The 267525-nt window shown below is 41.3% G+C and overlaps 2 protein-coding genes, 1 long non-coding RNA gene, 1 other non-coding gene and 1 pseudogene across 5 annotated transcripts; 2 read left to right on the forward strand and 3 right to left on the reverse strand.

The window, feature by feature from the left end:
- Positions 1–10468: 10468 nt before the first annotated feature.
- On the reverse strand, positions 10469–10862 carry LOC125133463 (60S ribosomal protein L22-like 1). The gene has a single exon (XM_047791603.1). It carries the CDS (start codon positions 10835–10837, stop codon positions 10469–10471), a length of 369 nt encoding a protein of 122 aa, XP_047647559.1. The 5' UTR covers positions 10838–10862.
- A 13648-nt stretch (positions 10863–24510) lies between these two features.
- Positions 24511–148439, reverse strand: LOC125133464 (uncharacterized). Its single transcript, XR_007136445.1, has 5 exons — positions 148383–148439; positions 81093–81164; positions 63187–63298; positions 25116–25172; positions 24511–24558 (listed from the first exon to the last, which is right to left on the reverse strand). It is a non-coding gene; the product is annotated as an uncharacterized LOC125133464 (long non-coding RNA).
- Positions 117378–117483, forward strand: LOC125134759 (U6 spliceosomal RNA). The gene has a single exon (XR_007136765.1). It is a non-coding gene; the product is annotated as a U6 spliceosomal RNA (small nuclear RNA).
- A 32956-nt stretch (positions 148440–181395) lies between the features above and the next one.
- On the forward strand, positions 181396–239120 carry LSM14A (LSM14A mRNA processing body assembly factor). 2 transcript variants are annotated; one of them, XM_047789667.1, is made up of 10 exons: positions 181396–181704; positions 202191–202354; positions 205231–205360; positions 214924–215046; positions 222746–222922; positions 223196–223261; positions 227182–227364; positions 227470–227641; positions 229316–229547; positions 237184–239120. In XM_047789667.1, exons 1-10 carry the CDS (start codon positions 181584–181586, stop codon positions 237205–237207), a joined length of 1392 nt encoding a protein of 463 aa, XP_047645623.1. In that variant the 5' UTR covers positions 181396–181583; the 3' UTR covers positions 237208–239120. The 2 variants fall into 2 exon arrangements, with proteins under 2 accessions (XP_047645623.1, XP_047645624.1); XM_047789668.1 differs by lacking the exon at positions 222746–222922 and having other exon boundaries at positions 181409–181704.
- Positions 239121–246395: 7275 nt separating this feature from the next.
- On the reverse strand, positions 246396–246535 carry LOC125134826 (uncharacterized; annotated as a pseudogene).
- Between the last annotated feature and the right edge of the window lie 20990 nt (positions 246536–267525).

Genomic DNA, 267525 nt, shown 5'->3' on the forward strand with positions numbered 1-267525 from the left:
TTTATTTATTTTTGTTTCATTTATAAAATTTAGTTCATTTATTCAGTTATTTTAGTACACCTGATCCACTGATAGCCTTGACCATGGTGTTTAATCTCTGAGTCATAGTTTCCTCATCTGTAAAATCAGAATCAGCTCACTGGCTTCACAGAGTTGTTGTGAGGAAAGTCCACGACACCACAGTTCGGGACTGTGACATCACAGGGTATGATGTGATGCCGTCCACATCACAGTTCTCCTATCTGTTATCTCCATAACAGATCCTGGAAACAGGGACTCCCATAGTGCTTGCCATGTTATAAAAACAGATAGATATATGAAATAAATGTTAGGTAAATACTCTAGTTATCTTTTGCTACCTAACAAATCATCCATGAACTTAAGAGCTTAAAAACAACAAACATTTATTATCTCCTACAGGTTTTGAGGATCAGGAATCAAGGAACAGCTTAGCTGGGTGGTTCTAGCTCAGGTCTCATGAAGTTGTCGTCAACCTGGTACCCAGGGTTTCTGACCTTCCCGGGGCTGGGGTGTCCACTTCCAAGATCACTCAGATGGCTGTTGCCAGGTCTTAGTTTCTCACTGGCTATTGGCTGGAGGCTGCACTTCCTTTCTGTGTAGTGCTGTCCTTAGTCCTGCCCACAACATGGCAACTGGCTCTCCCCAGAGAAAGCAAGGGACAAAGCAAGAGAGAGCTCTCAGGGTGGAAACCAGAATGTCTTCTATGACCTGATCTTAGAAGTAACACTCCTTCACTTCTGCCATATGTTATTGGACACACCGAATGATCCCGGTACAATATGGGAAGAGTCTACACCAGGGTGTGAACACGAGGAGGTGGGGATCATTGGAGACATCTTTGGAGACTGGCTGCCACATCAAAAGCATGAATAAAGAGATCCTTTAGGAAACACATGTGCCCTGTTTATCACAAGGAGGATTCCCCTTAAATACTCCTTGCCTCTTATCCCAACTTTTACCACTTGCCTTCTCTGGAAACGGACTATAACCGTGGGTGAGAGCCCATGGTCTATACTTCTTGACTAAATGGAGTTCCTCTAAGTGTGTAAGAGAGATGCCCTCTTCCCTCTGAACTAGTAGTTCCTGGCAGAAATCCCAGTTAAGTGAGTTCACTCTGCAGACCCAAATCGAAGTTCCAAGGTCTAAACTGTCTGCAGGGAGTCAGAGAATCTACCTGCCCAGAATTTCCAGTCATTCTTTTCAATACACCATCTCAGTAACAGAGGCGATATTCGATCTCCATCCATCTGATTCTCACATCTCTTCTCTGGTTTTGAACCCAGGCAGGGAACAAGGACACCCTTTGTCTGCAACTCAGACCTCAGCAAGAAGGATCACCACACCAGAATGAGAAAGTATCATCTAAATGGCACTGGGATGTTTTATATAATTACAACTAAATAGGATTGATTATCAGTTTAGGAATTTTATTCATTGGTTTTCTTCACTGAGATAGAGGGAAATTTTGATATATTAGTTAGGTTACTTTCCCATCCTGGAAGTTCAACTCCTTAGTGTTCTTTGTCTTTGTAAGGCTGTTTATTCTCTACAGAAGCCTAAATCAGAAATTTAGCTATGGTCTTGTAATGCAATCAGGGTTTTAATTATCTGCACTCAAATTGCAGTGGAATAACCCCAAAATACTAAAAAGATTACAATGTTACAAAAGTTCAGTCACTTCTGTTTTTATGTACTGCTAGGCTCCAGCTGAGCTTCCTTTTGTGATATGATTCTTGAGTTCCTGTGAGATTGTTTTTTGTTTTGTTTTTGTCTTTTTAGGGATGTCCCAATGGCATATGGAGGTTCCCAGGCTGGGGGTCAAATCGGAGCTACAGCTGCTGGCCACAGCCACAGCCACGCTGGATCCAAGCCACGTCTGTGACCTGCATCACAGCTCATGTCAACACTGGATCCTTAACCCACTGAGTGAGGTCAGGGATCGAACCTGTGTCCTCATGGATACTGGTTAGATTTATTTCTGCTGAGCCATGATGGAAACTCCTTTTTTTTTTTTTTTTTTCTGTGAGATTTTAGTATAATTCTTTAATTTTAAGATACATTTGCCCCATAATGTTTTTCGGATTAAGACGTCAAAAGAAACTTGCCAGGGCTTTCTCTTGTTTTTATAGGTGTGATGCCTTCTAAAATTAATGGTGTTTTGGAATCAAAGAAACATAAATTTATGGACCTGGACTTACAGAAATCTTCTAACTTGAACTGTGTAAGTCAAAGTTGTTCAATAATAACTTTTGGTATCCTTTTTCTGATTGCTTTTGATATGGATTTTGTCTGTGTCTCTTGGCAATCTTGACTGGCTTTGATTTCTTGGGTGGTCCGGGGAATACTAAACTAATGACATGGGTAGATGGATAGGTCATTCTCACTGACATGAGTGGTGACTTCACCTGAAGACACATGATATCTTTTGTCCCTAGCTGTCCTAAATTCCTGCTGGGGCTAAATAAAGAGTAAAGCCTTCTTTTGGTGCCTGTGAGCCCTGGAAATTGATGTTGATGTAATTCTTCCCAGGTGAGGCAGGGCCAGGCCCTCCGGGAGGCAGCAGAGGAAGGAAGTTGCCTAGAACATCTAAATGCTAGAAGCACAGCCTGGAGAAGGGGTCCTTGACTAGAATGGTGAAATATGCTTAATACTGAACCAAGAAAAAGGGAAAGCGGCTGTGAGAAAAAAAGGGGAGTAGAATATGACAAGTTGCAGCCCTTGGGAATTAAGTGTATGTTTGTATATGAAAATTGGAGATGACGTGAAAGCATGCAGCTAATGTTCTCAATTACACCAAACATTTCTACACTGATATAAGAAAAACATTACAGAAAAAGATTTGGGGGAAAGATTAGATTCACCCTGTAAGAAGAGAATTCATGGCTTAATGTTGCTGGCTAGGACATTAATTTGAAAATATCTGTACTCAAAAGAATTTTTGTATTGGCTTTATCTATAAGCCCAAGCAGAGGTGAAAATGAATATAAGTTAGAGACAAAGGGACTTCCCACTGCAGCACAGCAGGTTAAAGATCCAGCACTGTCTTAGAGACAGAGTCTGCTATAAGCCATAATATGAGGATCCATGAGTGATAAAAACTACACTACTCAGAGGAAGAAAGGGCACAATCCCAGGACAAATATTCTCACAGCAATTTACAAAACTCTAGTAAGGATAGTTATTCTGTGCAATTACATTGTTGCATGTATAAAAGGATTCCTTAGGCAGCCCCTGTAGTGCCCTGCTATTATTACATAAAACATAAAGAGAATACTCACTCCATCTTTTGGGGTGGGTGAACTCCTAGCACCAATGATTGTACCACATGATGAGGCTCTATGGCCATAGCTGTCTGGACCAGGGGTGTACAAGTTTTCAAGTGGACCAATCTTATGCTGAGAAGGAGAAGCTAGTTTAGCCCTGACTATTTTCTTGAATGATAGGACATGGACCTGGAAGCTAGACTGTACCTATCTTAGCCTCTGAGGCAGAGAAAGAAGAATGAAACCAACTTCCCCAAAGGAGTGGAGGCAAAGGACCTGGAGAGATGGAGACAACAAGGGTACAAAAGTCCTGGTAGTTTTGGTTTTTGTTTTTTTGTTTTGTTTTGTTTTGCTTTTTAGAGCTTCACCATGGCATATGGAGGTTCCCAGGCTAGGAGTTGAATTGGAGCTGTAGCTGTCAGCCTACACCACAGCCACAGGAACACCAGATCCAAGCCGCATCTGCAACCTACACCACAGCTCACAGCAATGCCAGATCCTTAACCCACTGAGCGAGGCCAAGGATTGAACCCGCAACCTCATGGTTCCTGGTTGGATTCGTTTCCACTGCACCATGACAGGTAAATCTTGGCTCCAGTTCTTCCTACATGGCCTACCTCTGGACCCTGTTAAATGGCCTTCTGCTACAATGAATGTAGTTCCCTCCATTTACTTCTGCTAGCTTAAACTTTATAACTTGACATTTAGAGTCTTAACCAAGATAGGCCCATAGATTTAATATAACTTAATATACTTCATATTCCTCTTATCTAACTGTGAATCTCATGGTTCCCTGTATCCCCTCCAGTACAAAGCAGGCCAGAGCAATGAAGGAACAGGAGACATAATGTTGATATAAAGGTGGATCTGGTTGTAGACAAAAAAAAACAACTTTTAACATAAGAGAAAACAAATACAACCTCTTTAATCCCTGCTAGCTATATTAGCCCAGGCTTAGAGCACATGGCAAGTACTTCTAAATACTGCACATGGCAAGTAAACTGAATTTAAGTATATGGACTAGGGTGTTCCTGTGTGGCCCAGCAGGTTAAGAAGCCAACATAGTATCCATCCATGAGGATGCAGGTTCAATTCCTGGCCTCACTCAGTGGATTAAGGATCCAATGTGGCTGTGGCTGTGGCATAGGCTGGCAGCTTCAGCTCCAATTCAGCCTTTAACCTGGGAACTTCCATATACTGCAGGTGTGGACTGAAAGAAAGAAAGAAAGAAGAAAGAGAAAAGAAAGTATATTGACTAGAGTTAATGTCTCAAACTAATGTTTAGCACTAAGCATCATACTTCATGGGGTAACAGTAGAGGCACTCCTACAGTGAATGAGGAATGAGTAAAGAATAGATGTTATTCCTGTTTTTATTTAATGTTCTTCCAGAAATTCTAGCCAGTACACTAAGCAAGAAAAAGATATTAAATAAAATGCTATATAAAGTTCTGGGAAGACAGAATAGATGTACTTTTCCTTATTCCTCCAGCAAAGTACAACTAAAAACCCCTGACATTTTATGTATATAATGAACATAAGACTCTGAAAAATGGAGGAAAAAAAGGCAAACTAGCTAGAGAGGTTGGGGACGACTATCAAGGGAACAATACAGTAGTGAGTTCCCCAGATTTTCTTTTTGCCTGAAATAGTCCATACTTGTAGCTAATGAGGCTATAACCTAGAAACATGAAATAGCACAGAACCAAAAAAAAAAAACACCAAAAAAAAACCCACAAGCAACAAACAAAACAAAAACTCTTCTCTTTCTAGCCAAAGGACCAGGAAAGAGACTAGTAAGACAGAAAACTTTTAGACAATAACTACTCTACTCCAGCCAAGTACTACAGAAAAACTGTAGCCCCAGTTTGCAAAGGGCAAGTAGGAAGCCTGGATTTCCACCCTTACCAGGCTATAATGAGGTACACCAAACCCCCTGAGAAGGTGGTGTCATAGAAGGCTGGGTATGGAGCTGAGAGTTCCGTCTCCAACCTGTAGTAACAAGGTGCCTCCTCACAACATAATACCTAAAATGTCCAAGTTCCAATCAAAAATTATTCATCATACCAAGAACCTGGAAAATTGAATTTAAAAAGACCATCAATAAATGCCTACACCAAAATAGCAGAGATGGAGAGCTCCCATTGTGGCACAGCATAAACGAATCTGACTGGTATCCATGAGGATGAAGGTTAGATCCCTGGCTTCACTCAGTGGGTTGGGGATCCAGCATTGCCGTGAGCTGTGGTGTAGGTCGCAGACATGGCTCAGATCCAGCGTTGCTATGGCTGTGGCCAGCAGTGATTTGACCCCTAGCCTGGGAACTTCCATATGCCACAGGTACAACCCTAAAAATAAAAAAAAAAAGCACAGATGTTAGAATTATCTGATAAATATTTCCAAGCAGCCATTATAAAATGTTTAAACAAGCAATTATGAACAAGTCTGAAACAAATGAAAAATTTTAAATCTCAGCAAATAATAAAAGATATAAAGAACAGGCAAATGTAAATTTCAGAACTAAAAAATACAACAACTGAGAAAAAATTTTAACTCATTGAATAAGATCAAGATGGAGAGGGCAGAGAAAGAATGACAGAGGAAAGAATCAGTAAACTTGACATTTGAACAATAGAAATTACCCGATCTGAACAACAGAAAGAAAACAGACTTTTAAAAAAATTAACAGAGCCTCAGGAGCCTGTGTAACCAAAGCAAAAGATTCAACACTCATGTCATCAGAATCCCAGGAAAGGAGAAAGAGGGTGAGTCCAAAAGCAGTCAAGGATATATGTTTAAAACCCCCAAATTTGGCAAAGGAGCCTATCTACTGAAGAAGCTGAAAAATTCCTAAATAAGATAAATCCAAATAAATCTACACCAAGACATTCATTGTCAAAAATTTTTTTCATAGTCAAATTTCTTAAAGCTAAAGGCAAGGAATATGTCTTCAAAGCAGTGAGAGAAAAACAATGCCTTACTTAACAGGGAAAGAACAATTTGAATTCCTGCAGATTTCTCATCAGAAACTACAGAGGCCAGAAGGAACTGGCACAATTTTCAAACAGTAAAAGAAAAGGACTGTTGACCCAGAATCCTATATCCAGTGAAAATATCCATTAGGAATAAAGTAGAAATCAGGAGATCTTCAGATGAAAGAGACCAAAAGAATTTGTTGCCGTAAGACTACCTGAAAAGAAGGGCTAAAGGAAGTTCTTGAAACAGAAATGAAACCATAAAAGAAAAATTCTGGAACACCAGAAAAGAAGAAAGAACAACAAAAAGAATACAAATATAGTTAAATATATTTTCCTTTATCTCTTAGGTTTTCTAAATTCTGTTCAACGGTTAAAGGAATTATAATACTGTCTAATGTGGTTCTAAATGTATATACAAGAAATGCTTAAGACAATTATAAATGGTAGGAGGTAAAGGGACCTAAAGGGAAGGAGGTTTCTTTACTTCATTTGAGCTGGCGAAATGTCAACACCAATAGACTGTGATAAGTTCTGTCTATACAATGTAATACCTAGAGCAACCACTCAGAAAGCTATACAAAGAGATACAGTAGAGGGATTTCCCTGGTGGCCTAGCAGTTAAGGATTCATCACTGTCACTTCTGTGGCTCAGGTTCTATCCCTTGCCTGAGCACTTCCATATGCCACAGGCATGACCAAAAAAAAAATTTTTTTAATACAGTGAAAAACACTATAGACAAATTAAAATGGAATTCTTAAAAAACTTATAGAAAAGCAGGAAAATAAAACAGAGAAATAAAAAACAGAAAGTAAACAGAAAACAAAAAATAAAATAGCAGAATATGCACACTGAGGTATATGGAATGATTGGTCAACAGGGACCTGATGTATAGCACAGAGAACTCTGCCCAATATTCTTGGATAATCTCTGTGGGAAAAGAATCTGAAAGAGAATGGATGTGTGTACATGAATAACTGAATCACTTTGCTGTACAGCAGAAATTATCACAATATTTGTAAGTCAACTATACCTCAATAAAACTTTAAAAAATGAAAATAAAATAAAGAAATAAAATAAAATAGCAGACTTAAGCCCTAATACAGTTAACTCTTGAACTACATGGGTTTGAACTGTGCAGGGCTACTTATACATGGATTTTTTTTTTCAGTAGTAAATACTATAGTACTATACCATTCATGTTGGTTGAATGTGCAGATGCAGAACCCTATAAACAGAAAACTGCAAATACAGAGGGCCAACTTTAAGTTATATGTGGATTTTCAACTGTGTGGAGGGTCGACACCCCAACCCTCATGTTGTCCGAGGGTCAACTGTATATCAATAAGTACATTATTATTATTATTATTATTATTATTGTCTTTTTGACATTTCTTGGACCGCTCCCGCGGCATATGGAGGTTCCCAGGCTAGGGGTCAGATCAGAGCTGTAGCTGCTGACCTCCACCAGAGTCACAGCAAGATCTGAGCCACTTCTGTGACCTACACCACAGCTCATGACAATGCCAGATCCTTAACCCACTGAGCAGGCCAGGGATTGAACCCTCAGCCTCATGGTTCCTAGTCGGATTCGTTAACCCGTGAGCCACAACAGGAACTCCTATCAATAAGTATATTTAATGTAAATAGTCTAAATATACCAATTAAAAGACAGACATTGTTACAGTGGGTTTAAAAAGATGACCCATCTAATCACTATATTGTACACCTGTTACTCACATAATGTACATTAACTATACTCAAATAAATTTATAAGAAAGATGACCCAACTATGTATGCTATTGGAAACTCACCTCAAACATAACAATTGTCTTAGTTCATTTGGGCTAATATAACAAAATACCAAAGATGAGGTGGCCTATAAACAACAAATATTTTTTTCTTGCAGTTCTGGAGGCTGGAAAGTCCAAGATCAAGGCATCAGAGATTTGGTGTCTGGTGAGAGTCCACTTCCACGTTCATAGACAGACATTCACTGAGTCTTCACATGACAGAATGGGCAAGGGATCTCTCTGGGGTCTTTTTATTAAGGGAACTAATCCTATTCATGAGGCAGAGCCCTGATGACCTAATCACCTCTCAAGAGCCCAACCAACACTTTGTGGATTGGGTTATCATATATGAATTTGGGTGGGGACACAAACATTCAGTCTATACCAATGAGGTAGGTAGACTAAAAGCTAAAAGATGGAAATAGCTATACTTTGCAAACATTCCACAAGAGAAAACAGGAGTGGATATGTTAATATCAGATAAAGTAGAGTTCAGAGCAAAGGAAATTACCAGAGACAGAAAGATTCATTACATTATGATAAAAAAGTTAATCCACCTAGAAGACATAGCAAACCTGATTGTGTATGCACCAAACAAGAGAGCTACAAAATACATAAGACAAAAACTGATAGAAACAGAAGAAATAGACGAATTCACAATTAGAGTTGGAGAAATTAGACAAAGAATGAGCAAGGATATAGGCAACAAGACCATCAACCAATAGAATCGAATCAACAACAGCAAAACACATATTATTTTCAAGTGTCTATGAAACATATACCAAGAGATGCCATATCCTGGGTCATGAAACAAACTTTAACAAGTTTAAAGGAATTGAAACCATACAAAGAAAAGAATTGTTAGAACTGATTAAAATTTTTGCAATGTGGCCCATTACAAAATAAATAAATGCATAAAAAGCAATAACAATATTCAATTAAAATATAGTGTCAAAATAATCATATTCACAGCAACAATAAACAAAATAAAATATCTACTCAACAGCAAATGTGCTGGAGTTATGTGTGAAAAACCATAAAGCTCCACTGAGGACTAAATTTTGTAGATATAAACAAGCTTACTCTAAAATTTATATGGAAGGCTAAAGAAACTAGAAAAACTAAAATAATTCAGAAAAGGAGAAATAGTAAAATGAAACAGTCTACCCAATCTCAAGACTTATAGCTACAGTACTCAAGGCTGTGTAGTAGTTTCTGTATTCTCAGATGAATAGATTTAAGATTGGAAGAAATCCATTAATCCTCAGACACATCTACAAATATAAAACAATTTCGATAAGATCCTTACAGGATCACTTAGGGAAAGACATAGCTGATTCAGCCAAGAACATTTTGCAAAAGAAGGGTAATGGGGTGAGACTTGCCATACCAGATATTGACCTGTACGATACAGTTTCAATGATTAAATAAGTATTTTAGGGGTGGAGGATTACACAGACAGACCTGTGGAAGAGAACAGAAAAGACCTTGATCTGATTGAGGCATACGTACAAATTTAGTACAACTTTATGTACATAAAACAGTTGTTTCATATACTTTGACAGGTTTTCTTTTCTTTTTTTTTTTTTTTGTCTTTTGTCCTTTTTTTTTAAGGGCCGCACCCGCAGCATATGGAGGTTCCCAGGCTAGGGGTCAAATCAGAGCTGTAGCTGCCAGCCTAAGCCACAGCCACAGCAACGCCAGATGCGAGCCACATCTGCAACCTACACCACAGCTCATGGCAATGCCGGATCCTTAACCCACTAAGCAAGGCCAGGGATCGAACCTGCAACCTCATGGTGCCTAGTCAGATTTGCTTCCACTGTGCCACGACGGGAACTCCGACAGGTTTTCTTATTGTGGCAGGAGGGTAATATCAAGCTCTGTGCCTCCCTTATGCCAAAAGCAGACATCCTGGCTGCTTTCAGAGAGTAGACTCTAGGGGGTCCAGGCTATAAGGGGGAGACAGCTCTGAGGCTCTGGGATGATCCAGACAAGTGCTGTGGTTTGGAACAGGAGAGTGGGGGTTTCTGTGAAAAGTACTTGGATTCAAGTGGACTTTGAAGGGGAAAAAAAAAAAAAAAAAAACAGCAGAATTTGCTAATCAATTAGACGTGTGGGTGAGAAAGAGTGGATTCCAGGATGACTGAACAACTGGGCTGGCCAAGCCTGCAGAAGGCACAGGTTATAGGGTGGTTCAGACCTCTGTGCTTATCAGCCATCCAGGGGAAGATGCTGAGTATGCAGAAAATACAGTGTGTGCATATGAACATACACATCTCTATTTTTCTTTCTTTCTTTCATAAAGTACAATGTTTTTTATTCATTGATAAACTAAAAGTCAATTTCTATATGTCTCTTTCTCTGGTCTCATTTGTTGTATTATCAAGCAAAACCCTATAAGGGACAGCTTCATTTAGTCCTCAGACTCGGATCCAACTTTATCTTGACTAATCTGGAAGTGACGAAGTTCACAAGTTTCCTTGTCAGATGAAACCACACGAAGACAATCACAAAGATTGTTCTTCTTAAGGTATTTCTTGGTAAGATATTTCAAATACCTTTTAGAGAACTCTTTCTCAGAAACAACTGTGATTTTATTCCTGAAGCATTCAATGTGAACAACATTCCCAAGATTTCCAGTTTTTCCATTCACTTTAACCTTCTCCCATAAAAACTGTTCAAAATTTCCAGAATCAAAAATTCCGTCTTCTGCTGGATGAGTAAGGTCCAAATTAAACTTGCAGTTTGACTTCTTAGACTTCTTTTCCTTCTCCAGCGCCATCTTGAAGGCTGGCTGCACAATCAAAAAGCCACATCTGTATTTTTCAAGTTTTCCATAATGAATTATATATTTTTAGATTATCTTATCTGAAAAAGTTATTTTAAAAGTCATTGGCTAGAGTTCCCATTATGGCTTCAGTGGTAATGAACCTAACTAGTATCCATGAGGATGCAGGTACAATTCCTGGCTTCGCTCAGTGGGTAAAGGATCCAGCGTTGCTGTGAGCGGTGGTGTAGGTCACAGACGTGGCTCAGATCTGGCATTGCTGTGGCTGTGGTATAGGCTGGCAGCTGTAGCTCTGATTCAACCCCTAGCCTGGGAACTTCCATATGCCACAGATGCGGCCAAAAAATAAATAAATAAAGGTGTTGGCTAAGTTTTACCTGAATTCAGTATTCTGCATCATCTTTATTTCTAAGTTAGCAGACTTGCACCTTCAGCAGTTCAGAAGAGGTTGAGAAATGCATGTGAGCTTCCTTGAGGAAGCAGTCAGTCAAGGAGAAGACTCCCTGGGGCCCTGGAGAAATCTGTGGAAGGAACAGCAGGCCCAGCCTTCACACCACCTGGCACAGGGACAGCCCAAACATCATGGAGGCAGGATCCAGCCCCCTAAATTTTCTTTTTCCTTCTTTCAGCAGATAACCCAAAGGCGGCAGGTTATTTTTCCTCACTCTGCCCAGGAAGACAAAATGGCAGCTTAAAAGTGATGGAGACTTAGTTAGACCAAGCGTTCAGGTCGGGAAGAAGGGTGAATTCCACAAACACTGATTATTTATTTGCCAGATATAGGAGCTATGAAGAGGGTCATAACAAGGAATTTGCAGTGCGGCAGGGAGAAACAGTTAAATCATAATCAAGAAAAGAAAAGGGAAGGAATGGACACTTATTAGCAACCACTCAGTTGCCACTTATTTCATCACAACTAGACTGTGAGTCAGGAGTTGGAGCTGGCAGAGCAGGGAGAGGCAAGCTCTCCAACACATATGCCTAGAGGCAGAGGTGAATCCAAAACATTTGTCAACAGACTGGCGAGACTATCTTGGCCAGTCTGCAGTCCTGACCAGGCAGGGGGTGGGGAAGTCCACTGAGAGATAAACTTACACTTTGTTCTAAAGGATAACCACCCAATTGAAAAATGGGCAAAAGACCTGAATAGACATTTCTCCAAAGAAGATGGCCAACAAGAACATGAAAAAATGCTCAACATCACCAATTATTACAGAAATGCAAATTAAAACTACCATGAGGTACCACCTCACAACAGTCAGAATGGCCATCATTGATAACTCCACAAATAACGAATGTTGGAGAGGATGTGGAGAAAAGAGAACCCTCCTGCACTGTTGGTGGGAATATAAATTGGTACAACCACTATGGAAAACAGTATGGAGGTACCTTAGAAAACTATACATAGAACTACCATATGACCCAGCAATCCCACTCTTGGGTATATATCCAGGTAACAATTTCCTTGAAAAAGACACATGCATCCGCAAGTTCATTGCAGCACTATTCACAAAAGCCAAAACATGGAAACAACCCAAATGTCCATCAACAGATGCTTAGATTAAGAAGATGTGGTATATATACACAATGGAATACTACTCAGCCATAAACAAACTAATGCCATTTGCAGCAACATGGATGGAACTAGAGACTCTCATGCAAAGTGAAGTCGAAGAGAAAGACAAATACCATATGATATCACTTATACTGGAATCTAATATAAGGCACAAATGAACCTTTCCACAGAAAAGAAACTCATGGACATGGAGAACAGACTTGTGGTTGCCAAGGGGGAGGGGGAGGGAGTGGGATGGATTGGGAATTTGGGGTTAATAGATACTAACTATTGCCTTTGGAATGGATTAGCAATGAGATCCTGCTGAGTAGCACTGGAAACTATGTCTAGTCACTTATGATGGAGAATGATAATGTGAGAAAAAAGAATATATACATGTACGTGTAACTGGGTCACCTTATTGTACAGTAGAAAATTGACAGAACACTGTAAACCGGCTATAATGGAAAAAATAAAAATCATTATCAATGAAAAAAAAAAAGGATAACCAGAAGTTTCTTACAGGCAAGTAACCTCTTTGGCTTTGGTTTTCCAGGAGCCTGAGCTCCTGGAGGAGATGAGTAGGGGAAAGAAGCAAAAGGGGCAAACGCTAAACCTGTGGGGATGGAGCAGGGCACAAAGAGAGCACAAGTTGCCCACCTGGGGAGGGACTGAGTCAGCAGGTTCCATAAGCAGGAGGGAGAGCTAAGCCTCCATGGAGGTACCAGCTCAGTGCACCCTAGAGGCTGGAAGTTGAAACCCAGGCTCCCAGCATTGGCCATGATCCCAGGACCAAGCTCATGACAGAAGCAGCAGTGCCACCTGCCTTCACAGGAGCTTGGAAATGAGGCCACTGGGGTAACAAAGAGACTAAAGATGGGTCTCTTCCCCCATTGTCCAGAGGCCAAGGAAGCTTCCAGATCCTGGGAAGGAGGACACTTTATTCCCACTTCCCAGGATGAATGGGATCAAATTTCCCTCATCTCAGCCTTGTGGGAATTCAGAATTCAATTTATTTTGATTTAAAGGAAATAAAGGGAAGCTTCATTTCTCTTACATGGAGGTCTATGGACTAAGATGAATACCCTTCATAGAGGTTTCACAGCCCCCTGGTCATTTATTTATGGAGCAAAACTGGACAGGGTGAGTAGAAAAGGTGTTTAACTAGGGCTCTGGTTTTATAGCTCTCTGAGGACAGCTTCCTTCATTATACAGTATTTTCACTCCTGCTATGGGATGCCTCTGGACTGGCTGTTGGCAACACAAACTTAACGAGGACACGGGCCCTGCCATTAGGGACATCAGTCTGGAGGAAGAGGCAGATGTGCCCAAACGATTCCTGAGCTCCTTGTGGCTGAAAGAGACACAATTCAAAAGTTTGGTTTGACCCTTCTTGCTTGGTCGGTCATCAGCAACAAGGCACCACCACTCAGAGGCAGGTGTCTAAATTGTAAGCCATAAACAGACTCAAAGGTATGCCTGGATAAGTCAGTCCAATTCTGTGCTAGTTCCAGCATCTCTTATTGGGAACCATGCTCTATAAAGGCTTCTATAACCAATAAATATTGTGAAATGTATAAGGAAGTTCTAGGATCCTTCATCAACAATGAAGCAGAGTGATAACGAGATTAGGGCCAATAAGTCTTAGTTAGGTTGCAAGACACAAATAAAATCAGTGTTCATGCAAAAGTTATGTGCTTTTAAAACTTATCTAAGATTCCTGACTCAGGAACAGCCAGATATGATTTTTATTTTCTTTGTATCAACCAGAGAGACCCAGCTGGAAATAAAACAACACTCAGATGGGATCCATCACAAAGAGTTTAATAAAGAGATTATTTACAAAGATGTGGGCAGGGCAGAGGAAAACCATAAAGGATGGAAGGTCCTCCAGGGCCAGAAAGGCCAGGGTCCTTTGACACACCTGCCTGAGTGAGTGAGGCAACTACAGTCTAGAGCCAGAAGCCTATGTGAAGAGGGCCATCTGACAAACGCTGTGGCTTTTAGTAGGGCACCCAGCCAGTCCAAGGCAACCTCACAGGGAGAGAGCTGAAGGAATAAATACCATGAGCCAACACTTTCCTCCCTCTGATCCTCTGCTGGGCTCCTCACTGCCCCGATCCAATCAGATACAGAGGGCAAAGAACATGGTTAATGTATCACTACAGGTTCACCACCTGGAACAAAGGCCAGGGTAGAAGAGGGTGAGGAGTAGATGGGAAGGGGTGGCAAATGGGAGATGTCTGACATACTCCTCCTCCAGAGCCCCCAGAGAAATGCTGGTAGGAGAATAGAAAAGGTTCAGTCCGATACTACGCAGAGCATAGGAGAAGGATCACTGGTGAACCAGAGATTTCCATAAGTGTTTGGTTGAAAGGAATGGACAATGTGAGTGAGCTGGGTATGTAGGGCAGAGAAAGCTGTGATTTGAACATAGGTGGGAGGCCAGAAGCTGAGTATAAAATGAGCTGTAAGAGGTTCTAGACTCAGAATTGTGAAGTTTGACAACCATGGAGTGAGCAGCAGGGATGGCAATTGGGGGAATTAATTAAAGGGTCTATATTCTGCCATCTGCCTTCTCAACTCCAAATGTAAAAAAGCCAGCAGTCCGGGTATCCACTCTGCCCTTGAGCACATGAACATAATATCAACCTTTAAGGCAAGAGGATCTATCAGAGGTTCAGCAAGCTAAATATAAAACACTATATCTATATCTATATCTATCTATCTATCTATCTACATCAATCATTGTGAAATTTCAGAATACCAAGAAGAAAGATTTGAAAAGACTCCTGAAAGAAAAAAAAAAAGAGTTAGTTATTTTAAAAAGAAAAAAAGAAGATTTCCCTTGTGGTACAGCAGGTTAAGGATCCTGTGTTGTCACTGCAGCAGCTTAGGTCAATGCTATGGTGCGGGTTCAATTCTTAGCCTAGGAACTTCTGCATGCCATGCCACGAGTGCAGCAAAAAACAACAAAACCAAACAAAAAACGAAATCAGACTAATATTAGGTATCTCATCAGCAATACTAGATGCTTTCAGACAACAGAGCACGACCTTCAAATTGCTGAGGGATATTTGGATCTAGAATTCTATACCCAGCCAAATTATCAATCAAGTCTGTGGAGAAAACAAAAGCACTTTTTAGACATGCAACCACTCAAAGAGTTTCACTCCTATGTGCCTCTTCTGAAGAAGTTACTTAAAGAATTAACCTTATATTCAGGGGTCTAGCTAATACAGAAGAAGACATAGAACTGGGAGGGAAGGAGGAACCAGAATTTCAGCTACACAGCATCCAGAGATGCAACCAGCCCTTCCTGGAGCAGAAAGACAGCAGGCTTTCGAAGGGAGGTGTCTAGGGATTCCACAGGAGAGTATGACTGGGCTTTATAATAACTGAGAATATGAAAAATTCCCAGAATGCAAGGCAAAAAAAAAAGAAAGATAACTAGAAAATTTGAGGAAAAACTAACAGCTGCACCATAGAGTTACAACAACATAAAAAATCAGGGCAAATTTGAGCATAAGGGAGTGGATGTGAAAAAAGAACTGAATACATTTTAAGTAATGGAGAAAATAATCTGGAAGTTATATAATGTATAAATTAATATAACAAATAAAGTATGTTTCTTCTGTCATCAAAAATTAAGGTAACCAGCAAACAGGGTGGGGAAAAGACACAAGAAAATTATGATCTAAATATAATGTAGAGGGAAACGACGTGACTGGGAGCAATCTGTTCAGTACAAGAACAAATTCTTCTGAACATTCTTCTGTGAGCAGCACAAAAGTGGGGTCCCTAGAATCACTGGGAAGGAATGTTGTCATAGTCTCTTTTTAGCTCTAAGGCAAACAACATTCACTCTTTATAACGTACATGTACTTACTGTCTAGAACTCTTGCCCAGATATCTATACGGATTATTCCCTTACCTCCTTCAGAACTTTTTACTCAAGTATCAACATTTAGAGAGAACTTTACTGACCATTCTGTCTAAATTGAAACACACACAAGTGTTTCAAACTTGTGGAATTATTTGGGCTACTGCCCACAGGGCTCCAATTAGTGCATATTTTGTTTTTTGTTTTTCGTTTGTTTGTTTTGCTTTGTTTTAGGGCTGCACCCACAGCATATGGACATTCCAAGGCTAGGGGTTGAATGGGAGCTACAGCTGCCAGCATACACCACAGCCATAGCCATAGCCACAGCAACTCGGGATTCTGAGCCACGTCTGAGACCTACACCATAGCTCATGACAACAATGGATCCCCAATCCACTCAGCAAGGCCAGAGATCGAACCCTCATCCTCCTGGATACTAGATTCTTTTCTGCTGCTCCACGACGGGGACTCCTAGTGCATATTTTGAATTGGATGCTCAGCCTGGTTTTAGAATAAAGTAGATGGCTAAACTCAATATGGCTAATATGAATAATACTCCTAGATTCGTGTCAATAATGGAGTATGATATAGGCAGGGATTCATACAGTATTAATGCCAGGACTGGTATGGTAATGAACACAGAGATAGACAATGTGGCAAGTCATAGTGGTTGTTTAATAAGTAATTTTAGTGCATCAGCAATTGGTTGTAGTAGGCCATGTGGACCAACAACATTTGGTTCTTTGCAGAGGTGCATATAATTTAGCACTTTTCGTTCAACTAACGTGAGGAAAGCTATAGCTAGGAGAATGGGGACAATGAGTTTTAAAATGTTAATTATGAACATTTTTTTAGGGAGAGGATTTGAAGTGTTTCAAATACACACACACACACACACACACACACACACACACAAACACACACAGTCCCTGTACCGCTTCCTAGTTTAATTTTTCTCCTAAGCACAACTATCATGGTAAATATTTTACTTCTTTATCTTGTTATTTTCTCTCTCCATCCCACCCCCACTAGAAAGTACATTCCACAAGAGCAGGGATCTTTCTTTACTATCATATTCACTATGGCTTCCCAGAACCAAGGACAGGGGCTAGCTCATGGTAGATCCCCAGTAAATATTTGCTGCGTTAATAAATGTTGAATCAAGCCACAGGCAAGTCACAGAAGCCATAACTATGTTTATATGATAGAAATTAAATGTCATTATGCTTGGCAATGCAAAAATAAAGGCCTGGCCTACAGAAGTTGGGAGAGGAAAGGCAAAAAAATAAAAATGGGAGAAGGAAGGTTAAAAGTGCTAATGTTCATCTATACATTCTTTTTCTCATACTATCTTCCAGTATGTTCTATCCCAAGAGATTGGCTATAGTGCCTATATATAGTAACCTATATGTTACCATAGCAACCTATATGACTAGGTTACTATGCTGTACAGCAGAAATTGGCACAACACTGTAAAGCAACTATAATTTTTTATAAGTGCTAATATTCTCCGTTTACTACGTGGATAATTAAGATGCTGTTCAGAGTTGAAGAATAAGAAATAGAGGCCTAAGAAGATTATTTAAAATTACATAGGCAACAATTAAAATAAGTAAAAGCAGTAAAATATAACTATATTGGTTATGAGTGAACCAGAGGAGGTAAAAGACATATAAATTAAATTTCATCTAACATAGCAAAACCCACTAGATAATTCTTAAGTTGCATAATATTTTGAGTATGAAATGACCTCAGTCGTACTACTAGAAATGGTTGAACATGATTGCTATGAAATTGTGGTTTCGATACATTACATCAGACTACCACTTCTATAGATAATAATTAAAAACTCCAGAAAAAACGTTTTAAAAACATTTGAAGGCACTGGAAAGTGACCTGAAGCAAGCATAAAGAGGAGGGGGTTCAAGCCTTGAAAGAAGGGAATTGCGCTGAGTAAGACCTATCTTCTTATTAATTTTCCCCAAAGGCACTACCTAATCTATATGGGGTGCAGCAGCTAGAACTGAAACAGAAAGCCTGAGTTGGCTTGAAATGTTAGAGTTTGAATTAGCCAAAGACGCTGAAAATTGAGAGGGAGGAGGGAAAGCCAGATGGAAGGAAAAGAAACCACAGAATGGGGAGTCATGAAATTTGCCTTATAAACTCCCCTCAAATCCTTAGCTCACCCTGAACTGTAAATGTGCAGGGAAACTCTAAGAATTCTGCTGAAAAGCTGCAGCTGAAAGAGTGGAAAAATTGAGTGAGATTTTAGCTTTCCCCCCCTGCAGAGGACACAGTTGAATTTAGAACTCTCGCAAGGTAGAGGGATTGGGTTGACATGGAGGCTTTCCAAAGAACGAAGTCTCAGTCAACACTGAGATAATATCAGGTGGTCTAACAATATATGCAACTGATGTTCCAGAAGACGGGATGAGGAGCAGAAAATATTTGAAAAAATATATATAAGGCTGTTCACTGATGCCTCATAAGAAAAAATGGAGGCCATGGACAATGGAAGGACATCTCTAAAAGGCTGAAGAAAAAGGATGCCAATACTGAATTCTATATGTTGGGAAAATATCCTCCAAAAATAGGATAAAATAAATATATTTTTAGATACATGAAAGCTAAAAGAATTTGTTATTAGACTTGTCATTAGAAATGCTAAAGGAAGTTCTTCAGGCTAAAGGAAAGTGATACCAGATGGAAACTTGAATCTAGGAAAGAATAGACAACAGTAGAAATGGTAAATAACTTTGTAAACATACAAGACTTGCGTCTTCCCATATTTGCTTTAAAACCTGACTGTTTAAAGCAAAATAATAGCACTGTAAGGTAGGGCTTATGAGGTGTGTAGAATTAAAAGACATAATAACAAGAGCATAAAGGATGGGGTGGAAAAGCAGGTAAATGGAATGATTCTATGTTAAGGTATTGCTTTTGTGAAGTGTGAAGTATGAACTGTGACGGGGGATGCATAGGATGTGAAAGGAGAAGTAACAGATGTGAACAATGGTACGAAGTAATTCTAAACAGGCTTTGATACATTAAGGCTATATGTATCCTTGTTAGCTTTAGAACAGCCATTAACATGTAATAAAAACAGGCATAAATAAGTCGATAGTAGAATAAAATAAAATCCAAAAATGTTCAATTAATCCAAAAGAAGGCAGGATAAAAGGATCAAAAGAATGAAGGCCAGGGAAGAAAACAAAAAACAAATAATAAGACAGTAGATTTAAACTCAACCACACCAATAACTGCATTATATGTAAATGCAGTATTTATTTCAATTAAACAGCTAAGAATATCAGACTACACATAAAAGCCACATTCAATTACATGTTACCAGTAAGAGATGTACTTTAAATATAAAAAAAAGTGTGATTGAAAGTAAAAGTGTAGGAGTTCCCGTCGTGGCGCAGTGGTTAACGAATCCGACTAGGAACTATGAGGTTGTGGGTTCGGTCCCTGCCCTTGCTCAGTGGGTTAACGATCCGGCGTTGCCGTGAGCTGTGGTGTAGGTCGCAGACGCGGCTCGGATCCCATGTTGCTGTGGCTCTGGCGTAGGCCGGTGGCTACAGCTCTGATTCAACCCCTAGACTGGGAACCTCCATATGCCGCGGGAGCGGCCCAAGAAATAGCAACAACAACAAAAGACAAAAAAAAAAAAGTAAAAGTGTAGCAAAATACATAGGCAAACAATAAGCATAGGAATGCTTCAGTGGCAGAGTTCCCGTCATGGCGCAGTGGTTAATGAATCCAACTAGGAACCATGGGGTTGTAGGTTTGATCCCTGCCCTTGCTCAGTGGGTTAACGATTGGGCATTGCTGTGAGCTGTGGTGTAGGATGCAGATGCGGCTCAGCTCAGATTCCGCGTTGCTGTGGCTGTGGTGTAGGCCGGTGGCTATAGCTCTAATCTGACCCCTAGCCTGGGAACCTCCAAACGCCATGGCAGCGGCCCAAGAAATGGCAAAAAAGACCAAAAAAAAAAAAAAAAGGTAAAGAACCAAACCTCTAATGAAAACATAGGAGAAAATCTTCATAACCTTGAAGTAGACTATGATATTCTGACTAACAATAAGAAATATATATTTAGTCTTTACCCCATTTCTGACACAGAGCTCCTATAACTCTTGGAATATCCTGTGATGAGAGATAAAGGTGCCTCTTTATGTTAATGAGGTGACTTTTGGAAAGCTGCGAGCGGGTTGCCAGTGGAACCAACCATGTGATTAGAGGGTTGGAACTTTCAGTCCCAACCCCTGACCTCTGGGAAGGAGAGAGGGGCTGGAGGTTGCATCAGTGGCCCATAGCCAATGGTTTAATCAATTGCACCTATGTAATGAAGCCTCCATAAAAACCTTTGGGACAGGGTTTGGAGAGCTGCCAACACGTCCACATGCCACCTTGCCATGCCCGAACCCCAGGAGGACAGAGCTCCTTTGTTCAGGACCTTGCCCTGTTATTTCTCTTCATTTGACTGTTGATTCATATGCTTTAATGCCCTTTGTAAAACAAACAAACAAAAAAAAAAAACCAGTAATATAGTGAGTAAATGGTTTCCTGAGTTCCATGAGCCACTCTAACAAATTAATCATACCCAAGGAAAGGGTTGTGGGAACTTCCAATCTGTAACTGGTCTGGTCAGAAGCACAGGCAACAACCTGGGCTTGCAATTGGCACCTTAGGCGGAGGGCGGGCTTGTGGGACTAGGCTCTTAACCTGTGCAATTTGACCCTATCTCTCCATAGACAGTGTCAAAATTGAGTTGATTATAGGACACCAGTTGGTGTAGGCACATTGTTTGTTGGTGTGGCAAACACTGCCTCCCCCAATGTTGGAACTGGGCCTGCAAACCTAAAATAGGCAAAGATTTCTAGGACAGAGTACAAAAAGCATCAACTATAAAAGAAAAAAATCCATAACATGCATTTCATCAAAATGAAAAATCTCTGCCAACCAAGACTGAATGTTTTCCTCTTGAGATTGAGAACAAGATAAGGATGTCTACTCTTAACATTTCTAGTCACCATTGTACTAGAGCTTCTGGCCAGGGAAATAAGGCAGGAAACGGAAATAAAAGGAAAAATTTTTTTTAATTCTTTAAAAAGAGGACTACAACTAATAAGTGAGTATAGCAAATTGGCAGGATAGAAGATCAATGCACAAAAATGAATTGTACTTCTCTGTGCTAGCAATGAATATCTGAAATGAAATTAAGAGAGCAGCTCCATTCACAATAATATCAAAAAGAACAAAATACTTAGAAATAAGTTTAACAAAAGCAGTGTAAAACTTATACTCTGAAACTATAAAACGCTGTTGAAAAAATTAAAGATCTAAACAAATGGAGAGACATTACACTTTCATGGATTGAGAGACTCAATATTGTTTAAGACGGCAATTTTCTGCCAACTGATCTGCTATCAAAATCCCAGCTGGGCGCTTTTTTTTTTTTTTTTTTTTTTGTGGTGGTGGGGAGAGGGCAGAAACTGACAAGCTGATCTAAAACTCATACAGAAATGCAGAATGACAAAAAATAGCTGAAACAATCTGGAAAAAGAATGAAGCTGGAAGACTTATACAGCCCAACTTCAAAACTTATAACAAAGCTCCCATAATCAAGACAGTGCAATACTGGCTTAAGGACAGACATTTAGGTCAATGGAAGAGAACTGATACTCCAAAAATAAGCCCTGACATTCACAGACAACTGATTTTTGAGAAGCACACCAAGATGATTCAATGCGGGAAAGAACAATATTTTCAACAAATGGCACTAGGACAACTGGATAGCCACATGCAAAGGGATATATTTGGACGCTTACCTCACACTATACACAAAATATAACTCAGAATGCATCAAGACTTAAATGTAAAGATTAAAACTATAAAACTCTTGGAAGACAGCAGAGGAGTAAATATTAGTGACCTTGGTTAGGCAATGATTTCTTAGATAAGATATTAAAAGCATAAGAGATAAGAAGAAAAAAAAAACTAAGTTGGACTTCACTACTCCCTTTAGTGGATCTAAAATATAACCATATTTATAACTATTTCATCTTTTTTGAAACAACAGTAAACAAAATCTCTACATTGATCACTGAAGACTCTGTCCCTGGACCTGGTGGTCTCTCTGACCAGTGCTTGGGCTTGGCAGGTAAATGATACCTTTCCAAACAGTAGATTTTGTCTCATCTTCTGTCTTCCATGAAGTCATGACAGTAAGGAGCTTGGGCTTGATTATTATAACCATAATCAGTGGTTATTTTAACAGTCACTATGCATAAAAGAAAAGAATACATATATATGCATAACTGAATATATGTATTGCTGTACACGTGAAACACACAACATCGAAAATCAACTAGGCATTCCCGTGGTGGCTTAGCAGAAAGGAATCTGACTAGCATCCATGAGGACACAGGTTCGATCCCTGGCCTCACTCAGTGTGTTAAGGATCCGGTGCTGCCATGAGCTGTCGTGTAGGTCACAGACACAGCTCAGATCTGGCGTTGTGTGGCTGCGGTGTAGGCCAGCGCCTACAGCTCCAATTGACCCCTAGCCTGGGAACCTCCATTTGCTGTGGGTGTGGCCCTAAAAAGACAAAAAAGAAAAAAAAAGAAAATCAACTACACTTCAATGAAAAAATAAATTTAAAAAAACCAGCAGCAGTGACAATGGTGACAAGAAGGTGCATGAGGGCATTTTCTGGGTGATGAAAATGACCTGTATCTTGAGCATGGTGGTAGTCACAAACCATACCAATTAATCAATCTATCTGAAGACTTTTCAACTGTGCATTTCAATGTATGTAAATTTTACCTCGATAAAAATTTTGTTTTATAAAGTGATCGCTCTGAGGAGTGACATGAGAGGAAGAGAAGATAAGCCCAGTGCTGTGCTTTTCATTGCAAGCCCTTCAGGACTTCTTGAAATTTGTAAAAGCGTGTATGAATTACTTGAAATTCTTTAAGTTCTGAAAAATGAAATACATGAAATGTGAAGCTCCTTACTGTCATGACTTCATGGAAGACAGAAGATGAGACAAAATCTCCTGTTTGGAAGGGTATCATTTACCTGCCAAACCCAAGCACTGGTCAGAGAGACCACCAGGTCCAGGGACAGAGTCTTTCGTCAAAAGCCACATTCTTGAAAGCCCCAGTAGAAACGCAATAGCAGTCATGTATTCCCTGTTGTGCGGCTACCATACCAAACACGCAAACTCTAAAAAAATGAAAGTCGGAATTTCAAAAGCTTCCATTTTCTTAAGTGCTAACGCTTATTTGCATATCAAAATTGCCTCAGGACAGTAAGCAGACTTAGAAAATTAAGGAATTACATTTGAAGGGAGAGAAAGAAGTAGGACAAATGTGTGAAAGTATAGAGCACCCCTACCCCCACCCCATCACCAAAAAGCTGGTTTCAAGTTTAAATCAACCACCCAGCAACATTCGTAAATAAAAAGAAAGACTTAAAGTGTCATGGCTGTTGCATTTTGATAATACTGTTACCACCAATTTATTTACTAACTCAAATGACAAATCTTTCATTTAAAAAGACATATCTATACAGTATTACTCCCCCTAGTGGATCTAAAAAATAATTATAGTTACAATGATTTCATCTTTGTTGGAACAATGGTAAAAGAAATTTTCCTAACAATCACTCTAATCGGTGGTTATATGCATGATCACCACAGTGAATTAATTTTGCTTTCCTGTACAGTATGCCTTCTTCCCTAGCCTACCCTCCCCTCTAAGAAAAAGGTACTTAACATTTACCTGAATAATTAACCGCTCAGAAATCAGAATATGATAGGCATTTCAGACATTACGGACAAGGATAAAAATCTGAAAACTATTGAAGGTTGTATGATACTCAGCATAAATCATAAATATTCAAAGAATTTCACAGTCACTTTTTGAGTAAAGCACAACTTAAAGAGCCATTTCAACAGCCTATGCACCCACATGTCCCTGCAAAGTGTTCAAAACTGGGTTAGCAATCATTTTTTAATGGGTAATAATTCAAGTTTCACATCTACTTATTTTTCCAAAGTAAAATTTCACATGGAACCTAATTATTCATTAGACCCTCAAATCTCAAATACTGTTCAGAAGTTTTTGGTAAACATTTTGTCATGCCATGATTACGTTTTGCATTTGGGGACATATACATAACATATAAGTAATAAAATGACATGTTTTTGTTGGTATGACTTACAAAACAGAGTTCGATGCAACTCAATTAGTCAGTCACAGCTGCCACTACTAGGGAAGGGAGCAAAGATAATGACATTCAGTTGAGCTGATCTTGTAGCCGAACCTAAGTGAAATTTTAATAACTAGACAGCAAGCCCTGTGATTATATGACTTGGGATGAGTTTTACTATTACAAATAACGGAATGGAGTTTCACATATCTTAAAACACATCTTAAAAGTGCGGGAACTTACAGAAGTGAATGTAGGTAAAATATGGATGACAAGGCTTCCCGTGCTTAGGAAGTGACATTGAATGGCAGGCAAAGAGATACATTTTCCCACCAAAATCGAATGCCACTACCATCTACAACCCTACGGAGGCTCAGCTACCTAAAATGGAAATGAAAATATAATGTATGGAAATATTCTCTTAGAAAAACTCCTTAAGGCTTCACATGTATTAATGTATTAGTTTGCAAACATTAAGATCAAAGCCAAAGCAACAAATACATCCTAAAAAGTTTTTCTTCAGATTTTTATTAACGGTATACAAGTAGCAGGGCATAAAAAATTAATAGGCTCAAGCCTTGAAATGTCAAACCCAATGATCTCTAGCCAGGCTTACCTCCTTTGCTTTTTGTTTCAGTCTTGCTGGCTCTGGGTCTTCTTGCCTTGAGCGACTCTACATGGTTAAAAAGAGGAGAAAGAAAGGTTAACAGATGGTTTAAGAGCCCCTCATCTGTTGCAGTCAGTTAAAAAATAGCAAAGGAAGGAGAACAAGATCCAAGGTGTCACAAACGCAAGGCCTAAATTCATAGATGTGTAATTTCAAGCCTTTAGGCTTACCCAATTAGCTGTTAAATATTCAGTTTTAAATAAAATCTACTGTAGGTTTAAAAAAAACCAACCCACTTTACTTATGATATTGTGAACACATCAGTTTAAAAATAAGTTTCTGCTCTTTTGTTAAGTATTGAAAATGCCGTACACTGAGTCCTTTCCCATTCATTAGGGCCCCTGTAGAATTCGATGCTCTCAAACTTTTCTTTCCAGGAAGCCCAACTCATCTGATAGAGAAGCAGCTACTACACAGCAAAGAAAAAAGCATGCATAATGCACAAGTTCCTTCTTCCTAGATCCCAAAATATCATGTGGTGCCAAACTTTCTGTCCCCAAATCTCTTGGACAATGAAATCAGTCCTTAACTGCTAACCCATCTCTGCACGTCTATCAGAGAAAAAGGCCAGCAGCATAAGGCAAGACTCCCTCCTTCCATGCTGGTTAGCCTGTGGTGACATACTTAGGGCTTAAAGTAAAGAAGAAAACAAAAATTGTAAACCTTTGATGTGAAATTCCAAAAGGGAAAATTTGCCTGGTCCAAAACTATATTTATTAGCAACACATTTGAAACAAATGGAAGAATGACATGCTACAGGCAAAACGCACCCACTGAAACAGAGAACAGCGGCAGAGGGCATCATCAGAGGGACTCGAACTTGGACACTTTTTTTTTTATTATTCAAATGAATTTATCACATCTGTAGTTGTATAATGATCATCACAATCCAATTTCACAGGATTTCCATCCCACAGCCCAGGCACACCCCCCACCCCCCAAACTGTCTCCTCCAGAGACCATAAGTTTTTCAATGTCTGTGAGTCAGCATCTGTTGAATTTGGACACTGATACCAGTGAGGAGTTGTGACAGGAAGAGAGATAGCTTAGCTTTTTTTTCTTTTTACAGCAGCACCTGTGGCATATGGAAGATCCTAGGCCAGGGGTAGAATCAGAGCTGCAGCTGCTGACCTACACCACATCACAGCCAAGACCAGATCCAAGCATCTTGACCTACACCACAGCTCAGGACAATGCCGGATCCTTAACCCATTGAGCGAGGCCAGGGATACTAGCTGGGTTTGTAACCTGCTGAGCTACAAGAGGAACTCCCTATTTTCTATTTTCTTGATGCTTTGGCATTTGGAGCCTTGATCCTGGGGAGACTGCCCCTCCCAGGGCTAGCTAATACCTGGAGTGAGCAAAGAACTCCTCTGCAAGGACCTTTGGTATATAAACCAACCAATGCAGAGCCCACACCCCAACCATCTCCTTATCAAATTCTTACACAACAAACCAGTATTCCTTCTGCCCTAAATCACCCCAATTTCAAGTACTAGACAACTAGGAACTATCCCTATAACCGAGAGCCAGCTGAAATTATGCAAACTATCCAATTCTAAACTTACTCAACCTACCTATCCCACCTCGAGCATTCCTCCCCTTGAAAGCCCCAGTAAAAGTTCTGCTCTGGGCCATGGTCCCCTCTGCCCTTCTGCCTCCTGACCGACCTTGGTGCTTCCCTGTGTGGCCCTGTGTGGTAAGCCATGCCTCCCAGGTCTAGGCATCTGTGAGTATAAACTTCTTCCTTCATGGCAGTCATTTCAGTGTTTGTGTACTTAACCAGGTTTTATTAAAACAAATCCTGGAGTTCCCATCATGGCGCAGTGGAATTGGATCCAGCTAGGAACCATGAGATTGCGGGTTCAAACCCTGGCCTCACTCAGTGGGTTGAGGCATTGCTGTGAGCTGTGGTGTGGGTCACAGATGCTTGGATCTGGTGTTGCCGTGTGGCTGTGGTGTAGGCTGGCAGCTACAGCTCCGATTCAACCCCTAGCCTTGGAACCTCCATGTACCTTGGGTGCAGCCCTAAAAAGACCAAAAAAAATTTTAAGTAACATAAGATTAACCGTTAATCATTGCAAAGTGTACAATTCCATGACATTTAGTATATTCACAGCACTGTATAGCCATCTCTTCTCCCTAGCTCCCAAACACTTTCACCACCCCAAAAGGAAGTCCCATACCCATTAAGCATCTAACCTATTCCCTCCTCCCCAAAGCCCCTGACAATCACTAGGCTGCTCTCTCTCTCTCCCTAGATTTACCTATTCTGGAAGTGTCATATAAATAATGATTCCCAGTTATCTTATTCCCAGCCAGGACCCCTCCCCTTGGTTCCTGATGCCTACAAACAACGGCCTGCTTGACACCTTCTCCTGGCTCTCTGATAGAGCAAACTTTGTGTGTCCCCAGACATACTCTGAGTCGCTCCCTCTAATCGCAATTTTCCCATCTCCAGATGTGACGCCACCATTCACCTAGTCACTCCCCAAACTAGGAAGTACGCGATTCTTATTTTTCTGCCTTCACTTGCTTCTCCTTGCTCCTTACTTTTCCTTTTATTCCTCTTCCCACCGATTTCATACAACAAAGCAAGGAGGCTTCAGTGATGGCGAGAAGGAGGGAGCCACGAGACAAGCCGTTGATCCCGTTTGGCAGAGCTTCCTGTGTCTGGGAGAATCTGGTGAAGTTTATTGAAAGAAGGAAAAGCTGGAGTTCCCGTCGTGGTGCAGTGGTTAACGAATCTGACTGGGAACCATGAGGTTGCGTGTTCGATCCCTGGCCTTGCTCAGTGGGTTAAGGATCCAGCGTTGCCGTGAGCTGTGGTGTAGGTCGCAGACTTGGCTGGGATCTGGTGTTGCTGCGGCTCTGGTGTAGGCCGGCAGCAACAACTCCAGTTAGACCCCCTAGCCTGGGAATCTCCATATACTGCAGGAGCGGTCCTAGAAAAGGCAAAAAAAAAAATAAAGACAAAAAAATAAATAAATGAAGGAAAAGCAGGCAGCTTCTACATCAGAAGCTGCATGGGACAGTTGTGTGCTTGACGGGGAGGGTCCAGCCACTGCAGTGTGGACTGGGGACAGACACTGGTAGTAGTTATAGGGCAGCTCAGGGCTCCTCTCTGGGGAGAGAGGGTGCCCCCATTTGTCCAGCACCAGAAGGCTCTTTCTGCAAACGGTAAAGCTGTCTCCCCAGGAGTTCCCGTTGTGGCTCAGCATGTTAAGAACCCAACACAGTGTCTGTGAGGATGCAGATTCGATTCCTGGCCTTGCTCAGTGGGTTAAGGATCCAGTGTTGCTGCAAGCTGTGGCATAGGTCACAGATGAAAAAAAGAATATGGAAAATAACATATATATATTTTTTTTCAATACAAAGTGTAAATAGTGAGTCTACCCATCTCTTGAGAAATCCGCCTATAAAGGGGAGCAGAGAAATGCGATTGTAAGTGGGGCAGGCATGAGGACAAAAGGTATTTGTAGGATGGTTGAGAGGACAGCATGCTTCTATGCTGCTGGGAATGAAGAAGTTGAGAGAAACACTGATGAGTGGAAGAATGAAGGGATGGACACACCCTTGTCAGGAGCAAAACCACCGAATAGAAGGGATGGGATACAGCAGGAGAAGCGCCAAAGTAGCAACAGGGGCCACAAGGCTGGTGGGTTTGATCTTATGGCTGGGCCATGAGACAGCCCTCATTTTATTACTGGCATTTGCTCAACAAGGTCATCATCTAAATGTGAGGAATGAAAAGGGTGTCAAGGATTGGGGGAGAGACACAAAGGCAAAAAATAGTGGCCCTGGAAATGACAGTGAACCAACTGGGGAAATGGATTCACTCACACTGCTCAGCCGGGCTAAGGGCCCACTGGGAGTCTATGGTCATGAAATTAAAGTAGGGCCAAGTTTGGCTGGTGCTGGACAAATAGGACAGATAAAGGAGTTGGAAGCGTTCTAAGGAGAGTATAGTTATGCACCACACACATACAGACAGCTGGATATCCAGTTTCCTCAAAAGGACCAGAAGGGGAGTTCCCACTGTGGCTCAGCAGTAATGAACCCAACTAGTATCCATAAGGACTCAATACCTGGGCTCGCTCAGGGGTTAAGGATCTGGCATTGCCGAGAGCTGTGGTGTAAGTCACAGATGCAGCTCAGATCTGGTGTGGCTGTGGCTGTAGTGTAGGTCGGCAGCTGCAGTTCCAATTCAACCCCTAGTCTGGGAACTTCAATATGCTGCAGATGCGACCCTAAAGAAATTCCCCTCCCCAACACCCACCCCCCCCAAAAAAAAGGACCAGAAGGATATAAATCAAGTGGGAAGAGAGAATGTCTTCAGGAAGTGGAATTATGGGCAGTCTTCGCTAACCTCTGTATTTTTTAGAAATTTTCCTACGATTGTGCAAAGAGAATGTATTTCATTTTATAAACATTTAAAAACAATATACTTGTTTCAAAGATAAATTTAAAAATTAAAAATCTAAAAAAAAAAAAAAAAGGAGTTCCCGTCGTGGCGCAGTGGTTAACGAATCCGACTAGGAACCATGAGGTTGTGGGTTCGGTCCCTGCCCTTGCTCAGTGGGTTAACGATCCGGCGTTGCCGTGAGCTGTGGTGTAGGTTGCAGATGCGGCTCGGATCCCACGTTGCTGTGGCTCTGGTGTAGGCCGGGGGCTACAGCTCCGATTCGACCCCTATCCTGGGAACCTCCATATGCCGGGAGCGGCCCAAGAAATAGCAAAAAGACAAAAAAAAAAATCTAGCTGAATGAAGTTTTGCTAGGAAAGAAAGCAACTAACCCAATTTCCTGTAGAAAAACCACTGCCCTAAATTGGATGCTTCCTTGATTATTAATCTGGATATTAATGATAACCCTCTACAACAGGGAAAATACTAATGAATCACTTGGGGAGAGTGAAGAAAAGCACAGGACTGGAAAACACACCACAGACAAATCTGCAAAGCTACTGAAAACACAACAGGATGTGAATAGGATCTGTATGGCCTCCTTGGAGATTTCCAGGTGAAATACTTGGAGATAATTTTCCAGTCATCCCTAGGAAGTGCTGTAGAGAGGAAGAAATTCTTCCCAGATCCAGCTATGAAATAATATAGCACAGAATAAAGGAAGCTCTGGGAAGGCTGGGGATGCTTAATCAGAAAACCATGCAATGGCTGCTATCTGTCTCTTGATATATGTGGTCCCCTCTGCTCTATGAAGGCAAGGACCGAGGGGCCCCACGGCCCCTCCCTTGTCACACAGCAAGCTGGGCACAGAGGTCTGATGTGGGAGGGAATGGGCTATGCCCAGCTTTCTGGGTCCAGCTCGCCCCAGACAGTCCTTTTATTTGCTGCCTGGTGCTCTCAAAAGGTCCTCTCTGGTAGCCCCAGTTACTTCACCTAAAACCCGAATCTTTTGAAGGCATTGGTGATGTTGGGACTCAGGGTCTATGGGCTTGGTCAAGTTTGGCAAGAAGGACCAACCTATGGGCTTGTGGGGAACAAATTCTTGTAAATTTACTCAGATATACCACCCTTCGATTTGTTTTCACTCACTCTCAGCTTTCAGTTCTTGGTGGAAGACACGGGGAAGGTCCTTCACTGAAAGACCTCCTCTCACTTTAAATTTTAGGGACAATAAGTTACCGTGAAATTAATTTAGTTCTACTATTACACTTTTACTGTGAGTCCTGAGCCAAGGACATTTTACGTTAAAGTCTTTGTAGATGTAACATTTTGTATGCTTGAAATACCTCTATGCATAACACTGATATTACTGATATTGCGGAAAGTCCATTAATACTTTGTAAAACAACATGACTGGTGCGACATTTGGCTTTTTCTAGGGGACAAAGAACACAATTCTACCAAATATTAGAAATTCTACTGAGTGGACTGCACAGACATGACAGATGCCCTGATCTCCATAGGTTGAGGTCTTTGTGAATGGGAGATTATTGTTTGAAAAGATGCTTTCTGATATAAATGGAAATTGGGGCGGGGTGAATCTTAGGACTCTCCACTTAAAAAAAAAAAAAGAAAACTTTTCTGAGTGCTTTACATTTCCAGTCGAGAAAATTAACTCCTAAAGCTACTCCCACTGGCACAAAGACTGTAGACCAAGATTTCTAGCTGGGATTTTGTGACCATCTGTTCCAGCACATTCCAGAATGATTGTTTGTTTGCCTCTAACACTTGCCAGCTTTTATAAGCTGGTAAAGGTGAGGAGGAATTCTGCTTTGCCTGACCTCATTTTAGTGCAGGATACACATTCTTTCAGAGTTGGAAACCTCAAATAGTCACGCTTTAATCTTTCAAACTCCCACCTTCCCAGGGCACCCTTGGCTTTCATCAGTGCTTTTCTCATAGTCATGCCTCTTATAGTTTTATAATTTTTTCAGAGGTAATACTAAAGAGTTTAAGGCATTGGTATCCATTTTCCATTAAATAAAGTGTCAAAACTCCTGATGCTGTACAATAGTCACCACCACGCCAAGCATTTCAATTTTAAACCCATTTTCCCCATTCCGATGACATGAGAACAGTCACCCATGGCACTATTACCTTATAACTTTCATTTTTTAATTAAAGAAGTTAAATTGGCAACAGAAAACACTTTACTCTCACATGAGTTTTGTTAATAAAAAGTGTGTTAAAAGCAGTGTACCTGTGGATAAAAATCTAGTTCCAAACCCCAGTTTCTCCTTTATCACACGAAGGCATTAAGTTAAAGGTCCTTGCTTAAGACAATCTTAAAATACAACAAACAAGGAAGACTGAAAATATTTAAAAGCCAACTATTTTGGCTGATTACTAGTCTAGAACAGATATTTCTGCTCAGCAAAGGTTTCTCCACTCTGAATACACTTTACAAAATGGTACTTGATTAGTAAAGATAGGCAGCAAAAATCCTAAAGAAAGTGAAATAAAAATAATCCTTCCCAATAAAATAGGGAGTTCCCGCTGTGGCACAATGGGTTAAGAATCTGACTGGAGCGACTCTGCTACAGAGGTGTGGGTTCAATCCCTGGCCCAGCACAGTGGGTTAAGGATTAGCATTGCCATAGCTGTGGCATAGGTTGCAGCCGAGGCTCAGATTCGCTCCCTGGCCCAGGAACTTCCATATGTCACTGGTGCAGTCATAAAAGAAAGAAAAAATAAAATAAAAACACACAAACATGGTAGATGTTGATGCGCAAGAAGGAAATCTATGATTATCAAATCTAACTAAAGAACTAATGTTAAGGTATAAGAGCAACATACAAAGAGTTTTTATTATCATAGCATAAACAAGCTAAAATACTTGTAATTGGTTAACATGAAGAGAGGGAAAAATATGAATGCCTTCATTATTGAATACATATATATTCATGTTCTAAAATTGGAGAAAAGCTCTATTTCAAACTAAGCAGCTGGGAAAAAAAAAAAAACCATCAGATTTCCAATCAATTCTTCCAATTCTCTAATAGATGCCCCTGTTATAAAAGAAAGCAAAATAGGAGTTCCCGTCGTGGTGCAGTGGTTAACGAATCTGACTAGGAACCATGAGGTTGCGGGTTGGATCCCTGGCCTTGCTCAGTGGGTTAAGGATCTGGTGTTGCTGTGAGCTGTGGTGTGGGTCGCAGATGCGGCTCAGATCCCGAGTTGCTGTGTCTCTGGCGTAGGCCAGCGGCTACAGTTCTGATTAAATCCCTAGCCTGGGAACCTCCATATGCCGCAGGAGCAGCCCCAGAAAAGGCAAAAAGACCAAAAAAAAAAAAAAGCAAAACAAACAACAAAAAAACTCTAAGAGCTTGAAATGAAACTAAAAAGACAACTATCATGCTAACCAAGAAAAAATACTCAAAAGTTTGCATAGAGCACAATTTTTTTTTTTAGGATCCATGAAACAGAGGATTGACCAGCTCTTCTTTTTCTTTTCTTTTTTTTTGTCTTCTTTTTCTTAATTTAAAATCATACCAAAAATGTTTTTGTCTTTTTTTTTTAAGGCCACACCAGCGACACATATGGAAGTTCCCAGACTAGGGGTCCAATCAGAGCTACAGCTGCCATCCTACACCACAGCCACAGCAATGCCAGATCCGAGCTGTGTCTTCAACCTATACCACAGCTCACTGCAACGCCAGATCCTTAACCCATTGAGAGAAGCCAGTGATCAAACCCCCGTCCTCATGGATACAAGTCAGATTCGTTAACCCCTGAGCCATGATGGGACCTCCAAAATCATACTGAAAGTATAAAGAAATGTAAACAAAAGTAGAAGTTCATGAAGACAAAGAAAACTAAAAGGAAATACCTGTTAGATGTGTCAAGTGTCAATAAATATTTGAAAGGCAAAAATGGATGAAATAAGATGGAAAAAGTACACTCCACTTCCACTGAATGCAGCTATAAACCATAGACAGAATGCATGGGTCAGCTATTCGAAGACTCTGAAAAGAAAATGATAGATGGGAAGATGGACATAATTCAAAGTACCATCAAATCATATTTTCCCTTCCAATGGCCCCACCCTAAATTCAATGCAGTGGCAACCAGAATGAGTATTGGTGCAGAGCGAGAGCTATAGGCCACACTCCCTTGTTCTGATTTGAGGAGCAGGAAAGGCGTTTGCTAATGCTCAGCATAAGTGGGATAAATAGTGTCAATCCTTTTTGTTCCCCACTGTCTCACACTTCAGCCCAGTGCGTGGCAGAGCAGGATAAATAACACTCAGCAGGAGTGAAAAGAGGACACCTAGGGAACATAAAGAATCTGAGAGATTATGAATAGGCAGAAGCTGGGGAAAATGACCCCGTAAAGTTACTCATAACTCCAGTACAGTAGGTTCTTGTTAATTATCCATTTGATCTATTTTATACTGTGTACATGTTATTCCCTTCCTTTTTTTTTTTTTTTGTCTTTTTGCCTTTTTCTTGAGCTGCTCCTGCGACAAATGGAGGTTCCCAGGCTAGGGATCTAATCAGAACTGACCTACGCAGAGCCACAGCAACGTGGGATCCGAGCCTCGTCTGCGACCCACACCACAGCCCATGGCAATGCTGGATCCTTAACCCACCAAGCAAGGGCAGGGATTGAACCCACAACCCCATGGTTCCCAGTTGGATTCATTAACCACTGCGCCACGACAGGAACTCCTATTCCCTTCCTCTTAATTCATCCCTCCCCACCAAGGTGTCCCCTATGGTAACCTTAAGTTTGATTTTTAAATCTGAGTTGGTTTTTGTTTTGTAAGTTCCTTTGTATCATTTTTTATTAGATTCCACATATTAATGATATCATCATGTCAATATCTTGATTTGATATTATACTATAGTTTTGAAAAAGGTTATAATCGGGGGAATTTGAGCAAACCTTATCAAGGATCACTATTATTTCTCGCAACAGTCAATTTTAAAATTTTTTAATGTTTAACCCAAAAGAAGGCAAGAAAGGGTGAACAGAGGAAATAAAAACAGAAAGAATGAATAGAATACAACAAAATTACAGGCCTATCAAAATATACCAATAATTACATTAAAGGTAAAGTCTAAACATACCAATTAAAAGTTAGGTATTTAGAATGGATAAAAATGATCAAACTAAATGCTGTTTATAAAAAACTCACTTGAGGGAGTTCCTGTTGTGCCTCAGTGGAAATGAACCCGACTAGTATCCATGAGGATGCAGGTTCCATCCCTGGCCTCACTCAGAGGGTTAAGAGTCTGGTGTTGCTGTGAGCTGTGGCTCTGATCCTGCAGTGCTGTGGCTGTGGTGCAGGCTGGCAGCTGTAGCTTGGATTTGCCCCCTAGCCTGGGAACTTCCATATGCCATAACTGCAGCCCTAAAAAGCAAAAAAAAAAAAAAAAAAAGAAACTCATTTCAAATGTAATCGTATTGGTAGGTTAGATGGAAAAGTATGGAAAAAGATACACCATGATAACAATAATCAAATGAAGGCTGGAATGGCTATGTTAATATTAGACAAAGTATATTTTAGACCAAAAAGTTACCTGAGATGAAAAGAGACATTGCGCAATGATTAAAGGATCAATTTACCAAGAAAGCATAGTAACCCCAAATGTGTGTGCACCTAACAACAGAACCTCTCTAAATACATGAAGCAAAAATTGAGAAAACTGAAAGGAAAAATAGACAAATCTACAATTACAGTTGGAGACGTCAACATCTCTCTCTCAGTAACTGATAGAACTTGCAAACAGAAAATTAGCAAGGTTATAGTAGGATAATCAACACCATCAAATGATCTAAACATACATTTATAGGAGTCCCATCGTGGCTCAGTGGTTAATGAATCCGACCAGGAACCATGAGGTTGTGAGTTCGATCCCTGGCCTTGCTCATTGGGCTAGGGATCTGGCGTTGCTGTGAGCTGTGGTGTAGGTCGCAGACGCGGCTCGGATCCTGCATTGGTGTGGTTCTGGCGTAGGCTGGTGGCTACAGCTCCAATTCAACCCCTAGCCTGGGAACCTCCATGTGCCATGGGAGCGGCCCAAGAAATGGTAAATAAACATTTATAGAATGCTTCATCTAAGAATACATATTCTTTTCAAGTGTGCAGGGAACATTCACCAAGTTAGCCCATATCCTGTGTTAAAAGATATATGTTAACAAATTTAAAAGAATAAAATTATACATATCATAGTCTCTGACTATAACTGAATTAAACTAGAAATCAACAATGAAAAAATTAACAGGGAAATCTCCTCCCCAAAACTTAGAAATTGATCAATGTGTTTCTAAATAATCCATGAATCAAAGGGAAAATCACAAGAGAAATTAGAGACTATTTTGAACTGGAAGAAAATGAAAATAAACCTTTTTATGGAGTGCAGCTAAAGCAGTGCTTAGAGGAAATTTTATAGTGTTAAATGCTTATATTAGAAAAGAAGCTCTTGGAGTTCCCCTCGTCACTCAGTAGTTAACAAATCTGACTAGCATCCATGAGGACGCAGGTTCCATCCCTGGCCTTGCTCAGTGGGTTAAGGATCTGGCATTGCTGTGAGCTGTGGTGTAGGTCGCAGACACAGCTCAGATCCTGAGTTGCTATGGCTGTGGCATAGTCCAGCAGCTGTAGCTCCGATTTGACCCCTATCCTGGGAACCTCCATATACTGTGGGTGTGACCCTGAAAAGCAAAGAAAAGAAAAGAAGCTCTTAAACCACTAACCTAATCTTATCTTCAAGAAACTATAAAAATAAGAGCAAATAAATTCAAATCAAGCAGCAGAAAGGAAATAAAATTAGAGCAGATATCAATGAAACTGAAAAGAGAAGAACAGTAGAGAAAATCAATGAAATCAAAGCCAATCTTTGAAACAATCAATAAAACTGATAAAACTCTAGCAAGATATACCAAGAAATAAGAGAAAAAAATACAAGTTACCAATATCAGGAATGAAACAGGGAATATCACTACAGACACTACAGAAATTAAAATGATAATATGGGAATACTATGAACAGCTGAAACTAATATGACTTTGTAAGTCAACTGTAACTCCAATAAAATTTACCAAGAAAAACTATACAGGATATTCTAGCCAGGGACATTAGACAAGAAAAGGAAATGAAAGGCATTCAGACTGAAAAGGAAGAAGTAAAACTATCTCTCTTTGTAAATGACATGATTTTGTATATAGAAAATCCTAAGCAATCCACCAGAAAACTAAGTGAGTTCAGTGAGGTTACAAGATACAAAATCAATATACAAATTCAGTTGTACTTTTATACTCTAGCAATAAACAATCAAAAATGGAAAAAAAAATCTGTTTTTAGGGCTGTACATATGGAAATTTCCAGAGTTAGGGGTCAAATCAGAGCTGCAGCTGCCAGCCTATGCCACAGCCACAGTAATGCCGGATCCTTAACCCACTGAGCAAGGCCAGGGATCGAACCCATATCCTCATGGATACTAGCTGGGTTCTTAACCACCTGAGACAAAACAGGAACTCCCCAAAATGAAATTTTTTAAAAAACAATTCTATTCCCAATGACATCAAAAAAGAAAATACTTAAGAAATTTAACAAAAGAAGTCCAAAACATAAAGTCTGAAAATTATAAAACATTGTTGAAAGAAACATAAAAAGACCTAAATAAATGGAAAGCCATCCCATGTTCTTGGGTTGTAAGACTTAATATTTAGGTTTTACATATTATGTTAATAAGTTTAATACTTAACATGTTAAGATGGCAACACTTCCCAAATTGGTCTACAGATTCAGTGTTACCCTCATCAAAATTGCTGCTGGATTCTTTGCAACAATTGATAAGCTAATCCTAAAATTCAAATATACAAAACACTCATTTTTTATTTTTTTATTTTTTTAATTTTTTTGCTTTTTAGGGCTGCATTTGCAGCATATGGAGGTTGCCAGGGTAGGGGTCGAATCGGAGCTGTAGCCACCAGCCTACGCCACAGCCACAGCAACGCAGGATCCAAGCTGTGTCTGCGACCTACACCACAGCTCACAGCAAGGCCGGATCCTTAACCCACTGGGCAAGGCCAGGGACTAAATCTTCAACTTCATGGTTCCTAGTCAGGTTCATTTGCACTGCGCCATGATGGGAACTCCTTTATTTTATTTATTTATTTTTATTTTTTATTTTTTATTTTTTTGTCTTTTTGCTATTTCTTGGGCTGCTCCCGCAGCATATGGAGATTCCCAGGCTAGGGGTCTAATCGGAGCCGTAGCCCCCAGCCTACACCAGAGCCAGCCTACACCAGAGCCATAGCAACTCGGGATCCGAGCCACATCTGCAAGCTACACCACAGCTCACAGCCACTGAGCAAGGGCAGGGACCAAACCCACAACCTCATGGTTCCTAGTCGGATTCGCTAACCACTGCGCCACGACAGGAACTCCATATTTTTTTATTTTTTTAGGATTTACACTTTCTGACCTCAAAACTTAACTACAAAAGACGCCAGATGGATATTAATATCACCCACTGTGACTCGGTCTACACGGCAAAGAAACCATGAGACTTATGGGGCGGTTCCACCCGTAAGACCCCTATTGGACAAGGACTGATATAGGTAACTGGGCAAGGCCAATGGAAGAAAACCACATCTTTCTGGACCCCACATTGCTAACCCCCATCTTTAAGAGATAAAAACCCCTATTAGACAATAGAGAGGGGGAACTCTTCTTCCCCCTCCCAGCTTCCTGGAAGCTGTTTGCTTTTCCGTGATAAAGACTTTGCTTGCTTGAGAAAAAAAACAAAACAAACAAAACTCCAAAACTTAACTACCAAGGAATGGTAAACAGACAATGTGTTACTGCAAGAATAGACATACAGATCAATAGAATGGAATCCAGAGTCCAGAGGTAAACCCTCACACGTGTGTGTGTGTGTGTGTGTGTGTGTGTGTGTGTGTGTGGCCATGCCTGAGGCATGTGGAAGTTCCCAGGCCAGGGATCAAACTCATGCCACAGCAGTGATACAAGCTGCTGCAGTGACAACACTGGATCCTTAACATGTTGCACCACAAGGGAACTCTAACCCACATGTTTAAAGTCAATTTATTCAACAAAGGTGCCAAGACAATCCAGTAGGGAAAGAATAGACTTTTCAGTAAATTGTTCTGGGGACCACTGGATAGCCACATGCAAAATAATGAAGTTAGACCCCTACCTCACATCACACACACACACACACACACATACTCAAAATGGATCAAAGACCTAAATCTAAGAGCTAAAACTATAAAACTCTCAGAAGAAAACTTGTGTAAATTTTTATGACCTTAGGCAATGATTTCTTGGAGACACTAAAAGCACAGGCAACAAAAGAAAAAATAAATAAACCAGGCTTCATCAAAATTAATAACTTGTATGCCACAAAGGACACAATTAGGGAAGTAAAATGATAACCCAAGAATGGGAAAAAATATTTTCAAATCATGTATCTGGTAAGGGACTCATCCAGAATATATAAAGAATTTTTATAAATCAACAATATCAATAAACACCCTTCCACTTCTGTGTTTGTACATAGCATAGAATGTGAAATGAAATGATCTTTAATGAATATTATCAAAAATAATTTCTGGGGAGTTCTCCACTGGCCTAGCAGTTAAGGATCCCATGTTTTCACTTCTATGGTTCAGGTCCCTGCTGTGTCACAGGTTCAGTCCCTGGCCTGGAAACTTCCACATGCTATGAATGTAGCCAAAAATAATAATTATAATTTCTGGATGGTAGAATATGAATTGACTTTTACTTATTTCTTTGTACTTTTTTGTATTGCTTGATTTGTTAAAATAATGAGTTTCTATCTTTGTTAAAAATAAATGAAGTTATTTCTTTTTTAAAACTCTGTTAAAATGATACTTTGAACATCTGATCCACTTTTACTCTGCAACCTCACTGAAATTACAGTAAGGTTATTTTCTCAAAAAAAAAAGATACATAAACCCACAAAAAGAGGAATAATAACAGAACAAACGATAAACTTCTGCGAGGTGTAAAGCAAGTGGGAGAATGACTTAACAGACACAAGAATGTCAAATACTAAACTGTGAACTGACCTAATTTATACCACCCTGCCTTCAAACACCTTCCATCTGTACAAATCCCACCCATTTTCCAAAGGCCTCCCGCTTTTGGACATTATCAATAATTCAGCCTATCCTCTATTCGCTCTAAAATCCCATCTCTGTGCTCATAATAATTATAATAATAATAATTAACAACCTATTTACCAAGTGCCCCAGTGTAATGCCAAGTCTTTATAAGATGAAAAGACTTTGGCATTCAGTGGTTCTCAAATTGTTTCTTATTGTTCAGTATTATTTCCTCAATTTGGATATAAATTTCTTAAGAGGATCATTTCCATTTTATCCAGGTCTAAAATTTTTCACAGCACCAGACTCCAAATAGGTAACCAATAAGTATCTAAGAATTGGCTCGGTTTATAGATTACACACCTACTGATCTTTAGTGCCAATTAGCCAATGTCCAATTGGCAATCAAAAATCAAGGGAGCATGCCTCTCTTGCTATTTTAGGTCTTACCACCAAAAATTTGCCTGTTGTCAGAGTTCCCGCTGTGGTGCAACCGGGATAGGCTGTGTCTTGGGAGCACTAGGATGCAGGTTTGATCCCCAGCCTGGCACAGTGGGTCAAGGATCCAGCATTGCCACAGCTGCGGCTTGGGTTGCAACTGTGGCTCAGATCTGATCCCTGGCCTGGAAATTATATGCTTTGGGGTGGCCAAAAATTTGCCTACTGTCCCAAAGGACAGCAGGTGGCATATCTGAGACCCATCTATCCATTTACTGCAGGGTGACCTGCCTAGCTTAGCATTTAGCAATCAGACTTCTAAATAGCAATAAACCCCATGCTGAGTAGGCAACAGATGAAAAAAAAAAAAAAAGATGCCTTTTATGGCACTTCATGATAATGGCTTTATTGCCAAAAGCCATATTAGCAGAAGATGGAAGATTCAATTTATAGAACCTTTTGAATGTCTGTCTGTTCAACAACAGCCTGTTTATGCCCAAGAAGAGATTGGTGCCTGTGGAAAATGTACTGGAAGGACAACCCACAATGCCACTTGCTCTGCCAAGTGAAAGAATTCACATCCTTTTCTTTTTCAAGCTAAAAGGGGGAAAAACGAACCAAATGAATTAGTGCAGCCTGTTCTAAGCTTCAGAGTCAAATTGGAGCATAGAGAAGCAGGACCACCCCACTCACTGTGATGATCTAAAAGTCACTTAAGACGATTCAGAGAGAAATGCCAGAAAAACTTCCCTCTTTTTGAGACAACAAAAGCAGATGGAAAACTGCTAAAATGGCTCAAGTATGTGGCACTTTTATAACATTTATGTGACTCCTGAAAAAAAGCAGCTTTAATTGACTTTTTGCTTCCCATGTCCCAGTTCTGTCAAAACTTCTTCTGGTTTTTTAGGGATTTAAATCAGAGAACAAATCATTCTGAGTATACCTTTAATTACTACAATTCAAAAAAGACATGCTTGCTCTCAGGTCCTTGCCAAAAAGGCAAGAGAGGAAGGCGGTGGAAGGAACTATAAATAAAATCTATTTCTAGGATGATATTAAAAGAAACAGAGGAATTACACTGGCAATAAATTTTGTTAGGTGGCCTAGCAGAGGCTCTAGCTCTCTGTGTGACCTGGAAAATTCCATTAAACCTCTCCATTTTATATCATCTCCATATGAAGAATAAGGAAGTTAATATACTTCTACCTCAAATACCAAATATCAGAGCTGAAAGAAGCCTTGATATTTCCCTTATTTATACCTGCCTTCATCTGTACATGAGGCACCTTGAAAGGCATGTTGTGAAAATAAACATGACGATGATCATTCTCGGATTCTCAGAAGTAATGGGTTTAAAAAATAAACAAAAAGTCTTTATCTTTTTGGGTTAACATTCTAGCTCTGTCCCCAGGCTATCACTGGGTAGGGGACGGGAGGCAAAGAATCTGGCTCTCTGTAGTTAGTAATGTTGAATGTGGTTGATTTGGGTCTTATGGGTTTAAATGCCCCGTTAGACCAAAGAAAACCCATAAGATGGGGGCTTTTTTTTTTAATGGCTGCACCTGTAGCATATGGAAGTTCCCAGACCGGGGATCAAATTCAAGCCATAGCTGCAACCTATGCCACAGCTGCGTCAATGCCAGATCCTTAACCCACTGTGCCACAGCGGGAAATTCAACGGGGACTTATAGAACCAAATTACTATATAAATTTTCTAAAGTATGAGTATATTTTAGACATTTTATATTTTTTCTCTTTTTAAACTTTCTAAAATAAAATAAACAGTACTATTTTTTTAAAAAGACCTTGCAACCATAACCAGGGTCAAGAAATACAAATTTACCAGCAACCCTAAAAATCCCACCATGTCACCATATGCTTGTCTCAATGTCACTTCCTCCTGCTCCCCAAAGAAACCAGTATCCTGGCTTTGCAAATGTAGTGTGTGATTTTATCACCAAGTGTGCACCCCTAGTGAACACCTTGTCTTGTCCTTTTAAAAAATGTCTTTTAGACACACACACCTGCATGTTCATTGCAGCACTATACACAATAGCCAAGACATGGAAACAACCCAAATGTCCTTTGACAGATGAATGGATTAAGAAGATGTGGTGTATATATACACAATGGAATACTATTCAGCCATAAAAAAGAACAAAATAATGCCATGTGCAGCAACATGGATGGAACTAGGGACTCTCATACTGAATGAAGTCAGAAAGAGAAAGACAAAAACCATATGATATCACTTATATCTAGAATCTAATATACAGTGCAAATGAACCTTTCCACAGAAAAGAAAATCATGGACTTGGAGAATAGATTTGTGGTTACCAAGGGGGAGGGGGAAGGAGTAGGATGGATTGGGAGCTTGGGGTTAATAGATACACTATTGCCTTTGGAATGGATAAGCAATGAGATCCTACTGTATAGCACTGGGAACTATGTCTAGTCACTTATGATGGAGCATGATAATGTGAGAAAAAAGAACGTATACATGTATGTGTATCTGGGTCACCATGCTGTACAGCAGAAAAAAAATAATGTATTGGAGAAATAAAAAAAACAAATAAATAAATTTCACAAGATCTATTGGAAAAAAAATTAAATAAATAAAAAATGTCTTTTAGGTCTCTCAGTTTTATAGATCCCTGTCCAACACTTTAATTGCATTATAACTTATCTGTTGAAAAATCTGGGGCATTTGACCTGTACAGTTCTCATACTCTGGTTTTGCTGATTGATAATCTCGGTATAATTCAACATGTTCTTCTGTATTTCTTTTTTTTCTTTTGATCTTTTTGCCTTTTCTAGGGCTGCTTCCCACGGCATATGGAGGTTCCCAGGCTAGGGGTCTAATCAGAGCTGTAGCCACCAGCCTATGCCAGAGCCACAGCAATGCAGGATCCGAGCCGCATCTGCGACCTATACCACAACTCACGGCAATGCCGGATCCTTAACCCACTGAGCAAGGCCAAGGATTGAACCCGCAACCTCATGGTTCCTGGTCGGATTCGTTAACCACTGCGCCACGATGGGAACTCCCAACATGTTCTTCTGTATTTTTTGCAAGTTGGCAGCTGGCTCTAGATGCTGGATCAGACTCAGGTTCAATCTCTTTGCTAATATCAGGGATGTTGTTCAGTTATTTCATTAGAATGCACATAGTCTGAGATTCTCTTTTTTTTTTGTGATGTGATCAGCTGTCAGTGCACAATGCCTAAGTCCATTAAAGTGGTGATGTTCTTTTTTCTTTCTTTCTTTCTTTCTTTCTTTCTTTCTTTCTATTTTTTAGGGCTGTACCTGTGGCATATGGAAGTTCCCAGGCTAGTGGTTGAATCAGAGCTGCAGCTGCCAGCCTACACCACAGCCACAGCAACACTTGATCCAAGCCACATCTATGGCTTACACCACAGCTTGTGGCAACACCCGATCCTTAACCCACTGATTGAGGCCAGGATTCGAACCCGCATCCTCATGGACACTATGTTGGGTTCTTAACCTGATGAGCCAGGAATTCCAAAGTGGTGATATTCTGATTCTATCATTTATATTTTGTATATTAGTTGGAATATTTTTATAAATAGATGCATCCCCTCTTCTATACTTCAGTTACCATTGGCCCAGATCCCCTAGAAAAGGCAGAATAAATGCTTGAATCTTTCCCTTTATTTACCAATTTCAAGATAATAATTTGGATCCCCGTCATCTGAAGGGGTGATCAATCGGGTTTTTATTATAAAAATCATTATACGGTCACAGATTTAAACATATTAGGATAAGTGTTGATCTATTCCAAATATCTCCCTTATTGTAGATCAAATGGTCCCAAATTTGGGCAACAGAAATCTTTTCAAACTAGCTCCTGAGTCCTTTTGACATGACTTTACAGCCTCTGCCAGTTTCTCACTATTTGTTATAAGATGTCCCAATTCATCTTGTACATTTTCTGTTCCAGACCTGGAATCAGCCATTTCTTCAAGAGCTCCGGTTTCTTTTAGTGGGAAGTGATATTGTAAGGCTACAATCTGGGCACTGGTGGTGTTCATCGGTAGGCTTTTTCATTAGTCAGAACTAGAAATATATACACAAACGCACATAATATTTTTTAAAAATAAAATAGCTCATGAGTTCACACTGATAACTCCTCACTTAAACTCAAGACCACTATAGTTTAACATAATCTCTCTGCATTACATCTATGTCTCCTTTCTTCCATACTGGGAGCCCTAGTTCTCTAAAACACAAGACATGATATAATTAGAATACCTCAAGATTATCCACTTACGCCCTCCCACACTCTGCCCTCAATGGTCTTAGATTAACAATACTCATGTTACCACTACTGGAATTCTCGTTGTGGCTCAGTGGGTTAAGAACCAACGTAGTCTCCATGAGGATGTGGGTTTGATCCCTGGCCTCATTTGGTGCGTTAAGGATGCAGCATTGCCCAAAAGCTCTGGCATAGTTTGAAGATGTGGCTCAGATCCACTGTTGCCAGGGCTGTGGTGTAGGCTGGAAGCTACAGTTCTGATTTGACCTCTGGCTCTGGAACTTCCATACGCCATGGGTACAGCCATAAAAAGAAAAAAAAAAAAGCTAATACTACCACCACGAACCTAATTACTGAGAAGAGTTTAAAAAGATTGTATAGGCTCTTTCCTTGCTCCCCTATGTTTTTTCTTTCTTTTGGCTGTGCCCATGGCATGTGGAAGTTTCCGGGCCAGGGATTGAACCTATGCCACAGCAGTGACCTGAGCCACAGCAGTGACAATGCTGGATCCTCAACCCGCTAAGCCAGCAGGGGAACTCCCAAGGAGCCACTTTTATCAGTATTCTTGAATCAACAATGTCATTACTGAATTTCTGTAGCTTAGTAAGTTTTTAATATCCTTTCACCCTTTCGTATCTGCTTCAAGCAGGATAATGTTCTTCTTTTTTTTCTTTCTTTCTTTTTTTTTTTGTCTTTTTGCCATTTCTTGGGCTTCTCCTGTGGCATATGGAGGTTCCCAGGCTAGGGGTCGAATCGGAGCTGTAGCCACCGGCCTACACTACAGCCATAGCAACACGGGATCCTTAACCCACTGAGCAAGGCTGGGGATCGAACCCGCAACCTCATGGTTCCTGGTCGGATTTGTTAACCACTTGGCCACGACGAGAACTCCAGGATAACGTTCTTCTTAACAATACTAGTTATCTATCTTGCCACTTACCCAAACATAATGAAAGTATGTATCTTCCTGACCCTGGGTCCTTCGGGTCAGCAGCCGAAGCATTTCTGCACCCCCAAGACGCAGCACACAGAACCACTCGATCCAGTTTAGTTAAAATGAAATGTAGGTAAGTTTAATCCCTCTAGTCTTAGAAATATCTGAAGAATGGTTATCTTTTGGTAACTGCAGATTTAAGGTGTTAATTTCAGCCCAGATGGCAGGCTTCCTTTTACAGTCTGGGCTCCTCAGGTTGCTTTATTATGGCACCAAATCATGACCCCTGGGCTCAGGATAAGGCGGGCTCATGCCAGGTTCTACACGTCGAATGACAAGTGCCAACATCTACTGGGTGCTAGATAGCTCTCTACATCCTTTACATGTTTTAAGTCATTTACTGAGTCATTTGCTGTACAGCAGAAATTATCACAACCTTGTAAATTAAGTATACTTCAATAAAACTTAAAAAAGAAATTAACTTAAAAAAAAAAAAGAATCTGGGAGTTCCCATCATGGCACAGCGAAATGAATCCGACTAGAACCACGAGGTCACGGGTTCGATCCCTGGCCTCGCTCAGTGGGTTAAGGATCTGGCGTTGCTGTGAGCTGTGGTGTAAGTCAAAGACGTGCCTCGGATCCTGCATTGCTGTGGCTGTGGCGCAGGCCAGTAGCTACAGCTCCATTTAGACCCCTAGCCTGGGAACCTCCACATGCTGTGGGTGCAGCCCTTAAAAGACAAAAAAAGACCAAAAAAAAAAAAAGAATCTGACTACATTAGCCTGGGTTCAAGCCCAGCCTGGTGCAGTGGCTCAAAAGGACCTGGCTCAGATTCAATCCCTGGACTAGGAACTTCCATGTGCCATGGGTGCGGCCATAAAAAAATTAATAAAATAAAAAAGGTAACCAACAAGGTCCTACTGTATAGCACAGGGAACTATATTCAGTGTCTTGTAATATCGTATATGAAAAACAATCTGAAAACAAATATATGTATATAACTAAATTACTTTGCTATATACCAGAAATGAACAGAACATTGTAAATCAACTATACTTCAATAAATTTTGTTTATAAAAGTCATTGACTGCCCCTGTCAAACCTCTAAGGTCGGCACTATTATCTCCACTATACAGGTGAGAAACTGAGTAAGTTAAACAACTCACTATGGTCCCTTAGCTCGGAAGTGGTGGTTTATTTCCAGCATGTAAAGTGTCTTTTGGCCACTTCTGCTCTGAGGACTGAATAACATAGCTGCCAAAGCACTCCGTGCTTCTCTTCGATGCTATCTTGGTTCCTCCCTAAACTTTTTATGGTTTCTAACACTCCCATCTCTACAATGAGCCCTGTATCCTTTCTGAGAAATTAGAGCCATAAACTAATTACTGCAGTTCTTGCTAACTTGAGTATATGCCTATCCTACTGCACCCTCAAAGAACGGTTCCTCCCGGGGGGACAGAGCAGCTGAGCTCCTACTGGGTGCTGACAGCCGTTCCTGGGCACTCACTGTGCCCAGAGCATCATGCCAGACACCCTGTGCTCTGAGGGCTTGGAAAGGAGCCCTAAACCCATGAATGCAGCCATACCACGAGGCACACCAATGAGACACGCAGACAGCAGGCCAGCAGAGTTTGGAGCAGGGAGAGAGCACTAGGAGATGACTGGGAAGGCTTCCTAGACAACATTTAGACAGATGGAAAAGACAGCACTCAGGCAGGGAGACCAGCTTTGGAAAAGGCGCAGAAGTGAGAATACGACTGCTGTTGCTGTTATTCCAATTCCAGACTTTGGTAACTCCTTGTGCGGGGGTGGAGAAATCGCTGGCAGAGACTGCCACTAGCCCTTGGAAAGATGCTCAACGTTAGGTTAGATGGGGGTTGGCAAACTCGGGCTGTTTTTGTGAGTGTAGTTTTTGTGAACAGCCATGGCCAATCCTTTACAATGGTCCACGGCTGCTCACCTGACCACTACAGCAGAGCTGAGTAGGTGAGAGAACTGAAATATTTACTCTCTGGCCCTTTAAAGAAGACATTTGCTGACCATCTAAAATACCAACCGTCCAAAAGAGAAACTAACTGATTGGCACTACAGGTATATTATACTAAAAATCATTTATCTAAAGCTTAAAAGAAATTCAAGATCCCCAAGTTAATTGCATTCTCAAAAAGGTATCAAAGAAGGTAATCCGAGAAAACTGATACGACATCTTCAAAGGGAATCCCTTCCCACGTGGTTCAAAAGATCCTAGAGCACATTTTGATTTGCGCAAATTCTAAGGCTCCCAGAGAATTTAGGATTTCAATAACCAAATTCTCTCATGCGTTCTCAGCAACAAGTAGAGTAAAACTATTCAGAGGTTGTCTGAATGCTATTTGTTAAGCATATGTTAAATAAGACATACAGGATCCACAAATGTAAAATAACTTCAAATAAAAATTCAGTTAAAATATGTTTTATAAGGAGAAAAATAACAAAATCAAAATGTACTAAAGCCAAGGTCACCTTACCAAAAATGTCACTAAAAAAAACAATTCCTCATGCCCCAAAATGATGATTAAAGGAGAATGGAGGTGTCTATGTTAGCTTAGGTATTTATAAGAACGGGAGAAAAGCATGATGGACATGGAGGTAAGAGGCATGGCAGAAAAAACCCTGCCCTATGTAAATTTTTGCAGCCACTATGGAGAACAGTATGGAGGCTCCTCAAAAAACTAAAAATAGAGTTGCTATGTGGTCCAGCCACTCTTGGGCATACATTCGAACAAAACTCTAATTCAAAAAGATGCATGCACCCGATGCTCACGGCAGCACTATTCACAATAGCCAAGATGTAGAAACAACCTGTCTATCAACAGATGAATCGATAAAGATGTGGTATGTATATACAATAAATACCACTCAGTCATAAAAAAGAATGAAATGATGCCATTTGCAGCAACATGAATGAAACTATAATACTAAATGCAGTATGTCAGAAAGAAAAAGGCAATACCATATGATATCACTTATATGTGGACTCTAAAATATGACACTAACAAACTTATCTACGAAACAAAGATAGACATAGAGAAGAGACTGGTGGTCGCCAAGGGGGAAGGGGTGTGTGAGAGGGAAGGATTGGGAGTTTGGGATTAGCAGATGCAAACTAGTCTACATAGACTCGCTAAACAACAAGGCTCCACTGTATAGCAGGATATTCAATATCCTGTGATAAAGCCTAATGGAAAAGAAGGTGAGAAAGAATGTATACATGTGTATAGCTGAATCACTTTTTTGTAGAGTAAAAATTAACCCAGTATTACAAATCAACTATGCTTCAATAAAATAAATTTTAAAAAGGAAAGAAAAATCCTTGCCCTAGAAGACACAGGCTTTGGTCAGAATGCCGCCGGGAGTGAGACGTGTGTCCGATCACAGGGCACTTGACCACCTAGGGCTCAGCGTCTCCCAGGAGGGAATCCTGCCAATGATCCCCAGGGGTTTTCCATTTTGCAATTCACGAAAATTAACAGAGTACGAGCATAGATTTTAGAACAAGGGAAAACTGATTGATTTCCTGAACATAAAGGAAGCCCTTCTACAGCCTTCTTATATTTTTTGGTTACTGTATTTAAATGGACTCTCTATACTTGAAATAATAAAATTACCTCGCGTACAACCTAATATTATCTGCACTCCCAGGAACCTTAATGTGTTGGACCCTCCCAGATCAGAAAGAAAACTGTAGAGAAAGAGCAAGGAATAAACACAGAAGTCCCCTGAGAAGAGTAATGCGGTTAAGAAACAGCCCGTGGCCTTAAGCAGCTGTATGATCACCCACTAACGGTGCTCACTTTAAGAGGATGGCACACAAACAGGGAAGCTACACGCCTACATTCCCTCCTCTGTCTCATCAACAGCAGTAATGAAGGCTGCCCTCCAGGGAAAATTAGAATGAGATTTGGGAAATGGCACCAAAGTACATAATAAAAGCATAGGAAACATGCAAGAGAAAAGCTCAATGTTACCAAAGGAGCAAAGATAATAAAAGAGGGGTGGGGAGAAGACTGTTTCTTCCGCGGCTTTCTGTCTCCTAACAGAGGAAAACATTCAGGATGCACAGATTCCAAAGAGCGATACAAACTGAAAAGCCAGGAACCAGTGGTGTGGTGTGAGGACGGTAACGGACCCTCGGGGTGTTCGGAAATAGAAAGCTGGGAGCAAGTGTTGCATGTGGTTACGAAGCAGGGTCAGGAATGGGATCCAGGGATCGTCCATTAGATGGTCTGGAGCTGAGAGGTTTAGATAGGATGTTACTCCGTGGGTGGTTTCCGAGTGGGTACTTGGATGCACTTGTGATGTAGCCATTTGTGATCACCTGGGGCAGGTGGAACCCCAGGGCAGGGGAGACGGATCACATGGTGAGCTGGATGCTGCTAGAGAACCAGTAGGGAGAGGCCCAGATATCAACCACTGGAATTAATGACCAGGGAGCCACTTGTGACCAGAGCAAGGGCTGTTTCAGTGCAAGGCTCATGCTGAAAGGCAGTCGGGATTGGGTAGACAGAGAGGAGAGAGAGCAAAGTGGACAACCCCTTCTGGAATGTGGCTGCACAGGGAAGGTGAAGGAGGGTCCATTAAAAAATCCAGACAGACCTGAGCTAGTTGAGTGATAAAGAAATGGCCAGGAGTTCCCTGGTGGCTTATCAGGTTAAGGGCCTGGCATTGTCACTGCTGATGGCTCTGGTTACTGCTGTGGCACAGGTTCGATCCCTGGCCCAGGAATTTCTGCATGTTGCAACCAAAAAAATAAAAAATAAAAAAAAGGATCCAGCGTAAAGAAAAAAATGGAATGTATAAGGGAAAAAAGGGATGATCTGTGGCAGTGTCTTTCCAATTGTGAGTCAATATTTTTCAAATCGTGAATCCACCCAGTGGTTGACACATCCATTTGCCGGCCAGTATTTTAAACATTAAACTGAATGGACAGAATAAAACCAAACAAAATTTAAAATATGAGAGGACATTCAAATAAGAAGGATTGCTTCCTGAAACCTCTAAAGTAAGTTTGAATGTGTGTGGGTACACGAGCATCTGTGGGGGTGCATACCAGAACATAATATAACCGCAGGATCCAGTCAGAAAGTATGGAAGCCACTGATGTAACGGGCAAGGCTGGAGAAGGTGGAAGAGGCCAGGGTTTACGGCACCCAGGTGACCAGTGTCTTAGAGCAGTAGCCCCTCTGTTGCACTAGACATGAAGGAATTTCTGCATGCCGCCACCAAAAAAGACAAAGGAGCAGAGGACAAGGTGTTCTTGGAAGGAACAAATCAGAGACTTGAGATATCTCCTGATTCAGTTCCCCCTCCCCCTCACCTTTTCTCACTGTCTCATTCCCTCCCACTTCGATCCCCTCCATCACTAAGGCTTGGCCATGAGGCCAGGAGTGAGGAGGAGGATATAATAGGGAAACAGAAAGCCAAAGGCCAGCTCCTTCTATTTCCAAGAAATTTTAGGGTGGGGATGGGAAGAAAAGGAGGAGCCTGAAAGACGAAAGAAAAGTAGAGCAATAGATGGCTTGGAGGACCCGGTCAAGGAACAGCCGTGGGAGATGGCTTATCCAGCAGGTCACATGGATGCATTCAGCATGCAATGTCTGAATAGGTCAGCAGGTCCCAGTGAAGACAAGGCCAAGGTACAGTGGCCAAAGTAAGGGAGGTCAATGGAACCACCAGGTCACGGTGCTGGACAGGTTGTACACGTGCACTCTGAAGACCCTCAGGCTGGTTACAAGGCTCAGAAGGGAGACAGTGGCCATGAACCAGAAGTCCTTGGTGCTTTGACCTCCCTGGATAATAACACTGCTGCCTTCTGCTGGCATAGAAGGGGAGCTGACCCCACCCCCCAGGAGTACAGAGGGCCCAGGAGGATCTGGGGTTCCTAAACAGTTTATCATATAATTCCCCTGTTTTCAGGCCTGCCTTCAACCTTGGTCTGCCTATTCCTAAGGCTTTGCAGGATTCTGTCATATAAATTGGATGCTTCATGAATTGTCCCCTGCCAGCTTAGGACACAGCTTTCTTCTCTTTAAGTTATATACTTTTTAGCTCATACATGTACTTTTCTTTCTTTTTTTTATTTTTTCTTTTTACTTTTTAGGGCTACACCTGTGGCATGTGGAGGTTCCCAGGCTAGGAGTTGAATCAGAGGTACAGTAGGGACTGAATTGGAGCTATAGCTGCCGGCCTATACCACAGCCACAGCAAACCAGCATCCAAGCCACATCTTTGACCCACAACACAGCTCACAGAAACGCCGTATCCTTAACCCACTGAGCAAGGCCAGGGATCAAACCCGAAATCTCATGGTTTCTAGTCAGATTTGTTCCCGCTGTGCCACTATGAGAACTCCTCATTCATGTATTTTTTAGTTTCCAAAATGTTGCCGTATTCTTTCTTGTCTTTGTTTTTTGTTTGTTATTGTTGTTGTTGGATATTGGGGAGGGGGCTGTGTTTTTTGTTTGCTTAGGTTTTTTTGTTTTTTGTTTTTTTCAGTCCTAGAGGTTTTTTCTTTAAAACAACAACAACAACAACAAAAAAAAAACAAAGCTATTTTACTCTTGTTTTGGTAGGACTTCAGGAAGGACCAAAAGTAAAAGCATGTGTTGAATCCATTAATTAAGACTTGCCTTTTAAAATTATAAAAACTACTAGCATTTTGTTGTACAGCAGAAATTACCACAATCTTACAAATCAACTATACTTCAAAAAATTTTAAAAAAAAAGTAAGCCTAGTAGTTCTCTTGTGATGCAGCTGGTTAAGGATATGGCATTGTCAGTACAGTGGCTTGGGTCACTATCGTGGCAGAGGTTCAATCCCTGGCCCAGGGATTTCAACATGCCACAGATGTGGCCACCCCCGCCCCAAAAAAATGAAAACTAATAATACTGTATTCATTTCCACACATAAAAATATGTGCTCTCCTTGGTGTGTGAACAAGATGCCCCAGCCTCCCACCCCAGGGCTGGCTGATGGAGTTGGCTGATGGGTGTTCAGTCATGCAGGCAATTTGCCTAGAGTCAAACACATCCTCCTGGCCAGAACCCCCAGGGCTGTGTCTATCAAACAAAGTTATCACCTCGCTGGGAATAAAATCACTAAATTGTTCTCTGAACCTCATGGCAGGGTGGAATCCTCATCCATTTAAATAAAACATTTTAAAACATCCTTTCACTGTAATGTACAGATATGGAACCCAGATAAATGATGTAAGAAAATGGATTCATAAGAAAATGTAATTCTTTCATGATTAAATAAAACATTTTCTAGTTAATCCTTCTTAAGGCTTTGATTGCCATGAGACACATATGCAAAGAGTCATTTCAGATGTTTCACCACCACATTCAGAAACAAGAAGTGTAATAAGATAATCACAGAATTCAGGGACTTCAGAGGTAGAAGGAACATGAGCTCCTACTACAGACAGAAAATTCCTGGGTTAAAATCCTGAACCCAACGTGATGCTATTCGGAGGTGGGGACATTAGGGAGTGATTAGGTCATGAGGGTGAAGCCCAACGAATGGGGTTAGAGCCCTTATGAAAGACACACACACACACACACACACACACACACACACACACACACACACACACACACACAGAGCCTTTTTGATGCATTGCAAGGCCACAGTGAGAAGATGACTATCTATGATATGGGAATTAGGCCCTCTCAAGGCACTGCTGGTATCTTGATCTTGGACTTCTCAGGCTCCAGAACTATGAGAAATAAACGTTCATTGTTTAAGCTACCCCCTTCTCTGTTCTCTGGTATTTTTGTTATATCCGCCCCAATGGACCTGTTCTATGGTTCAGGAAAATATATCACCTGAGGAGCTTTACAAAAATGTTCACGTTGGGAGGTCTGTGCCCTGATCATAGGGACAGATGCCAAGGTCAGGTAACAATTATTCTCTATCTTCACAGAGAAAATAAGATTTACAACATAAATGTCCATTGACAAAGAAATGGATCAAGAAGATGTGGTACCTATATACAATGGAATACTACTCAGTCATAAAAAAGAATGAAATGATGCCATTTACAGCAACATGGATGCAACTGGAGATTCTCATACTAAGTGAAGTAAGTCAGAAAGAGAAAGATAAATACCATAAGATATCACTTCTATGAAGACTCTATGGCACAAATGAACTTATCTACGGAACCGAAACAGACACACAGATAGAGAGAGGGGAAGGAGTGGGATGGACTGGGAGTGTGGGATTGGTAGATGCAAACCATTACATTTAGAATGGATAAGCAACGAGATCCTGCTGTATAGCACAGGGAACTACATCTAATCCCTTGGGACAGACCACAATGGAAGATAATATAAGAAAGGGAATATATGACCGCATCACTTTGCTGTACAGCAGAAATTGGCTCAACAGTGTAAATTAACTATATTTTAATTTTGAAAAAAGAAATAAAAGAAGCTTTCAATATAGCAACTCCAGCCTATCTTAGGTACAAAGTTTCTCCAAAAATAGGGCTGAAATTTGGGAAAATACGGGGTCCATGAAAAGGTGTGTGGCATTGTTTTCAGACAATCACTGAAGTATAAACTGCCACTTTCCCCAGATGACTAATCCAGACTTCTATGGTTGTGCTACACCCTCATCCTAGGACATCCTCTCTAGTCCATCTTTCTCCACCCCCTACTATCCTATTTCTTAGCTTCTCTTTATTAAAAACTTCTAGAAAGAGTTATCCATCCTCATCTCCCAGTTTTCTTCTCTTAATTTCTCCTACCCTCTGTTTTATTTATACACAAACTCAATTGTAAATAGAAAGAACTTATTTTTAAACCATTGTTAAGAAGCCATCAATATGGTGCTTCATCACTCTTGAATACTTGAGTGCACAGTTCCTACAAATAAGGAACATTCTCATATTAATCCATGGAAGAAGATCAAAATAAGAAAATTAACACTGACACGTTGCTCCCACTTAATTCTCAGCTCATATTCAAGTACTGTCCAGTAATATTGCTGTGTAACAAAATATTTCAGTTCAGAATTGTCATGTCTCTTTAGTCTCCTGAATTTGGACCTGTTCCTTAGTCTTTCCTTGACATCCATGATCTGGACATTTTTTGAAGATTACAGTCCAGTTAAGTTGTAGACTGGTTTTTTTTTTTTTGGCTTTTTGTCTTTTTTTGAGGGCTGCACCGGTGGCATATAGAGGTTCCCAGGCTAGGGGTCTAACTGGAGCTGTTGCTGCCGGCCTACACCACAGCCACAGCAATGCCAGATCCTTAACCCACTGAGCAAGGCCAGGGATCGAACCCACAACCTCCTGGTTCCTAGTCGGATTCGTTTTCACTGCGCCACGACGGGAACTCCTAGACTGTCCTCTTTAGATTTGGGTTATGCATCTTTGGGATAGTGATGCTCTGATTGCCTCACTGCATCTCAGCAAGTAGTCTCCAAGAGATGATTTCCATTCATCCCTTACTTGATGATGTTGTTTGATCAGTCGATTAAGGGAGTCTGCCAGACTTCTGACTACACACTTATGTTTCCTCTTTACAATTAATAAGTACTCTGTAGGGAGATACTTTGAAACCCTTTGAATATCCTGTTCCTCATCGAACATTCAATTCATTCACTCATTCATACCGGTGTAAATTCATGGGTTTCTAGTTTCTCCAATCCATTACTCTCATTATTCTGATGCTTCAATGGTCCCAGATTTGGCCAATGGAAGCCCTTTGAGATAGTTTCTGCATCTGTTTGATATGCCTCCATTATTTTTGAAATACACGCATACTTTCTGGCATACGATGTTCCAGGTTTATCTTATACTTTCCTACCCCAGCCCTCCTTCTCCCACGCAAGTTCTAGCTCTCCAGCCAAGTGGCCTTTCCACCCCCACCACATGCGTGCCTTCTTTGTCCTGTTTGGACTCTGACACCAGACACCAAGCTGCCCACCTGGCGTGGATGCCCTCTTCACCCCATCAGGGCTCTAACACCCCAGGCCAGGCTACTCTGTGTGGAAATCTTCCTTATCTTGCTCAAATGTGGATACCCTGTGAGGACACCCCTCTCCCCTGGTCAGGCTCCATGAGCACACACCACTCTGCCCTCCTATGCAGACAATCTCCTCACCCCACTCAGACACAGACACCCTACTCTGGTTATCCTCCTACATGACTGCCCTTCTCACCCCCCAGTGCCCTGCACCCCAAGCTGGGCCATCCATCTACTTTATCCCACTCAGGATCCGATGCCCTATATCAGACTACCACACCTCACCCTGAATGGCTCCAGCGCCCCCTGCTGGGCAATCTCCCCACCATGTGGATACCCTCCTTTGTAGGACATCAGTGGACACCCACTCACTTTAGGGCAGGGGGGCTTCCTACCTCCCTGTATGGATACCTATCTTGCTTCAACTTAACTCTAACAGCTTTTTTTTTTTTTTGGTCTTTTTAGGGCTGCACTCAAGGCATATGGAGATTCCCAGGCTAGAGGTCTAATCAGAGCTACAGCTGCCAGCCTCCACCACAGCCACAGCAACACAGGATCCGAGCCACGTCTGCAACCTACACCACAGCTCACACAACGCCAGATCCTTAGCCCACTGAGCGAGGCTGGGGATCGAACCCTCAACCTCATGGTTCTTAGTCAGATTTGTTTCCACTGCATCATGACAGGAAGTTCTCCAACAGCTTTTAAACTGATTTGTTCCGGAAGGGAAAGAAAAGAAAGAGGTGAGGGAAAAGGAAAGGATGAGGGAGAGGAAAAGTCCATTCTCTTATAAACCCACCCTAATCAGACTTCTTTCCCACTATTCCACCAAGACTTCTTTGCCAAAGTTACAGTGACCTCCACAGTGACCAGTTCTTTGTATTTATTCAACAGAGCGATCCCTCCCACTCTCGATACATTTTTTTCACTTGGGTTTGAGGACACACATTCTCCTGGTTTTCCTCCTACTGTACTGGAAATACCTAAGTAGACAAGCTATGTATTCATTAACTTCAGACATTGAAATCCTGAGGTGTTACCACATTCCTGGATTAAAGGCTACCAAAAATGTCACTGCCACGACATACCCACCACAGATGCATACAAAAAAATTAGACCCACCTGCTAGGGGAACAAAATTAATAATCTGCTCAGTTAATCATCATAAAAACAATCACCTTCACCAGAGTCCAAGGTTAAAATAATAATCTAAACACCAATCTGGTCCTTAGTTTTAATTAATTTTCTTTACCATGATCATCACCAATTAGAAACCAGCACATATGAGTGCTAATTAATATCATTGAAATAGAAAAGAAAGGGGCTTTTTGCATAAAGTGCTAACACAATGAGCTTCCTAAACTATTTCACATTGAAAATCTCTCTGCCAAGGCTCAGGTTAGGTTTCCCTACCAAACAAGAACACAGCTCCTGAAAATCAGGGCAAAATGGCTTGTTAAGTGAACTAAGACAGAGGCGGAAACACAAACATTTTTGTGAAGTGTTCATATTTTATCAGCCAAACTAAACTATAGCAAATCATCACATGTCTAAAAAATGTAAAGAAAACTGTGAGCTGCTCATTTTATATTGATTCGACCTTCTGTTCCTCTAATGACCTGATCTAAAATGACCTGGCAGGCTCAGTATCACCCCCCGGCTCAGTGTCAGCAAAGGGACCCACTCTGTCCATCACTGACATGAGGCAAACTCACAGCTGCCATTCACCAGCAGGGGGCACTGCACCCGGGTTTTTCTGTAGGCAAAACCACTCAAAAGCTGAAGCTTGAGAAATGTGTATTTCAGGAGACTGAAAAATGTGTGTCGCCATTCTAGACGAATAGTTTACCACACAATCAATAGGGCATCTCCATGTGTGCTTTCAGTGGCAATATCCACAGTAGGGTGTTCTGAAGCCTGGAGTACATCTTAGAAAAACAACAACAACAAAAAAAATGGCACTGTGCTTGGGTCATAAATAGCAAGACTTTCTGGAAACCTTTCAGTGAGCAGGAACATTATAAAAGACAGGGTACCATATTCCTCATTAAATAGCTTCAGGTCATACTTATTGGGCCAAAATAATTATCTAAGTAGGCTCAGCTGTAAATCAGTGCAGTGCCCTAATATGCAAGAAAATGGCCCAACCAACAGTATTCAATGTAAGTTCATCCAAATTAAGTTGAATCGAATATCACATTTATGATTATTAAAATAGGATTATTATGGAGTTCCCACTGTGACACAATGGGATTGGTGGCATCTCTGGAGCACCGGGATTCAGGTTCAATCCCCCATCCAGCACAGTAGGTTGAGGATTTGACTTTGCTGCAGCAGCAGCATAGGTCTGCAGCTGTGGCTCGGCTCTATAGAGTCTGGCCTGGGGACTCTATATGCCGTGGGGCAGCCAAAAAGGAAAATAAATAAATAAATAGGATTATTAGGTGTAGGGGAATGGGTAATTACTGAAATATCAACATTACTATTTTTGTATTAGCAAAATTGTTTTGCAAAAATAATTTTTATACCTTAAATGTTATAAAAAGGAAAATTTTTAATTGTATAGAATCCTGAAGTCACAGGTTATCTGTCATGATCCAGTGATAACTTTTCATAAATGCAAGGCCCTGAGCAGAAAACTGGTTTTTAAATGATCACTTCTGGGGTTCCCTTCGTAGCTCAGGGGAAATGAATCTAACTAGCATCCATGAGGACACAGGTTGGATCCCCAGTCTTGTCCAGTGGGTTAAGGATCTGGCATTGTCCAGAGCTGTGGTGTAAGTCATAGACACGGCTCAGATCTGGCATTGCTGTGGTTGTGGTATAGGCTGGTAGCTACAGCTCTGATTAGATCCCTAGTCTAAAAAACGAACAAACAAAAAAATCACTTCTGTGAATTACTCTGCCAAAAAACTAAATAGAATGAAACACAGACTTTTAAGATTGGAAAGGCACTCGGCAAAATTTTTTTCTTTTCAGGGCTGCACCTGCGGCATATGGAAGTTCCCAGGCTAGGGGTGGAATCAGAGCTATAGCTGCAGGCCTATGCCACACCCACAGCAGAGCGGGATCCAAGCCACGACTGCAACCTACACAGCTCACGGCAACGGCAGATCCTTAACCCACTGAGTGGGGCCACGGAGCCAACCATGTCCTCATGGATACTAGTTGGGTTCATTACTGCAGAGCCACTACAGAAATTCCCGCAAATTTTTTCTTTTTTTGTACTTTATCAGTAAAAAGCATGTTAACGTGCTCCCCAAATGTATGTATATTTTGTTTATAAATTATTCATAATATTGTACTGATACATCATGTACATTATAAAACATATAAAAATTTTAAATGTTGACAGGTACCATAAAAAATAAAGCTCTCAGATTTTTCTTCCATATCCCAAATCATCTTTTCTTGAGTTTTCCTAAAATATACATTCCTTACTCTTACTTGGGAAAAGCAGAACCCGTAAATATGCATTTTGTGATATACAAGAGAAAAATATAAGCATTTTTGTTGCATTTATATTAAAAAAGAATATAATGGCTTGCCTGCAAAGCAGCATTTCATCAACTATCTCCTCTCTCTTGGATCATTCCCATCAGTGTACATTTTTCCATCTCAAAAAAAAAGTTTTTTTTAATCTTACTTCACCCTTTGGTTAATGCCCTATTTTTCCTTCCCTTTGCAATAACAGTCCTCATAAGGACATAGTCTAAGGCAAACCCCCAATGATCCCACCATCTGATATCACACTCCCTTCCCCATGAATGTGGGCAGTGTGATTTACTTCTTTTTTTTTTTTTTGTCTTGTTGCTATTTCTTGGGCCGCTCCCGCAGTATATGGAGGTTCCCAGGCTAGGGGTCGAATCGGAGCTGTAGCCACCGGCCTACACCAGAGCCACAGCAACGAGGCATCCAAGCCGCGTCTGCGACCTACACCACAGCTCACGGCAACGCCGGACCCTTAACCCACTGAGCAAGGGCAGGGACTGAACCCGCAACCTCATGGTTCCTAGTCGGATTCGTTAACCACTGCACCACGACGGGAACTCCGTGATTTACTTCTAATCAACAGTATACGGCAATGATAATGAGAGGTCATTCCTATGATTATATTATATATATGTAATATAAATCCCATCTTGCTATCAAACTCACTCTAGGACTCTCTCTCTAACTAGCTATGAAGAAATAAGCAGCTACAGAGCCTGTTGTGGCTCAGGGGATTAAGAACTTGACATAGTATCCATCTGTCTGTGAGGATGCACTTTCAATCCCTGGCCTCGCTCAGAGGGTTAAGAATCCGGCGTTGCCGTGAGCTGTGCTATAGGTCACAGACACAGCTCCGATCCTGCAGTGCTGTGGCTTCGATGTAGGCCGGCAGCTGCAGCTCCAATTTGACCCCTAGCCTGGGAACTCCCATACACTGCTGGTGCGACCATAAAAAGAAAACAAAAAAAACCCCCAAACAAACAATAACAACAACAACAAATAAGCCACCATGATGGGAGACCCATATTACTTTCTTGCCAAGAAGCTGAAGGACGCCTCTAGGACCTGAAGGCAGCCAACAGCCAGCAAGAAGCGGGGCCCTCAATCCAACAACTACCAGAAAACAAGTTCTGCCAACAACGTGGGAGAACCTGGAAGCAGATTCCTCTCCACTTGAGGCTTCAGATAAGAACATAGTCTAGCCAATCCCTTGATTGTAATCCCACGAGACCCAGCTAATCTATGTCTAGACTCTTGTGAGCAGCAAGTGTTTTCTTTCTTCTTTTCTTTTTTTTTTTTTTTTTTGGTCTTTTTAGGGCCCCACCCATGACATATGTAAGTTCCCAGGCCAGGGGTCGAATTGGAGCTATAGCCGGCGGCCCAGGCCACAGCCACAGCAATGCCAAATCTGAGCCACATTCTGCGACCCACACAAGAGCTGACGGCAAAGCCAGATCCTCATCCCACTGCGCGAGGCCAGGGACCAAACCCAAGTCCTCATGGATAGCAGCCAGGTTCATTACAGCTGAGCCACAACGGGAATTCCAACAAGTGTTTTCTTTTAAGTCACTAAATTTGTGATAATTTGTTATAGAGCTGTGTACAGGGGTCCCCAAGACCACACTCAGGTTCAGTAACTTGCTATGGGGATTCACATAACTAAGCAAAGCCACTATAATCATGTTAATGTGTACTGCAGTTAAATGATACAGAGTAAAATCAGCAGCATAAAAAGATGCATAGAGCGGAATGCAGAAAGAGACCAGATGTAGGTTTCCAATAGTCCTTTCCTCATGGAGTCACGTGGACAGCACTTAATTTCGCCAGCAATGGTGGGTGACAACTCACCCGGAGTACTCCCCTGGAAGCTCACTCGGGCCTTGGTATCCAGGGTTTTTATTGGGGCTTCGTGGCTGACCTTTGGTCTCCAGCCTTCCAGAGATCAAGCATATACTGTGTAGCCCACACACATCACAATGTTAGCATAAACTATCTGGCACGGCCCAAGGCCTCAGCTACACAAAGACACTCTTAACAGGCAGGATATACCCAGGAGCCAGGCAAGGGCCAAACCTTTCCTTGGAACGTGCAAAGTTTTGACAACCCAGACCTATGGCACAGCAGCAACAGATAAGTAATAAAGATCGTTACCTGGCAGTGTGGTGCTACTGTAATGCCCAAAAATATGAGGCGTGGCATTGGAAATGAGCAGTGGACAAAGGCTGGAAGAATTTTGACAAGCATCATAGAGAAAGCCTAAATGTCCTTAAACACATTGTTAGAATAAATCTGAACTTAGAGGATACTGCTAATAACAGTTCAGAAGGCAATGAGGAACACGTTATTGAAAAGTGAAGGAAAGAGATGCTTGTTACGTAGCGGCAGAAAGCTTCGTTACACTGTCTCCTGCAGTTACACAGAAAACTGAACTTGTAAGTAATTAATGTGGTTAGCTAGCTAAGGAAATTTCTGAGCAAAGTATTTACGGTGCTCCCTGGTTTCTTCTTGCAGCTTATAGTAAAATGTGAGAGAGGAGAGATAGCTTAGAGAAGAATTGTTAAACAAAAGGAACCAGAACGTAATGATTTTTAAAATCCTCAGCCGAATATACTACTAAATATATTACTAAATGACTTCTAAGGGCTGTCAGGAAAGCAGGCTCTATAGAAAAAGCTGAGGATGTGACTGTGCAAACTTCTATTTAAATCTCAGAAAGACCAAAAGATCAGGGTATTCAGTCATACAAAGTGCCCTTTAAAGAGATGAAGAGTGGGTCTCACAGAGCCTCTCAACCAAATCATACAGCCTGTAGGCACTTGGGGAAATGTTCGCCAACCCTCTTGGCAGGAGCTTATCTCAAAAAGAGAAGGGCTTATCTCAAAAAGATTTGTGTGTACCACTTTGTTATAATGGAGCAAATCTAAGTGACACCCATGGAAAGCCCAGAAAGTCCTTGAGAGAACTATTTTGGCAGAAACTAAGAGAAGAGATAGTTCAGACCTGCTATGACCCAGTGGCTCTTTCGGAGCTCTCCTTCCCCTCTCTTTTTGAGCAGGACTGTCTCTAGGTGTTATCCTTTGCCTGTTCTGCCATCACTTGTTGGGAGGATGGTGAGGCGGGTAGAAGGGAGATAGGTAAACCCAATAATTTGTCTCATTAGTTTCACGGATTGACAGACTGAGAAAAAAACCCAGGAGCCCCATCTGACCTAGGCCTGATTTAGACAATGAAATTGTTGACTTTGAGTAGATGCTACTCTCATCAGCCTCTTAAAGACCTTGGAAAAAAGTGAATGTGGGAGAGATATGAATCGTTAGGGGATTAGATGGTGGTAGACAGACTCAAAAAAAATATTTGACTATACTTGAAAAATACTGCTCACGGTCAGGAACCCTATACAGAGTACACACACACACACACACACACACACACACACACAAAGGGGGAGGGTAGGATATTTAGGGTATTATATAAAGGTATTACTATAAACATACCATTAGGATAAAAATCCAAGTCTTTCTAAATATCAAAGGAAATATTAAGAAAGACAGAGAGACAGCAAAAGGGAAACTACAAAGAAACAGTGCATATGAACACAAAGAGAAGGGTCACTGTACTCAGATCAACACCTCCTCAAGGAGGATCAACACCTTCAAAAGTTATTAGTGTGATCTAATAATGATCTGTTCACACTCTTCCTGAACAGGATTCCAAATGTGCCCAACACATGGCAAGCCAGGGACCTTGGGAAATAATCCATGAGACCACATGGTAAGGTGGCAAAATGGTAAAGGGAGAAAGGCAAAAGTGCCCCCTTTTTTTTTTTTTTTTTTTGCTTTTTAGGGCCCCACCCACAGTATACGGAGGTTCCCAGGCTAGGAGTCGAATCAGAGCTACAGCTGCTGGCCTACACCAGGGCCACAGACACGCAGGATCTGAGCCTTGTCTGCAGCCTACACTACAGCTCACAGCAATGCCAGATCCTTAGCCCACTGAGCGAGGACAGGATCAAACCCATATCCTCATGGTTCCTAGTTGGGTTCATCAACCACTGAGCCACAAAGGGAACTCCAAAAGTGCACATCTCTTTTCAGGAAATACAACAGACAAATCTTTAGAATCACAACTTCAAAAAACTTTGGTAAAGACTAACTACATAGCTGTGATCTATTTTGGGAATAAACATCTTTTTAAGAGACTGCCTTTCAGTGAAAGAGGCTGATAGAAAGAGAAGGAATAGTCCTGTGATAAGGATCACAAAGGGACCCTAGAAAAGATGTTTAAATAGAAAGAGTGTTACCTTTTTCCTCAGCAGCAGGCAACACACTCCCAAGAGGCTTGTGATGATGCTTGAGGCCCAGGGCTCCCATGTACAGCAGCCTCGGCAGAACGGGAAGTTGAAAATCATATACCTATGAAGCAAAAAATAATAAACTGAAAAATAACCAGTTAGACTGCTAATTACTTAGGTTTATTTAGCAAATCTGCTGCTTTTATATTTTCTGTTTAGGCTCTAATAGAAATCATTGCGTGAAGTTGAAATTCTCTTTGAAGTACTTAACTAATTACCTCAGGGGCAAAAAAAAGGAAAATAATTGCCTTCCACATTTGAGCAACTAGTATGTTCTCTTTCCCTGTGGTGACCTCAAGGGACAGAGGCTTCCGACAATCTCTCCAAGTGACCGTCCTAGGTGCTGACTCATGTGCAGTGATCTGGTGTGACCTCATAGCAAGGAAAGGTTCGGACCTTCCCATTCATATCTGTCCTTGGTCCCAGGTGAGTGTGGCATTTTTTGTGACAGCATCTGAACCTCATCTCTTCAGGCAAGTAATCCAGTGACATTTTGGGCCTGTTCCCAATAGCCAGTGGCCTCTTTTACTGTTTCTGTTAAACTATTATCTTATCCCTGGAATTCCTGTTGTGGCTCAGGGGGTTACAAACCCAACTAGTAACCATGAGAATGCAGGTTCAATCCCCAGCCTCTCTCAGTGGGTTAAGGATCCGGCATTGCTGTGAGCTGTGGTGTAAGTTGCAGATGTGGCTCAGATCTGGCGTTGCTGTGGCTGTGGTGCAGGCCAGCAACTGCTGCTCTAATTCAACCCTTAGCCTGGGAACCTCCATGTGCTGCGGGTGCAGCCCTAAAAAAGCAAACAAAACAACACGAACCAAAAAAACCCCAAAACTATTATCATATCCCTGAGTTTCCTGGCGGCCTACCACTTAAGGATCTGGCACTGTCACTGCTGTGGTGCAGATTCGATCACTGGCCCAGGAACTTCCACCTGCCATGGGTGTGGCCAAAAAAAACCCACCAAAAACTATCATCATATCCCTACTTAGCCCAGTCCTGAAATTAAGTCACCGCAATTAGCACTGATGGTTATGGCAAGCCAGGGGATAGAGGACAAAACACCAAAAAACACATTATTCCTGCCCATGAGGAGGTCAGTTTGGTCAGAGAGACAGGCATGAAAAATAAATGACTACCACGTACTGCCATAAGCACCTAAACAGACAAGATTTAAAGATACTAAAAGGAGTTCTCTTATGGTACAGCAGGTTAAGGATCTGGCATCATCACTGCAGCAGCTTGGATCACTGCTGTGGCATAGGTTTGAACTCTGGCTAGGAATTTCCAGATGCCAAGGGTACAGCCAAAACAAAAAAAGATACCAAGGACACAGAAGTGACAGGTGCCAACTCTCCTAGATGGATTCAAAGGAACCTCAGAGAGAAAGAAATACTTACACTGGATGTTCAAGAATGAATATGAATTTCCTGGGCACTTGGATGGGGATGGATATCTGAGGAAGAGACTAGCATATGAAAAGCCAAGAAGGTATGAAAAAAACATGGCATGTTCCAGATCTCCAAGGAGGACAGGATGACCAAAGCATAGAGGGTACATGTGAGGAAGGGATGAGACTGGCCAGGGGACTGGCAGAGGCCAGATGCCATGTGATCTTGGGTTCTGTGCCAAGGAGTTAAGACTTGATGCAGAGGCAGGGACACAGAAGAAGTTTCCACAAAGGAACCATGTGGTCAGATTTCAGTTTCAGAAAGATCCCTCTGCTGGTTGAACGGAGTAGGGCAAGACCAGAGAGACTGAAGGAGAGATCACTACAGGGCAGCAGAGCAGTTAGACGAGTCAGCCTGGGGAGGCTGCAGACCTGGATTTCCTGACAGTTCATCACGTCCTAAGGGGAGACTTTCACTTGACCACCCTCAGATGCCTTGCCTCAGGGCTAGCTTCACTGGCCTGCGACCTGTGTAGTTGCAAAAAATCCCACATGTAGACGTCTGGGCTCTGCACCTGGTTTAATGCCCTGCTGTCCCTCTCTTGAAATTCTTAACAATTTTTTTTTTTAGGGCTGCACCCACGGCATATGGAAGTTCCCAGGCTGGGGGTTGCATCGGAGCTACAGCTGCCGGCCTGCACCACAGCCACAGCAACGCCATATCTGAGTCGTGTCTATGAGCTACACCACAGCTCACAGCAATGCCAGATCCTTAACCCACTGAGCCAGGCCAAGGATCAAACCCGCATCCTCATGGATACTCCCCAGTTTCGTTTCCACGGTGCCACAATAGGATCTCCTAAAATTATTAATAATTTTAAAACAAGGAGCCCTCATTGTCATTTTGCAGTAGGCCCCCATAAATTATGTAGCTGGTTCTGCCTCACCTCCGAGTAGATGTAACAAGAGCACCATAGGGTTATTGGGGAAATACAATGAGCAAATACATTTCTATTTGTATTTCTACAAATACATGTAGAAAGCAGAGTCTGGCACAAAAGTTTCCATAAATGGAAGCCATTTTTATTACCATCATCGTTATTATTATAGCCCCAAGAAGAAGAGGACGGGTCTGAAATAATGAACTAGCCGGAGAGACAGAGGAGAAGGAAAGCAGGGGATGGAATGGACAGGATGTCTCTCCAGAGGGCGAAGAAAGTACCCAAGAAGTAGGAAGGCCACTGCAGCAGCTTTAACAAAATGGAAAGCAACCTGCACATACCCACAAGGCTACATACAAACTAACGCCCCATTCGGCATTCACAGTCAAATACAACTTTTCTTCTAGACCTAAAGTCTCATTGCTACTTCTGTGCGGGTTTTAGCGATTTCAGAGTAGAGCGCCAAGAAAGCTGAAGTATAATATGTGGCCTGTGGTTCTGAGCAGTTAAAGGAGGAGGCAGATAAGCCAAGGAAGCAATACTTTGAGAAAAGAGAGCACGTGTAGGAGCAAATTTCCACAAACTACCCAAGTTCTAGTCAAATTAATCTGTGACAACTTAAAGCCAGACATTTCAAAGAAAGGCTGAGTATTAAGAAATACTACTAAAGCAAACAGCAGTGTTAGGCTGAACCATCTGAAACTGCCATTTCTGTAGTTGAATCTGGTCAAATATTGGCCATGTCATATTGCTCAATCCAATGTTTTCTGAAAAATAGGAAAGGCAACACTAACCTTTGAATATGACAATAGCAAAAAGAATATTATGCTTAAAAGAAGGGTAATTTAGGAATCTTGAAAAGGCCATTTATCACTTTTATGATCAGAGAAAAATAAATATTAATTTTTAAATGCAATAATTCAGGAAGGAAGCAAACATTTTAGAAAAGCTATCCCAAGAATGGGATCAGAGAGGAGTTCCCGACATGGCGCAGTGGTTAATGAATCTGACTAGGAACCATGAGGTTGCAGGTTCGATCCCTGGCCTTGCTCAGTGGGTTAAGGATCTGGCATTGCCGTGAGCTGTGGTGTAGGTCGCAGACGCGGCTCGGATCCCATGTTGCTGTGGCTCTGGTGTAGGCCGGCGGCTACAGCTCCGATTCGACCCCTAGCCTGGGAACCTCCATATGCCGCAGGAGCGGCCCTAGAAAAGGCAAAAAGACAAAAAAAAAAAAAAAGAATGGGATCAGAGAAGCAATAAATGATCAAACATCCTGGCAAAAACTATAGCTGAAGAAAATATGTATGGTTAAGGAAACAAATACTATAATAAAAAGTTTTATCTTTGAATTACAGGTATATTAGAGCACGTGTTCAATAACAAAAACAGCAGTTTATTAAAACATGACCTCTGCTTGATAAAAAAAAAAAAAAGCAAATTAGTGACTGGGTAATTCCTCTATTTATTATTTATTGAGCTAATAACAAATGCAGAAAGAAATGAGACAGAAGGCTTTAAAACCTATTGGAACCCTCTTTGTGGAACCGGGCCAATCAGATCTTCCAGGCGGTTCTAACTCATGATATAAAAAGCCCTCGAGAGGATTCGGATGGGCTTTTAAAAAATATACACAGCTGTGTGACACCAGGATGTCTCTATGGGGTAGGTTAAATGGCTACCAACAGACACACGGCCTCCAGCACGTTTTAATTTCTTTAATCTTTTTCATTCTAGGTCTAATGATACACTTAGAATGGGATGGGGGTTGTGGGGTGGGTTTTGATTCCCCCTAAGAATATTGACAAATACTGAGGATGACAATTAAGGTGTCAAATATAAGAAAATCAAAGATGAAACGTAACCAGAGGGCTCGGATGAATTTGGTCCATTCTCAGAGCTTATCTTAATCTATCAGCCACATTTGACACCGCAATTTTCCCTTCTTAAAGTACCGTCTTCGTGTGGCTCCTGGCTCACTCTCTCCTGGTTTTACTTCCACTGTCACTGGCCTCCATCTGTTTCCCTTGCGAGGTCTTCTTCCCTTTGCAGTTTCTAACTGGTAAAGGTTCCAAAGGACTGAGTCTGAAAACCTTTTCTCCTCTCTCTCTATACACCTAGGTAATTTCTTCCATGCCTGTGGCTTTAAATAGGACCCTAAATGTTCCATCCCCTGCCTCTCCCTGAGCTCCCAGCATGCATAACTAGCTGCCCATTCACATTTCTACTTGCATGTCTAATAGGTATTTCAAACTTAATACAGCCCAAACAATGCTTGATTCCCCCCTGCCCACCCCCTGGTTCCCCAGTCTTCTCCATTTCATCAGTGTGACAAAAAACTAGGAATCATTCTGTCACAGACCATATCCAACCCACCCAAGGTTCTGTGAACTCTATCTTCAGGGTATATCCTGAATTCTACTATTAATCACCATCTCCACCGGTACCGCCCCCATCTAAGGTCACAACTGCCTCTTGCCCAGATTATGACAACAGCCTTGTCACCGCCCCTCTGCTTCCACTCCCACAAAGCAGCCAGAGTTACTTTTCTATTAATCGGATCCTATCATTCTTCCACTTAAGCCCACCAAAGGCCTCTCACCATCCTTGGAATGAAGTGCAAACACCACCACTTCAAGACGTGTAAAAGGTGGAGAACAATCTTGCAACATCTGGTCCACCTCCTTGAGAAAACTCTTGTACAGAGATGTTCACTGCAGAAATAGTTTTAAAAAGCATAAAACACCTAATTGTTCCTCAGTAGAGAAACTGAAACATGTGATAGAATGTTATATACTAGTTAAAATAAATAAATTAGATATATGGCCTGACTACTTTCATGTTTGACCAACCGACAGCATTCAAGTCCCACCTCTCTCCCTTTCCCGTCTGTCCCAAGTCCCCTCTGCTGGTGCTGGGCAGGGAAGTTTAGCCTTCTTGGTGGAACCCTCCCTCTGCCTCAGTTCCTAACCCCAATAAAAACCAGAGTGACGACCCTCACCTTCACTCTTTTTCACGCCAGACCAAACCCAAACTCTTCTTCTGGGAACTTCATTTTTTATCATGTCAATGTTTCACTTATTTTCTTTTCAGCTTTACTGAGATGTAATTGACATCATCACTTTGTAAGTTGAAGGTGTACAATGTGTATATTGGATACATTTATATATTGCAATATAATTACCACCATGGCCTTAGCACCTCCATCCTGTCACATTAATTACCATTTCTTTTTAGTGGGGAAAATCTTTACCCCCTCTCTTAGCAACTTTCAAGTATACAATACAGAATTACTGGCTATAATCTCCATGCTGTATATTAGATCCCCAGAATCCGTTAATCTTACAACTAAATGTTTGTGCCCTTTGACCCAATATTTCTCCTTTTCACTCTACTTTCCCAGCCCCTGGTAACTGGCTACTCTCTGTTCTCTGAGTTCTTTTAATGTGCAGAAGCTTTTAAGTGTAATATAGCCCCACTTGTTGATTTTTGCTCTTGTTCCTTGTGCTTTGGGTGTCATATCCAGGAAACTGCTGCCAAGACCAATGTCAAGGAACTTTTTCCTTTCAAGAAGTATTTTTGATGTTGACAATGTGAGTAAATATTTTATATCCATTGGAATCTACGAGTCAATGTAGGCATCCTAATATCCATAAATTCCTGAGTGGGGGAGAAGAGAGGCGCTTCTGAGCATCCAGCAAGGAATGCAGGTATCCATATAAAACACATACCAATGAGATAAACCTTGAAAGCATAATGTCAGCTAGGCTTGGGGTGGGGGTGGAGGGTGAGGATATGTGACAGAAATGATACTGTATAATATAATTTATGTAATTAGCTGTTCTATTTCTAGTAGTTTTTGTTGTTTTAAAGTCTATGCTATTAATTTTTCCTTTGGTATTTGCATTATTATATCTTTTGCCATCCTTTTGTTTTCAATCTTTCTATATACTTAGATTTTTATGCACCTCTTATAAATGGCTAATTTTAAAAATAATTTAGGAGCTCTCGCTGTGGCACCATGGGTTAAGAATCCAACTGCAGCAGTTCAGGTCTCAGCAGAGGTGCATGTTCAGTCCTCAGCCTGGTACAGTGAGTTAAAGGATCCCATGTTGGAGTTCCCATTGTGGCATAGCAGAAACAAATTTGACTGGGATCCATGAGGATGCGGGTTCAATCCCTGGCCTAGCTCAGTGGGTTAAGGATCCAGTATTGCTGTGAGCTGTGGTATAGGTCACAGACACAGCTGGGATCTGGTGTTGCTGTGGCTGTGGTGTAGGCCAGCAGCTGCAGCTCTGATTCGACCCCTAGCCTGTGACCTTTCATGTGCCATGGGTGCCGCCCTAAAAGACAAAAAAAAAAAAGAGAGAGAGAAAGGATCCTGTGATCCTGTGTTGCCACAGCTGTGGCACTGGTCACAGCTGCAGCTAGGATTCAATCTCTGGCCTGGGAACTTCCACATGCTGTGGATGCAGCCATTAAAAAATAATAATAATAGTAATAATTTTTAAAATCTAGTCAGATAATCTTTGTCTTTCAATTGGAACATTTACTCTATTTACACTTACAGGTAAATTTAATTCTAAAAGCTTAGTTTATGCTATCTGTCCTATTCCTTTTTTTTTTTTTTGCTATTTTAGGGCCGCACTCACAGCATATAGAGGTTCCCAGGCTAGGAGTCAAATAGAAGCTATAGCCACTGGCCTACACCACAGCCTTAGCAACACCAGATCTGAGCTATGTCTGCAACCTACACCACAGCTCATGGCAACATCAGATCCTTAACCCACTGAGGGAGGCCAGGGATCCAACCCCCATCCTCATGGATCCCAGTCAGGCTCATTAACTGCTGAACCACGAAGGGAACTCCTATCTGTCCTATTCTTTTTCTCTCCCTTCTTGCCTTTTTTAAGGGACTGCTCTCTAATTTCTATTCCATTCTCTTCCTCTACTACTTAGGCAATTAAATACTCTATATTCTTTTAGACATAATACCCGATATTTTAACATGCATAATTAACTTATCCAAGGTTAACTTGGTCCTCCTCCAGAACAACACAAAACTTCAGATCACTCTCATCTTAACAGCTGCCCCAGAATTAAAAGCTATTATTGCCATTTTTTTTAATTCTGTCTTTTTTTTTACCCACAAACTCGTACTACTGTGTTTAGAAAATCTTTGTCCAATTTAACCACATGTTTATTATTTTCTTTGCTCTTCTTTCTTGTTGTATCTCAGACTTTCATGTGGATCACTTCACTTTTGTCTAAAAAGCATCCTTTAGGAGTTCCCATTGTGGCACAGTGGAAATGAATATGACTAGGAACCGTGAAGTTGCAGGTTCGATCCCTGGCCTCGCTCAGTGGGTTAAGAATCCGGTGTTGCCATGAGCTGTGGTGTAGGTCACAGATGCAGCTCGGATCCCGCGTTGCTGTGGCTCTGGAGTAGGCTGGTGGCTACAGCTCCAATTGGACCCCTAGCCTGGGAACCGCCATAGGCTGTGGGTGCGGCCCTAAAATGACAAAAGACAAAATAAATAAAATAAAATATATCCTTTAGACCAGTGCTGTCCAACAGAGATATAATGTGAGCCCATGTATAATTTCCAATGTGCTCCTCATCAATTTGTGTTAATTTTAAAGAAATAGGTGAGGTTGACTTTAATAAAACAAAAATATCCCATGACAAATGTTTGATTTGATGCATTTTTTCTTAGTAAAAACCCAAGTGTGTAAGAATTATCTTTTCTCAAAGATTATCTTGTCCTTGCTATCTTGGAAATTAGTACGCTTCAATTTCCAAGATAAAACAAGAAAGGATTCTCTTAGAAAGTTGCCATATTAATAGACAGCTGTGTGAATATTGAAATCTTAAGGATTCAGGATAACCTGACAACTGAGTTTTAGTTAGGCTGATCTATTTCACACCTACTCTCTTTCAAGGTTTATAAGCTGTATTATACAAGTATTATTATATAGCCTATGCACATTCCTGAGGTTTTCAGAGAAAACTCTCTGACATCAGAGCCGGAGCCAGGGATCAAACCCGCTAGAGCCAGCAGGTACCAACTAACAACAGCAAATTGTTAAATATCAGGAATTTTGTAAGTTAAACCACTGGTAGCCAAAAATTGGCCTTAGTGGGAGTATTTGACCCATAGAAATCAACAAACACTACAATTCAGGGCTTTCTTCTTCTGAAGCATACCACTAACACAGCCATTTAAGATTCATCTTTATTTATACTGCTGGTTTCTCTTCTCAACTTCACTATGTAATGCACTGTTTTTGTAACTAGCAGGAAGTGACCAATGAATAGAATATAAAAGGAATGCAAAGGATCTCAAATAGCATTTTTTAGCAAAACAAAACAAATTAAGATTGAAAATATCAGATATTATTATATGCAGTAAAGATAAATATTATTTTGTTTCCATTCTTTCTTTATTTATATTTGCACGACATATATGTTCAGGGTTGTCTTTGGTTTGAATTAAAAGGTTGAAAGCCACCATTATGAGGCTAAGTTTGGCAAGATATAAAATTGTACCTATTTTTAGAATTCCTGTCACAGCTCAGTGGTTAACGAATCAGACTAGGAACGATGAGGTTGCAGGTTCAATCCCTGGCCTTGCTCAGTGGGTTAGGGATCCGGCATTGCCATGAGCTGTGGTGTAGGTCACAGACACAGATTGGATCTGGTGTTGCTGTGGCTCTGGCGTAGGCCGGTGGCCACAGCTCCGACTGGACCCCTAGCCAAGGGTGCGGCCCCAGAAAAGACAAAAAAAAAAAAATTGTACCTACTTTCAAGTAAGCACTCAAAGTGTACACCTAAAAACCCATGAAGTTGGGGAGTTAGTGTTACTGGATACACAGTTCAATTTAGAAAGATAAAAAAGTTCTGGAAAGGGTGATGGCGGTGATTGCAGAACAATGTGAATGTACTTAAGGCCACAGAACCGTGTACTTAAAACGATTAAAATCATCAATTTCAAATTATTTATAGATTACCAAAATTTTTTAAAAAATCATGAAGAAGAACAACAAAAATATTGATATTTTCTATCGCTGTGTTCATATAACATTCATAATACTAACAAACATTCTTATTTAGGATACATCGTTTAAGTGGCAAAAGTATACAAAAATACTGTTATCTGATTTATATAACTAATTAATACCTGAAATCAAAACAAAAATTTTTTTGGCCATGCTTGTGGCATGTGGAATTTCCCCTGGCCAGGGACCAAACCCATGCCACTGCAGCCACCCAACTGCTACGGCGACAACACAGGGTCCTTAACCTGCTATGCCATAAGAAAGCGCCCTCTAACTATTTTTAAGAGAAAAAAAAAGGCATATAAATACCCCTAAAGGAACTTCTGGTTCATAATAATGAGTTAGACTCCATATGAATATATCAGAAGAAACAGACATTCTTCTACCTGGAAATGTTACATTCTTTCTGACTCTGTCAGAAGAAGAATAGAATAAAACATTAAAACAAAAAGGATGACACTGGAAATTTCTGAAAATCTGAAAGTTTTTATAACGCATAAGTGAGTGGGTAAATTTTAAATAATCAATTGATTGATTAACGAATTAACTAAAAAAGCAAACCACTGCAGAAAAATGGATGGCCTGGCATTCCAGTAAGAGGGTGAAGTGGTATATTTGAGAGCTTCCATATGGTTCCCAGTTCAGACATGACATGAACTGAAGCCCCAGTTATGATGGCTGATTGGGAGACTATCTCCAGAAGGAAGGGCCAGTGATCCTGTTCCACTTTCCCACAAAAGTGGGACCTCTGCTACATCATTTGCTCTAGCTAATGGTTTTCTGAAAAGATCATAGGATTTTTCTATTTCAATTAGAGGGCCAGGAAAAAAATGTTAATCCAAAATTATGATCCGTGTTACAACACGGATGAACCTTGAAGACATTATGATAAGAGAAATAAACCAGACTAAATATAAAAGGAAAATAATATGTGATTGGAGTTCCCTTCATGGCTCAGCAGTTAACAAACCTGACGAGGATCCATGAGGATGTGTGTTCAATCCCTGGCCTTGCTCAGTGGGTTAAGGATCCAGTGTTGCCATGAGCTGTGGTGTAGGCTGCAGACGCAACTTGGATCCCGCTTTGCTGTGGCTGTGGTGTAGGCCAGCAGCTGCAGCTCCGATACTACCCTTAGCCTGGGAGCTTTCATATGCCATAGGTGCAGTCCAAAAAAAGAAAAAAAGAAAAGAAATAGTGTGTGATTTCACTTACATAGGAACCTAGGGTACTCAATTCACAGAGACAGAAAGTAGAATAACGATTGTCAGATGCTGGGAGGAGGAAAGCATGGGGAGTTATTGTTTGATGAATACAGAGTTTCAATTTGGAAAGATAAAAAAATTCTGAAGATGGTGGTGATGGTTGAACAACAATGTGAACATATTTAATGTCACTAAAATGTATGCTTAAAATGGTTAAAATGTTAAATTTTACGCTATGCATATTTTATCACAATAATAAAAATTAAAATCTAGCTTTCTGTTGTTTTCCAGAGATATATCTATAACAAAAGAGCTTTTAAAGATAGAAAATAAAAAGCAGGAAAAAAGAAAAATCAAAAGAAACCCAGAACAACTGTATTATAAATAGACAAAACAGACACTAAAAGAAAAAAAATAATAAAGTGGCATCAAATAATAATAAAAGGAAGAAATTGCCAAGAAAGCAAAACAAATCTTAACTTGCTTATATCTATTATATCTAACTATATATATGTGTGTGTATATATGTGTATATATATATATATAAAAATGTAGAAAGCAAATATTATAATAAAGATTTAAACCACCACTTTCAGAAATTGACAGATCGAAAAGATTTTTTTTAATTTGTAATGACAGAAGATTTAAACATTATAAATAATAAGATTGAAATAATAGAAAATATAGAACACTACACTTGACAATTATGGAATACACATTATTTCTACCAACATGAAAGAGATAACAAAAAGAAGAATGGATACCTTTTCACAAAAAAGGCTGGGGGAAAAAGAATTGGTATATAAAGAACATTCCAAAACCACAATCCAATAAAATTGGATGCTCACAAAAAAAGATATTCCCCAAAAGTGACCCATGAAGTACTAGTAGTTTAGGTAATTCAAAACAATCCTCCAAGGACAACTAATAAAGCTGAATTAAACATGATTTTTAAAAATCTTCTTAAAAGCAGAGGCCCACTAAAAAGAGAATGAAGAATTACCAAACCAAAATCTAGGAGGTTAGAAACCCAAAGAAATAACCTAGCATTCAATACCCCTTTTATCTGCATGGCATCTAACATAAGGCAAAAATATAAAAACAGTTATAGTTATGAAATAAGGGAGATAAAAATGAAATCACAAGATCAACACAAAGGAGGAAGGCTAACAAACACTCATCCATTTAAGCTAGGACAAGACCCCAAGACTTTGCTTTTTCTGGGTTAATTCTGAGAACCTCAGCCTTGAACTTGCTGTAAGGTAGTCCTAAACTAGCAGGGCCTGCATGCTACCTGTAAAGCAAACAAAAATTCTTTCTGGAAGCAGATTCAATTGTCCTATGTCTCAAAATTTTGCCACAAATATGTATTTAAATACAACGGACAGAATACAGTCAAAGAGAACTAAGCATTCAAGGGGTAAAAAGACCCTATCATCAAGAATCAGCAGGGGAAAAAAGAGACAACAGAAAGACTTCAATACAAGAGCCTTAGATATTAGGATTTTCAGATCCAGATTATAAAATCACTATTTTTACTATGATCAAAAAAAAGAAAAAAGAAAGAAAGAAAAAGCTGCAAATGTCATCAGGGAACTGCATACTTTAAAAAGTGTCATCACAGAAGTGAAAAGGAATCAAATGGAAGTTGTACAACTGAAAACTAATAAACACAAGTACAAGTTCAATGGACAGATTTAATAGCAAATTAGACACAGCTGAAGAGGTCACTGACAAACCAAAAGAAAAGTCAGAAGCAACTATCCAGAATGAAGCATGAAGAGAATACATATAAAATATAGATGAAAAGGAACAAGCACAGAGAACACAGTGAGAAGGTTTAATATACATTTAATCAGAATTCCAGATAAGAGGAGAGAGAATAAACAGAGGCAATATGTGGAGATGTAATGAATGAGAATTTTCCAGAACTTACAAAATTCACCAACCCATAACTTCACAAAGCTTAACAAATTCCAAAGCAGATAAACAATTTTTTTTAATCCACACATAGACACATCATAGTCAAACTACAGAAAATCAAAGAGAAAAATATCTTAAAAGGAACCAGAGAAAGAGACATGATCTTCAAAGAAGCCACAGCTAGCCTGACTGCTAATATTTCAAGAGAAAATATGGATCCTAGGATATGGTCATATCATCAGTGTGCTGAAAGAAAATAACTAGCAACTCACCACAATGGTATAAAGCCATGATACCTTCAAAAATAGCCTTCAAGAATAAAGGTGAGTAGTAAAGAAAACTCCATTTACAGCAACGACAAAGATAAAAGACCTAGGAATAGATTTAACAAGAAATATGTAAAGCCCATGTAATAGGTTTAGAAAATATTCCTGAAAGACGTTAAAGGAGACTTGAACAGATGGAAAGACATCCTTTCTAGCAATATCCCCTGTTCTTGGAAAGGATGGAAAAATATCATAAAGATGTCAGTTCTCCGTGAAGTTAATTTAAAATTTAAATGCAGTCTCGATAAAAAAGACCAACACGATTTTTTTTTTTTTATGGAGCTGGGCAAGACGACACTAAACTTGATATAAAAAAATAAAAAGGTAGGAGTTCCCATAGTGGCTCAGGGGTTAATGAACCTGACTAGGAACCATGAGGTTACTGGTCCATCCCTGGCCTCGCTCAGTGGGTTAAGGATCCGGCATTGCGTGAGCTGTGGTGTAGGCCAGCAGCTCTAGCTCTGATTAGACCCCTAGCCTGGGAACCTCCATATGCCACAGGTGCATCCCTAAAAAAGACAAAAAAAAAAAATTAGGAAAATACTAAAAAAAAAAAATACTATCAGTAAAGCATAGGGGATTTTCAGGACAGTGAATATATTCTGTATGATACAATAATAAAGGGTACAGTGTGTCCAAACTCACAGACTATATAGCACCAGGAGTGAACCCTAATGTAAACTATAGACTTTGGTTGATTACAGTGTGTCAATGTAGATTCATCGGTAATAACAAATGTACCGCTCTGATGAGAGATGACGGGGAGAGGGGAGGTTGTACATGTGTGAGGCCAGTGTATATATGGGAAATCTCTGCACCTTCCTCTCAGTTTTGCTGTGAGAACCTAAAACTGCTCTAAAGAAATGAAGTCTTTATAAATATATAGCAAGAAAGACAGGGAACTATGTCCAATTTCTTGGGGTGGAACATGATGGAAGACGGTATGAAAAGAGAATGTATGTATGTATGACTGGGTCACTGTGCTGTACATAAGAAATGAACGCAATGCTATAAATCAACTATAAGAAAAATATATAGAAAGAAAGAGAGAAAGAGGAAGAAAGAAAGAGGAAGGGAGGAGGGAGAGAGGAAGAGATAAAATGCTACAGGAAGGACTAGTCTTATCAGATATCAAAATATACTATAAAGGAGTTCCCGTCGTGGCTCAGCAGAAACGATTCTGACTAGTATCCATGGGGTTCGATCCCTGGCCCTGTTCAGTGGGTTAAGGATCTGGTGTTGCCATGAACTGTGGTGTACGTTGCAGACACAGCTCAGATCCTGTATTGCTGTGGCTATGATGTAGGCCGGCAGTTGTAGCTCCGATTCAACCCCTCTCCTGGGAACCTCCATATGCCATGGGTGCAGCCCTAAAAAGACAATACATACATATGTATATATACACACATATACATATATATACATTTGTATGTATATATATATGTATATGTGTGTATATACACACACACACACACAAACACTATAAAGATTCTATACTTTGGAGTTCCCATTGTGGCTCAGCTGTAATGAACCTGACTAGTATCCATGAGGACACGGGTTGATATCTGGCCCTGCTTGGTGGGTTAAGGATCCAGTGTTGCCATGAGCTGTGGTGTAGGTAGAAGGTGAGGCTCAGATCTGATGTTGCTGTGTCTGTGGTGTAGGCCAGCATCTGCAGCTCCAATTCGACCCCTAGCCTGGGAACTTCCATATGCCACAGCCCTAAAAAAAAAAAAAAAAGCAAGAAAACAGATTCTATGCTTAAAACTATATGGTACCTATGAGTAGACACACCAATATAATAGAATAGAAAGTCTAGAAAGAAATCCAAATATAATAAAACTTTCTTATATAATAGGAGTTTCTGTTGTGGCTCAGCAGGTTAAAAACCTGATGAATCTGGTATTAAGAATCCAGCATTGCTGCATGCTTCAGTGTAGGTCTCAGATGTAGCTCAGATCTGGCGTTGCTATGGCTGTGGTGTAGGCCTGCAGCTGCAGCTCCAATTTGACCCCTAGCCCGGGAATGTCTATATGCTGTAGATAGGACCCTAAAAACAAAATTAAAATTAAAAAATAAAACTTTATTATATAATAAGGGTGGCATTTCAAATCACAGGAGAGTAAATGGAGTTTTTAATAAATGTTACTGAGACAATGAAGTAACCATTTAGAAAAAGTTAAATTAGATCTGTGCCCCACAGAATACACAAGAATAAACTCTGAAAGGATTTATTCAGAAAGGATTTCAGCTGAGCCACAATGGGAACTCCAAAGTATAGAATCTTTATAGTATATATATATACACACACACACACATATACACACACATACACTTTTTTTTTTCTTTTTCTTTTTAGGGCTGCACCCATGGCATATGGAGGTTCCCAGGGGAGGGGTTGAATCGGAGCTACAACTGCCGGCCTACATCATAGCCACAGCAATATAGGATCTGAGCTGTGTCTGCAACATACCCCACAGTTCACGGCAACACCAGATCCTTAACCCACTGAACAGGGCCAGGGATCGAACCTCATGGATACTAGTCAGAATTGTAATTTCCCTGGCTTCTCTGAAGTTAACACAGCAGAATGTCTACAAAGCATATGTTCAAAATAATATTAGTTTCTCACCCCAAAACACACAAAAAATAAAAAGTATGCAATGTGGTTTATTGTGTTTTCTAAGAATATAACACAACAACAACAACAACAAAATCCCAATTAGTGGAATAGTTTTAGTAGAAAGGCAATTTAATTTTATCCATTTCTTACTCCGTAAGTGAAATGCTTTAGCTCAAACAGTACAGTGAAAGTTGCCTCAAAAAAATTACGATATAGTTAAAACTACTTGCTGCTAACCCTGACATTTGGCCTGGACTAGGGATCAATTCCCAGTTTAAACGTACAGGCAGATAATGAATAGATTTAGAAAGCACAGGCTGTATGATGGAATTTATACCATGACCCTGACCTAGAGGGCAGCATTATGGTAACTATTTTTAAGAATTACAACATAGAGCTCATTATGTGTCAGTCACATTACAATTTACAAAATAGCTAAGAATGGATTTGGCATTAACTTTATAATAAATGGAATCATCATCCCTACAGACAGGGATGTAATTTTACTGCATATGAAAGGGAAATATACATCGCTCTTCTCCTAAAGACCGAATGAATCATGAAACTTAAATTCTTTTTAGAAAATCATCTTCTGTTGCTCCCCTACCCTTATGCCAGCTGAAGTGAATAGCTAATTATTCCCCAAAGGGACAGCAAACAGACAAGAGAAGACAGACAGACAGACAGACAGACACACACACACACACACACACTCTCTCTCTCTCTCTCTCTCTCTCTCTCTCTCCTCTCTCTCTCTCTCTCTCTCTCTCTCTCTCTCTCTCCCCCCCAACCTCACCTCCTCTCTCCCCTGTGCTTTTTACAGGCAGGATAAATGTGGCTACATTGTTGAAATACCATCAGTCCTTCAAAGTGCATCTCCAGTGCTCCATTGTCCACAACCTCTCAAACAAGATTCTTTCCCTGATGGGTAAATTCTCTGGCATTCTCTTTACTCCGTCCTGTAGTCTGAGCTCTCAAGAGCAGAGGCTGGATTTTACTTCACTCAGGATCATGCCTCACCTGCCCCACCTCGCATGCCTTGCAGAAAGCTTCTCAATTCATTATTATGGGTGACCCTTTAAGTGAATGTGCCAATCCCCCAATTTAGTTTGGTGTTTCTACCCAGATATAAATTCACCCTTTGTCGATGTATGTTAAAAGAATAAACAGCCAGTTGAGAGAATACATTTGGGTTTTTCACCTGAAAGTAGGAGCAATAATAACTTAAACTTAGAGAAATAAATCCACAGCCCAAAGCTGTGCTGTTCCTATTATATGCACTACAAACCAAAGCTGTTGCCTTCCAGTACCTGCCAACACTTCCAACTGGGCCCTTATTTGTATAGAGGGAAGGCCACACAGACTTCATGCTGGAAATCACCAGGCCTTCTCTATCAGGAGTGAAAATATCTGAGCCACCCATCAATGGCTTGGTTATTTAAATGATAAAGAAACAAAGAACATTAAAAAAAAAAAAAATCAAGACCACAGCATTCAACAAGAAGTGACTAAAACTTCGTTCATGAGAATATCAAACAAAACTAAGCTATTTTAAAAGAAAGTAGAAATAAGGAATAATGAAACAGGCAAGAATAAAACACTAAGAGCAAAATAAATTTATACATAAGACAACTATTTTTCAAAATTCTTGCTCGGCTTTGGATGTTCTGTTTGCCTCCCAGCTACAAACACATTCTTCACACATGCTGGGAATGCTGCGGAAAACTAGTCAGCATTCAGAGGCTTAATCCACAGTCCCAGTGCTGTGCCTGTGGGCTTAATAGTCAGACAGCCATTTGTCCTCAGGAGAGGTTAGGGGTTGAAATGCAAATATGCAAACAACTGAGTTCTTTCCCTAAGATAGCTGGAAAAAGCACAATCCCTACTGCTATTTTTTGAAAAGGGGGAAAAAGGCTTGCAATCTTAGGGATTTGTTTAAATACGATTTTGAGAGAGAAAACAATAGAAAGGAAAAAAACACACTTGTCCTGGATAAAATCTATACTCTGGAGAAAAGGTTGACATATGTGTGACAGTCGATTTACCAGACTCACTAAAGATTTATTGATTTATCAATCAGCGCCTTGGGCACCTGATTCTCCCCGAGGGAAAATTAACTATTCCAACTAAACTAATATATTCTATTATGAACTAAAATGAATGCAAGAATCAATCCTGTCACTTTGTACAACATCCAATTATGAAAAAAGTATGTCTATCCTTTTGGGGATACCTAAAATTAAAAGTTATTTAATGAAAGAAATAATGTATTAAATAATCATAATTGAAGCCAACGGACATTTTTAAAGGATGGCTTTAAAGGAGATAAGTGAATCTCAAAATGTAATTGCATAACTGGGTTAAGAACATGATTTTTTTTTTTTAAGTCAGACTACCTGAATTGACTGCTCCCGCTCCCATTTAGTAGAAGCATTCTCTTGGACTTCTCAAAGCCTCAGTTTTGTCACCTGTAAAGTGGAGAGATACAATTGTCCTTAGGAGAATGAATAATGATAATGACTATAAATCAGCTTTCCATTATGGTAGTTCCACTTTCATTACTGTCATTCTAAAAGCATATGAAGTAGACTATGACAATGGTGTGAACAGAACAAGAACAAAGAGGGAGTACCCATTGTGGCTCAGAGGGTTAAGAACCCAACTGGTAGCCATGAGGATGCAGGTTTGATCCCTGGCCTCGCTCAGTGGGTTAAGGATCCAGCCACAGGTTGCGCATAGGCCACAGATGGTGGCTCGGATCTGGCATGGCTGTGGCTATGGTATAGGCCTCAGCTGCAGCTCCAATTCAACCCCTAGTCTGGGAACTTCCAAATGCCACAAGTGTGGCCCTAAAAAGAGAAGAAAAAAAAAAAAAAAAAAAGAAAGAAAAAAGAGTATCATTTATCATCCAGTTACATAAGGGTTATGTCTCAACCCACTGCAGTCTCTCAGCGACAGAGCACCCTGAAAAGAATTCAGGATGATAAAACAGGATGAGACACTCTGTGCTTTGGATAAACAGACCCTTAGATAGATGCATATCTCAGGAAGAATTTCAGTGACCCCAGATTCTTGCATCTTCCCATGTGTAAAAAAGCATTAAAATCATTAACCTGAGATATCTATTCTTTGTGATTATCAGTAAACTTTTACCAAGATGTATGCCCAAATCTAAGTATTTCCCAACCCAAATGATAATATATATACTGGCTCCTCCCCTACCTCTATAAAGCAGTTCCTTGGAGTTATCTCTCAGGCTATAGTCCTCAGTAAGATCTTAAGTTTCCTTTAAGTCCTCAGTAAGATCTTAAGTTTCCTTTCCTATAACACAGACAGACAGAACTAAAACAGTTCACAGGGTACAAAATGCCTTTCAAGCTTTTGCAAGGGTCTTTCTCGGTGTCATCTAACTCAGATTGAAAAGTTTTACGAATTAACTTAGATATATGAAACTTTCTTTAATGTTACTCATTGACCAGAAAAATCAACAGCCTTAAGGCTGCTTTAAAGAAGAGATCAGCAGGAGTTCCTGTCGTGGCGCCACAGAAACGAATCTGACTAGGAACCAGGAGGTTGTGGGTTCGATCCCTGGCGTTGCTCTGTAGGTTAAGGATATGGTATTGCCGTAGGTCCCAGAAAGGGCTTGGATCCCATGTTGCTGTGGCTGTGGTGTAGGCCAGTGGCTACAGCTCTGATTCAACCCCTAGCCTGGGAATCTCCATATGCCTCGGGTGTAGCCCTAAAAAAATACAAAAAAACAAAAAAACTCAGCAAACCATAGCCTTTGGGCCAAATCTGACCCATGACCTACTTTATAAATAAAGTTTTATTGGAACACAATCACACTCATCATTCATATACTGTCCTGGTTGTTTGGGCACCACATTGATGAAATTGAGTAGCTATGACCAAAACCTCATGTGCTAGTATTTTAACCATATTCCTTGGTGAGGTATGGTGAGACCAGAGGCCAACCAAGAGAGAAACTGAAAAGAGTTTTTATAATTTTGTTACTCATAGTTCCCGGAGGGGGACACAGCACACCATGCAGAGCCACAAGGGGGAAGCACCAGGGCCAATCACAAGACAGAGGGACAAGCATCTTTATTATGGTTGCCACAGAAAGAAAAGGATGATACAGAGTCGGCAAGCTTAAGATTGGCTACTCTGAATCATTTCAGGGGCATGGGGGCTGCCCTTGATTGTCACGTAAGTGGCCCTGGGTAGGTATATAGTCACCCAGAGTATAAGAGCCCCTTCAGGGAGGTAGTTTAGGAAGTCTGGACAGCCAGCTTAAGTGGAGAGTATAACCCATACCTTAAACGTGCTCTGCATAGGTACTTATAGAAATTATTCAGGAAATTTTTTTAATGACCACACTCATGGCAGTTGGAAGTTCCCAGGCCAGGGATCAAATCCAAGCCACAGCTGTGACCCATGCTGCAGATATGGCAATGCTGGATCCTTTAACACACTGTGTTGGACCACAGATTGACCCCACACCTCCACAGCAACCTGAGCCGCTGCAGTTGGATTCTTAACCCACTGCACCACAGGGGAAACTGGGACTTTTAAATAGGTAAAAAGCTTAATTCAAACTAAGAATGAGGGAAAGAAGCCCTTAGAAGTCATGGGGTCAGTTCTCAGTCCCACATGCCACAGTGAACCCAAACACTCAACTGTCGCCCAGGGTGAGAGGGCTAGACACTGTAGCTATCCCCATGGTAATGGGTCCCAGGGGTTAAGAACTCAGGCTCTGGAGCCTGAGAAACCCAAGTTCGAGTTTTCATTCTACTACGTAATAAAAGTGTGTTCCTGAACACGTTACCTACATTGGTTATCTACTGCTGCATAACACGTTATGCCAAAACTTAGCACCTTAAAATAATTATCATTCATGGAGTTTCCGTTGTAGCTCAATGGAACCCGACTAGTCTCCATGAGGATGCAGGTTCAATGCCTGGTCTGGCTCAGTGGGTTAAGGATCTGGCGTTGCTATAAGTTGCAGCATAGGTCACAGATGTGGCTGGGATCTGGCATTGCTGTGGCTGTGGTGTAGGCTGGCAGCTGCAGCTCTGATCAGACCTCTAGCCTGGGAACTTCCATGTGCCTCAGGTGCGGCTGTAAAAAGAAAAAAAAAAATTATCATTCCTTATCTCAGTTTCTAAAGATCAGGAGTCCAGAAGCAGCTTAGCTGGATGGTTTTGGGCCCAGGAACTCTCACAAGATTGCAGGCAAGCTACCAGCCAGGACTATAGCCATCTGAAAACTCAAAGGGTGGAGTATCTACCTTCAAACTCATTCCTGAGGTTATTGGCAGGTCTCAATTCCTTGCTGGCTGTTTGGGCAGTGTTCCTTACCCCATGGGCCTCTGCATAGGCTCCCTACGTATCCTTGTAACACCCTCCATAAAACAAGCAATCAGAGAGAGAGAGCGAGAGAGAGAAAAAAAGCGAGATACTGCTCAAAAAGGAAACCACACTCAGAAGATCCCGTCATGGCTCAGTGGTGAACGAACCCAACTAGTATCCATGAGGATGCAGGTTCGATCCCTGATGTTGCTCAGTGTGTTAAGGATCCAGGGTTGCCATGAGCTATGGTGTAGGTTGCAGACATGGCTCAGATCCCATGTTGCAGCAGCTGTGGAGTAGGCCAGCAGCTACAGCTCCAATTTGACCCCTAGCCTGGGAACCTCCATATGCCTCAGGTGCGGGCCCCGAAAGACAAAAAAAAAAAAGGAAACCACACTCTTTTTTTTTCTTTTTTTTTTCCTTTTTGGCTGACCCTCAGCATATGGAGCTCCAGGGCCAGGGATCAGATCTGAGCCACAGTCGAGAGCTAAGTCACAACAGCAGTAACGCCAGATCCTTAACCCACTGTGCCCAGATAGGCATCAAATCTGCGTTCCAGTGCTCCCTAGATGCCACCAATCCCATTGAGCCACAGCAGGAACTCCAAGAAAGCCATATTCTTTTATATCCGAATCTCAGAAGAAACACGCCCTCACTTCTGCTATATGTTATTAATCCCATAAAGAACCCAGCCCTGGTATAACGCGGGAGGGGATACGCAAGTATGTAAATACTAGGAGGTGGGGAGCATTAGGAACCATCTTGTATGCTGGCTAATGCATTACCTAATTTATCCAAGTTTCAGAGCTATCATCTATAAAGTTGGAATAATAATAGTGTGCGGCTCATAAGGTAATTGTAGGTTTAAGTGAGAGAGTTCATGGTAAGCCCTATCATGGTGCTTGGCACTTAGCAAAGCGTGGAGTAAATGCTTGCAATTGTTATCAGCCTCCTTGTTTCATTGTTATCCTACTGCTGCTACTTCCACAACAGTAGCAAAAGGAAAAAACAAAAAAACAAAAAAAACTCTTCAGCACCACAGGGAAGTTCCCTGCCTGTGGCTGCTTCCAGATGAGTTCTCTTTTTACTCTACACAGGCAATTGTAACTCTGTCTGAAAAAATAAACCCCCAGCAAATCCAAACTATTCTCTTCTCCTCTCACCTTGACCTGAAATACCTAAAACAGGTATCCATAATATAATAAATAACTGATCAAACCTATTATTATTTCAGTAGTGGCCAAATATAGTTCCCTTTTTAAGGATAAATCAAAACTTAGCAGAGAATAAAAAATTCAATAGCTTTAAATAAGGAGGATTACTCTCTTTGAAATAAAGACATTGTAAGAAATTGGAGAAACATCAAAAATATCAATCTGAATTCTTAGGACATTCACCCATTCATCCAACAAATACTTAAGGTATAATTGCTATGCACTAGATACTGTTCTAGGATCTGTTTAAAACAACCCTGAATACAATTTTTAAAAAATTTCTGCTTTTATGGAATCTGCAGGCTAGTGGGAAAAAAAACAATTACACAAATAGGTAAATAATAAGAATAATAATGGCGTATATTAGCTGGAAATGAGTTAGATCTCAGAAAGCAGGTGGAAATACAGGTTTGGAGATGAGAGGAGAAGCCTAAACAGGTGATATAAATTTAGAGTTTTCATTATAAGGATAATATTTCAATCTTGAGACTGTGATCACCAAAGGAGTAAGAGCAGATAAAGAACAGACCCATGGTTTAAGACCTGGGAGACTTCAGCATTTAGAGATGAGAAAATAAAGAGAAAGAAGCAAAGGACTCTGAGAAGTGGCCAATAAGGCACAAGGAACAGTGAATGGTGTTCTAGAGGCTACAGCTCCAATTTGACCCCTGGCCTGGGAACTTCCATATGCTACAGATGCGGCCCTCAAAAATCAAAAGAAAAAAAAGAGAAAAAACTCTAAAGCTAGAAATTTTAATAGAATGTGGTAACACAACACAAAAATAGATCAATGGAGGAGAATTTTTAAAAATCTAAAAAACAAGCCCTAGTGTATGTATTGTAATGACAGACGCTCACAAAGACATAGGACCCAGATTGAAGGGGCTTCCACAGTCCAAATATGGGTTAATTTGAGCCACAAAATAATAAATACAAATGAGTCATTAACCATTGAAAAACAGAAATCCATGAGTATATACGAATGATGGAAGATAGATACATAGATAGATAGATAGATAGATAATAGAAAGATGAATAGATGAATGCTGAATGGATGGATGGATGGATGGATGGATGGATGGATGGATGGATGATGGATGAAGAACAGGGGAGAAGGGAAGATGCCAAAGACCAACCAGAAAACATGAAAGGAACACTACAGTTAGAAAATTATCATTTTGTAATGATGAAGTTCAAGTCATACTAACCCAAAATATGGCACTTTAGCAGGTCGATTATCATAAGCTGAGGGAGTTTAAGAATATGGCAGAAGTAAGAGGGTCACTGACCTTTGCTCTTCTTCCCTGAAACGAGTCATAGATCTCTCACATGAAACGGGTTTTCCTACCAAGGAGAGTCTTTCTTATCAGCAGGGGCTGCGAATTTAGGGCCAAGAAGGCTGTACGAGGAACTTTGTTAAACTAACCCTTATCTTCCTAGTTACTTCTTGACCATTTAACACCCCTAGCCCAAATTACCCTTTGTCCTGGTAATTTGTCACAATTTTATTATTTGTCTAAAAAGGTGTAAAAGTCTCCTGCCTCCCTCCGTTTTTTGAGTCTTCATTCTATTGTGAAGGCTTCCGTGAACCTGTAAAAATTGAATACAATGTGTGTGCTTTTCTCTTATTAATCTGTCTTTTTAAATTTTCAGATCCAGCCAAGGACCCTACGAGAATTGAGGAAAACCTTTTCCTTCCTCACAGAAACTGTAGTGAAGATTGGTTAGACAAGGATCACCAACGGGTGCTAAATCTAGGGGGAAATTTTGATAAGGAGCAGGATATGTGCATAGACTTAAAGTGTCTCTTCATAGATGGGTTATAGTTTCAAGGGGGAAAAATAGGACGACAAGGTGATGAGATGATCAAAATGAACATCACCACCAAGGGGGCAGATGGACACGGAGTGCCTTGAGATGGACCTGCTCACAACACATAACTATACAAATAGTATTCCAGCCAGGAATGCTTTTCCCAAATGCAGTCATGAAAAAACATCAGAGATACCCAAAATAAAACATCCTAAATTTTAAAACAAGGCATCAGGAGTTCCTGTCGTGGCTTCGCAGTAGCAAACCCAACAAGGATCCACGAGGAGGCGGGTTCAATCCCCGACGTCACTCAGTGGGTTAAAGATCTGGCATTGCCATGAGCTGTGGTATAGGTCGCAGACGCAGCTCAGATCTGAGCCTTGCTGTGGCTGTGGCGTGGGCCAGCAATGATAGATAGCTCCAATCGACCCCCAGCCTGGGAACTTCTATATGCCATGGGTGCAGCCCTAAAAAGACAAAAAGTAAAATAAAAATAAATAAAATGAGGAATGGTATTTGCTACAGTCTGGATCTTTGTCACCCCCTCATCAAATTCCTCTGTTAGAAACTTAACCCCCAAGGTCATGGTATGAAGAGGTTTGGGAGGTAATTTAGTCATGAGGGCAGAGCTCTCCAGAATGGGATCAGTGTCCTTAGAAAAGAGAGTTGATACATTAGAAAGAAAGAAATAACAGCATTTGCAAGCAACATGGATGGACCTAGAAATTATCATGCTAAGTGAAGTCAGATGGTGAGACACCAACATCAAATGCTATCACTTACATGTGGAATCTAAAAAAAGGACACGGTGAACTTCTTTGCAGAGCAGATACCGATTCACAGACTTTGAAAAATTTATGGTTTCTAAAGGAGACAGGTTGGGGGTGGGGGGCTGCAATGAGGGTTTGGGATGGAGATGCTATAAAATTTGGTTGTGGTGATCGTTGCACAACTATAAATGTAATAAAATTCATCTAGTAACAAAAAAAAAAGAAAAGAGAGCTGACGGTTTCCTAATTCCTTCCACCACATGGGGACCCAGTAAAGAAGTCTGCAGTCTGCACCTCCAAAGAGGTCCTTCGCCAGAACCCAACCATGCTGGCACCCTGGTCTTGAATTTGCACCCTCCAGAACTGTGTGTAACAAATTTCTGTTGTTTATAAGCCACTTAGTCTGGGGTATTTTGTTATAGCAGCCCAAATGGACTAAGATAATAACATTCTTTCTAAAATATCACTATCATAAGACAAAGGTTGTAGAAATTTTCAGGTTAGAGGAGCCTAAGGAGACATGACTACTAAATGTAATATCTGATCCAGACCAGATCTTGTTTGGAGGAAAAGAATGTTACAAAGGATGTTATTGGGTCAAGTAACAAAAGTGGATGCTGACGGTAAATTAAAGAATTATGCAAATGTACTGAGGTTGATCATTGCACTATGGTAATGTAAAAGCACATTCTTATTCTGAGGTAATATACATAAAAGTATTTAGAGGTAAAAAGCCATGATGTATGCAACTTTACTCTTAAATGGTTTAGAAAAAAAAATCCAATATGTTGAGAATTGATAATAAAGAAAAATGGGCAGAATGTTAATTTGTGAATCTGGGTAACGTGTACACAGGTGTTCTTTGTTCTAAATCTAGATTTGCAACTTTTCTGTAAGTGTGAAATTATTTCCAAAGGAAAAGTTCTCTTTGAAAAAGCACAACAGGCATTCCTATCGTGGCTCAGTGGAAATGAATCTGACTAGTATCTGTGACGTTGCAGGTTCCATTCCTGACCTTGATCAGTGGATTAAGGATCCTGTGTTGCCGTGACCTGCAGTGTAGGTCGCAGACGCAGCTAAGATCGGGCATTGCTGTGGCGATAACATAGGCGGGCAGCTACAGCTCCAATTAGACCCTTAGCCTGGGGGCCTCCATATGCTGCAGATGTGACCCTAAAAAAGAAAAAAAAAGGGGGGGCTTCCCAATCAGAAAAATGGGCACAGGACATGAACAGCAGACAATGCACATAAGAAAAAACAGGAGTTTCCCGAAGTTCCCGTCGTGGCGCAGTGGTTAAGAAATCCGACTAGGAACCATGAGGTTGCGGGTTCGGTCCCTGCCCTTGCTCAGTGGGTTGAGGATCTGGCGTTGCCATGAGCTGTGGTGTAGGTTACAGACGCGGCTCGGATCCCGCGTTGCTGTGGCTCTGGCGTAGGCCGGTGGCTACGGCTCCAATTCAACCCCTAGCCTGGGAACCTCCATGTGCCGCGGGAGCGGCCCAAGAAATAGCAACAACAATAACAACAACAAAAGACAAAAAAACAACAACAAAAAAAAACAGGAGTTTCCCTGTGGCTCATCGGTAACGAACCCAGCTAGTATCCATGAGGACTTGGGTTCGTTTGCTGGCCTCTCTCAGTGGGTTAAGGATCCAGCGTTGCCATAAGCTATAGCATAGGTCGCAGATCTGGCTCAGATCCGTGTTGCTGTGGCGTAGGCCAGCAGGTACAGTTCCAATTCGACCTGTAGCCTGGGAATTTTCAAATCCTGCAGGTGCAGCCCTAAAAAGATTTTAAAAAGAAGAAGAAGAAAAGAAAAAACGTGGAGTTCCCAGGTGACCCAGGGGGTTAAGGAGCCGGCATTGTCACTGCTGCAGTTTGGGTTGCTCCTGTGGTGCAAGTTCAATCCCTGGCCCTGGAACTTTCAACTTCATGCCACACGTATGGATGGAAAAAAAAAAAGAAAGAAAGAAAAAGAAGAAACATAGGAAAGAATGTCTAGTCTTAGTAATAATAAAATGCAAATTAAAATATCTGTCACTTCAATCAAGAATTGCAACATCACCCTCTCAGTTAGGCTCAGCCCAACTTCTCTCACTGAAACCACACCCTCTTCACTCCTCTTTTCACCTGCTCTGGTTCTTTTTCCTATTGTATGTATTGCTTTCTAATATACTAAATGTTTTACTCACTTGCTACATTTATCATCTATATTTGTCTCCTCCACTAGAATATAAGTTTCACAAGGTCAGGGATCATCCTTTGTTACCACTCTATTCCAAGCACTGAGAATAATTCCTGGTCAGCAATCAATATATACCTGTTGAATGAATGAAGCAGAATAACAAAGTTTGGGGGTTTTAAATAATAATAATAATAATAATAATAATAATAATATTCACAGTAGGTGAGAGTGTGAATAACCCAGACTCTCTCAGGTACCTATGATAGGAGGGTAAACTAACTTAATGAGTCATGTATACTCAACTATAAAATACTAAATAATCTTGAGGAGTTATGATGTGCAATTTGGCAAGATGTTTATCACCTTCAGTGAAAAATACAAATTCTAAAATGGCATGTACAGGAGTTTCCACTGTACTTTTCTAATTTAAAAAAAATAGAAAAAAACAGAGTATATATAACAAAATCTTATTTATGAGGTGAGATGACAAGTGATTTTTTACTTTCTTCTTTGGCCATATTTATTTTCTTTAATGAATTTATATTACATGTGCAGCAAGCAGGAAAAATCTTTTCTAAAGAGAGAAAATAGGAATGACCTGGTCAATACAACTATGCTTCCCTGTTTTAACAAGGATGCCAGAAGACTAGGAAAGTATTTTAAAGGATTCAGTATATGGTTATATTGAATGGCAACCAGCAAACAAAAAGAGATGGGGAACCGAATGTGGTGTACTAAAGTGTCCTCACTATTCTCTGTTGTTTTAAAACTGTATTAATGTGCATGAAATAAATTTTATCAGAGCTTCTGGAAGAAAAGCCCATTCTCTACTCAGTAAGCTCAGGATACTCTTCCAGAACAAAATTCATAAATTCTGATCATCTCTGAAGCCAAACCAAGTCTGCTGGCTGCAAATGAATCTGACTTTTTACTCCCTAACAGGGGAGGACCTCCTCTAGGCCTGGGCTGGGGACAGTCACCCCTGCCAACCAGACTAATCACTGGAAACAGCATCGCTTAGTATGAAAATTAATTCAGGGAGGTTTAACTCCACAAAACAGACTTTTTAAAGCCTGCAGTTTGTGAAATTCTCGATTCATTATGCCTCTCAAGACCAGGTACATTTTATAGCAACACAGGGAAAAACACGAAACACACATAAGACTTCTTTTTGAACCCATCAGATAGATCACTATACAGACTGTGAGGACATTTTGGCAACTACTATAAAATACTGCCCTCTGGTGTTGAGGTCATTCCATATTTATCAACATAACACAAAAAGGAAAAAGAAAAGCATTTCTTAAGTATAAAAACCACTACCTTCAGGGACTTGTGTTTCTGGCTTGCAAAAATCTGAACACAAAATCCCACAGGGTTTTACTGGAATATGTCATGGACACCTTCCCTACTGTGCCTGGAAAATACTAAGTAATGTTATTACAAGCTGCCTTAGCCAATTCACGTCACAGAATCCCTCCAGGAACTACATTCTCTTTGAACAAAAAAAGTATTTTAAAGAATTTTTCAGAGAAGGGGTTTCTGGAGAATAAACCAAAGATTTTTCTCACAAGAAAATTTCTATTACTTTTGGTAAGAATAAAAATAGGAGTGATATTACATATGCTATATATCACAGAAGTCTTTTAAAATATGAAAACTCTTACAAATAACAAATGGCAACATTAACAAAGAAGCTGACAATAACTATATATTGATTACCTTGTCCCTGAATAAAGATACTTCAAGAAAATAATTTGTGAAGAAGGTTCTGATGGCTACACAGAAAGGAATTACATGTGCAAGTTCAGCAGAAAAATTCAAAAGAGTAATTAAATATAAGTAACCTTGTGTTACACTGAGCTAAAAACAAACTAAAAGACTGAAAGAGGTTATTTTCTTCTTTTCTCTCTTTTTTTTTATGGCCACACTGTGGCATATGGAAGTTCCAGGAATTGAATCTGAGCTGCAGCTGTGACCTACACTGCAGCTGAGGCAACACCAAATCCTTTACCAAACTGTGCCAGGCTAGGGATCAAACCCACACCTCCACAGCTACCCAATCCACTGCAGTCGGATTCTTAACCCATGGAGCCAAAGTGGGAATTCCTAAAAGGGTTTTTTTTTTTGTGTGTGTGGGGGGGGGGGTTGTCTTTTCTAAGGCTGCACTGGTGGCACATGGAGGTTCCAAGGCTAGGGGTCTAATCAGAGCTGTAGCCGCCCGCCTAGGCCACAGCCACAGCAACACGGGATCCCAGCCAAGTCTGTGACCTACACCACAGCTCACAGCAATGCCGGATCCTTAACCCACTGAGCGAGGCCAGGGATCGAACCCACAACCTCATGCTTCCTAGTCAGATTCGTTAACCACTGAGCCACGATGGGAACTCCCTAAAACAGGTTATTTTTAAAGACAGGGAAATAATGTTTAAGTTTTCTCACAGAGATTTTACACAGTACACTTAGTCTGTATATATATTTTTTATATACATATATATAAAACAAGCGCAAGGAGCTATGATTTTTAATTTGTCAGATGTGAGATTTAGAATTTGTAGGTTATTAGAAAAAAATATTTACCTAAATTTCATCATTTCTGAAGGAGCTATTTTGCAAACAAATTGTTCCTCATATTATTTTACTCATTATTTATTTAGAACTTATTTAATAAATGCTTATACCAAATGCTTATTGAAATTAATAAAGATAATATGGACCAAAGGAACTTTTGACATAAATTTGTGACAAATTATATGATATTAATTATAGCTTATATTTTTCAAATACTTAATATGTATCAGAACTAACAAGTACTTTTCCAGAATTGCCCCATGTAATCATCCCAAATTCCATAAGGTAGGTATATCCCTAATTTTTTTAAGTAGTATTTTATTTGCCCACCTCTCTCCATTTTTTTTTTTTTTTCATCTTTCAGCTGCACCAGTGGTATATGGAAGTTCCCTGCCCAGGAATCAGATCCAAGCACAGCTGCAGCAGCACTGGATCCTTAACCCACTGCACAGGGCCATGGATCGAACCAGCACCGGCACAGAGACAAGCCAGATCATAAATCCACTGCACCATAGCAGAAACTCCCCTGTTTTATTTTTACTTTGACCATGTCCACAGTATGCAGAAGTTCCTGGGTCAGGGATTAAATCCACACCACAGCTGTAACCAGGGCCACAGCAGTAACAATGCCAAATCCTTAACCCACTAAGCCACCAGGGAACCCCTCTCTATTTTACAGAAGAGGAAAATGACATTTACAGAGGTTAATAATTTTTCCAAGATCATACAGCTAAAAGTGGCATTAAAACACAAGGATGCTGGAGTTCCCATAGTGGCTCAGCGGTTAGTGAACCAGACTAGTATCCACAAGGATGCGGGTTTGATCTCTGGCCTTGCTCAGTGGGCTAAGGATCTGGTATTGCCATGAGCTGTGATGTAGGTCGCAGACATGGCTTGGATCCCACGTTGCTGTGGCTGTGGTGTAGGCTGGCAGCTGTAGCTCCAGTTGGACCCCTAACCTGGGAACCTCCATATGCCGTGGGTGCAGCCCTAAAAGACAAAAAGACCAAAAACAAAACAAAACCTCACAGGGATGCTGAATCTAGAAGCCATGTTTTTAATTCTCTGCTAAACTGATCCCTAGGGAGTGTACTTCTACAAACTGATTGCCCAAGTTTGAACACTATACAAAATGAGGTAATTGTCTACATGTATATGTAACAAAAGATTAATATCCAGAATTTATAAGGTTCCTACAAATAAAGAAGAAACACAATCCAAGAGAAAAATTATGCTGTTATCAAATATCTATCATCGGTCTTTACCTGTCCCCTAAATTCCAAGGTTCTATACACCCTTGCCCACTGGCTTTCTCCACTTGAATGCCTTTGGCACAGCTGCCAACAACTTACATAAGGTGTCTATGTTAATCTCCCAGGGCTGCTATATCAGAGTATCACAAACTGGGTAGCTTAAAACAACGGAATAGGAGTTCCCGTCGTGGCGCAGTGGTTAACGAATCCGACTAGGAACCATGAAGTTGCGAGTTCAGTCCCTGCCCTTGCTCAGTGGGTTAACAATCCGGCGTTGCCGTGAGCTGTGGTGTAGGTTGCAGACGCGGCTCGGATCCCGCGTTGCTGTGGCTCTGGCGTAGGCCGGTGGCTACAGCTCCGATTCAACCCCTAGCCTGGGAACCTCCATATGCCGCGGGAGCGGCCCAAGAAATAGCAACAACAACAACAACAACAACAAAAACAAAAAAAAAAACAAAAAACAAAAAAACACAACGGAATAGTTCTGGGGGCTCTAAGTTCAAATTTAAGATGTCAGCATATGAGGTCCTTTAGTTGTCTATCTCTCTCCACACTCCTGCCAAAGACTCAGGAAGAGCCCTTCTTTGTCTCTTAGCTTCTGGTGGTTGCTGGCAGCCTAACTCCAGTCTCTGCTTCCACCCACACATTCATTCTTCCTTTCTGTCTGTCTCTCTGAGACCAAATTTCCCTCTTATAAGGACACTACCCATCGATCAGAGCCCACCTTAATCCAGCATGATTTCACCTTAATTTAATTACATCTGCAATGACCCTATTTTCAAATAAGGTCACATTCCAGGTATCAGGGGTTAGGACTTAAATATATCTTTTAAGAGGACAATTCAACCCAATACAGTGGCATTTCAAGTTTTGAGTTTCTAACTCCCACCAATGGGCTCCGTGTGTGTGCATCTCGAATGTATAAATTTAAATATATTTGCATACATATAACAATAGGCATAGATCTACAAATACATATACATATAAGTACACAGATATAAACAAAAAGGGGATAATTTCTATAAAGGATAGGTTCTAGAATAGTAAAATATTATATTAATTTTACTATTACTTCTAACCATGCATAAAAAAATCTTTCTAAAAAAAGCTGTCTTAACAATAAACATTTCCTACAAGATTATTTAAATCACCAAATTACTTGGTCAAATGATTTTTTTCTTTACAATAGAAAAAAAGCAATATGGGAGTTCCACATACAGAGATAATAAAGTAATTAGAATTAGACATGCCCTCCCATTGTAAATAACAAAAAAATTGGACCAAATGTATAAACCGACTGTTTTCAGACATTGAACAATAGGCAACACAAGACTGGGACCCCAGAGAGAAGGGCAACAAACAACATGAGCCTCGCAATTACCTTTCTGCCTAGAGACATTTACCAAGACCCTAGCACAGGTAGGGAGACCTTTAAAAGCTTATAGCAACCTCACTGAGCTGAAAAGAGACATCAGGGAGGGTTTGGGGGGGGCAGGGGTTGTTCGTTTTACGGATGCACCCACGGCATATGGAAGTTCCCAGGCCAGGGACTGAATCTGAGCTGCAGCTACAACCTACGCTACACCTGTGGTAGTGCCAGATCCTCTTAACCCACTTCAGCAGGCCAGGGATGGAACCCATGCCTCCACAGTGAACCCAGCTGCTTGCGGTCAGATTCTTAACTCACTGTGCCACAGCAGGAACTCTGAAAGAGCTAAGCTTTGTTGTTGTTGTTTTTTTTTTAATTATTCAATGAAATTACATGTGTAGTTTTATATTGAAGAGATCAGTTCTGAAAGTGTAAGGTAGCTGGAATTTATGGGGCAGAGTACCAGACAGAAGGAAGTTATACAGTGAAAGTGCTCCAGACATTTGCATAGTGGTCCCCTTGAATTTTGGGCTGAATTGCAAGCCATGCAGGCACAGAGTGAGACACCACAGGCAGGGACAAGAAAAAGGTTTTGGGGGAAAAAATAGCTACAAGAGAGATATAAACTGAAAAACTACTGAAACTCACAGTGTTTTGAATGTTTGCTGTTTGAACACCAATCAACAAAAGGGAAGTAACCGTGTTGAAAACTCTGGGCACAGAGTGGAAATGCTAGAAAGGCCACAGATACGTAGTAAGTGGGCTTCTTACTACTTAGTGAAAAGGCTCGTCTAGGTTTACCCTAACACAGTTTAAAAACCAGATTCAATAAGATCATGTTATTCCGTAGATAAATCATTCACCTTCCAAAACAAAACATAATTCAACACAGAACTAAAGGAAAGCAAACAAAATCCAAACACTAAATGAGGCCATATTTACATCATCTAGCATCAGATTAAAAATTACTAGGGAGTTCCCACTGTGGCACAGCAGAAAGGAATCCGACTAGTATCCATGAGGACGTGGGTTTGATCCCTGGCCTCGCTCAGTGGGTTGGGGATCCCTCATTGCTGTGGCTCTGATTCGACCCTCAGCCTGGGAACTTCCGTATGCTGTGGGTGTGGCCCTAAAAAGAAAAAAAAAAATACTAGACATGCAAAGAAGCAGGAAATTGTTACCTACAAGCAGAAGAAAAATCAGTCAATAGAAACAGATCCACAAATTATAAAGAGGATGAAATAAACAAAGACTTTAAAAGCGATATTTTAAATATGTTCAAAGACTTAAGGAAACCCTGGACACAATAAAGGTAAAAATGTAAAAGAACCAAATAGAACATCTATAGATGAAAAACACAATACCTGAAAGGGGAAGTTCGCTGATTGGGCTCAAGAGCAGAATAGATACTGCAGGAGAAAGGCTCAGTAAATTTAAAGCAGTAGAAGCTATCCGAACTGAAGCCTAGAGAAATAAAGTAAGCCCTCAAAAAAAAAAAAAAAGTTAACACAGCTTCTGTCACCTTGTTAGAAGTTATGATATATTCTGAGATAGACATAATTGAAAGGAGGAATGTAGGCAGAAAAACATAGAAATAACAGTGAAAATTTTTCCAGATTTTCTGAAAGTATAAACCAGCAGATACAAGAAACTCAGTAAACTTTTAGTATGAAAAACACAAAACAATGCCAAGATAATTATCATGATAAAATTGCTGAAAGCCAATAAGATATTAAAAGCCCCACAGGGACTTCCCCTAGTGGCTCAGCAGGTTAAGAACCCAACGTAGTATCCATGAGGATGTGGGTCTGGTTCTGGCCTCGCTCAGTGGGTTAAGAATCCAGCATTGCCGGAGTTCCCATCGTGGCTCAGTGGTTAACGAGTCCAACTAGGAACCATGAGGTTGTGGGTTCCATCCCTGGCCTTGATCAGTGGGTTAAGGATCCAGCTTTGCTGTGAGCTGTGGTGTAGGTTGCAGATGAAGCTCGGATCCCACGTTGCTGGGGCTCAGGCATAGGCCAGCGGCTACAGCTCCGATTCGACTCCTAGCCTGGGAACCTCCATATGCCACGGGAGCGGCCCAAGAAATGGCAAAAAGACAAAAAAAAAAAAAAAAGAATCCAGCATTGCCGTAAGCAGCAGCACAGGTTGCAAATGTGGCTCAGATCTGGTGTTGTCATGGCTGTGGCAAAGGCTGCAGCTGCAGTTATGATTCAAGCCCTAGCCTAGAAACTTTCAGATGCTGCAGGTGTGGCTGTAAAAAGAAAAAAAGAAAAAAAAAAGTCCCCCAAAGAAAAAGAATCATCATGGACAGAGAAACAAAGATAAGAATTTTCACCTATTTGTCTTCAAAAACAATGCTACTCCAAGAGACAAAGGAATAACATCTTTTAGATGCTAAAAAAAAAAAAGAAAAAAATTCCCCAATTTAGAAAATATTAGAAATTCTGTCTCTAAAAAAATCATTCAAAAAAGAAGACTAAACAAATATTTCACAGACAAACCAAAGCGAAGATAATTGGTCCTGAGAGACCAACAAGATGGAAAATAGTCAAGGAGGTTCTCCAGGATGAAGGAAAATTATTCTAGATGGAAGCAAATTTACAAGACAGAGTGGATCATCAGAATTTATAAATATTTGAGTAAACATAAAAGACCTTTTCTTGTTTTGCAATTTTTTAAAAAGCTAACCAACCTTTAAAGACAAAAGTAATGATAACGTATCGAGGAGTTATAAAATACATAGAAGTAAAGTATATAATAATAAAAAGCCTAAAAATGGGAGGGGGTAAATAGAGCTATTGTTTTAAGACTGTTATATTACATGTGAAGTGATATAAAATTTTAAAGTAAACACTAGAGAAAACACCTAAAGCAAAACAAAGAGGTAGAGCTTATAAATCAATAAAGAAGTTAAAAAGGAATATTTTTAAATAATCCAAAAGAAAACAGGTAAAGATGAAAAAAGAAAAAGAAAACAGATGGGATAAACTGAAAACAACTAGCAAGGTGGTAGATTTAAACCAATTATATCAATTGGTTGGAACTCCTATAGTTCCCATCGTGGTGCAGTAGAAACAAATCCGACTAGGAACCATGAGGTTGTGGGTTCGATCCCTGGTCTTGCTCAGTGGGTTAAGGATCTGGCATTGCTGTGAGCTGTGCTGTAGGTCACAGACGTGGCTCGGATCCTGCTTTGCTGTGGCTGTGGTGTAGGCCGGCAGCTACAGCTCCAATTAGACCCCTAGCCTGGGAATCTCCATATACTCATATGCTGCTTGAGTGCAGCCCTAAAATGCAAAAAAAAAAAAAGAAAGAAAGAAAGAAAGGAAAAAACTGACATAGGTGAAATGACATAAACATGGCAACAAAAAGTGCAAAGATAAAAAGTAACTATTTATGTACTATCTTTTTGAATATAAAGTCACAGATAGATTGAAAAGTACAATGAAGGAAAAAGATACACCATGCTGGAGTTCCCTGGTGGCTTAGCAGGTTAAAGATCTGGTGTTGTCACCCCTGTGGCTCAGGTTACAGCTGTGGTGAAGTTTGGTTCCTGACCCATGAACTTCCACTTATCATGGGCAGGGACAGAAAATAAAGATACACTATGCAAAAATTAAGTATAAGAAAACCGGAATAGTAATATTAAAGACAGAAAAAATAGAGATCTGAATAAGGAACATTATCAGAAATAATTAACATTTCATAATAAAAAAAGTTAAAAATCATCAAAAAGACAAAATAATTTTCAACAAGTACGCATCTCATGACAGAGCTTCAACATAAATGGAACAAAAACTGACCGACTAAAAGGAAAATATGCAAACATATCCCCAATTATAGTTAGAAATTTAAATTCCCTCAGTAATTGATAGATGAGATTAATAAAGATATGAATAATCTGAATACTACCAAACCAACTTGAACTAATTGACATTTATAAAACACTACTCCAAACAACTATAGAATATGCCTTCTTTTTAAGGGCACATAGAAAATCAACAAGATAGGGAGTTCCTGTTGTGGCTCAGCAGAAACGAATCTGACTAGCATCCATGAGGACACAGGTTGGATCCCTAGCCTTGCTCACTGGGTTAAGGATCCAGCGTTGCCATGAGCTGTGGTACAGGTCGAATATGCAGCTCAGATCCCATGTTGCTGTGGCTGTGGCTTAGGCCGGCAGCTACAGGTCTGATTCGAACCCCTAGCTTGGCAACCTCCATATGCTGCGGGTTCAGCCCTAAAAAGACCAAAAAAAAGATAGATCATATATTAGCCATAAAACAAGTCTCAATAAATATAAAAAGACTGAAAACATACAAAATAGATTCTCTGACCACAACTTAATTAAATTATAAATAAAAACAGAAGATACCTAAAAATTCCAAAATATCTAAAAATTAAACATATTTCTAAGTGACTTATGAGTGAAGCAAAAAAAATCACAAGAGAAATCAGAAAATACTGAATTGTAATGAAAATGTATCAAAATTTGTGGAGTGGAGCTAAAGTAGTGCTTACAGGAAATTTTATAACTTTAAATGCTTACATTAGAAAAGAAGAAAAGTGTAAAATTAATTATCTACTCTAAGAAGCTAAAAACAGAAAGAGAGGAGCAAGTTAAATTCAAAGTAACAGAAAGAAAATAACAAAAATATGAGCTGAAATCAATGAAATAGCAAACGGACAACAGAAAAAAAAGTGAAAAAAGCTTGGGGTTAATAGATACAAACTATTGCCTTTGGAATGAATGGATTAGCATTGAGATCCTGCTGTGTAGCACTGGGAACTATGTCTAGTCACTTATGATGGAGCAAGATAATGTGAGAAAAAAGAATGTGTCCATGTGTGTGTAACTGGGTTACCATGCTGTACAGTAGAAAAAAAAAATTGTATTGGGGAAATAAAAATTTTTTTAAATAATAAAAAAAATAAATAAAAATAAAGTGAAATAAAACTAGCTCTCCGAAAAGATTAAAAAAACTGATAAGCTTCTAGCTAGGCTGGTCCAGAAATAAAGAGGGAAAATATAAATTTCTGATATCAGGAGTATAAGGTCAGACTTACTAGAGATCCTAAAATCATTAAAAGTATAATAAAGGAATATAATGAACAAGTTCATACCAATAAATATGATAACTTCAAAGAAAAAAAGAAAAAAAAACAATCCTTTGAAAGCCACAAAGTACCAAAAGTATCAAAGGAAGAAACAGAAAATCTGAATAGACCTCCATCTACTAAACAATTTGAATTTATATTCCTCAAAGAAAACTGAAAACTCAGGTGTTTTTAAAGGAAGAAATCTAATAAAAATCTTTCAGAAAACAAAGAGGAAACAACTTCCAAATTTATTGTATGAAGCCAGCACTATCCTTATACCAAAATCATACAAAGACATTACAAGAAAATAAAATTGCAAACCAGTATGTTTCATAAACATAGATGCAAGATCCTTAACAAGATACTAGGAAATCAAATTTAGATATATATATATATATATATATAAATAGTGTTTTCAAGGAGGCAGCCTGGCTCATCAATGTAATTCACAACATTTACTTTCCTTCATAGAATAAAAGAAAAAAATCATATGATTACTTCAATAGGTGCAAAAAAAAAGTATGAAATCCAAAGTCTCCAAGGGCTGCCCATTCTACAGTTAAGTAGATTTAAAAAGATCCCACCCCATCCTCAGCCAAGATCCCCCAAAGAAACATGCAATTCACACTGAATGGGGAGTAGCTAAAGCTGGGACAACTTGTGAATAAAATTAAGTAAATTGGATTATTACCCAAAGTATGAAATAAATATCCAGGAGCCCATACTGACATAAATAAATGATTAAATAAATAAACAGAGAGAAGAGATAAATATCATGCAGAAGTTAATTTATGTAAATATTCTGCCCTCAGAGATGGAGCATAACTCTCTACTCCTTAGGTGCGGGCTGCACATAGGGACTTATTTCCAAACAGTGGAACACAGAAAGCATGCGGGGTGGGGGGCAGTGAGGAATCCTGACAAACACAACCACAGCCGGGTGATCAACATCAACCCAGCAATGCTAAGTCATGCATCATACACCCTTGATATGAGGTGATGAAAATGGCGCTTTACCTCTGGCTCTTCCTCCCTAAAACCTACCATCCCAGTCTAACAATACGAAAAAAAAAAAAAAAAAAACCTCAATTGATGATATTCTACAAAATACCTAAGACTCTTCAAAATCATCAAAGTCGTCAAAAGCAAAGAACGTCTGAGAAACTATCACAATCAAGAAGAGCAAGGAGATAACTAAATCTAAGGTTGTATCCTGGACTGGATTCCAAGACAGAAAAAAGGATATTAGGTAAAAGCTAAGGGCAGCTGAAAAAAGTATGGACTTTAGTGAATACTAATGTATCAGTATTGGTTCACTAATTATAACAAATGTAGCATACTACTGCAAGATGCTAATACTGGGTGCAGAATATTTAGGAACTCTCTTTGTAATTTTTCTGTAAATCTAAAGCTGCAAAATAATAAAGCTTATTTTAAAAAGAGAGATAGATAAAGAGAAAATTAAAGTAGAGACAGAAAGAAGTTCCCATTGTGGCTCCGCAGAAACCAACCCAACTAGGACCCATGAGGACGTAGATTGGATCCCTGGCCCTATTCAGTGGGTTAAGGATCCAGAGTTGCCTTGAGCTGCAGTGTAGACTGCAGATGCAGCTTGGATCTGATGTTGCTGTGGCTGGGGTGTAGGCTGACAGCTGCAGCTCTAATTCGACCCCTAGCCTGGGAACTTCCATATGCCGCAGGTACAGCCCTAAAAATAAACAAACGCATATATACATACATAAATAAACAAACAATAAAGATAGTCATTACTTAACAATTCACCAGAAAAATATCATGATCTTATAAACATGTCAATATAGCTACAAAATATATGATTTGTATACTTTTCCCCAAAAAAGCTTTGTCTGAAATAGAATAAAGAAAGCCCACAATGTTCTCATCTTTCCATTATTTACCTACTTCCTGTCCTAAACTGTGACATAATGAAAAATATTGCCAGTTTTACTTTATTTAACTTTAAGTGAAATTATGAAATTGTAGTTCTTCTGGGCAAAGGAAAAACATCTCAAAGGCAATTCACATAGAGAATTATGAAGGATATTCCATGTTTAGACCTGAACTGTTGAGTTTCTAATTTAGCATTAGCCTGAAGGAAAAACTCCCAACTCAGTGGCTCTCTTGCTGACAATTTCCTCCCTCTCCAGACTCAAAGACACTGCCTGAATTAGACTTCCACTTTATCAGGAGTTGCACAGCACACAGTGCTTTGAAAACTTCCCGGAGACTTCCAGAACAGCAGGAATGAACCCCTCAGAGAATGTCCAGACCTCAGCCTCTGGAGAGGTCATCCACTGAACGAAGGTAAGAGATAAATATGAAAAGAGAGAGGAATTTTTTTAAAGACTACAGAAAGAAAAGAAGGGCTTAGGTGGGTCAATTAACAAGTAAGCATAACACAAAAGAAGTTATATATGAAACAGATTTCAAAACCAATTTTGAAACTCACAGATTTCAAAACCAATCTTATGGTTATCATAGGTGAAAATGTTGGGGGAAACTGGGGGGTGGGAATAACATAGACACACTATGTACAAAACAGATGATTAATAAGAACCCATTGTCTAGCACAGGAAAATCTAATAACCCATATGGGAAAAAAGAATGGATATATTTATCTGTATGGCTGACTCACTGTGCTGTACATCTGAAACTAATACAAACTAATATAACATTGTAAGTCAACTTACACGCCAAAAAAATTAAATTAAAAAAACAAATAAGCAAATATATTTATAGAGCTTATCAGGAATATGTCACACTACATTTACATAGATTTTCAAAAAGAGGGCAAGTTTGGTAAATTAGAAAGTATGAAATGGTTGGGAGTTCCTGTCATGGCGCAGCAGAAACAAACCCGACTAGGAACCATGAGGTTGCAGGTTTGATCCCTGTCCTCGCTCAGTGGGTTAAGGATCCTGCATTGTGGTGAGCTGTGATGTAGGTCGCAGACACGGTTGAGATCTGTCGTTGCTGTGGCTGTGGTGTAGGCTGGTGGCTACAGCTCTGATTCGACCCCTAGTCTGGGAACCTCCATATGCCGCGGGTGTAGCCCTAAAAAGACAAAAAAATTAATTAATTAATTAAAAGAAAGTATGAAATGGTAATGAAGGTAGGAAAAACCCTACCTTCCGAGGCAACAAGAGAGTAAAAACCAAGAAACCTACCAATGTCATTACTTTACTTATTTCCTTGTGAGGTTTGCATTGAGTTTACTAGAATTTCAACCTAGCAGGTATATCTTTCTCTTAGTTATTTCTAAAGTCAAAGGAGCACAGTTTTTTTTTTTCTTTCACATGCTAAATAAGCACATATTGGCTAGAGTAGTTACAAACAACATATGTTTGGAAAGATGAATATTGGCAATCATATTTTTCATATCAAAGGAGTTTTCTTTTTTTAATTATTATTTTTATTTTTCCCATTATAGTTGATTTACAGTGTCAGAGGAGTTTTCTAACTCAGAATCAATTAGAAGAACTCAGTGATGTAATGTACCACACATGTGTGGCTATGCATGTGTGTATGTGTGTGTGCACATGTGTAGGGATGTCTCTAAAAGCTTCTAAATTACCGAGAGCAAATTCTTTTTACATAACTAATTTTTAAAATGCTGGTAAGTGGTCTGATTTTTACATGCATAAAAAAGAGTAATTTTTAAAGTTTGAAACCCTGCAGGGGAAGGAAAAACTAACATTTATTAAACACCTAAAATCCAGCACTGTGTTATATGCAGCGTCTTACTCAACCCTTACGACACCACACAAGCTATGCATTATGAAGCCTATTTTATACACCATGACCCAGAATGGTTAAGTGATTTGTCCAAAGGCACAAAAGCTGGTAAATAAAGAATCAAGACTTGAATTCACATCTCCCTGACTCAAAAGCCTGTACATACTGCCCAGCATGTAGCATGCACCCAGTCAATGTTTGAAGAACAAATGTTTAAAAACCTTAATTTTGAAATTTTGTGAGCCAAGACTACCAAATAATTCCTAAGAACACAGTTAAGTCTAAAGAGAAATGTATTTACCAGTGACATACTCACATACAATTTTAGCTTCAGCTATTTAAAAAATTAAGTTCTTCTGGAGTTCCTATCTTGGCGCAGCAGAAACGAATCCAACTAGGAACCATGAGGTTGAGGGTTCGATCCCTAGCCTCACTCAGTGGGTTAAGGATCCGGCGTTGCTGTGGTGTAGGTTGCAGACTCAGCTCGGAATAGGCCAGTAGCAACAGCTCCAATTAGACTCCTAGCCTGGGAACCTCCATATGCTGCGGGTGCAGCCCTCAAAAGACAAAAGACAAAAAAAAAAATTAAGTTCTCCTATCAAGTGATCCTGATTCATGCTTTCAGAATAAACTTGAAAATCATGTATCAGTGATTGAGAGTCAATCTGCATTAAGACAGCTCTGGGAAAGAAAAAATGGCCATTGAATGAACAAGGGGTGTTTTGAAACAAAGAGATCAATGACAAGTTCAGGTGAAACAAAGAGATCAATGACAAGTTCAGGGCAGACAATTATCAACTCACAGCATGATGTGAAAGTCAGGAGGGCTTCAGGGCAGCATGTGATACAGCCATTTTTAGCTTTCTTGGGATTGGTGTTGCATAGAATATCTTTCTTCACCATTTTACTTTTAACATATTTATATCCTTGAATCTAAAAGTGTTCCTTGTAGGCAGTATATAGTTGAGTCTTACTTTTTATCTAATCTGACAATCTGTGCCTTTTAATTAGAGTGGATATAGCTTATACATTAAATCTGATTATTGCAAGAGAGACTGAATTAGTCATTTTAAACTTCTCACATAGGAAAGTAGAGGATCAGATGGTTTCACTAAGGAATCCTATCCAACATCGAAAGAAGAATTATAATCAATTCTTCATACATCTTCAAAAAAATAGCAGAAAAGAAAACCCCTTCCAACTCATTTTATGATGCCAGTATTATACTGATACCAAAACCAGGGAAAGACATCACAAGAAAAGGAAAAAATCCTCAAAAAATACTACAAACAAAATCTAACAAAGTATACAATTGATAATACACCATAACCAAATGGGATGTATTCCAGGAATGCAAGCTTGGCTTAACATCCAAAAATCAATGTACTATACCATATCAGTTGAATAAAGGATCGTCTTGATAAATGCATTAAAAATTTAGGAGTTTCCATCGTGGCGCAGTGGTTAACGAATCCAACTAGGAAACACGAGGTTGTGGGTTCAATCCCTGGCCTTGCTCAGTGGGTTAAGGATCCGGCGTTGCCGTGAGCTGTGGCATAGGTCACAGATGCAGCTCAGATCCTGCGTTGCTGTGGCTCTGGCTTGGGCCAGCGGCTACAGCTCCGATTAGACCCTTAGCCTGGGAATCTCCATATACCGCAGGAAGCAGCCCTAGAAAAAGGCAAAAAGACACCCCCCCCCAAAAAAAAATTTAGCCCTTTTTTTTTTTTTTTTTGGCCATGCCTATAGCATGTGGAAATTCCCAGGGGTGGAACCCATGCCACAGCAGCAACCTGAGTTAAATGCATAAAGTTTATTTGACAAAATACAATAACTTTCTGTGATTAAAAACATCAAAACTAGGAATGGGAGTTCTCCTGTAGCACAGCAGGTTAAGGATCCAGCATTGTCACTACAGTGGCTTGGGTTGCTGCTGTGGTGTGGATTTGATTCCTGGCCTGGGAACTTCCACATGCCATGGGCCAAACCCCAACCCCACCCTACCCAAAAAAGTAATTTCCTCAAACTGATAAAGAGTATCTATGAAAAACCCATAGCTAACATTATAATTAGGGTGAAAAACTGAATGTTTTCTCCCCAAAATTGAGACCAAGACAAAGATGTCTATTCTCACCACTACTACATAACTTTGTGCTAGAGGGTCTAGTAGCCAGAACAATTCAAAAAGAAAAAGAAATAAAAGGTAATCCGACTGGAAAAGAAGTCTCTACTTGCAGATGACATGATACTGCATATAGAAAGTCCTTTAAAATCCACTAAAAAAATTACTAGAACCAGTAAACAAATTTAGCAAATTTGCAGGATATGAGATCAATATAGAAAATCAACTGTATTTATCTACACTATCAACCAATAATCCAAAATTAAATTTTATTATTATTATTTTTTTTTGTCTTTTTGCCTTTTCTGAGGCTGCTCCCGCGGCATATGGAGATTCCCAGGCTAGGGGTTGAATTGGAGCTGTAGCCACCAGCCTATGCCAGAGCCACAGCAACGTGGGATCCGAGCCACGTCTGCAACCTACACCACAGCTCACGGCAACGCCAGATCCTTAACCCACTGAGCAAGGGCAGGGTCCGAACCCGCAACCTCATGGTTCCTAGTCGGATTCGTTAACCACTGCACCATGACAGGAACTCCCAAAATTAAATTTTAAAAATGATTACATTTATAATACCATCGAAAATAATAAAATACTTAGGAATAAATTTAACAGAAGATGTGTAATATTCTTACTCTGAAAATACAAATGCAATAAATATAAATATAAAACATACTGAAACAAATTAAAGAAGACCTAAATAAATGGAAAAGTATCCCATGTTCACAGATCAGATGACTTAATACTGTTAAGATGGTAACACTCCCCAAATTGGTCTACAAATTCAATGCAATCCCTATCAAAACTCCAGCTGCTTTCTTTTTGCAGAAATTGACCAATTATTCTAAAATACATATGGACGTGGAAAGACCCAGAATACCCAAAATAATCTTGAAAAAGAACAAAGTTGGAGGACACACTTCCCATTTCAAAATTTACTATAAAGTCATAGTAATCAGGACAGTGTGATATTGACCTAGGGATAGACATATAGGTCAATTGAGAGTCCAGAAATAAACCCTCATCTTTGTAGACAATTGATATCTGACAAAGGTGCCACGTCGGTTAAAAAGGGAAAAACAGTTTTTTCAACATATGGTGCTGAGACGACTGAATATACACAATATGGATAAAGATGGGCCCCTTCATTACAGCATATACAAAAACTATCTCAAAAATGCATTGTGGCTCATCGATAACGAACCCGACTAGAACCCATAAGGATGTGGGTTTGATCCCTGGCCTTGCTCAGTGGGTTAAGGATCCGGAGTTGTCTCTGTGGTGGCACAGGTTTGATCCCAGCCCAGGACAGTGGGTTAAGGATCCAGCATTTCCACAGCTGTGGCATAGGTCACAGCTGTGGCCTGGGAACTTCCATATGCCTCAAGTGCAGCCAAAAAAAAAGAACAAAGACTTAAATTGTCATTTGTTCAAAGAAGATATATAAAGGACCAATAAGCATATGAAAAGACGCTCAACGTTATTAGCAATCAGGAAAATGCAAATCAAAATCCAATGAGATACCACTTGACACCCACTAGGATGGGTATAATCAAAAAGATATATAATAATAACAAATTTTTGTGAAGATGTGGGGAAATCAGAACCTTTGTACTCCTGATGGGAATATAAAATGGTGCAGCCACCTTGGAAAATAGGGGTAGTTTCTCAAAACATTTAAGGTAGACCACCCACCCACCACATGACCTAGAAATATCCAGACATACATGCAAGGGAAATGAAAATATATATCACCAAAACTTGTAAATGAATGCTTATAATAACATTATTCATAATAGCCAAAAGGCAGAAACAACCCAAATTTCCATCAGCTGATAAAAAAGCAAAATGTAGTATATCCATACAATGGAATATTATTTGACCATAAAAGGGAATGAAATGCTAACATATGCTATCATATGGATAAACCTCAAAAACATTATGCTAAATGAAAGAAGTCAATCACAAAGGACTACATATTATATTATTTCATTCATATGAAATGTCCAGAGCAGAAGAATCTATAAAGACAAAGTAGATTAGGGGTTGCCTATGGCTGGGAGAGAAGGCTGGTGGGATAGGGGTGATAGGTAAAGGATACAGGATTTTTTTTTTGAGATGCTAAAAATGTTTTAAAATGGACTGTGGTGATGGTTGCACATATCTGCAAATAAGAACCACTGAATCAGGAGTTCCTGTTGTGGCTGAGCATGTTAAGAACCTGACTAGTATCCATGAGGATGCAGGTAGTTCAATCCCTGACCTCGCTCAGTGGGTTAAGGATCCCGCATTGCTGCAGGCTGTGACCCAGGTCTCAGATGCAGCTTGGATCCCATGTTGCTGTGGCTGTGGTGCAGCCAGGCTGGCAGCTGTAGCTCCAATTCAACGCCTAGCCTGGGAACTTCCATATGTGGTGGGTGCAGCCCTAAAAAGAGAAAACAAAAAAAAAACAAAAAAAAACATTGAATCACATACTTTATTTTTTGGTCACACTCAAGGCATGCAGAAGTTCCAGGGCCATGAATCAAACCCACACCACAGCAGTGACAACACTGGACCGTTAACCCACTGAGCCATCAGGGAACTCCCTGAATTACATAATTTAAATGAGTGAATCATATGGTATGTAAAATGCACATCAAGAAAGCTTTAAAAAAAAAAAAAACTAACAAACCTGATATTAGAAGGTTAAATAGGATTAAGTGCAGAGGTAACTTCTAGAATAAAAATATCAACCTTCCAGAACAGAACAGGACAGCTTTCACCCCTGTGGCCTGGGTTCCACCCCCAGTCTGGGAACTGAGATCCTACATCAACCTGCTGCACATCACAGCCAAAAAAAAAAACAAACAAACAAAAAAATTAACTGAAACAATACCTACCTTCACTGTGCTACATATCACAGCATGCAGAAGTTCCCAGAGCCCAGGATCAAACCCAAGCCACAGCAGTGACAATGCTGAATCCTTAACCACTAGGTGAACAGGGAACTCTTATTTAAAAAAAAAAAAAAAATGCGGGTCATGAGCCTTTAAATCGATTTCATGCCCCACCAACAGGAAACAGCCTGCAGTTGGAAAAACGCTGCATTTAGAGATAATCAGTTATTTTTCTCCTTGACTTTCTTTGGATTTAGGATGAAGATAGAGGGGTGGAAAAGTGCTTTTTCAGAAGTTTCCCCTCTTTTGTCCAGATTGTTGGTCAGCTTGTTTTTCCAGGAAGCCACACTTTGATTTGCTGGGACCTCTGAATGCTGAATTGAAAGGCATGGCTAGGAGTTCCCGTCATGCCACAGCGGAGACGAATCCGACTAGGAACTATGAGGTTGTGAGTCCCATCCCTGGCCTCCCTTTGTGGGGTGAAGATCCGGCGTTTCGCCGTGAGCTGTGGTGTGGGTTGCAGACGCGGCTTGGATCTGGCAAGGCTGTGGCTGTGGTGTAGGCCGGTGGCTACAGCTCCAATTCGACCCCTAGCCTGGGGACCTCCATATGCCGAGGGTGCAGCCCTCAAAAAGACAAAAGATGAAAGAAAGAAAGAAAGAAAGAAAGAAAGAAAGAAAGAAGAAAGAAAGAAAGAAGAAAGAAAGAAAGAAAGAAAGAAAGAAAGGAAGGAAGGAAGGAAGGAAGGAAGGAAGGAAGGAAGGAAGGAAGGAAGAAGGAAGGAAGGAAGGAAGGAAGGAAGGAAGGAAGAAAAAAAGCATGGCTAGAACTTGCTGGTATAGAAGAGCCCTGAGCCAGAGGGAAGAGGTCTGGGTGGGTGTTTCCTCCTGGCAACCAAGAGCCCTCAAAAAGACACAAAGATTAAAAGAAAGAAGAAAGAAAGAAAAGAAGAAGAAAGAAGAAAGAAGAAAGAAGAAGAAAGAAAGAAAGAAAGAAAGAAAGAAGAAGAAAGAAAGAAAGAAAGAAAGAAAGAAAGAAGAAAGGAAGGAAGGAAGGAAGGAAGGAAGGAAGGAAGGAAGGAAGGAAGGAAGGAAGGAAGGAAGGAAGGAAGGAAGGAAGGAAGAAAAAAAGGCATGGCTAGAACTTGCTGGTTAGAAGAGCCCTGAGCCAGAGGGAAAGAGGTCTGGGTGGGTGTTTCCTCCTGGCAACCAAGAGCCTTCCCAGCACCCTGGACACCTGCACATAAAGGAAGCTGCCCATATAACACTGAGTAACTGACTCCTCACCCTCATGATTCCTCTCAGAATATGCCCATACTTTCTGGGGAGTCTACAATAAGCAGAATTTAGGAAAAAGGAAAATTGCTTTAAAAAAGAGAGAGAAAGTGGTTTTGTATGTGTGCCATAGCACATAAAAGGAAATATACGTAAGAACTCTGTAAAAGTTCTTTAGTCAATAAAGATGAGAATCTCAATGTTAAATTAATTAATGTCACTGAGAACAGAATAAACAAGGATCCAGATGCTCAAAATTTTTCCTTTGCCTTTTATTTAGAAGGAAAACACGACATAGGAAAAAAATATTCTGTAAATAAATACAACAGAACAAGTGACCTGCCATCTGACTCCTCTCCAGCCTACAGTATCCAGAGTCATTTTTTAAACACAATGTATTATATGAATAAAATTCTACACTTTTAAAATTGAGTTTTCTCTTTTTGAAGTACAGCTTCAAGCAACTACAAGTTTCCATCCTGCTAACCCCAGGCAGCCGTTGCTTTTAACTTCTATCTTTTATTTAAAAAACTTAATTGGAAGTTTTTGTAGCCAGAAGGAGCACTTCAAAGAAAGGGAAAAAAAATGCCAAAAATTAATACTTTATGTCAGAGGTTAGTAGGGAAAGAAACAAAGATTGCAGAAACGAGGGGTTAATGGTATATAAGAAATCGGTGGAAGAAGAGGGGAGGGCAGGAATGGACTGACAAAAAGAAGGGGAAAGGGAAACACATAACATTGCAAACAAGATGGGGGTTAACACTGTCCCTACTCTGAGCAGGGTGACATGGCACAAGGCTGACAGCCAGATTTATCACTTCCGGCAGAGCTCCAAGGCCCTCTGTGCAGGTCCACCATCCACACCCCTGCCGAGTCATTTACCCCTGCCTACAATTACACATCAAGGGACCGAAGCTCTTCCTGTGCTTTAATTTCTAGACATTCCTGTCGCTGCAGATTCTATAAATCAACTCTGTCAAAACAATATTAAAACTTCAAGCAGGATTCTGTGCTCTGCCTTGGAGGAGAGTGAGATGAGAGAAAGAAGGCCCTGGATTGGGAGGGTCAAGGTACCAGGGTCCTTGCCCCATCCCTGCCACTAGTTGTTCTGAGACTTGGAGTGGACCCCTTCCCCTTCCCGGGGCTCAGTTCTCTCCTGGGGAGGTGAGAGGGTTGCAGGAGATTCCTGAGATTCCTTCTGGCTCTGATAACCTATGACTCTGTGATTTGAGGTTAGTGACTCTCCCACATCCCTCACCCAAGGAGAGGAATACCCAAGATGTGCTCCTAGAGGTTCCTAGAGTTAAAGTAAATACTAGATCTTCCTACTTCAATGGGGAAAATTTCCCACACTTGGAAATTTCCCTCAAGATCAGACTAGCTGTGAAACAAGACTGAAGACCTCACTGGTCCCAGATAGGCAAGACTTCTCCTCCATAAACAAAATCCTAAGAGCCTGTTTTCTGAGCTCTGCTTTATAAGACTTTGCCCAGCAGCCAATTTCAGAACGATTTTTCCCAACATGACCTTTTATCTCTGATAAAAGGGACTCTGGGGCAGATGACTGGAGGGATGGGGCCTGAAAATGAATGCTGAGCGGGCTTGAGAGGCAAGCGTACTGATCAAGCGCCACCTAGATGTGAATATCCAACCTTCCTCGGAACCTCAAAAAAGGCCCACCCAGACTTCCAGATGGGGTTGTGCAATTCCATGAGCCATCATGCTGCACCAGAGGGTGGCAGCTGATTCTGGACAGGCCGCTCCTTGCTACAGAAGCTGAGGCTGACAACCAAATGGGGACCAGTTCACTTAACAGCCCACAGACAGAAGGGCCAAACTGGCCGGTGTGCCTTTCCACAGCCCTCTGTACAGGAAAAAGTCCAGCACACAGACCCAGATGGACTGGGGATGGGCATGTGTTCCAAGGAGCAATTATCTGGAACAAAAGTAACTTAGAAGTAATTATCTGGAGCAAAAGTTTAAGCTAGGCCAATCAGGGTCCATTGCCAGGGAATGGGAATTGGGACACAAAAACAAAACAGTTTATGATGGGAGAAGTTTAAAGGTCATGATGAAGAGAGAGGTTGGAGGGGCCCTGATGGACGGGGGCAGGGTGGCTACAGAGTAAACAACTCCACACAACAATTGCAACCACCACCCCCCCACACACACACACACACTAACATGCTAGACAAAACTGGAAGGGAATGTTTAGTGTATAATCAAGTTCCATAGAAAAAAAAAAAAAAAAGGAAATTCCTACATACCAGAGACAAAGAGGGAAACCAGAATGAGATGAGAAGTATAAACTGAAGTTGAATAACCTTGAAGGCAAAAAACACTTTATGAGATTAAAGTGGGTCACCACACAATATTAAAAGGTGCAATTTTAAACTTGTACACACCTAATTATGTGGCATACAATAACTAAGGCGAAAATTAAAGAATTACAAGGGGTAACTGGCAAATCCACAATCACAGTAGATTTTAAGAGATCTCACTCAGCAATTTATAATCCAGGGGACAAAAATTAATAGTTTAGAAAGAACATTTGAACAATGGCTTGATCTAATGAGCCAGCCAATAATTAAAGAATACATACTCTTTTCATCACACACAACATTTACAGAAACTGACCATTCAAAGATATAAGGTAAATCATAGAGTTCCCTTGTGGTGCAATGAGTTAAGGATCTGGTGTTTTCATTGCAGCAGCTCAGGTGACCACTGTGGCGAGGGTTCAGTCGCTGGCCTGGGAACTTGCACATGCCACAGGCACAGCCCCCCAAAAAAAGATATAAAGCAAACTGTAATAAATATTAAACATTCCAAAGCATACCTGGCTTAATCTCATCAAATGTAATTAAGTTAGGAATCAATAATAAAAATAATAAAAAAATTTTTCAGGATTGCTGTTTTTTAATGTTTAAGTTTTATGGAAGTATAGTTAATTTACATTGGTGCGTTAGTTTCAGGTGTACAGCAGTGATTCAGTTATACATATACATAGAAGCATCCTTTTTCAGATTCTTTTCCCATATAGGTTATTACAGAATACTGAGTAGAGTTCCCTATGCTATACAGTTGGCCCTTACTGATAATCTATTTTATATATAGAGGTGTGTATATGTTAATCCCAAACTCCTAATTTATCCCTGTGTATTTGCAAATTTAAGGATACCAGAAATACACTGAAATCAGAGAAAAAAATCATCACAGAAATTAGAAGTGTTCCAAGTGGGAAAAAAATTAATTTAAACACAGTATATCCAAACCAGTAGGATACTTCTATTTCTACTTAAGATGAAAAAGTTACAAGAGGAGTTCCCGTCGTGGCTCAGTGGTTAACAAATCTGACTAGGGTTGTCCTTTTAGGGCTGCACCTGTGGCATGTGCAAGTTTCCAGCTCACAGGAAACTTCGGTTGAGGGTTCAATCCCTGGCCTCACTCAGTGGGTTAAGGATCTGGCATTGCTGTGAGCTGTGGTGTAGATTGCAGACGTGGCTTGGATCCCTCGTTGCTGTGGCTCTGGCGTAGGCCAGTGGCTACAACTCTGATTAGACCCCTAGCCTGGGAATCTCCATATGCCGCAGGAGTGGCCCTAGAAAAGACAAAAAAAAAAGTTACAAGAGAACACTGCTCCCACCCTAATAAGAAAAAGGTGGTTAACCACAAAATCATGGTCTTCTCAGGTACACCAGGCTGAGGATGCAATGAAACCTAATGAAATAAAATCCAGAGCAGAAAAGCATGGCTGCCTTCATCCTTGGTACAGCAGAGGGAGGTAGAGGAAGGTGCCACAGATGGGTAAGAAGAGCACTAAACTTTTAATGAATTTCTAAAGATTAAGCAAATGTTAGCATAATGGTGTAGAAGCCCTAACAGCAACCATACACAGAATCTGTACCTATGGCCACTCTGTTCCTTGGGCCTTTACTAAGTGTGATGAAAACTGGAGACCAGACAGAAGAATTGCCAGACACACTCTATGAGGCATATGTGTGTGGGACCTTAGGGCCTGTGGAACATTTTAAATCTTTAGCATATGTGTGATTGGAATACTGGAGGCAAAGAGAAAAGGTCCAAATAAACATTTGAAGAAATAGTAGATGAAACTTTCCCAAATTTGGTGTAAGAGGTAAGTTCACATATTCAAGAAGCTCAGCACAAGTGGGATAAACACGAAACAAAGCAAAATAAAAGATGCCCCTACACTTATCATAGTCAAACTAGTGAAACCAATAATAAAGAGAGAATCTTGAAATCAGACAGAGGAATAGTAGAACAGTAATTCGAATCACCACTTACTTCTCATCAGAAACTACAAAAATCAGAAGATAGAGAGAGAATATCTTTAAAGTGGTACAAGAAAGGAAAAAAGAAAAAAAGAAAAAAAAACCCTACCAACCCAGAATTTAACATACAGAGAAAATATCATTAAAGAATGACGTTGAGGAGTTCCCATTGTGGCTCAGCGGGTAGCAAACCCAACTAGTATCCATGAGGACTCGGGTTCAATTCCTGGCCTTGCTCAGTGGGTTAAGAATCTGGCATCGCCGTGAGCTGCGGTGTACACTGCAAATGCGGCTTGGATCCCACGTTGCTGTGCTGTGGCATAGGCTGTCAGTTGTAGCTCCAATTCAACCCCTAGCCTGGAAACTTGCACATGCCACAGGTGCAGCCCTAAAAGGACAAAAAAAAAAAAAAAAGAATGATGTTGAAACAAAGACTTGTTTTTTTTGGGGGGGGGAGCTCCCCATGGCATATGGAGTTCCTGAACCAGGGATCAGAGCCAAGCCACAGCTACAACCTTCTCCACAGTTTTAGCAACACCGGATCCTTAACCCACTGTGCCAGGCCAGGTATCGAACCTGGGTCCCAGCACTCCAGAGATGCCACTGATCCTGTTGCATCACAGCGGGAATTCCAAAATAAAAACATTTTTGAATATCTTTATAAACTGAGACAAATTTTAAGTTACAACTATATACTTCTAGGAGAATATCTTGGCAAGCTCAGGTAGGCAAAGATTTCTTTAAAGGACACAGAAAACACTAAACATTGATAAACCGGATAACATTGAAATTAATAACTTCTGCGATTCCTAAGTCATCACTAAAAGAAAGAAAATGCAAACCACAGACTGGAAGAAAAAATTCATAGTACATAACACCTGACAAAGGACTCATACCCAGAAGATAAATGAAAAAACTGTAAATTAATAATAAAAAGGCAGAAGTTCCCACTATTGTAAAGTCAGTTAAGGATCCGCCATTGCCGCTGCTGTGTAGGTCACAGCTGTGGCTCAGATTCAATCCCTGGCCCAGGAACTTCCATATGCGGCAGGCATAGCTGAAAAAGAAAAAAAGACTCAAAAAGTGTTCTTTTGCAAACTGGCCTTTGTACGTGGAGGGCAAGGAGAGATGGGGGTAAAGGGGGGGCAGGTCACTCCCGATTGGTAAATGGCACGTTGAATAAGCAAAGGGAACTTACAAATGAGGCATGTCTTAGGCAGCCATAAGATGAATAGATATCTGTACCCATCCATCGGAATCTTAAACGTTTATATAGAGGCTTTAACTGAGGTCAGTCATGTACTAATAAATGGATAAAACTCTGACAACTAACCAAAAACACAAACAGGCACAAGTAATAATAGGAAAAAAGTAGAGCTTCAAAAAGATCAGAGAGTCTGTTATCTACAATTGAACACCAATGTATCTGCAAATTGCATAAAATAGGTAATTTCACAGGAAAATATACTTTAAGAAAATTTATATAGTCCTGCAACTATTACATAAATTTAATCAGTCATTAAAATCAAACCCACAAAGGAAAAAGAAAAAAAAAGTCCAAAACAGTTTCAAAGGTATATTCTATCAGTTAAAGAATTAATTATCCTAACTTTATAAGCCTCTTCTGTTTAAAAAAGAGATAAAGGAGTTCCTGTGTGGCTCAGTGGTTAACGAATTTGACTAGGAACCATGAGGTTTTGGGTTCCATCCCTGGCCTTGCTCAGTGGGTTAAGGATTCGGCATTGCTGTGAGCTGTGGTGTAGGTCGCAGATGCAGCTCAGATCCAGTGTTGCTGTGGCTGTGGTGTAGGCCAGCAGCTACAGCTCTGATTAGACCCCTAGCCTGGGAACCTCCATATGCCACAGATGAGGTCCTAAAAAGACAAAAGACAAAAAAAAAAAAAATTAGTGGAGAAAAGCCACACTATTTAATAAGTAGCATTGGGACAACTGATAACCCAATGGAAAATAATAAAAAATGGTATCTCTTCTTCACATCAAATGGAAAATTAATTTTTCAGGTGAATTGAGGTTCTAAATGTGAAAAACATGGTTTTGAACTTTAAGGAGGAAATATAGGAAAACAGATTCATGACCTCAAGGTAAATTTCTTTAACAAGAGGAGGAAGCACAAATGATAAAGGAAAAGACTGCTGAGTGTGATTACATTGAATTTAAGGTTCTATATAATAAAGAGAGGCTCAGAATGGGAGCTTTCTGTAACACATACAACTAACAAAAGACCAATAAGCCAGCTACATAAATAACTGGTACAAATCAATAAGAAAAGACAAAGAACCCAATTTGCAATGGCAAATAGTAACAGCATACCCACTCCGTAACAACCCTATACCACCGGAAGTATGGAGGGAGGACGGACGAGAGGATGTTTATGGCAGCAGAGACTGGAAGGAGGGTTGAGTTCTCAGTCTCCAATCAAAAAAAGATAGTGCCTAAAACTGAAAAATCACGTAGTGATGCAAGGATGGCTTTTGTTTGTTTGTCTTTTCTAGGGCCGCTTCCCCTCTATGCAGATTCCCAGGCTAGGGGTCTAATTGGAGCTGTAGCCACCGGCCTACACCACAGCCACAGCAACGTGGGATCGTTAACCCACTGAGCAAGGCCAGGGATCAAACCTGCAACCTCATGGTTCCTAGTCGGATTCGTTAGCCACTGCACCACAATGGGAACTCCAAGAGTGGTATTTAGAAATATCAACTAAAAGTGTTGAGTGCTCGCTTTGACAGGGCACATATACTAAAACTGGAACCATACAGAGATTACCTTGACCTGTATACAAGGATGACATGCACATTTGTGAAGCATTCCATTTTTTGAAGCTTTCCTTGCTTTAGGTATCATCTGCGCTCTTGTAACATATCTCAATAAAACATCCCACTGTATTTTTTTTTTTAAGAATTGGAAGTTCCACTGTGGCACAGCGGGTTAAGAATCTGGCATTGCCGCAACTGTGGTGCAGGTCAGAACTGCAGTGCAAGTTCAGTCCTTGGCCTGGGAACTTCCACATGTTGCAGGTGCAGCCAAAAAAACAAAACTGAAAGTGTATGCTTGGGATAGGGGAAGAGAAATGAGACAGAAGGGAAAACTTGCAGAGGATGCTGTTTTCTATAACAAACTTTGAGGAATTATTAACTTTGAATGAAAATTGTAAAAAATGAAACCCAGGAAAGGAAGCAACCCAGGGAAAAAAAAAAAAGAGAGAGAGAGATAATTCATGAAGTAGAAAAAAACTTTGTATTATAACTAATGTCCTCAGAGAGGACATATTTAATCTGTGAAACAAGATTAGAAATTAAAGAGAAAGACAAAAAATAAGGAAAACTTCTGAAAATCAACAATTAGATATTTAATCTGTGAAACAAGATAGAAATTAAAGAGAAAGGCAAAAAATAAGAAAGGCTTCTGGAAATCGACAATTCAAAGACTCAGTAGAAGAATTTTGTTTTGTTTAGTTTTTGCTCTTTGGGGCCACATGCGTGGCACATGGAAGTTCTCAGGCTAGGAGTTGATTCAGAGCTCCCAGGCTACACCACAGCCACAGCAACACAGGATCCAAGCCGTGTCTGTGACCTACACCACAGTTCATGGCAACGTCGGATCCTTAATCCACTGATTGAAGCCAGGGATGGAACCCGCATCCTCATGGATCCTAGTTGGGTTTGTTAATCACTGAGCCACAACAGGAACTCCTAGAAGAGATTTTTTTTATTTGTTTTTTTTGTTTGTTTGTTTGTTTTGTCTTTTTGCCTTTTCTAGGGCTGCTCCGGCATATGGAGGTTCCAAGGCTAAGGGTCTAATTGGAGCTGCAGCTGCCGGCCTATGCCAGAGCCACAGCAACGTGGGATCCCAGCCGTGTCTGCAACCTACACCACAGCTCACGGCAACGCCGGATCCTTAACCCACTGAGCAAGGCCAGGGATCGAACCCACAACCTCATGGTTCCTAGTCAGATTCGTTAACCACTGCGCCACGACAGGAACTCCAAGATTTTTTTTAAAGATAAATCAAGAAAACTTTCCAGAAGGGAAGAGAGACAGACAGACAGGAAGACAGACGGATGACAGACATTGAGAATCAGAGAAAAGTTGAAAATCAGTTCATGAGGTTTAACATTCATATGAGAAGAGTTCCAGAAAGTGAAATCAGAGAAAGCTGAGAAAGGAAATTATTAATTCAGGGAACACAAATCTCTCAATTGAAATGACCCATGACCCATCTGAGTACTTATGTCAATAAAAAAATTTTTTAAAAAAACTCACACTATCATGAAATTTTAGAACTCCAGAGATAAAGAGAAGATCACTGTAAATCAACTATACTTTAATTTTTAAAATAAATTTAAAAAGGAACAGGAAAAAAGAGAAAATCATAATAGGTTACAGAGAGGCAAAAATATCACATTAAAAGATTAAGGATCAAAATGACTTCTTAGCAAAATACTATAAAAGAAAAAGCAATGCCTTTCAAGTTTTTTAAATAAAAGTTTTGAAATGAAAGTGAAAAACTATCATTATTTGCAGATACTATGACTGTCTTACCTAAAAAACACCCATGTTGATTACTGAAAAACTGACCATGAGAACTAGTTAAGAAGGCTGGATACGATATAAACATTAAAAAAAATCAGTAGCTCCCAATCTCACAAACTCATTAGGTTTTAACCAAACTCATCTCTTTCACAAAAGAAGTCAGTATTCTAGATACTCATATTTCTGTGAATCTTATCATTACCCTCTTAGTTACTCGGTCCACACACCTTAGAGTTATCCTATAATTTTCCTTCCATAGCAAAACAGCCACCATATATTATGGATTATTTCCAGACAATGTCTCTTGACTACATTCCTTCTGTTGCCACCCAGTACAAGACCCACATATTGTCATTTACTTCAGCAACAATTTGTCCAACTCCCTTCTCCCTTACCTAGCTCTACAGTAAAGGTGGGATGTATGGACATACTAGGATTCCCAGCCTTGAAGTCAGGGGTGACCATCTGACACAGGTCAGGCTAATGAGCCATATACAGAAGTCCTTGGGATGGCGCTTTGTTTTCAACAGAAACTGAGGAAGTCAGAGACAATAGATAACATCTTTAAAGTGGTGGGGTGGGGGGCATATTGTTCATCCAGTAAAGAGAAACAGAACCAAGGATTTCCTGTTGTGGCTCAGCGGAAATGAATCTGACGAGCATCCAAGAGGTCACAGGTTTGATCCCTGGCTTCTCCCGGTAGGTTAAGTATCCAGCATTGCTGTAGCTGTGGTATAGGTTGCAGACTCAGCTCAGATCTGGTGGTGCTGTGGCTGTGGTGTAGGCTGGCAGCTACAGCTCTGATTCTACCTCTAGCCTGGGAACCTCCATATGCCTCAGGTGCGGCCCTAAAAAGACAAAAACAAACAAACAAACAAAAAAACCAGAACTGAAAGAAGCAGGGTCCCTCAGGCTTAAATAAAATGACCTCAGATGGAAGCAAAACTGCAGGAAAGAATGAAGGATACGAGACAGAATAAAAATGGGATGAATACAAAGGAACATTTATTTTTAAAACAATAAAGATAATGTTTTATAAAACGTGTAATAAATACATAAGTGAAAATATAACAATAGCAAAAAAAGCAAGAGGGTATTAAATATTGAGGTAAGTTTCTTGTATTTCTTATTTAGAAGGTGATAAGAGCATTATTTTAAAGAAACCTATAACTATAATAAGTAAGGATGCATACAGTACTTTCTAGAGTAACCATAAAAAGATTACTACAAGAATGTTTATAAATAGAGGAGAAAAATAATTAAGAAATCGATTATTCCAAAGAGGGCAAGTAGGAAAGAGTAAATCAAGCTTCTTAACTGGGTATTTTCTTAATTTTTTAAAACTTTATTGAACTATAGTTGATTTACAAGGTTGCGAACAAAGTGATTCAGTCATACATATACACATATCCATTCTCTTTCAGATTCTTTCCCCACATTGATTATCACAAAATATTGGGTAGGTTCTGTGTGCTATGTAGCAGGTCCCCACTGGCCAATCATTCCACATACGTTAGTGTGAATGTGCCAAACCCAAACCCCCCGTCCATCCCTCCCTCCACCATCACCTGTTCCCTCTGGTAACCATAAGTTTTTCAAAGTCTGTGAGTCTGTTTCTGTTCTGCAATTAAGTTCATTTGTATCCTTTTTTTAGATTCCACATATAGGTGCTATCATATGATGTTTGTCTTCACTGACTAACTGCACTTACTGTGATAGTCTCTAGGTTCATCCATGTTGCTGCAAATGACATTATTTCATTCTTTTTATGGCTGAGTAATATTCCATTGTGTGTATATATACACATATACACACACACACATATATATACCACATCTTTTTAATCTAATCTTTTGCTTATGGCATTTAAGTTGCTTCCATGTTGTCTTGGCTATTGCAAATAGTGCCACAGTGAACACTGGGTGCATGTATCTTTTTTTTTTTTTTTGTCTTCTTAGGGTCATACCCACAGCATATGGAGGTTCCCACGATAGGGGTCAAATCAGAGCTGCAGCTGCCAGCCACAGACACAGCCACAGCAATTCGGGGATTCAAACCGCATCTGCAACCTACACCACAGCTCACGGCAATGCCAGATACTTAACCCACTGAGCAAGGCCAGGAATTGAATCCACATCCTCATGAATACTAGTTGGGTTTGTTACTGCTAAGCTGCAGTGGGAACTCCAGCATGTATCTTTTAGAATTATGATTTTCTCCGGATAGATGTCTTAACTGGGGAGTTGCGGGACCCTAGGGTTTCCCAAGTTCTTGCCATGCAATGCTGGCACTCACAGAGATGAGCAGTGATTAAGCAAGCCACTACCAATCTGGCTAGAGATCTTCAGCCCTCTATGGCAAGGGGTAGTAGGACCATGTTCATTTTATTAAGCCCATTACTAGTTCTGAGGTAAGAAAAAGGGAGACGGGATGAGAGTCGAGAGACAGGAGGGAGCCAGATCATGCAGGTTCCTGCAGACCATTGTGAAGACTTCGGCTTTACTCGAAGATAGGAAATCATCGGTGGGTTTTGAACACAGGAGTGACCTGATTTGGCCTCTGTTCAAAAAGGAATATGACAGCGTTTTCAAGGAGTTTTACTATAAAGGGAGGAGAGGAATAAATCATCAGGGAACGAAAGAGAATAAAGAAGCTTTTTTCAACCTTAGAATGGATGATTTTGTAGCAAATTGTATATGCTGATGGGAATGATCCAGTAGATAGGGAAAACTGGATGATACAGAAAAGGGGAAGAGTCCTGGAGCAAAGTGCTCGAAAAGGCATAGGAAGGGGGTACCCAAAGTAACAGGAGGGAAGGCAAAGAAACACAGAGGGATTCAGTCATTCTATAGATGTGATGACAGGTAGTTTTGTAGGTTCTCCTTGATTGTTCAAAGTGAGAATGAGAGAGAAGGTATATGAAGTTTCAGGGAAAGGAAGAAGTTGTTAAAAGGTCATCTAGGAGGAGTTCCCGTCGTGGCTCAGTAGTTAACGAATCTGACTAGGAACCATGAGGTTGTGGGTTCGATCCCTGGCCTTGCTCAGTGGGTTAAGGATCTGGCATTGCCATGAGCTGTGGTGAGTGGCCCTAGAAAAGGCAAAAAGACCAAAAAAAAAAAAAAGTCATAGGAGAAGAGTTCCCACTGTGGCTCAGTGGGATAAGAAGCTGATATAGTGTCTGTGAGGATGGGAGTTTGACCCCTGGCCTCGCTCAGTAGGTTAAGGATCCAGCGTTGCTGTGGCTGTGGCGTAGGCTGGCAGCTGCGCTGATTTGACCCCTAGCCCAGGAATGCCCATATGCCACAGGTGCAGCCCTAAAAGGAAACTAAAAAGTCATCTGGAAGTCAATTGCTTTCTTTCCTTAACTTTGTATGCAGAGAAATGGAGCTATTTTAAGGACCTGCTGCTCTCAGTACCCTATCTACTCAAGAGGGTTCTTATGTGTGTATACATTATACTTAATGTAGGTACATAATCTTTACTATGAGATAGCAGAACTGATGAATATGCTATACACAGAGTAATTACAACACACTCCCCACTCTCTCAAACCTCATAATTTAGGAAGTTCTTACTCTAAAATTACCCTTGCACACATCAAATCCATTAATTTACGAAGCTAGGCTCAGAGTTCCCTGGTGGTCTAGCAGTTAAAGACTTGGCATTGTCACTGCTCTGGCACGGATTTGATCCCTGGCCCAGGAACTTCCACATGTCATGGGTGTAGCACCCCCCCCCCCCGAGAAAAAGAAGAACAGAAAGAGGAGAAGGAAGTAAAGGGGGAAGGGGTGGAGGAGGAGGAAGAAGAAGGAGAAGGGGAAGAAAAAGAAGTAGGAGAAGGAGAAGCTAGTCTGTTTTAAGGAATTGAGCCTAATAATCTGTATAAATGAAATCATGTCCCATGTTCTCCATAAAGTATGTGAAGAGAAGAACTATGTTTTGTTTTGTTTTTTTTTTTGTCTTTTTTAGGGGGCGAGCCACACCCGCAGCATATGGAGGTTCCCAGGCTAGGGGTCCAATCGCAGCTACAACCACCGGCCTACACCACAGCCACAGCAACACAGGATCCAAGCTGCGTCTTCGACCTACACCACAGCTCATGGCAACACCGGATTCTTAACCCACAGTGAGCGAGGCCAGGGATCGAACTCACACCTTCATGTGAGTCAGATTCATTTCCGCTGTGCCACGACAGAAACTCCAAGAGCAGAACTATGATTTAATATCAAGTACATTTTTAGATATCATACCTTAAAATGCCTCATGTTCACGCCCCAAAAAACTATAACAGCCTGGAAATTCAGGAGCAGTAATGCATTGTGAAGATTCATTTCCTCCACACCAGCCCAATCTCTACAACCCACTCATGTATGATGCACAAAGGCTTCCAAAAATGTGATGCTCCTGAGTAGATCTTTTTCTGAACTGTTGGTGTTGCGGTTGGGGACCAAGGCATTCTAAAAGCCAAAAACATGTATCCTGCTCCCTCCTTCCCACCCCACACACACACAAAGATTGTATGTTCATATACCAGCAGACAGAGACCACACAAAACCAAGAACCCAGAACTCCGATGATCCCAACCCCCACTTCCACCACACATACCCGCACCCTAGGATTGTGTTAAATATACCTGAAGGTGTCATGGTTCAGGGGCAACTCTACTGGACCAGGAGCCAGCACTCCGGAGTTCTCACCCCAATTCTGCCATCAAAGAGCAGTGGGCTTGATAAGCTACAATGAGAATCTGGTCTGGACCAGACTATGATATGAACTTCAGCTGTTTCCAACCAACTCACTTAGGTCAGTCTCATGACCTTTTGGGGACCTAAGATATTAATTTCCACTCTAATCTAACTTCCTGGTGGCTTAGGGAGTTAAGGATCCCAGAGTGTCACTGTTGTGGCAAAGGTTCAATCCCTGGCCCAGACACTGCCAGAAAAAAAAAAAAAAAAAGATCTAATTTCCGCTCTGCAGGGGTGTTGGGACACAACAGAGACTCAGTGCATGTAATTATTGTTACTATGCATCTGTCTAAGCCGGTTTCCTAATCTTTGCAAATGCAATGGCTACTCATACCAGCTCCCCTTACCCTGAAGGGCTGCTGTGAGCATCCCATGGAATCACATGTAAGAAGTATGGGCATCAAAGCAAGAAGGGCTGAAGGAGAAATAAAACAGTGGGACTGAGTGATTATTCATTTGAGACAAAGGAAATGTTCCTATTTGAGAAAAGCACACTTTCTCAAAAGAGCCTAGACAAAGAAGAAGAAGAAAAAGAAGAATTCCTGCTGTGGCACAACGGGATCCTCTACCTCTCTGCAGCGCCGGAATGCAGGTTCAATCCCCAGAGGGCATGAGTGTTAAAGGATCCAGCCAAGTAACTCCATAGGCTGCAGGGTGGTCAAAAAAGGAAAAAAAAAAAAAAAGAATAAAAGGAGGGAATGAATAAATTATATTTAAAAAGAGGACTAACCATAGATACGTATGAGAGGAAGCCTAGAGAAAATCTGCCCTAGCACATGTTGAAAATTAAGGCATAAATTCACATGTCCACTTTATTTTTCCTAGTCTCCAAAGAATAATCTCAAGATTGCTTAGAGCTGAAAGTGGTGTTTCTCAAAGTATCGCCCCAAGGACCACCTTTTTAAAACACAGATGAGACTTTTTAAAATATAGATGCCTGGGACTCTCCTCCAAGCATTCTGATCTTTAAATATGAATTTGACGGGGCAGCTATCATGGCTCAGCAGTAATGAATCCGACTAGGATCCATGAGGATGCGGGTTTGATCCCTGGCTTCACTCAGTGGGTTAAAGGCTCTGGCGTTGCCGAAAGCTGCAGTGTAGGATGCAGACACGACTCAGATCCTGTGTTGCTGTGGCTGCGGTGTAGGCCGGCAGCTGCAGCTCTGATTCGACCCCTAGCCTGGGAACTTCCATATGCCGCGAGTGTGACCCTAAAACAAATAAATAAATAAATAAAAATAAAAGAGCTGAATTTGAACCCAGAAACCTACATTTTAATAAGCCTCCCAGAGGTGACGCTGGGATCTGAACACTGAGGGCCACCTGAGCAGCCTCTCTCAGTGGGCAGCCCACTGACTGTGAGCTCAGGCTTACTCAGGAAGACTCCTAATACTAACTGCTGAGCACCCCCAACTCACCCCCAACACTCCATAGGCTGGTGTCTGCAGTATCCTGTGTCTCCACCCACAGTCGTTGGTTCTGAAAATGGAGAGCTGGCTTTGTGGGGAATATAATTATTCTTAAATGATTACACTATGAGCAAGAACACTGAAAATCCTGACATAAAACATCAATGAAAGTAGAATGAATGGGAGAATCTGCCATGCATCTGCATTTTTGATCAGAGAGAGGAAGTTTACAGTGTGTATCAAATGTTTTAAAAATGTGCACACCTTTTGAGCCAGCAATCTGACTTCAAAAAAATTATCCTTAGGAAATACAGAGATGTGTGCAAAGATGTGTGTATAGAGATATTCACTGTGCTCTATATTTAATAGAAAATAACTTAACCAATCACCCCAAAATTGAAAACTGGCTAGAAAAATAATGGAATCATAAAATAAAATGCTACTAACTAGCTATAGCACTCATGTTCTAAAAAATATTTAGTGATAAGGAAAAAGGTTCATGATCCATTGTTAACAGCTAGTTGCAAAATAGCATTATTATATATAACAATATATCCTATTTATTTTTATTATAGCTAGTTTATAATGTGTTAGTTTCAAGTGTATGGTAAAGTGATTCAGCTATGTATATACATATATATACTATTTTTCAGATTCTTCTCCATAACAGGTTATTATAAAATATTGAGGGAGTTCCCGTTGTGGCTCAGGGGAAATGAATCTGACTAGCAACCATGAGGTCACAGGTTTGATCCCTGACCTCGCTCAGGAGGTTAAGGATCTGCTGTTGCCAGGAGCTGTGGTGTAGGTCGCAGATGTGGCTCAGATCCCACATTGCTATGGCTGTGGTGTAGGCTGGCAGCTGCAGCTGCAATTGGACCTCTAGCCTGGGAACCTCCATATGCCACGGTGCAGCCCTAGAAACACCAAAAAAAAAAAAAAAAGAAGATATTGAGTACAGTTCCCTGTGCTATGCTATGTTATGTTCCCTGTGCTAGGTCCTTGATGCTTACATGTTTTATATATAGTTGTTTGTATCTCCTAATCCCAAACTCCTAATTTATCTCCCCCCATCCCAGCTCTCTCCTTTGGTAACCATAAGTTTGTTTTCTATCTCTGTGAGTCTATTTCTGTTTTGTAAATAAGTTCAGTGATATTTTATGACATTTCGCTTTCTCTATTTGGCTTACTTCACATAACATGAAAATCTCTATGCCCATACTTGTTACTACTAGTGGCATTATTGCATTATTTTTTATGGCTAAGTACACACACACACACACACACACACATATGCATGCACACCACATCTTCTTTATCCATTCAGCTGTCGATGGACATTTAGATTGTTTCTGTGTCTTGGCTATTGTATAGATAATGCTGCTATGAATATTGGGGTGTATGTATCTTTTTGAATTATAGTTTTGTCTGGACACATGCCCAGGAGTGAGATTGCAAGATCATATGGTAACTATTTTTAGTTTTTTAAGGAAAATCTATACTGTTCTCCACAGTGGCACCAATTTACATTCTTACTAACAGTGTAGGAGGGTTCCCTTTTCCCCACATTGGTTCTATGTATATTCAATTTATTATATACGTTCATATATATTATGTATATAATATATATATATATGTTATGGAAACACATATTTACCAAACATGGAAGGGAAACAGAAGGATACTGATTAAACTTTTAAGAGTCCTTCCATTCCCCCTTTTATTGCTAACAAAATGAGCCAATGAGTGCTACAACTAGTTGGCAAATGTTTAAATAGAAACAAGATTTGCATAGATTCAAAGATATTTATTAATACAAACAGAAGTGACCAAGCCCAGAAGACACCACCATAACCTAGTGATCAAGATTAATAAAGCCATTAATAAGACCTATCAAGACTATGAACCCTTGGATATGAAGCAATGAGAAAAGCCCATTTCTGTGGTACTCTTGCCAACAGTACATAACTTCATTGCAATCAAGTAGGAACATCCAACAAATTCAAATAAAGTTAAGAGTCTACAAAATAACTAGTCAGTACTCTTCAGAAGTGTCAGGGTCACGAGAGACTGTTGCACTGACAAAGACAGAAGAGATTAAGGAGACATGATGATTAAACATACTGTTTAATACTAGACTGGCTCCCGGAACAGCAAAAGAACATTAAATGGAAACCCTGGTAAAATCCAGATAAAGTCTATAGTTTAGTGAGTAGTATCGTACCAATGTCAGTGTCCTGGCGGGGTGGGGGGTGCTATTTTTTGGCCATTGTCATTTTTGGCTCTGTGTCTTTTTGGTTGTTGCTGTTGTGGTTTTTGTTTGTTTTTACTATTTTCTAAGTCTCCTGCATTGATAATATACTATTTCTGTAGTCATTAAGCAGGATTTCTCCGCTGTCTTGAAAAACTATATATGCTTCAATAACACTGTGCTAAATCAGACCGCCTAAGAAAATCCTGCTGACTTCTTTGACAACCAGACTGGTTCAAAGCAACAAACAGGAATGCTGCCCTGCTATAACTTCCCAGACCATCCATCCCTTCTTTCTCAGTCAAACACTGCTCAGAATTCAAACAGAATTCTAAAACTAACTTTTCATGTCAAATAAGTCACTTTGTTACAAGGTCTTACCCATCACAGAGATTCCCCTCAATATATTTTCTGAAAATAACTTGTCATTGAAGGCACTTGAATTGTCTTTAGTAATAAGTCAAAATGTTTGAATAGGCTGTTATAAACAGACCTAGAAATGTCATTTTCACTGAGCGCTGGATCAATTTAGATGTTGTTTTTCACTGAATAATAACAGCATCGTGCTGTCTGTCTAAAATTCCAGCACTGAGTAATGAGACTAATTACTGCGTAAACTCAGCCCTGAGGAGGCCAAGGGGGCAGACATTCTCGGCAGCTGTCCAACGTGGAAAATCTGGAGAAGAGGCATATGTTGTACAGAGGCTGCTGATGATGCAAGGCTCAGCCAAGAGGATCAAAGGATGAGGGGTATTCTGGGAAGAGGATAAGGTGTTCATTTTTCCAAAAAAGAGAAAGTGGGCGAGGCATGGATTTAAAGTATTTGCCAAATACAGGAGTTCCCTTCGTGGCTCAGTGGTTAACCAATCCTTCTAGAAACCATGAGGTTGCAGGTTCGGTCCCTGCCCTTGCTCAGTGGGTTAAGGATCCGGCGTTGCCATGAGCTGTGGTGTAGGTCTCAGATGCGGCTCAGATCCCACGTTGCTGTGGCTCTGGCGTAGGCTGGCGGCAACAGCTCCAATTCGACCTCTAGCCTGGGAACCTCCATGTGCCGCGGGAGCGGCCCAAGAAATGGCAAAAAGACAAAAAAGAAATAAATTAAGTATTTGCCAAATACAAAGCAATTTCAAACCCTTCAATAATTCTGCAAGGCCCTCGCTCTTATGCATTCAAAAAATATTTATTGAGCATTGTTTCAGCACTGGAGATATAGCAGGATAGAGCTGGCAGCCTAACAGGAGACAGATATTATACAATAACCATTCGAATAATTGTAAAATCATGACCAATGTCCCACAGGAAAAGTTCAATAAGAATGATAATCTGGAGGGTCAGAAAATAGGATGTTCTGAAGATGTCGGGGTTTTTTAATTATCTTTTTATTTTGAGATAATTATAGATTTACATGCAATTATAAAAAATAATTGAGACCTATTTTTAAGTTTAGAGGGTTCTTTTTTGGCCACACCCATAGCATGTGGAAATTCCCAGGCCAGGGATTCAACCTGTGCCACAGCAGTGACCCCAGCCGCTACAGTGACAACATTTAACCCACTGCACCACAAGGGAACTCCTAAAGGGTTCTTTATATATCATAAACACTAGTTCTTTGTTGGATGTGTAGTTTGCAAATTTTTTCTCCCAGTCTGTAATTTGTCTTCTCATCCTCTTCAAATGGGCTTTAGGAGAGCAAATGTTTTTAATTCTGATGAAGTCCAGTTTATCAATTTTTCCTTCCATGGATCATGCATTTGATATCACATCTAAGAACTCTGCATAGTTCTATATCCTGAAGATTTGCACCTTTGGTTTTTTTCCCTAAAAGATTTCTAGTTTTGTATTTTACATTTTGAGTTATAGGTCAAGATTCATTTTTTGCCTATTGCCTATGGATGTCCAACTGCTCCAACACTGTTGCAAAGCTATGCTTCCTCCATTGAATTGCTTTTGCACTTTTGTAAAAAAAATAAGTTGGGTAAGCGTTCCTACTGTGGCCCAGTAGGTTAATGATCCTGCTTGTCTCTGTGGAGACGCCAGTTCAATCCCCAGCCCAGGATAGTAGGTTAAGGATCTGGCATTGCTGCAGCTGTGGTGTAGGTCACAGCTGTGGCTCAGATTCGATCCCTGGCCTGGGAGCTTCCATATGCCATGGGAGTGGCTAAAAAAGAAAAAAAATAATAACAGCTTGGGTATATTTGTGTAGGTCTATTTCTGGGTTATCTATTTTGTTCCAATGATCTATGTGTCCAGCCCTCCTCCAATACTACACTGTTTAATTATTGTAGCTATATAGTAGGCCTTAATATCAGGTTAAAGTGATTCCTTATTATGCTTTTTCTGTTTGTTTTTTGGTTTTTGTTTGTTTTGTTGTTGTTGTTGTTGTTGTTTTGGCAGAGCCTAAAGCATGTAGAAGTTCCCAGTCAGGGATCAAACCCACATCACAGCAGCAACCCAAGCTACAGTTGTAATAATGCCAGATCCTTAATCCACTGTGCCACCAGGGAATTCCATATTGTTCTTTTCATTTATTTATTTATTTATTTATTTTTTGCTTTTTAGGACCCCATCTTCGGCAAATGGAGGTTCCCAGGATAGGGGTCCAATCGGAGCTGTTGCTGCCGGCCTACGCCAGAGCCACAGCAATGCCACATCTGAGTCATGTCTTCGACCTACACCACCGCTCACAGCAATGCCAGATCCTTAACCCACTGAGCAAGGCCAGGGATCGAACCCACAACCTCATGGTCCCTAGTCGGATCCATTTCCATTGCGCCACAATGGGAACTCCAGTATTATGCTTTTAAATTTGGTTTCCACACTGTTAGTATATGGAAATGCAATTGATGTTTGTGTATTGATCTTGCATCCTGTGATATTGCTGAACTTATTTATTAGTTCTATAATGTTTTGCTTCAGTAAATTCCTTGAGATTGGCTATGTGGATAATCACATCATCTGCAAACAAAGACAGTTTTAATTGTTCCTTTCCAATCTGTGTGTCTAGTATTTTTTTCTTGCTTTATTTTAGCGGTTAGAACTTCCAGTATTGTGTTAAAAAAGAAGGGTAAAAATGGATATCCTTTCCTTTCTTTTTTTTTTTTTTTTTGCATTTTAGGGCCACATCCGCAGCATATGAAGTTTCCCAGACTAGGGGTCAAATCGGAGCCACAGCCATAGCAACAAGAGATCTGAGCGAGGCCAAGGATCAAACCCACAACCTCATGGTTCCGAGTCAGATTCGTTTCTACTGTGCCACAATGGGAACTCCTTTGCTTTGCCTTGTTTTTGATCTTAGAAAGAAAGCATTCAGGCTTTCACCATTAAGTGTATGGTAGCTGTAGAGTTTTGTGCATGTTCTTTCTTTCGTTGAGGATGTTCTTCTCTATTCCTAGTTTACGGAAAGTTTTTATCATGATTTTGTCAGATGCTTTTTGTGTCAAGAGATATGAACATACGATTTTTTTTTCTTTAGCTTGTTGGTATGGTAGATTATGTTAATTTTCAAATGTTGAAACAGGCTTTCATACCCAGAATAATTTCACTTGTTCAGGATGTGCATCTCCTCCCACCTCACATTGCTACATTCAGTGTCCTAGTGTTTTGTTGAGAATATACATATATATGGGGGGGGTGGGGGGAGCGAAAGAGAGAGACTCATAGACATAGGAAAGAAACTTATGGTTACTAAAGGGGAAAGGGGGGTTGGGGAGAGATGAAGTAGGAGGTCAGGATTAATTTATACACACTACTACACATAAAATAGATAACCGTAGTTTTCCTATGGCCCAGAAGGTTAAAGAACCAGCATTGTTGGTGTAGCAGCTTGGGTCACTACTGTGGCATGGGTTCAATCCCTGGCCGAAGAACTTCCACATGCCATGGGCACAGCCAAAATAAAATAACCAACAAGGATCTACTATATAGTACAGGGAACTATACTCAATATTTTGTAATAACCTATTAAGAGAAAATATTCTGAAAAAGAACATATATATGTATATATGTATAACTGAATCACTGCTATATGCTTGAAACTAACACAACATTGTAAATCAACTATACTTCAATTAAATAAATTAATTAAAATTTTTAAATATTTAAAAAGGAACATATTGGGAGTTCCCATTGTGGCACAGCAGAAACAAACCTGACTAATAGCCTCGCTCAGTGGGTCAGGGATCCAGCATTGCCGTGAGCTGCAGTCTAGGTCACAGATGCAGCTCAGATCCTGCATTGCTATGGCTGTGGCGTAGGCCAGCATCTGTAGCTCCAATTTGACTCCTAGCCCGGGAACTTCCATATGCCTTGGGTGCAGCCCTAAAAAAAAGACAAAAAAATTAAAAGGAATATATTGTACCTTTCTTATTTGGGTAATTGTCCTATATGAGACAACCACTTCTGCTCAAAATGATGACATATGAGAAAGTGAAAAATAAGACAACCCAAAGTTCCTTTTCCTTTTGGTACTTTTTTACTCAACAGTAACCTGAAAGTTTAGAGTGTGCACATGTAAATAAGTGAAACAGTTCAGTTAGTTTTGTGCAGCCGTTCCACTATTATAAGAACAAAATACACATGCATGCACAAGCTACGAAATTAATTTTGATGATTCCATATTAAATGCTCATATATTTGTATTTTAAACTAACATTACATGATTACTATACTATAAAGATGAATAGTAAAATTCCTGCTAATAATTTCAGTTTTTAATTTTTCTTTACTAATATGATATTAAATCTCTAACAAAAAACTCCATGACAACTCAAAAGAGAGGCTACAAAAAGGAAAAATTGTTATCATGCTTTTTTTGAATACAAATCCCTGTATCTTCATTTTGCACTGGGCCTTAGAAATTATGCACCCAGTTCTGGTTGTCACAGCCTATAAAATGCTGTTAACACTTTTAACCATGTACCAATAGAAAAATCTGTTTCAAATTTTTTTCCCCCACAGCATGCAGCAGCTTGATGTGGGATCTTAGTTCCCAGATCAGAGCTTGAACCTGGGCCAAATCCTAACTACCAGACCATCAGGGAACGCCCCAAAATTTTAAATTATCAAGAACTATGCCACCAAAAACATTAGTTTTTAAAATCTGTAAATGTGTGTTGTTACTCATGTACCACTATTATCCCATTAGATTTGATAAGTAATTAAAAAAAATTTTAAAGGAAAAGACTTTGTTTTGGTACCTTCAGTGGCACACTTTCCCTACTTCTTGAACTAAGACCCCACATCTTCATTCTGCACTGGGCCCCAGAAATTATGCGGCTGGCCTTGTTTACAGGTCAAGCCCTCAAGTAAACAATGCCTCCAAGGCAAATCTCTATGCTAACCCTCATCTGCCACCATTTCAGGGCACACGAAAATGGACAGCACAGGAAATACCCAGCCCTACCTCTGGGACTGCTAAAAGAAAACAAATTTCCCAGATACTGTAGAAAGACTGTCAAGAAATTACCCCCCTGAGTCACCTCACTGAGCAGAGAGGCGGGCCTACACACACACAGGCAGAGCTGCCCAAGCAACAGCAGGGCCAAAGGACACAGCGTGCACTGGGCAAACACCTCCCAGGAACTCAGCACACAAAACTAACCCCAAAGAAAATCAGCTCAAAGAACAGAGCTACGCTTTCCCACAAAGGCTTCTCAAGACAGCAAGTGGAAAAGAACATGAATTCAATAAAGCTTAAGGACAAGATGGAAAACAACAAAATGGGACGAAAAGGGAGAGGGCAAACAATGAAACTGAAGACCAAAACATTACAGAACAATGTGTTAGAAATGGCAAGAAACAGATTCCACCACAGTTGATGAGCCAATGAAAGACACATGGGGAAAAGGGGTTTACAGCAATGGCAGTGCACAATGATTCAAAAGTCAAAACAAAATTAAAGCAATTAGAGGGAAATTTATGGCTATGTAGGGCAGGTGACCATGGAGCTGTATTAGGATGGCTGGTGTCCCTGCAGCGAAAAACCGAACAAATGGAACCGAAATTTTCCAAGATGAAAGGCCAGATAATTTCCCTAATTAGAGGAAAAAAAAAAAGGTCTGGATATTGAAAGGTCATTATCACTGTCAACTGAAACAAACAAAGAAACAAACAAAAAACGCACAACCTAAAAGTTGGGAATTAGCTTTTACTCAGGGACTATAGCCCAGGAATCAGCCTCTCAGGTAGCTCTGAAGGACTGCCCCAAAGAGTTAAGGGACAAGCCAAGATATATAGTTTTTGCTGGAAGAAAAAAAAAATGTAGTCAGAACATCAAAAGGTTACTGCTAATCACAAAAAACCAGACATCTGAAGTTAATGATTTTAGTGCTTTTCTGTTTGGGAGGATGCAAAGGTCTGGGTTCACTGAATTATTCCTTTAATATGCATCTTAACTATTTAGGGTCAGTATCCTGTTTTTTTCTCCATCCTGAATCTCCCTCTGGATATACCATCAAAGCCGCTGCACTGGCTGGTGGTGGGCAACATTCTTTGTTTACCAGAATGGCAAGCAACAACATTTTGTCCACAGCACATAACAAGAAATTGGATACAAAAAGCCCAATTTCCTACCAAAGTCGCTGAACTTCAACCATAAAAATTTCTTCACTTTGAAAAACTTATGTTTATCAAAGGGGACAGGATGGGGGTGGGGGGTAGGGATGGGCAGAGGGGGTTGGGATTGGCATATGACACACTGAGGTATATGGAATGATTGGCCAACAGAGATGTGCTGTATAGCACAGAGAACTCTACTCAATATTGTGATGATCTCTGTAGGAAAAGAATCTGAAAGAGAATGGATATGTGTATATGGTAACTGAATCATTTTGGTACACAGCAGAACTTGCCACGACCTTATAAATCAACTATACTTCAATAAAATTTTTAAAAATTAAAATAAACAAAAATTTAAAAAGACTTCCTCAGATACCAGGTAGAAGAATCTGGATGGCCTCAGCCTGCCCCACAGCAGCATTCAAAGCCAGAAGACCACATGGAAACGTGTGCTGAAGCAAAGAATGTGTGCACGTGTGTGTGGGGTCTGCTATGGTGCTCATTCAATGCTAATGGTGGTTATTTCTGGGTGGTGGGATTTAGGAAAGGTTATGTATGTTTTTACACTTGATCATTGCAGTTTTCTGCACTCTTTGAACTCTTTAGAATGAGCAAATATCACTGTTATCAAACCAAAAGGCTCTGGGTCCAAATTTCCATTGTGGTACAGGGCGAGGGTGGGGGTTCGCTGAAAGCCATAATTTTCAGGACATCAGCAAAGTGGCCTACAAATCAACAATATCCTCACCCACTCTACCTGGAGAGAGCACAGACCCACAGGTTAAGAGTTTGGTCCTACAAGACTTGGTCTCCCTCCCCGACTTTAGACACCAGTCATAAGCCCAAATTAGCATCTGGCTTCTGAACAGCCAGCTATAGATTGTTGGTTCTCTTGGGTTGGATTCATGCACTAGAGTAGCTCACAAAACACAGGGAAATATTGTATTTACTAGATTACCAATTTTTTTTTTTTTTTTTTGCTTTTTAGGACCACACTTGTAGCATATGGAGGTTCCCAGGCTAGGGGTCCAATCAGAGCTACAGCTGCCAACCTACACCACAGCCACAGCAACTCAGGATCCGAGCTGCGTCTGCAACCCACACCACAACCCATGGCAACGCCAGGTGCTTAACCCACTAAGCAAGGCCAGGGAGCGAACTCACAACCTCATGGTTCCTAGTCGGATTCATTTCCACTGAGCCACAATGGGAACCTTTTTTTTTTTTTTTTTTGTCTTTTTGCTATTTCTTGGGCTGCTCCCGCGGCATATGGAGGTTCCCAGGCTAGGGGTCGAATCGGAGCTGTAGCCGCCGGCCTACACCAGAGCCACAGCAACGCGGGATACGAGCCATGTCTGCAACCTACACCACAGCTCACGGCAACGCCGGATGGTTAACCCACTGAGCAAGGGCAGGGACTGAACCTGCAACCTCATGGTTCCTAGTCGGATTCGTTAACCACTGAGCCACGATGGGAACTCCCAATCTGTTATTTTTTAAAAAATAAAATAAAAAAGCTAGAACTCAAGAACAGTCAGATGGAAGAGATGCATAGGGCAAGATATGAGAAAAGGGCACAGGACTTCCCCTCTCTCTCCAGGAGTGCCCCTCTCTCCAAATCTCCACATGTTCACCAACCTAGACTCTCCAAATCCCATCCTTTTGGGGTCTTATGAAGGTTTTATTACATAAGCACGATTACTTTGATCACTGGCCAAACAGCTATTGATTCAACCTCCAACCCCTCTCCTCTCCTCCCAGACCAGGTCTGAAGATAGGTCTAAATGTTCCAACCCTCTAATCCCACGGTTGGTTCTTCCAGCAACCAACCCCCATCCTTGGGTGCTTTCCAAAAGTCAGTTTATTAACATAAGAAACACCTTTAAGCTCTCACCACCTAGGAAATTCAAAGGGCTTGAGGAGCTGTGAGCCAGGAACCACGATGACCAAATATTTGATCATCTGAATGACAAAATATACATTTCCTATAAATCACAGTATCGCACAAACTGGTGGTGATTCTTTCTTTAAAAAAAAAAAATTAAAACAAATATACAAAGTTGTTAGTAGTGGTCTGGTCTAAAGTGGAAGGAATGTGGATGATGGCTGTTTTCTTTTTTGCTGTGAATTTTTAATTTCTAAAAATTAACAAGCAAATAAATAGAGCAGAAGGAAGAGTGGCAAAAGAAATGGCATGAACCTAATGGAAGGAGACTAGTATCATCCAAGAATGAGGACCAGAACAGCGTGGAAAAGAAAGTCGCGAGGTGAAGCAGAGGGGTGGGAAAACTAACAGCAGAGTTTACAGGCCATGCTGGAGACCTGGAATGTCAAATAAAAGCTTGCCCCTAATCAAAATGTAATCCACTCCAGAAACTTCAATTCTCATTCTTAGCCCACAACTAAAAAAAAAAAAAAAATTTTTTTTTTAATTTGCTTTTCAGGGCTGCACTCCCAGCATATAGAGGTTCCCAGGCTGGAGGCTCAACTGGAGCTACAGCTGCCAGTCTACACCACAGCCAGATCCAAGCCACATCTTCCACCTACACCACACAGCTCACAGCAATACCGGATCCTTAACTCACTGAGGCCAGGAATCAAACCCTCATGGATCCTAGTCGATTTCATTAACCTCTGAGCCACGAAGGGAACTCCAAAAATGTTTCTGAAATAGTTAAAAATTAACCATGTTCAGAGTTGTCTGCATACCTCTATGGCCAATGCAGTACACTTGGAAGATAACTCTATCCTTCAGTCTGCTACAGTACTTTTCCATCCTAAAATAGCCTTTCCTGTGTTCTAGGATAGTCTGAGTAAAAAGGTGATGCTAAAGATACTAAACACGTCACATAATTACAATAATGTTGGAGTTCTCTCATGGCACAGTGGGTTAAGAACCTGGCGTTGTCACTGCTGTGGCACAGGTTTGATCCCTAGCCTGGAAACTTTTGCATGCTGTAGGACGCAGCCAAAAAGGAAAAAAAAAAAAAAAAAAAAAAAAAAAAAAAAAACGTTAAATCAACTCCAACAAACCGCAAGTGAAAAACCATGTAAAACTTTGATTAGTATTTCAGAGTTTCTCCAGAAACTTCATTTCAAATGTCAGCAAAGACAGTAATCAAACATATAAAACTAGATGGCAGCACTTGCCTAACTTTTTAAGGTCACAAACGGAAGTCACACTGCTGTCACCTTTCGTTCCTTCTTTTTTTTTTTTTTTTTTGTCTTTTTGCTATTTCTTTGGGCCACTCCCACGGCATATGGAGGTTCCCAGGCTAGGGGTTGAATCGGAGCTGTAGCAACTGGCCTACGCCAGAGCCACAGCAACGCGGGATCCAAGCCATGTCTGCAACCTACACCACAGCTCATGGCAACGCCGGATAGTTAACCCACTGAGCAAGGGCAGGGACCAAACCCTCAACCTCATGGTTCCTAGTCAGGTTCGTTAACCACAGTGCCACAACGGGAACTCCTCGTTCTTTCTTTTTAATTGAAATATAGTTGATTTACAATATTGTGTTAGTTTCAGGTGCTGTCATTTTTCAAACATCAAAAAGAATTAGGAATCAGAAGAGAAAATTCTATGAGTTGATACAAATGGTTTGATTTTGTTTATAAATTCCAAACAATGTAAACATTCATACATACTTTTTTTTCCAATTCAGTTTGCTTAAATTAAGCATGAGTTCATAAGCTCTTAACAGCTATCCTGGTTTCGATATGAGAGAAGGAAAAGAGCCACAACATCAAAAAAGATTTTTATTAAAGCCATTATAGATCCCATAAGGACCAGGGAAGGATGCAGACACTAAATGAAGAAAAGGTGGCTACTCTGCTCCCACCTTGCAAGTCCCCCTAGCCTGGCCTCTGTTTTCCTGCAGCCAGGCAGCCACCTTCCAGGAGCAGACCCCCAGAGCTCTCCTGAGAACACCAGTGGTGTAGAAGCTCGCATGGCCCAAAGTCTCACCAAAGGGTTGGTCCACAATCATCATTACTACATGAAATCCAAGCAATCAACTGCAAAATAGTGTGACATCATATTCCTACAGCTCTTTTTAGTTACCAAACATTTCTTTTCATATGCATCATCGAATTTAATTTCCACAACACTGTAAGGCAATTATCAATATCTTCATTTTACAAATGAATTACGAAAGCCAGAGATATTCAGCATCTTACCTGAGGTCACACTGGCAGAGCTGGATAGAGTCCAGGTCTTCCTGGCTCTAAATTCAGGGGGCTGTTCACATCACAATAGTTGACAAAAGTAATCGGCCACCCTCTATCCCTAAAGTAGACTCATAGCCACTATCCTTACTCCACCCCACCGTGTTACTATCACATCACCTATTATTTCCATCCAAAGTTATTTTATATATTGTCCATCTCCTTCTTCCTCCCTCATTTTGAACATATCTTCTAGAACATGTGTTGCACCAGGGTAGGGACTTTTTTGCCTTGTCTACTGCTGAATCACCAACACCTACAGTAATGCTGAAATATAGCAGGCATGCAATAAAAAATGAAATGAATAGGACTTCCCACTTTGGTATAGCGGGTTAAGGATCCAGTGTTATCTCTTCCGTGGCACAGGTTCAATCCCCAGCCTGGTGCAGTGAGTTAAGGATCCAGCATTGCCACAACTGTGGCATAGGTCAGAGCTACAGCTTGGATTTGATCCCTGACCTAGGAACTTCCATACACCCCCCAAAAAATGAAATGAGTAAATGAATGAATGAAAGATTTCTGGGCATAAGGCTTGTCCAAAGGTCTTAAAACCTATAGCATGCCTAGGACTTCCAGTCATATGGGGCATTAGAATGTAATATACTTTTGAGACTCCTGCTTCAATGAAGACAGCAACCCAGTTCACTGTCTTGCAATAAAACTGGTCTTCCAGAGACATGGTATCCTCAATTCTATGCATCATCACCTTGTGACCGCCCCAGGTAAATTCAGTTCTCACTTTCTCATGAGAATCTGATTTTGTAAGACATCCTTCATGTTTTCTGACATGTAGTTTTACTTATCTTCACTTTTACTGTTAAATTTATACCCACACTTATTATGTGTCTCTTACTTGCAAATCATTAGCTTAATATAGTGAGACAGAAAAAGTAACTTGATATTTTAAAATAGTCATTTGATAGCAAGGATTCTGGTGTAAGAAGTTTACAAATTTGTTGGAGGGAAAAAAAAATAATGAAGAGGGAAGCAAAAAGAAAAAAATATAGAAATTCAGCGGGTTAAGCTGAAGCTCAGCGGGTTAAGAACCCAACACAGTGTCTGTGAGGATTTGGGTTCAATCCCTGGCCTCACTCAGTGGCTTAAGGATCCAACGTCATGCAAGCTGCAGTTCAGGTGGCAGATGCAGCTGGGATCCCATGTTGCTGTGGCTGTGGTGTCCGCCGGCAGCTGCAGCTCTGATTCAACTCCTAGCCCAGGAACTTCCATATGCTGCAGGTGTGGCCATAAGAAGAAAATTTAAAAAAAGATATAAATAAAGCATCATGATACAGTGGCACAAGGTTAGTTGTCAAATTAAATATGAACAAGTTATTTGCAATAGAAGCTGGACTGCAAAGAAAAAACTTCTGGAAAGGCAGAAAATGAATTTGAGTTAGCCCTTGAAAAATGAGGAGGATTTATAAAAGTACAAAGAATGAAAAAGTCATGAAAGCTCAAGTAAACTCATCTTGCTAAAGAAGACAGTATGGTTTAGTGAGAAATCAGAAAGAAGGCTCACAGCAAAAAGAGACCCGTTCAAGTAAAGACCATTAATGCCAGGCTAGAAATCTGAAATTTATTTTGAGAGCCACTTAAAAGTTAAATGCAGGGCTTAATCAATGTGGTATTTTGGGGAGAATATTCTGACACAGAACGAGACTGAAGGATGAAAGAGGTCTGTCACAGATCCACTCGGCCTCTCAATAGGGAGCGTTCCCCTTTTTAACACAAGCTTTGAGAACAGAGTTTATTCCCTAACAACAGTTTCTGGATGAACATTTCCAGAATGTTCATTCTTGCACATACCTTGTTTAACCAGAAGAGACCACAGATAACCACTCACATACTGACATCTTCAAACTCTGCTTCACAATAACACTAAAAACGACAAGTCTTTACTCGACCTGTATCCCAGTGGGCAAGCAGGCTCTGCTCCCTTGTCGCCAACATCCAGACAAAATACCAGCATCTCTAGGCCACCTCATTTTGTTCCAGTCAAGTCTATCTTGTTTTTTGGGGTTTTGTGGGTTTTTGTTTGTTTGTTTTGTTTTGTTTTTTGTTTTTTGCTTTTTAGGGCCGAACCTGTGGCACATGGAGGCTCCCAGGCTGGGGGTCCAATCAGAGCTACAGCTGCCAGCCTACGCCACAGCTACAGCAACGCTGAATCCAAGCAGTGTCTGCGACCTACACCACAGCTCATGGCCAAGCCAGATCCTTAACCCACTGAGCAAGGCCAGGGATCAAACCCTCGACCTCATGGTTCCTAGTCGGATTTCTTTCCACTGCACCACAACAGGAACTCCCTGTTAATTTTTTAATGAGATCTGTAAGTATAACGTAAAGATCCTAATATCGTTCCTCACCCTCTCCTTGGACCTCACATCAGTGCTCATGCTATTTTCGGTCCTAAGACTTTGAAGCTTTAAAGTAACTTCTCCTTGCCTTTCTTTGGCTGTGACAGCAATGGCCACCTCTTCACAGCTGAGACGAAGACCAATTATTTGCATCTTGGTCTCTACTCTTTACCTTTCAGGCCTTCGTCCTTTGCAGCACATGATATAGAGAGAAGAATGCAGCAATGTTGTTGCTCTGTGATGACAATAAGTTGTTTCTATTCTTCAAAGCAGTGTAAATAGGGCAGCAAGTCTGTGCGTTTGCAAAACAGCATCTCACGAAAGAAGTTTAAATGCACCCAACTCCCAGTCTATGCTCAGCATAAAACAACTGCCAACAGAAAACCAGGAGATTGCCACTCTAAAACTGGTCTCAGATCTGCCTTTATTTCTTAAACATGCTAAAGGATATAACAGTTAATGATACATCTTCCTGTTCAAATATCAATATTTCCTAAAAGCTCCAAACAAAATCCTTTGGAAGAAACTAATATTTGGGGGAGATGTCTTAGGTACCAGGTCTTCTACTAAGCAGTTTTCATACATTACTTATTTAACCTTCAAACAACCCTTTTAGGTGAGTACTATCCCCATTTTACAGATGATGAAACTAAGGTTAAAAAATATGAAGTGACTTAGCCAAGGTACCACAGAATGTAAGTAGTGGGCGTAAGATTTAGCCTAGCCCCATCTTCACTGTACCAGCCCACCTTGCCTTCACATGGCATTCAGGCTCTAAACAGTATAGCCCCAAACTGCCTCTCCAATCTAGTACCAATTTTTACATCATCTATTTTGTTATGTATACAGTCAGCCCTTAATATCCATGGGTTCCACATTCACAGAGTCAACCAATTGCAGATTGAAAATATTCAGAAACAAACAATTCCAAAAAGTTCCAAAAAGCAAAACTTGAATTTGCTTCATTCTGGTACTATTTACATAATATTTACATTTTATTTATAGTTATTTACATAGTATTTATACTATATTAGGTATTTTATGTTATTGAGAGATTATTTAAAATATACAGGGGGATGTACATAGGTTATATTCAAATACTACACCATTTTATATAAGGGATTTAAGCAGCCACAGACTTTGATATCAGCAAGGGGTCTTGGAACCAATCCCCCACAAATATTGAGGGATGGCTATAAATCAAAGTTGTTTGTTCCCACTCTAATTTCATTATTTCAAAAAAATCATAGAAAATCAACAAGCAGTAGTTGACAAAGCTGAATATGCACATACTTTACAACTGTGAAAAATTAATAAAGGGAAATCTCACTTAAAATGAAGCATTCCTGTCATGGCTCAGCAGTAACGAACCCAATTAGTATCCATGAGGAGGCGGGTTTGATCCCTGGCCTTGCTCAGTGGGTTAAGGATCTGGCATTGCTGCAAGCTGTGGTGTAGATCACAGATGTGGCTCAGATCCGGTGTTGCCATGGCTGTGGTGTAGGCCTGTAGCTGCAGCTCCAATTCAACCCCTAGCCTGGTAAATTCCATATGCCTCAGGTGCAGCCCTTTAAAAAAAAGCTCTTGGGAGTTCCCGTCGTGGCGCAGTGGTTAAGAATCCGACTAGGAACCATGAGGTTGCGGGTTCGGCCCCTGGCCTTGCTCAGTGGGTTAACCATCCGGGCGTTGCCGTGAGCTGTGGTGTAGGTTGCAGACGCGGCTCGGATCCCGCGTTGCTGTGGCTCTGGCGTAGGCCGGTGGCTACAGCTCCGATTCAACCCCTAGCCTGGGAACCTCCATATGCCGCGGGAGCGGCCCAAGAAATAGCAACAACAACAACAACAACAACAAAAAAAGCTCTTGCACAGCAAAGGAAACCATTTTTAAAAAGATGAAAAGACAACCCCCAGAATGGGAGAAAATCTCTGCAAACGAAGCAACCAACAAGGGATTAATCTCCAAAATACATAAATATTTCATGCAGCTTTATATCAAAAAACATACAACCCAATCAAAAATGGGCAGAAGATCTAAGTAGACATTTCTCCAAAGAAGACAGACAGATGGCCAAAAAAACACATGAAAAGATGCTCCACATCACAAATTATTACAGAAATGCAAATCAAAACTACAGTGAGATACCATCTCACACCTGCCAGAACGGCCATCATCAAAAACAATAAAAGCCGGAGAGGGTGTGGAGAAAAAGGAACCCTCCTACACTGTTGGTGTGAATGTAAACTGGTACAACCACTATGGGGGACAGTATAGAGGTTCCTCAAAAAACTAAAACTTGAACTACCATATGATCCAGCAATCCCACTCCCAGCATATATCTGGAGAAAACTCAAATTCAAAAAGGTACACACACCCCAATGTTCACAGCTGCACTGTTTATAATAGCCAAAACATGGTAGCAACCTAGGTGTCCACTGACAGAAGAATGGATAAAAAAGATATGATACATATAAGAGTTACCATCGTGGCTCGGCAGTTAACAAATCCAATTAGCAACCATGAGGTTGTGGGTTCGATCCCTGGCCTCACTCAGTAGGTTAAGGGTCCGGCATTGCCATAAGCTGTGGTGTAGGTCACAGACACAGCCCGGATCTGGCGTTGCTGTGGCTCTGGCGTAGGCCGGCGGCTTCAGCTCTGATTGGACTCCTAGCCTGGGAACTTCCACATGCCGCAGACGCGGCCCTAGAAAAGACAAAAAGAAAAAAAGATACGGTACATATAAACTATGGAATATTATTCAGCCACAAAAATGAGTGAAATGCCATTTACAGCAACACAGATGGGCTAGAAATTATCACACTAAATGAAGTAAATCAGAAAAAGACAAATGCCATAACATATCACTTATATGTGGAATCTAAAATATGGCACAAATGAACTTATTTATGAAACAGAAACAGATCACAGACATAGAAAACAAAGTTATAGCTACCAAAGGAGAAAAGGGTTAAAGGAGGGACAAATTAGGAGTCTGGGATAAGGAGATACAAATTACTACATATAAAATAGATAAACAAGGTCCTACCGTACAGCATAGGGAACTAGTACAATATCCTGTAATAGGAGTTCCCACTGTGGTGCAGCAAGTTAAGGACCCAGAGTTGTCTCTGCAGCAGCACAGGTTCAATCCCTAGCCCCAGCACAGTGGGTTAAAGGATCCAGCATTGCCACAGCTGTGCCATAGGTCGCAATTGTGGCTCAGATTCAGTCCCTGGGTTGGGAACTACCATATGCCATGGATGCAGCCATTTAAAAAAAAAAAAAAAGACAAATATCATATGGTATCATTTATATGTGGAATCTAAAATATGACAAAAGGAGTTCCCATTGTGGCTAAGCAGTAACAAACCCAACTAGTATCCATGAGAGTGTGAGTTCAATTCCTGGCCCTGGTCAGTAGGTTAAGGATCTGGCATTGCTGTAAACTACAATGTAGGCTGCAGATACAGCTCAGATCTGGCGTTGCTGTGGCTGTGGTGTAGGTCAGCAGCTGCAGCTCAAAATCGACCCCTAGCCTGGGAACTTCCATATGCCACAGGTGCGGCCATAAAAAGAAAAAAAACTTTTTTAAATAAAATATGACACAAATGAACTTCTCTGCGAAACAGAAACAGACTCACAGACATAGAGAAGAGACTTGTGGTTGCCAAGGGGGAGGCGGGTAGGGGAAGGATGGACTGGGAGTTTGGATTAGCAGGTGCAAACTTATATACATAGAATGGATAAACAACAAAGTCCTACAGTATAGCACATACTCAATATCCTGTAATAATCCATAATGAAAAAGAATATGAAAAAGTGTGTGTGTATATATATATATGCATATGAGTATGAAAAGTGTATATATATATATACATATATATATATATATATACACACACATATAACACATACAACTGAATCACTCTGCTGTACACCAAAGATTAACACAATATTATAAATCACCTTCAAGAAAAAAAAATTTTTTTAAAGATTATAGCTGTTGCCTCTTAACAGGTTTTCTCCCCACTTTAAAAGCAACTTGGAGGATTAACACATTAACAACACATTAACATCCTGGATGTTTCAAATTTTCAGCATCCCAGAGATTCCCACTTCCCTGGTATCACCATATACCTGTTGCTTTACTTGGAGTTTGTATTACAAACTTCAAAAAGATTAGCTAAAAAATGAGGACTTTTAGTAATTAAATTAACTGTGTTTTTTACTATTCCTTTTATTTCACAATGAACATCAGAGGATGATCTAACACCAAAAAAAAAAGGCTTACTTTCACCTCTTTGAAAATGTTCAAGCAAGTGGAGTTCCAGTCGTGGCTCAGCAGTAGCGAGCCAGACTAGTATCTATGAGGAGAGGTTCGATCCCTGGCCTCGATCAGTGGGTTAAGGATCCAGCATTGCCGTGAGCTGTGGTGTAGGTCAAGGACAAGGCTCAGATCCTGCATTGCTGTGCCTGTGGGGTAGGCCAGGAGCTGCAGCTCTGATTCAACCCCTAGTCTGGGAAGTTTCATATGCTGTGGATACAGCCCTGAAGAGACAAAAAAAAAAAAAAAGAAAGAAAGAAAGAAAGAAAAGAAAAAAAAAGAAAATGTTCAAGTAAAAATTAACTGCTTTTGTTGGGGATGCTCTTTAAAAAAAAAAGTCTAGAACATGGGAAAATTAGAAGATATTACCTCTGAAATGCCTTCTTACTAAAATATTTTTCTAATATTCAATGTGGCAGATTAAAGATGACTACAAATTAACACTCCTCCCATTAAAGGTGGAGGGTCTATGCTACCTCCCCTTAAATTAAGGCAGGTTCTAGAATTGCTTTGAATGATAAGAATACAGCAAGAGTGATGCTATGCCAGTTTCTGGGCTGAATCTGAAAAGACAAACAGGTTCTATTTCTTGTGTCTTGAAACTGGCTCTTGGAGCCTCAGCCACCATGTAAGAATTCCAACTATTCAAAAGCACTATGCTGGAGACACATGTAGGGAGGTTGTGAAACCACATGAATAGAGAGGGATGCCCAGCCAGACCCCAGGTGAGGTCTCAGACATCATGGAGTATAGATAAATCTCCCTCACTGTGTTGTGTCTGAATTCCTGTCCCACAAAACTGTGGAAAAAAAAAAAATTACAAAATTAGAGTTCCCACTGTGGCTCAGCAGAAACAAACTCGACTGGCATCCATGAGTACTCAGGTTCCACCCCTGACCTGGCTTTGTGGGTTAAGTATCCGGCATGGCCCTGAACTGTGGTGTAGGTCAAAAATGTGGCTCAGATCCCCAGTTGCTGTGGCTGTGGCGTAGGTCTGCAGTTGCAGCTCTAATTCAATTCCTGGTCTGGGAACTTCCATATGCTGTATGTTCAGACCTAAAAATAAAAAAATAAAAAATAAATTTTAATTTTTAAAAAAAATCACAAAATGATTGTTGTTTTAATTCACTTGTAGGGTAGTTTGCTTCTTTTTTTTTTAGGGCTGCACGCTCAGCATACGAAGGTTCCCAGGCTAGGGGTCCAATAAGAGCTACAGCTGCTGGCCTACACCACAGCCATAGCAACTCTGGGATCTGAGCTGCATCTGTGACCTACACCACAGCTCGTGACAACACCAGATCCTTAACCCACTGAGGGAGGCCAGGGATCAAACCTGCCTTCTCATGGATCCTAGTCAGGTTCATTAGTCACTAAGCCACAACGGGAACTCCCAGGTTCCATTCTAAATGCTAAAGATAAAGCGATAAACAAAACTGATAGTTCCTGTCCTCTGGGGGCTTACAGTGATTGATAAAATATAAAAAGAGAAAAATCAATAAGCCACAGTCATGTTCAAGAATAAGAAAAGCATCTCAGTAGACAAGGTACAGATATATGTACTCAGTGGTGGCAGGAGGGCAGCCCCAGGCCTACTGAGGCTAGGGATAGAGCCCAGAACTGGCAGCCAGGCGCTCAATTCCTTTGGGGGAAAGAAGTCATTCTCTCTGCAAGACTATAGTCCCAAGCCAAACTCAAGGCCTGAGGACCTTCCTCTTAAAAAAGAAGCTGAAAAAGACAGCTGCCTACTGGGGCTAGGTGTCCTGACTTCACAAATAGCTGGGGGCCTGGGGAGGTGAGCAACAGAGGACCCAAGCCAAGCTGGATCCGAGATTCCCAGATATGATCACAGAATAAGACCAGGAAAACATCCTAAGATGATCTGTTTCTGGGCTGGGGGCAAGAGTGGGGGCAGGAGACAACATGGATGGAAACTATAAATCCATAAAACCACTTGGCAGGCAGGAAATAGAAAACACAGACATAAAACTGTGTATTTATTCCTGACAACATCAAAAAATATACCATGGAAAATAAACATAAGCAGGACCTCTAAACTCCCCCCAAAATGCTTTGCTTACATAGAAGTAAAGTAGTAGTATGATATACAAGGGAAGTTTATACTTTGGTTTGTCATCTACTGAGACTTTTTACTCCTGTTTCTAAAGTGTTCACTAAGTACTACAGGGGAAAAACAAGACTTAGGAGTCTGAAAGCATCAAGAGAAGTCTGATGGTCACAGCTACTTGTGAATCTATTCAGCAGGTTAGCAGCCACAGTACAGCCCTGGAGAGGACTGCGGGGCCAACTGGAAGTGAAGATGGGTCTCCTCTATAAGGGAAGCTGCTGTAACTTTAAGGAATGGATAAAAATTACCACAAAATTGCAGATACTCCTACATGCAGATTTGACTACTTTAAAACAAAAATGAAATAAGTGGTTTGCATCATTAATAAGTGTTTCATAACTTCATTGCAAGTAAAGAATTTCCTAATACATGTCTCTTAAATTTAGAATGGATAAGCAATGAGGTACAGCAAGGGGAACTATATCCAACCTCTTGGGATAGAACGTGATAGAAGAAAATATGAGAAAAAAAAATGTGTATATATATATACACACACACACACACACACACACATATATATGTGTGTGTGTGTGTGTATGACTGGGTCACTATGCTGTGCAGCAGAAATTGGCACAGCACTGTAAATCAACTATACTCTAATAAAAATAAAATTAAAAAAAATTCAAGTATCAACTGACCTCATCAGGTTACCTTGGGTAACTTTTGCCTCAACTCTTAGTGAAGAAAATTAGTAACCAGGATCCAACTATTTTATTCTTTTTCTTTTAAGCAACTGAAGTAAATGTCTAACTACAGTGTGACAAGAAACTGGCCTAGAGGCAATATTGAAAAGTGAAGAAGAGCAGAAACTCTGAAGTCAGGCTGTGGAGATCCTGGTCTTGACTGACTGCCACTAGCAGGTGTGAAATGTTTGAGAAGCAACTTGGCTTCTCTTTGCCTCAGTTTCCTCTTGCACTCTCATGCTATATTAGCTTGGGAAGAAACAACTGTATTTAAACCGAAAACTCCTCACCGACGGAGAAGCAAACCACCCAAGTGCTGCATCTCTGTTTTGCGATAATGCTCCTGAAGCCGGCGGCGCGAGGACGCGGAGAGCAGCTCCCACAGAGTTGGAGCTTGGTCCCGAGTGAGCAGAATGGACCGAAGAAGATCATCCCACTCAGAACCGACAACCTCCCTTCAGCAAACCAGCGGGTGAATAAACTCCGGCGCCTGCAACCGCCTCGCCACACGTACCTCAAAGCCCCGCAGCTGCGCCTCCTGCCGCAGCAGTCCAGGCCGGGAGGCGGGGCGAGGGCCCAGGACACGCCCACTGAACCTTGGGGCCCGGACCCCGCCCTCGCTCCGCCCACCTTACTGCGCCTGCGCCCGAAAGCGCGGGGCAGGCTGGGAGGTGTCGGTAGCGTGTTGGTCAGCGCTGAGGATGGTTACCTGTTGCGCTACCTTGGTGCTCGCCGCGGTTTCTGGCGTCTCTTCTGCCGCAGCTCCTATTTCAATCCTCTGAGTCTCCCAGGTTGACCGGCCCCCAACACAGGACATTCCAGCAACTAGCAGGGTCTGATGCTGCTGACGCCTCTCCTGTGTACCTGGGCACTAAGCTAGTTCCTGTATTGTGTCATTTTAATAACCTCTACAATTGAGACAGTGAAACAGAAGTTAAAGAACTTGGTTAAAGTATGAATCCAAAATGCGCTAGAACTTGAAGTTGAACGCTCTGTACCTACTACCCTTCCACCTCGAATCTCGGACCAAGCGTAGCCAACAAGTGGCATAAGCTTTACGTAAGTTTTCACTGTCTCTTAAGACCTGTTAGTGCGATAGTCTCTCTACAGCCAAAGATTCTTAAATGACTTGTCTAGGGACACCAGCACAAATTCGGTGGCAAAACCATTTACAACACTACACATGGCTTTCACAATTAAAAAAAAAGGCTTTATTGAGGGGACATACTTAAAATTTGCACATTTTTGAAGCATACAACTTGATTTTTACATATATATGTTTACTTAAGCATCACAACAAAGAAAATGAACATAGACAGCACCCCAAAAGTTTCCTTCTCCCAGTTTGTAATCCCCCCTCCCAGTCACAACCTACCATACCTACTCCTCAGAGAACCATAGATCTACTTTTGGTCACTATAGATTAGTTTACATTTTACAGAACTGTATATAAATGGAATCATATACTACGTACTTTGGGAGGGGTTGGGGGGAAGAAGCCAGGCTTTATTATTATTTTGAGATTAATCCATGTTACTGAGAATATCAGTACTTCATTCCTTTTTTTTCTTTTTTTTTCTTTATTACTCAAATGAATTTATCACATCTGTAGTTGTATAATGATCATAACAATTTGATTTCACAGGATTTCCATCCCACAGCCCAAGCACATCCCCCCACCCCCCAAACTGTCTCCTCTGAAGACCATAAGTTTTTCAATGTCTGTGAGTCAGCATTTGCTCTGCAAAGAAGTTCAGTCTGTCCTTTTTTCGGATTCCACATGTCAGTGAAAGCATTTGATGTTGGTGTCTCATTGTATGGCTGACTTCACTTAGCATGATCATTTCTAGGTCCATCCATGTTGCTAAAAGTGCTGGTATTTCATTCCTTTTAATGGCTGAGTAATATTCCATTGTGTATATGTACCACATCTTCTTGATCCGTTCCTCTGTCGATGGACATTTAGGTTGTTTCCATGTCTTGGCTATTGTAAATAGTGCTGCAATGAACATCGGAGTACATGTGTCTTTTCGCATTGTGGTTTTCTCTGGATAGATGCCCAGGAGTGGGATTGCTACTTCATTCCTTTTTATTACTGAGTAGTAGTCCATTATATGGATAGACCACAATTTGTTTATCCATTCACAAATTGTTGGACATTAGGTTGTTTGCTGTTTCTGGCTATTACAAAAAAAGCTATCAACGTTAATATACAAGTCTTTGTAAGGAAGTATGCTTTCATTTGGATTACAACCTAGAGTGAAATGGCCAGTGTATGGTAGGTGTACATTTGACATTTTAAGAAACTGCCAAACTATTTTTCAAATGGTTATTCCATTTCATTTTATTTTTTGGCCACACCAGTGGCATGTAGAAGTTACTGGGCCAGGGATGGAACCCTTGCCACAGCAGTAACCAGAGCCACAGCAGTGACAATGCCAGATCTTTAACCCACTGAGCCAGCAGGTAACTGTGGTTGTTCCATTTTACATTCCCACCAGCAGTGTTCCTTTTTCTCACCAACATTTGTCAGACATCCTAAAATGTGCATAGTGATAACTCATTGTAGGTTTAATTTGCATTTATCTAATGACTGGTAATGTTGAGCATCCTTTCATCCATATCTCTCTTAATGAAGTGACAATTCAAATCTTTTGCCCTTTTTTTTTTTTGTCTTTTTGCTATTTCTTTGGGCCGCTCCCACGGCATATGGAGGTTCCCAGGCTAGGGGTTGAATCGGAGCTGTAGCAACTGGCCTACGCCAGAGCCACAGCAACGCGGGATCCGAGCCGAATCTGCAACCTACACCACAGCTCACGGCAACGCCGGATCGTTAACCCACCGAGCAAGGGCAGGGATCGAACCCGCAGCCTCATGGTTCCTAGTCGGATTCGTTAACCACTGCGCCACTACGGGAACTCCCCATTTTTTTTTTTTAATTACCTTCTTCAGGAGTGCCCACTGTATAGCAGTGGGTTAAGAATCTGACTGAGGGGAGTTCCCATCCTGGCACAGCAGAAACGAATCCAACTCATGAGGTTGCAGGTTTGATCCCTGGCCTCGATCAATGGGTTGAGGATCCTGCCTTGCCATGAGCTGTGGTGTAGGTCACAGACATGGCTTGGATCTGGCATTGCTGTGGCTGTGCGAAGACTAGCAGCTGTAGCTCCCATTAGACCCCTGGTCTGGGAACGGCCATATGCCACAGATACTACCCCAAAAAAAGAAAAAAAAAGAATCTGACTGAAGTGGCTCAGGCTCAGGTCTCTGCAAAGGCATGGGTTCAATTCCCTGGCCTGGCACAATGTGTTAAAAGGATCCAGCAATACTGCTCAGATTCAGTTCCTAGCCTGGAACTTCCATATGCCATGGGTGTGGCCATTAAAAAAAATTAGCTTCAGGAATTCCCGTCGTGGCTCAGTGGTTAATGAAGCTGACTAGGAACCATGAGGTTGTGGGTTTGATCCCTGGCCTTGATCAGTGGTTTAAGGGTCCGGTGTTGCCATGAGCTGTGGTATAGGTCGCAGATGTGGCTCGGATCCCACGTTGCTGTGGCTCTGGTGTAGGCTGGTGGCTACACCTCAGATTAGGCCCCTAGCCTGGGAACCTCCATGTGCCATGGGTGTGGCCATAGAAAAGAAGAAAAAAAAAAAAATAGATTCGGAATTCCCGTCATGGTGCAGCAGAAACAAATCCGACTAGGAACCATGAGATTGCGGGTTTGATCCCTGGCCTCACTCAATGGGTTAAGGATCTGGTGGTGTTGTGAGCTGTAGTGTAGGTCACAGACTTGGCTCAGATCCAGAATTGCTGTGGCTGTGGCATAGGCCAGAGGCAACAGCTCTGATTCTGACTCCTAGCTTGGGAACCTCCATATGCCGCAAGCACGGCCCTAAAAAGACAAAAGAAAAGAGACAAAAAAAAAGAAAAAAAAATTAGCTTCTTCATTGCCTTACTATTCAGTTTTGAAAGTTCTTTACGTAATTTGGATATGTCTTTTCAGATAATGCAATTTGTGAATATTTTTACCAGCCTTATGCCTTGTTCTTTTATTCTCTTAAAAGCATGTTTCAGAAGCAGACACTTCTAATTTTGATGAAGTTTAACTTATCAATTTTTAGTTACAGATTTTTTTTTATTTCATATGTAAGAAGTCTTTGCCTAATCAGGGCCCCAAAGAGTTTGTCTATTTTTTCTCTAGAAGTTTTTTTTATAGTTCTAAATTTTAAATTTATGACCATGATCTATGTGATATTGATTTTTATATTTAGTGAATTTTTTTGCATGTAGAAATACAGTTGTTTCAACATATGTTGAAAAGATTATCCTTTGTCCACTGGATTGTCTTTGCCACTTTGTTGAAAATCCATTGATCATATAAATGTGGGTTTGTTTGTGGAATCTAGTCCATTCATTGATTTACTTTTCTATCTTAACATTGATACCATATGGTCTTGATCATCATAGCTTTATAATAAATCTTGAAATCAGGTCATTGAAATCCTCCAGCTTTGTTCTTTGATCTCAAAATTGTCTTGGCTATTCTGTATGTTTTGCATTTCCAAATGAATGTTAGAATCAGCTTGTAAATTTCAAAAACAAAACAGAAAAATGAGCCTGCTGGGATTTCGATTAGGATTTCAATAAATATGTAGATCAATCTACGGCACAGTGACACCTAAAAAACAATGCGTCTTCCAATCTATGAATATGGTATCTATCTCCATTTACTTAAGTATTCTATAATTTCTCACAGAATTGTTTTGTAGTTTTTAGTATATAGGGCCTGCCCATCTTTTGTCAGATTTATGCCTAAGGATTTCATTCTTTTTTATGCTATTGTAAATAGTATTTTGTTGTTGTTGTCTTTTTAAGGCCGCCCCTGCAGCATATGGAAGTTCCCAGGCTAGGGGTCTAATCGGAGCTGTTGCCCCCAGCCTATGCCACAGCCACAGCAATGCAGGATCCAAGCCACAGCTGTGACCTACACCACAGCTCAGGACAATGCCGGATCTTTAACCCACTTAGCAAGGCCAGGGATCAAACCCTCATCCTCATGGATACTAGTCGGGTTTATTACTACTGAGCCTCAATGGGAAATCCTTTTTCTAAATTTTTAGTAGTTTATTGCTAATATACAGAAAAATAACCAATTTTTATATAGACCTTTTATCCTGAAGACTTGATAACCTCAATAGTTTGAGTAGGTTTTTATAAATTCTATAGGATATTCTATTATGAGACAATTATGTTATCAGCAATCAGTAAATAAAGACCAATTTATTCTTCCTTTTTAAACAGGGTGACTTTTATTTCTTTTTCTTACCTATTGCCCTAGCTAGAACCTCCAGTACAATTTGGTGGGGAATGGCTGGTCTTTTCAATTTGTGAGGCTCAGTCAGTTGGATATTTATATAAGAAAACATGAACCTTGACCCCTACCTCACACCATACACAAAAATTAATGAGAAGGATTATAGACCTAAATGAAAAAGCTAAGACCATAATACTATTAAAGATAATGTAAGAGACTATGTTAGTGGGTAAGAGCAGGCAAAAATTTCTTAAATGGGACACAAATAGCAATAACCATAAAAGATTAATAAATTCAGTTTACTTTATGAATTAAATAAGTTTAATTTATATATTAATTTAATTAATAAAACTTGTATTCATCAACTATGCCACACAGAAAGTAGAGAGGTAAGTGACAGGCCAGGAGACAATATTTGCAAAACATGTACCTGACAGAAGAATCCTATAAATTGATAAGAAAGCATGATTTTTCTTGTGGTGCAGCAGGTTAAGGATCTATCTGGCACTGTTACTGCAGCAGCTTGGGTCACTGCTGTGGCACAGTTTTGATCCCTGACCTGGGAACCTGAACATGCTGAGGTGCAGCCAAAAAAAATAATTAATGAGAAAACATCTGAATCCACTTTAGGGGAGCAGAGAGGTAGAAGTCTAGCACTGATCTTCATAAAGAGGATATGTAAATGGCCAAAAAGCAGATGAAAAAGCATTCAACATGATTAGTCATCCAAGAAAATGCAAATTAAAACCACAATTTAGGAGTTCCTGTCCGTGGCACAGCAGAAATGAATCCAACTAGGAGCCATGAGGTTGCAGGTTCAATCCCTGGCCTTGCTCAGTGGGTTAAGGATCCAGTGTTGCCATGAGCTGTGCTGTAAGTCGCAGATGTGGCTCAGATCTGATGTTGCTGTGGCTGTGGTATAGGCCAGCAGCTACAGCTCCAATTAGACCCCTAGCCTGGGAACTTCCATATGCCATGGGTACAGCCCTAAAAAGACAAAAAAAAAAAAAATAGAATGGATAATGAACTATGTAGTGGTATATCCATATCATTATTCATGCTATTGTATGGAATGGACTATTGCAATGATGAAAAGAAATAAATCTACACTGCTACATGCAATCATGCAAATGAATATCACAAATACAGTGCTGGCCAAAATAAGCCGTGTGCAAGAGATTACATATGTATGATTCTATTTATATGAAGTTCATAAATAGGCAAAACTAACCCATGGTTACTTTTGGTGGAGAGAGTGATAATGAGAGTGTACAAGAAAAATCTATTAGGGTGCCAGAAATGATCCAAATCTTGATCTGAGTGTTGGCTGAACTGATATATAGACATGTAAAAATTCACTGTTCTCCACATGTAAGATGGGTCCATTTAACGTATGTAAGTTATATCTACACAAAGGAAAACTAAAGTACCTGTTTGTGAACATAATTATTAAATGCTACTGGTATGTAAACCTATTTCTGGGCCAAAACTGCACTCCTTTGATCACTATAACTTTCTAAGAAGTCTGATAATCTACAAAACAAGTCCACCTCTTCTCTTTCAAAAATTTCGTGGAGTTCCCGTAGTGCAGCAGTGGTTAACGAATCTGACTAGGAACTATGAGGTTGTGGGTTCGATCCCTGCCCTTGCTCAGTGGGTTAATGATCTGGCGTTGCCGTGAGCTGTGGTGTAGGTTGCAGACGCGGCTCAGATCCCGAATTGCTGTGGCTCTGGTGTAGGCAGGTGGCTACAGCTCCGATTTGACCCCTAGCCTGGGAACCTCCATATGCCGCAGGAGCGGCCCAAGAAATGGCAAAAAAAGACCAAAAAAAAAAAAATTTCGTGCACATGTATGCTTCTAGGTGAATTTTTAGGATCAATTTTTCAAATCCCTTAGAAAATTTGTTTTGATTTATTGGGATTATGCTATATATTTCATTTATTTGTAAAGTGATAACATCTCTACAATATGGACTCTTTCCATCCAATTAACATGGTTCATTTATTCAGAAATTTTCAATCAAGTTTTAAGGTAATTATTTTTTAACATGTATTATAGTTAGTTTACAGTGTTGTGCCAATGTCTGTTATACAGCAAAGTGACCCAGGCATATATATATATGTGTGTGTGTGTGTATATATATTCCCTTTCTTATATCATCTTCCATCATAGTCTATCCCAAGAGACTGGATATAGTTTTTAAGGTATTCTTTATGTAGGGCTTGAACATTTTTTTGGTATATTATGTATAGGATGTATATTACATAATTATGGTTTTTGTTGCTTTTATAAAGGAAATTTATGTCATATTCTCTAATCATTTCTAGTATATAAAAAGGACTTTTGCTTTTTAAAATATCTGGCCACCTTACTGAACTCCTTCATTCATTTTTGTTGTTGTTGTTCTTTTTTCTTTTTGCCATTTCTTTGGCCGCTCCCACGGCATATGGAGGTTCCCAGGCTAGGGGTCGAATCGGAGCTGTAGCCACCGGCCTACACCAGAGCCACAGCAATTCGGGATCTGAGCCGCGTCTGCGACCTACACCACAGCTCACGGCAACGCCAGATCCTTAACCCACTGAGCAAGGTCAGAGATCGAACCTGCAACCTCATAGTTCCTAGTCGGATTCGTTAACCACTGAGCCACGACAGAAATTCTTCCTTTATTCATTTTAGTAGTTTTTATTTGATTCTTTTCATTTTTACATTGTGAGTTAAGTGTTAAAACTTTTCCTCCTTTGTGTGAGAATCTGACTGTGGTTAATTTTCTCTGTTTTCCTGGAAACAGATAAAGATTATATGTTTCAACTACGTAACAGTGACCCCTGGGAGTTCCATAATGAACACAATTTAGTATCCATGAGGACTCAGGTTCAATCCCTGGCCTTACTCAGTGGGTTGGGGATCTTGCATTGCCGTGAACAATGGTGCAGCTACAGCTCCGATTTGACCTCTAGCCTGGGAACTGCCATAAGACCAAAAAAAAAGTGACTCCTGGTTAGTAACTTTTATCTTGACTGAGAGTCCCCATAGCCTTGGGTTCCTTTTTTTAACCTGCAAGTGCCTTGTGGGGACCCTGGAAGTCATACCTGTGGACTTGTTACCAGAGCTATCACTCAGAGTCATGAAGAGTGCACCAGTCCGGTATAGGTCTTGTCTTCTTGGACCTGAGCCATTTGCTGAGTGAACTGCTGCAAAGATTCCCACTGTGAGGAATATCTGACTGTGCTTTGCTGGCATGTGTGGGTCCTGCCGTGTTTCTTTCTGAATAGGCCAGGGTCATGTGTGGCCTATGACAGTCTTGTGAGTCTGAATACTTAATCGAATCTAAGAAGACTCCCCCAAGGGCTTTGCAGAGGGACAACAGCTGTAGATTAGACTTTCAGACTCTCAATTCAATTTGCCCCTTGGACCTTGAGATAAAGGAAAGGGGAAGGAGATGCTGACAAGGCACTGAATGCTTGGGTGGGAGAAGCCATCTACTCATTCTCTGATGTTAAAAACTCTATGGGGCACAGTGGGTTAAGGATAGGACATTGTCACCTCAGCAGCTCAGGTATGGTGTGGGTTTGATTCCTGATCTGAGAATTTCCACATGCCATGGGCACAGCCAAAAACAAAAAAACAAAAAAACAAAACCTCTGCGGTAATATAACATGGGATAAGTCATCCCCTTGTGAGGGGTTGATGTGGGCTGGAGTAGAACCAAATTCACACTGAGAGGAGATGCTGCTCACTGTCCTTGAAAGGAACCCAGTGCAAGTGGGCCACAGGAACAGATCAATAGATATTAGCTAGGTGAATGGGGGGGGGGAGGCAGCAGAGACAAGAGAATGAACCTGAAGATGTCATGCTTGTGATGGGACTGCTCCCGATAAAGCAGGTGGACTGCCAAGTAGACTCTGACTCTCTGCAAACTTTAATCTACCGAGAGATATTTGAAAGCACTCAAGACAGCAGAGGGCAAAAGCAGACAGCAGGCTGTGTGGTGACCATCAGGTCCAAGCAGGGCTACATGACAAGAGTGTGATAGCATTTGAGGTCACTGATAAAAGGTAAAAGAAAGGGCTCCGTGTGTGGTAAGGGATAACCCCAGGCCAGCCTAACCAGCAGCCATGAATCTGATAAAAGCTCTGGACTGAGAATGCTTCAAGTCATTTTTAAGGAGACACTGGAGCCTGACCAGTGTCCTCTGCTGCCATCTAGGGAAAAACTGATGGAAATGTAAACATTTTCTAAAATGGCAAGTGATTGTTAAAAACAATAATTGATTATTTTGAAGGCCAAACTGTACTTTCAGGCTGGATAAAACCTTTAATTTTTTTTGAGACATCCAGACAGGTTTTATTGAAAGATTTACTGCAGCCAACTCTGAAAAAGTTTACTGCAGCAAAACCTTTGGTTTTTTCAAATGGTACATAGGGGGAACAGATCCTTCTTCTAAAAAAGTTAAATGGGGAGTTCCCTTCGTGGCTCAGCAGTTAACAAACCTGACTCAGATCCATGAGGATGCAGGTTCAATTCCTGGCCTTGCTCAGTGAGTTGGGGATCTGGCGTTGCCGTGGGCTGTGGTGTGGGTCACAGAAACGGCGCTGCTATGGCTGTGGTGTAGGCAGGCAGCTGTGGTTCCAATTCAGCTCCTAGCCTGGCAACTTACATGTGCCGCAGGTGTGGCCCTAAAGAGCAAAAAATTAAAAATAAAATAAAATAAAAAAGTTAAAATAAATTTCAGTGTAGCATGGTCATCTCGTGAGTCTGAATGAGCCTAAGATTACCTCTAGTGAGCTTTGCATAATTACATCCATTGCCATAAATGACTTTTTTTCTTTTGTTTTCCATAACTATATTTATTTCCTTTTTCTTTGGGTTTTTTTTTTGGCTGCCCTCCAGCATATGGAGTTGCCAGACCAGTGATCAAATCTGAGCCACAGCCACCAGCCATAGACCTAAGCCACAACTGAGGCAATGCCAGATCCTTAACTCACTGTGCCCGGCTGGGGCTGGGGTTTGTACCTGCATCCCAGCACTCCCAAGATGCCAATGATCCTGTTATGCTGCAGTGGGAACTCCCCTTTTTATTTGTTATCATTTGTTGAATTATGGTGAGTATAATGCTGCAGGGAGGGAGGAGATGCTGTGCTGAGGAGGGGAGAGGAGATGCCTTGTCCCCACATTTTATTGTTTCATTTTTATTGTGAAATAATTTGGAACATATGGAAAAGTTCCAAAAAGACTGTAAAGAACTCCTGGGAAGACTTCACAGGGATTGATCAATTGTTAACATTTTGCCACATTTGCTTCGTTATTTTTTTCTCTCTCTACATACGTATGTATTATTATCATTATTATTTGAAAGTTGCAGCCATCCTATTCCTTTATTCTTACTTTATTATGCATTTCCTAAAAACAAAACATCTGCAAGCATAATTATAGTATATTTCTCAATTAATTATTATCAATACAATGTTATTAACTAATTAATAGACCTATGAAAATTTCACTAGTTGTCCCACTACTGTTCTTTATAGGACGTTTTTCCCTGGTCCCAGATCCAGTCTTTTAGTCATCTCACTGCTTTTCCTTGTCTGTCTTTTGTGTGTGTGTGTGTGTGTGTGTTTGTCTTTTTGCCTTTTCTAGGGCCGCTCCTGCGGCATATGGAGGTTCCCAGGCTAGGGGTCGAATCAGAGTTGTAGCCATGGGCCTATGCCAGATCCACAACAACGTGGGATCCGAGCCGCATCTGCGACCTACACCACAGCTCACAGCAACGCCAGATCCTTAACCCACTGAGCAAGGCCAGGGATCGAACCCCAAACCTCATGGTTCCTAGTCGGATTCGTTAACCATTGAGCCATGACAGGAAATCCCTCCTTGTCTGTCTTGTTAGTCTTTTTTTTTTTTTTTCCCATCTTTTTAGGGCCGTACCTCAGCATTTAGAAGTTCCCAGGCCAGGGGTAGAATCAGAGCTGTAGCCACTGGTCACAGCCACAGCCACAGCAACTTGGGATCTGAGTCTGTTCCTCAACCTACATCTCAGCTCATGGCAATGCCAGATCCTTTAACCCACTGAGTGAGAATCCATGTCTTCATGGATACTAGTTGGGTTCATTACCAGTGAGCCACAATGGGAACTCTTTAGTCTTCTTTAATCAGGAATAGTTCCTTAGCCCTTTTTTATCTTTCTTAAGGTGGGCATTTTGAAGAATACAGGCTTATTGTTTTAGCAGAATTTTCATTTGTCTGCTGTTTCTTCACCACCAAATTCAGGTTTGGTTTGGGCTCCCACCCACAGGGTGGAATTTAGGCAGCTCCACTCTGGCCATCTTCCAGTTGCACCTCGCAGGCTTGGAGCCCAGGAGGCTCCACTGGAGCTTGGCCACTCCCCTTTCTAGACCAGAGGTTAGCAAACCCTTTCTTTATAGGGCCAGAGAGTAAATATTTTAGCCTTTGCAGGCCATTTGATCTCTGTCACAGCTACTCACCTTTGCCATTGTAACAAGAAAGCAGCCAGAGATAATACATAAATTAATAAGCATGGCTCTATTCCAATATCATTATATTTATAAAAACAAGAAGAGTGCCCAGATTCGGCCCAGGAGCCATGGATTGCTGACCCCTGTTCTAATCCACTCCTTAGCAGCCAATGACTCCAGAATTCCACACCCAAACTGCCTCAAGCTCATTTCCAAGTGGGGCCTCAGTGGGCGTCTCTTTCCACATCCACCATCGGAGGCGTATTGCCACTCAGTCTGCATTTCCCTAGGCTTGAGTGTGACCTCAAGGTGGTCCCCAAACATCTGTTCAGGTAATGTGGACAGATTTGACCACACGGATGGGGACTTCACACTGTCGGAAAGAGCTGAGAATGAGAAGAAGATGGGGACCTGACCATAGTCGGGCCTGGGTCTCCCCTTTCACCATGCTCTGACATGGAACTCTGAGTCCTAGAAATCTGGCCTTCCCGGTCAGTTTGAAGGTATCCAGAGAGAGAGAAAATAAAACATTGTATTTAACTATTTATTGCTTGAATGGTAGTTTTTAAACATTTCGGCATATGGTATGTGGTCACCATTTGTGATTTGCCCCTGCTCCATAATACAAGGAGCAGCCTGTGTGATGACAATAACTAACAATAGAAGGAAGTTTAAAAATTTGTCTGCTGGAGTTTCCACTGTGGTGCAATGGGATCAGCTGTGTCTTGGGAGCACTGGGATGCAGGTTTGATCCCCAGCCTGGTACATTGGGTTAAGGATCTGGTGTTGCCGTATCTATGGCTTAGGTTGCAACTGCAGCTCAGATCTGATCACTGGCCTGGCAACTCCATATGCCATGGGGTTGCCAAAAAAAAAAAACCAGCCCCAGTCAGGATGAACTGGTCCCCACAGGAATTCACCTGTGAAGAGAATCTGCAAGCTTGCTCCTGGAAGAATCAGGAACAACCTGTAGCAGTTCCTGGCCTCCCTGGCTGCAGCCACTCAGCCTGGCAACAAGCCTCAGGCTTAGGGCTCGGCCTTTCAACATCAATACCGACTGACCAGTCCTTCATTCTTCCCACCCTCCGCCTCTGGAATGCCTTTTCTTTCTGGTTTATCTAAATAATTTCATTGAATCTCTTGATATTTGAACAAAAAAATCCCCTGGGACAGGCTTAAGACCTCTAGAGGTTTCTTTGTCTCTCCCTCTCATTCATTTGAACACACCACCACCGCCACCACCATCTCCATGACTTCTGCCACCCCTGCTGCCACCATTGCCTCTGGTCAACACAGGGCCTGAAGGCACATTTCCCTTACCCAGCACACTCCAAAACCAGAAGATACTCTAGGGGGTTGCCATCTGGCCAACACTGGGGTTCACTCATGCACAATACAGTTTGGAATTCCAGGTAACTAAATAACCACAATATGGGGCCCAGATCTTTGAAGCAATGCTCATCTAGAAAGATGAGCAATTCTTTATTTGTTTATTTTTTATTTAATTTTATGGCTGTCAAAACACTCTAAAGCAAATATACTTTAATAAAAAATGTGCAAAAAATAGATTTTAGGGGAGTTCCCATCGTGGCTCAGTGGTTAACGAACCCTACTAGGAACCGTGAGTTGCGTGTTCGATCCCTGGCCTTGCTCAATTGGTTAAGGATCCGGTGTTGCCGTGAGCTGTGGTATAGGTCACAGACGTGGCTCGGATCCGGATTTGCTGTGGCCGTGGCATAGGCCGGCAGCTGTAACTCCAATTAGACCCCTAACCTGGGAATCTCCATACGCTACGAATACAGCCCTAAAAAGCCAAAAAAAAAAAAAAAATTTCCCCCATGAAATATCCCTAACTTTTAATATTTTTTAGAGGTGAGTGATGGGTATTACATAAATATCACTTTCAATAATGTAATAGCTTTGGTAAGGCATGCGGTAACACCCCAATTTAAGAATTACTTCTACATGATTTACATAATTGCTGTAATAGTGCAACATGTAACTGCTATGTAATTTACTGTTCTTTTTATTATTCTGCTCAATTTTTTTACTCTTGCCCTAAAACTATTTCCTATAAACTCTAAGAGTTGTCCCATTGTAATTTGTTTCTTTCTGTAATGCTTTGACTCTCCAGAGAAAGGGAATTTTTATGAAAGTGTTTTGCAATAACGCATTGATTAGTTACTCTGTCATTTTCATTTGCCAATAGTTATTCCTGTTACTTATCATTATTTACTTATAGCCTCAGTAACTCAGGTCAACTATCAGAATGCAGAATCCATCAAGATGTGCATTAGAGCAAAAACAGGAATTTTGCACACAAAGATGCAGAGCCGAATCAGTTATTGAGTAGATTGCTTTCTTTTCTAGCTGGGTGCCGTAATAGAAGGAGCTGAGGTTTGGACTGAAAAGACTTGTTTTAAATTTCATTTTATAATGATTTTTATTTTTTCCATTATAGCTGGTTTACAGTGTTCTGTCAATTTTCTACTATACAGCAAGGTGATCCAGCCACACATACATGTATACATTCTTTTTTCTCACATCATCAGGCTCCATCATAAGTCAGTAGATATAGTTTCCAGTGCTATACAGCAGGATCTCATTGCTTATCCATTCCAAAGGCAATAGTTTGCATCTATTAATCCCAGATTCCCAGTCCATCCCACTCCCTCGCCCTCCCCCTTGGCAACCACAAGTCTGTTCTCCATGTCCATGATTTTCTTTTCTGTGGAAAGTTCGGCCTGAAAAAACTTGAGTGCAAGTCCTGACTCAACCATTGTCCACCTGCGGTCACAACCATCACTCTCTCTGGCCCTTGGTTTTCCCAGTGTAAAGAGAGAAGAGCATGATTCTCTGTTCTATTGCACTTGAAGTCATAGGAAGATCAAATGATAAAATGCTTTGTTAACAGGAATTGATGTGCTATTCATTATCCTTCCACAGATGCAAAGTCTGTTCTTTGGATCATGATTTCTAAGGCTACAATGGTGTGGCAGTGTGCTGGAGCCCTCTCTCTATTGGAATTGTATGTTGAAAATGAGTACCTCCTTAGGAGTTTCCACTGTGACACAGCAGGTTAAGAAGCCCCTGTTGTCTCTGCAGTGGCAGGGTTGATCCCGGACTAGCACAGTGGATCGGCGGGCGTTGCAATGGTTCAAATTCAATCCCTGGCCCAGGAATTTCGATATGCCTCAGGCAAGGCTGAAAAGGAAAAAAGAGAGAGAAAGGATACCTCCTTAAATTTTGCACCCTAGGTACTTACCTTCACTCACTGTAGCCCTGGCCCTGACATCTTGGAGGGAGACACTTACAAAGCCGGCAGATGCAGGAATTAGCCAATGTCATTGTTTCCGGGTCTGTTGTGCTCTTGTACTGAGACAGGGATTGACCCTCTACAATTCCTCTGCATCGGGCTCACAGTAGACCTAGAAGTCATTGGATTTTAACTTCGTGTCCCATTGTGTAGCTGCCCTCAGAGACTAAGTCTCTGCTCTCTGCAAACTTTACATCTGTACATGCAGTTCAGAAAGAAAGTTCAAGAGCAGCTCTGAAGCTTTGCTCTAGATTCTCTTTTGAATCTTGGACCTGTGCGTTCATGTATCTCACTGAATTTGAGAATTTCCAGACCACTGGTCTTTAATATATTTTTTCTACCCCCATTCTTTTCCTTCTTTCCTTTTGGGACTCCAAATACACATATACTAAACAACTTGATATTGTTCCAGAGGTCCCTGAGCCTATTCATCTTTTTCATTTCACCTCTATACTTCATTTGAATAATTTCTACCAACCTGTTTTCAGGTTGACTCTCCTGTGTTCTGCAGGTCCAGTCTGCTATTAAGTCTATCCCATGGATGGTTTTGATAATCCTTAATCCTGGGCTTACTTGTAACACGTGGCCCTTTGGGGTTTCAATAGAAAGTTTTAGGAGTTCAACAAGCCCCTCTTATTTGTCAAGGCTTCAACCTCAACCTAGTACAGAAATTTCCACCTAAAATTCCAGCTCAAACCTTCAGCTGGGTTCCCTGACGTCTTGCTCTGTGCATGTTCCTGCTGGAAGTCAGCCAGGGATGGAGTTCTCTTGCAGCTCAAGGGGTTAAGGATCTGGCCCTGTCACTACAGAGGCTCTGATTGCTGCTGTGGTGCAGGTTTGATCCCTGGCTGGGAATTTCCATATGCCCTAGTTGTGGTCAAATAGAAAAAAAGAAGGAAAAAGTCAGCCAGGGATGTTAGGGGAATTTATATGAAAATTTTGTAGTTTCTATGACTCCCTCCTTCCTGGGATGCCCCCCATCAATTTCCAGCTGTTTTGGCAGCCCTGAAAATCTAACCTCAGCCTCTTCAGCTAGTAAGACCACCACTTTCTATTTTAGTTCTATTCTACCATATGTCATGTGTTGCTGAAAAATGGAAGTGCCTTTGGAGGAAAGGCCTGATAAATTGGAACTAACCCAGTTTCCTTCCTTTCTGACAAGACTCATGTTCCCTTTAAATCTTGCCTGCTTTAGATTGCTCACCAGTGCCTTCATTTAAAGGAATTTTCTGGTCCAGGGTTAATAATTCTTATCAACAGATAAGTCAGTCCAATACAAGATACTGTCATTTCCAAAATTAAAACCCCACCTTCCATAGCAATTCAAAGGAGCTGCTTTTCCTTAGACACTTAATTGTAGAAAATCATATATGGTGAAGATAAACCCTTTCTTTTCAAAGGTTTTGATTGTGCTAAAATATATATAACACAAAATCAACAGGTTTCATCATTTTTAGGTGGCATTAAGTATATTCGCATTGTCGTACAACCATAATCATCATCCATCCCCAGCATCTTTCCATCCATCATCCCAAACTGAAACTCCATACCCATGAAACAATGACACTCCCTTCTCCCCCTGCCTGCCCCCAAGCTCTGGTAACCACCATTCTACTTTCTGTCTCTATGAACTTGACTATTCTAGGTACCGCGTACAAATGGAATCATACAGAATCTGTCCTCTTGTTAGAACACTCCCTTTTCAAAATCATCGAACTCCTGAAGTTCCTGTTGTGGCTCATCAAGTTAAGAACCCGACTAGTATCCATGAGGATTTGGGTTCCCTCCCTGGCCTCACTCAGTGGGTTAAGGATCCAGTGTTGCCGCAAGCTACGACAGAGGTCTCAGATGTGGCTCAGATCCCACATTGTTGTGGCTGTGGCATAGGCCAGCAGCTGCAATTCTGATTCAACCCCTAGCCTAGAAACTTCCATGTGCTGCAGGTGCGACCCTAAAAAGACAAAAAAAAAAAAAGAGAAAGAAAGAAACGAAAAACAAAAAAGATCGAACTCCCAGTTAAAGAAGACTGTTTAACCCCACAATTTTATCTCCATGCCCTCCCAATACCTCACTAAAACAAGAGTAAAAAAGGCATAAGGAGCAAATCCGCAAGAGGTGGGAAACCACCAAGAGATACGAAATTTCAACAGATTTACTGGAGTTCCCATCGTGGCTCAGGGGAAACAAATCTAGTATCCATGGGGACACAGGTTCGATCCCTGGCCTCACTCAGTGGATTAAGGATCTGGCATTGTCATGAGCTGTGGTGAAGGTCGAAGACGTGGCTCAGATCTGGCATTGCTGTGGCTTTGGCGTAGGCTGGCAGCTACAGCTCTGATTCGACCCCTAGCCTGGGAACCTCCATGTGTGGGGGTGTGGACCTAAAAAGCAGAAAAAAAGAAAAGACACTTCAACAGATTTATTGATGATGTAAACACAAAGAGCCGATAGTGTATGATTCCACTCATGTGAGTATCTAGAGCAGTCAAATGCATAGAGATAGAAAGTAGAATGCTGGTGGCTGGGCGGGGAGGGAATGAGGAGGTCTTGTTTAATAGCTATAGCGTTTCAATTTGAAGGGATGAAAAAGCTTTGACGAAAGCAGGTGGTAGCGATGGTTACATAACGATGTAAATGTAGTTAATGCCCCTGAACCGCGCACTTAAAAATGTTGAAAAGAGAATTCAAAGACAAATATCATATGGTATCACTTACATGTGGAATAAAAAAAATGATATAAAAGAACTTATTCGCAGAACAGAAACTGACTTACAGACGTAGAAAACTAACTTATGGTTACCAAAGGGGAAAGGGGGGAGGACTAAATTAGATAAATAAGGAATAAATAGATGAATAAGGATGGAATAAATCAGATAAGGGAGGAATAAATTACATGAATAAGTAATAAATAGATGAACAAGGTCCTACTGTTTGGCACAGGGAAGTACATTAATATCTTATAATCACCTATAATGGGAAAGAATCTGAAAAAGAACATATATATAGATATATAACATATATAATAGATATATAACTGAATCACTTTGCTATATACCTACAAAATTGTAAATCAACTCTATTTCAATTCTTTAAAAATACGTAACTCAAAAAGCAAACACAGCAATGCCTTAACCCTCTGAGTGAGTCCAGGGATTGAACCCGAAACCTCATGGTTACTAGTCGGATTCATTTCCACTGCGGCATTGCCGTGAGCTGTGGTATAGTTCGCAGACATGGCCTGGATCCTGAGTTGCTGTGGCTGTGGCGTAGGCCAGCAGCTTTAGCTCCGATTCAGCGCCTAGCTGGGAACCTCCATATCTCATGGGCGTGGCCCTCAAAAGCAAAAAAAAAAAAAAAAGCAAACATAGGAGCTCCAGCTGTGGCATAACAGGACGGCAGCATCTCTGGAGCACTAGGACATAGGTTCAATCCCCACCCTGGCACAGCAGGTTGGGGATCCGGTGTTACCCCAGTCCTGGCCCCAGAATTCCATATGCCATGAGGCAGCCAAAAAAAAAAAAAAAAGCAAAAATGAAGAGAAAAATGGTAAATTTTATATTACATGTATTTTACCACATATACAAAAAATAGAGAGTAGAAGTAACTGATGAAGCCAAGTACAGGAGGTCAAGGACTGAATGCCCTTGGAGGAGAGTGGGAAGAACAGCAGCCAAGCAGGGAGCAAATCACCCCCAGGCCCCCAAGTGGCTTATGTGTGGTGCCCAGTACAGCAAAGGGTAGGAGTAAGACACAGGGCTGGATCTTACTCCCCTCCCCTCCCCCTTCACCTCGCTGCCATTTGGTGGCCTGACAGGCACCGCCTCAGAAAAACTGCAGGAGTTCCTCTCTAAAAAGAAATTGAATGCCTCAACACTTCCACAATCTGTCAGTTAAAGGAGTTCCACAGTAAACACCTAAAGAGTGGCTTCCTAGACAAATACTATACACTATCACTTATATGCGGGATCTAAAAAATAAGAAATAGAACCAACTAGTGAATACAACAAAAAAGAAGCAGACTCGAAGGTACAGAGAACAAGCTAGTGGTTACTATGGGTGGGGGCAACCTAGGGGTCAGGGAGTGGGAGACACAAACTATTGGAGGCTCAAGGATGTATTGCACAACACAGGGAAGATAGTCAATATTTTGTAGTAACTGTAAGTGAGAAGAAACCTTTTAAAACTGTAAGAAAGTGGAGTTCCTATCCTGGCTCAGTGGTTAACAAGCCCAATTAGTATCCATGAGAACCCAGGTTTAGTCCCTGGCCTCACTCGATGGGTGATGTGCCCTGCGGTGTGGGTCAAGGATGTGGCTCAGATCTGGCATGGCTGTGGCTGTGGCATAGGCCAGCAACTGCAGCTCCAGTTGGACCCCCTGGCCTGGGAACCTCCATGTGCCACAGGTACAGCCCTAGAAGAAAAGACAAAAAATAAATAAAATTGTGGAGTTCCTGTCGTGGCGCAGTGGTTAACGAATCCAACTAGGAACCATAAGGTTGCGGGTTCCATCCGTGGCCTCGATCAGTGGATTAAGGATCCGGCATTGCCATGAGCTGTGGTGTAGGTTGCAGACACGGCTCGGATCCCGAGTTGTGGCTGTGCCATAGGCTGGGGGCAACAGCTCCGATTAGACCCCTAGCCTGGGAACCTCCGTATGCCGCAGGAGCGGCCCTAGAAAAGGCAACAAGACAGTAAATAAATAAATAAATAAAATCATATAAAAGTAAATTTAAAAGTTTTTAAAAATAAAATTAACTTAAGAATTTTTTTAAGGAGTTCTGTCACAGCTCAGCCAAAACGAATCTGACTAGTATCCATAAGGACGCAGGTTCAATCCCTGGCCTAGCTCAGTGGGTTAAGGATCTGGTGTTGCCGTGAGCTGTAGTGTCACAGACATGGCTCAGATCTGGCGTTGCTGTGGCTATGGAGTAGGCCGGTGACTGTAGCTCCAGTTTAACCCCTATCCCTCTTGGGAATCTCCATATGCCGCAGGTGCAGCCCTAAAAAAGACCAAAAACAATTTTTTTCTAAGAATGGTTTCCCACCTGATCAGTCTAAGTAAAGTCTCTTAGTCAGAAGGTCCTCTACAGGAGTTCCTGTTATGGCTCAGCAGGTTAAGAACCCTACTAGTATCCGTGAGGATGCAGGTTCAATCCCTGGCCTTGCTCAGTGGGTTAAGGATCTAGCACCGCTGCAAGCTGCAGTGTAGGTTGCAGATGCGACTTGGATCTGGCTTGGCTGTGGCTGTGGTGTAGGCCAACAACTGCAGCTCTGATTTGACCCCTAGCCTGGAAACTTCCATATGTTGCAGGTGCAGCCCTTAAAAAAAAAAAGGAAAGAAAAAGTCCTCTATAAACACAAAGTCCCCATCACAGAGATGATTTATGATCTCCTCTTTTTTTTTAGGTTTTTGTTTTGTTTTGTTTTGTTTGTCTTTTTGCTATTTCTTGGGCTGCTCCCTCGGCATATGGAGGTTCCCAGCCTAGGGGTCTAATCGGAGCTGTAGCCACCGGCCTACGCCAGAGCCATAGCAACGCTGGATCCGAGCCGCATCTGCAACCTACACCACAGCTCACGGCAACGCCGGATTGTTAACCCACTGAGCAAGGGCAGGGACCGAACCCGCGACCTCATGGTTCCTAGTCGGATTCGTTAACCACTTCGCTACGACGGGAACTCCTGTTTGTTTCTTTGTTTGCCGTACCATGGCATGCAGAAGTTTCTGGCCAGAGACACAACCTAAGCCCTAGCAGTGACAATGCTGGATCCTTAACCAGAAGGCCACCAGAGAACTTGTGTGGTCTCCTTCTTGTATGTGCTCCCATGGTCACCAGACTTTGATGAAATCCTCCAACATGTAAAGCTCACTCTAAGATAAGCAAACAAAACCATAGCCAAGAGGCAAGGGGCAGCTTTAAGTTATAGAACTGCCAGTACTACAAAGGCTACATGTAATCAGAAGGGGCACTACTGGGACATCACAGGTTCTCCTTATAAAGCATACAGCCTGGACCTCTGACTTGCACAGAGGAAATAAAAGCAACTCAGGAATGGAAAAGAACTTTAAAATACCTCTAAATACTCGCCTTGTGAGATAAATCTTCATTTATCATAGCTGGAAATTAATAGAAAATGTCTACAATAGAGGAATCAAGAATTGGTGATTTAAGCATTTTATTTAGAGACAAAGATAACACCCCAGAGAAACAGCTGAAAGAGTTAAAAATGGCTGCCTCCACAGGTCCATGGCTGGGGAGAAGTAGACTAGGATAATTGCTACGTATCATAAGCCTTTCTGCATGAATCCATGGTTTAACCTTATGCATGTATTAGTGGTACTTTGATTGTTTTTTAAAAAGTTTTCTTTAAAAAAAAATGACTGGAAGGTTTTTTTCCTCATGTAGCATTGTTTCATTCTGGAATTTTCCAATTAAGCTTTTGGCTAAAGACATACATATGATAATGATAATTATTCAGGAAATTGGGAGATTTGTAAAAACATTGTGTGCCATTAGAGTAATCAAGCTCAGCTCTAACACATCTTGGCTTTCCAGGATAATTAGACCACACTGGAGGCCCAGATGGGGTGAATGAGAAAGCCATGGGTGTCTGCCATATAGAACTACTCAACTGGCAATTGAAATTTGCATGTTAACTTAGTACACAACAAGAAATGAATTAAAATGCTTGGATTTGGGGCAACACATTTTACTATAAAAACCAAACATAGAACATAGGTGCAGTAATGGATGTCCCACACAACTCATTTTAAGCCTTCTTGTATTAAAATAGAATCTTCAAAACTAGAAGTAGTTTCTTATTTATCTTCTAATTTAAAAAAAATCACCTCCTACTGTGAGAATCTTTGTTGAAATTCACAAAATACCAAAAAAAAATTTATATCTATCAATTCATATGGCAGAAATATTTTGCATGTCTACTCTGTGCAAGGCCCTGAGTTGGTGCTAAGAATGCAATGGTAGAAAGACATATATAGTCTCAGCTCTTAGCACAACTTACAGACTAGTGTAGAAAGTACATAATTAAATAGGCAATTTCAACACAATGTGCTTAACACAAGAGCTTTAGTACAGGTTGTATAGGATGGTGTGAGAGGAGCTACTCTCCCAAAAGGCATAGTCCCAGCACAGCAGGGAGAAAGCTCCTGGACTGAAGTGCTATAGACGCTGAGACCTGCAGTGGGAAGGCTCAAGGAGGAGAATCTGATATAATTTAACAGGGCTTCTGGAGTGGAGGACAAAGGTGGGAAGCAGAGAGATGGGGGGACAATGAGATGGGAGAATGAAGTAGGATTTTGTAAACAACATACCCCAGGCTATTCTAAGACTATAGAGCAATGAGAAGCCATAGAAGGTTTGGGGCTGGGGACTTCTGGACTGGGTCTAGCATCATCAGATTTGCATTTTTTCTTTTTGGGGCTGAGCCCAGGGCCTGTGGAAGTTCCCAGGCGGGAGACTGAATCTGAGCCACAGCAGCCACCCAAGCCTACGCAGTGACAACACCAAATCCTTAATCCTCTGCACCACAAGAGAGCTCTCAGATTTGCATTTTAAAAAGATTTTCCTCAGGTAAGCTCATTATAGATTAATTTCCATTATTTTGGAAAGAGTATTTTCTAATCAGACCCACATCTTATCCATTTCTATTGTTTATTGTTAAAGTCATTGAACAAATATTTGAGTAATGGTAAGAATATACAGCTAACTATAGAGTGCTATTAAGTTTCTAAAATGATTTACCATATGTACTCTCACTGCATACACTTAGGAGGCAGATGGTTACAGACAGATTTGGACTTGATTTTGCCACTCTTCACATTGGGTCATGGAGGATATATAACCCAGAGGGCTACTGTTAATTGAAACAGTAATGTTATGAGCAGTTCCCCTGTGGTATATTGGGTTAAGGATTCAGCGCTGCTGCAGCTTCGCAGTAGGTTGCAACTGAGGTGTGGGTTTGATCCCTGGCCCAGGAACTTCCACATGGAGAGGGTGCAGCAAAAAAAAAAAAAAAAAAAAAAAAATTAATTAAAAAAAAATAGAAGTTCCTGTTGTGGCTCAGAGGGTTAAGAACCCAACATAGTCTCCCTGAGGATGCAGTTTCAATCACCGGCCTTCCTCAGTGGGTTAAGAGTCCCACGTTGCTGCAAGCTGTGGTATAGGTTGAAGATGTGGCTCAGATCTGGTGCTGCTGTGGCTGCGGCATAGGCCGGCAGCTGCAGCTCAGATTCCTCCCCTAGCCTGGGAACTTCCATATGCCACAGGTGTGGCTATAAAAAGAAAAATAAAAAATAAAATGAAGTTCATCCGTACACTTAACTCTCTGAAAAGAGAGAGTGAGAGAGTCAGAAATTAGTAACAATGCCACTCAGTATACATGCACCCGGAGCAAATACTGGCCGGAGGACATCCTCCACAGCACCATTATTTAGTTTCAAATTCAGTGTATCCCTTATAGAATAAGCATCGCACTGCACTGAGAGTGATTCTTCTGGTGTTTGAGGCACATATTTTCCAAAAAAACATAGCCTTGGAGTTCCCATTGTGGCTCAGCAGAAAGGAACCTGACTAGTATCTGTGAGGACATGGGTTTGATCCCTGGCCTCGCTCAATGGGCTGGGGATCTGGCATTGCCCTGAGCTGTGGTGTGGCCTTGCTGTGGCTGTGGCATAGGCCAGCAGCTACAGCCCCTAGCCTGGGAACCGCCATATGCCGTGAGTGCAGCCTAAAAAGCGAAACAAAACAAAACAGCCTTTAAATGCAAGTCAAAAGTGTCATATGCTATTTAACTGAAGGACTAGCAGTTTATCCCAACATTGGAGGAAAAACTGGTTGTGAGGGTATAATGGACATATTCCTAACGGATATAAATATGGCCCCAAAGTCTTCCAAATTCCACATCTAATTAGGATGTAAAAAGTCACAGCAGCCCACCACTTCACTGTAAAGACAGAGAAAAAAGGGATAAAGTACAAGATCAAATTTATGTTTACAGATATCACAAAATTTAGTCTAGAGGAACGAAATTCTAGAGAGTATAAGATGGACAGAGTAGATAAAAAGAGGCACATTTTCAAGAGAAAAATACACTTTCTTAAAAAGATCCAAATGGATATTCTAGAACTGAAAAAGATAACATTGAATTGGATGAATATTTGATTGGGACCAGCAGAAGAAAGGATGTGTGAAATAAAAAACAGCCCAAAAGAAATCCCAAAAGAAATTACCCAAAATGAAACAAAGAAAATACAACAGAGCATGAGGACATGTAGGATAATATCAAAAGGTCTAACATGTAATTTGAGACCTACAAGAAGAAAAAAGGAGAGAAGGTGGGGCAGAAGAAATAAAAGAGTCAGTTATTGGAAATTTTCCAAAATTGATGAAAGATATCAATCCATATATCCAATAAGTGCAGGAAACCCCAAGGCAGCAAGAAAAAACATAAATAAGACCACAGCTTAAGACATCGTAGGCAAACTTCTGAAAATCATAAAGAGAAAATCTTAATTCAAGCCAGAGTAAAAGACTCATCATATTTGGGGGAATAACTATAAGACTGGCTAGCATTGTCATAAAAGGCAATTTTTAAAATTATATTTTAAAATATATTGGCTCTTTAAAGCAAAAGCAATAATGTTTTACAAGGCTTATTTGTAGAAGTAAAATATATGACAATAACAATACAAAGAGAGGATGTAAATAGAATTTTTTTTGTCCTTTTTTTGGGGGGGCACTCCCACAGCATATGGAATATGGAAATTCCCAGGCTAGGGGTTCAACTGGAGCTCTAGCCACTGACCTATGCCACAGCCACAGCAATGCCAGATCTGAACCATGTCTGTGACCTATACCACAGCTCAAAGTAACACTAGATCCTTTAACCCACTGAGTAATGCCAGGGATTCAACCTGCATCCTCATGGATATTAGTCAAGTTCATTACTGCTGAGCCACAGTGGGAACTCCCAGAATTATGTTGTTTTAAGGTCATTGATTATAAAGAGGTAAAAGGCTAATTCAATCTAGACAATAGTAAGGTATGGATGCATTTTATAATCTCTAGGGCAACTACGAATACAATTACAAAAAGTTAGAGCTAAAATTTCAACAGAGGAGGAAAAAATGGAATAATAAAAATTATTTGATTAATACCAAAGAAAGCAGAAAGAAAAAATACATAAAAGGTAGAGCAATAGAAAACAAATAGCAAGATGGCAAACTTCACCCCAATCATATCAGTAATTATATTAAATGTAAACAGATTAAATGTTCCAAGTAAAAGTTAGGACTTGCCAAACTGAATATAAACATGACATTTATTCATATGCTATTATAAAGCACACATTATAAATACAAGGATACAGGTAGGTGGAAATAGAAGGATTAAGATATGCCAAGCAACACTAGTCCTGAGAAAGCAGTTATAGCTCTGTTCGTTTCAGGTAAAGGACTTGACGGAAAGACATTTCACAGTTGCTTCATCAGCAGAAAGTAACAATTCAAAAAAAGAAAAAAAAAGGAATTCCCATTGTGGCGCAGTGGTTAACGAATCCGACTAGGAACCATGAGGTTGCAGGTTCGGTCCCTGCCCTTGCTCAGCGGGTTAACGATCCGGCGTTGCCGTGAGCTGTGGTGTAGGTTGCAGACGCGGCTCAGATCCTGAGTTGCAGTGGCTCTGGCGTAGGCCGGTGGCTACAGCTCCAATTGGACCCCTAGCCTGGGAGCCTCCATATGCTGCTGGAGCGGCCCAAGAAATAGCAAAAAGACAAAAAAAAAATCAAACTATATGCACTTAATAATATAAATGAAGCATATCCAGCACTACCATCATGACTGCCACCAAAGCCACCTCAACCACTCAAGTTTCTTCTGTGACAAAAACTGTCATTTCCACCAAAACCACCTGTATGACCACCACCAAAGTTTCCAGAAGCACTTAGACCTCTTTGGCTGGATGAAGCACTAGCCATCTCTTTTTTTGCTATTTCTTGGGCCGCTCCCGCAGCATATGGAGATTCCCAGGCTAGGGGTCCAATCGGAGCTGCAGCCACCGGCCTACGCCAGAGCCACAGCAACTCTGGATCCGAGCCGCGTCTGCAACCTACACCATAGCTCACGGCAACGCCGGATCGTTAACCCACTGAGCAAGGGCAGGGGTCGAACTGCAACCTCATGGTTCCTAGTCGGATTCGTTAACCACTGCGCCACGACGGGAACTCCAAGCCATCTCTTGCTTGAATAAGGCGTTACTTACTTACTTCACAGTTGTGACCATTGATAGTGAGGTATTTCCAAAGGACAATCTCGTCTACAGAGTCATGTTCATCAAGGTAACCAAAGCAAAGCCTCTCTTTTTTGATACTGCCTCAGTCAGTCATGATTTCAGTCACTTCAGTTTTCCCATACCGTTCCAAATAATCTCTTAGATGATGTTCTTCAGTGTCTTCTTCAATGCGACCAACAAAAATCTTCTCAGCTAAGTGAGCACCAGGTCTTTGAGAATCTTCTCTTGAGACAGCCTGCTTTGGTTCCACAACTATTCCATCCCCCTTGTGTGGCCTTGCATTCATGGCCCCATCCACCTCCTCCACAGTGGCATACGTGACAAAGCTTAAAGCCTCTGGAAGGCTTGGTATCTGGGTCCCTCATGACCTCAGTCTCAAATGGTAGCTATGGTGGCAGTGGCAATGGCTATAGTGGATTTGGTAATGATGGGAGCAATTTTGGAGGTGGCAGAAGCTACAGTGATCATGGCAATTACAACAATCCATCTTCAAATTGTGCACCCTTGAAAGGAGGAAACTTTGGAGGCAGAAGCTCTGGCCTCTGTGGTGATAGAGGCCAATACTTTGCCAAACCATGAGACCAAGGTGGCTATGGTGGCCCCAACAGCAGCAGTAGCTATGGCATTGGCAGAAGGTTTTAATTATTATTGCCAGGAAACAAAACTTAGCAGGAGAGGAGAGCCAGAGAAATGATGGGGAAGCTACAGGTTACAACAGACTTGCGAACTCAGCCAAACACAGTGGTGGCAGAGCCTAGCTGCCACAAAAAAGACATGTTTTAGACAATACTCATATGGCTGAAGAAAAAACAACTTGAACACTGTATTTGTGACTCATTGTATAACAGGTTATTTTTGTTTCTGATCTGTGGAAAGTGTAAAGCACCCCAACCAAGGATTTTAATGTAGGGTTTTTTTTGCACCCATGCTGTTGATTGCTAAATGTAATAGTCTGATCATGACACTGAATAAATGTGTCTTTTTTAAAACGTGCTGTGTAAAGTTAGTCTACTCTGAAGCCATTTTGATAAATTACCCCAAGAGTGTGAAGTTAGAATTCCTTCAGGTGATGCCAGATTCCATTTGAATTTGATTTAAAACTGTTTGGGTGGAGAAGCCAATGTCTCCAGAAACCTTGGTATGGTTGAACTGACAGTTACTATATTGCGACCTAGAGTTCACCATTAAAAGGAGAGCCACCCAAGCAAAGTCATGGAATTTTCTGGTTATTAATATGATCATTGGCACATCCTACATAATATAGTAAAATTGAATTACAGTGCCAGATAAAATTATAGATGGGCGTGAAGTTTGTGCATCATGAATTACCATGTGCAAGCAATAAGTGATTTAATACACTTTTGAAAAAAAAAAAATCTTTGCTCCATCTCCTTTTACGTTGGCAGAGACCTTGCCATATCTGCAAACTCTACCTACTCAATCCTGCTTCTTCTCCCTTTTACCTCACACAGGTATTATCACCAATAAACCTCTTTCACTCCTGTCTCAGTACTACTTCTGAGAAGCATCTACTGACACACATGCTGAGTTTAGAACTCAATCCTGTGTAAGACGCAGCTCTTCTGATATATGTAAAATAACTGACCCAATCAGTTGCCCTTCTTTTTGCATCATTTAGGAAATGGATTTGCTAGTTAAGAGAGACTCAAAATAACACTGACACAAGACAGTTGACAGTCCAAGCTGGTAAGCTGGCTTCACAGTATCATAAGTCCCAACCTTCTAGCTGTTCCTGCAGATCATGTGAATGAAGTCATGTTGGACCCACTAGAACAGGCAAGTGGCCAACAAAGGAACCGTGATGATGCTACATGGAACAGAATTACCTAGACATGACTCATTCTAAAAATTGTGAGATATAACAAAATGGTAATGGTTTTATTATTTATTTAGGCCACACCCACAATATGTTCCAGGCCCGGGATCAAACTTGCACCACAGCAGTGACAATGTTGTATCCTTAACCTACTGCACCACAAGAGAACATTGGCAATTATTTTAAATTATCAGATTTCAGCATGGTTTGTTTTACAGCAATAGATAACCAGAGCACATTTCCTAACACAGAGAGAAAAAAAACTGCACCAAGCAGGAGATCAAACCTGTGCAGCCACAGAGACAACACAGGATCATTAACCCTCTGTACCACAGCAGGAACTCTTGTGTTCAGCTTTTTTAGTAACTATCAAACTGTTTTTTGGAGTTCCTGTCACGGTGCAGCAGAAACGAATCCAACTAGGAACCATGAGGTTGCAGGTTTGATCCCTGGCCTTGCTCAGGAAGTTAAGGATCCAGTGTTGCCATGAGCTGTGGTGTAGGTCACAGACATGGCTCAGATCTGGCATTGCTGTGGCTGTGGTGTAGGCAGCAGCAACAGCTCCGATTCGACCCCTAGCCTCCATATACGGCCCTCAAAAGCAAAAACAAACAAACAAACAAATAGAAAACAGTTTTACAAACAGGCTGCATTATTTTATATTCCCATTAGCAATGTATGAGCATTTTGCTTTTTCCACATCCTTCCAGGATTGTTATTGTCTTTTTTTTTTTTTTTTTTTTTTTGCTTTTTAGGGCTGCACCTGCTACATATGGAAGTTCCTAGGCTAGGTTCCAATTGGAGCTATGGCTGCTGGCCTATGCCGCAGCCACAGCAACGCCAGATCTGAGCCATGTCTGTAACTTACACCACAACTCGTGACAACACTGGATCCTTAAACCACTGAGCAAGGCCAGGGATGGAACCCACATCCTCAGGGATACTAGTCACACTAGGAATTCTGAGCCACAACAGGAATTCTGAGCCACAACAGGAATTCTGTCCCTAATGATTTTAAGCATCTTTTTTCTGTGCTTCTTTGGCCATTTGTATATCTTCTTTGGAGAAATGTCTGTACACATATGCGTTTTTTAATTGGGTGATTTGTTAGTTATAAGAGTTCTTTATATATTCTTGATATATTCTGGATCTTTTATCAGATTTATGATTTTTCACCTTCTTGATAATGTCCTTTGAAACACAAAAGTGTGTTTTTTGGGGCCACACCCTTGGCATGTGGAAGTTCCCAGGCCAGGGATTGAACTCACACCAAGGCAACAATCTCACCCACTGCAGGATCCTTAACCTGCTGAGCCACAAGGGAACTCTGGTTGTTTGAGCTTTTTGCGGCATATCTAAGAAAACATTGTCTAATCCAGGTTAAGAAGATTTATCCCAATGTTTTCTTCTAAGAGTTTTACAGTTTTAACTCTTACATTTAGGTTTTGATCTATTCTAATTTTTGTCTGAACTGTGAGGGTGACTTTGAATCTTGCCTGTCATGTGGAGATAGGCTATATCTATCATATCAAAACAGGAGATAAGTGATTAGAGGTGGGAGTTCCCACTGTGGCTCATCAGGTTAAGAACCTGATATAGTATCCATGAGGATTCAGGTTTGATCCCTGTCCTTGCTCAGTAGGTTAAGGATCTGGCATTGCTGTAAGCTGTGGTGTAGGTCCCAGATGCGGTTTGGATCTGGCATTGCTGTGGCTGTGACATAGCCCTGCTGCTCTGATTTGACCCTTAGCCCAGGGAACTTCCATGTGCCATGGGTTTGGCCCTAAAAAGAAAAAAAAAAGGAAAAAAGAAATTAGAGGTGGCATAGTGATACATACATTCTGAGAAGAAAGGAATTCAGTGTGGCCATAGCCTAAGGCCTGTAGAGAGTATGCAGGGAGTTACAATGAATAACTGTGGCCACACCAAATGACTGTAGGGACAGAAGCCTAGTTTCCCCCATATTCTCCATCACCCACTCTCTAACCTCACCAAACAAACATGAATGTAAGGGGAAAACAAACAACAAAAAAAAACCTACCAGTGTAGCAGCCAGAAATATAGCTTGGACATGACATGCCTCCCAACCTCATTTCCTTTTCCAACCTGATTGCCTCTCCTAAACCCCTCCAATGTAGAAATTCTAGAGCTTCTATTGCTGAAAACACTCAATGAGAGGTGGGGTTGGATTTGCTTTTTTTTTTTTTTTTTTTTCCTGGTAGGCTACCAAAAGCCAGTGATGCCTCTTAAGCAGGGAAACAACATGGGATTTGGGTTTTTAGAAGCAATGGTAGTGAAAGGTGTTGTAGTTCTCAACCTTTTTCTAGCGCATAAGTTAGAGACTCACATGCATAATACACTATTTTTATGAATACCACACTGATAAGCTGCATTTTGTATAGTTCCTGGTGCCCTAGGCTGCAGGAAGCCATGAATTGCAAACTAGAAAGGAGAATCAGCAAAACTGGTGATTAATTAGGTGTAGCCAGATAAGAACTCTGGTTTCCAGACTGGACACCTAAGTGAGTCCTGAGTGAGTGATAGGGACAAGGAGCACAGATAAAGAATAGGTTTACTATAGGGAAGGAGGGGAGTAGATGCAAGACATGTTGAGCTGGAAGTGCTTGTGGGATGCCCAAGCAACTGCATCGAGTAAGTAAGGAGTTAGTGTGAGCCTGGAAGATTTGGAATGAAGATGCCAATTTGGGAGTCAGCTTATATATGGAAAAGGATGAGCTCACTCAGGGAGCATAAGAAGGTAAGTGAGTTCCAGGCCTGGAGGGAGAGGAAAGAACAGAAATAAGAGTTCAGGTTTCTGGCAGGAACCTCGTACCGAAGCAGGTATTTCATAGCCTTTCTTTGAAGCTATTGTGCAGCAGGCCCAACACAGTTTCTAGTCTTCCCTCCTGCCTCCCCCTCTCCGTGTTGCCAGGATGCTCACCATTTCTCCAGTCAGCTCACCAGACATCCTACCTGTGGTCTGCCTTCATCCAGTTTCATCCAACTTACTGCTCTGTTCTAGGCTCTGATCACACAGCAGTGATCCAAATAGCGTCCCTACCTCAAAACTTTTACATTCTAGTGAGGGAGACAGACACACACAAATAATAGACATACTGGAGAGAGATAAATGCCATGAAGATAAAGCAAGCAGAGTAAGAGTATGGTCTGTAGAGTGCAGAAATTGACAGAACATTATAAATCGACTACAAAAAAAATTTTTTTTAGGAGTTCCTGTCATGGCTCAACAGTTAATGAACCCAACTAGGAACGATGAGGCTGCAGGTTTGGTCCCTGGCCTGACTCAGTGGGTTAAGGATCTGGCGTTGCCGTGAGCTATGGTGTAGATCACAGACATGGCTCAGATTCTGTGTTGCTGTGGCTGTGGTATAGGCTGGCAGCTGCAGCTCCGATTCGACCCTTAACCTGGGAACCTCCATATGCTGTGGGTGCAGCCCTAAAAAAGACAAAATTAATAAATAATAAAAAAATAAAGTGTCATCTAAAATAAATAAAAGTTTTTAAAGAGTATGTAGAGTGATGCAGGTGACATTATTTTAAACATGACAGTAAGGAAAGTCATCTTTGGAGATGATATGTGAGTAGAGATCTGAATGAGGTGGGAAAGTTCTGGGTGAAAAAGCGGTGGCGAGAACAGGAGGGTGAAGCAAGGGAACAAGGGACTAAATCATGTATGTCTTTATAAGCCAGCGTAAGGAGTCTGGCTTTCATTCTGTGTGATATTAGATCACTGGGGAGAGGCGTATTGTGTAGAGGGGGGATATGATCTGCCTTAGATTTTTAGCAAGATCCCTCTGGTTGCTGTGTTGAGAATAAACCACTGGGGACAAGGGCAGGGGTAGAGGGATCTTTTAGGAGGCTGTTGGAATGATCCTGGCCAGAGTAAGGGTGGCTTGTTGTAGGGAGGGGTGGAGATGGTGAGAAGTGATTAGATTCAGGATACATTCCATACATAAAATGGACAAGATTTTTCAGTCAGAACAGCCATGAGGGTGAGAGAGAAGTCCCATCATTGATATGGAGGAATGGTAGAGTAGACGGTATCAGCTGCTTCAATGGTAAAGAGCGGAAAAGTTTGGTTTAGAGGGGAAATCGGGAGTATGGCTTCAGACACATATTTGCCAACTAGACATTCAACTGGAGAGTTGAAAAGGCTGTGTATCTAGCCTGCCATCTAAGTAAACAAAGGACTTTGCAGCCAACAATCCCTCAGCCACTGTAGCCACCCCCAACTGTGCACCCTGAGGGGATTCAGGATGGAGAAAAAGAGTTGACTAGCCCTAGACAGTTAAGTTGCATATCAAAGGAAGAATTTCAAGGAGCCCAGACTCTTGTGACTTATCATACAAAGAGAAAAGTACTAAATTCATTAACTCGAGCTATCTATTTTTTTTTTAAGAGTAATCTTTTCATATTAGACTACCTGGGTTTTTGTTGGTGGTGGTTGGTTTGGGGGGTATGTTTGTTTTTGCAAATTTCCTATATATCCTGGCTCCTGTCTTTCCTCTTGGGAACAGTCCCTCAGAGCTGAGAGCTTGTCCCCCAGGCTTAAGTCCTCAGCAAACTCCCGGAATAAAACACAATTCTCAACCTTTATTGTTGTTGTGCTTTGTTGTTGTTGTTGACAAGGCTATAGCTTACATGAATCCGGACTTCACAGAACTGATCAAAACTGCAAACAAATACCTGGGATTGGTCTGTGTGCCATGACATTGAAAGCCATGAACCTAGATGAGACCATCTGAAAGTGCTGGACAGAATCCCACCTCCAGAAGTGAAGGACAGAAGAGGAGAGACTCGGTGAATGACAGATGCTGTAATAGGGCCATGAAAGATCTATGAGGGGCGCAGTTGCTTCAAAGGGAAAATGACCGGTCTTAAGGGGCTCACCAGGAGCTTGGAGGCGGGATAGGGTTAGGCAACTTTCCAGGCAGGGGGGTCCGCCTTTGCAGAGACGACACGGGTTTCAGGACAAGACACAAGGGGTCTGGAAATCGCAGAGACTGAGGCTGAGGTCAAGAAGGCCGCGCGTGCCTCTATTCCAGCCCACAGTGTCCTGCCGTATCCGGACACCTGTCTTCTCCCTGAACCTCCTCTCGGGCCGCGGGGGAACCGCAGCACGAGAGCGCCGCAGCGCGAGACCAGGCCAAGCTACGCAGCCGACACTACGGCGGTCGGGGAGAAGTCCGGAGCTGTCCGCAGCCGGCCGAGTCTCGCGAGAGCTCGGCCTCCCAGGCCCAGCATGCCGCGCGCGGCCGCCGCCGCCGCCGCCGCCGCCGCCGCGGCTTGAGGGCGGGAGGCTGGGGGAGGGTAGCGGAGCCGGCGCCGCCGCCATGTTGGGTCTGAGGAGACTGCTGTAGGCGCCGACCGAGCAAGTGGGCGTACGGAGCGGCCCCAGCGGCGTGGGATCTGCCTCTCTGCGAGCGGCCCGGGGCGGCGGCGGCGCCATGAGCGGGGGCACCCCTTACATCGGCAGCAAGATCAGCCTTATCTCCAAGGCGGAGATCCGCTACGAAGGCATCCTCTACACTATCGACACCGAGAACTCTACAGTAGCTCTCGCCAAAGGTACGCCGGGGCGGGCCTCGGTGTGGGGGGCCGGGCCGGGCTGGGCGCTCGGGGCTGCGCCTGGCTCTCGGCCGCGACCTCCTCGCTCCCCACCTCCCCTCTCCGCCGTCCTCCGGGAGGCCGCTCCCTTTTCTCCCTCCGGGCCCCGGCGTCGCGGGCCGGGCCTCAGCCTCCCCCGGGCTCCCAGGCTTCCGCCCGGAGGTCTGCGCCTTCGATCCGGGGACTAAGAACCGGGAGCGGGGCAGGCGGGGCGGCCTGAAGTCCGAGAACGGGCTGGAGAACACGGAGATAGGTGTCTTCCAACTCCGAAATTCGGTGGTTCTGTCGTCTTCCCACCAAACAAAGCCTGAGTAGTCAAAGAATTTTTCCGCCGAGCCCGAGTTTAAAGTGCTGATTTGTTGATTCCCCGGCACCCATTTTCTCAGTTCTTAATTTCAATTCCGTTGCATATTCCTCAGGCGAACTGTAAGTAATATGCCCAAACTTTGGGTTCCCTCAGAGACATAGACGGTCTCGAAATGCCATTGGTACCTTCGAGCAGATCACATCCCACTTGTCTCATGTGTGGTATTTACCTGTTAAACCGGAATCCTTCTCCACGCCTGTTGTGCAACCATCTCTTTAAAAATGTTTGCTGCTCTCGCTTCGGCCTTGTTTCTGGAATCCCAGTGGGGAGAAGGGTTCAAGTTTGATCCAGGATCAGTGTTCTCAAGGCAGATCTGAGTGATCAGTGGGCTCTGATTGACTCCCGGGGAGGCTCCCTGGGACAGAGTTCTGGGGTGTAGGAGTAAGGTGTCCTCTCTAAAGTATTTAGCATCACCACAGTCTGGGTTTTGTTTCCGTTCGTATGTGACGGGCCTTTGCTCATCCAGGAAACGAGGAAGAAAATAAACTTTAGCACCTGATCTTGAAAGAAATCTTGCAAGTTTTTGAAACACTGAGGAGAGGGAAGGAATAAAACTAAGGTAATTTTCGCAGCACATCTAGTAGAGGTATAGAATGAATAGCATGATAGGGACAGAGGTCCAGAGATAGGAAGAACATTTTCTAAATCTATTTGTTTAAAAAAAAAAAAAAAGGATTAATCTTTGACGATAGTTGAGTCATTTCACGGTATCCCACAAGTATTTAAGGACTTTTTTTGGATGTTCTGGTAGATCCTTTTTAATAGCATTTGGTTGGAATGAGCATATCTGGGTAAGGAGTCAAATTATTTTACCTTAATTCCCCACGCACCCCGTATGCTAATTTTAAGGCTTTGTGAAATTATGAAAAAAAGGCCTTCTGAAGTTCTTGTTGAGAGCCATATACAGGTTGAAAGCAGTATTTCTCATTAAAGTGGTTTAATAGCTTTTTAAAGCTTGTTTTACCTAATCTGAATTTTAAGATGTCTTGCTACTTTAATGACTTATCAATGAATTAGGTGGATGTAGTATCTTTACTCCTGACAAAGAAAAAAATCCATATGTTTTTAAGATTTCTAATGTATTTATTTCGGCCTTTTTAAAGAAAAATCATTTTAAATGTACTCTTTTATGCAAGAACCTAAAAACTGTATTTTGATAATGATCCACATTTTTAAAAATTTTCTTTGGAACAGCTTCTAGAGTCAGTTACATTTTATTATTCTGTAATAGTTAAATTTATATGCCAAGCATAATTTGTTCCTTTTATCATGACTTGATAAATGTTACATGAGTATAGCAATGGAAATATTTTTTTTAATCATTGAATTTAATTCTGTACTTATGGCTTTGAAATTTAATCCCACATACATAATATATCCTTTTTTCTTAAATGTAATTTTTTAATGTGTAACAAATTGGGAATTTGTGTTTGCAAAAATTGGTGGTATCAAATCTATTCTCTTAAACAGTTTTAAAATTCTCTTTGGGCTGTTAACTTTTTCCCCCCTCTGGGAAGTCTTTTTTTTTCCTAATTGTGAAATATAACCACACATGTTGGAAAGATAGATAGATAAAAATGATTTCTTTTTCTTTTTCTTTTTTCTTTCTAAAAATGAAATAGTTTTAAACAGAGATCCTTGTTACTACCACCCAGGGCAAGACAGGCGTTGCCAACATACCAGAAGCCTCCCACCCTCTACAACTTCCATCAACAGCTGCTATCCTCTTAAGCTAGATATAAACAGTATTCTGATATTCATAGTTTTATCACTTAAGTTTATATCTCTGAATAATGGAGTTTTGACTGTTTTTGAACTTCATATAAATAGAATCATTGTGTATGTATTTTACTTTGGTTTTTGTTGCATTGTAGTATTCCATTTGTGCATGTAACAGATATGTTTATTTCTGCAGTTGTTTTGGATATTTTGCAGTTGTTTAAATTGTTTACAGGTTTTGGCAGTTATGACCAGTGCCTTTATGAACTTTGCACCAGTGCATGTTTATGTAATTTTCTTGATGGTGTTTTGTTTGTTTATTTGTTTTTGCCTTTTAGGGCCACACTCAGGCACATGGAGATTCCCAGGCTAGGGATCTAAACGGAGCTACAGCCACAGCAAGGCCAGATTTGAGCCGTGTCTGTGACCTCCACCACAGCTCATGGCAACGCTGGGTCGTTGGCTCATTGAGCAAGGCCAGAAATTGAACCGGCAACCTCATGGTTCCTATTCAGATTCGTTTCTGCTGCACCATGATGGGAACTCCGGTGTATATTTTGAATTGCAGGATCATGGGGAATGTGTGTCTTTATTAGGTAATGCCAAGAAGTTTTCCAAAGTAGTTGTTTACTAATTTTTATTTCAAATATTAGTATGTGAGAGTTATGGTTGTTCCACATCCCTCACCAACAATAATACTTGGTGTCAGTTATTTCATTTCTGCCCAGTCTGGTGAGTATGTATTTGTACTTGGTTTTAATCTCCCTGATTACTAATGAAGTGAACACCTTTTCATTTCTTGGTCATTTGGATTTCATCTTTCATGAAGTGCTTTTGAAATCTTTTGCCTGTTTTTCTCTAGAAATGTATGGGGTTTTTTTCTAGAGTTCGTTATTCTCAATATGAATCCTTTGCTGGATATATCTCTTGCAAGTTACCTTCCCATTTAATGGTTTCTTTTGGTGAACAGAAGTTCTTCCTTTTAGTGTACACATGTTTATCACTCTTTTCCCTTATAGATAGTGTTTCTTTTCTCTTTTCTTTCTTTTATTTTTTTCTTTTTCTTTTTTGGCCTCCCTGTGGCATATGGGTTTCCTGGGCCAAGGATCACGTCCAAGCCTCAGTTTTGACCTACATGGCAACTTCAGCAATGCCAGATCCTTAATCCACTGTGCTGGGCTGGGGATTGAACCTGTGTCCCAGCACTCCAGAGATGCCACTGATGCCCTTGTGGCACAGTGGCAACTTCTCTTTTCTTTTTTTTTTAAGGAATTTTTCCCTACCCTAAGGTCATGAAGCTACTTTGATGATCTTTTCCAAACTTTTTTATTTTGCCTCTTTATATTTAGGTCTGTAATGCACTTTAAATTGATTTTGTATATGTGGTAAGGTATTTGAATCTTTAAATTTAATAAGGGAGTTACTTGGCTTGCATGGTCCAGATTATAATTTTTAAGTTCTTTACTTGGATATTACTTGCAATTTAAATCCATCTGGAACTGTAAAATATTCTTTAAATTTTGAACTAGTTCTGTTTGATGTAATATATAATTAGGGTAACCGTATGGCCTGGTTTGCCCTGGTGGAAAGTCCTTGTTTGTGCCTATTATTCTGAAATAATTATCAAAACATCCCTTTTCACACTCTTGAAAATGTTCCAGTTTGGATAATAAGTTGTAGATAATCAAAACCCAATCCCAAAGGTACTGCCCAATGGGTGTTGTCCTTTATTTTCTGCCAGAGATTTCACAGACTAGTTGTAGTTCTGTAAAAGTGAAATTGAGGTTAGTTTGATGAACTTTGATGCTCAGAATCTTCTCAATCAATGTCAAGAAGTTTTAAAGGCAACATAGAAAGACTTTAATGTCAATATGAGTATATTAATAAATAATTTGGGTTGTAGTTTTTTTCTTGTAGTCTTTGTCACAGCTCTGAGGTTTTTTCCTTCCTAATAGTGATCCTGGCCCTACATGTAATCTTCTTTGCTTATTTGCATGTTTCTTGTCTTTCTTTACCTTCCTTCCCCACATAGAGTGAGCTCCTGGGATATGAACAAATGCTTATTAAATGAATGATTTAGCACTTTAGTTTATTAATTTTGTAGAACTCTCTTGGGGGCTTCTCCAAATTCCATGTTCACAATTGTATCTCTCTTTAATATTGAAATACATAAGGTATTTTGCCCCCCCCCAACAGTAAGAAATTTTGGAGAATAGGGATATAAGGGGATAAAATCTTATGACATGATTTAAATGACATTGTTGGGGAGACAGAGTTTTACCTTATGAACTCAAACTCAATTATAATTTCATTTAAAATTTAAGGTAAGAATCAGTTTAGAATGTTTGAGGGGAATTGCAAAATGATGACATGCATGACTAGTTTGTGGAATACATCCACTTGTATTTACAGCTATGTCTGACTGTAACACCCAAGCACATGCTAGAACCAAATACCAAGAGATCCCTCACAGAATGGAAGCTCTGTGAAGGCGAGCATTTTATCTCCTTCATAGCTCTACCCCCAATACCTGAAGCAGTGCCTGGCATGTAGCGGGCTCTTGGTAAATATTTGAATAAATGAAAAGATATTTGTAATTATTGAAGATTTCTAATTATGGGAATCTCAAAGTTGGTGGCAGTTCACATTTCCGATAAGCATTATGTACATAGATGTTAACACTCTCTAAATAAAATAGGCTGAGGAGTTCCCGTCGTGGCGCAGTGGTTAACAAATCCGACTAGGAACCATGAGGTTTCGGGTTCGGTCCCTGCCCTTGCTCAGTGGGTTAACAATCCGGCATTGCCGTGAGCTGTGGCGTAGGTCGCAGACGCGGCTCGGATCCCGCGTTGCTGTGGCTCTGGCGTAGGCTGGTGGCTACAGCTCCGATTCGACCCCTAGCCTGGGAACCTCCATATGCCACGGGAGTGGCCCAAGAAATAGCTAAAAAAAAAAGACAAAATAAAATAAAATAGGCTGAAATTAGTGAAATTCTTATCTGACATATATTTAGATCACTGTACCTGGCTAATATACTCCTCAAATAAAAACCAGATTGCCATTGAATTAGGAAAAGAGACTTTGTTGAAGAATGATTGTATAAGCCAGCTGCTTTTAAAATGATTTACTCTTGGAATTCCCTTGTGGCTCAGTGGGTTAAGTATCTGGCGTTGTTACTGCAGTAACCCTGGTGTTGGTTCGGTCCCTGGCCCGGGAACTTCTGCATGCCATGGGTGCAGCCAAAAAAAATAAAATAAAGTAATTGGTGGAGGAATATAAAAGCAGGTAAATTGGTAATGGATTATTTCCTAATCATCTGCTAAGTCTTAGCATTGACATAGTTTACCCATTTCTTGATTGTTAACTAGTCCTAAACTTGAGTAGGAGAGCTTTGTATGATAGATGAAATGCCCATGAAGTACTTTATTGATTTCTTGCATTAGTACCTGAATTGGGAATCTAGCAATTTACAAAGTCACTACCTACAACAGCAAAGATCTAGTGAAATTAATGCTGCAGTTTCTTTTGGTTCCCTGCTTTAGCGAGAATGCCAGAACTTGGAGCCGTGGAAACAGTTTGTTGTTGCTGCGTAGTCTGCAGAAATTCTTGGTAATTCTGGGAGTCTTGAGTCAGTTGCCAAAAACTAACTGCATTTTCCAGTGGAGTAATGAGATAAGCCATGACTTTCTGAATCAGAAGTAAAGAAAATTAGCATAAAGCCTGGAGAAAATAATAGTAGAAGGAAAGAAATAGTAAGAATAAGGAAATCTTACCTGTGCATGATACATAGTAAGAGTTTTGTATTTACTCAGTGCCAAAGTAATAATAACAGAAACTTTATTATGTATTAGATGGTTTAACCTGAATTTATTACTCTGTGATAGAAGGTGCTCTCTATAGGAACAGTTTACCTTTTATGATGCTTTAAAGTAATACTTCAGTTAGCCATTTTAAAAACTGGATATCATTGAATTAAGTTTTTTAATGGGTAAGGTGTGAGTTAGTCTGTAAAATATTTTATTCATAAGGATTGTATTCTAGTTTTATGGAGTGTTTTTTTCTGGAAGAAAGTGTGACCTAAAAGGCTGGTTGGACTACCTGGTAGCTCTTTGACCTTGGACAAGTTATTATTTAACCTTAGCTTTAACTTCTTCATCTTTAGGGGAGGGGGGCATATGGAAGTTGCCCGGCCAGGGATCAAACCCAAGCCACAGCTGCCACAATGCTAGATCTTTAACCCACTATACCACAAGGGAGCTTCCTAACTTCTTCATCTTTTAAATAAGGATAATAATACACATCTTTCAGAGTCATTCTGAGAACTGAATGTGATAATACCAAAAGTTAACTAGTTTATTATAGGTATAGAGTATAGTTATATCATTGCTATTTCCAACCACCATCTCCACCTTTGTCCACGTACCCCAGTTCCATCAGTTGTTCAGAGCTACTGTAGTCTACAGTCTTTTTTTTTTTTTTTCCTCTTTTTGCCTTTTCTAGGACTGATCCTGTGGCATATGGAGGTTCCCAGGCTAGGGGCTGAATCGGAGCTGTAGCCACCGGTCTACACCACAGCCACAGCAACACGGGATCCAAGCCACGTCTGTGACCTACACCACAGCTCACAGCAATGCTGGATCCTTAACCCACTGTACGAGGCCAGGGATCGAACCGGCCACCTCATGGTTCCTAGTCGGATTCGTTAACAACTGCACCACGACGGGAACTCCAACGGTCTTGATCTTACTACCTTTCACTGTCCCACACTCTCCTCATAACTTTATTTCCTGCTTTAACTCCACAGGCAGTTTTTGCAGTCAGTACTGAGTACTGTCAGATCCCCTTCCACTTTCCCACTTTGTTGTGCAAGCTTGGAGAAACCACAGCCTTGATTGTATTGATGCAGTTATGCTGACCAGTTTCATGTACATTTATGTTCACTAAGCTCAGCAGTCATGGTTACTTCCCATATGTCATATATTTCTGTAGTCCATTCATTTCATTTTTCTGCATGACTATTTCATTCCTCTTTTTCTCAGACTTACAACACCTCTTCCCCTGTTTTTGCTTTCACACTATGAACCTTGCTTTCTATTTAATTGAGAACAGAATAGCAAACAGAAGAGAATTGTGGTCCACTCATCCCACATGTACCCAGTTAACTGCATCTGCCCCAAACCTCTCCTTTGTTCTGGTCAATATAGATAAATTCTAAGGCCACCCTTCACTTACACTTCAGCAGTTCTTTACTGTCTCTTGTGTATTCATTTTTCCCTTCTCTATCAGATCCTTCCTGTCTACTCACAGATATGCTGTTATTCACCCATCTTTAAGAACAACAACATCAAAAAACCTACTACCACTCTTAGCCACAGTTCCTCTTTTCTAGCTACTGCTCCTTTCTTTTTTGCTTTTTAGGGTTACACCTGTGGCATATGGAAGTTCCCAGGGTAGGGGTCGAATCTTTGATACTAGTTGAGTTTGTAACCCGCTGAGCCACAATAGGAACTCCTTCTGCCCCATGCCTCCTTAACATCTCCACCTGGCGGCTTGTCTACTAGGTCTCTCACGTTCAATATGTCCCAAACCTGTTTCTCCATCTAATTGAATGAAAACTTGTTCTTTTAGTTGGTAAGATCTAATATCTTTGAGTCATTCTTAATTTCTCTGCCCTCTTACACCTCATATGTGTTTCTGATCCTGTCAGCTCTACTTTCAGAATATGCAGTACCACCTCTACTGCTCTACTTTGTTCCGTTATCTCTCACCAGTGTGTATTCAGAGACACTAAGGGGTTCCTATTGCTTTTTTACAATGTTGACCACTTAGTCGATTCTCTTTTTTTACCCTCCAATATTGCTTAAGCATATCTTTATCTTAAAAAAAAAAAAAAAGAGGGGCGTTCCCTGCATGACTCAGCAGTTAATGAACCCGACTAGGATCCATGAGGATGCAGGTTCGATCCCTGGCCTTGCTCAGTGAGTTAAGGATCCGGCGTTGCCGTGAGTTGTGTGTAGGTCACAGACACAGCTCACTCGGATCCTGCATGGCTGTGGCATAGGCCAGCAGCCATGGCTCCAATTAGACCCCTAGCCTGGGAACTTCCATATGCTGTGGGTGCGGCCCTAAAAAGCAAAAAAAAAGGATGTGTGGGTGGCAAATTTTCTTTTCTTTCTTTCTCTCTCTCTCTCTCTTTTTTTTTTTTTTTGTCTTTTTAGGGCTGCACACTCAGCACATGGAGGTCCACAGGCTAGCAGTAGAATCAGAGCTGTAGCCGCCAGCCTACACCGTAGCCACAGCAACACCAGATCCAAGCCACATCTTCCACCTGCACCATAGCTCAGGGCAATGCCACATCCTTAACCCACTGAGCGAGGCCAGGGATCAAAACCTACATCATCATGGATACTAGTCAGATTCGTTTCCGCTGAGCCATGATGGGAACTCCGCAACTTTTCATAGTGAACCTATGTTTTTCTTGATTATTTGATTGGCTATAACATTACAAATTTGGGATCTTTTTTCTATAGAACTTTGAAGTTATTGGATACTTATCTGCTAACATTATGGTGTTGCTGATGCCATTCTGATTCTATTACTTTTTGCACTGGAAGCTTTATTTTTGGAGTTCAGGAATGTTGCCACATTGGTTTTTTTTTTTTTTCCCCCTCAGTGGTTCTTTGTGGATTTCGTAAATCTAAAGACACAAGTTTCTTTAACCTAATAAATTCTACTCTCTCTCTGACTTTGAGATTAATTTCTCTTCTACCATTGCGTTTTCTGTTTTGTTTTGTTTTTCTTTTTTTCTTACATTTTTTCTATGGTGGCACCTGTGGCATATGTAAGTTCCTGGACTGGGGTTGAATCAGAGTTGCAGCTGCAGGGCTATGCCATAGCTATGGCAACACTGGATCCAAGTCACATTTGCAGCTTACACGATAGCTTGTGACAGCAGTGAATCCTTAGCCCTCTGAGTAAGGCCAGGGATCGAACCCATATCCTCACGGAGACTGTATAGGGTCCTTACCCAGCTGAGCCATAATGAGAACTCCCTTGGTTTTTAATTTTTAATTCTTGTGTCTCTGTCTTTTGGTTTTATGAGCTTGGGAGATGAAAATATAAAACAAAAGAATGCCCAACTGAAAGCAGCTTAGAGAGTCAAGATTAAATTTAGACTGCAGATTGGACATGCTCTTTTTCTTCCTGGTGATAAATCCTGCTAACACTATATGAGAAGGACTTTTTTTAAGGCATAAACCCATAAAGGACAAGTAGATTTGGAATAGAGATAACAGCAACAAAATTTGGGGGACCAAAAAACAAATAGATGAGTTTAAGTAACTTCTTAGAAGAATTTAGAAATCTGCAGATTATGTGGACAGTGGGTAAAGCCAAGAAGTAAACCTGATTTGCATCCAGACTCCTAAAAGTTTCAGTAATTGGCATCATCATGTGCAGTCGAAACAGGGACTGTAAAGTAATTGGGTGAAGATAGAGGTTAAAAACTGGAAGATTAACTTGAAACTTGTTTCAACAGTGGTCAGATTTTCAAAGCCCCTTTTGCATTTCACACAACCAGATAACTACTCTTGTCCAACCCTGGTAATCTCTGATGAGGGTATACTAGAGGTTCTGGAGAAACTTCAGCACATCTAGGAGCAGAGGTACCTACCATACTAACAACAGTGTGGAGCAAATGGTATATAGAGGAAGCTTGCATCTGCCTGGTGCTTATTATATCCATTTAAGAGAATTACTGAGCACCAGTATGACTACACATAGACACTATACTAGGTACTAGGAAACTAAAGAGAGCAACAGAGGCAAGGTTCTTGACCCAGCATCTAAGCTAGGGTCTGACAGTCACAATTAGCCACATGAAGAAGATATCTAAGAAGTGTCCAGTCTCAAGTCACAGGGAGTTTGCAGTCCCTTGGGGAAAAGAACAAACAGACAACGACAGAGTCCATGACTCCTATCCTGATACACAATCCTTTGTAACTTAACTTAAGGTAGGACCACCCTAGTTATCATTTAGGCCTTTGGGTCAGTCAGGTTCCCTCAGATTTGGGGCCTTTTCACAAGATTCCCTTGAATTGGAATGCTCTTCCTTTACACCTTACATGGCTGTTGTTGTAGAAATAGACAAAGCAACCAATTGAGAACAAAGTCACAAGGGAAAGAGAAGAACTAACAGCTCTGGAAGACTCAAGTCCTGATGAAAATGTGTCACATAACAGACTCAAGCACTCCTTCCCCTTTCACTTTGCTTCCACTGCTGCGTTTATCTTTTTTTTTTTTTTTTTGTCTTGGGCTGCTCCCGTGGCATATGGAGGTTCCCAGCCTAGTGGTCGAATTGGAGCTGTAGTCACTGGCCTACGCCAGAGCCACAGCAACACGGGATCCGAGCTGTGTCTGCAGCCTACACTACAGCTCACGGCAACGCCGGATCGTTAACCCACTGAGCAAGGGCAGGGACCGAACCCGCAACCTCATGGTTCCTAGTCAGATTCTTAACCACTGTGCCACGACGGGAACTCCCTCTTAATTTATTCCATTTGTCATTTGAATGGCATGCTAACAAGTCTGAATTTTCTTGGTGGATTGTAGAGAGCCATTGAAAGTTTTTCGCCAATAAAGTGACATGTCAGAGCTCAGATTTAGGAAGTTTATACTTACAGTAGTGTGCAAAAAGTGGGGGTGAGGGTCATTTGGAATATTTTAGGTGTTTGGGGAAGAGGAAATATAAGCCTGAGCTTATAGAGAGGAAGGAGTAGATACATGAGAAATTAGAATAAATTGGCCTTTAACGAATTGGACAAGTGGAGGAGTTCCCACTCTGGCATAGTAGGAGCCCTGGGATGCAGGTTTGATCCCCAGCCTGCAACTGTGGGTTAAGGATCCAGCATTGATGCAGCTGCAGCTCGGTCGCAGCTGCGGCTCACATCTGATCCCTGGCCCAGGAATTCCATATGCCTTGGGCATGGCCAAAAAAGAAAAAATAAACAAATAAATGAAGACAGTATTGATATTTTATTCTCTCAGATTAGCAATAATAAGTGTAGATCAATTTTCTTTTGCCATTATGTGCTTTATAAAAATGTTTCAGGATCTCTCACCTACAGTTTCAGAGAGGTCCTTATTTATGTGTTTTGCATTGTTGTTTTGTTGTTTTTGCATCATTGTCTAAACTTTCAAATTGCTTTTTTGGCTTTACAGGTCTCTCTTCACGCCACTCTTTCTAAATTCTCATTCTCACTAGTCGTTATTCCCTTACACTCAGTCTGAAATTCTCATGGTTAAACCAAGGTATGTCTGAGCAAATCTGCATATATTAGTAATCCAAAGGGAAGAAGCAAGTGAAATTGCAAATAAGTCTGAGCAAGCTCTCAAACCTGTAATTGTGGAAGGTGACATTGGGTTAAAAGAAATGTATGGGTCTTTCTTCCCCCAAGACTGTAGGGAAGAGGGGAGAAGTGAATGAAGATGATGAAATATGTTAATGAACAGGACAAGATAATTTTGAATCTTTTTCTTCAAGTAGGATTTTAACTTTTAGAATTAAGTGAAAATGAGTTTGTTTTAAGAATATGGTTGAGGAGTTCCCGTCGTGGCGCAGTGGTTAACAAATCCGACTAGGAACCGTGAGGTTGCAAGTTCGGTCCCTGCCCTTGCTCAGTGGGTTAAGGATCCGGCATTGCCGTGAGCTGTGGTGTAGGTTGCAGACGCGGCTCGGATCCCGAGTTGCTGTGGCTCTGGCGTAGGCCTGTGGCTACAGCTCCGATTAGACCCCTAGGCTGGGAACCTCCATATGCCGCGGGAGCGGCCCAAGAAATAGCAAAAAAAAAAAAAGACAAAAAAAATAATAATAAAAAAATAAAATAAATAAAAAATAAAATAAAAAGAATATGGTTGAAAAGGTGAAAGGAAAGTCATCTGGGCGGTGGACTCTTATCTTTGGATCACCAATGATTGGCATGTTATACTGCTGAGGAGATTGAGAATATTGCAGAGAGAAGATTAGTAGTAATGTCTCTATTATGGATGACAAGTATGTAGTGGGTACAGGAAGAGATTACAGAGGCTAGGGACAGATGTTTTCACTCAGCACAATAATATTTCCTAACAGAAAAGAAAGTAGTGTGGATAAGGGTGAAGAACGGACCAAAGACGAGGGTTCAGGTGTGCAGAAAGTGGAAGTTTGTAAAGGCAGGTTGTGGTGTGATTCAGAGAGCAGGCCTATACAATCGTACTTTTTAAAGCTCCCCCTCAAGTTAAAAAAAAAAAAAAATCCAAGGAGTTCTTGTGTGGCACAGCAGGTTAAGGATCCAGCATAGTCACTGCAGCAGCTTGAGTTGCTGTGGCATGGATTTGACCCCTGGCCCCAGACTTCCATATGCCATGGGCAAGGCAAAAAAAAACAAAAAGAAAAAAATCTAGAGTCTGCTTACTACTATCCTGCTATCAGGGTCTACATTGTAGAAGAGATAGCTTGATAAATGGAGCTCTTTCAATATTTAAGTAATTAAACCTTGTATTAAACCCTTATATAACAGCTTGTTCTAAATATGTCGTATCTCAAATAGTTTCGGCAAGAGTTAAATATAAATTAAATATAAATACTGAGTATGAACCAAGAACCGTACTTGAAGACAGATATCAGAAGGAGGAAAAAAAATACCAAGTGCAGCTTTTCAGTACTTTTTTCCCTCTCTGGTTTGATGCTTGTGCATCTGTGGTGTTTTTTTAAAAAAAATCTGTGTGCTATTTTTTTTTGTTTTCCCATCCTGTTGTCCAGCTGTTATTTCTTTTTGCTGTAAGTAGTCATTTTCCTATTTTATTCTAAGTAGGTTTATTGTATAATTTAATTCAATTCCCTTGATATTAAACAGTGCTCAGTAATTTTGGAAATAGCTTACTTAATAGCTTTTTTCACTGTGGAATTTATTCAAGAAATACGTAAATGTCAGCAGTATGTAGGGCACTGTGTTAGATACTGTGGGAGTTGCAAAGATACAGATATTTCTCCTGAAGATCTTTCATCCGAGAAGAGGTAGGTCTAGACAATGGTAGAATGCTCTGTGAGAGGAAGAATGTGTCCCTTCCACCTGGGAGTATTACCGGTTGAGCTGAGTGATGGCAAGTGTTGTATCAGTTTGGCTGGGCCACAGTGCCCAGGTAGTTGGTTACATATTCTGGATGTTTCTGAAGGTGTTTTTTAAATTAAATTAATGTTTAAATTAGTGGACTTTGAGTAAAACAGATAATTGTCCATTATGTGGGGTATGGGTGGGTCTCAGCCAGTCAAGTTGAAGGCCTTAATAGAGCAAAGACTGACCTCCTCTGAGCAGGAAGGAATTCTGCCAGACCACCTTTGGACTTACAGTTCTCCAACCTGCTTGCCTACTCTGCAGATTTTAGATATTCACATAAGCCAGTTCTTTAAAATAAATCTCTCTGTGTCTCTGTGTGTATATGTGCATCCTGTTGGTTCTGTTTCTTTGGAAAATCGTCATGAACACAAGTAGTATCTAAGCTGAAATTTAGGATAGGTCAGGTTTAGGGAAGAGCTATAGTAGAGGACAGAAAATCTGCTCTGTGTATGGACAATAATAAATTTGCTTGGCACTTAAGTTTGGATAAGTGATTAGGACCAAGTCTTAAAACTGATACTTGACAGGAGTTTTAACTTTCAGGATACATCATAAACGTTATTCTAGATTTCCATTTGAACTTAGCCTTAGTTTCCCAACTTACTTTTAGACATTTCCTGAATAATTCAACCTTTCGTTTATTGCTCTTATTTTAGTATTCTATAGACTTTTCTTCTTTAGCAATCAACATTAGAGCCTAATTTATAATTTTTTGTTTGTGTCTAAAAGTTGTTAGAGGGAATTCCCATCATGGCTCAGCAGAAACTAATCTGGCTAGTATCCTCGAGGACACATGTTCAATCCCTGGCCTCGCTCAGTGGGTTAAGGATCCAGTGTTGCTGTGAACTGTGGTGTAGGTCACAAACATGGCTGGGATCCCGCATTGCTGTGGCTGTGGTGTAGGCTAGCAGTTATAGCTCTGATTCTACCCTTAGCCTGGTAACCTCCATATGCCACGGGTGCAGCCCTTTAAAAAAAAAAAAAAAGGTTGTTAGAGCCTTTGGAAAAGTTTTAACATCATTTTGAGGGTTCCCACCATACTTAATTATAGATGTATGTATCGTATTTAAACTTAAAAGCTTTGGTATTTTATAATAGAGCTATTGTATTGAGAATTTGGTCACTACAGCTCTTCCCTATACGGGTACTTTGAAGGGAGGGGAAGCACACCCTCTGCAAATGGAAATTCCTTGGCCAGCCACCAGAGCCACTGCAGTGACAATGCTAGATCCTTAATCCACTGAGCTGTAAAGAAAATCCTATATGTATGGATATTAATACACTGGTAACCAGGTTTGGCATTAGTGTGATGTTCAAGATTGTTTGATCTAGAGACAGATTTTTTAGGTAAATGATTTTGCCAGAACTTTGACCTTTTTTTTTTTTTTTTTTAAGAAGATTATCATTGGAGTTCCCACTGTTGCACAGTGGTTAAGAATCTGACTGCAGTGGCTCAAGTTGCTGCCAAGGCACAGGTTCAATCCTCAGCCCGGCACCGTGGGTTAAGGATGCAGAGTTGCCACAGCTATGGCGTAGGTTGCAGCTCCAATTCACATTCACTCCCTGGCTCAGGATCTTCCATATGGCACATGTCGTGCCCCCCCCCCCCAAAAAAAACTTGTCACATCCATTTCTCTTAATACATCTTTGCTGTTGTTTGTAGTCAGAAGTTGGGAATTGATTATATTCTTTTAAGACTAATAGAAAAAAATATATTTTTCCTACTTCCCACTCTATTAAACATCAGCCTAAAACTGGAGCTTTTCTAGTTTGGCAAATAAGAAAAACTAGAATACTTACGAAAGCAATGTCACAACATGATGAAATTGAGACTATAGAGGACAACTACCTGTATTTTCAACATTATAATCCACCTATTATTACCATGTTGTGTATTCTCTTACCAGCTATATTTGTGTGTGTGTGTGTTTTATTGAGGTGAAATTCATATACAGTAAAGTGTATGATTCAGTGGCATTTAGTCTAATCACAGTGTTATGCAGCCACCACCTTTCCCTATTTCAAAACTTTTTCCATCACCTTGGGAAAAGACTTCTTACCTGTTGAGTAATCCTTCCCCATTTCCCGCTTCAGATTAGTAACCACTAATCTGCTTTCTGTCTCTGGCTTTTCCTTTTCTCTATATATGGTGTAAAAAAGATCACACAATATGTGACTTTTGTGTCTGGTTTCGTTCACTTAGCGTAATGCTTTGGAGCTTCTTTCTAGCTGTAACATATCAGCATTTTGTTTCTTTTTATAGCTTGATAATACTCGTGTGTGTGTGTGTTGTGTGTGTGTGTCTGTGTGTCTGTGTGTTTTCTATCCATTAATCCGTTGATGGGCTTTGGGTTGTTTCCAACTTTTGGCAGTTATGAACAATACTGCTTGAAATATTCATGTGCAAGTTTCTGTGCAGACATAGGTTTTCTTACATATGAATGAAATTGCTGGATCACGTTATTATATATTTAGTTTTTTGAGGAACTGCAAAGCTATTTTCTACAGGGACTTCACCATTTTACTTTTCCACCAGCAATGTGCATGGATTCCTATTTTACACATCCTCATCAATATTTGTTATTTTCTAATTTTTTTAATCATTAAAGCCATCCAAAAGTTTATGGTAGTTTTGTGGGTGGTGTTTGTTTGTTGTTTGTTTATGGCCGCACCCATGACATATGGAAGTTCCCTGGCCAGGGAGTGAATCTGAGCTGCAGCTGCAACCTATGCCACAGCTGTGGCAACTCTGCACACAGAATTCCCTGGCCGGGGATTGTACCCATGCCTCAGCAGCAATGTGAGCTGCTCCAGTCAGATTCTTAACTGCAGTGGGAACCTGTAAAAATAGTTTTGATTTGCATTTGTATAATGACCAATGATATTAAACTTCTTTTTTATGAGCTTATTGCCTATTTGTATATCCTTTTTGAGGAGCATCTCCAAGTTTTTACTTATTTTGCCAGTATTTTGTTGAGGGTTTTTGTGTCTGTATTCATAAGAAATATTGATCTGCTCCTTTCTTATGGTATCTGTCTGACCATGGCATCAGGATGATGCTGACCTCATAGAATGTGTTACAGCGAGTTCTCATCATGGCTCAATGGAAACAAATTGATTAGCATCCATGAGGACACAGGTTTGATCCCTTGCCTTTTTCAGTGGGTTAAGAATCCAGTGTTGCCATGAGCTGTGGTGTGGTCACAGACGCGGGCTTGGATCTGGCTGTGCTATGACTGTGGTATAGGCTGAAAGCTGCAGCTCCGATTCAACCCCTAGCCTGGGAACCCCCTTATGCCACGGGTGCGGCCCTAAAAAGACAAAAGACCAAAAAAAAAAATGCATTACTAAAGAAGTGTTCTCTTCTGGGGTTTTGTTTGTTTGTTTGTTTGTTTTTTTGTCTTTTTAGGGCCACGCCCTCTGCATATAGAAGTTCCCAGGCTAGGGGTTGAATCGGAGCTGCAGCTTCCAGCCTATGTCACAGCCCCAGCAATGCAGGATCTAAACTGCCTCCGTGACATACACCACAGCTCATACCAGTGCCAAATTGCCAGCCCACTGAGTGAGACCAGGAATTGAACCCTCATCCTCATGGATACTAGTCAGATTAGTTTCTGCTGTACCACACGTATTTTTTTGTGTCACTGTTTCAGTGAGTTCTTTATTTTAATATAGCAAAGTTGGCTTATAGTGCACTGAATTTTTATCTGTATGGCTTACAGTGCACTAATTTTTTTTTTTCTGGACATACAGTGAAACTTTCTGATTAAATTTGTGTCGTCTTGTTAGGAAATTTTCTTCTGTTTGTTGTGATAAATATTAATCCTCAGTGGATTTTTTTTTTTTTTTGTCTTTTGAGGGCCGCACCTGTGGCCTATGGAGGTTCCTAGGCTAGGGGTCCAATCAGCTGTAGCTGCCAGCCTATGCCACAGCCACAGCCACGCCATGCCAGATCTGAGCCATGTCTGCAACCTCCACCACAGATCTCGGCAACACCAAGATCCTTAACCCACTGAGCAAGGCCAGGGATCGAACCCACAACCTCATGGTTCCCAGTCAGATTTGTTTCCTCTGCGCCACGACAGGCACTCCTCTCAGTGGATTTTTAATCTGTCTTTTGAGTACATGGGTGTAGTCTGCATGGTTTTGTTATGCCTTGGAAAGTCTCATGAAGCTTCTTACCCACCCACAGCTTCAGGATGAGATAATCTCTTACTTTGGATGTTTGAGATTTTGTAAAACATTGTATGGTGGTAGTAGTGACAGTGGTAAGGTTAGGAGCGAAACTGATTTATTTGTAATTTTCTTAGTCTAGCTTTTTGTAATTCTTTCTAGCCTTCTTTTTGGTTAAAGGACAAAATGTAGGACCTTGTCACTTTATCACTCATTCCGTGATAAAGTATAGTTTGGCCATCAGAGAAAGAGGAACCTCAGCTAGGGCATTCTACATCTTTTCCTTTATCATGTCTGTGTTCCTGTCCCTATCCACCAAGTTGGAGGATGCCTGGGAAAATTTCTCAGCATGCTACATATGGATTCTGGAATTGGTCTTCCAGTTTAGACTAACTCATTGAGTATCTGAATGATTTTTTTTTTTTTTTGGTCTTTTTGCCATTTCTTGGGCCGCTCTCGCGGCATATGGAGGTTCCCAGGCTAGGGGTCTAATCGGAGCCGTAGCCACCAGCCTACGCCAGAGCCACAGCAACTCTGGATCCGAGCCGCGTCTGCGACCTACACCACAGCTCACGGCAACGCAGGATCCTCAACCCACCGAGCAAGGGCAGGGATCGAACCCGCAGCCTCATGGTTCCTAGTCGGATTCATTAACCACTGCGCCACCACGGGAACTCCTGAATGATATTTTTTATTAAAGCTTTATGGTATGGGCTTGAGGCATTTTCCTAGTTTAAGGTTATCTTAACTTTAATCTTCTTTAGTTTTAGGGAGGAATGTTCTGCAAACCTACACCTAGGTCACCATCTTTCCTAAAAGTCTTATAAGCACTGGAAATAATTTTTAGGATTTTTTTTATTTTTTTTAATTTTTTTTGGTCTTTTTTCTATTTCTTTGGGTCGCTCCCGCGGCATATGGAGGTTCCCAGGCTAGGGGTCGAATCGGAGCTGCAGCCGCCAGCCTCCGCCAGAGCCACAGCAACTTGGGATCCAAGCCGAGTCTGCAACCTACACCGTAGCTCACGGCAACGCCGGATCGTTAACCCACTGAGCAAGGGCAGGGACCAAACCCGCAACCTCATGGTTCCTAGTCGGATTCATTAACCACCGCGCCACAACGGGAACTCCAGGTTTTTTTTTTTTTAAAGGCATATTTGAAACTGAAATTTGAAACTTTGCACAGTGATAAGGGGCCTATTTCCTCTAGGATACTCTTTAAATGGATACTATCTGATACTGCAAACTTTCCTATTTGGAGCTTCTGTGGAGATGTTCACATTTTTAGAAGTCTTTTAAGAATTCATAAGACTCTCAGAGTTCCTGTCGTGGCGCAGCGGTTAACAAATCCTACTAGGAACCTAAGGTTGCGAATTCAATCCCTGGCCTCGCTCAGTGGGTTAAGGATCTGGCGTTGCTGTGAGCTGTAGTCTAGGTCACAGATGCAGCTTGGATCCCTTGTTGCTCTGGCTCTGGTGTAGACTGGCAGCTACAGCTCCACTTGGACCTCTAGCCTAGGAACCTCCATATGCCGCAGGTGCAGCCCTAGAAAAGACAAAAAGACAAAAAAAAAAAAAGAATTCATAAGACTCTCTTGGAGTTCACTGGTGACTCAGTGGGCTAAGGATCTGGCGTCGTTGCTGCTGTGGCTCGGGTTCAATCCTTAGCCCAGAAACTTCTGTATGCTGCAAGCGCGGCCAAAAAAAAAGACTCTCCTAAGGAATTGGTTTAAAATACAGATATCTGCACCCTTTTCCCAGAAAGTCTGAGTCAGTAGGTTTTTTAAGAGGATCCCAGAAATCTTATTAGCTAGCTCACCCTAATGCAGGTGGTCCACAGTTCAACTTTGAATACTGCTATCTTTTTTTTTTTGTCTTTTGCTAGGGCCCATCCGCAGCATATGAAGATTCCCAGCCTAGAGGTTTTTTTTTTTTTTTTGTCTTTTTGCCTTTTCTGGGGCTGCTCCCGCAGCATATGGAGGTTCCCAGGCTAGGGGTCTAATCGGAGCTGTAGCCACCGGCCTACGCCAGAGCCACAGCAACGAGGGATCCGAGCCATGTCTGCAGCCTACACCACAGCTCACAGCAACACCGGATCATCAACCCACTGAGCAAGGGCAGGGACCGAACCCGCAACCTCATGGTTCCTAGTCGGATTTGTTAACCACTGTGCCACAACGGGAACTCCTATCTTTTTTATTTTTTATTATTTTACAGCCACACATTCAAAATATGGAAGTTCCTGGGCCAGAGTGAATCCCAGCCACAGCCGCGAACTAGGTTGCAGCTACAGCAATGCTGGATCCTTTAACCCACTGAGCCAGGCCCGGTATCAAACCCTGCCTCTGCAGTGACCTGAGCCCTGGCATTTGGATTCTTAACCCACTGCACCACAGTGGGAACTCCTTAAGTAATGCTATCTTAAGTGTTAAAATAATCAGATTTAATATGAGATAGGTATTTTAGTTAACTAGAGCATTTCAGGCTGTCCAATGGGCTGAATAGGTGATAGCTGCTTTCCTTAGCTTCTAGAGGACAAACTCACCAAGAGAGATGTTCTTTCTGTTGTCTCATCTTAAGCTCGAAGTTCAGTTTCTCAAATTTGGCACTTTTTGTAGATTGGAAATCTTCACTTACTCCTTGCCCCCCGCCCCAAAAATATTACACAGGTTGCCAGTTTTTTGTTTTGCCAAATAAGGACATTAAAAATAAATCAATGAATATTTTTAATATTTCCTCTTACCACAACCACCAAAGATTTAAGTAAATAAAAATGTAGGAAGAACACAACCATGTAACATAGATAGTCCTTTTTTACAAAATGTTATGGCCACACCCATGGCATTTGAAAGTTCCCAGGCCAGGGATTGAATTTGAGCCACAGCTGTGACTTTAAAACTATTTAGCTGCAAATTAATAAATATTTTCTCATGGATGACATTTAAGAACTGCTGCTTAATACTTGAAATAGTGCATTTGTAAGAGCACTACCTGAATGCAATGAATAGAAATTACCTCATGTCCTCTGTTTTCTCACCAGTTCGGTCCTTTGGTACAGAAGACAGACCAACAGATCGTCCAATACCACCTCGAGATGAAGTCTTTGAATACATTATATTCCGTGGGAGTGATATTAAAGACCTAACTGTTTGTGAGCCACCAAAACCACAATGTTCTTTGCCTCAGGACCCAGCTATCGTTCAGGTAACATAGTAAATCTATCTTGGAGTATGGGCAGATTTCACGCACATAACTAGCCTTGGATTTTGCCTCTCCTTGTTTTTGTTTTTTGAATTTTCTCAATTGAATACTCATGTAGTTTATTTATCTAGATACCTTAAATAACTGTATAATGTTCTCACCCAGGTTTTTCTCTTTAGAGCGTAAGTTGGAATTAATAAAGAAATGGCCGAGGAGTTAATTTTTATTATATTGTCTATTTCAGCAACAGTTAAGATAGCTAATATGTATTGAGGTCTAAGTTTATAAGAGGCACTATTCAAAGCACTGTATATAAGACAGTCCTCCTTAAGTAATAATATACCCTCTGAGCTTTTACTATAGTTATTCTCATTTTTGCCAGCGAAGAAATTGAGGTAGAGCCATAGTTTGAATAGATCTAAGATGTCTGCTCCAGGATCCATGCCACTATGTTATTCACATGTGGTTCATGTTATAAACCAGGGTGGTGGGAGTTCCCATTGTGGCTCAGAGGGTTAGAAACCTGACGCAGTGTCTGTAAGGATGCAGGTTTGGTCCCTGGCCTCACTCAGTGGGTTAAGATGTTGTCCCAAGCTGCGGCAGCTCAGATCCCGTGTTTCTCTGGCTGTGGTGTAGGCTGGCAGCTGCAGCTCTGATTCGACCTCTGGCCCTGAAACTTATTTATATATGCTGTAGGTGCGGCCCTAAAAAAATGGCATATGGGAGTTCCCGTCGTGGCGCAGTGGTTAACAAATCTGACTAGGAACCATGAGGTTGCGGGTTCGATCCCTGCCCTTGCTCAGTGGGTTAACGATCCGGCATTGCCGTGAGCTGTGGTGTAGGCTGCAGACGCGGCTCGGATCCCGCGTTGCTGTGGCTCTGGTGTAGGCCGGTGGCTACAGCTCCGATTTGACCCCTAGGCTGGGAACCTCCATATGCCTCGGGAGCGGCCCAAGAAATAGCAACCATAACAGCAACAACAACAACAACAACAACAAAAAAAAGACAAAAAAAAATGGCATATGTATACACATACATACATATGTACATATGCACACATTATCTTGCATATATGTGCATTACTTCCAGCTATTAAAGGAAGTACTCGTCTAAAAAATATTAAGTGGTACATAAAATTAAAATGAGAAAAAGAGAAAATGTCTTTTAACACTTAGTTTATTATTTTTTTTCTTAATATAAGATAAGCCTTTTAAATAAGAAATGGCAATTTGGTTCTTACAACATGAACTGAAAAAATTCTTCACTCATTTATTCCCACCCACCCACCCTTTTTAAATCCTTCCCTTTTAACATCTTTTGAGGAATTTGTCTGAAAGAATCCTGAGAAAATGTGAACTTCTTAAATGGAGGGAGAAGAGATACATTCTCTTAGAGATAGCTGCCTATACCAAAGAGTGATGTTATCTGACTCATATATCTTTTGATAACTCTCCAGGGAAAAGTTAAATAGTCAGTTTTATGGAATGAGAAAAATCAAGAGAGCAAAATTATGTTAAAAATTTCTTCCAGAGTTCCCATCGTGGTGCAGTGGAAACGAATCTGACTAGGAACCATGAGGATGCGTGTTCAATCCCTGGCCTTGCTCAGTGGGTTAAGGATCTGGCATTGCCATGAGTTGTGGTTTAGGTCGCAGATGTAGCTCGAATCTGGCTTTGCTGTGGCTGTGGTGTAAGCTGGCAGCTGCACTGATTGGACCCCTAGCCTCGGAACCGCCATATGCCTTGGGTGCAGCCCTAAAAAGCAAAAAAAAAAAAAAAAAACCTCCATAAATTTTGACTTCCTTTTTTTGTTTTTGTTTTTTTTTTTAAACACACCCGAAGCATATGGAAGTTCCTGAGCCAGGTATCAAATCTGAGCTGCAGCTTCAGCATTGCTGGATCCTTAACTACTGCACCTGGCTGGGGATGGAACCTGCGCCATCACAGAGATAACACTGGATCCTTAACCCAGTGCTCCACAGCAGGAACTTCTGACTTCTCATTTTTCAGTTCATTCATTCAGTATTGAATTGAGTACCTGCCATGTGCCTTACACTAGCAGCAAACGTGCAGACAAGGTCGTTTCATCAGAGAATGTATGTTTTGGTGGCTGTTAGTACATTTCATATTTATTAAATGTTTATGTTAAGATAAATTAATGTATAAAGTGTACATGTATACATACTAGATTTTTTTTTTTTTTTTGGCCACACCTGCAGCATGTGGAAATTTCTAGGCCAGGGATTGAACCTGCACCACAACCGTGACCCAAGCCACTGCAATAACAACACCAGATCTACTGTGCCACAGAGAACTAGAATATATTTTAGGTTTAGTACATTAAGCCTTTTATAAAGTGTTCTTTAACGTAATAATAACTGTATTTATGTAAGGGGTAAGTGGTTTTGTATAGTATGGTTTGTGCATCTCTTTCCTATAAATTTGGTAGTATACCCCAAGTAATTGAAAACGAAAGTAAAATCAAAAGTAAAATGTCAGTTTTATATCAGTGCCAGACTGAAACTTAGTTCTAAAACCAAATTGAACTTTTCTCATATTTTTTCTTTAAATATAATGACTATTTACTCAGGTAAAACTTTTTTTCGGTTCTTTGCTAAATTAGCTATAAAACTGATCTCAAAGGGGGAGTTCATTGTAGAAAAAATATTTATAAATTACATTAAGTATAATTAGCACATATATACAAATTTTAAAATCAGCTATTTTAAAATTAAATGCATGTTGCAAGTTGTTATAATGGCTTTTTTTCCTAGTAGTTGTAATTTAATGGTTTTCTTTAAAATGTAAATATACAAATTTATTTTCAATATGTACATATTGTTTAGAGCCTGGAAAATTAACCTATGATCTTTTCTTCAGTCTTCACTAGGCTCATCTACTTCTTCATTCCAGTCAGTGGGCTCCTACGGACCTTTTGGCAGGATGCCGACATACAGTCAATTCAGTCCAAGTTCATTAGTTGGGCAGCAGTTTGGGGCTGTTGGTGTTGGTATGTTGTGCCTTTTTTTTTCTTTTTTTTTTTTTTTGGTAATTTCTCTGTCTTTACCACAAAGATTATGAAATTTAACCACAAATTTTCAGATATATTGTTTGGTATTTCTTTTGTACATTAAAGACTTTAATGTCCTTAGTGATTAATGGTTCCATAAATGCCATTTCTTAGAACAGTAACATTTTTTTTTATTACTCAAATGAATTTATCACATCTGTAGTTGTATAATGATCATCACAATCCAATTTCACAGGATTTCCATCCCACAGCCCAAGCACATCCCCCCACCCCCCAAACTGTCTCCTCTGAAGACCATAAGTTTTTTAATGTCTGTGAGTCAGCATCTGTTTTGCAAAGAAAGTTGTCTGTCCTTTTTTCAGATTCCACATGTCAGTGAAAGCATTTGATGTTGGTGTCTCATTGTATGGCTGACTTCACTTAGCATGATCATTTCTAGGTCCATCCACATTGCTAAAAATGCCGGTATTTCGTTCTTTTTAATGGCTGAGTAATATTCCATTGTGTATATGTACCACATCTTCTTGATCTGCTCCTCTGTTGATGGACATTTAGGTTGTTTCCATGTCTTGGCTATTGTAAATAGTGCTGCAGTGAACATCGGAGTACATGTGTCTTTTTGCATTGTGGTTTTCTCTGAATAGATGCCCAGGAGTGGGATTGCTGGATCAAATATAGTTCTATGTTTAGTTTTCTGAGGAATCTCCATACTGCTTTCCACAGTGGTTGCACCAATTTACAATCCCACCAACAGTGTAATAGGGTTCCTTTTTCTCCACACCCTCTCCAGCATTTATTATTTGTAGACTTTTTGATGGTGGCCATTCTGGCTGGCGTAAGGTGGTACCTCACAGTGGTTCTGATTTGCATTTCTCTAATAATAGTGATGTTGAACATCTTTTCATGTGTTTTTTGGCCGTCTGTATGTCTTCTTTGGAGAACTGTCTGTTTAGATCTTCTGCCCATTTTTTGATGGGGTTGTTTGTTTTTTTGGTATGGAGCTGCAGGAGGTGTTTATAAATTTTGGAGATGAATCCCTTGTCAGTGGATTCACTTGCAAAGATTTTCTCCCATCCTGTGGGTTGTCTTTTCATTTTGTTTAGGGTTTCCTTTGCTGTGCAGAAACTTTGAAGTTTGATTAGGTCCCATATGTTTATTTTTGTTTTTATTGTCAATACTCTCAGAGGTGGATCTGAGAAGATGTTGCTGTCGTTTATATCAGAGAGTATTTGGCCTATGTTTTCCTCTAAGAATTGTATGGTGTCTGGTCTTATATCTAGGTCTTTAATCCATTTGGAGTTTCTTTTTGTGTATGGTGTTAGCAGAGTGTTCTAATTTCATTCTTTTCCATGTGGCTGTCCAGTTTTCCCAGCACCACTTATTGAACAAGCTGTCCTTTCTCCATTGTATATTCTTGCCTCCTTTGTCATAGATGAGTTGGCTGTAGGTGCATGGGTTTAATTCTGGGCTTTCTATCCTAGAACAGTAACATTTTTTAAAAGTCTAGATATATCCAGTTACCAAATTTCATTGAATATTATTTTAAATCTACATAAGAGATATCCACTTAAAATAAGCATTTTCTGGAGTTCCCTTTGTGGCTTAGTGAGTTATGAACCCAACTAGTATCCATGAGGATTCGGTTTTGATCCTGGCCTCACTCAGTGGGTTAAGGATCCACCATGCTGTGAACTGTGGTATAGGCTGGCAGCTGCAGCTCTGATTTGACCCCTAGCCTGGAAACTTCCATATGCCACAGGTGCAGCCCTAAAAAGACAAAAAAAAAAATTAAAAATAAGCATTTTTTTCCACAGGGTGGATTTTCAAAAATGGAATGAAGATAATGCCATTATTAGGGAATAGTAAGACTATTAAGGAGTATTAAGTGGAATGTGGGTGATTGTCCCATTTAACATCACCTATGAGAGATATTCACATATAGCATGTTTGAGAGCATTCTTTGTTTATGGTAACAAAGTTTGAGAAAAATATAATACTGTAGGGAGAAAGTATCCTAGGGCTGGCTAATAACAGTCCTACTTATGATTGGAGGTTGTCATGTGCAAAAGCTAGGTATAATCGATCAGATTTTGTTTGTTTTTATAGCTGTTACATAAATAGAGGTCACTTAAGTACACCTTTATTGAAATTCCCAAAGTAGAGAATGGGGGTTTTTTGGGGTTTTTTTGTTTTTTGTTTTTTGGGGTTTTTTTTTTGCTTTTTAGGGCCACACCCGAGGCATATGAAGATTCCCAGGCTAGGAGTCAAATCAGAGCTACAGCTGCCAGCCACAGCCACAACCACAGCAACGCAGGATCCAAGCTGCATCTGCAACCCACACCATAGCTCACGGCAACGCCAGATCCTTAACCCGCTGAGCGAGGCCAGGGATCAAATCTGCAACCTCATGGTTTTTAGATTCTTTTCTGCTGCTCCACAACGGGAACTCCAAGAATATGTTTTTAAATCTCAAATTACAGCCCATTCTTTTTTAATTCCACTGAAATAATCACTGTCAGTTTATTTCACTGAATTACAAATCCAGTTTCAAGTGTATCTTGAAACTCATTGGTATGTTAACAGGTTTTATTAAAATTAACTCTTTTCTGTGAATATTTTTATATAGTTATGACTTTTTAAGTATGTAAATATTTTACTTATTCACAAAATAAAAAACGGGGGGAGTTCCCGTTGTGGCGCAGTGGTTAACAAATCCGACTAGGAATCATGAGGTTGCAGGTTTGGTCCCTGCCCTTGCTCAATGGGTTAACAATCCGGCGTTGCCGTGAGCTGCGGTGTAGGTTGCAGACACGGCTTGGCATGGGCTAGTGGCTATAGCTCCGATTCGACCCCTAGCCTGGGAACATCCATATGCCGCGGGGAGCGGCCCAAAGAAATAGCAAAAAGACAAAAAAAAACAAAAAACAGGGGGAAGTTCCCTAGTGGTACAGCAGGTTAAGGATCTGGTGTTGTCATTGGTATGGCTCGGGTCACTGCTGTGGTGTGGGTTCAGTCCCTGGTCTGGGAACTTGCATGCTATAGGCCCAATCCAAAAGAGCCGCTAGCTTGTTAGGAAGCTTAAAAAAAAAAAAAAAAACAGAAAGAAAGTATATTAGCCCAAAAGCACTAAAAGGAAGAAAAATTTTAAAGCAGAGATCAATGGAATAGAAACAAGCCGAAACATGTATGTTAATATCCATCGAAAAAGCCATGAGTTGATTCTTTGAAAAGTTTTATAAAATAAGCCTCTAGCAAGACTGAGCAAGGGGAAAAAAAGATGTCAGTCACCAATATCAAGAATAAAAGAGTAGATATCACTATAGATTCTAAAAGGGTAATATGAAGATATTGTGAACAACTTTATGTTAACAAATTTGGCATCTTAGATGAAATAGATAAATTCCTTGAAAATACACCTTTCCAGAGTTCCCGTCGTGGCTCAGTGGTTAACGAATCTGACTAGGAACCATGAGGTTGTGGGTTCGATCCCTGGCCTTGCTCAATGGGTTAAGGATCCGGCGTTGCCTTGAGCTGTGATGTAGGTTGCAGGTGCAGTTCGGATCCCATGTTTCTGTGGCTCTGGTGTAGGCCAGCGGCTACAGCTCCAATTCAACCCCCAGCCTGGGAACCTCCATGTGCCGCGGGAGTGGCCCAAGAAATGGCAAAAGACAAAAGACAAAAAAAAAAAAAAAAGCCTTTCCTAAACCAACATAAGTGGAAATAGACTCTCAGTATCACTCTTATCTTTTAAAGAGCTTGAAACTGTAATTTATTTTTATTTTTATTTTTTTATTTTTGTCTTTTTTGTTGTTGTTGTTGTTGCTATTTCTTGGGCCGCTCCCATGGCATATGGAGGTTCCCAGGCTAGGGGTCGAATCGGAGCTGTAGCCACCGGCCTACGCCAGAGCCACAGCAACGCTGGATCCGAGCCGCGTCTGCAACCTACACCATAGCTCACGGCAACGCCGGACCCTTAACCCACTGAGCAAGGGCAGGGACCGAACCCGCAACCTCATGGTTCCTAGTCGGATTCGTTAACCACTGCACCACGACGGGAACTCCTGAAACTGTAATTTAAAATCATCCATAAAGGAGTTCCCGAGAGGGGGTTACAAACCTGACTAGTATCCATGAGGATGTAGGTTCCATCCACGACCTCGATTAGTGGGTTAAAGGAACCAGCATTGCTGTGAGCTGTGGTGTAGGTCACAGATGTGACTTGGATCTGGCATTTGTTGCTGTGTCTGTGGCATAGGCCGGCAGTTGCAGCTCCAATTCAACCCCTAGCCTGGGAACTTCCATATGGCACTGGTGGAGCCCAAAAAAGCAAATAAATAAATAAATAAAATCGTCCATAAAGAAAATTCTAGAATATTTGCTTTACTGATAAAGTCTACCATTTAGGAAAGAAATAATTTTACCAATCTTACACAGATTCTTTGAGAGAGAATAAAGAAGAACACTGCCCAACCAGATAACCAAGGCAAGCAAATTGAAATACCAAAATCTAAATAAAATCATTACAGAAAATTAAATTATAGCTATTTCCATATACATATATTAATAAATCCTTAACACAGTATTACCAGTGGAAGCCAGCAGTTCCTAAACAATGTAGTAGTACATAATGACAAAGTGAAGTTTATTTTAGGAATGCAAAGATGTTTTAACATTTGAAAATCATTAGTAATTTACCACATTAACAGAATAAAGTAGAAAAACCGCAAGCCTGAGAGATTCAGAACAGGCATTTGATGTCCATCAGCAGATGAATGGATGAAAATGTGGTGTGTAATATATACAATGGAATATTACTCAGCCATAAAAAAGAATTAAATAATGCCATTTGCAACAACATGGATGGACCTAGAGGTTATCATACTGAGAGAAGCAGAAAGAGACAAATGCTATGTGATACCATGTATGTGGAATCTAAAATATGACACAGCAGTTCTTATCATGGCTCAGCAGAAACAAATCTGACTAGCATTGATGAGGACACAGGTTCGATCCCTGGCCTCACTCAGTGGGTTAAGGATCCAACTAAGCTGTGGTATATGTTGCAGACATGGCTTGGATCTGGCATTGCTGTGGCTGTGGCCAACAGCTACAGCTCTGCTTTGGACCCTGAGCCTGGGAACGTCCATATGCTGTGGGTGTGGCCCTTAAAAATATAATAATAATAATAAAATAGAACACAAACAAACATATCTATGAAACAGACACACAGACATACAAAACAGACTTGTGGTTTATGAGGGGTTGGGAGGGAGAAGGATTAGGAGTTTGGGATTAGCAAATGCAAACTATATAGGATGGATCAATGACATTGTCCTGCAGTATAGCTCAGGGAAGTATGTTCAGTATCCTGTGATAAAGCATAATGGAAATATATATATGCAGGAATTAACATTATAAATCAACTCTACTTAAGTAAAAATTTTAAAAAAGAATAAGCATTTGATATAATTCAGTACCCATTTATCAACAACTAAGGATTTACCAAAAAAAGCTAAGGAATAGAAGGGAATTTTCTCATTTGATCAGTGAAATGAAAAGCTTACACACATAATAGTGGGATAATGAATGCTTTTCCCTTGAGGTAAGGAATAAACCAAATGCAAAATTTCATGTAATGTTGTCCTAGAAGTCCTAGTTAATTCAGTAAGGCAAGAAAAAAAAAAGTAAAATCTTTAAAGATTGGAAAGGCAGAGCTAAAAATGTCATTATTTGAAAGTAACATGATTCTGTATGTAGAAAATGTGTATTTTTTTGAATATTCAAACCACTAGAATGAATGAGTAAATTTAGCATGGTAAGGGAATGCATTGTAAGTATATAAAAATCAACTGTATTTTTGTATTCTAGAACAGACAGTTTGGCAAACTATGGCCTGCAGACTAAATCCTACCAGCCTTCTTTTTTTTGTAAATAAAATTTTATTGGAATGCAGCCATACCCATATATTTACGTGTTGTCTTTGGCTACTTTTTCACTATAAGGGTAGAGTTATAACAGAGATTTGGCCTGAAATGTCTAAAATATTTTATTTACCATCTGGCTACGTATATATAAAGTTTGCTGATCTAGGATAGACTATTGGTAAATGAAATAAAAAATGCAACATAGCTTAAATAGCATCAGTAACATCGTATACCCAGATATGAATATAATAAAAGATATCTTAAAACCTTTGTAACAGTGGTTCTCAGTAGAGGGGAGTTCATCCTATACCTCTCCCTCAGGGAACATTTGGTAATGCTGGAGACATCTTTTTTTTTTTTTTTGTCTTTTTGTCTTTTTGCCATTTCTTGGGCTGCTCCCTCGGTATATGGAGGTTCCCAGGCTAGGGGTCGAATCAGAGCTGTAGCAGCCAGCCTACTCCAGAGCCACAGCAACTTGGGATCTGAGCCGCGTCTGCAACCTACACCACAGCTCACGGCAATGCCGGATCATTAACCCACTGAGCAAGGGCAGGAATTGAACCTGCAACCTCATGGTTCTTAGTCGGATTTGTTAACCACCGTGCCACGACGGGAACTCCTAGACATTTTTGATTATCGCAGCTGGAGTATACTTCCAGTATCTAGTAAGTAGAGGCCAGGGATGCTACTTAAAATCCTACAATACATAGGACAGCCTCTCCCAACAAGAAAGAATTATCTGGCCCAACATGTTAGTAGTACTAAAGGTGGGAAAACTCTACTATAAAAGCTGCCAAACATTGCTGAGAGAAATTAAAGATCTAAATAAGTGGAGAGTTAATATATGCTTATGGTTTGGAATATTGAATATTATTTTTACAATGATACTTTCCCCAAAATCAAAATTGGTTTATAGATTGAATATAACCCTGATCAAAATCCCATCAGACACTTTAAAAATGGAAATTGACATGCCATTTCTAATATTTGTGTGGACTAATATTTGGCTACCTATAGTAGCCAAAACAATCTTAAAGAATGAGGAAGTTTACTCCCAGTTTCAAGATTCAGAAAAGGAAATTTTTTTATAAACATATTTGATTAATGTTCATTTTAGTTTTTCATGGAAGTGTGCTTTTCTCTCTCTCTCTCTTAAATCTTTATAGCCTTTCCTGTGGCAGGTGGAAGTTCCTGGACCAGAGGTTGAATCAGAGCTGCACCTGGGGCCTGTGGCAATGCCAGATCCTTAGCCCACTGAGCAAGGCCAGGGATTGAACCTATATCCTCACAGAGATAGCATTGGGTCCTTAACCCAATGAGCCACAATGGGAACTTATTTTCTCTTTTTATTTATTTATTTCATTTTTTTGCTTTTTAGGGCTGTACCCGAAGCATATTGGCAGTTCCTAGGCTAGGGGTCAAATCGGAGCTACAGCTGCCGGCCTACACCACAGTTACAGCAACATGGGATCCAAGCCATGTCTGTGACCTACACCACAGTTCACGGCAACGTCGGATCTTTAGCCACTGAGCAAGGCCAGGGATCAAACCCACATCCTTATGGATGCTAGTCAGATTTGTTTCTGCTGCACCACAATGGGAACTCCCTATTTATTTAACTTTTGATTGAAGTATAGTTGACTTACAATATTGTATTAATTTCTGCTGTATAGCAAAGTGATTCAGTTGTACATAAATATATATACTTTCTTTTTTAAATATTTCCATTACAGTCTATCATGGGAAATTGAATATAGTTCCCTGTGCCATACAGTAGGACCTTGTTGTTTATACCTTTTTTTCTTTTCAAGTTTGTTTTTGGCCACATCTGTAGCATGCAGAAGTTCCTGGGTTAGGAATTGAACCCGAGCCATGATAGTGACAACTGGATCCTTAACCCACTGTGCCACAACAGAACTCTTGTGTTAGGCTCCGATGCCCCATTTTAAGAGAGATATAAACAACAGCAATTCATTAAATTAATAGAAATTAAAAGGGGCAAGGCGGAGTTCCCGTCGTGGCGCAGTGGTTAACGAATCCGACTAGGAACCGTGAGGTTGCGGGTTCGGTCCCTGCCCTTGCCCAGTGGGTTAACGATCCGGCGTTGCCGTGAGCTGTGGTGTAGGTCGCAGACACGGCTCGGATCCAGCGTTGCTGTGGCTCTGGCGTAGGCCGGTGGCTACAGCTCCGATTCGACCCCTAGCCTGGGAACCTCCATATGCCCCGGGAGTGGCCCAATAAATAGCAAAAAGACAAAAAAAAAGGGGGGGGGGCAAGGCTTATAGACCATGTAAAGGTGAGTGATGATTGAAAGAACTGGAGTTGCTCATCTTGGAAATGAGAAGATCTCAGGGGTTGGGTGTGAGAGGGGGGCTACCGCATGATCATAATCTTTAAATAATTCTAAAGCAGGTGGATAAACTTTAGTGGAGTAGACATGAAAATACGGAAAGTAATAAGAGGGAGGCAGATGAGGGGGGAGTCCTTATAAATGAAGGTAAATAGTTTGAATGTTTTTTCTTGAGGGCAGTGGAAAGCTGTCAGAGGATCTTAAGCACTATAGTAATATAGTTATGTTTCTATTTCATAAAAGATTATTTTGAGTATTATTTTTAGGTTGGATTTAAAGGTGAGAAAAGAAAGGCTATGTTGAAACATTTCCTGCTAGAGAAAACCTACATAGATTAAATATTAGGAAGAGAGCACAGGAGTTCCCGTTGTGGCGTGGTGGTTAACAAATCCAACTAGAACCATGAGGTTGCAGGTTCGATCCCTGTCCTTGCTCAGTGGGTTAAGGATCCAACATTGCCGTGAGCTGTGGTGTAGGTTGCAGACACGGCTCAGATCCCCGAGTTGTTGTGGCTGTGGTGTAGGCCAGCTGCTACAGCTCCGATTAGACCCCTAGGCTGGGAACCTCCATATGCCTCAAGAGTGGCCCTAGAAATGGCAAAAAGACAAAAAAGAAAAAAAAAGAAGAGAGCACAGCACATGGAAGATGAATGATTGGTAAAATCTGAAGAAGTGTAAGGATGATTGACATAACCTAGTATAGCAAAGAATGGGGTCCTCCTAAGGGATTTTGTTACTCATAATTACCAGAACTTTCTGTGGTTACTTTAGGCAGAATGCAGCCCCACAATACTGTCTTGAGGGGAAGCATTAAAATGGACTGGAGTTCATTATCCATTGTCTTGGAAATGCTGGAAAAGCTCTTTGTAGACCTGTCTGCTGATTTGGCTATTTGTGCAAATGCTTGGTATTAAAAGAGTTGAACCTTAACGTTGGTGTTGAATGTACCATTTTTGTTACTTTTCTATCTGATATACATTTTTGTTGTTCCATCTGCATAACTATGCAGGACAGTATTGCATGTTACAAAACTTGTTTGCATCCAAGAATGCTGGGATGCTGGATTGTATATTGGCTTGCTTTTTTTCCTATATTGTCAGAGATTTCAAATTATTTTTTGATTCAGTTTCATTCATTTTCATTATTATTAATTTACACAAGTGTTACAGGGCAGGGGACAATTATCATTCAAATGGTATGTTACCTTAAATAATTGAAAAGCTTAAAATTAAAAAAAATTTTTTTTGTCATTTAAAAAAAATCTTAAAGCTGGAGGCTCCTTGACATCCTTTGGAACAGAAGCATCAAACAGCGGTACCCTCTCCCAAAGTAGTGCAGTTGGTTCTGCCTTTACACAGGATACAAGATCTCTAAAAACACAATTATCTCAAGGTAAGCTCTTTTTTCATTCAGCTATTTCCATTCTAAACTTCTATAGTGGTTTTTCTTTTTTTTTTTTTCATACAGCCATACCTGTAGCATATGGAAGTTCCTAGGCTAGGGTCAAATTGGAGCTACAGCTGCCAGCCTACACCACAGCCACAGCAACACGGAATCCAAGCCTTGTGTGACCTACACCACAGCTCACAGCAACAGCAGATCCTTAACCCACTGAGCAAGGCGAGGGATCAAACCTGCATCCTCATGGCTACTAGTCAGGTCGTAACCTGATGAGCCACAACAGGAATTCCTATTTAGTTCTTTTTAAATTTTTCTAATTGCTGCTGAAATAAGTATATTATTGAATAACTTTTCACTATTTATTATAATTGTGTGACTTGCCATTTTTTATAATTGATTGACTTCCACTTTTTATAGTTCTTAGATCATAAAACTGAAAAGGTGAACATTATCTAAGTTTGACCGTTTTTTTTACAAGGCAATTCTATTATTTGCATATAGTACTTAAATATTACAGATCAGTCTCAAACTCACCACTGAGGATAAACCATCTTCGATGAACTTGAAATAGCAGCTAAAGAAACATACTATTCATTATGCTGTTGGATCTTTCCTGTCATCCTTATAGAATCTAGAGCAATGGTGCTCAGTATGGACCACCCACAACCAAATTATTTGATTTGGAATGCTTCTTAAAAATGTAGATCCTGGAGTTCCCCTGGTGGCATAGCAGTAACAAACCTGGCTGGTATCGATGAGGATGCAGGTTCAGTCTCTGGCCTTGCTCAGTGGGTTGAGGATCCAGAACATGTGGGCTATGGTGTAGGTCACAGTTGTGACTTGAAACTGGTGTTGCTATGGCTGTGGTGTAGGCTGGCAGCTATAGCTCTGATTCAACCCCTAGCCTGGGAACTTCCACACGCCTTGGGTGCGGCCCTAAAAATACAAAACAAACAAAAAAACATAGATCCTGAGAACTGCTACATCAGAACCCCTGGAGCTTGAGGATCTACATTTTAAATAGGGGTTCCCTGCTGGCTCAGCAGGTTAAGGATCTGGCACAGTCACTGCTATTGCTCTGGTTACTGCTGTGGAATGGGTTTGATCCCTGGCCCAGGGACTTCTGCATGCCACAGGTGCAGGGGAAAAAAAGAGAAAGCTTAAAGGATCCTATCTCATTTCTTTTTAATTCTGTTTTTTCACCAACCAAACTCGTAATGTACAGTGGTCCTAAGATTCCTTATTTACTGCTAGAGTGGATGTTATTGGCCCATTGCTTCATATGGATGTTTATTGTTAAATCAAACAATGTAAAGTCATTTCAGAAAAATGCTGTAATCATAGGAGAATTTTATTTTATTTTATTTTATTTTGTCTTTTTGCCATTTCTTGGGCCACTCCTGCGGCATATGGAGGTTCCCGGGCTAGGGGTCTAATCGGAGCTGTAGCTGCCAGCCTATGCCAGAGCTACAGCAACTCGGGATCCGAGCCGTGTCTGCGGCCTACACCACAGCTCACGGCAACGCCGGATCGTTAACCCACTGAGCAAGGGCAGGGATCGAACCCGCAAGCTTATGGTTCCTAGTCGGATTCGTTAACCACTGCGCCACGACAGGAACTCCAGGAAAATATTTTTTTAAGCTCTTGAGGGTAAAAACAAGCCAAAGCTAAACAGTCCAATGTATCTTACTTTAGATATTTTGAAATAGTTGTAGTTACTTTTATTCATATTGATTTAAAATAACTTAAATTTTTTTCATTGTTTAAATTCTAAAGATTTGTTGTAGGTAAATTAGAAATACACTCAGCATAGGAAAAAAATAAAAATACCCATAATCTTACTACCCAAAAATCGCATATATATGCATATATATACATCCATACTTTTTTCTAGGTTCACATAAGTGTATGAGTGCTAGTTATTTTATTTTTTTAAGAATTCTGCATTGGAGAAAATAATCTTTTTAAGCATTAGTTTTCTATACCATAGAACGAGCTTTGGAGTTCTCGTCATGGCTCAGTGGTAACTGACCCGACTAGTATCCATGAGGACGCAGGCTCAATCCCTGGCCTTGCTCAGTGGGTTAAGGATCTGGCATTTCCGTTAGCTGTGAGGTGGGTTGCTGATGTGGCTTGGATCCAAAAAAGACAAAATAAAATGAGCCTTTACTGATAAACCAATAGACTTATTATAAGGGTTACTTTTTTTTTTTTTGGCCTTTTAGGGCCACACCTGTGGCATATGAAAGTTCCCAGGCTAGGGGTCTAATCGGACCTGTAGCCCCCGGCCTACACCACAGCCACAGCAACGCAGAATCTGAGCCGCATTTGCAACCTACACCTCAGCTCATGGCAGCGCCAGATCCTTAACCCACTGAGCGAGGCCAGGGATTGAACCCGAAACCTTATTGATACTAGTTGGGTTTGTTACCACTGAGCCACGATGGGAACCCTCTCTAAGTATTAAATTTATAAATGCATGTTTGCCCTTAGCATAGTGCCTGACATGTATAGAACATGCTCAGTAGATGTTAGCTATCTTAATTAGTAGCCAGTATTTATCTTAATATTGAAGCACCAGAAAAGTTCTTATTAAAATCATAAATAAGGATGCTGATTATCATTGCTACTCAGCATTGTCCTGGAATTTTTAGCTATGTCAGGAATACATAGAAAAAAAAGAAATATGAATGTTAGAATTAGCATTTTTTGCCAGTGCTGACTTTCTACTTAGAACTGAGAATTCACTGAAGAAGCCAGAACCAAAAAGGGACTTAAATTAGATAAAGGTAAAATCTAAAGAATATGTACAAAAATTAATAGTTATGCTAAAACCTAACCCACTGACTGTTTATGGAGATAAAAGATGTTCACAATGATGAGAAATAGAAATATTGCCAACTTCTGTGATGAAGGACACAAAATATAATAGAAGGACATGAGTTGCATATAATCAGAGATGTGTATCATATTCCTAAATACAAAGATTGATTATTGGGAAGACTTTACTTCTCAATAAATCTAGATGGAATAGTAAGAGAACCTGATAAAAGATACAGAGGCTGTCTTTAAAATTATGCTTGGAAGTATACCTAGACATATTTTAAGGATAAAAGTAAACTGGAAACTTAATATATGGCATAGATGAACCTTTCCACAGAAAAGAAACTCATGGACTTGGGGAACAGACTTGTGGTTGCCAAGTGGGAGGGGGAGGGAGGGGGAGGGAGTGGGATGGACTAGGAATCTGGAGTTAATAGGTGCAAACTTTTGCCTTTGGAATGGATAAGCAATGAGATCCTGCTGTATAGCACTGGAAACTATACCTACTCACTTATAATGGAGCATGATGGAGGATAATGTAAGAAGAAGAATGTATGTGTGTATGTGTGACTGGATCACTTTGCTGTACAGTGGAAAATGGACAGAACACTGTAAACCAGCTATAATGGAAAAAATTAAAATCACTAAAAAAAAAAGAATAAAAGTAATGAAATAGGGCTTACCACTTAACGAAGTCTATATAACATAGGAGTTCCTGTTGTGCCTCAGTGGAAACGAATCTCACTAGGATCCATGAGGACATAGGTTCAATCCCTGGCATCGCTCAGTGGGTTAAGGATCCGACACTGCCGTGAGCTGTGGTATAGTTCAAAGACGCAGCTTGGATCTGGCATTACTGTGGCTGTGGTATAGGCTAGCGGCTGGAGCTCTGCTTGAACCCCAAGCTTAGGAACCTCCATATGCTGCAGGTGCGGCCCTTAAAAAAAGACCAAAAAAGGAGTTCCCGTCATGGCTCAGTGGTTCCTCATCCGACTAGGAACCATGAGATTTCAGGTTCAATCCCTGGCCTCTCTCAGTGGGTTAAGGATCTGGCATTGCCGTGAGCTGTGTTGTAGGTCGCAAATGCGGCTCCGATTCCGCGTTGCTGTGGCTGTGGTGTAGGCCAGGGGCTGTAGGTCCGATTAGACCCCTAGCCTGGGAACCTCCCTATGCCACAGTTGCAGCCGTAGAAAAGACAAAAAATTTTTTAGGAGACCAAAAAAAAGTATACTTAAAATCAGTGCAGGGGTTCCCATCATGGCTTAGCAGAATTGAGCCCAACTAGTATCCATGAGGATGCAGGTTCGATCCCTGGCCTTGCTCAGTGGGTTAAGGATCCAGCATTGCCACAAGCTATGGTGTAGGTTGCAGACGTGGCTCACATCCATCGTTGCTTTGGCTGTGGTGTAGGCTAGCAACAATAGCTCCGATTCAACCTTAGCCTGGGAACTTCAATATCCCGTAGATGTGGCCCTAAAAATCCAAAAAACAAGTAAATAAAGCAGTGCGGAAATAAATTTAGATACAAATAGAACAAGCATCAGAAACAGATCCAAGTACAATAATTAGTATATGATAAAGATACTCTTTTTAAATTAGTAGGGAAACACTAGCTATCCAATAAATACCGTTGAGAACAGACAACTGCCTGATCATTTGGAGAAATAACTCTAGAATCCTTCCCTCATACTTAAAACTAAAATAAGTTTTAAATAGAAGAAAGAGATATGCTTATATAAATGAGTGGTAAAGAAATCCTGGGGATCTGCATTTTAATTTCACTAAGTAAAATTTCTGAGTTTTACAAAATTTAAAAACCTTAGAGTTCCCGTTGTGGCTCAGCGGGTTAAGGACCCGGTATTGTCTCTGAGGATGCAGGTTTGATCGCTTGCCTCTTTTGGTGGGTTAAGGATCTGGCATTGGTGCAAGCTGCAATGTAGGCGGCAGATGCGTCTCAGATCCAGTGTTGGTGTGGCTGTGGCATAGTCCTCAGCTGCAAGTCCGAATTCAGCCCTGGGCCCAGGAACTTCCATATGCTGCAAGTGCTGCTGTAAAAAAGATTTTAAAAAATAGAGAAAAGCACACTTCCGTGAAGAATTAAAATGAATATTAATCAAATATGTTTATTAAAAAAATCCCTTTTTTGAATCTTGAAACTGGGACTAAACCTCAGATTTCTTCGTTCTTTAACATTGAACTTTTCCATATGTCACAGGTGCGGCTACAAAAATTAAATTAAAACCTAGAATTTTCTTGTAATTGTAATGAAAAAAAATATGAAGATAGCTTAAGGAAGTGTGTTTTTACCATAAAAGAGCTTCTGGGTTTATCCAGATAATATGTCCAGTATCACCTGACCTTCTCTATTTATAACAAAATTGATTTAGTACTATGATTTAGTACTAGACTTTAATTACAAAGGTTTTCAGAATACGCAACAAATGAGTTATTACTTGTTGGGATTGTCCTATCACTTTCAGTTCACTGTAATATTGTAAGTCATAAGATTTTAAAAGCCTTAAGTAAAGTTTTATAAGTTTATAAGGTCATTTAATGAACTATTATAAAATTACCTAAACAACATGCTTTTCAAAAAACTTTACACTTGCTTTATGAATAAATCCCTTTACTCTTTTTTTTTTTGTCTTTTTGTTGTTGTTGTTGCTATTTCTTGGGCCGCTCCCGCGGCATATGGAGGTTTCCAGGCTAGGGGTTGAATTGGAGCTGTAGCCACCGGCCTATGCCAGAGCCACAGCAACTCGGGATCCGAGCCGCATCTGCAACCTACACCACAGCTCACAGCAACGCCGGATCGCCAACCCACTGAGCAAGGGCAGGGACCGAACCCGCAACCTCATGGTTCCTAGTCGGAATCGTTAACCGCTGCGCCATGACGGGAACTCCTGAATAAATCCCTTTATAAGGGGAAAAGTGGTTATAAAATGTTTTCTCACAGGCCAAAACTTGTATAATGCACCATGATTTCCCATTGTAATCAATGGCAGGATAATGGCACAGTAAACATTGGCATTAATGACTGGGAAGGGTGACACACATTTGTAATTGCATACTTTATTTTTTTAATTTTTTTTGTCTTTTCTAGGGTCGCACCCGCAGCATATGGAGGTTCCCAGGCTGGGGTCTAATAAGAGCTGTGGTTGCCAGCCTACTCCAGGGCCACAGCAACGCCAGATCCAAGCCGAATCTGCGACCTACACCACAGCTCACAGCAACAGCGGATCCTTAACCCACTGAGCGAGACTAGGGATCGAATGCACAAGCTCGTGGTTCCTAGTCGGATTTGTTTCCACTGCGCCATGACAGGAACTCCCTGTAATTGCATACTTTAGAAAACCATTTACTTGAGGTATGTTACTTATAAACAGTCCCTGAAGTACCTAGAGCACAACAACCAGTGTGCTGTGAGCACCCACCAGTTCACCAGTTTGTAGACTGTGTAGATACGCACAAGTAGATAGTAATATTTGCAGCCTGTTTGGTTTGGTTTTGTTTTTTACCTAAAATGAGCATAATTTTTTAAAGTAAAACTTATTTTGGTACAGTATCATGGAATATGAGAGCACCCTTATCAGAGATTTACAGCAAACATTAGGGACAAAAAGCCTGATGTGAACACCCAGTGTTACATTCTTCTGTTCAGGCTCTGACCTCATAAAAGGAAAAATGGAATTTGTAAGTACAAAAATCCATATTAAGCAAAAAACCATGCCAAGAGATTCCTCAAATAGCAAAGAATCTGTACGGCTACTGTGTAATCATATGAAGGATTTATTTGTTGCTGGTATTGATGTTAATTACCCAAGCCTCTAAGGTATTGAAGAGCTTTACCTGACTTTCTAGTTCTTTACTTCCTTTATAATAGAAATTTAATAGAGACAGTACTTAGAGAGATAAAGGTATCACCTTAGACGTAGCTTCAGAAGGTATTAAAAAAGTTTTAAACCCCCTGGAAATAATGGCTAAAGTGTCAATGTAATCTTGTGGTTGTGGTTATTGGGAAAAGCCTATGTCTGACCTGCCTACATGATCTTTGATAATATTCCTGGGGAATCTTTTACCAGCAGCAGTTTTTTAAAATAGTTACTTAAGCCTTATTCCACCAGGTAGAATTGCAGACAAAGTTAGTTTTTTGTTTGTTTGGGTGGCTTTTTTGTTTGTTTGTTTTTACTAAATCAAGAGAGCAACCCACTAAAGAAAAACGGTTTTAAACTCTGATCTCATGAGTAGATGGATTCAAATTTGTGCTAAGGAAATTCCCACTGTGGCTCAGTGGATTAAGAACCCAACCAGTATCCAGGAGGATGTGGGTTTGATCCCTGGCCTTGATCACTGGGTTAAGGATCCGACATTGCTACGAGATGCATTGTAGGTAGCACATGTAGCTTGGCTCTGGCATTGCTGTGGCTGAATGTAGGCTGGCAACTGCAGCTCTGATTCAACGCCTAGCCTAGGAACTTCCATATGCCACAGATGCAGCCCTAGCAAAATGAAAAAAAAAAATTGTGCTAAGGATTTGAACTGGTAGAAATAAAACTTTGGACTTGGAGGGGGGGCATCCCACATTATTTTAAAACCCCCAAAGGATAGGGTAGTTTTTGCTTTTTTCTTTTTCTTTTTGCTTTTTAGGGCCATACTTGCGGCATATGGAGGTTCCCAGGCTAGGGGTCGAATTGGAGCTACAGCTGCTGGCCTGAACCACAGCTCACAGCAACGCTGGATCCTTAACCCACTGAGCAAGTGCAGGGATTGAACCCTCATCCTCATGGATTCTGGTCGGGTTTGTTAACCACTGAGCCACAAAGGGAACCCCAAAAGGGTAGTTTCTTATCTTTTGGTTACATTTTAGGTCGTTCAAGCCCTCAGTTAGACCCTTTGAGAAAAAGCCCAACCATGGAACAAGCAGTACAGACCGCCTCGGCCCACTTACCTGCTCCGGCACCTGTTGGGAGAAGGAGCCCTGTATCAACCAGGCCTTTACCATCTACCAGCCAAAAAGCAATAGAGAATCAAGAGCACAGGCGAGGTAGAACTTTAGCTGTTTACTTTATTAATTGACTAATCAACATCTTCCATTCAATTTATTTTCATTAAAAAGATGTACTTTATGTGAATCATCTCAGAAGGTTTAAACTGAACTTGAATGTTCAGTCTTTCAGATTTGACTCAAAATAGTGATGGGATGGAGGTACAGATTTTTGGTTTTGTTCTGGGTTGGTTGGTTTGTTTTTCCATTTCTGACTTTGCAGTTTTTGATTATGTGTCCTGAATTGATTGTCACTTTCTGTATGTTCTATAGCTGAAGTACATAAAGTTTCAAGACCAGAAAGTGAGCAGCTCAGAAATGATAGCAAGAGACAAATAGGTAAGTTGTTACTTGGATCTGAAAGCCATATCCTGTGCTTCTCAGTAGAGAAAAACATTTGAAATGTATGATGCGTGATTACTATAAAAAAAATAAACGGCAAGGGTTGGTGACTGTAAAGGAGTAGCACAGGGGAGTTTCTTGTGGTTACAGAACAGTTCTGTATCTTGATTGTGTGGTAGTTGTATAGATATGTACATATAGCAAAATGTCATAGAACTGTATGAAAAGACATGCCAAAAAATGAGTACATGCAGGAGTTTCCATTGTGGCGCAGTGGGTTAAGAATACAACTGTAGCAGCTTGGGTCACTTTGGAGGTTTGGGTTCAATCCCTGGCCCGGCGCAGTGGGTTAAAGGATCCAATGTTGCCACAGCTATAGGACAGGTTGCAGCTATGGCTCTAATTGAGTTCCTGGCCCAGGAACTTGCATTATGCCACAGGTGCTGCCATTTAAAAAAAAAAAAAAACTGTTAAAAGTCTAAATATGAGATTTGTAGTGTCGTTAATTATATTATGCCAGTGTCCTGGTTTTTCCTGGGTTTTTTATGTGTTTTTGTTTGCTTCGTTTTGGTTGTTTTTGGTTTTTGTTTCTTTTAAATAGTCATACCTTCCCCGGGTGTTCCTGGGCCAGGGATTGAATCTGAGCCATATCTGCAACCTGCACCAAAGTTTCAGCAACACTGGATCCTTTAACCCACTGGGCCAGTCCAGGTATCAAATCCATACTTCCACAGTGACCTGATTTGCTTCAGTCAGATTTTTTTTTTTTAGGCCACACTTGCAGCCTATAGGGGTCCAATCAAAGCTGCAGCTGTAGGCTTATGCCACAGCCATGCCAACACAGGATCCAAGCTGCATCTGTGATCTTTGACACAGCTTTCAGCAACTCTGAGTCTTTAACCCACTTAGTGAGGCCAGGGATTGAACCTGCATCCTCACGGACTATGTTGGATTCTTAACCCCTGCACAGGAACTTCTGGTTTTTTATTTAATAGTTAAAGAAGATGTTACTATTGGAGAGGAAGCTAGATGATGCACACACAAAACCACTCTGTGCTTTTTATTTTTCAAAAGACTTTTTTTTTTGTCTTTTCTAGGGCCGCACCGATGGCACATGGAGGTTCCCAGGCTAGGGATCAAATCGGAGCTGTAGCTTCCAGCCTACGCCAGAGCCACAGCATCTCGGGATCTGAGCCACGTCTGCGACCTACACCACAGCTCACGGCAACACCAAATCCTTAACCCACTGAGCAAGGCCAGGGATTGAACCCACAAGCTCATGGTTCCTAGTCGGATTCATTTCTGCTATGCCGTGACAGGAACCACCCCCACCCCTTTTAAATGGCCGCACTCATGGCATATGGAAGTTCCCAGGCCAGGGACTGAATCTGAGTCATAGCTGTGACCTACGCTGCAGCTGTGGCAACGCCAGTTCCTTTAACCCACTGCACTGGACTGTGAATCAAATCCACACCTCTACAGTGACATGAGCCACTACAGTTAGATTTTCAACCCAATGAACCACAGTGGGGACTCCATCTCTCTCTCGCTCTCTTTTTTTTTTTGTCTCTTTTGTCTTTTCTAGGACCATATCTGCAGCACATTGAAGTTCCCAAGCTAGGGGTCTAATCGGAGCTGTAGCTGCCGGCCTACACCACAGCCAGAGCAAAGCAGGATCCGAGCCGCATCTGCAATCTACACCACAGCTCACAGCAACGCCTGATCCTTAACCCACTGAGCAAAGCCAGGGATCAAACCCGCAACCTCATGGTTTCTAGTCTGATTTGTTAACCACTGAGCCATGACGGGAACTCCTATTTTAAAAGACTTTTTGAAAAATACATCATTACATGTTCGGAATAAACCCTACCTGATGGTGGGTGGTGGTGGTGTTTTTTGTTTGTTTGTTTTTTGTTTTTTGGGTTTTTGTTTTGTTTTGTTTTTTGCTTTTTAGGGCCATACTTGTGGTATATGGAGGTTCCCAGGCTAGGGGTCTAATTGGAGCTACAGCTGCTGCCCTATGCCACAACAACATGGAATCCTAGCTGCATCTGTGACCTACACCACAGCTCACAGCAAAACCTGATAACCAACCTGCTAATTGAGGCCAGGGATCGAACCCGCATCCCCTTGGATACTAGTCGTCCTCATTTCCGCTGCACCACAATGGGAACGCCTTACGTTTTTTTATATGTTCTGTATACCATAGTATACAGAGTTTTGGGGTCGATTTTACTATATTTCACTTTTTTTAATTTGGAAAAAGAAAGAACCCCTCTCTCAAGATAAAATAACTGGAGTTCCCGTTGTGGCACAGCGGAAACGAATCTGACTAGTAACCATGAGGTTGCAGATTCGATCCCTAGCCTCATTCAGTGGATTAAGGGTCTGGCATTCCTGTGGCTGTGGTGTAAGCCAGCAGCTGTAGCCCCAATTGGACCCCTAGCCTGGGAACCTCCATATGCCACACCTGCAGCCCTAAAATAAATAAATAAATAAATAAATAAATGCCATCTTCCATAATCCAAAAAATCATATAAAATAAATAAAAGTAGATGTCACTGCCCTTCAGAATTTAAGACAGAAATATCGTGCTTTCTGTGCTGCACTTTCTGGCTTGTGGCCAAGACATTTTCAGTAGTAGAGTTGAATATCTAAACATGCTTATCTAGAGTTAAGTGTGTGGATACGCTGCTGTGGGTTTTTATGGTTTGTTTTCTCAAACTTGGACAGTTTGCCAAATTTCAGTGTACAGTGAGCACAAACCTGTTTATTTGTAGTCACTTTGGATCTTTGTCAGTATGTGTTAAACATTTCACAGAATTCTAATCATTGAGTTCATACTTTTTTATGCTTTGTATTTTTCTGTGAACTCACATCAAATACTATTCCGTTTCTGTTCTATTTTTTCTTAACTATTTGTATACCTCTTGTGTTGTATATTTGTGTTCTCAAATTTATTTTATTTTATTTTATTTTATTTTATTTTATTTGTCTTTTTGCTATTTCTTGGGCCGCTCCCATGGCATATGGAGGTTCCCAGGCTAGGGGTTGAATCGGAGCTGTAGCCACCGGCCTACACCAGAGCCACAGCAACGCAGATCCGAGCCTCGTCTGCAACCTACACCACAGTTCACGGCAACGCCGGATCGTTAACCCACTGAGCAAGGGCAGGGATCGAACCCGCAACGTCATGGTTCCTAGTCGGATTTGTTAACCACTACGCCACGACAGGAACTCCTGTGTTCTCAAATTTTCAGTGTAATTAATACTATTTTGGTATTGCTTTATCATACCTCGAAAGCCTCATTATTGAATTAAATTGTTAGAGAAAGAATAGATACAGGACAACTTGAATAATATGGCACCATATTATGGAGGAAGACAGTAAAGGTGAAGCAGGAAGTGGTTGGATTGGTTGAGACCTGGTACTTCTTATCTTTTGTGTTATCTTTCACTTTGTACTGAGTAGTGTTCATTTATTTTTCCCACTTAAATCTTCAGTCCTGTGATCCTTTCCATAGAAGTCTTACTAAATTTTGAGGACCCACCATATGTTTGGCACTTTGTTGGTATTAGGGATATAGCAGAACAAAGCTCCCTGCCCTCGAGGAGTACATAGTAATTTAGTACAGAAGTGTCCCAAGTTGTTTGATTGTACACTCTCTATCAGTAGCATATGAGTGTAGACCCCATCAATATAAATTTCATGTGTGCCATTTATAAATTGCATGCATATTCTTCTCTCTTTTGTATTAAGTATTTGTCAAACTTCATTTCTTTTTTATATAAAAAATACAAGTATAGCAATGTATATAGAAACTTGTAATAAGCATTTCTGTCATTAACCATTTACTGTAAAAACCACAATAATAGCTTCTGCTCTAAACCAGCTCATTCTTTCTTTATTAATATAGTTCCAGGTGCTCCTTCAGCTCCAAGGAGAGGGCGTGGAGGTCATCGAGGTGGCAGAGGAAGATTTGGTATTCGACGAGATGGTCCAATGAAATTTGAGAAAGACTTTGACTTTGAAAGTGCGAACGCACAATTTAACAAGGAGGAAATCGACAGAGAGTTTCATAATAAACTTAAATTGAAAGGTGGGTTTTTATTTTTCTACTCAGGAAATACTCTTATTTGACTTGTGAATTATGGATATTTAGTACAAGTCTTGACTTTTATGGTATGTGTTTGTCTTTCATTAGAAGATAAACTTGAGAAACAAGAGAAGCCTGTAAATGGTGAAGATAAAGGAGACTCAGGAGTTGATACCCAAAACAGTGAAGGAAATGCAGATGAAGAAGACCCACTTGGACCTAACTGTTATTATGATAAAACTAAATCCTTCTTTGATAATATTTCTTGTGATGATAATAGGTACAGTCTTTTAAGCTGCTCCTATGCTCTGAGGAGGTTGAAGTATGAAATGATGTCTTATAAATTCACACAGTTTTTTGGGTTTTTTTTAATTCACAAAGTTTAATGAATACTTTAAAATATATTTAATGACTACACTTTTTAATGTTTTATTTTGCTAGAAGAAAATAATCTTTACTAAAAAAAAATTTTTTAGCTACACCCACAACATGTAGAAGTTCCTGGGCCAGGGATTGATCCACACTACAGTTGTGGCCTGTGCCACAGCTGCGGCAACGATCCTTAACCCACAAGGCTTCCTGTACTAAAATTTTATTTATTTATTTATTTATTTTTGCCTTTTTGCTCTTTCTTTGGGCCGCTCCCGTGGCATATGGAAGTTCCCAGGCTAGGGGTCGAATGAGAACTATAGCCCCTGGCCTACGCCAGAGCCACAGCAACACGGGATCCGAGCTGCATCTGCAACCTACATACACCACAGCTCACGGCAACGCCGCATCATTAACCCACTGAGCAAGGGCAGGGTCTGAACCCGCAACCTCATGGTTCCTAGTCGGATTCGTTAACCACTGCACCACGACGGGAACTTCTGTACTAAAATTTTAAATGATATTATTCTCAGAAAGAAGTGATCATATACTTTTTTTTGTTTGGGGATGTCACATTTGAAAATTAGTAATTAAAATAGAAGCACTTATCTAACATCTAAATGCTTTTTACTTTACCCCTCTACAGTGTAGTTCAGATGAAATTTTCTGATTTAGTAAAACTCTGCTATATTGCAATAAATGTGGATTCAGAAAATTGGTTAAGGGACCCAGCAAATAAGTTTCTACTGACCTATCCAGATTGTCTTTCTGGCTGCAGTTTGGTGCCACCTGGTGGCAGTTTTCTACTTCACTTTAAATAATGGATGAGAATGGAGGTGTTCCCGTCATGGCACAGCAGAAACAAATTCAACTAGGAACCATGAGGTTGCAGGTTCCATTCCTGGCCTCACTCAGTGGGTTAAGGATCCAGCGTTGCCAGGAGCTATGGTGTAGGTTGCAGAGACGGCTCATATCCTATATTGCTGTGACTGTTGCATAGGCCAGCAGCTGTAGCTCCGATTAGACCCCTAGCCTGGGACCCTCCATATGCCACGGGTACAGCCCTAAAAAGCAAAAAAAAAACAATAATGATGATGATGATGATGATGGATGGGAATGATTCTGAATCCTCTTTTTGTCTGGGCTCTAGGGCAACAATTCAGACACTTGTTTAGGAGTCAAGTCTAGAGACTGGGCTGGGAGCATATTAGGAACTTAAGGACCTATCTGCCTTCACCTCACTTCCTGAGACAGGATTTCTTTTTCTGGCTTTGCCCTTTCTTCCTCTGGAACTGATTGGAGGATAGAGTCAATTGCCTATCCCATGGTATCTGAATTCCCTTATATTAGAGCTCTTGTCAATTTCTTTGTAAACTGCATTTGAAGAAACCTAATATTGGTCATTTTCACATGAAGTTTAACAGAATATTGTGGCCATATTGCCGTGAACAGCTTGTAATGACTTAGATAAAGTGCTTATTTTTATTGGATCCTTAGGACTTACTTAGCCTTAATTTGGGAATTATTACTACATAGTTTTTTGCTGGGGATTGTTCTTTAAAACAAGTATCTATTCTTATTATAGAGAACGGAGACCAACCTGGGCTGAAGAACGAAGATTAAATGCAGAAACATTTGGAATCCCACTTCGTCCAAACCGTGGCCGTGGAGGGTACAGAGGCAGAGGAGGTCTTGGTTTCCGTGGTGGCCGAGGGCGTGGTGGTGGCCGAGGTGGTACCTTTACCACCCCTCGAGGATTTCGTGGTGGATTCAGAGGAGGTCGTGGGGGCAGGGAATTTGCAGATTTTGAATATAGGGTAAGTATTATTACATGTTTTGGGATTGCCTTGCAGTTCTGTGAAACTCAAAATGTTTAACTTTTATCTGCTTTGGGTAAATATCTTTAGGGTGTTTGTATAACACATTTTGACTTTTCAGTGGAGGCTGTACCTAATTAGGATATTTATATGTAACTTTAAGAAGCAGTAACTTGGCTAATGAATCTGTATTTTTACACTATTTTCAGTTGGAAGAAATAAGAGAAATATGATACTCTTTTTTGTCTTTCTGTTATAGAAACATAGTTTCAGGTTTCACGGACTGGTAAAATTTCTTCCAGAAAATTATGAGAGACTGACTTAGGGTTATTTCTTTTTTTATTTCTTTTCTTTAAAATAATTTTTTTGTCCTTGTTGGAGGCACAGGGGAGATCATGAAAAGACATCATATAAGAAAGAAACAGGAGTTCCCGTCGTGGTGCAGTTGTTAACGAATCCGACTAGGAACCATGAGGTTGCGGGTTCGGTCCCTGCCCTTGCTCAGTGGGTTGATGATCCGGCGTTGCCGTGAGCTGTGGTGTAGGTTGCAGACGTGGCTCGGATCCCGCGTTGCTGTGGCTCTGGCGTAGGCCGGTGGCTACAGCTCCAATTCAACCCCTAGCCTGGGAACCTCCATATGCCGCGGGAGTGGCCCAAGAAATAGCAACAACAACAACAACAAAAGACAAAAGACAAAAAAAAAAGAAAGAAACAGTTCCCATCATGGCGTAGCAGAAACAAATCTGACTAGGAGCCATGAGGTTTCGGGTTCGATCCCTGGCCTTGCTCAGTGGGTTAAGGATCCGGCATTGCTGTGAGCTGTCATGTAGGTCGAAAACTCAGCTTGGATCTGGCGTTGCTGTGGCTGTAGTATAGGCTGATAGCAACAGCTCCGATTCAACCCCTAGCCTGGGAACCTCCATATACCACAAGTGCGGACCTAAAAAAGACAAAAAAGAAAGAGAAAGGACCATATTATATCACCTGTATTTCATGTTATAAGATATACTTTAACACCAAAGAATCTAGGAAGAACATACTCCGGAATGGAAGGCAGGCCTACATATTTAGGAGTTCCCATTGTGGTGCAGGGGGTTAATGATCTGGCTCATCTCTGTAGCATTGTTGGTTCACTTCCCAGCCTGGCATAGGAGCCATCGTTGCCACACCTATGGCATAGGTCACAGGGGTAGGGGGAAAAACCCTATACATTTAACAGCAGCTAACATTTATATAATATTTTATACATACAAATGAGGAAATAGGTACAGAGATATTAACTTGCCCCGGATCAGCTAGTACGTGGATGGTGCTAGGTCTTGAACATAGTAATTTTGTTCCTGAGTCAGTACTCTTAATTTAGTTATGTGGGAAACTAACTTTTTCCCTGGTTTTCTTTTTTTTTGTTTGTTTTGGTCTTTTTAGAGGCTCACTCACAGCATGTGGAAGTACCCAGGCTAGAGATCGAATCGGAGCTGCAGCCACCAGCTTACACCACAGCCACAGCAATGCCAGATCCAAGCCATGTCTGCAACCTGCACCACAGCTCACGGCAACGCTGGATCCTTAAACCACTGAGCGAGGTCGGGGATCGAACCCACATCCTCATGGATACTAGTCGGGTTTGTTATTGCTAAGCCACGGCAGGAACTCCCGTGGTTTTCTTATTTTTATCATGTTCTTGAAAATATCATGTTGGCATTTGAGAACTGCTGCCAGAAAATTCTATAGGTCTGTTTGTATGTATAATTTATTTAAAGGGGTCTATAAATTAAGTCAGTGTTATTGTCCAAGTTTATTGATTTTAGAGATAGTGGAGAGGAAGTTATATCATCAAAGAAAGGGTTAGAGTTCCCTGGTGACCTAGTGGGTTAAGGATCCAGTATTGTCACTGCTGTTGTGCAGGTTCGATCCCTGGCCTAGGGATTTTTGCATGCTGCGGGCACAACCAAAAAATTAAAAAGAAGAAGAAAGAAAGGATCAAATCCTGTAATAAAGAAATCTGCTAGGATTTGCAAAGGGTAATTGGAAACAAAAAGACCTGCTAGCAGGAATTTCATTATTCAGTATTTAAAATGGGCCATTGGGAGTTCCCTGGTGGCCTAGCAATTAAGGATTCATCACTGTCTCTGCTGTGGCTCAGGTCTCTGCTGTTGCACAAGTTTGGTCCCTGGCCTGGGAACTTCTGCATGCTGCAGGTGCAGTCAAAAAACTAGCCATTGTTGAGCTTCCTCTTGAAGGTTCAGTGTTAGTGGTTTTTGAGTCTGTTAGGGGTTTTTTTGGGTTTTGTTTTTATTTTTTGCTTTGTAGGGCCACATCTGCTGCATATGGAGGTTCCCAGGCTAGGGGTAGAATCAAGCTGCAGCTGCCAGCCTACACCACAGCAACACCAGATCCAAGCCGAGTCTGCAGCCTACATCACAGCTCATGGCAACGCCAGATCCTTGACCCACTGAATGAGGCCAGTGACTGAACCTGCAACCTCGTAGTTCCTAGTCCGATTTGTTCCCTCTGCGCCACAATGGGAACTCCTGTTCTCTTAGTTTTGATGCCTTTGAGTCATCACAGCCAAGACTGCCGAAAATTAGCCTCAAGTTGTTAGCTTATGCTATCAACCATGGTAGATGTAGCCTGGTGTAGCTGCAGGATTTCTGAGTTGCAAAATGGCCATTCCAACTGGGAAACTATGTCTTAGTATGGAACTACTCTTACTTTCCACTATTATTCCTCTTGAGGTTGCCAGTAACCTTTTCTTATGGAATTCAGTAGCCTTTTCACAAATATTTGCCTTAACTTCTCTGCAGTAATGGACCCTATAACCACCTGCCCAGCTTAGAGTCTTTCTTCCCTGGTTTTTTAAATTTTTTTTTCCTTTATGAAGATAACACATGTTCCTCAACACAGCATATAAGGTGCTTCATGACCTGCCTGCTTCTCCAGGTCAGAAGTCTAGTACTTGGCTCTAGTCATTGTTGCCACTAGGACTGCCCTTTTCTTCATTAGTTTTACTATACATATGTGGGCCTCCTTGCTCTTGTTTGGTGCCAAGCTTATTCCAATCTCAGGACCTTTTTACCTACCCTGCAGTGTTCAGTTTGCTCCATCTTGCCTGTAAACCTGTTCATGTTGGCACTCATGAGCTCTCTTTCCCACTTCCTCCTCTCCTCCCCTTTCTTACCTTGTCTGTTCATAGTTTCTAATCAGTTTTTCAGCTCAGATCTTGTATGCTTTCAACTACATTTCTCTATATCTACCTATATTGTGCCCTGTGGTCAACTTAATCTTCCTCAGAATGACCTCATCATCTCATTTTCCCATCATCTCAGTTTGGTGTTCTTTTTGTCTCCCAGGCAGTGGAGGTATTTATGATCATGGTCCATTTCCACATCACCATATTCATTCCTTTGAGATGTTTCTGTCAGCTACCATGATAACCCACTGATTGGTCTTCAGACCTTCTTTACCTCACTTTAGGCATATCAGCTACCTGTTGAAGAACCTATGGCAACTCCTTGTTAAAGACCACATTGAATCAACATGGTTTGAGAAAAAGTATGTTTAAATTAGACCTTGATCCTGGTGAGAATTTTAGTAATTTTTGCTAGTATGACTTCATTTGAGTTGTTAAACCTTTCAGACCCTCAGTCTTGACATTTGTAGATAGAGTTTCACAGTTTTATTTAAGATACACCTTTTAAAGTTCATTAAAGTCTCAAAGTATCTGAGAGGTGTGACCTCCTGGCCAAACCATAAACCTTTTCTGTTGGTATCCCTTCTAGGGGCTGAGAACTTACTCTTCCTAAAAGCATCCATCCCACCCTAAGGATAACTCTCAGTATTAAGATTTCAAAGACATGTACATGTCTTTTCCCTCTATCTTCAACCTATTTAAATCTACCCTTGTCTGATTTTTCAGATATTTGAAAAAATAGCTGTCATGTTGTCTATAAGACTGGACTGTTACTTTCCGTTTCTGAACAGTCATCAATAAACCTTTGAGTAACAACTGTGTACATAGTATGTGCACTTATTATTGCAAACCTTTTTTGAGACCATGTCTCACTGTTCAGCCGTTTTGAGCCTTTTGGTGAAACTCCTATCATATGTATTGCAGAACTAGAATGCTTTGTAGAGGTTGACTGCATGAGTCTTTACCCACACTAATATATCCCAGCCTCTCCTTGAATGCTTCAAGGAGTGATAATTGACTGGACCTTGATGGTTAGGAGGTTCTAACGTGACATTGCACTGTCTGCTCTTTTTAATCTGTGAGGGTCCCACTTGATGTATCCAGCCCCATATCTTATCACCCTTCAACCTATTTGACCGAGCAACTTGACTCATGGTCATCTCTTAAACACACTGCTTGATTCCAGCTCTAACCTTATCATTGACCAAACATATCAGGGTTCTTCACATATGCCAAGCTCTGTGCTGGACATTGGTAACAAAACACATGCAGACCCAGCTTTCTTGGTGTTTATAGTCCAGAAGGGAGTCAGACACAGCTAGAAGTCAGGGACTTCCTTTCAGTCTTGCCCACGGTTTGCTCTATCCTTAGAAACTTCTTTTCCTTCCTCCACTTTCTTTTCTGAACTCCTGTGTTATCTGCTTTCATCAGCACACATTCTAAATATACTCATATTCTGTATTTCATGTGTTTTGTTCTGCATCACCAACTAGATGGGAGCCTTTGGCATTAATGCATATTTTCTTTCCACCAGAACACCTGTCTCAGCATGGAGCATAGTGGACTTGAAGTAAATACTTAGTGTGATGATTAGGAATAAGTTATTTCGGCCTTCGGTAAGGTCAAATGAAGGTCCATCAGTGTGGCTGGCTATTGATTGTCTATTCCAGAGTTGAATGATCCTTCTGTCTGCCACTAGATCCCTGAATTTCTCAACAGCCTGTGCCTTCTAAATCATACCATCTGGCACCTTTAAAGGTAGAAATTAGTGAGTGACCCCAATTACATAAAGGAGATTTACCTTCAAGGTTTAAACTCATTTCTGAGACAGCTAATACTTCTTAGAGATGGAGGGCCATGGTATTTGCAGCAGCCTTCATGTAAGGGGTTAACTTTGTTTTTTATGCTTTATTGGCATGAACATTATAAGCAGACCTGGTTGTTTAATGAAATCATGGTTAAAGATGGGACCATAGTTGTTTTTTTTTTTAAGAACTCTTTAGAAATATCTGTCAACTAGAACCCCTCTCCCAGTAGAAACCAAGGACCCGGAAGAGTTAAATCTCTTGATCTAGGTACAAGCGAAAACTTACTCTTTGACTTCTGGCCAAGTTTTCCTTAAGGATAATGGTAGAAACATAAACTTGTGGTGAGTTTGGTCCTGTGGTGCTTTTTTCTTTCTTTTTCGGGGGCTGGGAGATCAGGCTAGGGATAACAAGAATGTAGCTTGGTCCTCTTTCATGTGCTGCAGCTAAGGAGATTAAACCACCATGGTGGGTGAGACAGATTGCCTTCCATTTGTGTCTGTGTTTCCTCAGAGAAGGTCCAAAAACAGCAGGGTGTCTGAAATGCTCAGCATGGAACTCCCTCCATTTACCCTTGTATTTTCTCCTTCTTGCTACCTTTCTGTCACCCCCTCGTCCTCCTTTCTCTCCCTCTTTCCCTCTCTTTCTTGCTTTTTTTTTTTAATACCTTTCACAAAACCATAGCTTTTCAACCCTAAAAGATCTGGATTGATCATACAGCTTCCTGAAAGATTAAAAAAAAAAAAAAATGGAGCATGTAAGGATTGGCATTGGTCAGGAACAGTAGGATCGTTTTTAGCTGATTTCTTTCTGCACCAACTTACACCATGCTGTTTGTATTCTAATTTAATAACATTGTACAAATGGTTTGGTGTTCTGTCTATACACAGGTAAAGGTAAGTTTTTAACATAGGAAGTGTATTTCTAACAGTCTGGATGAGAATCAGCATTAAAAATCAGGTATATAGAGTTCTCACTGTGGCTCAGCGGGTTACAGACCCGACTAGTATCAGTAAGGATGCGGGTTCAATCCCTGGCCTTGCTCAGTGGGTTTAAAAAAAAAAAAATCAGGTATGTGGTTAGCAGCTAGACCTGAGGGAAATAGAAGCCCTTGGCTCTGATGCTGTGTACAGGCCTTTAGTTTAGGATTAATCTCACTGGTAAAAGCTAGAGGCTTCTTGAGATTTTTATTGCTTTCTCCCTGGTTACTTTTTTTTTTCTTTTTGCCTTTTCTAGAGCCGCTCCTGCAGCATATGGAGGTTCCCAGGCTAGGGGTCTAATTGGAGCTGTAGCCACCGGCCTACGCCAGAGCCACAGCAATGCGGGATCTGAGCCACGTCTGTGACCTACACCACAGCTCACGGCAATGCCGGATTGTTAACCCACCGAGCAAGGGCAGGGATCGAACCCTCAACCTCATGGTTCCTAGTCGGATTCGTTAACCACTGCGCCACGACGGGAACTCCTCCCTGGTTACTTTTTAAAAATTTCCTGAAATTCCCTTATGGCTCAGTGGATTAAGGATCCAGCATTGACACTGCAGTGATTCTGGTTACTGCAGTGTTGCAGATTAAATGCAGCCCAAAAAATAAAATATCTTTTTCTGTTTTTTTCTTTTGCTTTTTGGGGCCACACATGGTGGCATATGAAAGTTCCCAGCCTAGGGGTTGAATCTGAGCTGCAGCTGCCAGCCACAGCCAGAGCAACACTGGATTTGAGCCATGTCTACGACATATACCACAGCTCATGGCAATGCCAGATCCTTAATCCACTGAGCAAGGCCAGGAATCAAATCCACATCCGCATGGATACTAATTGGGTCCATGACTCACTGAGCCATAATGGGAACTACAAAATAAAATAGCCTTTTAAAATGAATTTCCAGACAGTTGCCTTCTCCTGACATAAAACTTTGGAGAAAAATGTTATTTTACTGTCTAGATATTTTATTACTTAGTAAAAACATCAGACTTGGAGATTTTATTAATGTTCTTCCAGGAGTTCCCTTTGTGTCTCAGTGGCAGCAAACCCAAGTAGTAACCATGAGGACATGGGTTCAATCCCTGGCTTCACTCAGTGGGTTAAGGATCTGGTGTTGCTGTGAGCTGTAGTGTAAGTCCCAGACACCACTCAGATCCCACGTTGCTGTGACTGTGGTGTAGGCTGGCAGCTACAGCTCTGACTGAACCGCTCACCTGGGAACTTCCATGTGCCATGGGTGTGGCCCCAAAGAGACAAAAAATCTTCCAAAATTTTGTCAGTTTTATTTAATGAGGTTGACTTCTGTGTTAAAGGCTTGATTAAGTTCTATCATTATTTCTAAAAATTATTAGGACAGCAACCAAAAATAGTAGGATGTGCCTGTATCTTAGCAGGAAGCCTTTTTGCTAGAACAAGCCCACAACACCACTGCTTTAACTTCTACTAAGTGAAAAGTACAGTTAACAAATAATAAGCTACTGTTAGGTGTGTAAGTTATAAAAGTGTTTCCTGGAGATCAGTGAAACAATTTATACATGAAAGTGAGAGGAGGATATACTTTAAAATAATACAAAATACACTTAAGCAAATTAGAAAGAGATACTAATTACTAAGAAACCAATAGTTTGAAACATGAGCTAATTTTTTTTTTCTTTTTTAGAAAGACAACAAAGTTGCTGCATAGTCTACAAACAAGTCTTTGAGAATAGATGGATTTCTAGCTCTTCATGGTCTCCTGAGAATTGGTTTTAGTCTTTGCGAAGAATGAAGAAGTGAATTTGCTGTATATTTGTCACCAGCACTGGGTTTTTGTTTGTTTGATGTTTTTCTGCTTAATTTCAAAGATACAATGCTATTACTTTTGGGGGGGAAGGCTCTTGAAAAAATGAGCATTCAGTATATTTGGAATAGCAGGTTAAGTAACTTCTTACATATAGTTAAACTAAAGCAGTACTCCAGTGGGACTATAAGTATTTTTTCATCACTGAAAGGATTTTTCTTATCACTAAATTTTATTTGGCAATTATTGCAAGTTGCCTGCAGTTAGGGCCCTGATACTGTGTTTTGAGCCACAGAAGGTTTTGTGTGTGTGCGTGGATGTCTGTGTCTGTCTTGTCTATATCTTTTTCTTTCTCTCTTTCTCTCTTTACTTTTTGGAAATCCTGTCATATCCCTTTTGTAGTTGCTTATTTTGTCAATTAATTAGGGTGCTGGATGGTGGAGAATTTTGTCAGTCAACTATGTACACACAGTAAATACTGTTTCTTAGGCAAAGGTAACTTTTTTATATAGTTGTAAAATTCCATTATATTCCATTGCCAAAGAAACATTAAGAACTTTGTATAGCTGTATAAAAAGCAACTAATTTTTTAAAGAATAAACATTTTAAAGTCAGCAAACATACTGTGTCCTTGCAGAAGTTGATGTGCTGAGGAGCAGAACAATGGGTGGGTCTTTTTTTCAAAGCTTTCCAGGCTTAAGATTGTTGATTTTGATTTTTTTGTTTTTAATATTTGGAACATAAATGAAGATTTGATACATTCTTCCATTATCTAAAAAGGATAAATTACTCATGCTTATTGTAAGAACTTTATTTTGTAGCAAATGGCATATCACAGGATTTATCCAAATAATAGATATTTTCAGTATACAAATGTAAATAATCATAGATAAGAATGTACTTAGCTGTATTTTCAAATAAGTACTTTTCCTTCTTTTTTTAAGACAATAAAACTAGGTGTCAATTAACCTGTTCTTCCTAATATGCCTGGAATTTTGTTGTGATACCTTGACTCATCCCATTATATTTCAGGATTCAGAGTGTTAGAAATTATTTTAGCAACATATAAGATATCATAACACTGGTCTTTAGGCCTGTGACCCACAAATGACTCAGTATAGAGTTCATTGCTAATTATAAATTGCAAGTAAATCTTTTTGATATTTTAAGCTATAGTGGAAAAAAAATCTGGCCGTTTTGTGTTTTTATGAAGGCCATGGAATAAAGGGATCCAAAGATTTAAACATTTTTATCTATTTTGATTTTTGTTAACTTTCTCCTTAAAATATTCAGTAGTGATAAAGATATGAAAAACTCCACTATAGGAGAATTGGAGTATTTAAAGGCGCTTGATATTTTTAATTTAATTTTATATCTTTTGTATAGCTCTAAAGGAAAATGTTTTGTAATTTGGTTTCATTATTAAGGTCTAGTACTTGACAGCCATAGTTTAGATAATATTGTTTAATACTGTTTGCTTGCATGCTAACAACAAAATCTTTTGGAGGACCCACAAATCATGATATTGAACACATTTCTGAGGCATTCTGAACATCAAGTTCTATGGCAATACCTGTGTAAACTGTTTGAGATGTCCCAGGCTGATTTGAAGAAGAAAAACTGTAAATACTAGTTTCTACATGCTCTGAAACTATGAATTCATGCATTTTCCAAGCCCTCTGGGTCAATAACTAGGGCATTTGGTGCCCCAATAATAACTGGCAGCATGGCATACCTGCAGTGCACCTTACAATATTAAAGCAAGGTTTTTATTCTAAGACAGAATAAAACTGTTCAATAAAAAAATGTTCGTCAAAGTTCTTTCTCTTTAAACAGTAATATTCTCTTAGAAACATAGTGAAAGGCATCTTGAACATGTAAGGGTGAAATTATGTTCATGTTTATATTTCCTAAAATAGCTGAATTAGTTTACTTTTTTCCTAGGATATGTGTATTGTTGTAGATGTTTAGATAAAGCTAGAAACTCTTTCTTCCCCTCCTAGAGTGCACACAGCTCCTGAGTAACAATCTATAACATGAGGAGACTAAGCCAACCAGGCACAAGCCAAGCTGGAAAGCTCTGACTAGAATGTACCTTCTGTGGCAGACATGTGCAAAAGAGGAGAGGGAAGGGCTGATTCCTCCTAAACTGTCTTTCGATAGAGCATTTCTCCCTCCAAAATCATGACTTAATGTGAGGGCTAGGGAGAGAGGTCAGAAAGTTAATTCAGCTCAGTAGCTGTTAATTAGGGGTGAACTGACATCCAGGGAGCCTTTAGGAAAGTGAAAGCAAGTCTTTTGGTTGTCACAGTGACTCAGGACCACCACTGGCATTTAAGAGTAAGGGCTGGGGTGCTAAAAGTTCTGTGCTATGCTGGGTAGTGCAACATAATCAGTTATCCAGCCTAGGGTGCCACAGTGGCCTTTCCACTTCTAATGTACAAATTCCCATGCCTCATACCTGGAGAGTCTGATTCTGAAGTTCTGCAGTGGAGCCTGAGAATCTGTAATTCCCACAAGTAGTTGTGATCAACCAGGTTTAGAAAGCCACTTTTAAAACATCACAGCTGGCTCATCTAATCTAGTCTCCTCTTTTTAAGGGCCTTGGTTGATGTTTCCACATGGGACTACTTCATCATTTTCCAATCCTTCCAAATCCAGTATATCTAGGTTGTGACTCAGGAAAAAGGAGTAGGAAAGGACTAAATGGAAGAGGGGGTGCATTTCTGCATGATACGAATCTAGGGGGAAATAGATTGAGACTCAAGTTTCTCCTAGAGTTTGGCTGCTTTGAGTACTAAAACTCAGTTCCTGGAATTCCCATCATGGCACAGTGGTTAATGAATCCGACTAGGAACCATGAGGTTGCGGGTTCGATCCCTGGCCTCGCTCAGTGGGTTAAGGATCCGGTGTTGCTGTGAGCTGTGGTGTAGGTTGCAGACGCAGCTCGGATCCCGAGTTGCTGTGGCTCTGGCATAGGCCGGTGGTACAGCTCCGATTAGACCCCTAGCCTGGGAACCTCCATATCAAGAAAAGGCAAAAAGACTAAAATAAAAAAATAAAACTCAGTTCCTAGCATATAGGAAATGGCTATGTATTGTTTCTGTGTCTCATTTTTTACACGGCTTTTGTCCTTGTCTCTCTGGATTGGCTCCCTGAAAGAAAAGCTGCTCTTTCTGCAAAGCCCTGTGGTAACAGCTCAGTCTGTTCAATTAGTTCAGAGACTATAAGCTGGTTTAAACAGTGACAATTAGTTCAGAGACTATAAGCTGGTTTAAACAGTGACAGTGGGCAGGGCGTCACAGTATCAAGTAATGAAAGTGATCCCTTAAAGGAACTCAGATGTCACCAATTTGCTTAGTCTACCTGTTTGGACTGTTTTTAAAAGGTATCAAGTGTTAGTACAATTGAAATCAAAATGAGAGAAGTAGCACCATTAATCTCTGAATATGGGGATTTAATGGGGATTTGCTCAGAGCAGGCTGCCTTAGCTACTCCCAAGACAGAGGCACTGGGACAACTTCTTGGAGTAGGAGTGAGGGAAGTAATGGAGAGTGCAGCTTTGAGCAGCAGAGACTTGGAGGTCAGCAGCAGCCAGTAAGCCAGCTAGTGTGTACACCGGTAACATAAAGATACAGGTCCTTTGAACTGTTTTTGTTGGGTAACCCCAACCCCTTGCAGTGACACACATGTTCTTACCCTGTTTTTTAGAGCCAAGGTTAGTAAAAGCAAGTTTGTGGTTTTTCAGACACTTACAAATCTGGCTCCAGGAGCATGTGATGAGACTATGAATCTAATTTGGTTTCTGTTCTTTGTAATGGTGCTGAGCTCTGAGCCAGTGGTATGGGTGTCCTTTAAATTCCAGCTCAGTTCATATTTAAAGGACTCAGCTGACGTAAAAATGTTTTCAGGTTTAGCTGATAAGTGTATTAATAAACCAGAATCTGATTCTAGTTTATAGTGAATGTTGATTTTAGGGAAATGCTTTAAAATGAACTGATTTCCATTTGTGGTTTATAAAAAACAAAGTAGCTCTGTGAGGCCAAAGCATACTTCAGTAATAAGGCTTTCTTAGAGTGACTTATAGTTTAGGTGCACAGAAACAACTGTGAGCAGCCAGCAAGGAGCTCATCACCCAGAAAAGTCTTGTCTCCAAATGAAAAAATGGTCTGGAATGGAAGGGGGAAAAGGCAAAGAATGCCAGTTTTGAGTAAGTGAGAAGCCTGGGCCAAGACGAGATCATAATGAATTCTGGTGCATGGTTTAAACACAGAGGACAGAATGTGTTTACTAGCTGTCTGGAGTGTGCTCCTATAATCCCGGTACTCACTTAATCCTGATAATCCTCGGGTGTTGGCCTCACACAGGATTGTTGATGAGAATGCAAATCCCAACATTGCAATTCAGGATTTTACTTGTGTCGAAATTGTTTTGTAAATTTTTTTAATGGGTTAGTTGGATGATGGTGATCGCTTGTTCAGTTCCCCAGTGTATTAACAGCATTTCTTTGTCCCAAAGTGGGTATTGGAGCTTTTGCAGGTTGCGTTTACAAAATAGAATAAGAGGAGTTCCCGTCGTGGCGCAGTGGTTAACGAAGCCGACTAGGAACGATGAGGTTGCGGGTTCGGTCTTTGCCCTTGCTCAGTGGGTTAATGATCCAGCGTTGCCGTGAGCTGTGGTGTAGGTTGCAGACGCGGCTCGGATCCAATGTTGCTGTGGCTCTGGCGTAGGCCGGTGGCTACAGCTCCTATTCGACCCCTAGCCTGGGAACCTCCCTATGCCATGGGAGCGGCCCAAGAAATAGCAAAAAAAAAAAAAAAAAGACAAAATAGAATAAGATACTGTTTTTTGGGAGGTTTTTTTGTTTTTTAAGAATAATACATTGTAAAAAAGGATTTGGGCAGTGTGGAAGATGGTTTTTAAAAGTAGAGGCAAAGAAAGATAAGAAAATCTACAATCCTACCATCCAAGGCTAACCATTGTTAACACTATTTGGCTGTATATTCTGACTGGCATTGTCCTGTACAGGCCTATGCTTTTCAGCAAAAATGAATTCATAGTAAATGTACTATTGTGAAACTTGCCTTTTTTCGCTTAGTATGTTGAGTAGCACTGTTTTAAAGTATACTGAACACAGAAGAGCATATATACCATAATTTCCCACGTAAACAGTACCCAAAAGCCGCCTAAAATTCCCTTCCAGCAGCCCCTACCCCCTCAAAGTTAACCACAATCCTGACTTCTAACAACATAGATTGCTTTTGCTTGTTTTTGTTCCCGTCCCCCCAGCCCCTCGCTCCCTTTTGGCTGTGTCCATGGAATTCGAAAGTTCTGGGGCCAGAGATTGAACCTGTACCACAGCAATGATCCAGTGCACTGCGGTAACAGCGCCAGATCCTTAACCTGCTGCACCACCAGGAGAACTCCTGTTTTCAGTCTTTATATAAATGGAATTATGCTGCATATACTCTTTTGTGCTTAGCTTCTTTGCTCAACATGGTGTTTGAGAGATTTCATCCATATCATTGCATTTGGCAGTGGTTTGTTCATTTTTGTTGGAGTATGATATTCCATTGTGTTAATAGACCACAATTTATCCATTCTACTGCTAATGCTACATTTGGGTCATTTCTAGCTTGTGGCTGTTAAAATAATGCTGACACTTTTTTCCTCCGCAGGAGAAGTCAGAGTGGGTGAGAGGAGCATTGACTTTTACCTCTTACGGACTTTGAGTATTGTGAAAGATAACAGTGACTAGCTCTGGTGCCACTCCACACCAGTGTGCTACTGCAAGTAACTTGTTACCAAGAATAAAGTACCAGGATTTCCTATTGTGGGTCAGTGGTTAACGAACCCTAGTATCCATGAGGATGAGGGTTCGATCCCTGGCCTTGCTCAGTAGGTTAAGGATCTAGCATTGCCGTGAGCTATGGTGTAGGTCACAGACGCAACTTGGATCCCTCATTGCTGTGGCCGTGGTATCGGCTGGCAGCTATAGCTCCAGTTTTACCCCTAGCCTGGGAACTTCCCATATGCTGCAAGTGGCAGCCCTAAAAAGGCTAAATAAATACCAGAAAAGTCCTGAGGTGTTGTAAATGTAGACACAGGTGTATGCATTAGAGCAGATGGAGAGTTGATCCTCCTCTGTGGACCTAACCTTTGTCCACTAAGGACACTGCTCCACCTACCACCCTTCCCAGTAGCAGCACTGGAGTATTCCTTGCCCTGCAAACCTAGGTTCAGGATATGGGCTTGTTGTGCTGCTTGTCCTTGCTCCCTCCGCTCCTGTTAAAATCCCTACTCACTCTGTTGAGGTTTATGTGATCCCCTCACTCTTGGTTATGATTACCTAATGGCTTGATTACTACCCATCCTCTTCAATTATACCCACCTTCCTCTTCCTCTACACTTTATCCTAAATCATTTCAGCATTTGTGTGATTTACTCATCTGTGCTGGAAGTCCCCAAGATAACCATACTCATGGCTATGATTTCTTACGGCAAAAAGATGCAAAGCAAAATCAGCAAAGGAAAAGACACATAGGCAAAGTCTGGAGTAAACCAGGCTCAGAATTTCCAAAGTGGAGTCACAAAGGAGGCACTTCATTTCCCTGGACGAGTTGTTCCAACATGTGTGGAATGTTGTCTACCAGGGAAGCTCATCAGAGACTCTAGGCCCAGCGTTTGGATCAGGGGCTGATTATATAGGCACCTTCTGCTTGGCACATACCAAAATCCCAAACTCCCAGAAGTAAATTAGTATAAGTAAACCACATTGATTGTACAAACAGTTTCGGCACAGTGAATGATTTTTATCAGTTCTGGGAATGATGGAAACCCTCAAATCCAAGTTTCTAGCTGCCAGCCCAGGTCTAACTTGTAAGCAGGCTTTATAAAGGATAAAAGGCCTGCTGTGTTAATTCTGGACCCATCCCACACCCTAGTTCCTATTCCTTTCCCTTTGACCTTTTCTTCTCAGCTCCTCCCACCCAAACCTGTTGATGTACCTGGACCTTGTCCATCAACCTCAGCTGCACCATCTCTGAATCACAGATTTGGCTGATCTTCCAACCAGCTTGCTTAAATACATACAGGAGTTCCCACTGGGGCTCAGTGGGTTAAGAACCCAGCATAGTGTTGGTGGGGATGCAGGTTCAATCCCTGGCCTCACTCAGTGGTTTAAGGGTCCAGTGTTGCCACAAGCTGTAGTGTGGGTCACGGATGTGGCTCCAATCAGGCACTGCCATAGCTGTGGTGGAGGCTGGCAGGTGCAGCTCTGATTGGACCCCTTGACTGGGAACTTCCAGGGGCAGCCAGAAAAAAAAGAAATACACACAAACCAGTGACCTAACCAGTCCTTTGCTTAGTAATTGCTTTTGGCGTGGTGCAGACCTTCAGGTCAGGAATCTTTCTAGAAACTGAATTCATTAGCTCCTATCTTTTGCTTTCCCTACCACCAACTCCAAGCCAGCCTGGACTCCTTGATCCATCATTTTACAAATACCTTAAACGCCTTTCTCCTGTCTTGAACTTTGTGTGCTCCTGCCTAAAGAAACTTCAACCCATGGAGTTCCCGTCATGGCTCAGTGGTTAACGAATCCAACTAGGAACCATGAGGTTGCGGGTTCGATCCCTGGCCTTGCTCAGTGGGTTGGGGATCCAGCATTGCTGTGAGCTGTGGTGTAGGTTGCAGACGCGGCTCGGATCCCTGAGTTGCTGTGGCTGTGGTGTAGGCCGGCAGCTACAGCTCCGATTCGACCCCTAGCCTGAGAACCTCCATATGCCGAGGGAGTGGCCCAAGAAATGGCAAAAAGAAAAAAAAAGAAACTTCAACCCAGAAAGCATCTGCCCAGCAAGCAACTACCCACCTACATTGTCAGTATTCACTCAAAGAGTTGTGTCCCACAGAAGAGAGTCACAAGTACATTGGAACCACTAAAAGTCTGATCACTGCTCCCTCCCTGCTGGGCCCTCGACATTGCCAGCAAGACAGTACATTACTATAATCTTCCCTCTGTAGTCAGCAAATGGCTCTGCCTTTTACTTCAAAGAGAGCTAGAAGGCAGTGGGGGGAAACTGCCTCAGGCACTTATCACCCTCTCTTAAACCAACATCATCTGCATCCTGCCTTTTCCTGATTGTCCTATAAAAGCAAAAGAACGCCTACCAAAAAACTGCTTCTGTGATGGCTCCCAAATTCCCATCATTCCCAGACTTAACATTGAGTTACGTCTTTGTCTGCCTATATCTTTAGCTTCTTCCTTGACAAAGGATCTTTTCCATTCACACGTAAGTATTATCTACAGTATTATAGCACATTAATGTGTTAATAGTCATCTACAGGCATAACCTGGAGATGCTGCGGGTTCAGTCCAGACCTTAATAAAGCAAATACCACAATAAAGCGAGTCACATGAATCATTTTTTTATGTCGTATACGTAAGTGAGGTGTACACTGCACTGTAGTCTATTAAATGTGCAATAATAGCATCAGGCCTAAAAAACAATGTATGTACCTTAATTTCAAAATAATGCTATCAGGTGAATGGTGCCAATAGACTTGCTCTACACAGGGTTGCCACAAACTGTCAGTCTGTAAAAAACAAAAACAGAACAAAACAGTATCTACAAAGCCCAATAAAATGAAATGTGCCTATAATTGTAACCATGTAGCACTTATTATGTCCCAAACTTCTTTTTTTAAGTTTTTTTGAATCCTCCATCCTACCAATTCCTTCTTATCTCTTTCACTGATCTGATCTCTCTCGTGCTTCTTAACCCGCTTGATCTCTTCCATGCCCCTCTAAAACAGTTCTTGGTAAGGTCACCAGTGATCTCAGTGAGCCTTTCCAAGTTTTCCTCTCTTACTTGCTTTACAGAAGCATTCCATACAGTCCACCTCTTCCTTCTTAAAATACTCCTGTCTTCTTGGCTGCCATAGTCATCTGATTTTCCTCCTACCCTCTCTAGCAGCTGTTCCTCAGTCTGCCTAATTCTAATTCTTCAGTCACGTTTTGAAATAAAAGTGTTCCTTAGGGTTTGACCTTAGGTTTTTTTTTTTTCTTTTCTTCCCTCCCCACCTCACCCCACCCCACCTCACTACCACAAATTATGCAGTCGAGTTTCCCTCTTTTGGGAAAATCACGGAGGTCAGCACATCCTGGTACAATAGATAAACCTCACCTTGGGAAGACCACCTGTTATCATGTTATCTCCCCCTCCAGGTAAGTTTGCTTTTTTTCCCTCGTTTTAAGCTACATACTTTCTCTTACATTAACCCCAGTGGCCCTATGGAGTTACTCAGTTATTCTCACATTCACTTATCCAGCACAGCTCTCTTCTGAGTCTGGATGTGACTTCTTTTTTTTTTTTTTTTTTTTTTTTGCTTTTTAGGGCCACACCCGTGGCTTATGGAGGTTCCCTGACTAGGGAGTCCACTCAGAGATACAGCTGCCTACACCACAGCAACCTCAGATCCAAGCCTCGTCTGTGACCCACACCACAGCCCATGGCAATGCCGGATCCTTAACCCACTGAGTGAGGCCAGCGATCAAACCCACAACCTCATGGTTTCTAGTCAGATTCGTTTCCGCTGTGCCACAATGGGAACTCCCTGAATCTGACTTCTCAATATCTGTATTTGAGTGTCTTATAGTGGCCTATCAAATGTAATATTCCCCAAACTGAAGTGATGATCTTCCCTCTTCTTCTCTTTTTTTAAATGATTTTTATTTTTTCCGTTATAGCTTGTTTACAGTGTTCTGTCCATTGTCTACTGTACAGCAAAGTGACCCTGTCACACATACACATAGACATTCTTCTTACATTGTCCTCCATCATGCTCCATCACAAGTGACTAGATACAGTATCCAGTGCTATAGAGCAGGATGTCATTGCTTATTCATTCCAAATACAATAGTTTGCATCTATTAACCCAATTCCCAGTCTACCGTACCCCCTCCTCCTCCCCCTCTCCCTTGGCAACCACAAGTCTGTTCTCCAAATCCAGGAGTTTCTTTTTGGTGGAAAGGTTTATTTGTGCTGTATGTTAGATTCCAGACATAAGTGATATCCTATGGTATTTGTCTTTCTCTTTCTGACTTCACTTTGTATGAGAGTTTCTAATTTCGTCCATGTTGTTGCAAATGGCATTATTTTGTTCTTTTTTGTGGCTGAGTAGTATTCCATTGTGTATATATATATATATATACCACATCTTAATCCATTCATCTGTCAATGGACATTTAGGTTATTTCCATGTCTTGGCTATTGTGCATAGTGCTGCAGTGAACATATGGGTGCATGTGTCTTTTTCAGGGAAAGTTTTATCCAGATATATGCCCAAGGTCAGGATTGCTGGGTCATATGGTAATTCTATGTATAGCTTTCTGAGGTACCTCCATACTGTTTTCCATAGTGGTTGTACCAATTTATATTCCCACCAACAGTGTATGAAGGTACCCTTTTCTCCACAACCTCTCCAGCATTTGTTATTTGTGGACTTTTCTTTCATTTCTTTTTTTGGGGGGGGGTCTTTTTTGTCTTTTTAGGGCCGCACCTGCGGCATATGGAGGTTCCCAGACTAGGGGTCCAATCGGAGCTGCAGCCACCAGCCTACACCACAGCCACAGCAACATCAGATCCTAGCCACATCTGCGACCTACAGCGCAGCTCACGGCAATGCCAGATCCTTAACCCATTGAGCAAGGCAAGGGATTGAACCCGCAACCTCATGGTTTTTAGTCAGATTCATTTCTGCTGCACCACAACAGGAACTCCAGTAGGCTTATTAATGATGGCCATTCTCACTGGTATGAGGTGGTACCTCATAGTAGTGTTGATTTGCATTTCTCTAATAATCAGTGATGTTGAGCATTTTTTCATGTGCTTTTGGCCATCTGTATATCTTCTTTGGAGAAATATCTATTCAGGTCTTTTGCCCATTTTTCAATTGCATTGTTGGTTTTTTCGATCTTGAGTTGTATAGATTGTCTGTATATTTTAGAGATTCGGTCCTTGTCAGTTGCATTGTCTGAAACTATTTTCTCCCATTCTGTCGGTTGTCTATTTAGGGTTTTTTTTTTTTTTTTTTTTTTTTATGGTTTCCTTTGCTGTGCAAAAGCTTATTGGTTTGATTAGGTCCCCTTGGTTTATTTTTGCTTTTATTTCTGTTGCCTTGGGATACTGACCTAAGAAAACATTTGTAAGGTTAATATTAGAGAATGTTTTGCCTATGTTCTTTTCTAGGAGTTTGATGGTGCCCTCTGCTTTTCTAAGTGTTCTTGATCCCAGTATGTAGCAACGTCTACTAACCCGGGTGTGCCGGAAATGGGGAAGGCATTTTCTTCAATTCTGCACCAACTTCATCCCTGTTACCAAGCTCTGTCAATTCTGCTTTATAAATATATCTAATACCTCTTTTATTTTAAAAATGTTAATTTTTTTGATGAGATGTGTGTTTCCTTTTCTTTTTTCTTTCTTTTGTTGTTGTTGTTGGTGGTGGTGGTGGTGTTTGTTTTTTTTTTTTCTTTTTAGGGCCATGCCTGCAGCATAAGTAATTTCCCAGGCTAGGGGTTGAATTGGAGCTACAGCTGCCAGCCTACACCACAGCCACAGCAATGCCAGATTCAAGCCATGTCTGCAACCTATACCACAGCTCCTGGCAACGCCGGATCCTTAACCCACTGAGCGAGGTCAGGGATAGAACCTTCATCCTCATGGATCCTAGTCCTGTCTGTTACTGCTGAGCCACGATGGGAACTCCTGTGCCTGCTCCAATTTAAATGAAAGCTCACAGTCAGGCTAACAATCATTCCTTCCTACCCCTACTCTTCTGTTTTTAGTTTTGCTGATTTTCTGTGGAAAAGAGGAAACAGTTTATTCAGCAATGATTTATTGAGCCCTTATATGGAAGAGGCATAGTTCCCTTTTTCAGGATAAGCAACAGTGAACAAAATAAACCCAGCCTTTACTGGAGCTTGTATTCTAGGAGGAGACAAAATAAATGAGTGAGTGCATAGCATAAGAAGATGCTTAAGGGCGTTCCCGTTGTGGCTCAGTGGTTAACAAACCCTACTAGGATCCAGAGGTTCGATCCCTGGCCTTGCTCAGTGGGTTGAGGATCCAGCCTTGCCATGAGCTGTAGTGTAGGTCACAGATGCGGCTCGGATCCTGCATTGCTGTGGCTGTGGTGTGGGCTGGCAGCCTTAGCTCCACTTCGACCCTAGCCTGGGAACTGCCATATGGTGCAGTCCTGAAAAGACAGAAGACCAAAAAAAAAAAAAGAAGAAGATGCTTAAGTTTTATGGGGAAAAAAGAAGAGGGACAATACACCTAGAAGGGAATTGCTGCTTCAGTTTAAAATAGGGAAGATGACATTTGAGAAATGACTCCAGAGGTGATTGGATATTCAAGTGGAAGAAATTTTAGCAGCAAAGACCCTGAAGCAGGAGTGAACAGAGTACGGCTGGAGTGGAGTGAGGAAGAAGAGGCTTGTGGATGATGAAGTCGGAGAGCCAGTGGAGACTACAGGGAAGGAATAATGGAGGCCACTATAAAGATTGTAATTGTTCTGAGATGGGAAGCAATTGAGGTGTTTTAAACAGAATAACCGTCTGACCTGTGTTTAAAAAGAATTTCTGGAGTTACCATTGTGGCTCAGCGGTTAATGAATCCGAATAGGAACCATGAGGCTGCGGATTCGATCCCTGGCCTTGCTCAGTGGGTTAAGGATCCGGCGTTGCCGTGAGCTGTGGTATAGACTGCAGACTTGGCTCGGATCTCAAGTTGCTGAGGCTGTGGTGTAGGCCGGTGGCTACAGCTCCGATTGGACCCCTAGCCTGGCAACCTCCATATGCCGTGGGTGCGGCCCTAAAAAGACAATAAATAAATACATAAATAAAAAGAATCTCTGGCTGCTGTGTTGAGAATAACTTAGCAGGACAAGAAGCACAGAGGCCAGTTAGGAAGCCAGTGTAATAATCCAGAGTGGTGGGTTCCTCCTGCTCCCCAACCCTCGGGACATGCAGCCTGGACTTCCAATACTGAATCTATCGCAGAAGTATAAGAAGATGCTTGTACTCCGGCAGAGACCTGTAGTGCAGGCACCAGTGTGGTATCCTCAGTGGATTGTTCCTCTAGCTGAGGGTTTTTTTCAATTTTTTTAAATGGAAGTAGAGTTGATTTACAACGTTCTGTCAATCTCTGCTGTATAGCAAAGTGAGCCAGTCATACATTTTTTTTCTCCTACTGTCTTCCATCATGGTCGATCCCAAGAGACTGGGTAAAGTTCCCTGTGCTGCACAGGAGGACCTCATTGCTTATCTTTTCTTCTTTTCTTTTTTTGGTTGGATGGTTTCCATTTATTTTATGCCTGAGTAATTTTCTTTTCAGTTTTTGTAAATGTCCTTTGCCCTAAGGTGAGTTTCTCTTTTTTTTTTCTTCTTTTGTCTTTTTGCCTTTTTTCTGGGGCCACACCCTAGGCATGTGGAGGTTCCCAGGCTAGGGGTCCAATCAGAGCTGTAGCCGCCGGTCTACACCACAGCCGCAGCAACACAGGATCCGAGCCACGTCTGTAACCTACACCACAGCTCACGGCAACACCGGATCCTTAACCCACTGAGCAAGGCCAGGGACTGAACCTGCAACCCCATGGTTCCTAGTCGGCTTCGTTAACCACTGTGCCATGATGGGAACTCCATAAGGTGAGTATCTTGTAGACAGCAGATTGAAGATTTTTGCTTTTTTATTCAATCTGCCACTCTGTGTCTTTTGATTGGAGCATTCAGTCCATTGACATTTAAGGTGATTATTGATAGATATGTATTTATTGCCATTTTAAATCTTGTTTTCCAGTTGATTCTATGTTTCTTTTTTCTTCCTCACTGCTTATTCATTCTAGATACAATGGTTTGCATCTACCGACCCCACACTCCCAGTCCATCCTGCTCCCTCCCCCTCCCCTGGCTGAGGCTTTAGTGTATACATTCACACAGTTCAAAAATAAATAACAGATGGAGTTCCTGTCCTGGTGCAGCGGTTAACCAACCTGACTAGGAACTATGAGGTTGAGGGTTCGATCCCTGACTTCCCTCAGTGGGTTAAGGATCTGGCGTTGCTGTGGCTGTGGCATAGGCTGGCAGCTACAGCTCTGATTGGCTCCCTAGCCTGGGAACCTCCATATGCCATGGGTGCAGCTCTAGAAAAGACAAAAAATAATAATAATAATAATAATAAATAAATAAATAAACATTAAAATTTACAGTCAAAAGCTACTTCCCTTTTCTCACTGTCCCTCAGACTTATAGTCACACAGAGCTGGGTTGTTTCCAATTTTTACTAGTACAAAGTGCTGAAATGACCATGAGTTTTTTCACAAATAGGTGAATGTATCTATTAGATAAATCTAGTAACTGGAAATTCTGAATATCAGGAGACATAAGTTCATAATTCTAATAAATATTTATGTGCCCCTTTTGATAAAGGTTATAGCAGTTTACACTTCAGCTGTTTTTTCAGGGTGCTTATTAGCCCGTATACTACAGTGTCAGCAAACTTGTGAAAATGTTTGCCAGTCTGATAAGTGAAAAGTGTTATTTCAGTACCCCATGCATTTCACTTTGAGGGAGGGTGAACAGTTTTTCATAAGTTTGTTAATATTTCCTTTTCTGTGAATGTTTTGTGAATATGCTTTGGTTATTTGTCTCCTCTGATGTTAGTCTTTTTCTTATTCTAGGAGCTCTTTTTTTATTAGGGGAAAAAGTGTGGGGTTTTTTGTTTGTTTGTTTTTTGTTTTTGTCTTTTCTAGGGCCGCTCCCACGGCATATGGAGGTTCCCAGGCTAGGGGTCCAATCAGAGCCATAGCCACAGGCCTACTCCAGAGCCACAGCAACGCAGGATCCGAGCCTTGTCTGCAACCTACACCACAGCTCGCGGCAACACCGGATCCTTAGCCCAATGAGCAAGGCCAGGGATCGAACCAGCAACCTCATCGTTCCTAGTTGGATTCGTTAACCACTGTGCCACGATGGGAACTCCAGAAGTGTGTTTTTCTAATTAAATAATACCTATACATAGTTACTACAAATGAGACATAGTATACAAATAGTCTATTTCTCTTTTTGTTTTTTGTTTTTGTTTTGTCTTTTTAGGGCTGCACGGGCAGTTCCTATGGAAATTCCCAGCCTAGGGGTCGAATCAGAGCTACAGCCACCGGCCTACACCACAGCCACAGCAACACGGGATCTGAGCCATGTCTGGCACCTACACTGCAGCTCACAGCAACACTGAATCCTTAACCCACTTAGCAAGGCCAGGGATCGAACATATATCCTCTTGGATGCTAGTCAGATTCGTTTCCTCTGAGCCACGATGGGCACTCCCACTTCTCTTTTTTAAAGGAAAATACTGTTAACACTTGATCTGCATTCTGTCGGAGTGTCCCTGTCCAGTTCGTGTGTGTGTGTGTGTGTGTGTGTGTGTGTACGATACCCATGTCCCATTGTTTGATGATATATCAGTAGGAAGAGCCTGTATAAACTCCTCTTTTCTGGGAGTTTCCATTGTGGCTCAGTGGGTTAAGTGAGACCATGAGGATATGGGGTCAATCCCTGGTCTCACTCAGGGGGTTAAGGCTCCAACATTGCTGCAAGCTGTGGTGTAGGTCAAAGATGCAGCTCAGATCCAGTGTTGCCATAGCTGATGCCTAGGGCAGCAGCTGTAGCTCTGATTCAACCCATAGCCGTGGAACTTCCACATGCCACGGATGTGGCCCTAAAAAGCAAAAAAAGAAAAAAAAAAGAAAGAAAAGAAATCATCTACATTTTAATTTGCTTCATGATTCAGCCTTATCTTTCTTCTCTGATTTTTAAGTTATTTTTCCTTATCTTTTTCCTTTTTCACATTGAATATATACAAAAGGATATGTACCCCATAATATGAGTAACAACCTGTCATTTAACCCAAAAACTAGAGCGTTACCAACAACCTGCATCTGTGTATTATCACTCCCCTATTCCATTTCTGCTTCACACACTATCCTGAAGTTTGTGTAATTGTCTTTGGTTTTGGGTTTTTTGTTTGTTTGTTTGTTTTTTGTCTTTTTGCCTTTTCTAGGGCCGCTTCCCACGGCATATGGAGGTTCCCAGGCTAGGGGTCGAATCGCAGCTGCAGCCACTGGCCTACATCACAGCCACAGCAACGCGGGATCCGAGCGCATCTGCGACCTACACCACAGCTCGCGGCAACACCGGATCCTTAACCCACTGAGCAAGACCAGGGACCGAACCCGAAACCTCATGGTTCCTAGTCAGATTCGTTAACCATTGCGCCACGGCGGGAACTCCATCTTGGTTCTGGCTTTGTTTATGGTTATTTTGCCTTATACTTTCTGACTGGCTCTTGCACATGTGTTTTCTCCCTCTTGCTCTCACTTTCTCCCTGTCATGTTTTCTATTACTTGGAATCTATTCCATTCTTGAGCTCACCAGTTGTCACATCTCATTTAGACTATTTTTTTTTTCCTTTGGGCCATTATTTTTGATACAGCTTTTCAATTTTCCTAAAGTTTCTGAATGTTCTCCTTTTTCACTTGTATTTGTTGCCTTTAACATATAAGAAAGTTGGTTCCTGAGCCTGTAACCATACGGTTTGACTTAGTTTACGAAGTCTCCTTTTTTCTTAGAGACTATTATCCTGTAATCTTCCGCCATCCTGCTAAAAGCATGTTGCTTTCAGGATCTGGTACTTCACTTCATTGCGCTCCTGGGTTAGAGTCACAGTTTCCTGGATCATGTTTTCTATTGTCTTGCTTACCAGAATTGCCTTTTTTTTTTTTTTTTTTTCCTTATTTCTTTTGGCCACACCCACAGCAGGCAGCACTTCCCAGGCCAGAAATCAAACCTGCACCACAGCAGTGACAATGCCAGATCCTTAACCTGCTAAACCACCAGGGAACTCCCTAGGATTCTTCCTTAAGGAAATTATTTTCTTAAACAGTTTACAGGGCCAGGTAATAAGGTCTCTGTCACATTGTCCTCCTTTTTAAATTTAACAACCCTTTAAAAATATAAAAATTATTCTTAGCTCAATTGCTAACTCTACTCACATGCAGTGGTGCTAAGGCTGGTGCCAATTTGATTCTTTTTCATTATAGATGATGTGTTTCTTCCTCTTTGGAAACTTTGCATTTTCCTCTGTGTTAAGAAATTTTAAGGAATTCTCTAGGCATGGGTCTTGTAGGCCCAAGGGTTTGTAGACCCTTTAGACTTAAAGATTTGTATCTCTCATTTAGGTCTTTCTCGTTTTACCTCTTTTTTTTTTTAGGGTCACACCCATGGCATATGGAGGTTCCCAGGCTAGGGGTTGAACTGGAGCGGTAGCGGCCGGCCTACGCTACAGCTGCAGCAACTTGGGATCTGATCCACATCTGCGGCCTACACCACAGCTCACGGCAACACCAGATCCTTAACCTACTGAGCGAGGCCAGGGATCAATCCTGCAACCTCATGGTTCCTAGTCAGATTCGTTTCAGCTGCACCACAATGGGAACTCCCTCGTTTTACTTCTTAGATAAATTCTTTGATGCTACCCACCCTGTTTTCACTAGATCTCCCTCTTACTTCAGTGTAAAAGCTGAACAATATCTGTGTATCTTGGGGTTTTTTGGTTTTTTTTTTTTTTTTCTTCTCATTTTCTTTCCTAATGCTGATGGTTAATCTTGGTAATAGACTTCCTGTAACAGACTATTCAATGATCTCAGAATTCGTGGTTATGTCTCATCAGAAGGAAACAGAAGAATTGCCCTGGAGCTCTGCCTGTGGCCAAGATTTGTCTTTTGGCAAATACTCCAGGGTGTGATCTTTATTGCGGTCTCTGAATTCCAGAGGGCTTTGTTCCGAGGTGCCAATACTTCCAGATCTCGCAGATACCAGCAGAGAGGAATCTTCCTTTTACTTGTTTGTTTTTCCTACGTGTGTGTTGCCTAATTCCAGGTCAGTCTCAACCGTGAGAAACAAGATCGTTCCCTGCTTGCTGTACAGACAGACCTTAGATGGGTTTTCCTGTTTGCAAGCCCCCTTCTCACTCGCGCCCTCTGTCGTACCTGATGCTGCAGAGTCCGAAGCATTTCAGAGTTTCAGAGTTTCTCCTGTGCAAAACATCCCAGGGTATGGTCCAGGTGGCAGCACCCTCTGTTCTGCCCTGTGTCACCATACTTCTTCCTTCTGCTCTAATCTGTCTAGAAATGTGTTGAAAAATACTTCACAGGAATTCCCTTCCTGTCTCAGCAGTAACGAATCCGCCCAGCATCCATGAGGACACAGGTTCAATCCCTGGCCCTGCTCAGTGGGTTAAGGATCCAGCGTTGCCATGAGCTGTGGTGTAGGTCAAAGATGCAGCTCAGAGCCTGTGTTGCTGTGGCTGTGGTGTAGGCTGGCAGCTGCAGCTCCAATTAGACCCCTAGCCTGGGAATGTCCATATGCCGCAGGTAGGACCCTAAAAAAAAAAGCAAAGAAAAATACTTCACAGATTCCCTCTTGCCCAACCCTATTTATGTTACAAATGTCATTTTAGTCATTGGTTGATATTTTAATACAGTCTTAAAGGAAAAGAAGGTAAACATTTGTATTAGGTTGACCTGCTTGAACCAGAAATCTGTTTGCCTCTGCTCTGTGAAGCACCCTCAGCTCTTGCCTGTACTATCAGAAAAACCTCTTCATTGCTCACCCTCCATTCATACCACACTCTTCCAATCCATTGTCTCTGCAGCAGCCAGAATGTACTTTGGGGAATACAAGTCCGACTGCCAGATTGTATCACATGTCTTAGAGAAGGCCTCTAACATGGAGGCCTCCAAAGATCGTGTCCTACTGGAAATTGTGTCACTGCAAATGTGGTCTGAAATGGGTGCGATCATGGCGTCAAACAGCCAGACCCATGTTGCTCACAAGGGCTGACCCTCAGCAGGGCCTCTCTCTCCCCCAGGGCTCAGTCCTGGTCCAGGTCTCTGGTTCTGTGGCTGGCCGGTGTCTAGCAGCAGGGAGTTCATGTCCAGCGCTGCTCCTGCTCCAGGAGGCTTGGAGATCTGGCTTGGCTCCCAGAAGGAATAGGCTTTGGAGCTGCACGTATCCTGCGACCAGGTTTATCTTCCTGACAAAACAAGAATTGCAGAGTTCTTGTTGTGGCTCAGCAGGTTAAGAACCTGACTAGTATCCATGAGGATGCATGTCAGGTCCCTGGCCTTGCTCAGTGGGTTAAGGAACCAGAGTTGTGGTGAGCTGTGGTATAGGTCTCGGATGTGGCTTGGATCTGGTATTGCTGTGGCTGTGGTATAGGCCAGCAGCTGCAGCACCAATTCAACCCCTAGCCTAGGAACTTTCATATGCCACAGGTGTGGCCCTAAAAAGAAAAAGAAAGAATTGCCAAGCCTGTCCATACTTACTGCAGCCTCTCCCTGGATGTGTCCCTGGGTCAGATGCCTCTTTGTGTCTCGTTTCCAGACTGTCACTGGGTTTGTTCTGCAGCTTTCAACATCCCAGGTCATGATTTATGCTCAAAACATACCTAGCGTCTAGGCCAGGTTTTTTTTTCCCCCCAGCTGCTGCTTGGTTTAAATCTGGAAATCCTAGAGTCTTCAGACTTCCACTGAACGGAGATAGGCCACTGTCCCTGTGTCTATCCCTAGCAGTCAGAAGATAGTTGCTTTTGCTTTTCCTAGGAATAGAAAGGAGCTGTCAGGACATGCTCATTTTTGCATTATCTCAACTTGAACTTAGCTTGTTCTCACTTAACAGGGAAGTATTATAACCAAGCATTAGTGAGCACAAGTAATGTCTGTGACAGCCAGCTACAGATGACCTGGCAATGATGACCCCACAGAGACGGTTGGTGGAAAGGCTGGCAATATCCCAACAATTGCAGGCATGAGCCCCAAGGCACCTTCTGGAGCAAGACTGACATCTTTTCACATTTGATCCTCTCCATATCCCTTCATGAACAAACTGGAAGTGCACACAGTCTTCAGCCCTTCAAAAAGAAAGAGGAGGAGTTGGAGTTCTTGTCATGGCTCAGTGGTTAACAAATCTGACTAGGAACCATGAGGTTGCGGGTTCGGTCCCTGCCCTTGCTCAGTGGGTTAAGGATCCGGCGTTGCCATGAGCTGTGGCATAGGTCACAGATGCGGCTTGGATGCTGTGTTTCTATGGCTCTGGTGCAGGCTGGTGGCTACAGCTCCGATTGGACCCCTAGCCTGGGAACCTCTATATGCCGTGGGAGCAGCCCTAGAAAAGGCAAAAAAACAAAAAAAAGGAAAGAGGAGAATTTAAAAACTCAGGGAATTGGGACTAGATGGGACCTGCCTAATCTAACAAGAATATTTATTTAAAAATTACACCAGTATTACACATAATTGTGAAACATTGAACACGCCTCTTGTGACCGGTGTCACTTACCATCATTTAAGTTTGGTATCATATATTAGCTATACTAGCTAGTGCAATAAGGTATGAAAAAGAAATAAAGGTGCAAAGATTGGGAAAAAGAGAAAACTATCTTTTTTTTTTTTTTCTTTTGAGGGCAGCACCCGCAGCATATGGAGGTTCCCAGGCTAGGGGTCAAAATGGAGCTGCAGCTGCCAGCTTACACCACAGCCACAGCAACACAGGATCCAAGCCACGCCTGTGACTTATACCACAGCTCATGGCAACACTGGATCCTTAACCCACTGAGTGAAGCCAGGGATTGAACCTGCGTCCTCATGGATGATAGTCAGATTCGTTTCCGCTGAGCCATGACTGGGACTCTGAAAACTATCCTTTTTTAAAAAGTATAATTTCCAGGCAGTTGCCACTGTGGCTCAGCAGGTTACGAACCCAACTAGTATCCATAAGGATGTGGGTTCAGCCCCTGGCCTTGCTTAGTGGATTAAGGATCTGGTATTGCTGCAAACTGTGGTGTAGGTCACAGATGCAGCTCAGATCCCAAGTTGCTGTGGCTCTGGCAATAGACCGGCGGCTGTAGCTCCAATTCGACCCCTAGCCTAGGAACTTCCACATGCCACATGTGTGGCCCTAAAAAGCAAAAAAAAGTTCCATCCTTCCCAGCCTGCCTTATGTGATCTAATCCCTAGGGAATACCCTTAGCTTTCCCTCAGTGCCAAATTCCAAAATAAGCCAATTCCAAAGGCCCTTGCTGTTCCTTTCACCTGGATGTCTCGTCCCCCATTAATTGCTTCTCATTCTTCAGATGTCAGTTTAAGTGTTACCTTTTCAGGGATGCCTTCCAGGACCTTCCAGAACGTGTTCAGATCTCCTTGCAGTCGTCATCTGTCGCTCATTTTTCTTCACTGCAATGTCTCCTCCCTCTACTCATTTCTGTTATGTTTATCTTTGTCACTTTTGTTTGGAGAAGGATCACTTTCGTCTTATTCCCCACGCCATCCTTTGTGCCTGGTCCGTGGTGGGTGCTTAGAAACTGTTGAGTCCCCGGGCAAGTTAGTTCATGAATGCCTGCTTCTTTGCTGTATGCGGGGCCAAGTGTGGAGATACAGTTGCATAGGAGGTGAATATCATCCTAGTTTGCCTCCAGATGGGGGCAAACTTAGTTTTGTGAGATAAATGCTATGACTGAGGAAGGATAGAATTGGGGGCTTCAGAGAAGGCTTCCTGGAAGAGGCGGTCCATGAGGTCATGCTTTCAAACAACTTAAAGAGCCCCATAACCAGAGTCTGTCCTGGGAGGGGACCAAGCTTGTGACAGCTTCTGGACTCATGGTTCTCTTGGATTTGCCTGTGACTGTGCAGAAGCAGAAACAGCTCAAATTGCTCATTTGATGAGCTCACAGGATTTTTTTAGATGTAATCTCATTTCTTCTAACTGATCTGATAGGCTTTATATGAGGTAAAGTTTTATTTGCAGGGCTTGTATTTTGAGGGCCGCACCCGTGGCATATGGAGGTCCCCAGGCTAGGGGTCGAATCGGAGCTGTAGCCACCAGCCTATGCCACAGCCACAGCAACTCGGGATCCAAGCCGTGTCTACAACCCACATCATAGTTCATGGCAATGCCAGATTCTTAACCCACTGAGTGAGGCCAGGGATCAAACCCGCAATCTCATGGTTACTAGTCGGGTTCATTAACCACTGAGCCACAACGGGAACTCCTTCTCCATATATTTTTAAGCTGACCTGGCTCCCTTTCAATAAGCTCAATATCCTTGGTGATTTTTTTTTTTTTTTTGGCCTTGCACATGTCATGCAGAAATTCCCCGGCTGGGGATCAAACCCATATCACAGCTGTAACCAGAGCCACAGTTGTGACAGCCAGGTCCTTAACCTGCTGAGCCATGAGGGAACTCCCTCCTCGGTGATTCTTACAAGTGTTGGCTTATAAGTCAAAGAAAGGCGGCTTTTAGTTTCATCAGCTCCCTTTGAGAGCATCATTGTAATCTCAACTGGATGGTGCTGCCCACACTTGTGCTGGGTGAGCATGGTTTGTTACTTTGCACTTTTTCGTGTTTTTTTTTTTTTTGTCTTTTAAGGGCACATGGAAGTTCCCAGGATAGGGGTCGAATTGAAGCTGTAGCTGCCAGCTTACACCACAGCCACAGCAACACCAGATCTGAGCCGCATCTGTGTCCTACACACTGCAGCTTGTGGCCACGCTGGATCTTTAACCTACTGAGCGAGGCCAGGGATCGAACCTGTGTCCTCATGGATGCCAGTTGGATTTGTTACTGCTGAGCCACAGTGGGAACTCCATTACTTTGCCCTTTAACAATGTTTCATGATAGTGAAATCACTCTAGGTGAAGAGCCAAATTTTAATTTATAAACTCAGCCTTTCCCCAAATGTTTCTAGTAACTTGGCTTTAAAATATAATTTGGCCCTGCCCAATTTTGCCCCTAAATGGAAAGGATGACTATTTGGCAGCTCTGTGGGTTAGGGGTAAGGTTAGACACAACAATGTCACATGGCGAGCTGGCCAGGGGCCTGGGACCTGAGCCTGTCTCTCCCCGTGCATTGAGGGAGCAAGGGGTACCCTTTTCACTGTTTACCACTCACACACCCTGCTCTCTGACCTGGCTGGCACACCTGGTCCCCTAGATTTCACATGTGAGGCAGCAGCTGTCTGAGGATGAGAGTCTCTTATGTGTGGTCCTACCCTCCAGCACCTACATCAAACGTGAACTGAGCCTCCCAGATCTCTTGGGATGAATTGAGCATCCCAGGCTCTGTGTCCAGTGCTCGAGGTTGGACAAGTCACCACTGACACCAGAAACTCAGCCAGTGGCAGCTTTACTGTCTCTGCTTGCTAGAAATTGAAGACCCAACTGAGATGCTCCAATGACCTGTAACTAGGGACAACCACAAGCAGAAAATCTGATTGAGGCCCACGCAAGTTCAGAGTGGTCGGGCTGGAGGGCTCTGGTGATACGTGTTGAAGAAACGACCCAGCCCCTGAGGCCCTTCCAGCTGTGCCCAGGGCGAGCAGGCAGGCTGCAGGGTGGCAGTCTGTTAGTCACTCCCAGGCAGCAGGACTGCTGCCAAGGACAGCCATTCTAGTGGCCACAGTGCTCTTTTTGTTGGGCTAATAAATCCCCTCTTGTTTCAGTGACAAGGAACTGGGGTTATTAGATTTTGATAACCAAAAGAAGAGTCCACCCACACTCAGGATAGGGGATAGAGTTCTGGTTTCTCCAGAACTGGTTTCTCCAGTCCCCCATCTGAGGGACTCGTGCCTCTCAATCTTGGAGCCCCCTTCCCCCCTGCCCTATATGTTTACAAATCTGAGGGGATGCTCATAAATTTAATTGTTCAGAATTCCACATGTTCAAGCCCAAACTCTTTACAAGGCCAGAGAATTGACTCTGCAAACTACCCTCCTGCCGATCCTGGGAGACACGTCTTGGTGGACCAAGACAACAGTGTAGGAGTTCCCGTTGTGGCCCAGTGGAAATAAACCCGACTAGTATCCACGAGGATGCAAGTTCGATCCCAGGCCTCACTCAGTGAGTCAAAGATCCAGTGTTGCTGTGAGCTGTGATGTAGGTCGCAGATATGGCTCGGATCTGGCCTTGCTGTGGCTGTGGTACAGGTTGGCAACAGTAGCTCCAATTCAATCCCTAGCCTGGGATCTTCCATATGCCATGGGTTTGGCCCTAAAAAAGCAAAAACAAAAAACCCGATCACAGATCTTCTGAGCTAGGGTGGTGCCCTTCACGAGGTCCCCATACTGGAACCTGAGGAGAGCTGGGCCTTGGCTCTGTTGGCTGTGGAATGGACTGGAGCTGGCCTTGGCTTTCAGCGTAACTTGACCTCAAAGCTGTGCAGCCCTTCTGGCTCCGCCAGCGCCAGAACCTTGCCTGGTTCCCTCCCCAGCACACCTTTCATTCCTTTTCTGATGGTAAGTCCTTGGACCCCCGGCAGTTTGTGAGGTCTGGAAAATAACCTCTCCACTGTGCAGGCCCTCGCAGCTGATAATGTGTGGTGGGCTTAGCCTCCAGGGTGGTTCCTAGTTCACCCAGCAGCTCCTTCTCCCCTACCCCGCATATATCCAGACACCTACTTCACCCAGCCCTGGAGAGCCCTCAGGGAGGTTGCCCAGCAGCTCCTCCTGCCTGGTGGTACCAAGCAGCCTGTCCTGGCGGCAAGGGAAGGGGCCTGGACCCCTGGGATCCAGCCCATCCATCAGGCCCCTGGCCAGCCCCACACCCTCAAATCGATCACGGGGAACCGAACCGGGGATCTTAGAGGTAGGGATGAGACAGAAGCAGGGGGCTGAGACGGCCAAGGGTTTCCTGGCCATAGCACAGTCATTTCCAGCCAGTGGAGGGCGGAGTGGAGCAAGACCAACAGGATGCTCAAGCTGTTGCACGGGAAAGGGAGGGGTGCCCAGCCACTTCCTCCGGGAGGCAATCTGGAGACTGCGGGAGAAGTTTCCCCTTGGGCACATGACCCACACCACCCTCACCCGCTTTCTTGCCTGGGCCACACCTCCAGATTAGACAGAAGTGGCCTCGCCCCAGCCGCCCCAGCCTCTCTCCATACCCACCAGCCAGCCAGTTGCTCTGTGCCCAGAATGTCTGGCCAGCGCTCGCCAGACAGGCTCCCCAGTCCTGTGGATTCTGGAATGCAGCTGCCCTTCCCGGGGCTCCCAGCCCGTCTTGCAGCTTTCACATTCTGCCCAAGGGAAACCCATAAGGTGAAGGAGAAAAGTTACTCCCCAAACTCAACCCCAATGCCCCTGCCTACCCCGCACCCTGCCCAGCCACCAAGAACACTTGGCTGTGAAAACCTCTTCCCCGGAGGCTCTTCTTTCAGCTGCTAAAACTAACATGGAAAAGCCCAGCCCGGGAGCACTGGCTTTTACCCCATAAAGAGTGCACAAACCAACAGTAATAACTTTGGCTGCTTTAGAAAATCAGTTCTCAGAGTTCCTGTTGTGGCTCAGGAGCAATGACCCCAACTCGTATCCATGAGGATGAGGGTTTGATCTCTGGTCCCCCTCAGTGGGTTAAGGATCTGGTGTAGATGCAGCGTGCTTTGATGTAGGTCGCAGACACAGCTTGGACCTGGTGTGGATGTGACTGTGGCTGTGGTGTAGGCCGGCAGCGACAGCTCTGACTCGACCCCTAGCCTGGGAACTTCCATTGCTGCAGGTGCGGCCCTAAAAAGAAAGAAAGAAAAAGAAAATCAGTTCTCTAATCCTTTATGAGCCCCTCCATGTGGGACGCCCCCATACTGCAGCTCTTCTGATGTGAGGAATGTGGAGCCCTCACAAATCTAGACATAACAAAAAAAACATTTGCTGCTTTTTTTTTTTTTTTCCCTCCCCTCAGCAAGCAGAGGCATCTGAGGCCAAAGTCAAAGTGCATCTCTGGCCCATTTCACTAACACAGGGCTCTTTGATGACAGGAGGAGCTCCTGAAATCCTGCTCTGCTCACTTCTCCCAGGAAACAACCTCTGGGGCTCTCATCCCTTCCATGGGATCTGGCTCCACCTCTGCCTCTAACCAGTACACAGGAGGTCGGGTGAATTCAGGGAGAGACCCTGTTTCCTGGCCTGGGCCTTCCATCCCCTTTTCTAGGCCCTCTGGAGCAAGGGAGCTTGCATTAAAGAGATGACATGGGAGTTTCCTGGTGGCACAGTGGGTTGGGGATTGGACATTGTCACAAGCTGTGGCTCAGGTAACTGCTGTGGCATGGGTTTGAGCCCAGGAATGTCCACATGCCATGGATGCAGCCCCCCGCCCCCGCAAAAAAAAAGAGATGACATGAAGTTAACAAATGTCTCAAACCTGTGTAATGGAGACTTGGGTGTTTTTTCTCTTCTCCATATGTATGTGTGTTGGATGATAAAAATAAATAGTTCAGACTTCTAGGAGGTGGGCATGATAGTTAGAGATGCCATCACAAAACAGACTTGATAGGAGTTCCTGTCATAGCACAGTGGTTGACGAATCCGACTAGGAACCATGGGGTTTCGGGTTTGATCCCTGGCCTTGCTCAGTGGGTTAAGAATCCGGTGTTGCCGTGAGCTGTGGTGTAGGTCGCAGACACGGCTTGGATCTGGCGTTGCTGTGGCTGTGGCGTAGGCCGGTGGCTACAGCTCCGATTGGACCCCTAGCCTGGGAACCTCCATATGCCGTGGGAAGTGGCCCTAGAAATGGCAAAAAGACAAAAAAAAAAAAAAAAACCCACCAGACTTGATATATCCACAATATAAATTGTCCGCAGGGACGCTTGAAGGATCCAAGACAGCCTGGTGCTCAAGGCACCAGAGAGGCCACCAACAGGGCCCCAAGTTTGGTAGTGTCCATATTGAGTTCCAATAAGAACTATATGCATGGCTGAATGGGACTCGGGAAACTTCTGGCCCTGGATTGAAATCTGTAGAAGGGGCTCAGATGGTGCCAAGCACATCACTCTGGGACCATGAGGTTTGGAGTGAAGTGAGCAATGGTGGTTGGGCAAGTGGGTAGGAGCCTGCCAGGGGGCCTCTTTAAAGCCATCCAGGGAGTTCCCATTGTGGCGCAGTGGAAATGAATCTGACTAGTATCCACGAGGATGCAGGTTCAATCCCTGGCTCCAGTCAGTGGGTCAAAGATCTGGCGTTGCCCTGAGCTGTGGTGTAGGTCACAGACTCGGCTTGGATCTGGTGTTACTGTGGCTGTGAGGCAGGCTGGCTGCTGTAGCTCTGAATCAACCCCTAGCCTGGGAACCTCCATATGCCGCAGATGCGGCCCTTAAAAAAAAAAGAAAGCAAGCAAAAAATAAATAAATAAATAAAGCCCCATCCAGTGTTTACCAGGTCCCTCTAGGCATGGTTACTGGAGGCTTTGGGGGCCTGTAGTAGGAACTAAGAGAACCTCGGAATAAGAGATGGGCTTGGAGTTCCCTGGTGGCTCAGTGGGTTAAGGACTTGGCATTGTTACTGCTGTGGCTCGAGTCATTGCTGTGGCAAGGGTTTGATCCCCAGCCTGGGAACTTCCATATGCTGAGGGTGCAGACAAAAAGAGAGAAGAGATAGGCTTGTCCTGAGACTGCAGGAGCCACAGTTGGCCCGCTCAGAAGCCGAGCACCATCATCTCTGGTCCATTTTCCAGCCTACATAGGTAAGATGACACCAGTACCTAGGGACACTTCCTCCAACCCAGCTGTCCTCTTCCATGTCACATCTCTTCTCCAGCAGCTTGGGTTCCACAGCCCATTATATCAGTAACACTCACCCCTCTCTCTGTTATTCAACCCGCAGGTGAATCCTTGCTCCATCTTCTTCACTTTTAGCTGAAAGCTGCTGCAGCAAGTCGCTTAATAGGAAAGACGTGTCTATCAACTTTCTGAAGTAGATCCTCAAGACGATCTGGAAATTCTACCATATTCTCCTCCCTGCTTTCAGGTATTTTTCACTCTTCTCATGCCTCTGTGGCTAAGCTCCCCTCACTCTTTACTGCAGCCTGTGGTAAATCTGTTGCTAAGCATTTCAGACCTCCTCCAGCCCTTTCAGAACCTCACGAGCTGAGCCACATCACCTTCCACTTGTATATTCAGCCTCTTGCAACCGGATCTTCCTTTCTGCCACTGAAATATACTTAAATCTCTTCTATCTTAAAAAACCAACCACCTCAAGTTCATGTCGCGGTGCAGTGGAAACAAATCTGACTAGTATCCATGAGGATGTGGGTTCGATCCCTGCCCTTGCTCAGTGGGTTAAGGATCCAGCGTTGCCATGAGCTGTGGTGTAGGTTGCAGACGCGGCTCGGATCCCGTGTTGCTGTGGCTCTGGCGTAGGCCAGTGGCTACAGCTCCTATTCGACCCCTAGCCTGGGAACCTCCATATGCCGCGGGAGCGGCCCAAGAAATAGCAAGACAAAAAAAAAAAAACCCTAGCCTGGGAACCTCCATATGCCTCGGGTGTGGCCCTAAAAAGACAAAATAAAATAAAGTAAAATAAAAGAAAACTCTCTTTATGTATGTTTCATACTGTGAATCATATAGACATAATTGTAGTGCCTACATATATAGTGTAGTGCATACATATAATTTATAGGTAAAATGAATCTGGACGATATTCAAACTTTTTTTCTGATAAATGTCAAGAACAAAAAAGTTTGGAGGTCCTGGTCTAAATCAGGATCACCTTTGCTTGGACAGCTGAAATGGCCTCCTAACTAATCTCTACATCTGTCTATAGATAATGTAAAGTATACATAAAATTTACCATTTTAACCTTTTTTTTTTTCTTTTTTGGCTGCACGCTAGGCCTATGGAAGTTCCTGGGCCAGGGATCAAATCTGAACTGGAGCTTTGACCTATGCCACAGCTGCAGGCATCACCGGATCCTTAACCCACCAGCACCTCCTCAGAGACAAGCTGGATCATTAACCCACCGCACCACAGTGGGGACTCCCCATTTTAACCGTTTTTAAATGTATAGTTTTGTGACATTAACTACATTCCCCCTGATGTGCAACCAACACCATATCCATCTCCAGGAATTTTTCATCTTCCCAACCTGAAACTTTAGTACCCATTAATTACAAACTTCCCATAGTCCCGTCCTTGAGGCCCCTGGCAATTACCATCTACTTTCTGTCCCTGGGAACTTGACTACTCTCCGTACCTTATATCAGTGGAATTAGGGAATATTTGTCCTTTTGTTACTGGCCTATTTCACTCAGCATAACCTCCACACTTCACCCTTCATCCATCTATAGCATGTGTCAGAATTCCCTTCCTCCCCCCCCCTTTTTCTTTTTAGGACCTCACCTGTGGCACATAGAAGTTCCCCAGGCTAGGGGTCAAATTGGAGCTGTAGCTGCCAGCCACAGCCAAGCCTCATTGGAGCCAAGCTGTGTCTGCAGCCTACACTATAGCTTATACCAACGCCAGATCCTTTAACCCACTGAGTGGGGCCAGGGATCGAACGCACATCCTCATGAATGCTAGTTTGGTTCTTGACCTGCTGAGCCACAATGGGAACTCCAGAATTCCCTTCTTTTTAAGGCTGAATAATAGTCCATTGTATGGATAGACCACATTTTGTTTATCTGTTCATACATCAGTGAGCACGAGTTGCTTCACCCTTTTGATTTTTATGAATATTGTTGCTATTGAACAAAGGCATACGAATTTCCATCTTCTTTCTAGTCCTTGCCCACATTGCAGCCCAAGTAAACCCGCAGCTTTGGTAAAATCATCCCTTGCTCTCAGTTAAGACTTTCTCACCACCTTAGTTTCTTGAACACAAAGCCACTAAAGACACTTGATGTTATTTTGCCATAATGTCCCTTCCTCCCTGCTTCTTCAAGTTGTTCGTTTTGGTTTTTTGTTTGTTTGTTTTTGTCTTTTTGGGGCCACATTCGAGGCAAGTGGAAGTTCCCAGGCTAGGGGTTGAATCAGAGCTGCAGCGGCAGGCCTATGCCACAGCCCCACCAACTGCCAGATCCAATTGGCGGCTGCGACCTACATCGAAGCTCAACACAATGCTGGATCCTTAACCCACAGAGGGAGGCCAGGGATTGAACCCACGTCCCCATGGATATTAGTCAGATTCTTAACCCCCTGAGCCACAAAGGAAAGTCCAAGTTAGTTTTTTTTTTTTTTTTCCTTCTTCTTCTTCTCCCTTTTAGGACCTGCTCTCTTCTGCTCTTTTCCTGAAGGAAGAATTCCCTGAACACCCTCGTTCACTAGGTCAGGGGACTCCCTCCCTCTTTCACTTTCCCCTC

The sequence above is a fragment of the Phacochoerus africanus genome, chromosome 8 (genome assembly GCF_016906955.1).
Source record: "Phacochoerus africanus isolate WHEZ1 chromosome 8, ROS_Pafr_v1, whole genome shotgun sequence".
NCBI classification, from domain to species: domain Eukaryota; kingdom Metazoa; phylum Chordata; class Mammalia; order Artiodactyla; family Suidae; genus Phacochoerus; species Phacochoerus africanus.

Bases quoted from the DNA above. Each gene is read 5' to 3' on its own strand.
- LSM14A (XM_047789667.1), top strand. From the start codon at position 181,584: ATGAGCGGGGGCACCCCTTACATCGGCAGCAAGATCAGCCTTATCTCC. The intron at 202,355-205,230 runs GTAACATAGTAA...TCTTTTCTTCAG, and splicing joins AGGACCCAGCTATCGTTCAG to TCTTCACTAGGCTCATCTAC. The intron at 222,923-223,195 runs GTAGAACTTTAG...TATGTTCTATAG, and splicing joins GAATCAAGAGCACAGGCGAG to CTGAAGTACATAAAGTTTCA.
- LOC125133463 (XM_047791603.1), bottom strand. From the start codon at position 10,837: ATGGCGCTGGAGAAGGAAAAGAAGTCTAAGAAGTCAAACTGCAAGTTT.